The 288,358-nt window shown below is 39.4% G+C and overlaps 7 protein-coding genes and 1 long non-coding RNA gene across 33 annotated transcripts in view; 3 read left to right on the forward strand and 5 right to left on the reverse strand.

Moving 5' to 3' along the window:
- Positions 1–3,397: 3,397 nt before the first annotated feature.
- On the forward strand, positions 3,398–8,938 carry tamm41 (TAM41 mitochondrial translocator assembly and maintenance homolog). The gene is made up of 8 exons (XM_082534997.1): positions 3,398–3,779; positions 4,329–4,511; positions 4,831–4,923; positions 5,109–5,259; positions 5,732–5,877; positions 7,239–7,404; positions 7,558–7,620; positions 7,893–8,938. The coding sequence occupies exons 1-8, from the start codon at positions 3,642–3,644 to the stop codon at positions 7,982–7,984; spliced, it is 1,032 nt and encodes a 343-aa protein (XP_082391123.1). The 5' UTR covers positions 3,398–3,641; the 3' UTR covers positions 7,985–8,938.
- A 2,336-nt stretch (positions 8,939–11,274) lies between these two features.
- On the forward strand, positions 11,275–55,917 carry vgll4b (vestigial-like family member 4b). 3 transcript variants are annotated; one of them, XM_082534748.1, is made up of 6 exons: positions 11,275–11,509; positions 14,218–14,291; positions 40,209–40,422; positions 49,626–49,887; positions 50,262–50,379; positions 50,853–55,917. In XM_082534748.1, exons 2-6 carry the CDS (start codon positions 14,228–14,230, stop codon positions 51,107–51,109), a joined length of 915 nt encoding a protein of 304 aa, XP_082390874.1. In that variant the 5' UTR covers positions 11,275–11,509; positions 14,218–14,227; the 3' UTR covers positions 51,110–55,917. The 3 variants fall into 3 exon arrangements, 2 of the variants coding, with proteins under 2 accessions (XP_082390874.1, XP_082390873.1); XR_014276980.1 differs by lacking the exons at positions 11,275–11,509; positions 14,218–14,291 and adding an exon at positions 33,081–33,575 and having other exon boundaries at positions 50,853–52,185; positions 52,217–55,917; XM_082534747.1 differs by lacking the exons at positions 11,275–11,509; positions 14,218–14,291 and adding an exon at positions 33,081–33,575.
- A 144-nt stretch (positions 55,918–56,061) lies between these two features.
- atg7 (ATG7 autophagy related 7 homolog) lies at positions 56,062–114,077 on the reverse strand. Of its 2 annotated transcripts, none has more exons than XM_082532625.1 (19): positions 113,582–114,077; positions 111,044–111,245; positions 110,599–110,653; positions 109,900–110,017; positions 109,662–109,739; positions 109,415–109,531; positions 108,974–109,120; positions 108,505–108,593; positions 105,037–105,164; positions 104,200–104,290; positions 103,880–104,024; positions 102,198–102,356; positions 98,971–99,165; positions 97,327–97,572; positions 95,733–95,848; positions 90,394–90,469; positions 86,917–86,997; positions 82,236–82,358; positions 56,062–57,142 (listed from the first exon to the last, which is right to left on the reverse strand). In XM_082532625.1, the coding sequence occupies exons 2-19, from the start codon at positions 111,213–111,215 to the stop codon at positions 57,110–57,112; spliced, it is 2,169 nt and encodes a 722-aa protein (XP_082388751.1). In that variant the 5' UTR covers positions 111,216–111,245; positions 113,582–114,077; the 3' UTR covers positions 56,062–57,109. The 2 variants fall into 2 exon arrangements, with proteins under 2 accessions (XP_082388751.1, XP_082388752.1); XM_082532626.1 differs by lacking the exon at positions 113,582–114,077 and adding an exon at positions 112,118–112,194.
- A 2,282-nt stretch (positions 114,078–116,359) lies between these two features.
- hrh1 (histamine receptor H1) lies at positions 116,360–124,104 on the reverse strand. 4 transcript variants are annotated; one of them, XM_082534062.1, is made up of 2 exons: positions 123,602–124,104; positions 116,360–120,096 (listed from the first exon to the last, which is right to left on the reverse strand). In XM_082534062.1, the coding sequence occupies exon 2, from the start codon at positions 119,858–119,860 to the stop codon at positions 118,208–118,210; it is 1,653 nt and encodes a 550-aa protein (XP_082390188.1). In that variant the 5' UTR covers positions 119,861–120,096; positions 123,602–124,104; the 3' UTR covers positions 116,360–118,207. The 4 variants fall into 4 exon arrangements, with proteins under 4 accessions (XP_082390188.1, XP_082390190.1, XP_082390191.1 ...); XM_082534064.1 differs by having other exon boundaries at positions 123,598–124,104; XM_082534065.1 differs by lacking the exon at positions 123,602–124,104 and adding an exon at positions 121,999–122,536.
- A 3,008-nt stretch (positions 124,105–127,112) lies between these two features.
- LOC309707532 lies at positions 127,113–169,116 on the forward strand. 3 transcript variants are annotated; one of them, XR_014277003.1, is made up of 4 exons: positions 127,114–127,190; positions 145,777–145,880; positions 160,746–160,905; positions 167,340–169,116. It is a non-coding gene; the product is annotated as an uncharacterized lncRNA (long non-coding RNA). The 3 variants fall into 3 exon arrangements; XR_014277004.1 differs by lacking the exon at positions 145,777–145,880 and adding an exon at positions 129,161–129,242 and having other exon boundaries at positions 127,117–127,190; XR_014277002.1 differs by lacking the exon at positions 145,777–145,880 and having other exon boundaries at positions 127,113–127,190.
- Positions 169,117–182,661: 13,545 nt separating this feature from the next.
- Positions 182,662–197,397, reverse strand: slc6a1b (solute carrier family 6 member 1b). Its single transcript, XM_082534833.1, has 15 exons — positions 196,968–197,397; positions 195,284–195,728; positions 194,869–195,000; positions 194,612–194,712; positions 194,072–194,181; positions 193,527–193,659; positions 192,616–192,750; positions 191,880–191,983; positions 191,194–191,318; positions 190,443–190,555; positions 190,082–190,213; positions 188,053–188,155; positions 187,763–187,863; positions 187,225–187,392; positions 182,662–184,294 (listed from the first exon to the last, which is right to left on the reverse strand). Exons 2-15 carry the CDS (start codon positions 195,528–195,530, stop codon positions 184,181–184,183), a joined length of 1,818 nt encoding a protein of 605 aa, XP_082390959.1. The 5' UTR covers positions 195,531–195,728; positions 196,968–197,397; the 3' UTR covers positions 182,662–184,180.
- Positions 197,398–238,853: 41,456 nt separating this feature from the next.
- slc6a11b (solute carrier family 6 member 11b) lies at positions 238,854–263,118 on the reverse strand. Of its 3 annotated transcripts, none has more exons than XM_082534830.1 (15): positions 262,812–263,118; positions 262,073–262,297; positions 261,351–261,485; positions 260,984–261,124; positions 260,735–260,816; positions 258,405–258,537; positions 254,561–254,695; positions 248,629–248,732; positions 247,358–247,482; positions 245,992–246,104; positions 245,065–245,202; positions 243,096–243,198; positions 242,326–242,426; positions 241,779–241,949; positions 238,854–241,207 (listed from the first exon to the last, which is right to left on the reverse strand). In XM_082534830.1, the coding sequence occupies exons 2-15, from the start codon at positions 262,281–262,283 to the stop codon at positions 241,064–241,066; spliced, it is 1,836 nt and encodes a 611-aa protein (XP_082390956.1). In that variant the 5' UTR covers positions 262,284–262,297; positions 262,812–263,118; the 3' UTR covers positions 238,854–241,063. The 3 variants fall into 3 exon arrangements, with proteins under 3 accessions (XP_082390956.1, XP_082390955.1, XP_082390954.1); XM_082534829.1 differs by having other exon boundaries at positions 262,073–262,571; XM_082534828.1 differs by having other exon boundaries at positions 262,073–262,300; positions 262,812–263,117.
- A 16,484-nt stretch (positions 263,119–279,602) lies between these two features.
- Positions 279,603–288,358, reverse strand: part of atp2b2 (ATPase plasma membrane Ca2+ transporting 2) — a 127,876-nt gene continuing 119,120 nt past the window's right edge. For 12 of the 16 annotated variants that reach the window (XM_082533183.1, XM_082533182.1, XM_082533180.1 and 9 more), the window contains one exon: positions 279,603–283,155. In XM_082533183.1, coding sequence (XP_082389309.1) covers positions 282,844–283,155 — 312 coding nt within the window. In that variant the 3' untranslated portion in view covers positions 279,603–282,843. Of the gene's footprint in view, positions 283,156–286,428; positions 286,482–286,793; positions 286,984–288,358 lie in introns of all 16 variants that reach the window. The other 4 variants (XM_082533178.1, XM_082533179.1, XM_082533176.1 and 1 more) reach the window with 4 other exon arrangements.

Raw genomic sequence — 288,358 nt, forward strand, 5'->3', positions numbered from 1 at the left:
CATTCAATATTAATTCAGTCAGATAGATGTGAGCATCGGGCCCATACGACTAGCAGCTAATCCAGTGGGTAAGACTGATGGTAGCCACAGCAGTCTTCTGTCTTTTACCACCACCGCTGTATTTGACGTGATTCTCACACTGAAAAACTCGCAGCCCTTTAGCATTATGAGAATTTTCAGGCTGGTAAGTGAAGCCTTTCTTGATGTAGATTTAATTCAATATTTGCTTTTAATTGCTTTTATTGAATTTGTTCTCTGGAGTCACAACACTGTGGTGCATAATCTGAGAGTCTAGGAGCTGATTGGAACAAACCTCATCATCTTGTCAGTATAATTACATTATCTTCTTGTTTTTTTGGTTTTTTTAACAAGATGTGACATTCAATATGAAATTTAAATGCCACACAAAGATCAACCAATTCCATTCTTTCCCTGAAGAGCTTTCATGAGGGTTCAAGTTAGCACTTCACAGATGTATTTAAAAAACAAACAAAAAAACCCTAACAAATCAAATTGACTTCAAATTAAATAAAAAATCCATTACACAGAAAAGAAAACAAGGATGTTCAAAGGTAAATGGATTTAGGCTCCAGCTCATGCAGTCTATTAACTGTTCTGTTACTGTCAATGATATAATGCTCATTTAATCTAGTTCAAGATGTTGTAATTTTATGGTCGTTTTTATGAATTTGTTTTATTACTATTATTCTAATAGGTATAGAGGTGATTATTTTACTATGACTTATATCAACTCTATAATAACTGAATGACTGCTCTAAAACAGGTGTAGCAAAAGCTTGACATTAGAACCTTCATGTTGTCTGTTTTCATTGCACCACAGTCCCATTGATCCAAGTGACACCAACAGACTGGCTAAACTGATCAGGAAGGGTGGCTCTGTGGCTGGCTGCAAGTTGCAAGCTTTTAAAAAAATAAAAAACAGTGTGACCTTATGCTGACTTCATTAAAAAAAATTATTTCATACTGCAAATTATGCAGCAGGTTTTATGCAGCAATTCATACACCTGAATAACTCAGTGTGTGCGTGGATGCATTTGCACATGCCGCTGTGTGTGTGTATGTGTTGCAATGTGTGTGCATCATATTGGATTTTGCTCATTATGTTAAAATTCAAAACAATCACTGGAAATTTCAATCTGCAGAATAAAAATAGTGAAGGTAAGTTCCAGATCTCTACAAAATTCAACAAAAACAGCATAGAAAGTCGGTATTTTCTTTTTTGTATACAGTTCTTATATTTAAAGAAACATTGACTTTCTAAATTGAGGTTTTAAAATGTTGAATTTTGAAAGATCTGTATTCAGAAACTTTCAGGCTATGTTGTCGATACCTCTCGAGGACTGAGAAACTGAAAAAGGGAGCTCTATCACTTCTCTTGCTTTATTTTTTTAAGCACAGAATACCCATATTCAGGCCTAATGGTGTACCAGCCTAGGGCAGAGCGCACACCACAGGACCTGACTGCAGAATTTCAGGCAGGGATGGCAAAGTTAATGAGAACGAAGCCTTACACCAGCACCAGTTAGAGGGGCTACAGCCTCAATTCAGTGGTAGAGCAGCCAGGTTCAGGACTGGAACATAATACTGTAGCGCACCAACCGTAGGGACAGCTTTGCTGGCAATCGTTTACCTGTTGTAGCTTTTTTACTGTCACAGAAATTCGGTCTGTGGGCTACTGTGCGGTTTTTACAAGCAGTTTGAAAAGTGGACGTAGCTGATGTGACATCACACAGGGGTTTCTGAAGACCAGTTTTGAAATCCTGAGACATCTGGAACTTTGTAGAGATCGGGAACTTTCCGCTGTCGCCATCTTAGTTGCAAAAAAATGAGGAAAATGGGTCTGACCTGTGCTCATGAGCATGTGGTTTCATACCACAGATCATCCTCCCAATTTAAAACATATGACCACTGATTACAAAATAAACTTATTTTTTTAGTTCAATATGACCCCAAAGTGAGTGTCTGAGCCCATGAACTCAGCAGGAAGATTTTTGCAGAGGTGGAGACAGAGCTTTTTTCCAATTGATTTCTACAGAGGGGCTTTTTGCAACCACAGTTAGCGCCATCTGCTGGCCTTACGATAGAATGCAGACTTAAGGCACTTTGGTTTACACCATGGTTGTTGGTCCTTGCTAGCCATAAAGAAGAGAAAAACTAATGTACAAGAGCTAGCTGAAGTGAAAGCGAGTGTTTAAAAACAATGAAAAATGCTCATTGGTGCTACAATCCCTGCTTATCCTGCTTTTTTGGAAGAACTGGGCACAAACATGTTTGATTTGGTTGCATACTGCTTTGCATAGGTTCTGCCGTTTACATCAGTATTTGCATAGCCTCCGCCTAGGATTTTGTGTAACGGTGCAGTATGAGGAAAAGAATTACTTAGAAATAAGGCACAAAATAACTTGTTCGTTGAGGCTCTGCTGTTTGTGGATTTAGGCAACTAAAAAACTTCACAAGCCAAAAGGCTGATTTTCTAACTCCTAGACAGTATAAAGGTAGTATAAAAGATCAACATCATCACTTTCAATATGAATTGATGTCTGCTACCTGTGATGTTATCTTAATACAGTGTATTTACTAATGTAAGCAACGATATTAGACATAAAAACACACAGAAACATCGGTAATCACTTTTTGGCAGACTGTAATTCTATCAATAACAATAATAATAATAATATGATAATGATGATGATAATAAATGACATTCCTACCACTACAAAAGAGTTTGGCACAGTTATCTTATATTAACTGGGTAAAGTTTTGGACTACAAATGCGTTCTTACTAAGAAAGCGAAGGAAGTTTAATTGAGAATCATACACAGATATTATTCTAACTCTGTAAGTTTAAGGAAGACATATTTTTTTAACTCATGTTAACTTATGTGATATGTATCCATAGACATTTGTGCACCAGTTCTAGCCATGTCCATGATTCAGTTATTCATAACAGAAACAACAAAAGAACTACTCCTAAACAATCTTTTAATTATTTTAGAGAAGTAACATACTGAGCCAAATTCATTCTAAAACTTCAGTTATAACTTTTGAAAAAGAAACTACGTATAAAAACTCGCCCTGGTTCAGTTTTTTTTAAAGCGACTCCACATAGGAAATTAGCATGACCTCATTCCCTCCTGCTAAACCTAATGTAAAACTGCCATCTACTGGCTAAATATAAAGCGGTTCAAACGTCTTCAAATTGTTTTCCAAGTAGTAAACTGTAGTAATACGTTGAAATATACAAGTATTTCTGTAAAAAACTACAACGCACGTGTATTAAGGGTGATTAAAGGGAATTTAACGGCTCCCGTTGCTTACCTCCCATTACCAACCACATCTCCCGTCAGCCCCCGGTGCGGAGCGGCGTCTGTGACGCATATTTTCGTCGACTATGAAGTGCACAGCTGAGCTAAACTGACACCATGGACGTTTAACGATAAATTGGGTCATTTTAATCCTGTCCACTGGCCGTGATCGTGCTTAGTGCCACTGAGGCCTTCCGTCTGAAATGTCTCTCATACTTCACGGAGTCGAGTTTGTATTTTACGACTTATTTAATAGGTTTTCCCGCCGTTAACCAGCTCGTGTTATTGCAGGACAGGTGTCTCTGCTAGTTCAAAATGACTCTTCCAGCTCTGCACAACACCAGCGTGCTTTACAGACGGATACTGTCACAGTTTCCTCAGGACATCAGCTTAGCGTTTGCCTACGGATCGGGCGTTTTTAAACAGCATGGGACCAGCCAAGGTCAAATGGAGGTAAGACACATAGCTGTTTCTGAGTACTCGTGGCGTTAAATCTGCACTGTAAGTATTGTATACAAAATATTTTACACATTTTTAATCCGCAAGTTAACTGTACAACATTGTATTTGTGGCAGGGAGCCATCTACCCTGCTGTATTGCCTATAATATTACACACATCATTGAAAATGTGTATGTTGGGACATGGACTCAATATTTGTCCATGAATGAGGCTGTTTGTACATAACAGTCCTATCATTATGTAAACACAGATAATTCCTGAGGCATTAGACTGCAATACTTCAAACCAGTCTTTAAAAAAAAAATATGAAGGAATCAAATTGTTTTCAGTGGTGTAAACACCATATTGTGTATTACATCACAACTTTTTGCACACGTGTAACTATGGATTGTTCTTATATTTCTGACATGCATTTACAATATGTATATGTTACCACGAAATCACACAATACACTGCGATACCTATGAAGTTGTTCCTTAACAGTTTGAAGTTGTGATGTAGTGAAATGCCTTCAATCCTCTGTTGTCCTCTGATACACGCAGAAAAACATGCTGGACTTTGTGTTTGCGGTGGACGACCCGGTGACGTGGCACACCATGAATCTGCTGCAGAATCGCAAACACTACTCCATCCTCAAGCTGCTGGGTCCCACGGTGATCAGCTCCATACAAAATGATCACGGAGCTTCGGTGTACTACAACACGCTGGTGCCTGTGGATGGAAGGGTAAATGACTACATTCTCATAAACCTAAACACATCTGTAGGTCTTTTTCTAGTTTTCTCTATGTGTGCACCATCAATGTGCCCTGCTCTAACTACAGACACAAAACTCCTCACATAACCTGTGAATTTGTCACAGGAGTGATGGTGTTTTGTGTTGCTTTGTAGGTTAGTTTATAGGATCACCTCTATACAAAATGCATGTCTGAATCAAAAATCATTCATTTGTTCATGGTGATGCAAGCATGTTCAGATGTACATTTACTTTAAGAGGTTTTTGTGGGTTTAATTTATTAACTGCATATTTCCTCCCCTGTTCTCAGATAATAAAATATGGGGTAATAAGTACAGACTCTCTGATTGACGACCTGATACACTGGAAGACCATGTATGTAGCTGGGCGCCTGCACAAACCGGTTGGTATCCAGATTGGACTGTTATTGAACCCTCAGACAAACTATGCTGATTATTTTACATTTATTAGAATAATTATTGTAATGTGTAATCTGAAATGGGATGCAAGGGTTTAGAACAATGTTTTTGTTGCATTCACGTTTAGTTCTTCTGATAACGTAGTGCATTGGTCTGCACTTGTGTTTAGGTGAGACTGCTGGTCCAGAGTGAGAGCCGAAAGCTCCGCGCTGCCCTGGTCGCCAACCTGAAGAGCGCTGTGACTGCTTCCTTCCTGATGCTCCCAGAGAGCTTCACTGAGGAAGACCTTTTCCTGCAGATAGCTGGTCTTTCTTATGCTGGTAAGCAGATTTATAAAACCGCAGAGAGCTTAAGAAGATTGCATACTTTCATAGTTACTTTCAAGTTGCAGATTTAGATCAGAATAAGACCATGTCTCTTTCTGATCTTTTTCTCCCATGTGCACACATTTACTGCTTACTTGTGTTATTCAGAGTCAACACAGGGATTAATATCCAAGGTGTAGTGCTCCAGCTTTTGTAGTTTAGAAAAACATACTGCTTGTTCAGAAGACTTCAGAATTATTCAACGTCATTTTAATTAAACTTTTTAATTTTCCTGATAATATGCAATGAAATGGCTTGAATTCAACACATGTTATCCTCATCATGAGGCTTTCAGTGTCTTAAAGCAAAGAGTGTGCGTACAATGACAGTGCTGTGTAACACTACAGGTTGTTATGGGAGATGATTATGAGTGTGCTCCTGACTTAGGCAAACTGAAGTGTTATTTTTTTTGTTTGCTCCTCTGAAGGGGATTTTAGGATGGTGATTGGAGAGGATAAGTCCAAGGTGGCCAATATCGTCAAAGACAACATTCAACACTTCAGGATTTTGTATAGCAACATCTTAAGAGATTGCCCTCAAGTGGTCTACAAACCTCACCAAGGAAAACTTGAGGTATGATACTGTAAACAGGCACCAGAAGAATACACACTTTCTTTCAGCATCTCTGATATTTGAGCAACGCAGCTCAGTTTGGACATTGGGTACTTTTACAGAGTGTCAGCTGAATAAACTGAAGTGCTGTACCTCAGAAATTATCCTTATTAAGCGTTGAAATGTAATACCATGAAACAACAGCTACCGATATATTTCCAGAAATATAACAAGATGGATAAATTCTTTAAAGTGCCTTTGGACCTTTTATAAACAGTGAAATTATCCAGCTGTCGTGCCTGTTTTGTGAAACGCACAAATAGATTTTCACACTAAAAGTCTACAGTAATTAATGGTATAGTGTGGTAACTGTGTGTCTACTCAATAAATGGCAAATTTCTTTGCAGTCAAATCTGTGTACTTTTTAAATGCTGCAACCACTCCCTGTTTTTCCAACGAAACACTGAATACCTGAGAAATGACTCTGAGCGATTACGAGAAGAAGAGGCAAGAAATGTGTATGTCTTTGTGTGTGTGATATTTTTTGCAGTCATCTGTTACAAGATGGGGATTTTTGCAATGTAAACACGAGCCCACTTATAAACAAAACAAAAAAAAGCATGACACATAGCAACATGCGAGGTGCCACCTTTGCTGCTTTTGTTGGCACGTTTTCAGTGAAGTTACAGTAATATTATGCAACCATTAGCATTAGCAGCTGCCTATGTGTGCACGTGTTGATGTGCAGATCAGATCCTAAAACCATTACCTATTCATCAAAGCTTAATACTTTTTAAAAGCCATATTTTGTATTAAAATAGTTGAGGTTAGTGAATTATATTGACCTATATATGTCATGTTGAGCTTCGCAGCTGTAAATAAATAGTCTGGAGCAATAGGACCAATTTTGTGAACACAAAATGCCTCTTAGGTTATGTCTGATAACGGCAGATCAGAGATGCATTGGCTGTTTGTTTTTTTTCTTTTTAACTTTTAAAAAATTTACCTGATTTACAGTTCTGCAGAGATCCCCAATGACTCTGATTTCTGAATAAACTTCTACAGAAGCATACTTTAAAAGATGACAAAAAAGTAAAAATGCACTTTCATTCCTAATAGTTACAATGTAAAGCACCTGTAGAGCTATTCTGCCAGCTATCACTGAAAGCTGATTGTGTTCATCTGGACTGCTCAGTGGGAGAAACATTTTGTTTCACCCAGGTGACTTCTTCAGTCAGGTTTTCACATCTTTATAAACGATATATTTTCCATAAAGACTGAAACTAGCACCACTAACAAGCAGTGGGCCGTGAAGTCAGTTTAATGATCATTGGCCAACTATATGTATCTCTGTTCATTTATTTTTGTATGTTTTCCTGAAGGTTGACAAAAGCCCAGAAGGCCAATTTACTCAGCTGATGGCGTTACCTCGGACTCTCCAACAAAGGATCACAAAGCTGGTTGATCCTCCAGGGAAGAACCGGGATGTGGAAGAGATCCTGCTCCAGGTGGCTCAGGATCCTGACTGTGGAACAGTTGTGCAACAAGGTAGAGAAGAAAGATGACGAAGAAATGGGATCGGTTCTCTTTAGAGGAACGTTGGCATAAGCAGAGGCAGTGAGGGAGGAAGAAATGGGTCATGGAAACAGATATTAAGTGTGTTTTAATTACATGTTTGAGCTTGTTTTTATTGCTTCCCAGGTATCTCATCCATTGTGAAATCCTCCAGTATAACACAGAGTATCAAAGGCATTGTTACAGCTGGTAAGAAATCTTATATTATGTACTGTGTATTGTGTCTGTGTGTACGCCACAGCTAGATGAATGGTTTACCTGAAGATAGAGAGGGGGAACTGGTCAAACTGGTGCATTCTAAAGACAACCTGCCTAACAAGACCTCCAAAGCTCAGTATCCATCATATATTGTTTGATTATTCTACACACAATCTAGATTATAAAAAAATTATTGGGGTGATATAAGAGAACTATGTTATGCATGTTAATGGGTGGTCCGTGTGATCCTTTCCCTCCTCCAGGATTGTGGAAAACTGTATCCTACAGCTCCAAAAAACTGATGAAGATGTGGAAGGGCGGGAGGAGGAAGCCGTCGGTCTCTCAGATGTCTTGACCTTGTCGGTTTACCAGGAACTTGTTCGTCTTTGTTACTGTCAGTCTGACAATCTAATGCTGCCCGTCCTTTTTTAAACCCCATCTAGAACAATCACACCCTAACCTATGGTTGTATCACTTTGTAGTGTCTACGTATGCGACCTATGACCAGGTGTAAGGCCGTGTGTAAAAATTAAGAACCATCTGTGCTTGAGCCCTCATTAAATTTATATAATTCATGAATAAAGGGTGGCATTTTCTAAGTTGGACTGAGTAATGGTTGACATTTGCTGGTAGTACAGATTAGCCTTTCTGGATGATGGACTACAGTGACTGATGACATACTGAAAGGTCTGAATGGACTACTTTTAAAGGCCATGCAGTAAAATTGGCCCAAAATCAGTGTTAAGAACTTGAAACCTGTACCTCAAGTTTTGTGAAGGAATAAGTTTGGTTGCATGTGTGTCTTCTGAATCAATGTCAGTGTTGTGTTGAGTTTTCTTTGTGAACGGTGCTATCAACAGGTCAGGTGGATGGATCTGTGTGTCAAACACCCATATTTGTGTGGATATTTGTGACATAATGCTTTCCTGAGCCCTCTACCGTGTCCATAACCATCCCATCTGAGTGCCTAACACTTCAACTGTAAAACTAAGTCTTGAGCCTCAACCAGGCCTTTGAATGGATAAGAAGTGAGTATCGGCCAAAATGTCCTCACTCCACTAGTCTAAAACACAAGCTAGTCCTCACGAGGATGGCACACTTATTTCCCTACACATTTCACCAAAGATCTCTAATGTTCAACTCTTTAGTCTGTGTGTCTTTATTCACTGACTTTATTATTTGGTTTAGCTTGTATTGGAAACCTGAACCTTTTAATGGGAAGATGCACTGATTGGTTCCTTACAAACAGGCCTGTAGTGTAATTCAGCTGCAAGAAATTGTTTTAATAAAATTTCTAATATAACATCAATTGAGACTTTTTCTCCTGTGGCATGATTTTATTTAGCCATGTTTAGGAATGTTATTTCTGGCTTCTTGCATCCTATGACCTCGTTTTATTTAAACACTCCTTTTTAAAAAATTGCTGGTCTTTTAAATTGGATTAACTGGCTGAGTGTACCTCCAGTTGCGACCACAGTCCAGACAAGATTTTTCAGTTAATGGTGATTCTAAATTCTCGGTTTGTGTCGATATGTGAGAGAGTGAGTCCCTATCTGTTTGTGTTAGCCCCACGATGGACTAGTCCAGGGTATACCCTACCTCTTCCCCTAGGATGATTTAAGGATTAAGAAAAATGTTATTCTTTGTTTCAATTGAATTTGCATTTTTGTATGATAGATAAGCAAGACAGACACCGAACAAGCTCAAAATGAGTACATATTCCAGGATATAGGTATTTCCCCAAAATAACTGTCCATATAGTTTATGTTTAAATACAATATCTTTGAGCTTCAGTCATAATCATGGATATAAAATTAATCACAAAAGCTTTTCCTAACATATTTGCTTTAATTCTTCTTAAAATCCAAATTACAAAGGGAACTTCTTTAAACTAAAAAGCATAAAGGTCCTTTGTTCCATCACAGTATAGTACAATCATAAAAGAGCAACATCAGTTAGTCATACTGTTGTGTTTTAGTTGCACTTATCATGACTCATACTTCAGTAATCGCTACATATGAATCATCGAGACACTATTTGAACTTTTACTGCATTATTAATGACCTGCGCTTAAACACATTTGTTTGTTTTTGCAGTTCCACAAATCGACCAACACTGCTGTTAGTGTAGGAAAGTAAGTTTCTAGATTTATACAAGTACTGCAGTTAAACACAATTTTCCTGTGCAGTGTTATATTGCTACATTTTCAGAACCCTATGAGAGTAAATATTTTTGGCTTGAAGATTCTTACAAAAATGGTGTCTAAAAAAACAAAACTAACCATACTTCCTCTTTTGTTTGTTTTGTTTCTTTTCTTTTTGCATTGAGTGCAGGGTTTTATGGAGATATTCCATAGTTTTGTTCATTTCATTAACTCAGATTGTAGGGGCAAAGTTTTGGTGTAAACAGCATGAAAGCATGGATCCATCCTGCCCTATATCAAGGGTTCAGGCCAGTGGTGGTTGTGTCATGGTGCTGAGGATATTTTTTAGACACGCTTTAGGCCTCTTATTACCAACCACCCAAGCTCGCCAAGACCAAATCATCTCAAACTGGTTTCAGGAACATAACAATGAGTTCTGTACTCAAACGGCCCTTTTAGATCTAATCGTGCTCCTCCTGGTCACTCCCAGTGTAAACCCTAACATTTCCAACACTGCCTCCTGTCATTTGTTAATGCCACCGTCTCCAAAGCGTACATCATAGCACGTCCGAAAGCCAACTTGTAAACTTCTTAATAAAGCAGAGATGTCAAACACAAACCAACTTTGAGCTTAAGTAGGTCAAACCAGTGAAATTCCCCTTTCTGACAGGGTAAAGAAGGTTAACTACACATTTTATCCCTGTGATATCGTACTATAAGACAAAGAAAAAACAGGACGGGTTGCTGTAGCTTACTGCCCAGATTGCCCTGTAATTATAGAACAAAGCGCTGTGTTATTTCATAGAATATGCCCCTTTTATGTGCACCCATTGTAAAAAAAAAAAAAAAAAAAAAAAAACCCCAACAAAGAACCCCTGAAATTTCTAAAGTGCACAGTGAAAAAACAGGAACCTTTTCATCAATTCATTGTTTATCTATTACTTATATACTTTGGTGTAGTATGACCATGGAGAGGGTCTTTATCAGCAGAAAAAAGCTACTAAAGTACATGGAACATTTAAAAATACTTCCCTTCCTTCATATTTTCCAAAGCCATCCAGTGTACTCATGTACTCTTTGGTATTTTTTATAATGTGCTCTATGAATTAATTGAACAGTACATAGAATTTGTTCCCTCTCGACCAGGTGACCTGTAATATAAAAAAAGGTGTCAGAAACACAGTTTTGACAGTTAAAATATCCCGTCTCATGTCAGTACGTCTAAATACTTGCCACACCCCATTCTCACTGGTTAACACTCGCACTGTGCGCGGGTGTAAACGTGCCCTTGAGTCACCTAATAACCGTTTCACAATCTCCGAGTCTCAGAGTAAGACCTAATAATGCTGCACACAGTGACAGCAGGGGCTACAAACCTCCAGAGGATGTGATGCAATGCGTCATTATCATAATATATGCTGATATCACTGCTCCCGTCCTTCGCCAATCAGCGCGCTTCACTTTCACCACCTGCTAGGAACTGAATTCCATCATTCCAGGCATTCCTACTCTCTCCCTCCCTTCCCCGCCTCCTCCTCCTCCTCCTCGTTTACAAGCAAGTTTGTCCCGACAGCTCTGCTACTATTGTCTGGCCTCGTACGGGACCGCTCAGTCGCGGCTTGAGTTTTTTTATTTTTTATTTTTCTGGCACTCTCTTTGGGACCATATGTTTTATTTCGGTTAATTTTTGTGTGGACGCTATCATTCTGGAAGATACCAAAGTGGCGCTTGAAGGAGGTATGTGCTGCCAAACATGAAGTTGTGTGTCACTGACATTGTTTCGTTTTTGTTTTTTTCCCCCAGTAGTGTGAGAGTGCAGTGTTTATCTAAGCTGCGAAGGACAAATATTGGACCCTTTTTTCCCTGTAATATTAAGCTTGTAAATGAAGCCTGTGTATTGGAGCGGTTAAAAATAGGGCTGAAATATTATCGGGCGCCTTCTTACACATTTCATTCACGATATGAAGCAGTGCTGGCGGGTTCCCAAACTTTATAATGCTTTCGGCCACACGCTTTTCCTTTAGAGATTTCACTTGTTTGCAGTGAGTGTGGAGGAAATGAGTGAAAGCTTATCAATATCAAGAGGCTATGCATTTCCTCTCCAGTGCCAGGCAGAGTTCAGTGCAGATCCTTTTGCTCTAATCCTTCCTGGATAGGGTTCATCTTAAGGGACCGCTGTTAAGGAAGCACTGAGTCAGACCGATATAAATACTCTCACCGGTGGGAATAAAAGTGGACGCACTTGCTACCATTATATTCGGCTTTTTTTTTTTCAGCGCAGACCTGTCCCATCAAATGCTTGTCGAGTTTCCTTTACGCTCACCACCGTGTAGTAACGAGGTATCCCCGCGTAACCCTGCTGCGTTTGCGGTTTGATTTGAAGTCGTAGTACGGGCTACTTTTCAGTAGTAACGATGCTTGATACTCTGTTTTCCTTGAGTAACAAGGTATCCTAGGAATGCAGAAAGAGGGAAGAGAAATGCGCTGGAGCATTTTATAAATCCACAAATACCTTTCATAGCTCAGCTAGTCAACACTGTAGGAGAGAACTAAAAAAATAATCCTAAAAAAACAAACTAAGAAAACAAAACTCTGTGTCTGAATAAGAATATGACAACTCTAAAGTGAATAAAAAAGCTCTAAGTGGTAATAATGAAGTGTAATTACATCAGGAATGACAGATGGCTGGTTTATACATACTCCTGCTGATGATAAATGACAGTGTAGGAAGCATAATTATTTTATAGAACGACTACTGAACAAGACAGCAAAAAATGATATATATTGTAGGCCATGCTTTCTTCATGTTGATGAGTGAGGCTCGCAGACCACACAAGTGTTTGAAGGTACTTTCACAATCCATCTGGATTAAGGGCTTGCTGTCAGTGCAGCAAACTCTTAATCCCAAACTTGGCCCAAAAGTGAAAGGCTTATTGACAATCAGCTGGATCCAACAAAGACTCTTAAGGACCAGTCACACATGTGATCTCAAGTCTGATCAGTACAATGAAACAACATTCATACAATTTTGAATTTCAGTGAAAGCACCTGGCTTTTTTAATGATTATGATCTGGTATTACAGGGCCGATTTAAGTTCATGGGCCACATACAGTCTGGTTTGATCTCATGCGAGTTGGACCAGTAAATCCATTGTATCATAATGTTTTTGAAATTAATAATTAAATTTAGTAATTACATGTGCATCACAATTTAGAGTGAACCTTCACATATAGAGTTTCACGGAGCTTAAAAACCCAGAAAAACAGATTAGTATTTAATAATTTAAAGAACTCTTGGAGCTCTGGAAGTCTTTCCATACATTTTCTCTGCTGTATAGCAATGCTGCCATCACCACACCAGGAGAAGCAGTGTGTTTTCCCAAAAAATTTAATTATTTTGCAGCTAATTTTATTGTTATTATATATATTTTTTTCTAAATCAATCCAGTTTGCCAAACTGAACCCTTTGGCAGCATGTTCTGGCCCACGAGTCATATATTTGACACCCATATGTTGATATAATTTTCACAGTCTAATGACATAAACGATAGAAGTATCAACAAAATAAAAGCTTGTAAAGTTAAAAACAGTCCACTTATAACCACGAAATAGACATAAACTAAACAAAGACATTTTAGCCATTTAAAGAGTGTTTGATTTGTTTAATGTTAATCACATTATTAATTGCACGCTTTACTTTGCCCCAAATTGCATTTAAAGTAGCCTTTTAAGAGAGTTTGTAAACCTTTCACTTCAGGGTTATGGTTATCTTTGAGGAGTTGCACATGAGCGCTTGGTAGACCCTCAGCATTCATGCACCAAAGACACTCGTAGTCTAAGCACGCTTACTGGGAATATATCATTTATTGCAAAAGGGAAAGGTCCAGTGTATGTGGCTAAGATTCTCAACACACCTACTTAACCTATAAATAATAAAAAAAAAAAAAACATATTAATATTGATGACAGTATATATTTGGTAAGAAATTTGCATTTTTATTTCTGTTTTGAGTAAAGGCTGGTTTGTTTCATTAGTGCTGAAAGGACACAACTATTAAACACTGGCTTGTAATGTTTGACTACAATGTCTTTGTTATTATATTTTATATTTATACCTAAATCAGGTGAGACTATTCTAGTATAAAGGCAAAGTCTTGGACAGGTGATTGTGCTAAAGGAACACTAAGCACAATCATCTTAGTGATGAGTAGAGAAGCAACATTTTGTAATATAATGAGGAAAAAACGAGAGAATCTTTTATATTTATATTCTGCATCAGTTAAAGCAGTCAGATTTCTTATTTTTACTTTTGTGCACCATGAGACTTTGAAACAGTTTTGGAGCTTTTAAGGAAATTAAATATTAACTCCTTTTTTTGTTTGCTTAAACTGACAAATAGTGATCCCTAAAGAGTTTTGACACTTTGCCCTCCTCTCTGCCCTGCAGGCATCCAAGCATGGAGACGCCACTGGATGTTCTGTCGAGAGCAGCATCGTTTGTTCACGCGAATGAGGAAGAGAGTAAGTTTTATCAAGCTTCCATTTCTGCTTGTATTTATGAGCCTGCAGAAATCGAGTTCAGATGCATGCCGCTTTTTTGCTTCCTCTCCCTCTCTATTGACTGTTGTACCGTTGAAAGGTGCAGGCAAATGATTTGTATCATTACAGTCATGCTACATATAGATGAAGTGCAACTGTATTTACAGTCTAAACCCCCGGGCCACGTTTTCTTTCATAAGACAATAGGTGTCTTTGTGTTGTACAATTGTGCTTTCTGATTTGCAGGCAAATTAGACCAACGGCCTTCAACTGTCATCACTACTTCTTTTTAACCAGCACCTCGCTGTTAACCTGCTTTTACTGAAATCAGGGTGGGGTTTTATCTTTCCTGCTGCTGACTCTGTGTCTGTGTCACTCTCATTGATTTCTGTCCATCTTCTTCTCCAGTCATTCACTTCATCGCTGTCTTAATTTCTCTTACTTTTTTTGTTCCGGCCTCTTCTGTCATTTCCTTTCTCTTTCCCTAATCATGTCTGAGTGCTTCTGGCAGTGCAGAAAAAAATTCCTTCCGAGATTAACGAGAAATGGCCGGTCCTTCTCAGCAGGCCTCCCTGCAGCCAGCAGGCTCCAGAGCTGAGCGAAAACTACAAGGACACTTAACATTCAGTGGATACCACTGATAATTGACATGCACTGTTTAGAGGAGGCAGCTCAGTTTGTTATTTTTGATATTTTGCACAGAAACACAGTATGTTTGTTTATTTGACTTTTAATAATTGGTCTTTGGTAGAGTGGCATTGGAAATGTTTGTACTTTTGTTGAGAGAAAAATCTAGAAGCTCTGACTTTGTGATTTTTTGTGATTTATATCCATAAATACCATGATTTGAATTCTTAAAAGAAACAGGGCATGCAGTGAATTCCACTGAGACAAGTGTTTCTTAGTATTATTATTTTATAGAGATTCAGTCTTCCTATTGTGTCTATTTCACTTTGATAAAACCTGCTAGAAGGTTATTTGAAGATCCCCATTTTGGAGCTGATTAAGTTGACGCACATATAAGCAAGTCATTATACAGTAAGATAATCAGAACTGCTGTGTCACCAGCGTGTTCCTGTAATGTTCTCACTCAAATTAAGTGGAATATCTGCTTCCTTGTACTTCTCAGTAAAAGGCCTTGGGATCTCCCCACCCCTCTTCCTCTGCTCCCTCGCTCCCCTGCAGTGTTTTTGTTTTTTTCTCCTGCGCTGATGCCACTTTTTGTTGTCAGCTGTGTATGGCCTCTTTGTCCAAAGACAATGCACGCAACCTGTTTCCACAATAGTGCGGAGAAAACGGCTTGAATCGGAGAGCCAGCTGAGCTAACTGCTACACTAGTCAGCTAACGAGCGAGTCTGCCAAAACTAGCTTCAAGTTAGTTGAACAACCAGGCCAACAGGCAGTTAAGTCAACAACCTCTGTGGGCTCATTTGCATTTATGACGAGCCTTTGCAGAGACCGCGCAGCACTTGACACCAGAGCCTTGTCACAGATCAGGGAGAGGCTCAGGCCTGCCTTTTCAACAACTGATTTAATTCACGTTGAATGAGTGGGGCTCACTTAGGCCAGTGCTTTGGATCAGATCAGCTGTTCCAACCATACCCCTGCATACCCCTGCAGATAAGCCATCACTGTTTGAAATATTTCAGGGAACTATAGAAATGCCGTCTTGAAGGACATAAAATTACTGAACATGAATAATGTATTGACATTACTGCAGTAAATAGAATTGCTGGCTCAGGCCCAAATATTAAGGCTAATTGAATATGAAAGCTTATACTGTACAAGCTTAAAAAGAAACTCTACTTCCATTAGTTCTAACAACATGAGGCAACTCTTCAAGGAGAACCCATAGATTGTATAGAAGAGGTGATGCAGTCACTGTGATGTTGCTTAGTTTTGTGAAGACTTGATGTGCTTCTCTCATATGCTTATTACCTGTCAGTCACACTGTAAAGCAGTCCTTTCTTTATCCTCCTTTTTGACTCTGATATACAAAGGCACTTCTGTATTGGTTTCACTTTTCAGACCAGGAAGTTTTTGTCGTTTATACAATTCAAACATTTTGTTTTCCTTTTTTTGTACTTGTGATGGGCTGATAGCAGTAACGGCTTTGTTCACGAGAATCTGCCGACAGTTAGAAAAGTATAGAAATATCATAGCCTTGGATCTCCGTTTGTATGTCGCCTTGCAGGTTTATGAGTACAGTTAAAAGAAAAACTGGTTTTCCATAGAATGTGATCTGAGTCAAAGACAGTGCTCTTAAACTAATGCAACACAACAAGTTTCCTGATTACAGTACACTTATCATTAAACAAAACCAAACAAACATTTAAATGTTGCTGTTAGCTGCTACAGACCTGAAAGTCAGACTTCTGGGCTTCTCACAGAACTGGTTTAATTCTGCCGTATCGTTTGTGCTAAGCATTGAAGGCTCTCTCACGGTGAGAGATGCATTGCATCTCTGCAGGATTAATGTCCAAGGCTCTGGCTTGGTGCTTAGAACCTCTGCTGAGCTCCAGCTGCACAGCCACCCTGACATTCTGTAAGATACCTGGATCAATTTTGCAGTTCACTTTCTCTTTCACTTTCACTTACTTCATCTATAAGGCGATGTTTGCATGCTGGGATGAAGTGGCTCTTTGCACCATATTTTTTGTATGTTTCTCTAAGCAATTCTAAGCAAAAAACTTCGATGAGAAACTACAACTTTAACCACTATAGGGAAAAAGCCTGCTAAAAAAATTATATAAACGTATATAAATATACTTCAACCTACTCCAAATATGAAACAGCACAATGCTTGCATATACATACCTACAGTACACACACTCTTCAGCAGTACCGGTCTTTGTCAGGGAGCCACCTTCCGGTTTGAGGACAAACTGTCTGCATGCAACACTAATGACAGGTTTTATGCTCCTGAAGCCGAATATATGGTAATTACACACATACTAAAAAAACAGTGAAGTAAACTGTGCCTTGTATTTAATGGTGAATGTGGGTAAATGCTTAATACTTGTCATCACCCTCCATAGCAATTTTGGTGTCTACTTGGAAGATCTCACGGTGTGCTCCACCCTTCCTGGAAGCAGACCTGTATTTGAAAATCAGTCTAGAATGCATTGCAAGCCCAGCTTCAAGGACAGATTAATTATTTTTGTTTGTAGCTTCGCGTTTTCTGCGTCTTATAAAATATGCATGCACATTTCCTGAATAATAAGTTACATAATATGTTTCATAAATTCGGTGAGCGCTCTCAGTGAGCAGGCCCAGATTGCGTGTTGGATCGTGGACGTCAGACTGAAGCCAGTCATTCCAAAGAGAGCCAGCTATTTAGGGCTCTATTGAAAAGATGGAATACGGACCTTTTGTTTTTGACAGGAACCACAACAAAGGAGGAGTTGGTGCCAAGAGAAGGTGGTTGTGGTCTCGTATGGTGCACTCAAATCCTACTTGTTTGTTTATAAAATAAACGTACACGCACGCACGTACACACCAGAGGTGTGGACTCGAGTCACATGACTTGGACTCGAGTCAGACTCGAGTCATTAATTTTATGACTTTAGACTTGACTTGAAAAAATGTTCTAAGACTTGTGACTTGACTTGGACTTTTACACCAATGACTTGGGACTTGAATTGGACTTGAACCGGTTTACTTGAAAAGACTTGATATTTCACCCCAAATATACAATTTAACACGCATATTATATAGAGATTGAAAATGTGACGTCATTCACGGGTAGAACCGCAAAGGATTCTGGGAACTCGTGGCAAGAGGTACTAGCACACACAGACTTTCAATTGAAATCAGTTATACAGCGATAAAAAGAAACACAAAAATGTCAAGAAGCTGTTGTATTATTAACTGCAATAGCCGGTCGCATGACAGCCACGGGAAGCCGACGGGTAAAGAGATCGGTTGTTATCGGATTATGTCGTTGAAGAGAAATTGTTCAAGCCATGTTTCCGAAGTAACAAAGACGCGACGGATGGCCTGGATTGCAGCCATTCAAAGACCAAATATAACGTCCCAGAACACTCCAGCTCACAGGTTAGTCTGCTCCAAGCATTTACACGAAGGTCAGTGTTTTTTAGTAGTTAATACGTCATTTTTCTTAACATAATTGGTGATATAGGTTACAAGCAAGTCTGGCGCTGAACAGAAATGGTCGCGCTATGCTCCTTTGTTTATTGTGCATAAATAGTGAATTGTCCTGACACAATATTGCGTTTCGCTTCTGTTATTATGGTACATTGACAAAAACATACTTTTATTCACAGGATAAAACAGGTTTTTTGTATCACTAATTGCCCAGTACGATTACAGCATACAGTATTATTGTCACTGCTACATTTCTGTGATGCTACCAGAAATTATTTCCACTACTAATTAATTACCGTTGAGCTCAAAGGTCCTATTAATAAACGGTTAAGGAATGTGTATTTATGACGACAGTTTGTGAGACTGGTAAACTTATGATACGTATGATGGTCTTTCGTTCTACACTGTGCGTTTCAAGGTCCTGCACCCATCCGTCGGTAAACTGTACCTGGGCTTGTTGCAGTGACCTGAAGTTACTAAACTTCATGAGTGTATGCACTCACTCCAAGAACCGTATAATTATAAATATGCATATAAATATGCTAAGATGAGATAGCTGACTTCATCTAACTAGCAAATGTTGTCCAGGCTACGTTGGTGATGCAGTTTTTTTTTAATGTGTATGATATTTTTGTCATGCGATTTTAAAGCCGGTCCTACAACCGCATCCAAGAATAACATGCAGCTTATCTCAGAACTGTCGGTGAAAATTATTCTTGGAGCTAGGTTTAATTGAGCTGCATTTTAAAGAGGTGCAATTTCACAATTTGTGTATATTTTCTAAGTTCACTATTTTGTCATGTGTTGAGAAAAACACAGATTTAAAAATTACATGGTCTAATATTTACATTTAGCATATAACTGCAACATGCTTTTTTTCGTTTTTTTGAATGACTCGAAAGGACTTGAAATTCAAAGTTTCAGACTTGTGACTTGACTCGGACTTTTACACCAGTGACTTGAGACTCGACTCTGACTTGCCTGACATTACTTGAGACTTGACTTGAGACTTGAGGATAAAGACTTGAGACTTACTTGAGACTTGCAAAACAATGACTTGGTCCCACCTCTGGCACACACACACACACACACACACACACACACACACACACACACACACACACACACACACACACACACACACACACACTTACTTTCAGAATACACCCTTTATTGTTAGTTTCCATGGTTTGTTGAAGCACTCATTCTTTTTCCAACTATTTCAACTGTCTTCCTCACTTATACGAAATTCTGACTGATTGTGATGAGTGGCATACAGTAGTTGCTTTCTCATATAACAGTAACAAAAATTGGATGGATGGAGAGACAGACGGATTGACAAACATTGTGTTTTCTGGTTCGGCCAGTTTTTATTTTATTTTCCAATCTGTATATTGAAAAAAGTCACTTCATCACTTTGCATTTAGTGCTTATTAGCAAAACTTAAATAAATTGTTCACAATAATCTCACTGTGACACGAGCTCTCATTTTCAAGATCGTCCTGTTTTAAATATCCATAAAAAACTGTTTAAACATAGTATAGTTATTACAATTCTGGATAATAATAACTGGAAAATTACAAGTAAAAATAAAATAAAAGACTGTAGCAATAACACAATAAGAGCAGGAACAGCCATCCAATAATGCTTTCTCCATCATCCTCAGAATCTGTTTAAAACGCTTCAGTCCAGTTAAGCTGCATTATAAGAAAATGCTTTTTTCCCAAGTTCTGTGCATACATTGTTGTAATAAACATTAAACAAATGTTAGCACACTCACATTTTCATTTACGACAGTGAACTCTACAAACATTTTCTTATAAATACTAGCAAAGTAGCGTTATCATTGTTAGCAGGTAAGCGAATTGGTATTAGCTGGTGTTAGCATTAGCTAGAAATGCTAATGTAGGAACAATGGTATTCGGTAATTATTAGTCTTATTTAAATATAAAGATAATATACCATTAAAAAAAATACAGAGCAGATTTATAAAAGGAGAATGAGGGGATTAACAACACCCGAAGGCTAAATTTATATTTTGTTGTTTTTATTTCAGTTCTTCAGCTCATTAAATGTTCATCAAGTGGATTTAATGAAACTGGCTTTGACACTGTGCTTGCAAACGACAGTAAACCTCCTCAGTTTAGTCACACAGCTGATGTTTATTGAGGTGTACCGCAATGGTAGAGGCAAGTTTGGTTAATCTGAACTGGCACTTTTCTAAACTCTTAAAGGGTGGTGTAGAAGTTCTTCGAGCAAATGTATTGTCCGGACTAGTCGTAGCATGTCGATGATGATTTGTATGTACTTGGATCAACACTGAAAGGGAAATCGGAGACCTTGCATCACTGCTCTTTGTCTAAACCCATCCGGAGGGATTCTACGTGGGAGGTAATTTGATTGAGAATTCGTGCCCGTGGGTGGGATGGGTTTGGTTTTGTTTAGGGCTTCCTTAGGAAAGAGTAGGTTTGCCCTCAAACCTGTTTTGGTTTCTGACTTTTCTTCAGTTCAGCCCGTGTAACATGACACAGGTTTTAAGTGAACATGAAATGTAGATAATGAGTAGCACAGCTCCTTCTGTGTAGTGCATCAGGCTTGGTGGGGCATAAAGAAGGAAATGGCTTAGATCTTGATACACACGATCTTGTATGTATGGGTAACCCAGTGGCTCACAAGAAAAACAAGTGGGTCTTTGATTCAACATTGGGAGCCAATGATAACATTTTGCATGATTCACAAAAGGACTGCATACATGCAAAATAGACATTTGTTTAACTGATACCTTTCTGAGTTTCTGATTGTTTGGCAAACTCACACAGAGTAGAGAAATCCAGCAAGTCAGTGCTCTTGAAATGGTCTCATGTACCTCATATAAAGTTGAGACTTGTCATCAAACTAAACAAAAGTATTTAACTTTAAGGCAGAAGGTGACATTTTATTAAGTTTTAAACAAAGCCTGCCTGCGAAGCTAAGCTAACTGCCCTCTACTTGTAGAATAAAATTATAATTTTTAAACAGACATTAATACTCAAAAGAAATGAAGGAACTTCTGGCCTCTGTAAAAATGCTAAGTGTTGACACTTTTCACACTTTTTTTTTTAATCTATCCATAACATTAGACTACGATACATTATATATAGCAGCTGGACCTATGACCATTAATAGCCCCATGGCACATCTCTATTATAACACATACAGTGGGGCAAAAAAGTATTTAGTCAGCCACCGATTGTGCAAGTTCCCCCACTTAAAATGATGACAGAGGTCAGTAATTTGCACCAGAGGTACACTTCAACTGTGAGAGACAGAATGTGAAAAAAAAATCCATGAATTCACATGGTAGGATTTGTAAAGAATTTATTCGTAAATTAGGGTGGAAAATAAGTATTTGGTCACCTCAAACAAGGAAAATCTCTGGCTCTCACAGACCTGTAACGTCTTCTGTAAGAAGCTTTTCTGTCCCCCACTCGTTACCTGTATGAATGGCACCTGTTTGAACTCATCATCTGTATAAAAGACACCTGTCCACAGCCTCAAACAGTCAGACTCCAAACTCCGCCATGGCCAAGACCAAAGAGCTTTCGAAGGACACCAGGAAAAGTATTGTAGACCTGCACCAGACTGGGAAGAGTGAATCTACAATAGGCAAGCAGCTTGGTGTGAAAAAATCAACTGTGGGAGCAATCATCAGAAAATGGAAGACATACAAGAACACTGATAATCTCCCTCGATCTGGGGCTCCACGCAAGATCTCATCCCGTGGGGTCAAAATGATCATGAGAACGGTGAGCAAAGATCCCAGAACCACACGGGGGGACCTGGTGAATGACCTGCAGAGAGCTGGGACCAAAGTAACAAAGGTCACCATCAGTAACACACTACAACGGCAGGGAATCAAATCCCGCAGTGCCAGACGTGTTCCGCTGCTGAAGCCAGTGCATGTCCAGGCCCGTCTGAAGTTTGCCAGAGAGCACATGGATGATACAGCAGAGGATTGGGAGAATGTCATGTGGTCAGATGAAACCAAAGTAGAACTTTTTGGTATAAACTCAACTCGTCGTGTTTGGAGGAAGAAGAATACGGAGTTGCATCCCAAGAACACCATACCTACTGTGAAGCATGGGGGTGGAAACATCATGCTATGGGGCTGTTTTTCTGCCAAGGGGACAGGACGACTGATCCGTGTTAAGGACAGAATGAATGGGGCCATGTATCGTGAGATTTTGAGCCAAAACCTCCTTCCATCAGTGAGAACTTTGAAGATGAAACGAGGCTGGGTCTTCCAACATGACAATGATCCAAAACACACCACCCGGGCAACAAAGGAGTGGCTCCGTAAGAAGCATTTGAAAGTCCTGGAGTGGCCTAGCCAGTCTCCAGACCTCAACCCCATAGAAAATCTGTGGTGGGAGTTGAAAGTCCGTGTTGCTCGGCGACAGCCCCAAAACATCACTGCTCTTGAGAAGATCTGCATGGAGGAATGGGCCAAAATACCAGCTACTGTGTGTGCAAACCTGGTGAAGACCTATAGTAAACGTTTGACCTCTGTTATTGCCAACAAAGGTTATGTTACAAAGTATTGAGTTGTATTTTTGTTATTGACCAAATACTTATTTTCCACCCTGATTTACGAATAAATTCTTTACAAATCCTACCATGTGGATTCATGGATTTTTTTTTTTCACATTCTGTCTCTCACAGTTGAAGTGTACCTCTGGTGCAAATTACTGACCTCTGTCATCATTTTAGGTGGGGGAACTTGCACAATCGGTGGCTGACTAAATACTTTTTTGCCCCACTGTACATATAGATTCAGTCCATGTTTTTCACTGACAAACTCTGTCTTGTTTTTTAGACAGTGGTTAAATTTACAGTAAAAGCTACCAGCAAGAATCAGCCACAAGCAAAACAATGGAAGACAATGTGGAACATGATGGCAGACAGTGCAGTTATTTTTCACAATACCTTTTATGTGTGTCCTGTATTGTGTCTAGTTCAGTTGTTTTATTGGTCAGCTTTACTATCAGTCCTGTAGCCGGTATCTCTTATGTTTCATTATTTTACAGACTACGTATTACAAGAACTGTTAGGCCTGTCTGGGTCATCGCCCCTATCAGTTGTTCTATAGTTCAAAGAGTCTGCAGTAGAAAAGCCTTGTTTGTCAGAAAGGTCTTTATCAGCTGTAACGACCACAGCGATTTAAGGCAAAGTGATGTAAAAGTTTCTCTCATCCCATTTTATCTCATATTTTATTGGTACACTTTTTCCATAGTTCTTTCACATCTGTTTGTTATGGTCTTCTTTTTACCATAACAAAAGACATTTATGGTATGTAAAATATTACTGGACCAAAGGCTTTGCAGTGTGTTTGGCTGTTTCTGGGTAGGATGAGTCAAATGATAAAGAGTGACTGGAATTGCACTGGGATTATTTTTTATCATCCTCCAGTTTGATAGAGTTAACTGTTACTATAAGCTTGTTATACTATGATAAAAGCAAAGAGGGAAGCATTATTTGATTCTGATGGCCAATAAAAACAAGGCATAAAGTAATAATGGACTCTTAGGCATTATGAATGTTACTGCTCCAGTAGTAATATTACTACTACTTCTCAGACAAATGATGTGTAGCTCTCCATGTTAAGTCCATATTCACTGTCCAACTTAATTATTATTTTATTTAATTTATTTATTTATGTTGCCTGCAGCAATCAGGATTATTGTCTGAAGGCCAATAAAAATGCCCAACAGATTTTATTTTCCTAAGTGAATCATTACGGCTTTGCCAGGCTGGTCCACTTGACTGATCCTTATTATTTATTTATTTATTTATATTTTTACTTTTAAGTTATTACAATCTGAACACAAAAGACTGGGGGACAAGAGAAGTTAAAGAAAAGGAGAGGAAAAGAAAAACAGAGGGGGAGAGGGACAGAGAGAAAAGACTGAAAATCCGATGGATCACCTGCTGGAAAAAAAAGAAAACAAGCAAAAGAGAACAACACACCAAGGAAACCAGCAGTAATGGCGCAGAAGCCACAGGGGGCTGCAGTGACATGCCTGCAGGCTCTGCCGGCAGCCTGCTATGCCAGAGCGGGCCAAGCCCCTGGGCCCAGAGAGCCGAGATCTGAGGGCCCCACCAAGCAGCCGCTGGGAGTGAGCCAGTACACACTCGAGCGCCCAGCTCTGGACACTGAGAACCACCAATGCACTGACGGGTGAGGGCATCAGCGACTGGCATCAGTGTGGTGGGGGGAGACAGGCCCTCACACTCAGGGTGGCCTGAGATGTTCCCAGAGAGGTGGAGTCTAAGACCCAACCTGACATATAAACATAGACCATGTAGTATGCTAGTAAAAAATTAGCTGAAGTAACGAAAGTAAATAGTAAAACAAAAACAAAAACATAACCAGCTAGCAACAATTCCCAAGTGGCATGTTGCAGGATGAAGGAATATGCTCAATGTGGATGTAGGTGATTACTATTACGGAAGTCCATGTCTAGCCATGAGATAATTAAACTGTGGATATGGTACAGTATATGTGTTCTGCTAATACATCCTGCAAACGTCTTTTTGCACTACCAGTGTAAAAAACTTTGCCCTAGCGCCACTATAGCCCAATAAAATAGTTAATATTAAACTCCTTTCGAGTGTGAAATCTTAGTCTCTTAGTCTATAATACACCTGAGCAATGATTGCAGTGGTTGCTCTTATTGGATTCTCTAGGTTTTGAGCCCAAAGTCAGTGTACTGTGTTTTGATACTGGTTCTACTATCTTTACAGTATATCAAGGGGAGAAAAAACATATTTTATCTTATGATCTTTATAGAAAACAAAGGGACTTTACATACATCTGTATTTCAAAAAAAAAAAAACAACAGACAGAAAGAGTGCCAGAGAGTGCCCTGGAGTTCTTTGATGATTGACCTTCCTCAGAATCATACATTCGTACAATTTGAATGACCCTGAGGGTTTGTTCCCCTCCTGTTCCTGTGTACAGAATACTGCCATGGCTGATTTTCCCCAATGCAGCGTAACAAGCAGTAAATGAAAGATGACTTCATCTTTCTTTACCTCTACACTATACACTTCCTTTGACAGTTGTATTTACATAGGGCTTGACCAATGCACACTTACTCAGGTATTGCATCACCGCCGGTTCAGCAGACGGCTATTAAAGCGACAAGTTCTACAGGCTGCCATTGTTGCAGGGTCAAAAGTCAAGTGTCACAAGATCATGGTTCCAAGCCTTTTTTTTCCCTGTTACACACAGTTTTCCCTGTAACACACATATACAAAACCTCAGATTGTTTTGTATATGTGTGTTAAAAATGTCATTTGAGTTTCTTACGTTGACCAATTGCTTTTTTTATAGTTTCTATACAGATATTACACATAAGCAAGTACTTGTCTCTCAAATTCGATATGACATACACTGCAATGTGGTATATTTCACAGCAGACTCCTTTAGGCATGGAAATCAGGCTTTTTGCAATAATATTTTACGGCATCAACAGCATCAAGTATGAAATATGTATTGAGAAAATAGTACAAAGAATTATCATCTTTATTGATTAATTTAAATTATTAGAAAGTTAAGTAACTGCAGAAACACGCAGATCATCCAGCACACTCCTTACTTTTGGGTATCCACCAGGTTTCATGTAAAGCTCCTCTCTTCTTTCTTTACATGAAAGTTTTCTATAATGAGTGAAATAGTCAAGTCACGTTCAGAGAACTCAGCTGACAAGAGGCGGTGGTTGAATTTGGGTCCTAACATTGATATTTAAAATGTAAAAGAAACCGTGTCCTAGATTTGCTTTCAGTAAATGTCACACTTGCTGGTCTTATAGCAGCTCTGTGTCTCAGTGAGGGAACCTTCTCTCAGAGCTGTGCTGACCACACATATTTGACATTCCTCTCTTTTTGATAGCGCTCGCTATAGCTACTGAGAATGAAATAAAATAGGATTGCATTGCCTTTCACAAAAAAAGGTTGACTTTTCTAGTGCAGGAAAAGCATTTTGATGAGTCATTGTTACTTTTCTTTTTTTTTTTGTTACAAAGGTAGTTCATTTGACCTGTCCAAGCATACAAAAAGAAATGCGCACACATCTTATGCAAGGCAGCAGTTTTAAAGAATGCATTGCATTTATTTATTGCATTCTTTTGTGTTCACCTAGATGAATCATTGTCTAGGTTAGATTTCTCTATTTTCTGTACATTTTAACTTTCAAATGGGAATTTCAGGGTTACACTAAGAATATCAACTATTATATTGTGTTAATTGCCACTGCATCCAGCATAGCAAAGCAGGATACAAAACAAAGATTGAGAAAATGAGTGGCAGTGGCACAGACATTCCCCCGGGGTCGGTTTGCTACAAGCTAATTGTTAGCATGGCAAGAATGTTGTCATAGGTTCGAATGGCTGATGGGCGGAGTTATCCTTTTCCATTAATAGAAATAGAATCTGTTTGGTGTGATATATTTGAAGTGCTTAACCATTCTTTAATTAGCAACAAAAGAGACACTGACCACCCTCAACTTTTCTGTGTCAAAGTTGGATGCCATATTTGGAAACTTTTCTCTCTTTTTTTTTGGTGGTTATCAGCATTTTTTTTGAGAGATTTGAATCTCAACTTGCTGTACATAAGATTGGAGATGTGTTTCCAACAGTAGCATAATATTAGTATCCAGCCTCGCATTGCCTGAAGCCAGCGTAGCCAATGCCAGCCAGTTTCTGTCAAGACGGTTTTCTTTATGCCGTAAACAAATATTGGCAGGCACGCTGCAGGGGAGGAGTAGATGAAAACACTTAGAGACAGAGGGAGAAAAAAGATCAGGCAGATAGAAGATGTGCAAATCAAGTTTAGCACTGACAGACAAAAACTCTAAAGATGAGCAAGAGATCACGTGGAGAGAATGAGTGAGGAAGCCTGCTCAAACTGCAAAAAGCCAAACAGGACAGATGGACTATACTGAAGAGAAGGTCACAGATGACTAGGATGTCTCAGCTGTGAGAGAACACTTTGCACAGGACATAGCAGGCTTATGTTGATTTTAAAGATCATATAACACTACTAAGAAACCACCATCATTGTTGATAATAGTTACACTGACTCAAGTACTGCAAAACACGCATTTGTAACAATATTAAGATAAAATTAGGAGAAAGTTATAAACCACAGTAAAATAATTTAGAAAAGGAAATGGAAACCAGACAGAATTAAAGCAATTTGACAATACACCACTATGAATGAGACCTAACCCAGCTAACAGGTAGAGGTGAGTTGAGGACTGTAGGAAGATGACCTGATCTGAAAGGTGAAACTGTCCAGAGTTTCAGAGCTGAAACTAAAACAGCTCAGTCTGCTTTTAGAGCAAATCTGGGAACTACTCGAAATTTCTCATGACCTAAGCGAGGCATATGGGACATAAAGTTTTAACAGATCTGATAGAGGCAAGCACTTAAATGTGAACAAAGGAATCTGGTTGCCATTAGGCAGCACCACCATGAAATGGTCTTTGTTCCTTAAATGAACCTTGGAGTAGCTCAAGCTTGAATCTTCAACCTTAATGGTGTACTGACTCTTATTCAGAGCTGTCAGTGTCCACGTGGCCCAGATTCCAAAAATATTTGTATATAATAATGTATTTGTTGCGATACTTTCCTCTACATATATTTAAACCTTTGTAACATGATAGAAGTTTGCTAAATGTCCTAAAATAATACATTCTGAATTATACAACTTAACCTCCTAAGACCCGAACTCTTCCACGACATGCATTTTTAATTTCTCTTTGATATTCGGGCATATTGGGGCCCGATGAATGTAAAAACAAAGAATTACCAGATTTTTTTTTACTTTATTTTTGTTTTTAAGAAAAATGAGAGCCACAAATGAGGATATTCATTTAAAATTTTGATAGAACAGTAGCAGTATAATGTCCTCGTAAGTGGATATCAGGCCTATGTAGAGCAAAATTTAGTATTTTGGTCTAAATAACCCAAAATGCGATGTCCACATATGTGGACGGCAGGTCCTAGGAGGTTAAGGTATTTTTGCCGTTAAGGTTTAGTAATTGGATATAATGCAAAAAGTAGGGCATATTGTACATAATGGTGATCTCCGTCATTTACCTCTTGTCTCCCATTAAGTTTGTTGTATCTATGATGTCAGTAGTATTATATTACAGAGTTAGTATGTAGGTTTTAATCGAGTTCGAGGTCGGTGTCTCTTATGTGATGACAGGCTAAAAAAACCCCCCAAAATAACAAAAACACAAACTCCAGTGATGTAATGGTTAAACAGTCCCACCAAAAGCGAGCTTGTGTTTAATATTAAACAAGGCCGTGCTTAATAATAAACAAAAGGTTTCAGCTTTTCACCCCACGCCAGACAAAGGCGGGAAATGACTGAACGGCTTCGCTTCCACACAGTCACCTGTTGTTGTCATTGTTTCAGTGCAGCAACCTGATATTTCCTCCTGTGGGAGAGTGTGCTCACAGAAACCATGTGTAAAGAAGCAGGGAGATTTAAATGTTTAAACTAAAGTTTTGGATTAATTCATAGTGACGTGGAGTTGGTTAAAATCTGTGTTGTGTCATGATGCAAAATATAAGAACATCAGCTGTTTGCAGACATTATAGCTGCGATCAAACCTTTTACAACTTCGAGGTATGTGGAAAAGAGATTGTTCAGTAACCAGCCTCATACAAGAGGCTCAGATGACACATTTCAGCAAGGAAAAACATCTTTGATGCATTATGTCACCGTGTAAACAAAGCCAGTAATGGTTTGGGGAAATTTCAGAAACGCTGTAAAGTCATCAAGGGTTTGACCTTTAGCCGCTGCCACTGTGACAGTTGTTCTTGCTCCACGCCTTAATGAGATTCTGTTTACACAAATGTTATTTTGTGTAAACAAAGAAAGTGATAAACCTCTATTCTTTTCTCACTTTTCAATAAGGCGTGAAGAGGATTCAGAATACGGAGAAGAAATAGGAAGCATGAGCAAATCAAGCGAGCCTTTGTTATAGTCTTTAAAATCAGCATCATCTTTTATGTTCTGTCAGTGTTTGTGTCGCAACATGAGAGTGTGTTGATGAAGCATTAACATGAATTACCACCTTGCCTGTGCAGCGTTGCTATTCCTGACACACCCACTCTCTGGAGAAGCCCAGACCTGATCAGAGACACGTAAACATTGGAGGAGATCAAAAAACTAGGTCTGATAGCACCTCGTCATGGCAGATTACATTAATGAATGGGTACAGAGGAAGCAAGGGGGGGGGGGGGGTGATGGCAGGAAAGCTGGAAAAGTTTGGCTTACTAATACTAATGGATCAACTTCTCCTGTTTAGGTTCTAAACTAAGCAAAATTATAACTAAGCATAATTCAAACCTGATCAGCAAAGTCTAAATAGGACAGGTGTTATTGTAAATGTAGTCTATGGTCCGTAGTAGGCAGAGGTAAAGATAAATAATCAGTAGCTGATGGGCCATACTGTGTTTCCTAGAGCTGGCACATATGAGTTGCGCAAAAGAAAGCAGGCTATGGAAACAGTGAGGAGAAAAGGTTTATTTCCTCCTTAGGCTAACTTGTGTGTAACAACTTGCCACTGCGGAAGAAAGAGGTGGATTTTCACCAGCTTGTTGTGTAACCATTAATCTGCTTATTATACTTATTCATCTTACAGCCTGCAAGGCCAGAACAAGGAATGTTGTGTTGGAGAATGTGTTTTTCTTTGTAAGCAAACTCTGTGTAATGCATTTGTGATAACTGCATGATTGGTATGCACGTTAAAGTAAATGTAGCCACCACAGGAATACTCATGCATTTTATTTTAGCTGCAATCAGACCGCATTATACTCAGAAAAAACAAACATGCCCCAAATGGTGTTGTTGATGATTTTGCTGATGTTGTTAATTGTATTTTATTGGAATGCAAAATGTAAAAATTACAGTTTTCTTTTATTTGATGGCTTTCAGTATTTTTTACAAGAGTAAGTATAAATAGTATAACATAGTCTCAAAAGTTGGAATCATCCTTTATCCATTATTATGTTAAAAAAAAAGTCAGGGTTCAGTTTATATAACTGAGGTCCACGATGTTACAATTTAGCTCTCTTTTATTTCTTTCACTTTGGGACTATAAACCTGTGTTCAGAAGGAAGAAACTTGACATCAAACCCTTGTAACTTTCTGGTGTACAGGGATGTGGGGCTAAGCTGTGGCTCACCAGTAAGCTTCTGTTCTTCATTATCATAGTTTTGTCAGAGTGAAAATAAGAAAGTTTCCTTAAATATGACAAATATTGATGCTAATTTTCACACTTATCTTCAGTTTGCTTCAAATTGAAATTTTCACTCAATTATTGTTTTGCACTATTTCTAATATTGCACACATTCCACCAGCTAACCCTTATTGGACATGAAAGGAGGCTGTTTTCTAAATTCAGTAACCATTTTTAGTAGATTACTATGACAATTTCTCATGTAGTAGTTGCCATGTAATAGATGTTGTCTCGAGGTCTACTAGCTGTGGGGATTCCCAGATATTTCCTCCAATGCCATTATGAGTTTAACATGTTGGTATTTAGTTGTACGTCTCATTAAATATGGTATGTATAATCATGAAAGACCACCAGCATGGTTTGGACTTATCTAGTCAAATGCACACATCTATAAATGTTGATTGATATTTATTATTTGTTGGTCAATGGAAGCCTCTATTGGCCATAAGAGGGCACCAATCTGTTATTATCTGAGAGTTTCTGTACACAGATGGATAGCACCTGTCTCTCCTTATCTCTTCTGTTACAACAGCTCGGTGTATCCTGAAAAGTTGTGGCACTAAACAGACTTAAGCTTCACAAAATATTTGTGCAAGGTTCTCTGTCCGGAGAATAATGTGAAGCACTGAAAGGAGTTAGCCTGAAATCAACCTTTATGTGACTGAAACTGCAAACAATGGCCGTCCGAATAGACACGAACCGTGTTCCTCAGTTCTGAGTCACCACTGGAGGAGGAGGAGGCCAGGAGGAAGGAGAGGAAAGGCTTTTGTGTGTCTGTGTCTGCACAACAAAGAAAGGAGAAGGCGTATAGACCAATGTGTTTGTGAAGCAGGATGAAGTGGGTGTGTGTTTACATGGATGCGTACTGCGTTTGTTGCATTTGTATATTTCTGCGAGACAGGAGGTAAAGTTTTTTTTCCTTTTACATTAGTTTGAGCAGTTTTAGATTTTGGGGGTCTTTTATTAAATGACAGAGATAGAGGTCTGTTTGTGCTTTATGAGAAATGTAGACTTTGCATGTAAAGTTAAATCCACACCATCAGATATTTCCCACAAAACAAATCCACTGTGCTCTTTTCCATTACCCTTCCTTGTTCTTATTTGGCCTGTTTGTATGTTGTTACGTAAGGTTACCAAGACCAGAAACAAAAACAAACATGCAACACTAATATATTGTCACATTGGCTAAATAAGTTTTCCTCCCTTTAATTTGGAATCTTTCACTTTTTTGCTTATTTTCTTTCCTCTTGCTGTCTTTCCATTATAAATATTTTATTTTGAGTGTAAAAGTGAATATCCACAGGTATTCTGCATGTATTTGTCACATGAAAAACTCCGACACTAAAGCACAGCCACACCTAGTGAGGTGTGTTGTCATATGCCCTGAGGAAATTGTTCTTTTCTCTTCTCAACAAGCTATGCAGTGTTTTGAGCTTCATGAGTCTATGTACTCTTTTCATTCCCCCTTGCCTGATCAGTGCAATCTATCTATCTATCTATCTATCTATCTATCTATCTATCTATCTATCTATCTATCTATCTATCTATCTATCTTAGCCCATGTCAAACGTCAAACACTAGGGGGCAGAAGAGGACCACTCGGGATGTTAGAGGCCCACCAGGCCCTTTTAAACCTTTTTTTTTTAAATCAACACACTAAAGTTTGCCTGTGTTTTTGTCCAAATAAACGCCGACAGACAATTTAGAAAATGCATATCCCTGCTCTTTATCCTCATGGCCTCTCCTGAATGAAAAACAATATATTCTGTGCTATAAAGTATGTTGTTGACAGATGAATAAAAACAATATTTTGGTAGGAAAGTATCTTGGCTGTAAACAAAACGCTTTATGAACAGCATCTCCAAAAACTGAAGCACAGTTTCTTTTTTATTTACCCTTTTATTCAAGTTTTTTTCTCCTAATTTCCTGACATCTTGCAGGTCTCCCTGTACTATTACAACACATAGAAACGTTTACAGTAAAGCACCGTCATCAGAGTAAGGCACTCTCCCTCAAATAAGGTTATATCGACCTAAAAATATTTTATGGCAACTGTAATCTTATGACCTCTGTATTCCTAGATGGAGTGTGCCTGGATTGCACGTCTGCATATTTAAAACCTTTTGCAAAAAAAACCAACAAAAAAACAACAACAAGCAAACAACAAACTACAGCACTTGGACTTAAAATATTTACTAACTGTAGTATTTATTTCCTAAAGACTTCATGTGGGATTGCTGCAGTTCTTTGGTATCTGTGTGTGTGTGTGTGTGTGTGTGTGTGTGTGTGTGTGTGTGTGTGTGTGTGTCTTTCTCTCTCTCTCCCTCCCGTCGTTCGCTTTCTCTCTGGATGTGTTTGGAGAGGCTGATCTTGTGCGTAAAATATCCCTGATATTTGAGGCGCTCCACGGATTTAGCGAGCATGCCCAGTGCGTCCCTCTCGGCAACAGTGGAAACCGCTGGTGAAGCATAGGAGTCATACCAAGCATAGCCTGCGTGTCAGTGCAGTCGACTTACAGCTGGCTGTGAGGAGAACTGACGCTACTCATATTTTTGTATTATTTTATTTCTTTGCGCTTTGTCACCGCTGCATACTTACCCGTATTTCAAAAAGTAAACTTACTGAGATCACTTTCCACACGGGTTAAATTTTGTTGAGTTTCCACAGAAGTAAAGTTGGAGGCTGGGCCTTTAGCTTTTTTACCGTCGCTTCAGAGGAGAAGGGAGAAAACAAGCTGGTCTTCTTTTTTCCCCCTTTGTTTTTGATTAAAGCCCGATAAATGCTACTAATGAAAATGGACCTGTTGAACTACCAGTACCTGGACAAGATGAACAACAACATTGGCATTCTCTGCTACGAAGGTAAACTAGCGGGTTTGGGCTGTTTGTGGGCGTACGGCTGTTTTTAAACTTCGGAGTGGCGTTACGCTGCGAGCTAACGTTAACGACGTAGCTGGTCGAAGTTTTCTCCTCAGTTTACGCTGCTTCGCTAGTTAGTCGTTTCTTCCCGCAAGCACGGTAGATAAAACGTGCCACTCTGTACACATGAGCATTGATTTAGCTTGTATACGATTTATGAATACAGACTTGAGTAGTGTTTTTCAGCATTTGTTTTTAACCCGATTGTAACGCATTTGACGTAGAGTTGGTGTAAGCGCTCTTTCTATTTTGTCCTTTTCTGAATGGCTGGAAGTGCATTTATTCACTTGTCATATCATTGTTTTTATTATTGAATAAAAATCTAGAAAGAAAAGGCTGAATTAATTGTCTGTAAGTCGTGTGTCCATTTAATGGTCTCTCATAAGACTGACTCACAGTATTACTAGTTAGCGAGCTCTCTGGTGTTGTCCTATTATTCATGCCGTTTGCATTCAGATGAACGGATGTGTCCAAGATTTTCACATCTTGTTTTGTGGGGTTGACCCCCTACAGCACGCTGTAAGCTGCAGCTGCTAATCTTTGTTTAATTTTACAAGTGCAGAGATTTCTTTCTGTGGGCTGCAAGTCATTTCATGGCATTAAGGTAACTTTTTCATTCAATATTATGTCTTTGTCATGAAATCAGAGAGTAGAAGATTCCAAATCTCTGCAAACTGCCTGACTTTGAAAACGCTCTTGTCTCCTGTCAGGCTTTGTAAGATTATCCTGTCTGTCCGGGGGCTATGTCCAAGTTTTCCCTCTGCCCTGTCGCTGGCCTCTGCTGCAGCAACTAGGGTCTAATCCAAGAGTGGAAAAAAAGCATGTCCTTGTTTAATTTCACCAGCAGGTCCTCAACTGTCAAGCTGAAGTCAGGTCAAAATGTTCAGTTTATGACATGAACATAAAGTAATATGTTTTATAGATAGAAAGTAAATCTTTGAGACTGGTAGATAACGTGGTGACTGATAATTAGTCCTTATCTTATTTTTTACAATTACAAAAGCAGCAGCAACACAAAGACAACGCATTTTCTTAATAAACTGGTTGGCAGGCTTTTCTTCTCCTGTTTTTAGTCACATTGCTTCTTTCCCCTGCTATTGTGCCTTTCAGCTTGCCTCATCATTTAACATATAATTAACTTGTAATGGAGCTCCTTTTAAATATGCTGTGACTGACACCCATTTTGCACATTTGCACAATGGCATATGATTAAAACAGACGTTAGTTTCTGTTTTGTTTGTTGGTGAACCTATGCTACCAGCAGCAGAAGAAAAAATGTTTTTGTTTTTTTTTGCAGTTTGGCATGTGATTAAGGCTTCTGTTGTGTTTTTATCTGTTTCTAATGCTTCTGGGGAAAGGGGAAAAAAAGCCTTGGGTTGCTGTAATTCCTGTTTGGCTGTTGCTTGCATTTAGGCACATGACTCTTCAAACTGTTCTCAGAAGCTTGAGCTCACATGCCATTATTGAGAAATGTTGGTGCCATTTCTGCACAGTGCAGGTGTATTAGATAAGCCTGCCACTGGCCCGGGATTTTTGCTAGTCAGAATATGAGCGTTTGTGTCACCACGAAGCTTCACTCCTCACAGCTGTCATCTAACTCTAAATAAAATGACATAAGTAAAGATGGAGATAAAATCTTTGTAGTGGTATTTTTGTGCTTATATATCTGCTGGTTTGGATACAATTTGTGTCTGGAAGCATATCTCTGCACTATTAAGACAATCAGTTTGGTTTTCTTTGTGTTTGTTTGTGTGTGTGTGTGTGTGTGTGTGTGTGTGTGTGTGTGTGTGTGACACAGAGAGAGAGAGTGTATGGTTTTTAGCTGACTGAGCTAAAATCTGAGCTTCATGATAAGAAAACAAAGCTAAAAGGACACGCTTATCAGTGAAGAGGGGAAAAGGAAAGCCCCTCGTGTTCAAACTTGTTGAGCCAAGAAAGGGATAGAAGTGCTTTGTGATATTGTGGGTGTTCTGACTTGTTACTATATGCATGAGCCAAACTACACCATCATTTCCCAACAATCACGCTCCTACTTGTATACTGTCCTGTTGTGAAGCTATTACTGCTCCTGTATTATCACTGACATTTAACAACATTTAATGCAGATGGGACATTTGAATACCCTGCCTATAATGCAACTGAATAGCTGCTAAAAAAAAGTAATAATGGATGAACAGCTTGGATAGTCTGCACTAGTGTGACTTTCTAGGTAATCTCAGGTTGAACATTTTATTTGTTGTGCAGGTAGATATATTGTTTTTACAGACTGTGTAAGTGACAAAGTTTAGTGAATTCTCGCACAAACAAATCAAATCAGCTGTAGTGAATTAGAAAAAAGTTGACATCATTCAGGGTCTTGACTTGGCTCATGGAAAAACAGATTCTGACCTCAAGTTCATTCACCAGGGGTGATTAATGTGCTATGATGGTGACGTGAACCTACAGTGACATTAATCGTCTTCCTTTCTGTCTTTATGACTTAATTCATCTCAGTTGTGAGTTAAAGAAAAATGTGTGTTCACTCCTGGTTGGACAGATGAACATGTGAAATTTGGAAGTTTATGCCATGTCATAAATTGTATGCAACTGTGTGCTTCATAACAAATTCCATATAGTAGTCATTCAAATCTGAAGCCCACCAATACTGTAGTTTTGGGGCTGCCATATTGACAAAAACTACAGAGTGATGTCATTTCTAAACTTCCTCAGATATCTTTCTGCTTTATGTTTGTTTAGAAAAGAAGCCATAAGAGCATATACAGGAGAAAAACAGTAATGATTTATCTGTGATTGGCCAGAGCTGATTGACAGTGGGCCCACAGCATTGAAATTAGATTGGTTAAACAACGTATTGATTGCGACTGACATTGTTCAACACTTTCCTTCTATGCTCTCCAGCCATGTTCGATGTGCTGCATGTTCAAACTAAATGCATACTAAATACATACATGTGACATACTGGCTGAAGTGGGGATAGGACTTGCCAAAAGAAAAACCCCAAAACCTGATCTATCACCATACTTGCTCATTGGCTGTCGCTTTGCTGCCTGTGGTTGGTTGCTTGTGGACATTCTAGGCTAATGTTGCCTGGATAACTTGTTAATATATTTGCCCCCTTTGCCAATCAGCAATACCATTCACTCTAATTGCTAGTTGCTTCAATCAGTTGCCTTAAAGTTGACAAAACTTGGGACCCATTGCATCGTTGCTTGAAGTTGCTGAATGTCATCGACTTTCTATGATGTTCCTACTTCACTGAACACCCCTTTAGTTTTCAGAAACTTGAAGCTCAGTTGATATGAGTTTTAAACAGTTCCTTAAATGTTTATAAGTAGTCCTTCGACAAGCAGTGGTCACAGCTTTGGCAGCTTCCTGGGGCTGTCACCTAATTAATTGTAAAGAGATTTCAGGGCTCAGTGGTTCAAATGGCTCATTTGGATTTAGAGCAAAATATGGATTTTTGTAAACTGTAAAATGCAGTTGGTGGCAGATCTATGAATTAAAAACAAAGTTAAGCCAAAGCAATTATTTTTACCAACAAAAAAATTTATTCATGATTGACATCATACAACATCATTTTTGTCTAACGTACACAGCAGGCAGCAAAGAAGTGACGCCATGGTGAAGCAACACAGGCAAAGTGAAGGAATTATGTTGTAGAGTTAACATTAACCACCATTTACTGTGAAGGCAGTTACAACTTTGGTGGGTTAAAAAGCCAATAAGAGGGTCACTAGGTCCAGGTTGTTTCTCTAAGTTAGTTAATCTGATGAACTAGAGATAACTAGTTTTGTATTGCTGTTACTTGCAACTTAGACTCTTGACCACTGAAGCACAGCACAAAACATCATCTCATCTCTTTATTTTAACCAAAATATGGAGAATAGAATTCAGAGTTTTAATAAGCAGCAGTCTTTGTATTGATATAGTTGTCTAAAATCTCCCTAACACATCATAGCTGACCTTGAAGCAATCAGCATTTCTGATGCTCAGTAGTTTTGCTAAGAATTAAAACCATGTTGCCAAATAGGACACTGAATCTTTTTTTTAATGTGAGCCATGTAGGGATTTATTCCGATGTGTCATCAATGTGACATGCGACACCTGATTATGCTAAACCACCTACTTGCGCTGTGTTTTTTTCCCCCTCTCTTCTGTCTCTCTTTGTCTGTCTGTGTGCCTCCATTTTCATATCAGAGGTCAAACAAATCTAACATCGGGTTTAAAAGTTCAGGTCAGTCTCATACAGTCCAGGACTTTTGTGGAAGAGCTTTTTTTGTATTTCCTTTTTAGTATTTAAAGTGTAAAACCTCCATGGACTCGGATAATAAAGGCAGCCAGAGGGCCAAGTTCAATTTACTGAGAAATTCAGCTAAAAATAACTACATAGCTGTTTTGCAGAGAGAAGACATGCTAGGAACCATCTTTTTTTAAGTATCAGATAGGGGGGAAGGACAGAGCGAGGAAGGGGGAGAGAGACGGAAATGAGAGCGATGGAGAGGGAAGCTCGCCTCAGTTTGTAATCCAATCTCATCCTGATCCAAGCTGTTTGAAGTTCTATCAGGAGAAATAGGCTTTGATCATGTGGACCTAATGAACTCAAAGAGCAGAGAGGGGAAAAGACAGAGTGGAGTTTGGCTTCTGGGTTACGGCTCTATTCCCACTAGTTGTCTGCTGGTTTAATGTAAATGAAATGTATTTAGTGAACAAATATTTAAACTAATGTACTATAAATAATCACTTCCTATATGTAGATACATTTCTTGTGTGTAAAAATATATAAAAACTTAATGTGTAAGTACTTCTGCTCTTGTTGTTTCTTTTTGCCTTTTGATTTGAGAATAAATTGCAGAAAATGATTTCATTGCATTGTCCTTCAAATTATCACCAATGCAGGTTAGTTTCAGAAGGAAAACTATGCAACCAGTTTCCAGTTTGTTGTATATCCCTAGTTTAAAAAAATACAAATGACTAATGCAGAATTAGTGTGTATTGAAACTGCATTAGGCTGTGAAATCATCTTCTATAACTCATAAGAAAAAGCGGACATAATAAAATTCTCAAAGGCTGCAGTCGTGTCAGATGGTTACACTTGAATGACAACCTAGTATATATTAGTGTGCAATAGCAGTTGTATTGTCGCGCAGGTCAACAGTGTTTGACCTCATACGGTCGAATGTCTTGCCGCTCGAAGATTCACTCTTTTGTTGAGCACTTTACTCGGTGATAAGCGAGTCCTGGATGCTGATTGGACAGTGTGGTGTCAGTCTCTCTTCCTTTATTGCCATCCCTCTCCCTGCCAAAAAAGATGATGTCACCCTTGTTACCATGGTACACAGTAGCACGAGAAGGAACATGCCAGAGAGAGAGGGTGAGGGGAGGAGCTGCAGCTGTGTTTCATAGGCCATGAAGCTTAACATACATGGAGGAATGGTGGAGGAACAAAGTCTTTTCATAGTCTTTAGGCTGTTTTTGCTGCCGCATTCTGAATGACTCAGTTTTAGTTTAAACTGGCTTTCAACCAGATTTTATGACCTTATTCATCTGAAGAAAAGAAGAATAAATATTTATAAGAATTCAGTTTAATGTCTAATGTCCTGCTACTTAGTACTAGTGTGTGTGTGTGTGTGTGTGTGTGTGTGTGTGTGTGTGTGTGTGTGTGTGTTTTTTTTGGGTTTTTCTTTTGGTTCTACAAATGCAGGAAGAATATTTCTCCAAAATCTAATCAATACTGATTGGTTTGTTATACAAAATAATTTGAAATGAAGGATGAACTAACAGTTAGCAAGTGTTTGTAACTAATTCGTTTTTATGTGAGTTGGACTAGGAGTTTTAGTGTAGGCCTTTCAGTGTTGTTTGGGTAAAGTCAGACAGATACATGAGGCAGAAGCAGTGGAAAGTCCCCATGCTGAGACAGAGCCAGTGGTAGTTTTCCTGATTCTCTTGCTCTAAACTCCCACTCACTGACAACTCTGTAGGCCTTCTGTACGAGGGATAAGGCTGCAGAGGGAGAAATAGTTCCCCCCCCACACACAAACATATGCAGAATCCATCCGCAACTATTTCTTTCAAAACATTCCTCACCAGATACTCCTTCTTTTATGCCAGAGGTTTGTGCCTCTCTCAGCAAACTGTATAAGTCAACAAAACCCCAGACACAGCCTGTAACGTTGTCATGCGGTAGACACCTTGTTTTAAAGTGGCAATACAGCAGTCACCTTCTGCTTTTAAATGCTATAATTTAGGCTAATTACTATAATTGACATTTATTTTACAGTAATCTTAGTAAAGCTAACCACGTGAGGTGACCACAGCTGCACAACTGTCACTCTAGTCTCACTTTTGAAAATGACAAAAGTGCAGGCAGCAGTTCTTTTGCAAACTTTCTAAGACACATTCTCCTAATGTTGTATTGCGTTTCTCTTGATGTTTTCGTCTTTCAGAGTTTGTGTAGCAGTGGAGCAATCTCAAACTCATTCAGACTTCTAAATGATCGTGTTTTGGAACACGGTGTCAGCAGCACTAATAACCCTCTGTCTTGTCTTTCTTTCCTCCTTTGATGTCTTTCCTCCTCAGGTGAGGCAGCTTTAAGAGGAGACCCCAGACTCCTGTCCCTGTCGTCTTCCTCCTCGTCTTCATCATCATCCTCCTCATCTTCCTCCTCCAGCCACAGGACGGGTCCTCCTCCCATCAGCCCCACTAAGAGGAAGCTGAGTGGTGATCAGGGGGACAGCGACATGGATGAAAACGAGCACGTGGCAAAGATGAGTCGACTGTTTGCCGCGCAGCTGTGAGTACATATACACATGCAACTGAACAACACACACATTCTAATAAAAAGCTTTATAAACATCTGGAGTTATAATTTCCAGATGCTCACTTTTTTATGAGTATCTGGAAATGGAAATGAACTTGTAGTTTGCTATCAGTGCACATTTCTCTTTCCTGTCCATCTGTCTCTTTCATATACAAACAAACACTGTAGCCAGTGAATGGCCATGTACACTGAACTGTTTTTCATACATGTCCAGAATGCATATTTAGAACCCTTGGTGCCTTGAGCCTTTAAAAGAAGTCAGTTTTTCCTGTCAATGCACGTGTTTCTGCCATCCATGTGTGAAACGGTGCACAGTGGCGCTATCTTAGAAGTCCTAGTTTGGACTCCAGGGTGCTATGCCAGGTTTAGCTCGCTCAACAGTGTTACAAACTCCTTATAGCTGCAGATCTCTGGAAGCTTGGAAACAGGGACTGCACAACAGAACGATTACTCACGTCGTTCCCGCATTCCCAATACCAGAGATTCCAGAGTCCTGGTTGGTGGTGGTGAAGGACTGCTGGGGCCAGGGGCAGTCGAGTCAGAGTCAGACATGACTGAGTCAGTTATAGGACTCCAGCCATTGCTATTTATTGCAGATGGAGTCAAGGGGTGCTGGGTAGAGCTGTACAGTTTTGCGTGCAGTATGTCAGTATGTCCAGATGCTGGGGGTAGGGGTTGGGGGTGGGGAGCGGAGCAGAAGTCGAACATATTTTTATAACCACAGCGCTGTCTGCCAAATGACTAGACAAGGGCTGTGCTATGACTTTTGGCTATACTTGTATATAAAATGATCAGTTTGAGAAAAGGAAGAGGGGCAGCAAAATTATATTTTTGCTTCTCATATGAATTTAAATTTAACAGCAGGAAACTACATATTCTATAAAATTAGGAAATATCCAAAGAGTGAGATATTCAAGCCCATTTCTGCCTCATGCAAAAATACAATACAAGTAATATGAGGATTGTTTTTATTCTTCTTGAAGTTTTCAACTGACACAATGGAATGCAGTAGATGAATGACTGGATATACTGGAAACTGGAAGAAGAGAGAATGGGTACAAGCATTGTTATTATATAGCTAAACTTATATAGTCACACACTTACATGTAGTACATGGCTGGCCCAAACAGGAATATCCCACAAGTGTCTGAGAATAGATGACTTGGAAACCAACAGATTTTAAAGGCAACCCTACAAAATGTTCACGTGTAGATAGATTCTATGGTTGCCCACCACCTGATTTTCATCATCAGTTAGTTTTAGCACCCGGTAGTTGTGAATACAAGTTACCGGAAAAATAAAAAATTTGTACCTCGTTTAGCTTCGCACTGATGCACTTGCTTTTTCTTTTGTTATGACTCCAGAGCATCGCTTTCCTTTACAACTGTGGCCCTTTTACCCCTCCCTAAAAAGCTCAAAGTCATTTCTCGCCATGCTGTGGCAGGTTTAATTCACCTCGAGCCAAGATGAAGAAAAGAGCCCTAGGGCAACAAGAGAGGTAAAACCAGTTCAGCTGTTTGGAAACACTTTGCTTCAGGGAGTCCAACAAGGAAGAGCGAATATAACCTTCAACAAATGAGTTTGTATGTCTGAAAAGTCAGTGAGTAAATAATGTTGATTTTAGGATTACATTAAATAGTTATGATATAATCGAGGAACTGGCCAAATAGTTACAATCGAGTTAAACAAGTTAAAATCTCAAAAAACTTTCTGCAGAAGTATCTCAAATTACTGGCACTGTTTTCCAACACTCCACAGTGCAGGTAAATGGAAAAAATTACACACTGGTGTTTGTGTATTTACTGATATTTGTGAAGCAATAATTGTTTGCAGAACCTATAGCAGCATACAGATAATGTCGTTTTATTGTCATGATTATTTTTATTTATTTATTTATTTAGACTAGGTTGCATCTGACTTTTGAATTAAGCTGTTCTACTGAGGCCGTGGGTAAGGGTCTTTGTTCTTTAATCTTGTGACACATAACAAAGGATTAGCTTGTGAGATTTGACATTTGTGCAGAATCATCATTTTTCCTGTTATTCTGTGGCAGTTGTGTGGGCATTAGGGTTATAGTCTGCAGTAAATCCAACCACTGCTTGTGGTATTATTCTGTTGTCTCTGTTGTTTTTCACTCCACGTGGGACATTATATATGCACTGTGTGGTTAACTTTTGCATGCATCGATACGTAAGTGCTCCTACTTGTGTATCACAAGTTTCGTAAGTCGGTGTTGTGCAGCACAGTAGAACTTATTGTTATATCAGCTTTCAGTTGGTGTCACAGATCCTCGCCACAGCTCCTACGTGCAACCATGTTGTTTGACTAGAATAAGGTTCTGTAAAAATAAAACTGATGCAAATGTCTGTGATGTTTAGGGCTTTTTAGACTGCTCGTTTTACCATGATTATTTCCAAGGCGCAAGCCATAATCCCCGTATTTAATCTCCATTTTAATTATGACCTTGAAGTCATTTGACTCCTGCTGCTGCAGGTTAATCTCTACCTAACAAAAGTCAATTGCTACTTGACTTGCTGCAGCTTGAAGATGGATCCAGGGCCTTTCTAGTTCACAAAGATATTTTTTTTTTATCCTGGAAACCAAGTTCCCCTCGGGTCATCCCAAATGTGTCTTTTTTTAGTCATCTAATTTGAGGTTTCTCTGAGGGCATTCTTCCCCTGGTAACTGCTGTACGACTTGTTGAAACTTGTATCCAGCATCAGCCAGAAACACTTTCCTCCTAGGTGTAGCTCCCCTCCCTTTCCAAAGAACTTGGAGTGAAGTGGAAAATGATGGGATGTTGCTACAGAGAAAATTGAGCTAAAAATGCTCCTTAAACACCCTCCCCACATGCAAAACGACATAGGGCAGCCAGATTTTTAACATACATTCTGTTTTCCTTTCAGCTGTGCCATGTAAGGAGATTAATACTGTAATACAGTGCTTTTTCTACTCTTAATAAGTAAAGTACTTTTACACCACATCCCTTATTCACCAATTCACCTTCACATTCATACAGCACTTTATTTTTTGCCCTTAATGGGTTTTTTTCAATAGAAAAATGAAACTCCACCCAAACCACACACAGAAGCAGTTCCCACGTCTTCTCTATCTGTTGGATTTTCCTGGCTGCTTCTGTCTGTCTGCTTTCTCTCTGTGTGCGTGTGTGTGCACTGATTGCTCAGCTCACTGTTGAGTGTCCCTGCCCATGCAGAAGCTTTTGTGTTCATTCTTTTTTCTGAAAAGTGTGGGTTTTTCTCTCTTTTTGCTCGTATTGCAGCTTTCCTCTGCTTTCCTCTGTGCTGACTTGTCGAGCTCCGTGTATTTGGCTTTCTTTTGTATTTAAGTTCAGTCATATTTTCTGTGAGCCTCAACACACACAGACACCTGACACCTCCGATTAGGGCGGGGCTATGAAGGGGGGACGCTCAAGTTTCCTCTGTTGGCCAATCACTACGAGCTAAAGTTAGGGGGAGGTGCACAGGCAGTGGTGAGAAAAAGTAAACTCTCTGAACCAGCTGAAGCTTTTATGTTTGTTTTTATGAACATGCATGATAAGTGAATGCATTTTGCTTTTGTCGGCTGCCTGTGTGTTTAAGAATGTGGCCGTAAGTATGTTTTTCTCAGCAGGCTTATTGTTTTAATAATATCTTCCTTTTTTTGTTGTTGTTGCTGTAAGTCCCATGAAAACAGACTCTTGCAACACAGAAGGGTTTTTGGCATTCAAAATCCTGAATATTGAAGTCTTAATAGAAATAACTGCCAGTGCTTATATGTCGCCCTAGTCTACATGTATCCATCGGTTTGTGCAGGCATGCACATGTGCTGTTGTCTGTGTTGTTTACACATGCATGCGTGCTCTCCTACCTGTGATTATCTGAGTGCTTGTGTGTGTGTGTTTCTGTGTGGGGTGAGGTCAGGCAACAGGGGCTACTTTTTCATTTTCTCTGAGTAGTAGGAGGAGCCTTGAACAAAGAAGCCTTATCCTGTCCACTGGAGCCTGCGGGCTGGAAGCTTGCTCCTGCCTGTGTGCCTGCCTGCCACTCTGTAGTTGTAGACTCGCCAGTATGAGAGTCCTTAACAGTTTCATTGCTCCTTGAGACTAAAAGCCACTGACATAGTTTTTGCATTGACTGTAGTTTGGCGAATTTAACTACAGGAAAGTTTATATTCAGCAGTCAAAATACATTAGACTCATTAGGTACTAGTTTGCTTTTTGTTGTTTTTTTGAAATACCATGAAAATCTGTTGGTTCTGTGAATGCGCCAATAAAACATGAGGACCTTGACTAATGCAAACTATGTCTGGTTAGTCACTGGTTGGAACAGATATTTGCTTTTCATGCACTTGATAATAGTTCTGAATTTCCATTTCTCTTCACTCTGTAGAATTTTAACCACCGATGAAAATCTGAAATGAAAGCCTGAAGATCTGCAGTTGCATTCATGCTACATTATGCTGAAACAGTATACAGTATTACAGTTTACTCCAAATGTACGGCTGTATCTATAGGCACTAAATGCAAAATCCAAGTAAATCACATTGCTGCACAGAATACTGTAGCTTACAGAAACCACAGCTGCTTTCTACTGGGAACTTCATCAGTAAGTTGTTCTCATGGAAGTTTCTCTAGAGGCTATATGGGGAGAAAATAAGAGTGGAAAGAGGCTGTGTGTGTGTGTGTGTGTGTGTGTGTGTGTGTGTGTGTGTGTGTGTGTGTGTGTGTGTGTGTGTGTGTGTGTGTGTGTGTGTGTGTGTGTGTGTGTGTGTGTGGCTGGTGAAGTCATTGTTACCCTCTTGTTTTACATGAAACTATTTATGTAGCGAGCATGTGAGGAAAGGAGGGGAGATGTGGGTTTTTGTTTTTAGCTGTGTGTGTCTATGTGTCTGTGTGTGTTCACATGTTGTTTTCTTTGCCTTCTTGTTGTGGTTGTTCCCATATCCGATCTGTCCCAGCTTTGATAACAAAGGATTTTCTTCAGTTCTCTGTCTCTGCAGTCAGTTAACTGTCAAAAATGTGCTGTTTCTATCAGTATTTCTGCATGATTGACAATCTGAAGGCTCCAGCACCAGCGTGTAGAGAGCAGTGAACAAGCTAGTCTTTGGTTTAGAATTGAAGTGTTATATATATAATTTGTTTCAGCAGATATTTGATTAAAGGGCATTTCCTCTGGGCTTTGATCCTAAAGGATGCAGATATTTTTGCTAACTTCCGCTCACACCAGCTACTAAAGACTTCAAACAGCAGAGTAAACGGTGTTGAGATGTTTGTATACTATATATACATAGTCTGAATAAGCTCTGTGGCTCACAGTCTGTGAGTGTGTATGTGTATGTATATCTCTTTTTTGTGGTTTTGTGTAGAACTTGTAGAGCTTGGTTCTGGTTATAACCTGTGGTTAGCCCTTCATCCTCTTCCACTTCTTTTTTTTCTTTTTGTTGTCTTCCCTCTACACCCTGATTCTTCCCAGATGTTTCCTGTGTGTATCTCTCCCCCCCTCTCTCGTCTTGCTTTTTTTTAAAAATGCATTTATTAAAGAGTTGGATATGAACCTCTGCCCAACCAAAGATTTGTAGGGAGGTTTTCTCTAAAGACCTTGGAACACAATTGTGAGAAAAAGCCTCGAGCTTTTATAGCTTCTGTCTCGCTGCCTCATAGTCAAATATAGCAAATTCACCAAACTGGCAGTCTCATACAGGATTAACCCTGGCACACTTTGAAAAAGAACCCATATTTTTAAAGTTCTTGGTTCATATGTTTCTATTTGTTTTATGTAGTTTACTGTCGTGATTATTAGGGCATGTTAGCTCAAACAAACTTGCTTTTCTAGCCAGCATGAACTAATTACTTGTCCACCCCCCCCCCCCACCCCCCCACCCCCACCCCCCCCAGATCATTCAAACACATGATCGCAGTATGATCTTTAACTTGAGGTTGACTTGCGGGCCGGATGTCATGTGAGTGGTTACTTAAAAGGCTATGCTTAATGATAGATCTGAGTAGTGTAACATTGTTAAAGATATATGAATATATCATTTATGTATTGAGGGTTGGACTCTCTGGGTTTTAAATTAAGGGATCTTTCAGTAGGTACCCACCACAGTGACTACCACTAATACCAGGCTGCATATAACCTAGCCTGCAGTAAAATACAGCCAGATAGATATTTTCTCTGTATTTCATTTCTCAAACAGATCATTTTGATGTCCTTTACATCATTCCTATTTACAAAGTAAATCAACTGAAAAAAGGGATCAGAGACGTTAGAAAAAGATATGACTGAATATTCTCACATATTCTGACTGAGCTCTACGTTTAAAAAGCTTTAGTTTGGTTTTTGTAGTTTGGCCAGTTTATCTAGGAAACGTCACTTTAGCAAACATTTTCTGCCAATTAAGAGGAATCCTGTCATCACACTGCTGGTGGTAAGAGCTCACTTGTTGTTTGTAAACTACTTTCCTTCATGTTTATTTATACGTTATTGGATTTGGGCTTCCTTTACTCTCTGTTTCCAACCTCACCCCCTTCTTTTTAAAAAAATGCTGTTTGTCTCCCAGTGCCCACTGTAGGGGCCAAGTCTCTGTGTTATTTAGTAATCAAAGGCTGCCCCCCCTCTCTCTCTCCCACTTTTAGCTCCCATCTATCCCTCTTGTCCTGGCAGCCTGCTCTCTTTAGCTCTAGCCCTTTTTACCGCTCAGTGGCCATGTTTCATGTGTAGCCCTTGCCATCTACCCTGTCCGTCCTCTCCCTCCTTCCCCAGCTGTGACCTTAATGATAATTAAGAGGTGAGTAAGAGAGACAAAGGCACAGAGTGGGTTTTGAAAGCCTGATCTCTGGCATGAAATGTGGTCCAGGGTTTGGTGGGCAATCAGGCGAGGGGAAGGCGGGGGCGGCGGTGGATTCGACAGCTATTCCATTCATTGGTCAGATTTGTTGATCCCATTCACTGGCTCCTGCAATGGGCCCTCTTGAATGAGGATGTGGGCATGCCTGCTCTTTGGCAGTGATTAAAGTTTGGAACAACTTCCACAACCCAACTCAAGACCCAGCTGCTGGGAAGGGATGAGAGAGCTTTGTTATCTGCTTGGCTCTTAGCTAATCAAGAGATTGTTTATATTTGAAAATAATAGAGAAATTATGCAGGGGGACCTTTCTTTATATTGTCTGATTAAAAGTGGATGTTTCATGTAGTAATAATGTAAACAATTTATTCAGTTGAATAGGCTTTAGTTTTAATTATGACCTGATTTAAAGGGATCAGCTCCAGAATGTATGTTTTTCTTTGTACTGTTTAAAAAAAAAATGAAGATGAAATGGAGAATTGATGCCACTGTGAAAGAACAAAAAAAGCTTGTTGGTGAGCTGTCGGCCAGGGTTTATGCAAGCGCTGCCAAGTCCTTTCCTTCTTTAACCCTCAGGAAGTTTGCTGCTGATTGTGAGAAAAAGGGGAGGAAAAAAAAGAGAGCGGGTCTCCGTGAATGTAAGCTCTCGGCACAAACGAAGGAAACTACTGACCTCACTCTTTCTTAAAGTCGAGGTCCCGACCATTCACATGCAACTCACCCTTCCCCACCTCTTCTCGGCTCTTCCTCTCCCCCTTTATGTATTCTGTGTAGATTGTTTATTTGTGGAGGACTGTGCCATGGACTCCAGATGCTTGACCCAACAGTCAGGTTGCTTAGTCACATGGATCTACAACTGCTTTCTTGAGCTTGTTTTGCAACTTAAAGGGCTCCTGCAGCCTTTTAACTTGTGTGGGTTAGGAAATGCCCCTGCATAGTATTCGGTGGAGAATGAGGAAGTTATATATATTAATCGATGTTCGCTTGAGTTCAGTATTATTTCTTGCAAATTTAATCAAGCCTGCATGGTTTGTGTGTAGCGTATTCTGTGTAGGAATGAGCAAGTCGATGTCTCTATCTGTGAATGGATTATGGAGTTGGGGAGAAAAGGAGAGACAGAGGCGAGTACAGTAAATCTTGCTCCCTGTAGCTGGGCCTCAGTTTGTAAGAGGGGAGTGAACCGCACACACGGACACACACCCACAAACACAAAAAAAAAAAAACACAGAGCAAATCTGATGTAGGGACCAAAACAATTACTAACTTGTTAAACTACAACTCAATGGTCTTTAGTCGCAGACACTTGTTTACATCAGACATATCACAATCATTATTGTCAGAGCTGGAAGAAAGCCTGTTTTCTTAAACTGTTGTTACTTTAATCCCTTATCCTTATCTGTTTTGCAGTGATTAAAATATGAGCTCACTGCTTGGTGATAACAGTGCTGCTAAATAATTCCCTTTCATATGGAAGGTGCATGGCTAACCTCCTTTTACCTCCATTAATCACTTCATTGTTGTAAGTGTGGACAGGGAATAAAACTCAAAGAAAGGATGTTTAGTGACTTTAATTGAATGTTGAGTGACATCAGCCTGCATCTATGCTCCGTTAGTAGTTTTCTTTTCTTTTTTTAAATTATGACTGCAGTAAGTGCAGCTTGCCGAAGAGATGAAGTTGATTTGCTTTGCTGGGGAAACCTCTCAAGAGCTTTGAACTTTGTGCCCATTTGTCCCTCCTGTGTCGAGATAAGTTTGGAGTCTATCCATGTTGGATAAAGTTAGGAGAGTGTTCCTTCCTCCATCTGAGGACAGTGTGTGAGCCTGTGTTGGCACCATATGGTCTTATCAAACCCCACCAGCAATCTGAGAGCTAAGGCTGTGTGTCCATGAGAGTGTGTATTTGTTAGACCAGTATTAATAGCTTTTGCCGTTCCTGCTGACACAGAGCACCATTTACAATTGTCCTTTTATAATCTTTATTTTTTTCCCCCCACGTCACATTCTCCCTGTCTTAGCTGAACTCCTTGTGATCTTTCTGTCTCTTTACTTCTTGGCTTTTTTTTCTTTGCCCATTCCTTACATCGTTTGTCAACACTCTTTGCACGTCATGTTTACTTTTCATCTCATCCCAAACACCAAATATTGTGTTTTTGATAACCTTGGATCGTTATGTTTAAGCTCCAAATGTCTTCTCTTATCATTTTAATTATGATACTGGCTTCAGAGTCAATTTAGTGCTAGCAGACTCAGAATACACATGAATTAAATAACACTATCCAGTGTGCGGGATGAATAACGTGCGTTTGTTTTTTGGCTACTTGACTGTTCCTCAGGAAACCTAATGGAGATTATCGCAGCTCTCCTGGCTCCAAGGACCGCAGCAGGAGCCCCATCGAACGTGTGGTGGTGCCGGGTGCTCTGGGAGTGCCGAGCAACCACATGTACAGCCACCCCCATCACCTCCACCTGGCCAGCTTAGCTACCATGGACCAGCCACTGGCACTTACCAAAAACAGCATGGTGGAGTCAGCACGCAGCAACACAGCAGCTATGGCTACAGTGCTGCACACAGTCAGCACTGTGGAACGCCAGCAGGTAACATACCCGTCCTGTCTTTGGCTCTAATGCGCACCACATTTTTCTTAAATTGTCGAGTGAAACCTCAACTCTGGTAGGTCCCCCACATGATGTGACTAATATGCTTTCATTAACCTGCCTCCTTGGTTGGTGGAAAGTACACATTTCCTATTTGGCTTGTTTGCAAACCATGTTTTAAAATCCTGGTGGTCACTGGATCATTCCTGCTGCCTCAAACTTAAAACGTCTTTTCATTTTCTCCATCTTTTCTGAAAAGTTGCTGTTCTGTTCATTTTGCATTTACTCTGCTTCTTTTAACACGCTTTAGCAAATTGCTGATCGGCAATCATAAGACTGAATTCGACATTTAACACAGACTCTTTGTGTTTCAGAATCGTCCCTCAGTGATCACATGCGCCCCAGCAAACAACCGCAACTGCAACCTGTCTCACTGTACAGTCTCCCACAACGGCTGCTCCAACTTCACCAATAACTACAGGAGAAGCAACAGTGAGTACACGTTTGCAAATGCATTTGCAACAGCAATGCGCACCCCAGAGAGAAAACAGCTCATACTCTCCACGTTCAGATGTAAATGTATTGTAGTAATGCTAGGGTTCTTCTGTTTTTATAACGAAACCGTTGTTATGATAGCGTTTAAACATACTTAATTACAATCTTATCTGTTATCTCTGTACCCACAGAGTCACTCGAGGCCTTGGCCAATAAAACATTTGTTTTCTTTTTCCTTCATGTTTTCTGTGGGTTTTTATGATCCCAGTGAAATCTCTATGATCTCATTGAGGTTAACAGTGAAGTTTAAAATGTTGATTTAAAAAGAAAACCTGCAATAAAAAAGTAAACTCGCATGCACATTAAAACAAATTGCCTGCTGACCATTTCTTTGTATTTTAGTTTTTTTTGTTGTTTTTTTAACTAAAATTGTAACTAAAACCCTTTTTTTTCTCTTCTTCTTGCATAAGCCAACACAGTGTGCGACCCTGTGATTGAGGAACATTTCCGTCGCAGCCTTGGGAAAAACTACAAGGAGCCCGAGCCCACCGCCACCAACTCGGTGTCCATCACGGGCTCAGTGGATGACCACTTTGCCAAGGCGCTCGGCGAAACCTGGCTGCAGATCAAAAACAAAGGGAGTCCCTCGTCATCTGGCAGCAGCCCAAACTCCTCCCCTGACAGTCGCATGGTCAATCACAACCACTCCCCTTCTGTCGTCTCCTGAAGGGGGTGGATAGACCCCAGTTTTCCCGATCCTTATCCTGGCTCTAACATCCATGCCCCCATCACTTTGGTCTGTCACCAGCATCCCAGAGGGAATGCTTGTCTGCTGGTCTGCTAAAAATATCTAAAACCCTCAAGCCCGCTCTCTCACTGTGCACTCATAGAGGATCAATCGAGCAATAACAACACAGTCATTTTTCCCATCTGTCCTCTGGTATGCTAATGCCAGACAATCAGTAATGAGTGATGAGGGTTTAGCCTGGAGCTTAGGTGGAGCATGAGCTTGCTCCTTCCAGTCATACATCATCCTGCATGTCAAGCTTGGAGCCGAGCAAGTGTCTGTAGTTATATGTAAATACGGAGAGAACGGAAAAGGAGGTGTTTTAATTATTAATTTTTTTCTTTTCTTCTTTGTTGTTATTTTTCTTTAACGGTAGTTTTGTGTACTTGCTTCTGCGTTATGCGATGCCCGACGTTTCAAAGGAAAGATGAGCGAGAAACACTTTGGAGAAAATGAACATAAACCACCTGACTGTTCTACCAAAGAAACCTCAGACGCTGATGTTTATCCATGCCCACCTCGGAAACAAAACAACAAAAAGCCATCTTGCAATCACCTCCCTCTGTTTTTATCTCCTTTCATCCTCTCACCTGCCTTCCCCCCCCCCCCCCCCTCACTTTTCCTCTCTCTCTTCTGTGTATGTGTTCTCGTGGTTTTGTTACTGTATGTGTATACTTTAGTGATCGACTCGGTCTGATTTGCACTACTGCCGTAGAGAGTAAAGGGTGGCATGTCATTTTGCGATCTGGCACTGAACACACTGGGACGGACGAGGCTGACTTTGACACGATGGCATATTATTCCAACTTTTGTTGGAATAGCCATTTTTGCATCCCATTAACTCCTCTCTGAAATCTACCCGTGCACATTTCCACCCCAGCGCTGGTAGAAAAGTGTGAACAAGGTCATTATCCATTATTTATTGAAAGCATTTAGGAAAATGTAAACACGCCTTTATGGCGTTGGGCAGTAGACGCATGACTCACAGCAAGCTTTTGACTTTTGAAACTTCAGTAGTGAAGCTGTTAGCTGAAAACACACACATAGGTGAAAAACAGACACCAGCACTTCACTAAGGAGTGGTTATATTGAGAGCTGCAAGTATTAATATAAATAAAGAGAAAAGTTATTGGAGGGACTTAAAATTTTACCATCCACCATTAGTCACCAAACCGCTACATCATATTGTGAGAACAAGGTTATAAGTAGGTTGAATTAAACACTAGAATTGCAGCTTGTAGATTTGGTCTAATGTGGCCATAAGATGTGTAAATATGAATGTTTGTATGTGGTTTATACAGATACCTAAAAAGCAAAAGACCCCTTGGTTTGATCCTGGTCCTCTGGTATCGGCTCTACGCACATCCAGATTCTTATTTAAGCAGCGCTGATTTTTATCGAACAATAAAAACTGTTGGCTTTCAGTTTAAGAGCACAGTCAGGTTAAAAATGAAAAAACCGTCAGCTCCTGTGATGTTCATGGCCATCACAACCGTAATGAGAGGAGATTAGGGTTGAAAACACTGACCGAGTGTGTTGAAGGCTGGGCTTTGCCGAACGACGTGCTTTGATGTGTTTCACGGGCTTAACTGCTGACAGTGATGAGGGGATAGATGACGCTGCACGTCACTTTGTGGTTGAAAGAAAAAAAGTCTGGTTTCTCGACCGGGGGAGAGAAGATTTTTCAGATCTCTTCAAACACACCTTTGTTTTTGTTGTTTTTTTTTTGGGGGGGGGGGGTTTGGTCTCTTTGATCGTGGGTGTAGTAATTATATTTGGCATACACCCTGCTGTCCTTCCCTCCCTCTCCTACACACTGTGGTTTGGTAGATTTCTACAAGGTTTTAAGGGTAAATTAATGCATGTTGTTTTGTTTTTTTTGTTTGTTTTTTAATAGCTGGTATCTATTAGTGTTTTTAGCATTTCAAACATAACTTTTATTAGCCTTTTCATTCAGACGTTAGTTGTTACTTCTTTCGTTGTCAGTAACAGACATAGACACTATACACTCACTGCTGGGTCAGTTGTACTCCATATTGTTATTGTTATTATTACAATTTTGTATTTTTTTGTTTTGTTGTTTTCCATTACTAGCAGTATGGTAACAAACATCTATAGTGGGACAGCCTCCGGACAGGCTCTGTTAAATGATGAGAGCAATGTTTCCTAAAATCATCTCAACCCAGCAGGCGATCAGCTCATCCCCGCAGCAGAGTGACGATCGTCTTGGGGTTTAGTTGGGTTTGGGATCCAAAGCTCATTAAGGTTTTCTTAAGATGTTGATCCATCAGTGGTACAGGATGCTACAAACGTCAGCTTGACTGAGCTGAGACACCACACAAACAGCAAAAAGTCAGCGGGGTCTTGTTTTCTCCAAAAGCATCTGAGCATCTAGCCTGTTCAGCTGCCATCTTAAAGTCACCTTGGCAGGCATTGGATGCTTTTGGGAAGCAGGGTTTGTTTACAAGAAGAGTTGGTTCGCGATGGCTCTCAAACATCTTGTTGACGCATAAAAGTGTCTTAAAGTTACGGCACTAAAAAGACGACATTACGGAAATAGCATTGGCAGACCTAGCAGAGAGACGCTAGAGAACAAAACACTTGGCTGATAATTAGTTATCTGAATTTATGGTGTGACGTTTCACCTCGCTCAACCTCCATCAGCTGACTTTTTGTGTTCCGACTTGGTGTCTAGACCGTTTTTATTAATATATATATAAATACATATTTCTCTCTTTCTTTTCTGAACTCAAACTAGAGTGCTGCAGTCTAAGGAAATGAATTTTACTCTGCAAAGCAACCTGCGCCAAGGTGGCATACATTCCTGCTGTAGGCAACTTTGTACAGGCCTCAATGCATTCGCTATCTTTATATCAACAGGCGGAGCTAATAAGTAGTGAGGGCTACTTGTCCCCATCCCCTCCCAACAACATCTCTCGTGTCTTTGCCCGAATTAAAAGGTGCCCCATTTGCCTTTTTTAAGAAATAAATTGGCCATAGTGAAGAATAAAAGATAAAGAGAGTAAAGGAAGAATTGAATTTTAATTTTTGAGGACATTTAGTGGTCTGATTTAGAGAACTTGGGGTCTTACTAGCAGTCAGTGAAAACATTACTCACCCTGCATTAAAACTACAGATTGACTTAAAGTCTCTGAGCTAAGGCAGATAGGTGGTGAGGTTTTGATTCGTTGGCTTTGTGTAATTTGTGTCAAGAATGGCAAGTACGTACATTAGAGTTCTGTACCGTGTTCGAAAGCGTCTACACATTCCAGTCTCAGCTATCAGACCCTAGAACTAGATGATGGAAGTTCTACAATGTTACCCGAGATTCACATTTAACTGGAGTTCTGTCATGTACTTGTGCTTTCTGTGACCAGTTTCGAGTGGATTGGGTTGGTGGTTTTTCGCAGGCAGAGTGTTGGGGCGGGAGGCTGAGCTTTCAGAAGCTGAGCTTTTGTAAGCGCGACCTGTGAGTCAGGACATGTTCACCTGCCACTCAGCGTTGCCTCTCCCCCCACCTCTCAGATTCAGTCAGCCTGTATGCAGTCAGTAACATCGGAACACGAGGGAAATGGACTCGGTGTCCAGAGGATTTTGTTTTTCTGTTATTCTTTATCGTTATCATTTCACTACCACCCTGTAGGTAGGCTCTCTTTATGCTTTGGCACACACTCCCTACGCACTGTAGGAAAATCATTTAATAAAAAAATACTTTTTTATAATAGGTAAACTATAAGACCATCATTACGCTGTGCGTAACGAATGTACAGAGAAAAAAAATCGTAGGTATTTTTTGAGGAACAATGAATTTGTTAATGATATGTAGCTATTTAATTGTTTTTTCCCTGTCCTTATATTGTAATCATTGCATTTTCTTTTTTTTGTGAAAAAGTTGATCTTTTTTGTTTATAGAGTTTGTCTTGTTAGAGTAAAGGTTCAAGTGCAGGAGCACAGAAAACGTGTGAAACCACAGTAAGCCACAGGTGTGTCGGTGACAATCGCTACTTCCATTGGTCCCCATGGTGTTCGATCATGTGACTTCAGAGACATTTGAACAAGACTTACCAGTAAGCCAAAACAAAGTTTGTTTTGCGGGCCTTTTGAGCAATTTGCATGTTTTGTGTTGTTGGAAGATTTTGCCTCTAGCCCATTCTGTCTTGCTTGCCATTTCCAAAAGAGTTCATTTTAAAAATATAAGCAAAGTCCCCATTAGTCACGGGCTAGCAGGCAGGTACAATTTCAAACAGCACGTAAGCAATAGCATTTTTTTTCATGACTTTTTTCATCTATAGATGGGAAATGAGTGAAGTAAAACTATCAGTCAGCATTTGTTGAATTTGCTGTTGGAACTGATGGAACTGTAGATTTGCGCTGCGGATCATCTGCTTTGGTGCCAGTCAGCGAGGCGTAGATGATCTAAGAAGCAAATTAGTTCTGGGGATGTCACTCCTAAATATGTCACCACAGTTTCCATCTGTTGAAGTCGTTTTGCATTCTTAATCAAGTTAACATGAAAATCGAACAAATAAATCAAAGAGGAGTCGGTCTTTACTCGGACTGCACCACATTTTCCAGGTCTTTTTTTGAAGTGGAAGTAGCATGTACTTAATGGTAGTAATACTCTGAACTGTAATAAAATTTCTATCAAGATTTGTGGCTCTGTGTCTCCTACTTAAAAGGTTTTGGCAGGCCACCTTTTTTGTACGTTAAAGTAGCCTTGATGAACAATAAAGTGCTTTTAAACCACAGTCTGACTGTGTGGGTTTCTGTCTTGTAATTGTTTGGTGTGTTTGTGCTTGTGAAATGGTTACGAGAGCGGCAAACAGCTTTTTGGAAAGACTGAGCTAAAATAAAAAGGACATTGTTGCATAGCGACATAAACCTCACAGATGTTAATAGAGAAATAATGGATTTTATTCCAGTTTTTTTTAATACAGAAGAGAAAAACAGCTGCGAGATTAATCAGAAAACAAACCAGATCCTTTCTCATGATTGAAACTCGAGTCAGTCTCAATCACTTTCATAAATATCCAAGCATTTGTTAAAATGTACATGTGAATACACTGAATACATCACTGCAGATGAGACTTCCAGGACAATGCAGAGGAAGAAATAAACACAAAAAACATAGTTACACAAACATGTACATGCATCAACACCAACAAACCAAGAGCAACAGTTTCCACAGTTCTAATTATATCACAGTAACATCTGTATGCAAGTCCTCTCTGAGTGAAAGCTTCATAGCAACAAAGCTGGTTTAAGCATCACTTCTACTGTACGTGTCACAGCCTCTAATCAAAAGACCCCAAAAATGGATGAATCTGCAGAACTGTATTTTATTTTCAAAACTTATCCGAAGCTCTTTCTCAAACTGAATAAGTGAACAGATGTTGTAACTGCCTTGCCAAAGATCTCTCCAGTAAAATCATTAAATGTGTTGATGCAGAGACCTTGGGAGGGGATTGAAACTGTGGCACTTCAGAGAGGTTTCTTGGTGTTTTTAGACTCTTTAGTTCCAATATTTTTTGCAGGTTTTGTTGTGTTTTTGTTCAGGGACTTAAAGTGTGTTTAGACAACAGCAGGTGACAGGAACAGGTACATTCTTTAGTAAGTTCAACAGTTTTACATATCAAAAGCAAAAAAAAAAAATCAAAACTTGTTCAGGCTTTCAGTTATTGTTTTGTTGTCTTTTTCTTAATTGCTTATTAGATTACTTCCCAGCTCTGAAGATCTGGGCCATCTTGAATCCAAATGAGGACTATTAGGAATTTTAAAGCTTTTTAAAGCCTTTTTAAAGCATTTATTTATTTATTTGCTCATGTGCTTGGTGCTCATTACGTAAACAACCTTGTCTTTGTAAATACAGGATTTACTTTAGAAAAAAGAAAGTATGGATGGATGTGTTTAGTCCTTCTGAGTGCTTGCTCCGCCAGTTGTTCAGATGCTCTCATCGTCGCTCATGTCCCAAATCTGATGAGAAAGAGACAAAAAACAGGAAAAGAAAAAATCAGCAAAGGCAAAAAGAGACAAAATTAACACATCAGTTATGTTTGTGTTTCCAGAACAGTAAGTGAGCAAAGATATTTTAAAATGTCTCTTGCTGAAGTCCACTTGCTAGCGTGCATTGCCATTTGACCATATTGCAAAGCCTAGCTGCACAACCACCACTGATTGTTGACCAATCGTAATCATGGACACATTTAGAGTTTCTCACAAGAACAACAAGCTATGGTCCAAAACAAATATGAGGAATTTAAAACTAAGAAAAGCTGGAAAAACTGCCAACAATGTGAATGTTTATGCTTCTCATCACTTCAGTCATCTGTGTACCTGACAACAGCGAGTAGCCTACTTATGTCTATGAACGCATTCATTCAGCAAGACATTAACACAGGATGGGTAATTAATTTTCCCAAGCTAAGCTAAACTCGATTCTGCGTGATATCAATTTGATCTCTTTTTAAGACATTGGCGTGGCCCTCCACAACAGTCCTGCTTTTTCATGTACACTAAGCAGATTTATTTCCCCAATAATCTGTTTAAAATATAAATGGAGATAAATGGAGTACCAGGAATTACATGCCCCAAAATTATAGTGCAACTTACACGAAACACAATTATGTCAGAAATGTGATGCAACTCCCACATTTTCCGGAAGTGACGCAATAAAAGACACAAACACACATACACACACACACACACACACACACACACACACACACACACACACACACACACACAGCTGAGCAACTTCTTCTGCATGAATCTGTCAGTAAACAACAGCGGCCTTCACATGGCAGCAGAAGTCTTCACATTCTTCCTCTGTCAGACGTAATTCGCATACCTCTGACACTTTCTGGAATGTTACACACACAACCACAAATACACGCAATTCTGACACACACACACACAGCGTCCTCTGAAAGCACGGCTTCGCGGCTTTCAGCGCTGAAACGTGAAATTCAGGGAAGAAGCAGAAATCCAACACGTTCAAATGGTTTTTAAGTGAAGCCGAGTCTCTTTGATTATCGCCTTGAACTCTATGAAGGTCATTCAGAACAAGGTCACACATCTTCCAAGAGCAGTTGCAATGAAATTGCAAAAAAAAAATTTTTTTTTATTTGGTTGGTTATTATTATTATTATTATTTTTTAATCATATATAAATTCAATAAATATGTTTTTTATTGTTTCATTTTATGCTTTTATTTTATTTTCGCTGTTGCATGATCAACTATGTTTAAATTAATGGTCAAATTTACATGAATAAAAATTAACAGCAATTATTACACCAACAGTGTAATAATTATTGCACCTGTCCTTTAAGTAGGATTTTCTATGTCAAAGAGAAGAGAGACTATACATACAGACATTATACAGAAGCCCACCCCACAGTAAGGGTGAATGCTCAGCACTGAGGGCCAATGGCTTTGCCACTTCTACTTAAAATATGTCATCAATAGTATACATAACAACTTAGCTACTTACACTATACATTTAGATTTGGCTGGTTTATGTGAAACAATCAATGTCATACACCAATTTACTGCAAGCGTAACCCTCCTGCACATTTTCCTCATTAAAACAGAGACTGACCTATTTTAGATTCTGACAAATGTCCAGAGATTGTGTTCTTAGATGATCCACCGAGGGGAAACATCTCTCACAGAAATGGATGCAAACAAATAAATCATTCCTGATGCCTTGTAGCTTAACAAAGGTGTTGGAGTTGTATCCAAGACAACATCATCCCGGTGTGAACATCAGCAGGTTTATTACTGTGTGAATGCAATGAAATATATTTTCTCGCGGTCGGAACATTCTTGTTTAAATTACGGTTGTTGGAATAGTTAACATTTAGGGAAATGCACTATTATTGTTGTTTTTTGTGTGGTGCCAAGTCCAACAATACTGTGTTACTCCACTGTAAACACAGATAGCTTAGCATCTGCAACTGGAGAAACAGACTGGCTCGGTCACTTGGGGAAAAAAGGCTCCGCTTTAAAACTGTGTTTAATGTGTGTCAAACAGAGACGCAAAAACATGCAGCTTGTGTGTTGTGGCTGATGTTTTTTGCTCTAACTATTGCTTGACCACCAACGGTTTAGCCTTCCACCTAGTAGCCTTTGTGCAATCAGCTTGTGCAACAGCACGTCTCTGTTTGGTACCAAACCTGGCAACGTCACCATTTCGGAGATTTTGACACGGCTAAAAGCGTCAGCTTCATGTCTGAATGAGCACTCGGGGGTCACTTTTTCTAAAAGTCACTGCAACAGTATTTTGAGTAACTTTCAGGAGAAGTCTGAACCGCATGTTCAAGTAACCCCCTCCACCCCTCCCCGAGAGGGACATCAAATCCTGATAGACAGAATCAGAACAGAGCAGACTGATCAAACCACGAGAGCGTCACCAACCAAAGACCAGGTCTAAAAGTGTTTTCACACTTTGCAAAGAAACAGTTTTCCCTCTCCTCCCTACAAGTTAAGCCAGGCTTAGCACAGCTTGTCTCCAGCTATTAGCAGCCCAGGATTAGTCCTTTTTTTTCACCTTACTACAGACAGAAAGATTAATAACTGTAGTTAGATTTACTTGTATGTAAATCCCCCCATTTTAAACATCTTAACTGCCAGAGGACACCAGCTTTACTTTAATAAAGAATTTATTGATACCTGAAGGAGAAAGTTCACATTTATATCATGAGCAGTTATAAATATGGGCCACTGAGTTCTGTTTTGGCGATGCTATACTATAGTCTCTTTGAGCCAGATTCCTCCATTATTTTTCTTTCCTCCTCATCTGACTCTATTTAAACAAGAATATTTCAGTGATGCTTTTACTTTAGCTTTTCCTGACATACCTGCTTTGACAGGAAGTAGCGTAGGTAGTGCTACACACAGTAAGGACCGCAGGTGCTCCTGCGGCTAAAAATCATGTGTGCCAGCAGAAAAAGCTGCCCAACCTGTTCCATAGCAGCTCTGCCACTACTGAATATATGGTCTTTAAAAAAAGACAGAGTGTAGCACCAGAGCAATGCTAAGTTTTCACAAAGCTTTTTCCCCCCCTCATAAACTAAGTGTGGAAAATCAAGGACAAATTTTTATGAAAGCTGGATTTTCTGCACTTCTGCTCCACTGCTGCTGGGTAGCAGCCATCAAAAGGACAGCAAGCAAAGAGCTCTTTGAAAGGGAGTGACACTGGAGCCCCTCTCTGGATGGCTGCCATGCCACACTGATGGCGAGTATGTGGGCCTGTGTGAAATCTTTCCCGCAAAATGGAAAGGGGGGTAGAGGTAGAAGAGTGAGGGAGATTTTTTGTGTGTGTGTGTGTGTGTGTGTGTGTGTGTGTGTGTGTGTGTGTGTGTGTGTGTGTGTGTGTGTGTGTGTGTGTGAGAGAGAGCCTTATGTAACACGAATAGCTCCAGCAAACTGAAGCCTACAACTTACTACACTCTTTCGAGCTCAGCTGAATACTTGGGATGTTTCTCAACCATTGGAAGCCACCTCTGTTGCTGCAACACATAAGCAGATTTCTGTAAAGCCAAGATCAAAATAAATCACTTCTCAGCTCTGTCCAATTAGGAAACTTATTGAAACCCAAACTCCTTCTTGCATCATTCACATGTACAATCACACCTGTTCAACTGCTTGTTAACGCAAATATCTACTCAGCCAATCACCCGGCAGCAACTCAATGCATTTAGGCATTCAGATGTGATCAAGGAGACCTGTCAAATTTCAAACTGAGCTTAAAACTGGGGGAAGAAAGGTGATTTGAGTGACTTTGAACATGGCAAGGTTGTCTGAGTATTTCAGAAATGGCTGATCTAGTGGGATTTTCTCATGTGATCATCTCTTGAGTTTACAGAGAGAGAAAATACCCAGTGTGCTATATGGAACCCAATGAGAATCAACAGGAGAATCGATAAGGAATCAAGTCGATACGTGACAATGATAATGAAATCAGAATCGCTCTATTCTTATTAAATCCCATCCTTAGTAAAGACCCTACAACAGTACAGAGAAAACCCCGACAATCAAAGGACCTCCTTTGATCGAGCACTTCGTGAAAGTGGGACAGAAAAACTACCTTTTAATAGGAAGAAACCTCGAGCAGAACCAGGCTCAGGGAGGGGCAGCCACCAGCCTATTTTTATGTCTTGCTAGACTTGGTGCATGTTCAACTTTTATCACCATAAAAAGCTGCGTGAGAAGGTAAAACTTGACTCTTCTAACAGATGGAAGAAAGCAAGAAGCAGGATTCAGTTTTTCTTTTTTTATTTGAAGGACTACATTAATCCGAAAAATATCAACAATAAAACTAATGACTGCTTGCAGCTCTAGCTTTAATTATATTTGTCTTGGCTGTTTGACCTCTACTTCACACACACACCCTCAAAGGAATTGGCAACAACACAATCGATGAAACATCTTTACCTTTGAAGCCGCCTTATCGCTTCAAGACCTTGAGCCACCGCAGGTTTGAAAACAAAAGGATTGCAGGATGTTTCATAACATCCAACAGTAAGCTGCATGTAATCATTGTGCGAATGTGTTTGTAATCAGTTGGGCTCCGGCTGATATGACAACTCTAATCCAGGCTAGTTGTTGAGACAAGGCCGGGATCTGATCAGATAGTGAAGGCTTTAGCTGGAAGCTGAGGCTGGTAGAATCACAGCCAACTCTCTGCTGCTGATTGTTGCTGCTACCCCGCAAATGGAGCACAAGCCTCAGCATGAAGGGCAACGTTTATCTCGAAAACTAGTGCCCGAGCTACGGTGTTTACTGCCTGAAATCAGTTTATCAGGGAGAAACTTTTCAGATCACTGTCATTTCACTGACAAGGGTTGCTGCTCCTTAGGAGAGCCGATCCAAAATACTGAGCCAACTTACAGGAATAGTTCCTAAGTGCGGGTGGCCCCAGTGGGAATCCAGCCTCTAAAGTCATTCAACTAGCTAGTGCTACACAACCACTGATGGGCTTTGCTATTAAACACACATCTGTTTTACATATTAGGACTGACACCAAAGCACAAAGTGCAAAGTCGAGCTTTCATCATGGAGACTGGCTCCATCTGATATGTAATTAGAGGACCACACAGACTGATGTGGTTTATGGCTGCTGGATACAACACTGACTGTGCGCTGTTGGTTGAGGAAGAAGACGAGGGATATCCAGTTGGAAGAAAATTTTTGGTTCGTGTAGGTGATCTTGGATAGTTCATAAAAGTATTTACAAATAAATAAATCCAGACTTAGGATGAGTCCTAAGTCTGGATTTATGGTGTGCTCCTGAATAAGTCGGAAATTCCGGGTTCCTACTGGGAAATTATTTGTGGAACGTCCCCTCAACTCAGATTTCCCACTCGGAAAGTCGGCGCAGACCAACACACCCCAAGGTGTGCAGAGATGCTGCAGGAAGGTTTAATCCAACACAGGAGTACTACTATGTCATTTTACTGTGCAGTGCTGATGCACAAACATCAGGATAAGCTGCAGGTTTTTGGAAACAAGTTCCACAAACATATGAAGGTAAACTTGGCTCTTTTTTTGTCATAGTCACCAAAGATTTGAAGTGCTACATGCAAAAAAAAAAAAGAAAAAGAAAAGAAAGAAAAAAGAAAGAAAGAAAGAAAGAAAAAAAAAAGAAAAAAATTCCAGCAAACTCAGGAAAAGAGTGAAAGTGAAAAGATCCTGGGTTCTGCAAAAAGGACAATGATCAAAATCAGACCTCGAAATCCATCATGAACTGTTTACAGTCTCCTGACCGCTACCAATCTGCATAAGGTACATAATGGCACCTCCCAAAGAGATTTTGGCCTTCCCCCAAAGGAAAATCACCAGGACTGAAAATGATTTTTTTTTTTTATAAACGCTGTTTTTTTTAATGGTTTTGAATGAACTCAAGCAGAAAATCGATTTTTATGCATCAAATGACCACAAAAAACAGGAAAACACATGCACTTCTGTTAGCAAAGTAATACAGAGTCCCTCAGGGAGGAGCAGCTATTTGCTGTGACTGGCTGGGGGTGAGGACAGAGGGAGACAGGATAAAAGACACACTGTAGAAGAGAGATGGAGATTAATAATAAATGCATGAAAAGTGTGAAAAGAGGTGAGTGTAAAAAATATAAGCTTTATCTAAAAGGAAAGTTTTCAGCCTAATCTTAAAAGTAGAGAGGGTACATCATATATTTTGATGCACGCTCAAAAATACAGGTAAAGAAACCGTAGGACGGAGCGTTTTCAGTGGGAGAAACATTTCGTCACTCATCTAAGTGGCTTCTTCAGTCTCAGCTGACTCCAGGTTTCTCCAACCTTATAAACAGTTCATTTGCATAATGACTGAAACTAGCACCAAACAATGGACTGTGAGGTCAGTTTCTTGACTGTTAATATGCATACTGTCATGACCACTGATCAGCAACCACCAACCAAATCATGGCAATCCTCACGACACTTAACACCGTACACTATACTACTCCGTTTGTGCCGGGGGACCCCATCCTTGGGGTGGACCAATTTTGGCACAGCGTGTTGCCTCTCAGCTATTCCAATACTCCTGATACATAAACGATCACTAAGTGATCATAAGTGATCCAAATGAAGCATCGTGCTACATGATATGCATCTACTATGGAATAAAACATCTTTGAACATTAAATGATTTTTAAAATAATTCATAGATTAAGAACTGAAAGACTGGATGATAGAAAACAAAGGGATCAACGGAGTATTTGTGTGTTGCAGAATAAGTTGGCAACAAGTCTGTTGGCAACCAGTAATTATTCAGTTGCTGCTATTTGTGATACATTATGACTCATATGCAATTTATAGGAAAACATTGCTTGAAATAAATCTGGGTTTGTAAACTTAATGTGTCATATTCCAGTAAAAAGGTCAATTAGGATTAAAAGTGTTAAACTCTTTTTGACTGAGTCTCTTCTTTTGCAACACACTTGAAACAGTCACACACACACACACACACACACACACACACACACACACACACAAAACATAAGTGCATGTGCGTTCCCATTTTCAGGCAAGAAAATGACATCATAGGGTACTATGCAACACCAACTGTTGGTGTATTCCCAACAACATTCCTGAATTCCTCTGTGGTATTTCTTCACCATGTGGGCAGTCTGTCAATTCTGCAAGTCAATTTTGCAGTCTGGGGGTTTTACTGGTTGAGAGACAGTTTAAAGTAGGGTGAAAATGTCAAGACAAATGCAGGAAATAAAAAGTTTTGAAAGAAATGGAATAATAGCAGAACATATCTGTCTGGTTAATCTTTGTTTCTACCTTCCGCTATGGCCACAAACTTTAGGTAGCGACTAAAGGTATAAGATAGCCGAGACAAATAATGGAGATTAGCTTCCTCCAAAGGCTTTGAGGGTTCAGCCTCTGAAACAGGGTGTGGAAATCATGTATTTGGCAGGAGCTCACGGTAAAGGTGCTGCTCCTCCACATCAAAAGGAGCCAATTGGTGTGGTTTGAGCATCTGACTAGGATGCTTCCTAGGTGAGGTGCTTTGGGCACGTCCAACCAGGAAGTGACCCCGGGGCAGACCCAAGACACGCTGGAGAGATTATGTTGGCTGGGGATGGCCTGGCTTGGGGATGCAGTAGAAGGTGGTCTGGGATTCTCTGCTTAGACTGCTAATGAGATTTTAAAAAATGGATGGAGGCAGCGTGTAGTGCGCGCTGACACAATAAGCAGAACTGTCACTGGTATTGCTTGGAAGTAAAAACACTCATTTGATAAAGTAGTTCCAGATGCCTCGGTGGATATAAAATGTCGGGACTAAGAGATACAGATTCAAAGCAGTACATGTGTCAAACCAGGATGTAGATTTGGTTTGGCTAAACGAGAAACAGACCACAAGACTGTTTAAATATACTGAGTGTAAACATCTCACAACTAGCAGCTATTTCCACAGATTTTAAAAACTCTTGACAGTCATACTGGGTCACACAAAAACACTATAATTACAGCAAATTTAATTCCGTGTACCAATACTGAAATTCTGGGAACTTGCATAAACAGCAGCAGACTTCACTTCTGTACAGATTTTTACTATTATGTGATTGGTTCACACAAGGAGCATTTGTGTCTATTTTCTCTGCACGTGCACTTTATAGTCCTCTTCCCACCCAGAAAACACTGTAACCTGAGGAAAAACCTCAGGGCCTTAATAACTATGTAATTCTGCAGCCACATGGCACCGCACTGTATTCCTTAAGTTAACGAAAACTAAAGACATTCCACATCTGAAGGGTTTGTGTACTACAGTACAGCTAGACTGAAATGTAGGTAGTCCCAACCCCCTCGTTTTGAAATGATCACTATGTGTGCTTCCATTTCCTCCAGCAATCCCCTGTGTTCTTTCTGATGTCCTCTTTGTTCCAGGGCTGCAGCTCTCATGGGGGAGCTCGGTGAACATGGCGTGTAATTGGGTGTGCATGGGTACACAATCTGTTCACTGGGACTTGAGACAGGAAAAGGAAAAGGGGATGGGTGGAGACAGGAAAAGGAGGGGAACCTACTAACTTAACCTGCCCTATCGGTGACACATATCCTATGTGCAGATTACGTTCAAAGAAAAAAGAAAAAGACCCACACACCCTCTCTTTGACACTAAAAGGCAATAACTTTTTATTAAATATTTGACTTTTTTTTTTAAGAGTGTTTGTTTTTTCTACAAAAAAATAAACACTCATCACTAAAAATATAATGCGAGGATAATCTGTATATGAAATGACAGCCTTAGGATATGAAAAAGTAAAGCAAATCTATTCTTTCCAGCAGAGTGAGACTTCTCTCACTCCAAAAATAAAGATCATTTTGCTTCCTTGATCTGTAGCCTCAGTAAACACTTTACTGATGAGTTTATGTTCTCAATTCCCAGTTTCATGTCTTTTTGAGTGTAACAAGACGCTCATTTTGTAAATTATGGTCCCCGTCAGAGTTAAAAACAAAGGATAAAACCGGATATTCTTTAGGGTGGGCCTATCACTCTATTCTAAAACTGTGCAGTGTATCTCAGTTTCTCTCTCAGATCCATGTGTTTGTCATGTCCGGTTTCATAACGCCAAGTTCGCAGGAGCCAAAATGCCTCACTTGAGGTTTTCAACACACAATTTTGCAAACCACTGGTTTGTGTCATGGTTACCAGTTCCATCTTTTATATGCAGTCTATGCTTTTATCTCTGTCGTTCTGCTGTCGTGGTTTACTGAGGTACTTACTAGAAATACTACTGGGTGTGACGTTATAGGACACCTCACTGAATAGCAGTGGTGTGACTCCAGCACTCACAAACATCACTGCAGTGCTACAGGAAGCCAGCTCAACTTTCATCATCTTACATCGATGCAGTGACCCTCGCAGGCATCAGTTTGTAGCTTCATACCAATGGAAATGTAACAGAACTCAATCAAGCTGCCATTGCACTTCAGTAACACTGTTGGACTCATTATGAAATCCAATGCTTTTTTTATTCCACGTATGCTTCTTCCCAGTTCAAAGCCCAGCAATCTTACTTATTTATAGTCTCTAGTTGTCAGACCTGAAAGGCTCAAGTGTCGATGTTTGAGGCACTTTTCCCTCACAAAGCTTCCCCCACATCCAGCGTGGATCCAAATTTGGTGGCTCCTCTGTAACTTAGGCAACTTTATGGGGTTAATTTCCTTCTGAACTTGACAAAAATGTTAACAGATACCCAATTATCTTATCTTATATTTATTAGGTATTTAATTCAATCGATAAAGGAATGCTACTTGTATGGCTCACCAGCAGCTGAGGGAAAATGTGGCTGAAAAGGCTGGGGGGGGGGGGGGGGGGGGGTGGGGTGGGGGGGGGGGGGGGGGTGTTAAACCCAGGTCATAATTTTATTAAATGACAGCAGTGTGTTTTACAATAGCTACAAAAAACAGCCCAGTCGTTAAAAGTGTAGCAATTACATTTGGAGACAGAGGGAAAATAAGTGACACAAGGAAAAATGGGAACAACAGGACAACACGGATGAAGCTCGAGAGGAGGTTGAAGAAAATCAACGTCAGGCGGAAAGTGAAGGATAACATGGATGGGAGTGAAAGTCGTCTGACGCAAGTTAAAAAAGGGAAAAGAGATGGCTTAGAGGAGCTCTCGTGGGAACGGCGTTAATGTTCAGGTCCCAGCTGAGGTCATGTCCCCTTGGCTGTGTTTTCATAATCTCCCGAGTCTTGGGGTAATCAAACAAAGCAGTGGCATTCTCAATACTCGACCCAGATAACAAACTTTGGACCAAACCCTTTCACGGAGAACTGACAAACCAGAAGCGATGCAGCATCCTCTTTTCATTTCCTTTGCTACTTTTCACTCTCTCTTTTCTTTACTTTAAGTCAGCCGGAGTCTGCTGCCACCACCTCCACCTCCCCCTTTTCCCACTTTTTCTGTCAGCGTCGTGAAGGCCAGCAACAACAACAAATGGAGCCTCTCTCCGCTGGGTGTGGTGGCCTGCAGAGCAACAGCTGGGTTCTGTTGTTTCTCCTGAGACACCAACAGACTATTCGCCCTTCTTTGCAGGAGGACTGTTCTTCCATGTTCTTAACTTTTTTCTTAAATATTTAGGGGCTTAAATTTCCCAAATGTCCTCTTTTTCCAGTGGCAGTGACTTTCTAACTTTCTCTGAAATGTTTCCCTAGATCGAAACCGTTTTTGAAAACAACATTTAGTTCGACAACTGACATATCCTCTTTCCTTTAAAAGTCTCTTGCTCCGTCTGCCTTACTCTACTTTTCTGTCCTTTCTCTCACTGTCAGCCACTGGCTATCGTTCTCCATCTTCCACTTCCCTACGTTTTTCCCCGTTCCCTGTTGACCATTTCCCAGTGACACATTTCCTGTACAGCAGAGGTTATCAACACATTTTAGAGTCATATCAGGGTTTAAATATCTAATTTAGCTACATAGTAAAATATATAACAGTACGCTTGAAAAAAGTCCTTTTACAGATTACGTATGATTTTTAAAAACTGGTTTTCGCTGTTCAGTTACAGCTGTTATGACAGTGACAACTATTATTTGTGTGCCAAAGCTGCAGTAAAATTAAAACCTTTAAAAGTTTGAAGCCTCTGTTTAGATCAGCTGCAGTCGCCTTTGGCGAGGCATTAGCATGTGTGTGTGCTCGCAGTGTAATGAACCATTTTTGAGGGTGCAACTAACCGAATGGCAATAACAGATCAACTTCAGAGGCGGTGTGTGTACGTGTATGTGTGCCCTGCCAGTTCAGACCTGCCCTACGTTTAATTAGAACTATGAGTCAAAGCCCAACTTGTGGTCAGAGCAGCAATCAAACACTAGCAGGGCCCCATGGGCACGTGCACTAAGACACACACGGGCTTGGGTAAGCGTGCGCGCACATTCACAGATCCTCTCACGCACTTCTGCCTAACAAAAACCCTCAACAGAATGCAAATTATGAAACGAGAACTCTTTTTTTCTCTGTTTTAAAATCTGTAAATTGTCAAATTGAGTGCAAATACTATTCAAACCAGTCGTTCTACTGTAGAGCAGCAATCCCTGCACGCAAATACAGACACACACATACACAAACGCATTTAATAGAAGAAAAGAAGACAAAGTGCTTAGTAAACCACAGTTGAAGCAATCTTTTGATCTGATGCTAAGCACACCAGACAGTCACAGTCTTTCATTACAAGGCTTTTCACTTTGCGAATCAGTCACTGCCAACAACTTAAAACTTCATATATGAAGAAAAGAAACAAAGTCAGTCAAACATTAGCCAAAGTCTATCTGTGAGCGTTAGTCGTAGTCTCACTCACAGATAGCAGACAAACACAAATATACTATATGTACAGATACATGCTGTATGCAAATCATGCAGTACTTATCATGCGTGCACCCGCGTGTATGTATGTGTAATTATCAGAACCCCGGGCTCGATGTTATCACTGCTCTCCATGTGCTCGACAGGACGGCATCGGGAGAAAAGATAAGAACCGGCACTGTGGCCAGATGTCCAATGTGTGCGTGTGTGCAATTCCTTTTCAAATCGGAGCTCCTGGGCAGATTACCTGTGACCAGCAAGGCAGGCCAGAATCAGGCTACAAGATCCTCTCTCTCTCTTACACACACACACACGTACACACACAGACTCTTATCTCTGTCTTTGATGCAGCTGGAGATTTTTACTGTGTTTGCCAAAACCAGAAAATGAGGACAAAAAGCCCTGAACTGACAGAATCCATGGAAAACACTTTAGACTCCAGGTTATATGTACACACAGCAGCTATCTGTGCTCATGTGAATGTAAAACTGATCGTTTAATTATTCTTGACTTTTTTTTTTTCAAATAAATTTCTGTATGTTGTAGTAGTTGTGCGTAACAGAAAAATACAACTCTTAGTGGGTTTGATGTTAGAAACACTCCTGAATGGAGATTTCGTCATGTGCTAATACATCTGTGTATGCCAGGTTTCAGCATATCAAACAATAGAATATGTACTGGGCACAATGTGTGCTTACATTCTGATAACATTCACTTCCTTTGGTTCCAGCTGAGCTGCATTTACTTGGATACAGATGACACATTTGACCTTCACTGGAAAGGTAAACATCCATTAAATTCAGCGCTGGTATCTCCAAACCTTTTGTCCTTTGTGAGGAACAAAACAAAGTATTTGAATTTAATTACTCACCCTGAAAGATGAGATTGGACCCAATATGTAGTGATGTTGTCTAATACCAGTTTCAGTATCAAGGAGGATGAGATTATTGTTTATAATCCAACCTTCAAATGAAAAGTGTAATATCTTTAAATATAAATTAAATATAATATGTCTTTAAATATAATATCATTGTTTTTCTGTTTTTTTTTTTTTTACCTTAAAGCAGTTTCAGTAACAATGCAGAGCAGACCCCTTACTTATATCACTGCAACTGTAGTGCCACAGTCTCCAGTTTGAACAGTGAGGGGGAAAATGAACAAAAACAAACAAACAAACAAACAATCACATGACATAAAAGTTGGAACTTTTGCAATTTTTGCTATAACCAGACTTCATCCAGCAAAGATGAAGGCATTCTTCATGGGACTTTATATTAGACACTTAGTAACCTGTCCACAGCATACCCTGCCTTCCGTCCCTCATGACCTGAATTGGTTAAGTAGCAGAAAATGGACACATGGTAATATAAACGGTTTTATATTCAAAATTATGCATTTATCAAACTGGGCTTCCAGGACTCCATTACACACTTATACCTAAAACAACACTACCTCATCATCCATTAATAGATGGCAGAACATTATTTTTCTAAATGATACATAGCTCGCCAACTTGATTCACTTCATTTGATAGCGCCAAATCACAACAACAGTTGTTGTCTCAATGTATTTTATATTGTAAGGTAAAAAACCTTCAATTACAGAGAGAAAGCCCCAATGATCAGACGACATCCTATGAGCAAGAACCTGGTGACAGTGGGAAGGAAGAACCCCCGTTTAATAGGAAGAAACCTCTGGCTCAGGCTCAGGGAGAGGCAGCCATCTGCTGTGACTAGTTGGGGAGTAACAATAAAATGTGTATCTTTTTGCTTTTCAAAAATTGTGCATTACTTAGCGTTTTCTCCGTAGTTTAACAACAAAAAAAAAAGGGTATACAAAAAAGAAGACAAAAACCAGTGACGGTGTGTTTTGACACCATGAGAAAAACATAATATAGGTGTTGTCATATCAATAAATCATTCAAGAGTTTTTTGAGTACTAGCAAATAAGTTATTTGTATTGGGACTAAATAATACCAGAAATCAGATAATAAAATCTTAATCTCCAATAACATAATGTCCATGTTAAAACAAAAATTACATTGAATAGTTCAGCTGTGTAGCAAACCGATCCACATGTAAGCAAGTGGTGTTGGGGTGCTTGCACAAGTGACAGTCCACTCCAAAAGTGCAAAGCTGACACAGATACAGAAATAGTTGTTAAGCTACCGAACAGGAAGGAGAGTAGGAGCTAAACAGGGACGACTAGACTACTACTCTGTCTGCTGCCACCCAGTCATCTGTCCATCTGTCTGTCGCTCGCTTCCTGGCTCGAAGAAGACATCACTTTGGACTGACTGGCGCCTGAGAGGAGAGGCCATGTATAGGAACAGGGCCTCTGTAAGTTTTCCCATGTAGTGAAGGAAAATTTGGCTTTATGGATCCTATTTATGACTTATGAAAATACCTCCCTGTGATTGATGATTAGTAATTCTGTATGAGCTTCTTTGGGGTCAAGACACAGGACAGCTGTTCTGGGTGCCATGCTTCTTCTCCACCCCCATCCTACAGTACATCCCTTTGCTGGCTCCAATCCTGTGCATAAGGGTATTAATACAGCCCACCAAGGGAGAAAAGTGGACTTATTTCCGTGCCAAGAAGCTTTACAACATATCACCTGCTGTTCTTCTCACCTCTTCATCTTTATCTCCACATTGAGTGAAAAAGCTCGGAAAAATGCTAATATCAGTAACAACAATAATAAACCTACATAGTGCTAAATCAACAATAACTCGGGTAATCTATTAAAATTGACCAGTCTTTTCTTCCTTTTATAAAACAAAATCTCTGTGTTTGTCTCTTTGTCTGCCAACTCCTCCTACACGATGAGGATTTGAGCAACCATTACAATGCCATCAAATTGCTTGGCAACCACCTAGCAACAGGCTAGGCTGAACAGTATTTTTTGCCTCTATGCACCTACAACACCTTATGAAAGGATCCTATTGTTTTAATTTTATGACAATAACATGTCCATTATAACCACAAAAGCTGAATTATATGTGATAGATGACAATGTTATCACGTTGCCTAGCAATCACCTTGCAATGGGCTAAAAGAGACCATTGTTTGCATTTATACACTTACAGCACCTCATATTTTTTTAATTTCACGGCCAAACAAGAACAGGCAACAAACAATATTGCAATATGAGCATGTACTAATAAGGCAAATGGATCACTGACTGGATATTTCTTCTTTCTTCTTCTTCCTGGGTATTTATATTTTGCTGAACATGGCACCTTGTAATGATGGAAACACTGAGCAGCTCTGCTAGTTCTAAGTGTCATGTTACCTCAGCTAGAGGATCAGAAAGGTGGGACAGGGGCAGTTAAATGACTGATGGCGTACTGTAGCTGCCACACCTGACCCAAGTCCTGAATGACCTGCCCTGGCACAGAACATGTATTATTCAATCCGGTAACTCTATTGAGTAAAGCAGGCTGTGGTTGAATCACTTTGTTATCCCTATTTGTCAAACTTCACTTGTTTGCACTACACTATTTTCCCTTTTGTGGTTGCCAGCACTCACTGCCAGCGTCAGACAACCAAGAGCCAATTTGTGCTGGACAATCTAGAACCTGTGAAGACTAGGGTTAGTTATAAAAACAAACACACAAGAATTACTCACCCCACTTATATGTTAAGGTTAGCATATGTAGGATTAGCAAGTGAGGTTAAAAGTCAAGCCACCGATGACACAAAGCTTCTGAATTTAGCCTGTAAAGGACTGGGATGATTTAGACTATGTATAGGAACAAAGTTTCTGCATGTGTGAGAAACTATGTAAAGAAAGGAAGGATAGAAGATGTGACCTGTCTCTCCCTGCTGGCATGCATCAGAGAAAGAAGAGCACACTTTTATAATTAGCAGTGCAGAAGATGTCAAGCAGGAATAGCTGGCATATGTATGGGACATAAATATGCATGTGCCACATGATGGTATGCACGCTTTACTTTTTACATTAATACACAGAAATACAAAATCACACAAAAAGTCTGTAATGTAGCAATATTTTCATAAATTTTCCTTGAAGGTTTTCTGGAATTAACCAATTGAGATTATTCAAGGAGTAAACTTCAGATCAATTAATTCAAATGATCTGTAACAATAAGTATTTTAGGCAGAGTGAACTTAGAAGCTATCAAATTATAACAAGAAAGAAATGAAGACTAAAGTTTCCAGTAATAAATTTAGAATGATCACATATTTCCTCATGTTAAAACTGAAATTTCTTTTTATGAGATCTGTGAAGAATCTCTTCTTGACTTTCAAACTCTAAACAAATTATGGAACATGGTATCAAATAACTTTCTGAATCCTTCTTCTGTGTTTCAACCACAACTGCTACCTTTCCTCTCCTTTCCTGGAAACTGCTGCATGAAAGCAGCCAGTTAATGTTCTACTGAATTAAATATAAAATGCTTCATCTCTCTGCATCTTAATAGGTGATATTTTAACTTCTTTTGTGGTTTGACATGTTTTTACTGGAAAGAAGATGTTGGGCTGAGATCAAGGGGGAGATATTATACATAATTCAAATGGTGATGTCTTATGCTAGTAATAGATGATATTAAAACATGCATCAGGCATGCTTTTTTGTTTCAACTGATTATAAAATAAGAGTTAGTTGCATAATGTAGTTGTATCCAGACTGGTTTCATGAAAAAGTGTCGCTTTCACCATGCACTTCTGTCTGCCACTGGGCATGAAAACTACCGGGAAAATGAAGTTTCAATCGTGCAGCCAAAACAAAAGGAACATTTCATTTTCCTGGTAGTTTTCCTGAATTAGCTTGTAATGGCAGATGTTGGAATAAGTAAAATAAATAAAGACTGCATGGCCAAAAAAAAAAAAATCAATAAAAAGCAAGGTGAAGAGGAAGTGTATAATCGAAATCTAAAGTTTAAACAAGAGTAAAGTCAGTTGGCTAGAAACGCAAGAGAGCACTCTAATACTTGGCTTTTGCTGCTAAACTCAATAAGGGCCCAGTCACACAGGCCTAGAGACTTGACGGTGACCTCCTAGCAACCACCAGTAACTAGGACAAAATGTGTATTACTCAAAAGGTCAGGAAGTGCTTGCTTCGGGTCCAATCGATAGCTGAAGCCCCAGCCACAGATCCAGAGACCGGTCAGTAATGCCAGTGACACAGGTCGCAAGGGAATTTTGAAACAATGTGTTACCAACCAATATTTTCCATTTCCAGTTTCACTCAGTGATTAGTTGGCAAGTGTTTGCACACAAATCAGCATCATTCAGGCAAATCACAGGTGACCGTGGGAGAGGTTTTTGGTCCAGAACCTTCTTTGCAACCGATGTCACATAGCGACAGCCATCTTTAATAAAATGATAAGTCTGGCTGCTTTACCAGGTGTAACAATGAATAAATCCTTTTTTTCCATGGATGCCTGGATGTTAAAGTTTAACAGAGTTAGAAGTTAGCAGGGAGTTAGCTTGCTAATTTCCATCTAAACATAATATACCCTGTTCCAACTGAGGGATTTCAGAAAAATTAAAACGTACAGTTCTGCTATCACTTCTGACATAAATGAAGACAGAAAACTAAACAGCAGTGATGTTTGTGGGGTTACTGAAGTTTGGCTAGCTGGTATGTACTGATGTGCTACGTGGTGGCTAGCTATATAAACACATTAGCACAGTAACGTTTCCACTCAATAAAAGTTAGCAATCGCATGGCAGGTTGCTGTAAACGGACCAAACTTCAGTCAGAAGCACAACCGAGATCATTCATCAACAATACGAGGTTAGTCATTAATATACTGTTGCATGGGATGGGCTGTAGTTACACTGTAAGGTTTTTAAAAAACGGTGCTTTAAAACGTGCTGCCGATGAATAGTGGTAATAAAAACTGAGAAACGCAGACAGTGTTCACCGACCTTTTTCCCCCCTTTTTTTAAGGAGCTTGTTCAGATTAAATCGAAAATTAAATAGAAAATAGACAGTGTTTAAAAAAAAACAACAGCCTTAGTAAACACAAAGTAGTTTGGACCCGGAAGCAGGGTTCATACATCATCACTTAACAACTGGATAGGAAGTTGGTGTTTATGAACAGCAACAGCTTGTTAACACACAATTTCCATACTTTCCAAGTCTTACTGAATGGAGTTTCATGGATTTCATCAAGTAAAAAAAACAAAAGGATTGTACTTAGATATAAAGAGTTAAAAAAAAAAAAATAGGTGATTTTTTTTTTGTTTCAAAGGAACTTAATAGTAAATCGAAATGAAAATAAGCAACTACTCAGGGACAGTAGATTGCAGTCAATTTAAAGACAATTTATACTTTTTTAAAATGTCTCTCTCATTCTCCCTCCTTATTTTTTTTTCCCCACTCGAACTCTCCGTCTCACAGGAGGGTGTGCAGTGCAATAATGAAAAAGCAGACTTAATATGTTTTCCCTGAGTCCATCTGGTAATAATTGCAGCATGTAGCAACTGTAGCTGTGTTTGGATAAAGCTCTGACATACATGGGGCCCTCTGACGCTCATAGAGTAAGCGTGTGTGTGTGCGCGCGTGTGTGTGTCTCCACTGGGAGAGTCTGTTTATGTGGGGACAAAGAGAGAGAGAGGAAGAAGAAAAAAAAGCATGTGACTGGATAATTTGTGTTACTCTGAGTGTGTGTGCGCGTATCCGCACTTGTATGCTTTCCAAGCTGCTGGGTGACGGGCCAACATAAGTAAATCAACTTTATCGTCAGCGCACTGTTTTACGTGGATAAGCGCAGAGCAGAGCATGGATGAATGTGTGTGGGTGGTTGGGTAACATCTCCTCCTCAAGGGGATGAGTATGACTCAGGGTGATGATTACTGGCATCTGATGGCACTGAGATTGCTACCAAAAAGCCACAGGCACACTGGACAGATCCAGGTACCTACATCTTATCGAACACAGCTTCTGTGTACTAAAATTAGACCTAAAGAATTTTCAGCAAGACTCGGATCACTTCTTTACTTAGACGACAGGTACGGTTCAATCTTAGGTCACGCAGCAAAACCGAAATAATTTAGATAGCAACTGTCAGAGCAATTATCCAAAGTGTGCCTCACAAACCGATCTTGAGCAAGACACTGACTCACAATATGTAACCTTGGATATTTGGAGTATCAACTTAAAAACAAATGCCTCCCAAATCAGGGGCCCCTGTACCCAAAGGAGGAATACAAGATGGTCCTATATTATTAAAAAGGGATTGAAGTAATTTCACAATGATTTCATTTCAAAATGCAACAATAAGATGATGATGTTACACAAACACAGGTTACACCCTCTAGAGTGTGTTCACATAACCAAACCCATATTAAATGTTGCCTAGTTTTTCACTCAAATCCTTGTGGAGCAAATCACATCAAGTGTTACTTGTGTGATATGAGATTCTTGTACTAAGCATGTTCTAAAGGCCCCTTTGTTAAAAATCAAGCAGCTGTCACGGTATTCAACATGAGACTACGTCCCAAAGAATCAAAACAGAAAAGAGTGTGACAAGTGACACATTCTTCTTCAAGTTCAGCACAGACGTGTCTAACTCGTGACTTGCTGCCAGTGCCAGTTGGAGTAGGTGGAAGGGAGTGGAGCATGGATTCTGCAGAAAGACCCTTTGTGCTAAAAGGGTCACACATCCTCTGTTTGAGCCATTTACAGGCTGACAGATTAACACATACGGGAAACACGCTCGTTCCCATGTTTACTGACAATGATGACAGGGACATACAACATACACAACTGAATATCAATGACCACGTGCTTCCTTGATGTTAATATAAGGAAACTGCACAGCCACAAAATAATATCTAACCTTGATAAAGTCAGATGACTGTATATGAGTGTAACGCATCACTTCCTTTACAAAATCTCCTGCAATCACATTACTAACCTGACGCATTAGAGCTGCAAATGAGTAAAAAAGCAAAGCCAGCTTGTTATTATGACTTTAACTTTCAATAATGGCATAGCGCTTCTATTTTTTGTTAACATTAAAGTCATAAAATGAACCCATTTTGTCCTTGATCCCTGTAAGTGGCTGTATGAATGAGCGCAGTGACTCATCCTTCCAAGGCAAAGACAATCAGTGGGCATCGTAGGAAAGGTAGAGCATCCCGTACAGACACTCATTTCCTGTCAGCTTCTCTGAGTGTTTGTGTGTCTGACCCTGCCCTCAACAATGAAGCTACAGTGAGGAAGGAAAGGGCAGCCAAAACTCAAAGCAATGTTCCGGTTAAACATGTTTAAATGACAAAATTATTGTGAATTGAAATCGGAGCTTGATTCAGTTCAGGTAATGCATCCCATTCAACTTTTGAACCAACATGGCGACACAGGTTGAACATGTGACCCAATTCAGTCTTATTTGATCTGGTTTGGATAAATCACACGCTGGAAACAGTTAAAATCTTGTGGTAAATGGATATTTTTGTTGGCAACGATAACGTTTAACTACAAATACTCATCTAAAGTTAGGAGAAAATGTGCATCAGTCGAGGCATGAGGCAGTTTTACGGCCTCGGAGGAAGTAAGTACAATGATTTTATAGCCAAGGCTTGTCTGAATGGTTGCCGTAGTCTTTTCCTGGCTGTGTAACATTTTTCCCTCATCTCTTTTGCTTCTACAATGCTATAAATAGTAAAAATAGAGATAGTGGCCCACACTCATTCTTAACTTAAACATAATCATTCATGTGGTTATGAGATAAATAGGGACCAAGAGGGGTAAAAGAGGCCTGAAACACATGACAGCATAAAGGTGGTGTGATTGCTGGAGAGTCTATCTCAGAAAATGAGCCAAAATGTTGCTGTATGACACAATTAGACCATATGAAAATAACTCATACACACAGGAGTGACAGTGGAGGTAACAGTTGCACAACACAAGGAAAACTAACCATGGCAATCTGCAGAGTAAAAAACAAAGAAGTATAGCACAACTACAGATCAGCTCATAAATATTAAAATCAGGTCATGTTTCATTTTCCTTGCCACGAACATGAACGGCCTTAAGAGGCATGCTGCATACAAATGTTTCAAATATAAGTAACTGATTTGCCAGATTTATAATACATTTTCCACTCTGCCATGGTCCCATCACAGGCTGAAATCTCAGCAGGGCTGATCTCACAAAGAAGCCATTCAAAGTGACTTGTGCACGTTAACACCACACACATACACGCACAAGCACAGCTTTCAGGCAGTCTAAACTTTTACCGAACTTGAACTCCCACAAAACCCTGCAGTGACCGCATAAAAAGTAGTTCTCAGGTTACAAACTCACCCAAAATAGGCCTTAAGTACATAGTAGTGATATCTAGTGACGTAGATTATAGTTTAGAATGGTTACACACACTTGAACGGCTGTGATGAATTCAGTGTCATGCTTTAGGGAAAGGCGAGAACATTGAAAAGTATAACTTGTTTCATTGTAATACTATGTTTTTTCATATATGACCAGTACTATTGTATTTCTCATCAGAACCTGCAGTTTAAAAGTCATACTTGTAAAATCTGTCAACAGTTTCTAAAAAGAACCACACCAGATGAGATAGTTAGTCATGAAAATAGCTATTCTTTACAATTCAGGGAAACCTTTTAAAAGCAGTGAGTCACTGAAAAGTCACTGAAAGTGATAATCTTCCCATGAGGACTCATAACTGTACCCAATTCCAATATGTACACATTAAAAAGAATCACATAAGAACCCTTTAAACCCCCTAATTTTGCAGTGAGAATCATCATTATTGCAAACCAGAACTTCTCAAAATATGGGGTCGAGCCCCAAAATGATCCACAAGCCTGTTTCTAGTGGGTTCCCGCATGAAATAAGTAATAATATGCTTTCAAAGTCAAGAAAAAAAAAACACTACTGTCTTTCCTGGAAATGAGGGCTTTTTTTTAAGGGACGTCCTTAAAGCGCAGTAATTTTCAGAAAAAGTAATCTGTGTACAGGAAACAGACGCAAAGACTTCTGGCGCTAGTGGGCTGAGCAATCAAAACAATCTCTCCGTGTTCTGATTGAAGAGAATGGGACCGATGCCAGACTCTTCAACACGCTTCATCGGGGAGAGGGGGTGGACAGAAGGGGGTGGGAACAAATGCAAGAGATGGAGAGAAATGATAGGGATGAGGTGGAGACTGATAGAAGAAGAGGTGAGAAAGGGGGTAGAAGTTGGGGAGAGAGAGAAAAGAGGAGGAAGGCATTTTCTTCTTCACTTGTTGCTTCTCTCATTTCACCTTAAATTGTTTTCTTTTCATCTCCAGTCCTCTTTTGACGTCCATTCTTTCTTCATGCTTGTCTTTTCTACGATCTCCACTGTCTCTTATCTCTTATGTTTCTCAGTATTTTAATCTGGCTCTCATGCTTTTCTTTCACCCCCTCCTCCTCATCGATGTGTTATTAGGGAGAAAGTACATGGGATTTTCCCACAGTTCAACAGGACCAATCCCAACCCCCACCACCCACACGCACTCGTTTTCTGTCTTTCCCCCCGATTCCCTCTGTCTCATGTCAGAGGGGAAAGTCTTGAAGAAAACCACCCATATTCCACCACAAAGTATTCTGGGTGTTTGCTGGAACTTTATGCCGCTCGTTGTTCCGTCAACATTGACTGTGCGCTTCTATGGCAACACAATAATTAGAGGAAGGTTATGGGACGAAAATATCTCTGCTTCGGGATTAAAACGGCATCTTTGCTTAATGATTTAGGTCCTGTTTGGTTTTGCTTTTAGAGAAATCCCAATGATGAAATTAAAATTTCCACAAGAGGATAAAACCATTCTGAAACTGTGTGAAAAAAACATATTGGTACGAATTTCCCAGGGTTGTAAAACTTCCAGGACCAATCTAAGAGCTATGTAGCCATTAATCTCTGCCCCACTGTTTAGGTTTCAGTCATGGTTGGAGTAGGCAAAGCAAGAAGCTCAGAAATCTGTTTGGTCAGCCATGAAGCCGATATGAAACAAGCTGCCCAAACCATTTCAACTACACTCTAGAGAGCCTGAAAAAAAGAGCCAACTGGACTTCTTTAGGTTTGTGAAGATGTTTCACCTCTCATCCAAGAGGCTTCTTCAGTTCTAAAAGCAAACGATAAAGAGCCACAGGTATTTGACCCCAAGTGGCAGCTGTCCCCTTAGACCTGGTCCAATTTTTGTCTAAGACACAAACTCTCAAACACAAGATGAAAAAAAATGTATGCTGTGTATACTCTGCAGTGAGGTGTGGTCGGACCTCTGCATAGGTAAAACTAAACAGCCATTTCACAAATGCACAGTACAACATATAAGAACCACCTCAACAACAGACTTAGCTGTACGTGTGCACCTAAAGGACAAACTACAGATGGTTTAAGAGAGGAGTAAAGGAGGCCATCTTTGTCCACTGTGAGTAACCGTCACTGAAGAAAAGTGATGGCTTACAACATGAGCTGTCAGCCACTTCCAGTGCAGTCTTGATTTCTCTTCCCAGGCAACCCCACTCGCACCTCGTCTCTGGTGACCTCAGTAAGTCACATGATAGGTTGAGGAAAGATCTCACAGGGGTTTCACCTTTAACCACCAGTGATGGTAATGACCCATGACTTCTTTCACCCCATGGCTCATGTCAGTCGTCACATGACCCAAAGTCAATGAGCCTCAGGAATACATTCAAGGGGACAACCCCCATTAAGGGTTAAGTACCTGAGACCCCACCAATTTGTTTTTAAAACTGAAGAAGTCTCTTCAATGGGAGCTGAAACATCTTCACAAATCTAACTAATGCTGTTACCTCAGTCCAGCAGTAACTAGTTTCCACAGGTGAAGGCTAGCGGCTGATTTGATGAATGGCCTCTTTACTATTAATGTCCAACTCCATTGCAACAATCTAATCCAACAATCTGACCAATTAGTATATTTTGGGCTAGGGTTGTGCTAATGGTGATGTCAGGAATTGACAAGTGAAAGTCCGCCCATTTTTAGGTTATTTTCCATATTAAGTTAATCTTATTATTATGACATTAACATTAAACTGAATTTGTCTCAGTGTTGTTTTCATGTTGAATCTCCACATATAAAAGACGCTTATAACACAGATGTGTCTGGACGTGTACGGGCAGGCAAACAAGTTCATGCCCAGACTTCTGACTTTTAAAATTAATGTGGAGCAGCGACACTGATCCAGCACAATGAAATGAGAAAAACAGGGGATATTTCTAACTGGTGGACTGATTTTTTGGGACTCTGCATTTACAGAGAAGCTCATTTATCAATCTCCTTAACTTTTTTAAAAACACATTAATCACTTTTGTTGGTGTAGGGAGGTCACCATAAAGAGCACAGATAAAAGAGATGGGTAAAATATTTCACTCAGAAAAAACAAAAAACAAAACAAAACTAGAACACATGGTTTAACTATCAGTCTGAGGTAAAGATGTAAAAACTTCATGCCATTTTAGCCTTTTCAGTGCTGTGTACAACTTTCCACTAACAACCTCCTGTTGGTGAGCAGCAGTGGTAGCAAAAAAATAGATTTATGATCCTGCAATCATGTCTGTTTTGTAACTTTCCAGTTATGCAGAGAAAAGAATGACTGAAAATCAACCAATCAACAGATTTTTGCTTGCATGCGGTCCTGGAGCTAACTAACAGTCTGTGGCCTGTGCGGATGGATAGGAAAGGGAACTGCTACAGCAAATTTCAATAAAATCAAAGAAGTTTTAAGAAGCACGGAGGAGAGGACTGATAATGACTGCAGTACAAAGCTTTTCATCACTCGTTTTAACGTCATTGCTGAGACAGTTTTATAAAAAATAAATAAATAATAAATTTCTGCAGCATGGGCTAAGGTGAAGTACAAACCAGAGTGCAAACATCAAAAAACACCATATATTTTTGAGGCTACAACCTGCATCATCATAGCTCTTTGGAGCACTTACTCACTATTAATGCACTACCACGCAGAGCTCTTTACTCCCACTTTCAAACCAGACCCCAACAACACTTCACCTGACAGTGGTGGCTAACATTATTTAAAAAAGACAAACAGAACAAACAAACAGAAACAAAACACAAAATTGGTGACAAGTGTGCTTAACTACTTTCAAAGAATACACACACAGCTCTCATTCCAGCTATACAAACATCAGTTTCTTGTCATTATGGCTCAAGGACCAGGTTTGCCACACTTAGCACATTTTGTGATCATGTCTCCACCTATTTGTGTGGGTGGGTGTATGTGTGGACGCAATCTACCTCTGCAGCCTGTGTCTCTTGGTGCAGCAGAGTCAGCCCCGTCAGGTCCTCCAGGAATGAATGGGAAGAATTAAAAACCTTGGACAGGAAGCTGAAACCTTCCCTCTCATAGTGGTCTAAGACCTAGATTAAAAAACAAAAGAAAACATAACAACAGTTAAAGGTTATTTAATCCAAAATGCAACTCTGGGGTATTACACCATTGTTTGAATTATGTGTGCTATGATACTACACTTCTGCTTTCACTGAAAGTAAACAGAAACAGCTGATCAGCATAAACTGATCGTGAACTGGCTAAGTAACTGGGAAAAATACAAAATGACTTAAAAACTTACAAGATAAAATCTCTAAATCTTCTCTTTCTGAAAATGTAGATGTCGCCGTGTGTGCTGACTAAACAGACGAAGCCCTCTTTTAGTTTGCTCAGGTGCAAGAGTTAAAAGGTTGGACTCACACAGGTGAAAAAAAGGTTCCACAACCTAAATGCACTGTTTGACCTTTACTGTGTTTTTTAGTAATATGTTACATCTTGCCAAAGGCGGTTATGAAATGTTTTCCTTCCCCACACATTACGCTTTTGGTGTCCTTATTAAATGTGCCTTGCACTGGAAAAGTAAGCCATGCTAAAGAATCACAACATGAGAAAATGTATCTTCAAAAACATTATTACATAAAAGCAGATCATAATTTTTGCATGGAAGAAACACTTTTTAAAAAAGGAACTTTTAAAACTCTGGCCCTCAGGCTTAACTTCTGTAACACCACAATTCGGCACCTCTACAATCACTCTGCGGTGTTTACCATAATCCCCTACAGTACAGACTTCAAATACCCACACCTTCTTTCCAAAAACCACACATCCACAGATCCTCTGCCCTCTGGACTACCCTGCTAGACTTAGCAAAGCCTTTCATAGATGCCTACAGACCCTCCCCTGCAGGTGTAGAGTTACCTCTGCTTCAGACAGCAACACAATGTGTGCATCACTGTCTGTGTGTGTGAGTTCGCAGACTGGCGTCTAGTCTTGGAGCCAGACACACCGCACACAATACACACTGATGTGTCCCCTCATTCATCTTTTCAACCTCTCTTTTCTTTCCTTCTTTCTCTTTTATTTCTTTGACTCTCCACTTCGATCCATGGGGTGTGTTATGTGAGACGCCAACGGCCATAACCCACTTTGTTGAAATGTAGCTTTTCATGACACAGGAAGCAACCTAATGACCATGACGATCTTGTGATAAAGTTAATAAAGTCACTGCACAAACACAGTACTAAGGGCATCAAACACACACCTTTTGGAAAAACATGTCCACAAAGGCTCTCTGCGTTTAGAGCATTTCCCATAAAAATGTAATTACATTGTTGTAAATACTATAATTGGACACACAAAGAAATGAAAAGACTACAAAAAAAGGAGAAAATTTTGAAGTGTTTCGCGGTGCTGATGGCTTTAATAGTGATCATGTGCTGCTGCTGGATAGCATCAATTAAGCAAAACTACAAATTCACCAACAAACAAACATCTGGATGAGATGGGTTGCTGCATATATGGACATAAACGCTGACATATGGATTCACACGTGCACTTGTAGCAAAGCTTCCTTCCACTCGGGGCCACATAAATGCATCTCTGAGCTTTATTGACAGTTGGCAGGCCTCCTTTTTGAAGCTGGAACCATACAGAAGGCATTAACTGGAAGCATCACACACTACACGTGTGCCTCTAGCAGTTTCTAAAGATATCAAACAGTGGGTGGTCTTGGTGACACAGAGGACTCCTTTACAACCAAATTTTAAAGGACTCAAATTTGCTTGTAAACACTGAAGAATATGAGGGACCGGATGCTTTTCAAAGTACAGCTGCTTTAATGGTGGTTTAAGCTGGTTTCATTTTTAACTTAAGCACATAATTTACCAGGACTTTGTGTTTCCATAATGTGACACCTAATATATTCTGAATACTGTGAGTAAACAGTTCCTGCTGACTCACTTCCTCTGTTAACAAGAACGGCCATCATGCCTATGCAGACACATGCTTTAAAAACTCCATACTGACTCATTATTATAGGTTTGTGGGTGTAACGGTATTGGTGAAAAGGGACACTTTCGAGAAGGTACAGCTAGCAAAGAATGTGTAGCTGGAAGTTTTTTGAGTTTTTTTTCCCTGGGCACATCAGCATAATCATCCTTCTTACCATCTTACCTACTCGCTAGAAGTGATGCCCTGCATCTTCATCCTCCTACCCATTATGAATTTCAAGTTAAAGGGTTACTATTTTGGACTACATCCACCGCAAAATGCAGACACACAAGTGCGAGCGGTTTAAACAAGATTTCCACTGAGCGTTCCCAAAATAGAAGCCCTTCTGGCAGCTGTGCAGCTCCGACTAAGGAGACTACCTTGAAGAGGAGATCAGGCAATCTAAAGGACTATTTTTTGTTTTTTCCCCAGGGCGCACTTGTGGTAACTTATGATTGCATCCTATGTTTTATATCTGATTATTTTCTATTAATTTTTTTGGTTGGTGCTTTAAAAACTTAATATCACACATCAGCAAAAGCAATGAAATGGAAATTCACCCCCTGACATAGCACAAAAAATACCCGCAGACTCTCTCTGGCTGTCCACTCCTTATATTCTTTGCTTTTCATCTTTACAATCTGTGGTTTAATAAGGACGATTTACTCTGAAGATAAAACAACACAAGCAAGTACAAGTTTAAAAGAGAGACCACCTTGACAGAGGAACACTGTGAGTTATGTTAGTGACCAGTTACAAATGTCGTCAGAACTTTACAACCCAAACAGAAAAAGTATATGTTTGCTATTAATAGTGGAAGCATATTTGGTGGTGTGTACAAGTAGCTGTAGTAAGAGGTATCTGGCACAGTTTTAGACAAAGCCACGTCAGCTGTGATTTACTCTTTGGCGTATAGTTTTATTGGCTTGTAGCCCCAGAGAGTTAGGAAATACACACACACACACACACACACACACACACACAGCGAAAAGCCCCAACTCTACAGGAACTGCTCCAGCCCAGACAGGGGCTGAATTGTTTTGTTTCCATAGAGACCTGGCAGCACACAGCTGACTGCGGCAGAAATACACGCAGAAAGACCTGCACTCGCTGTCTCTCTCTCTCACACACAAAAACCCACACATCCACACACTATTTAATACACCGATAGATGGACTAGAGGAACACACAATGGGAGGAGAGATGTGGGGGAGGAAGAGAAGTAAGGCAGAGAAGGTAAGATGTATGAGAGGAAAGAAGGAGATGTAAAACAGGACTAGACTGAAAAAAGAATAAAAGAAGAGACTGAAAGGATGATAAGCGAATGCAAAACAGATGGAAAAGATGTGTGAGTGGGATTAAACATATTCACCAGCTTCACTACATAACCTTTATCCCTGCCTCAGCAAAGGATCGTCTTTCCAAACTCATGTTGTTCATTGTTCCCAACTACACAGGCTTTACCCAATCCCTGTCAAACCATATGAAACCTCTGTGCAGACCGAATAATCTCATCAGTCACACAGGCAGAAACATGACACCTTAAGATGGGCTGGAACTGCAGACTTTTTTTCTTTTTTTTGTCAAAGCGTAGGTGGAAAAAAAACTTTTAGTGCACAAGCTAGCCAACTCCCTCCCCCTGCTGCCTCTTGGTTTCTCTCCCCGTCTTCACATGAAAGTGATAGATCTGGGGCTTTATGACCTCTTTATAGACACAAAGAGTGCATTGAGATCAGGGAAGAATGAAAGACTGAACCAGCCCGCCACTCATCACAACACCCTTGCTTTTAACGCTCTACTTCCTCTGCTTATAAACCCTCGATATTATTCCCATTTAAAAAAACAAACAAACAAACAAACAAAAGCCACGAAATGACAAAAAAAACTTTCTCCTTCTTTAATTTGCACTTTTCTATCGCAACTCCCCTGGTTCCCAGTCTTACACCAGTGTAAAAACAATGAGTCACATTGCTACACACTTAGCCACACTGGCCAGTTGGATATCAACCTATTACGAGAAAAAACAAAACAAAACACAAAGGGCAATTTCTCTTACCCCACTTGGCCTTAGTTAGGATATGTGAACCCTTCAACAACCCATCTATGCACATGCACACACACACACACACATACACACAGACAAAAAAAGAGAGAGCAGCAGTGGGAGCTAATTACACTCAACGACAGTTACTGACATCAATGAACAACTGCTGCCTGATTGTTACCATATGCTTTTACCAGCTTTTCTGTGTCTCTCTCTGTGTGGATTCAGTATTCCTCAAAGAACTGCATTTCAACACTGACTTCACAATGTGGAAATAGGAGAGATGGGAATCCCCCTATTTCTGTTAAGGCTGCAATTTGTGTTTGGAAACAATGTTGTCACATAATAACAGAATCTAATCTGATACTTCGATACTTTAAGCAGGGGATATATATAGACCTCACAGCCCATTGTTCATTGGTGCTAGTCTCAGAACAGAATCCATTTTTTGGGATTTCCTTACCTGGATGATTGAGGGATGCATCAAGGCACATCTACATTGTATCTACTTTTTTCTGGCAAAGTGCAGTTCAACATTAAAACACAGTCTTGCTGCAAAACTGGATTCAGAAACACATAATTAGAACTATTCAGTTACATTTGGTGCCACTTACAATGGGGGAGCAGGCAGTGCATTTGTCAAAGGCCAGGCTGGCAGGCAGGACATTATCGAACCTTGAAAGAAAGCCTCGAATCTGTGGAGGAGAATAAGACCCTTAAGAAGAGCAGACATTCTAATTATGTGATCAAGGTTTGACAACAGAGGGGACAAGCTGACATTAACAAAAGATAAACAACAAGAAAAACAAGCAGCTTTTGGAAGTCGGTGTGTTCACCAGGAGACTTGCTAGGAAATGGAAAAGGTGATGCTTTTATTCCTTGAAAGCAAAAAGTAATGCTTCCACTGACAATCATGAAAATGCAAAACAAATTTTGCATTTTCATGATGAAAATGCAAAACAAATGACAAATTTTCATATGTAATGAAAATTTGCCAGCAATTTCTGTATGCTGTTTAAACTGAAAGCAGAGAGCGCCCTCTGGTGTTATAAAGGCATGTTTCAATTTGATTCATTTCATCATCTTTAAGTGCTAAATGCCTTCACTCTTAATTAATCCTATACATGCATGTTGCAGTATCACTTTTCACATCACATTCTTGTAATCGCCTTCCTCATCCACCCCCAGCTTCCTGTTTTGTAATAAAAGCTTCAGCCAATAATGGGGTTTTTTTTGTTTTTTGTTTTTTTGATGACACACAAAACATGAGGAGCATGCAACAATTTCCTGGGTATAATTATCTGGTGGTGAGACTGACGAGTATATCAAACATTTGTGGCCAATTACTGCTGATGCCCAGTGACGGAGAAAAGGTGGAAATTCATGGCTTTTGGTGTTTCTAAGATCAAGAGCATCAGTGTTCGTCCTTATATGCACCAAATTCATTTCTTATGCTGTGTGTTAACCTGCAGTGACAGGTGACACACCATGTCCAGAGAGTAAGGTAAACTGTGGGAAGGGGGGGGTCAGACCAGTGGATGAGCGTGGGCGAGTGAGACAGTCGTGAACAGACTCTATAGCTTTCTGTAGAGAGCATAAACTGACCACATATGACATATGTGTGTCAAGTAATGTGCTCAGTCGACGTCAGGCACAGTTCAACACGCGTTTGGATAACACATGAAGATTAACTGCTGTTTAAGCACGGCTCGTCAGACATGTCATTCAAGACTGTAAGACCACTAATTACTTCATGGAGTATCAAAGCATCCTTGAGTTACATCAAAGCAATCAAGGTGCATCATTTCCACTGAGAATCAGTGCTTTTGACTTCAAGGGATGATAATATATGTGCCGCTTTGGATCCCAGTTCAAGTTGCTCAACATTCCTCCCACATTAAGGCCATGCTTAATTTGATCATTTTATCCATTATCTACGTTGCAATTTTGATATTTTGGATTATTTTCTACCTTAGGCCCGGCTGTCCACCCCTTATATTCTTGTTTTTTGGGGACCGTAATTGAGGGACTGAAGATAAAAGGTCTTGGAGTTTGTGAAACTGGACAATATAGCTAAATCCAGTTTAATTCTATATATATCAGAGTAAAGTGCTATTGTAGTAGTTGTTACTTATAGTAACCCTTAATGTTGATTATTTGATTTAGCTTGGGCTTAACACACAGAAGTATCAAAAACATGTTGAGAACATCTCTCAAACACAGCTCTATTCAAGGGCACAAAATTGACAGTGCGCGTGAAAACGAGGGGAAGGCAATGGTATAGCTGCACTTCAGTTACAATGGAGATACAAGTGTGCAATTTTTGCAAATCACCAGAAGCTGTCACTGTGGCACCACAAAAAAAACCCAAACAAACTGCAGAGTGCTGTATAGGCACAGAGTGACGGGGGACTGAGCACCTCAGTCATTTATACATAAATGTGTGCGTCTCAAGCATATTACTTATTTTGCATTTTTCACTCCAATCATTTTTGCACCTTCTCTCTGTACATGAGCACACACATAAAATACCACATTTGAATGCCAATTTTTTTGATGGGTTGTTTGGCTGCCAGCAGATGTGTCAAGCAAAAGGCAGTTTTCATGATGATGAATATTGATGGTGATACGTAAATAGAGGAGATGAAAAACCACCATTTAGCCAGGAGCACAGTTTGTCCTAGGTAATTTGCAAAATCAATAAAAATATTTACACTTTTCTATTACATGAAAAAAAAAATGAATATATTACTAAACAAAATCCAATTTGAATGTGTCATTAGTCCAATCACGCTCAACACAATCCAAAAAACATTAAACAAAAAAAACCCACACACAAAAAAAACTTGCAAATTGAGTTTTACTAATGACAAACCAAAGAAAAAGAGCTACACAAAGATGCACTATTCAGATAAGCACACGGACCCTTTCTTTTTCCTTTCTTTTTCCTTTCTTCTCCATAATAGCTGCTGCAACCAGCTCATTGATTATCACTATGAGCTATGACTTTGCCACAGCTTCCAGCTGAGCCTTGCCTGACCTCAAGTGCCGTGTTTCTCGAGCTATGAAAAAGAATTAATTTTGTTCTATTTGGCAGCACCAAATTCAAGTCTAGTTACTGCCTGTTATGACGAGCCATAGCGCCTTACTCTTGACTCATTTCTACAAAAGGACTGAAAGGCACTAATTCATAAAGCACAAAGACATGCAAATCTGCAGCTAAAGTTTGCATATCAGAAAATCTCTTCCTGTCCCAGAAAATGGGCTTCTGGCGCTCGGAAAGACTAAGATCTCTTAATTATGATGGTTTCCAGGCATGATGAAGTCTCCTCATTAGGAACCTTGAGTCATGTTTGATCTTTCAGTTTGAACATATTTAATGACTATTAAAGTCACCAAAATGGGAAACCTTTGTGTATTGTTACAGAATAAAAAACATCAGATGTAAGAATGTTGTCTCTACATATGTATGTTTGTACTGATGTGGACAAAAACCCAGCAGAATATTAAAAACTGAAAAAAAATAAATCACTGACTTGCCAAGCTGTTAAGGCAAGGTTGTGTGCAGGGCACTTAGTGAAATACTATAACAGCGAGGCTGCTGAATTACGCAACACTTCCATCATTTCTGCTTGTCCTTCTTTTCACAGAGTATGCATAACAACACAGCAAACTGTGCCCCTTTTCACTTGCTGAATCAAAACATAATCATTTCTTCTTGGGGTGAATGCTGAGATACTCCTTTGCAATTATCTCTCTTCTGCACTGTTGTTCTCTTCGCAGTCCCAAACTGGACTCTCAGTGAAATGCAGCTTTTTCAGAATGTTAAAGCAATACTTCAGCCTCCGCCTTCAGGATCTGCCACTTGTTCCCCTGAGTCACTGAGAGCTTTGTATGTAGGTGTCTGGAAAACTTTAATAGCCTGTAAATATGCTGACCCTGAATTCAACTTCAGCAATTACAGTTTACTGTCTGTTATGCAATTCTTTTTATTATTTTTTTTAACTCTTACATGCATACTTTGGATTTTTAGCAACATTTTGCAAGTTATTAATTTCAGATTTTCATATGAGTGCATCTATATGTCTGACCTGATGTGGCACGAGACCGAGCGAGGTGGGAGGTTCGTTCATTCTGTCATCGCTGCTGCTGGCCACTGCATAGCCTCTGAAGGAGAAGAAAAGGGACATAAGTTTATATTCCTACACACATGCTTGTGCAATTTTGGCAGTTTTTAAGAAATAAGTAATAAATGAATAAATAAATAAGATGAAGAATTAAAACCAGCAAACCTGCTTAAACAACCTTCCACAGAAAATTATAATACACTGCATTCTGATGATTTTTTATTATACACAGCAAATCTAAATGTGCTGCTAAGAAACACTGACTTTGGTTTTCTATACTGAGAACTAATAGATCCTACTTCCTTGAATATTAAAAGGTTTTACATTTTTCATGTGATCTGAGAGCTCCTGCTCCCCAGTAAATGTAATCAGGGTTAAAAGGTTCTACTTTGTGTGGGTAACAATAAGTGAAATATCACATCTCGCGCTGAGCTGACAGTGGTTTTGCAAAGTCAGAAATCTCTGTCAAACTGCAGCAACATTAATCCTGAAGTGCCAATTTTCTAAAGCCAGTGGTTGCTATGGAGTAAGATTTCAAATGAGAGCTGGTGTAAGGGGCTTTTTTGGGATAAAGAGCTGGAAGAATTGGGGTTATACAGAAAGGCACAAACACAGCTACTAAGATAAAAACAAGGACACAGACAGTAGCTGAAGCAAGACACAGAGAGATCTTGGTGTAAAGCAAGGAGCTACATAAACACAGAAGTTCTGGAAAAAGCACATGGAAATTCACCTTCTCCTTTACTTTCTAAGCTTTTTATCCAGGACCGAAAGAACGGCTTTGTAACAGCTTATAACATCTCAAAAACATTCTGAGAGAAAATGGCTGTCTTATCAGGCCCAGCAAGCAGCCACTTTAGTATGATTTTCACCAAAAAGGGCACACACAATTCCATTTTCACAAAGACACACCCGTGCACATGACTACACACTTAATAGGCATGGACACATCCCCATTGGCGTTAAGAAAAAAATACACATTCTAAGAGACGGAAATATCGAGCTAGCACAGACTGCAAAGAGAACTTAAGGGCTGACTGAACCTCTGTGTTAGAGCTTTTGAAGCATGAAAATGAGAAAAGGCTCTTCGGGGGGGGGGGGGGGGGGGGGGGAGGACTGTGCTACAACCAAATTACCAATGCTACCTGCAGCGCAGTGAGACCTCAGCTGCTGTGCTGCTCCATCAAAAAGGTAACATCTCCCTTAGCTTTAAGCCTGGAGTGAAGCACTGATGAGAGTACTTCAGACAGGTACTGGTAATCAGGGCCGTTCACTAAGGGAGGAGAGTGCTAGCCCTCTAGTGTTTGCAAGGATGTTTTATTAAATCCAGATTGGAATGTGGACTGTGTGTGTAAAAGAAGAGGGCAGTATGACATAAAAACTTTTTTTCTACTATGATTCTGAGTATGATTTTTTTTCTAGCACCATGCTGAGAAGCATATATTGTATACCAGAAACACAAAAACCAGAGGTGTGACGCAAGAGTCAAGCAGACTGTGCTGAAAATAAACTCAAGTGTTCATTGGGAAATATCCACTGACACCGGTAAGAGACAAGAATACCTGCTGTCAACCTCTCACACTTTGCCCAACACTTCAACCTATGAATGCATGGCCAGACCATACATTTTAATACATAAAAGATGAAGGTTGCGTACAGGTCTAAAATGTCACGGCAAGGGTCAACCTTCAGTGTCAAAAAATAAAGCCAGTTTGACATTTAGCTAAAAACTCCAGATCGTCTAATGACTACGTGAGGCTGCTCCAAAAGTGACTCTTGTGTTAAAATATCGATCTAATGGCATTAAAAGCAGTCAAACCTTGATGCATAGCTCAGTATACACACGGTTTTTTCCCTTCTAACATATATAGTTTTTTCAAGTGTAAAATGTATCTAAGTGTAAACAGAATTTGTAAAATTTAACTAAAAATTTCACCACCAGGTGACAGTGTTTTACCAGAAAGTGTAAGTATAGTTACCCTTATAGATGAAAGCAAGTAAATGCAGGTTTGGGGCTTTGACAGTGCAGCGCATTAGCGCTGATGCCTCACAGCAAGAAGGTTCTGGGTTCAAACTTCTTGGTTGGCTAAGGCTTTTCTATGGAGTTGGTATGTTCGCTCATGTTATGTTAAATGACGATGCTAGATTGGCTCCCAGTGTGGATGTGAGAGCAAAGAGTTTTCTGTTTTTCCATTAGTCTTAGACTGGGCTGGATATGATTGGACTGTACCTTGCCTCTTACACTATGACTGCTGGGATAGGCTGGATCAAAGTGGTCTAAGATCCCCCAGCTAACAGTTTGTTACATAGCCATAGCCATGTCCTGCTGAGCTTAAATGAGCTGCTGTTTTATTTTTAAACAGACATGCAGATGACAGAATTGTTAGCTCGTATGAAAATGAAATGTTTTAAAGTATTTTCTAAGTGCAGTTCAACAGAGCAAAGGATTTTTAACACAGTTTTTACAAACATACTAGTTTTATTTTGGATGCTGGCATTTACTTTGCACACAAATACAAAATTATTTTACAAAAACTACCCCTCCCCACCAATGCTAATACTGAGTTATATGTTGTTTTTGCTGGACAACAGCCTGCAGTTGTTTCTTGTAGGGAGCTGGTGAGGAGCTTTGTGGAGTGGTCTGGCAGAAATAACCTGCTTCTGAAGGTCAAGACAAAGAGATGGTGGTTGACCTTCGGAGGAAAGAAAATCTGTGACACGGCCCATTAACAACATGGGCAGCTACGGATACTTCTAAGTCCACCTGAATAGAACAGACTGAACTGGAAGATCAAAAGTGATGCTGCGTAGCAGAAGGTGACGAGCAGACTCCTCTTTCTGATGAAGTCCAGATACAGAACATGTTCGGCAAGATTTGGAGTTCTACCAGTTTGTGACAATTCCCCTATTTATTTTGCTGTTCTCTCCTGGGGGTCAGTGTCAGTGCCAGAGATGCCAACTGATTCGAAAGGCCAGAAGCATCATTGGCCAAAATTTGGAGGCGTCTGAGTCAATGAGGGACAGAAGGTCACTGAACAAACATGGACATCCCATCTCCCCTGCTCAACTCCACACCTGAGGAAGATTGCATTATAGATATTACCTGTGTTATATCTTCTTTATTAATGTATTATTAACATTAATGTGTATTAATGTTCTTACTCTTCCTTTAAAAAAAACTGATAAGTGCCCGCGTCACTTTTACTATAACTATGTTGTTTAGTTATTTTAGACTGAACCATTTTTATTCTTTTCATTCTTTCCTGCTGCCATAACACAATCATTTCCCATGTGGGATCAATAAAGTGTCTATGTATCTATATGCCTATCTACCTGTCTGTCAGTCTTGAGTCAATCCGCAGATTTTCAGGGGAATCCAAGTCAGGGCTTTGTGCAGGCCAGTCAGTACCATTGACATTGTTCTTCACCAGGTGGGATGTATGGTTGTTGTCTTATTGGAAGACAGCTATCCAGTTTTGACGCTGACTGCTTGAGGTTTTCTTTTAAAATCGTTTTTCTTCTTGACGAGATTCCCAGTTCCAGTCACACTCAAGGATCCTCAAAACATAATACTCCCACCACCAAGTTTCACTGTGGGTTGATGTTCTTACGCCTCTCCTTCTTTCTCCAAACATAAGCAGTGTCTCTGTAGCCAAATAGCTCTAGTTTTCAGTTTCTAGTTGTCTAGCTTTATGTGATTAAATGATGCACAATCTTCAGGTTGTTTCAAGTGTACTTGAGTCTGGCTTGAAGGTGTGTCCACGCAGAAATTGAGTTTTTCCTCAGTCTACAGCCTTGCAGTGCATTTCTGTGCAGGGTTTTAGCGACCTTCTTCTATGAATGAGTGAACTCTTTCACTTCCTACCTTTGCCAGGCTTGCTCTGTACTGTGTCGCTCTCTTTGAATTTCTTGATTATACTTCTCATTCCAGCTTTCGACAATTATAAACCTTGTGATAGCTTTGTATATCCATCTCCTGCTTTGAGAGCATCAACGATTCTTTTTCTCCAGTCTAAACTGATTTTCTTTTGTTTCTGGCCTGAAGCCTTCTCAAGTGAATAAATGGGAAAATATCCTTTAGTTTTAACTCAATTTTACATCCGTCGAGCTTTACAAAGTTAAAGGACATCAGGACTGGTTTGTGCTATTGCTCTACAAAAGGGTCGTTTTTCAGGGGGGTAACAATACTGAGCCTGGTATGTTTTTGTTATAATAATTATGTTATTGTGTGAAAATTGAAGTATTTTATGATTTCTAAAGAAAACTAAAATGTTTAGAAATGCTATCTTGAAGATCCCTGATTCTGTTAAATTAAAAAAAGCACATGGGCAAATTTGGACAACAACTTAAAATGTCATCAGGGGGCTAATGATTTTGTGTACATCTGTAATCAAGAATTAATGTAAAGCTACTGTTAGACTAGCATCTTTCTAGCCTGCTTTTTCTTTCACTTGCTCTCTTCAGTGGTTGCCACAGCAGATTAGATGGCTCCATCTCACCCTAACCTTTGCAAACTCTTCTGTCAAATGAAGCATTTTAGATGTTCACTCTCACTATATCCATAAGTGTTCTCTTCTTCTTTTCCTTTTGCCAGGCAGCCCAATCATCAACATCCTTTTACCCAATATATCCACTCCCCTCTCTGTCTGCACATGTTACTCTCAACCTTGCCTCTCTTACTTTATCTCCAAACCATCCAACTGTAGCTCTCTCTCTGTAATATACTCAGTCCTTATCCTGTCCACCCTGGTCTCTCCCAGTAAATATTTGAGTATTTTAAACTCTGTGACATCAGGCTCCACTTCCTTCTTAGCCTACAGTTACTGTTCATTACACATAACCACAGTCAAAAATAAGTAAATATATACATAAACAAATTAAACAATAATGAAGGACACATGTTGCAAAGGAGACGTGTCTGTTTAGCAGTCGATGAGAAGATGACTGTACTTCTAACAGCGATTTATTCCCTCAGTCAACATTTTTTTGTGGCTTCAACCATTAGTTTCGGGGTCGCTTCAATACAGTACAAGGCTCATTTCGTAAATAACAGTCCTATTAAGCATAAAATAGGTTGTACAGTTGGGGCATGGCTCGCTTTTACCTACTGGTCATCAATATGATCGCGCTCATGTTCACAGAATCCAGTAATCAAAACAGTAATCTACTTCTAAATAAACCCATGAGTGATGTCCCAGCGACTATTTGCATCAAAATCTACACAAGTATAACGGCCAGTAGTTACACCCTTAATACAACTTCAATTTCTTATTAGTAGCAAACATATATTTTGTCATACTTACCCTTCACTGTGCTGTAGAATGGAGACCATCATCTCAACAGCCAACGCTCCGGCAATCATGGCAAGACCTGGTCTGCTGACTGTGCACTGCTGATCCAGAGTCCGATCCCGGGTTGACTATTTTAGCAAAACAAAACACAGCAAAAATAGTAAGAAGATCAATATAGAGAATCATGTCCTGGAACTCCAAAAAGCCAAAGGTCAATCCAGTAAACCTGAGAGGACTTTCTCCACAATAAGTAGAGAAACGAGAGGTGAGAAACCTTGGCACTGGCTGAAGGTCTTCTCCAGGGGAATTCTGACCAAGTTGCTGATCACAAACTGTTTATGACACACTGATGACTAGCGGATACTTCCAGTTGAGCAGGGTGTTAGTAATGCCATAGTATTTTCATAAATGGACCATTAGTGTCAGTGGCTGCAAACCTCTTGGCCAGTGTCAGTTGGAACAGGCTCCGGCTCACATGTAAAAGGGTAAGAGGGTATTGCTAATGGATGGATGAACGGATCATTAGTGTTTGTGCCAAACCTGCAAATATTCATTTTGGGGATATTACGCTGTGGACCACACATGCTTACCAGGGGAATGGCTACAAAATCTGACATGTAGCCCTTTAGAGTCAAAGGCATTTCATTTTTATTTTCTGGTCATGTTTTATTTTTGCAGCAGTACATTCTCACACTGAATATGTCCCATATGTTTAGACAATCTGTATCATTTTGCTTCAGGCCTGTCTCACTTAAACCTTTAAAACAATATGCAAAACTCTATATTTATTCATTCACTGAACTCAACCTTAGATCAACATTTAGAATATACTGATAGCAGGCTCTGCCTCAAGTTCAAATCTTAGTATTACTTTAATGTTTCACAGAGAGACCGACACATATGGCATTTACAGTAGAAGTCAGAGCTCATTGCAGCAAGTTTCCAACAAATGCCACAGCCTTTAATAGCCTATGAAGAATCTTCGTGCATTACTCCGAAAAGGTCAAGAGAAGGAGATTTTGGAAATCCAAAATCCCCAAAACAAAGAACATCCAGAGACACAAGCAGAATGTGGGAATGTGGGTGTCGAGGCTACAAAGCTGCAAGTTCTGTTTTATTCTTTCTTGGGGGGGGATTTGCATATTGTTACTCTTACAGAAAAACAATTACAACCATCTTTCTCAAAAATATGAAAACCAAACAATAACTAAACCAAATGCTGCATTTAAAAGCAACAGATTTTTGATGACTACGAAGTGTGCAGGCAACCTTAAACACAACACTGATGTGATGCTCCTAACAGTTAAGCATAAAAACAGGAATCATATGAGACTTTCACTCAGGAGATTCGAGTTCATATCTCATATGGGACCGTAATTTTTTAATAGCAATCATTTTCACTTCAGCTTCTGTTTGCTTGGGACCATTTCAAAACCTTGTTTGCTTGAAAATAACATCTGAAAAGAGATTTCGCTCATGCGACCATCACTAATTTTAACTCCTGTAAACAACACAGCCGACTTTGCAGCAGCGTCTACCTGGTTTTGAGTGCATTAGGTGAGCTACTTAGTTGAGTGTATACTTGTTATCTGTGTGGTTTCCTTACATCTCCTGGTGCCACAACATCATTGCAGAAGTAGCAGCCAAGCTTGTGCCCTGGGATGTTTGAAAACAGGGACGATCCCAGGACAGCGGGCGCAGCACCGGCCGGTGTGGAGGATGACGAGGAGGCAGAGGAGCAGGAAGGGGAGGAGTCCGGCTCGGTGGAAACGCTCTGAGTGTTGGGAGGTTTCTTCAGGCCGTGGCGCATCACGACAAATGTGTCGAATCCTAGAGCAGCATTCACCACTAGCTGTGAAAATAACAATTATGGTAAATCATGGTCATAAAAGCTTTTTTACAAAGCAACAGAAAAAAAAGAATCAAAATTGCTTTGGCTTGATTACTGATATTTTTGCCATTTGCCCTGAGTACATTTTCAACCAGTTAAATGTGGCTTCTCTTATGCAGACAATAAGGGAACATCATGTTGGATTATTTTTTAAAAAATCAATCACATAAAACATTACTGGCCTCTACGGAAAGCATCTACATTTTTGGAGCAGCACTTGAAACAAATTTTGATGCCAATTAGCAGTGAAGTCTGAAACAGCTCCATGGCACAAATGGCCAAATAACCTCTCAGTTGAGCCAGCCATCAGAAAAAAACCTCATCAACAGCCCACTTAACAGCACACAGCAACATAAGAGTTGCATTACTGTTCCCACTGGAAGCATTACAAGTTCCTGACACAATGTTCAATAAATCCAATTTTGCATGGCAAATTATAAAATAACATTAATATAAAATGGTAAAGAGAAAAGTTGGACTTGAGTTATCAAGCAATCTTAGTTTCCCAAAGGAGAAGTGAAAGGGCTTCCCAATTTCAGATTCAAGCTTAAAGGTAAATAAAAGAAAAACAAAGTTAAAAAGACATTAATGTCTCCTGCCAGAGTGCTGCACTGTGGCTTGAGGTCCAAAGTAACCTTTGAGCAAACAGATCTGTTTAAATCCATGGTATTGATTTCCTGTGCCACTATCAAAATACTCTCAACAAAGCTCATAAAGCCTGTTCTGTTTATGTACATCTGAGACTAGACTACAATGCGCCAGTAGAGACTAGATAAAGTAATAAAATCCTTTACAATTCATTGTGTAGATTACAAAAAGTCCCTAATAGCAAAGAATAAAACAATTAAAAAGGTGGAGTATAACATGCACTTTTAATCTGCAGTATAAAACAATGAACTATTAAAAACTTTGTTTCTAATTACTTTTCTAGTCATTTAGGTAAAAAGGTTGAATATTTACGTCTATTTTGGTCTTTTTGGTGTTTTATGTTTGACTTTTATTCACAGACTAGTTTGTCTAGTTGCTACACGACGCTGCTCAGTGGATTGATTTAGAGCTTTTTTGCTGAAAACAGCTGTCTCCTCTAAGCGAGTTCATGAGAGCGGCGACAGGGCGAATGTGCAGAACCAAATAATGAGCTGAAAGTAGCTCCGCTAAACTGCAGAGTTTAATAATAATCATGAGTGCACACTTCGTTGCAGGTGTCCACTTTCACATTGCATGTCATCATTTCATTCATTGTTTTTATGTAAAATACTATAAGTGGAGCTATAATCGAACCCCACCCCCGCACACACACACACCCTACCGCACTGCTTTGTGACCGTTCATTCTACATATTGTACCGTTCCTTCCTACCTTCCTCTTGCTGGCAGCGATAACCGTAGGCAGCCAGCGGCTCTCTCTTGTATCCATTAGTAAAAACACCACATCGTGCTCTTCAATTAGCTTTTCCAGCTGCTCGACATCTCTCTGGGCCTGAGACAGAGTGGCCTGAGAGAAATTCACAGGGTGGCCAGGCATGGGGATGCTCATATTGTAACCTTCTGCATTCTGCAATAGAAAGAAATAGAGGTAAGGAACGGCTTACAAATTGAGCAGACATGTGTGGTAACTAGCACGATATGTACAATATGTACAAGTCTTTTGTTTGCACAATCAGCTCTCTTTGACATTATTAAAATGTATTTGATTCATATGCATACATTATTTATGGGGAAACCAACTTTTAATACTCTCAGGAGGTATTCTTTTTCCAGTACATCTGGCTCAAATCTCTATAGTATAAAATATGTAAGGACATAAAAGAATAGTGCCATTCCAAAAGCACCTTAGACATAAAAAGAAGTCAGGTTACAGAAATCTTCTGAGACATGAAAATATGGATTTCCTCAGTCACAGATTGAAAAGCAAATTTCTCTGCTGTCTGGTAACTGACAGACTGGGGAGATCAGAAAAAAAAAGGTCCTGTATAACTCAGCAGTATGAAAATAAAACATAAAAGATCATCTTAAAGTCAACAAAATATCCTTAAAAAAGGCAATGTTCAGTCTTTTGTTGTCCACTGCCAAAATTCTCGTGCCATGTTTATCTCCAGGGAGCGTATACTCGACAACAAGGCAAACGGAAATGTCAAGAGTCATTTCATAGTCAAGAGAAGGACAGAAAGGGCAAAGCAGAAGTGCGAGATTTGAACAAGAAAAAATAAAAATGCCACTTTTACTCAATCAGTGGGTCTTCTGCCTTCACTCCTCACATTGTAAGTGTGGGAGCTTGTCAACCAAGTCTTGAATTTATATTTCACTGACGTAAGTGTTGCTAAGCTGCAGAGGTGGTAATCATATTCCAATTTCCTCTATAAACATCCTTAACCTACAGCCAAGAAAGACATACATCTTTTTGAGTGTGAGAAAAAAAAACTTTCTGGAAAAATAAAACAATCCAAGAAAGCCGCTGTTGATGATCCAGTTTTGATGAGAACAAATTTTAAGCGAGAAAAAGAAGCTCCTGGAAATGTCAGGTGACTTGTGTCAGGTGTTCGCCCACATACAAAATAAGAAATCTGCCTGACATTTTCAACATTGTGACCTTGTTTGAACCATATTCCCCCAGTTCAATTAAAGTACTTCTGCACTTTCAGCTCACCCTCTTCATATTTGTCTTTCCATCTTTCACAGTTGCACCTGACACCCATACGTTTGCAGAAAAACAAGCAGGGAGGAAAGCCAAGCAGGCACACGCTCACACTGTTACAAATAGGAGCAGGTGTGGATGCAGCTAGTTTGATGGTGAAAACACAAAGTGTCACGACACGTCATGACCACACGGGGCCACGTGTCCGTTTTTTCACTTTCTATTTCATTCCCAGAACATTCAGAGAGAAACTGAAAATAAGGGTGGGCCAGGGTTGGCGAGAGACCTGGATGTCAAGTTGATGACATGACAGGTGTGTGTGTGTGTGTGTTCAACTTAAAAGGACATCACGTTTCTTTTAATGTGTGACACCATTTTCCCGTCCTAGTGTATCTCGTTTCACCGACACGTTATTACAGAGATGATTGCAAGCTCTGAAAAATCAATACTTTAACAATGAGGCTTGAATCTTACACAGTTTAAGGTAAATTACATCAGACGTTTAAACACTGAGGGAGTCGCTGTGTGAGATGTGACTGATAAAGGCACAGGCACGCTAGGGACACACAAGTTTTGAGACTCCTACACATGGTCAGTTTAGTTAAAACTTACAAGCTGACAAGAAGCAGAAGGTGTGAAAGCATTTTACACGCTGCTTTTCTTAGTCAGTCTTCTTCAAATGCTTTAAAAATGATTTAGAGGCTCCAGAAGTGGATTTCGCTCCAGATTTAAAAGTGAAGATAACGTGTTTGGTTTGTGAGCATTAGATGTGCTGTGAGGCTAATTTTATTATCTGTGCAAAGCAACCTGTCTGGATGCTTTTTCTAAGCTATGCCAAAAATCTCCTGGCAGTAGCTTTGTATTTGCTGTCCATTAGATTGCTATTGATTCAGTCAACTCACTCCAGCTTTGAAGTGTCATGTTTTCAGAAGGAGAAATCATTTTTGGCTTAAATGTTTATAGCTAATGTGAAAACAGTATGATTGGTCATGGAAACACACACACACACACACACACACACACACACACACACACACACACACACACACACACACACACACACACACACACTATAAATGGGTTCTGAGTCAATGAAGCTGTCAGATACCGAGATGATTAAATCTGCCACCAACATATAAAAGGGAAAACTGCCCAATCATTTTTTTAAGCTTCATGATCTTCTGACCCCAACATTGCATAATATTCCAGGACAGACAAGTGAATCACCTCATTTTGAAATGCATACTGCACATGTGACTCACGTTATAAATATGCAGCCAGTCTTTGCACTTTCTAGTCGCTTAATAGGCTGCCCCCTTTCAAACCAATCCACAGCCCTTCTTGAGTGTTTGTTAGGCTGCTTTTTCTTTTTCATTTGCTGAAATATATACCCCCCCCCCCCCCCCCAAAAAAAAAGAAAACAAAAACCCCACCCACAGAGAACCCACTCATTAATTTGCAAAGTATTGAAACCACCAGCATTAATATGCATAAAAACCAACTCTTATTATTCTCCATGGTGTGTACTTCACATCTAAGTTACAAGAACTCAAACAGGAATACAATTAAAAACCTAAAAATAGTAAAATGGCAATTGCATTCAGTGCAGTTGTACAGTGATTACAAATTCATCTTTTTCAATGTTATTTTAAGATAATTAACCTCCATTTATCACATGAACACTGGCCTCAGCAGCACTTTGTGAGCATCATCAGTGACAGTAACTAGTAGGCACTGTGCCTTGTGTGCATTTCAAATGAGTGCTTGGTGCGATTCCAATATAACGCTGAAATATGCAGAACAGAATCACAGGATTTCTGAAGAAATGAATAACAGGGATTATGACAGACTGTAATCATTGGCTTCCAAGAAGCAGGGCATGCTTTAACTCTAAAATATGAGCAGAAATACAGGCGTCATATTACACAGTTAAGCATTGTTATTCGACGTACCACACCGGGAAAGATTTTGGTAAGTCGGTCAACAGCTGCCATGGCTTTGGACTTTCCACCTCCAAGACAGTCCTCAAACTCATAAAGCGGCTGCCGCACTGGATTGGAGTATGAGATCTTTGCGTTGTCTACAAATGTAATGTGTCGCACTCCCCATCCCTGGAGAAAAATGGAAAAACCATAGTCGACCATTTACTGACATGAACACTGACCTAAATGGCGCTTTGTAAACAGTTTCAGTGACAATGAGTGGGAGATGGTGTGCCTTGTGTGCATTTAAAATGAATACTTAGTGCAATTATAATCTAACTCTGAAATAATGGGTGCATTAGTGTGCAGGTTAAACAACTGTATAATTTTAGTTCTATTCTACATTACACCAGGTTCAGTGTGAAAGACAATCAAATAACTGGTGAAAAAAAGCAAGCACCAAGGATGATGATTGTACCTGCAGATCAGAGCTGTTGTTTTTCACACTGAAAAAAATATTAAAAGCTGAGTAAGCCTTTTTAAAAAAGTTTTTTAAGTCACTGATATGGATGGAAAGGATTTTTAAAAATGAAAGAAAATCTATTTTGTCCAGTTGATAATTGGACAAGATTATATCATCACAAATAATGTGACATGTCTATGCTTCTGTTCTGTGAGTGCAAATTAATTAAAACGCTAAAGTTGTTTCAGAATTTCAAGTGGTTAGCAAAAGCAATTCAAGATAACTCATTTGCAGTATACTGTAAACTTTATGGCACACATCATGTTCAGACACCAAAAGTGAAACAAGTGGTGAACAGTGTGTCAGCTGATCAGTTTAAGAGAAGGTTTATTTATAGAGAGGTGCTGCCTACATCCCCAGAATGAAAAATAATTAACATCGAGCATCTTCTAATCTTTGTAAAACCTGGTGAACACATGCCACGTGGTTGGAGTGCAGTGGCGTAGGTTCAACTACAACCCCTGCTTTCCCCTCCTCTCTCTCCCCAATTTCCTGTCTATCTTAACTGCTCAACTATCAAATAAAGACATATAAAAAGAATGTAAAAAATTGAGGTGTGTGACAGTGAAACAGTGAACCTGACAATTGTTGCAAAGCTTATGAGCTTCTGTTAAAGGAACCTTTGATGAAATCCTGACTTCAAGCATGTTCCTGTGAAAGTCAGTGGTTCCAAAAACACTCTGAACAAACAAGCATCATGTATGTGTATGTATACTGTTAACAGTGGAAACAGTAATGCTAGCATATTAGTTAGAAGAATAGTAGTCCTTTTTTTCTCTTTTGTATAAATGTAATCTGAGACACACAGTAATATGATAATAATGTTAAATCTACACTTTTTAGGATAACTGTCTTGATAATGGCACGGGGCTACTGCTTATTATTGTTGTATTAGCAGTATTTGTATGGATTGTCCTGTAAGTTGCAGTAACCTTTATACAGGTTTCGTAACCTGACTTGCGGCTACACCTTAACATAGCATGAAAAAAATAAATACTACCCATCATCAAAACATAACATTTCTCATCTTTACTAACATCAGTGTTTAAAAAATCTTCTGTAACAGTTTCTGGTTAAGTCATAGACCCTAATGAATTAAGAGCCATAACACTTTCCAAGGAGCACTTATCCAAATTCTAGCATACCTTCATCACCCTGTCTACCCACTGATTTGATTTTCTATCCTTACCATGAGTGTCCGGGCCACATTGCACCCAAGTGTCCCAGCACCTAGAAGGAGACACTTTGTGTTGATCACTTTGTCCAAGTCCAGGGAAGGAACCAGCCTCCATCTCATGAGTTTCAGGTTCAGGTCTACTGAAGACTCTGCAAGCCTATAAAAAATTAAGTAAGACAGGTGAAGACATACACGCACTAGCCACTTCACCAACTGTTTGTTATCGCAAATATCTAATCAGCAATCACTGGACATCAACTCAATGCATTTAGGCATGTAGACGTGGTCGAGACAACCTGCTGAAGTTCAAATACGTGTATTATTTATTTCACCGTTTGGGGTCCATGCATTCACTGAGGTTGACCATCCTGGGTCCCATGGCTCCTTTTGGATTTTTCTCCCAGCCGACACTCTTGGGACAAGCTATCAAAAAAGAGAAAAAAAAAACCAACAACAAAAAACACACTTGCAATGTAAAATAAGCAAAAATCATAAATGCATACATACATACAGAAACACTTTCAGGCTAGAACAACTTTAATGAAACTTCTAATACACCAAAACCTTTATTTAATTGAGATGTGTGGATGTTAATTCACAAACATACAGTCTACTCCCTCTCTATTTTCAGAATTTAGAAGATGGATTAGCTGAACCCGGTGTAAAGTTGGGCCAAGGTTGATTGGTTAATCCTTTTCAAAACAATATCAAATCATCAGAGTAGATGAATCATTTTTTGCTGCATGAATATATCCTCAGCAAATTAATTAAAAGACATTATGAACCACAGAGGTAGATTGAGGAAAACAAAGATTCCTTGTCTGAACTCAACAAAAACCTTTGCAGATCAAAGAGCTACCCGTTTTCCCATCCTGCTATTACCATTTAAATTGCTTTCTTCCCTTATTCAGCAGATAAAGGAATAATGGAAACGCTTTGTGAGATTAGTGTGTCCTGAAAAAGAAACAGTGAGTCTCGGTGGAAAGTGAACTAAGAATGCGTGTTCAATTTACTATTAATATCCACAAGTGTATGTATCTGAATGCATGCACACATTCACATGAATACAAATACAAATGCACCGATATAAAAATGCACAGCAGCACAATGCAAACTGCACCAATGCACCCATACATAAAAAGAGAAACACAGAAAGAAATAGAGATTACCAGAGTTGCTGGGAAGCTCAGGTAGTTTGACATGGAAGATGACGCTCTGTTGAATGGAGCGGCTTCCCTGCAGAGTTCTGTCCCTAAAACACAGCACCTCCACTGTGTCCAGCTTAGACTTAGACCCCCTGTAGTGCACACGTACACACACAAGATGCTACATGAAATGTTGAAAATATATACACACACACACACACACACACACACACACACACACACACACACACACATATACATATATATATATATATATTTTTTTTTTTTCTTTTTTTACATGTAGATATCTCACATCCATCATTGTGAAATACACGTTAATGTGCCTGTTGCTCCAAAATAAAACTCTGACACCTTATACAGCCGTACTAAAACACTTCCTCTAATATGGTCCTGAAAAACTGAGTCACGTTACACAATCAAGCTCTGATAAAAGAACTGAATAGGCAAGACATCACAGCCATCGATGCCAGTATCAACAGTTTATGTTTAACAGAGAGAAAAAATGTAGTCAAGCACAGGATCGATGAGGTTTGTTTAAGATAAAAACCTGCAGAGCATGCATGAGTTGATATCACAGAAGACTATTGCTAAACAAGCCTCTGTGGGAGTTCCTTTTTTGTACAATAGAAGAAAAAAAATTTAAATGCCAGAAAAAAAGAGGGAAAACTAAGCTCTGTGACAAAACACTCCTCAATATAGACCTGAAATAAGAGTGTGCAACGCTTCTTAACTGATATAAAAGCCACAATTAGAAACATACAGAGATAATTTCAACGACAGTCTCAGAACATAACAAAACATTATGATCAGTTGTGTGAGATGGGTTGCTTCCTCTTGCTCAAAGTCATCAGGTATGGGGTTATGTTATTTCATTTTGATATCTACTCCTACATCTGAATATTTACATTTTTACTCAAAAACTATTTAGTTTCATTTCTCAGCTCAACTCCTTTATTTACCATCTGAAAATAAAAGTACCGAAAAGCTTTCAGATGATTTGCAGTTTTCACCTGCATCGTTTATACAATATTTAAAAAAAAAATAAACAAAACAACCTTTTCTTTTTTTTTTTAACTTAAGCTGGTTAAAATATATCATTGCCCGTGGGATATGAATCCTTTTATTTTTTAAATTTTCTGATTGTTGAATCAACCACTTCTGAATAAAGCAAATAAAAATCACAATCGAATATTTAAAGATGATAAAGCACAACCACCTGCTTTGGAGACACTGAGCATAAGCACAAAGTGTTCAAAACAAGCAAAAATCACAGCCTACAACACTTAAAGAGGCTGATTGGATGAAAACACACAATATCCTGCTTTAAAAATGCACTCCTGATGATATGTGACATATACTCATGAAGGAGCCTAATTTAACCACAAAAGAAATGGCCCCTTGATGTAGGAGGACGTCCAAGTGTGTTGTTTACAGATAACTATTTTCGAAAACATAAAAAAACGTGTCCTTCATAAATGAATAAATATGTACACTCACTGCCCACTTCATCAGCAACACCTCTTCAACTGCATTTTAACACAAACATTTAATCAGCCAACCACATGGCAGAAACTCAGTTCGTTTATGCATGTAGACGTGGTTAAGATGACTTGGTAAAGTTTATACTGAGCATCAAAACGGGGAAAATAAGGCGTAGTTGTTGGTCGCAGACAGGCTGGTCTGAGTATTTCAGAAACTGATGATCGACTGGGATTTCTCCATACAACTATCACTAGGGTTTACAGAAAATGGTCAAAAAAAGAGAAAATATCCAGTGAGCAGGGGCTCTCTAACCAGAGGAGATTGGCCAAACTGCTTTTAGCTGATAGAAAGGCAAAACTAACTCAAATAACTATTTGCAGGTAGAGCAGCGTGATATCACACCACAACTGTAGAAAGACAAGAGAAAATGCGACAAAATGCCAGGTCTGACGTGTCTCGATTTCTTCTATATTTCTTCAACAAAACACACGGACTTGGAAGAATTGGTTGGATTTGTACAAAATGAAAAGGCCAGTAATGGACAGATGCAATGATACTGATGGTTACACCCTCGTACAATAAAGAGGATGTCCTTTGTATCACAAGACATGATAAGACGGCTGATCAATTTGTTTCACTAACTCATCTAAACGTTAGGGTATAGGAGCTATGGCATTTTGTCTTAAAATAACAGCTGTAATCTTCACATTTCAACTTTTTTTCCTCAAAAGAGTATTTGAAGTTTTTTCTTGAAATAGAATTTCATCTTTGATCTTGATATTTTGACTTTTACCAAATGATTAATAAGAATTTTCTTAATGTGGCCTTGTAACAATGTAACAATACATTCCTTTTACGTGACATACATGAAAGTAACAACCGTTATCGATCTATCCTGCTGTAGAAACCCTCCATCAACTTTGGAATATCCCAAGAGAGCCTGCTAACGCTTTTCAAACCAAAAAGAATAAGAAATATACATATTCCGTTAAAAGTGTTTAATAACAGCACCTTTAATAGATCAAATCTAGTTAAAAATATCTGTCAATATTCTGCAAAGACACCTCATACTGTGTATAAAACAACACCGCCTGTGGTTAGAACAAACAGTAGCTGCTGTGTGTCACAGATAGGTATGGCATGAGTTAACAAACCAGCTATGGTCTTTTACCCAGACCACGCAACTACTCCCTGCCACAATAAAAAATAAATGAATAAATAAAATGTAAAAAAATATATAAATACAACTGAGAAAAAGAAATATGATTCACATAAAGGCAATAAATCCACACAAAGTAGTTCAAACATGAGCAGCAATGTTTCCTGATGGAATTTGGAGATAATTTTGAAAATCTTTTAGGTGGAAAAAAATAATAAATCAGCAAGCAGTGACATCATTATTCATCCTCTTCAAGCAAGGCAGATTAGATCAATATAAACTGTTTGGACAACCTGATTTACATTTTAAGATTAAAGCTTAGCAAGAGCTTAAATGGAAGAAATAAACCTTGTTTATCTGGAAAATTGATATCCTTATAGACAAATGGGACTAGCTTAAAAGCAACAGTCGTGTTTCTGTAAGCAAGTGCTGTCATCTAGGAGCACATGTAATTGATCAAATTAATCACATCCCCACTAAACTCTTGCAACACCACTGAGACGAAGCAGCAGCTTGATATTTCTTTTTCAGTCCGAGTGGAACAGAATAACTTTAGTAGAGTTTCAATTGCTTTTGTCCTGATGCAAACATTTTTAAACTGATACATTTCTCTTTTTGAAATTGATAATTTTCTTAAATTACAAAGGTTTGCTTTCCTAACACCTCAGCAGGGTTGGGAAATCAGTCAGGAAGAGGAGCCTTTCATTTATGTGCAACTCATAGTGAAATTCAGCAGGTTTTTCCAAATTACTTAATGACCGACAGCACACATCATTGAGACAACTTCCTCAAAACACAGTCACACATGCACACACACACAGAGAGTTTACCATTGGTTAGCTACAAGCATCAGTAGATTCCTCAGAGGCCAGCCCGGATGTTGGGACAGAGTACACGGATCATAGACACCCACAGTAACCTAGAGAAAACAAACAAGGTATGTTTACATTAGCAAGGCGTGAATGCGTATATGTGTTATTGTGTGAGTGTGTAACAGTAGACAACATTAGTAAAATGTGATGAGCCAATAAAACTACAGTAGAAATCCAGTTTGAAGCCACAACAAAATAAATTTTAAACCTTATTAAAAAAAACGAGTCTGTTTGAATCTTTTTTTTATTTTTTATTTTTTTATTACAGAATGAACAACAATAGGTTTGGAAACTTTTGGTGTATACTTTAAATCATACTATTATGATATTGATCTAAGTGCAAAAAAAGTAGCAGACACACAGAATAATAAAATATAAGATTAAATTCCTGTTTCTAATAATATAAATATAAAAATCTTCTTGAAACCTTCTTAGTATCACTGAAAAATGTCTCCCAGTCCCCCAGCACGGCCATCTGAACTGACTCATCTGTGTATTTTATTAGGAAGTAAGGAACTGCAGTGGCTCCTGTTTTGATGCACAGGCCATCATAAGCATCCTGCAGGGCTGCAATCTAAGACAGAAATTAGAAGTTAGAAAAATCCGGCAATTCAAACATATCACAAGTGCTGAAGTCAGTGCAGCAATTCTCAACCAAGTGACCTCAAAGGGATGAAAACCGAATTATTCAGTAAAATTCTTTTGGTTTATATAGATGAAGCAGTGGAAGACACTAATAGCACTTTGTATTCATCATATAAAACAGCTAATAGTAATTGTAGAGTTTTAACTTTTTCAGAAAAGGTCATTTAAGGATAACTTCAAAGTGTAATATCTAAAATTATATGGTGATCTTTAAAAATCCAACCTGCTTTGCAGAGAAAACCTGATCTAGGACGGAGGGCGGTCGAACAAGCATTATCGCCTCTTTGAAACAGAGAGCAGGAAAGCAGAACCAGTAGTAGAAATTGTACTTCTTCAAATCCTGTTTAAAAAGAGTAGCCAGAACAAGAGAGAAACATGAAAGGAAACTGGTTACATGAAGTTGTTAAAGTGTAGAAAAAAACAAAAGCAAAAAAGAACAAGCAAACATATATGATCATATTTTTACGCACTGCAAAGGTAAGGAGAATAAATCTACAAAGGATGGACGGGTCCTTCAGTGCAGCTCCAGACTGTATAGCATCCCAAATCTACCCAACAAAGAGAGATAATACAAAAGAAAAAATAATCAATAATTTAATCAGGTAATGTTCTGTTGGGAAATATGACCATTCTAATGCCTACTTTATAGATAATCCACTTTCAACATGTTTTTGATGTCAGAACAAATTGCCACTGGATGTCTCTTACCTCCTTGGCTTCTTTCTCCAACAGAGCCTTCTTATCAGTAGTCTTAAAGGCATCAAGAGTGTTGGTGTTGTACAGCGTTCCCAAAGCTGGGCAGCAACGAGCGGGAGTTGAACCATCACTAACAGCAAAAAACCAACACATTTTTCATTAAACTGTATGTTCACAGTGTAAACATACTGACCACCAGAAACCAGTGGGCTATATAAAAGTTTATTTTTCCCTATATAGAAGTACATACACAAAACATCTCTGTGACAACTGCACAATCGGATGAAGGCCACGTCATTTTTTTTTCTTTAGACACACAGGCTTTTTGTAACTGTTCAGAGCCGATTTAAAAATACTGGCAGCTTTCGGTGCTTCCCCTCTGCCTCACTGTAGCTGCACCTATGGAATAAGTCGAAACATCCTGGGTAACTTCCTTGTTGAGTTATCACATTCACAAGATTTTCAGAAAACTTCTGATCTTCAGGTGGAGGTCACCGAGATTCAACTCATTTAAGATTTTTAGTAGATGGTATCAATTTAGGTGTCCACGTTGTCCTCCCACCTGCCCAGCAGTGTGACCCCAACAGTCTATGCTATGCTTTTATTTTGGCTTTGTTTACAATCACACTTTGCATCACAAGACTCAATGGCAGCAGAAAAACTTAGCAGAAGTGTAATGCTTCTTTACACAACATAATGCCTTATACTTACACATCAAATGCACTGTACTCCAAAGTTAGACGGGTAGGCAAACCAAGAGGATCACCTATCAGACATGAAAGTCGATCAGCCACATTGGTAATAGAAAATACAGATCTGTCAATCAAGTGGGAAAACTGCATTTGACAGTGAGTGAGTGTGTTGCTTATTCTGTCTTCCTCCCATCACCCTCAACCAGTAATGGCAGATAGCTGTTCCTCCCTGAGCCTGGTCCTGCTGCAGGTTTCTTCCTGTTAAAAGGGAGTTTTTCCTTCCCACTGGCGCCATGTACTTCATCATAGGGGGCAGTTTGATTGTCGGGGTTTCTCTCTATTATTGTAGGGTCTTTATCTTACAATATAAAGTGCCTTGAGGCAACTTGTTATGATTTAGCGCTATATGAATACAATTGAATTGAACTGATCTTTTATTGAAACCATGCCATCAGAATACTCACCATTGTAATAGTATCCTTTGATACATTTGGGACTCTCATCCAATCTGTAGTCATTGAGTTTCTTCTGAGTAAGCTCATGCCAAAAGCCTGCTTCCAGAGCGCTGCTGAAAGGAGCAAACTGCAGCTTAAGTTCTGCAGTGGACGGCGATGCCTCACTGATGTCAGATGCCATTACACTTCACAGAGCGGCACGTTCAACAAGCTGTGAAATAAAACAGCAGACGGCTATGAAGCACTTGCAGGCACTATAATAACTTATGACTTAGATACACAAAGAGTAGTAAAAGTAACTCTCGCACTGTTGAAGTAAACAGTCTGAATAAAAGCACAGAATAAAAGCTGCACTTGTATACGGTTTTATGACTTTGGAGTGCCTCAATTACCAGTTCACACTCGCACAACAATTATGGGAAAACTCCCTTGCAAGGAGCTGGCCTGCCCATCAGGAGTAACTTGGGGTTCAATGTCTTGCCCAAAATCACTCACACATGTTGGTGGAGCCCTGTGATTAGTGGATGCCTAAATCAGGAGCTCCTGCTGATCACATAATAATCAGTTCATTATCTGCTGAGCCCTAAATTTCCAATGCTGCTGTTTAATTGACAACCCAGTGAAGAATGTGATTTGAATAAGCTTATTACTCAGCCAGGTTTAAAATTACTCGATGAGTACATCGCCCAAGATATCAGAGATGTAACTATATGTGCTTTTGATATGTGAAAGTATCTGCCACACATGCAAATGAAGGAAAAAAAAAAAATCACACTATTATCAGTTGTCTTTTTCTTCTTTCAGCTGCTCCCTTTGGGGTCACCACAGCAGATCATCTGCCTCCTTCTCACCCTGCCCCTAGCATTCGACTCAGTCACACCAACCCTTTGTAAATCCTCCTTCACTACTAGGGCTGGACTGGTAATGCATATTAGGCTTTTTCCTGGTGGGTCAATATAATTTTTTTTCTTTGTTGCTACCTGCCATGGTGCACTGGCACTACAAACACTGACACTAGTAGTGTAAAGTACTTTGGGGTCCTTAGTGACTAAGTAAAGCGCTATACAAATACAGACCATTTACCATTTTAGTCCAGTGGACAATTTTTATTAGTAATCCTGGATAGACGAATATAATCTTTTAACGCAACCATCCCTCTCCTACAGACACAGATGGAAAAACAAAAGCACAAAAAAAAGGTGTCAGTGAAAAGCCAAGAGAGAAAAAGAAAAAGAAACTAGGCATATATGCAGCAAAATGTTTATATACATATTAGCAACTGCACTGTCAACAGCAGTACCAGCAACCACTACTATAAAGCTCTCACAGTCACAGTACTGCTCCTGTTTCCAGCACTAGCCATGGAGAAATGATGGAGGAGGGAGAGCAGTTCCAACAAGAGAGCGGGGAAGGTGTAAATAATATGGTAAGGAAATAAATGGAAGGACATGATTATCAAGGGAGACATTCAAGTAAAATAACCCACCATCAATGACCAAAAGCCACTGCTAATAGCTAAAGGGTAGCTTTTAATTGTGCCATGCTGCACTAAAGCACAACAAAGACTTCCTAACCCAACAACAAGTGTACCAACGTGGTTAAACAAAAATAAAGCATAAACATTTATTTATTTATTAACTGATCATAGTCAGCCACCTGGACCAAATATGCCAGGGCTCATTTGGTGTCCCAGTTGTTCACTTCATCAGTGAATCTTCTCTGAGGTCTTCGTCTTTTCCTCCTCCCTGGCGTCTCTATATTCAACATCCTTTGTCCATCCTCTATTACTATTCTGCACGTCCAAACCACCTCAGCCTTGGCTCTCTAACTTTACCTCCACACCGTTAAACTTCTGATACACTGATTTCTAACCGTGTCCACTTTGGTCAATCCCAACAAGATTTGAACATTTTCAGCTCAACCGTCTTTTTGTCAGCACCACAATCTTCAAACCATACAAGACGCTATGATGTGTGGGTGGTCTCAGTCCCATCTTATAAAAATTCTCTTTAACTCTTGGTACTGTATATCTGTCACAAATAACTCCATATGTGATGGCAAGCTACATGAACAATAAACTGGACATTTAAAAAAGAAAAAAAGAGGATTCGTGTTTCCTTTCCTGTATCCCATCCACGTGCATAATCCATGAAAAGATAAAGGATTTTAAAATATTTTTGACCAGCTCAGCTGCAAAGAGAGCCTAAACTCTGGTTATATAATGAGCTGGCGCTCATTATTTAACCTTCAAGACTAAGCATTTAATGGCTGTCAGTCTTGGCATGTTAATGATTAAATTCTACGTTTACTTTTTTTCGTGTCTTTAACTGTTTTCTCTTGCTGAGAAGTAAAGTCAGCTCAATAGAGACCACACAATGAAACCCAGCAGCTTTAGCACTTCAAGCGCTTTTTAACGCGACGAAAATTCTCATGGAAATAAATCATAAAATAAGACATCCCTGCATCACAACACAGACAATTTATGTCCGCTTCAGACAGATACATACATGTTTATACGTTAACGTGTAACAGGACTTGTGCACTTACCATAAAACCTTACTTCCTGGTGAAGGAGATCATGTGATCGCGAGTCTTGTAAATAAAGCAGTGCAGTGTGGGTAAGCTTTAGCTTACTTGCTATGGTTTCTTGTCTTTATGGTGCAAGCACCATTGAGTAAAATACAAAGAACCAAAACATAAACAAGAACGCGCAGACGATAAAGCAGGAGAAAACGGACAAAAACCTGTAGGCGCCGTTTCTTTTCATTTCGGAGACTGCTACAGAGGCTGAAGCGTTTGTAATGAACGCCGGTTTTAGCTTGTGAAATTACAAACGCAACATAATAGTGGTGAAACCGGTAAAGCTACTTCTGCTCCTACTTTTGGGCTCAATTATGACTTCAGTTTTCACCAGAAATTAGCTGTATGTGAGCGGCGGACCGTACGGAAACAGGGTTAGGGACCGTCGCAAAACTGTGCTGCTGTACAAAAACGCACGATATAAATTAAAAGATGTCATGTTTTGGCCAGGAGGCTAAAACAAACTGAGAAAATCCATCTAAAATAATATGAAGCCCACAAAGTGTCACCTCTTTGTATTTGTATTTCCCTGGATGACAACCACAATATCCAGTGGTAGCCCCTGCACTGTGAAGGACAGCATGTAATAATAGCACCCCCCTTTTTTAAATAGCTTGTTCTACATGGAACAGCTATTACCACATGTAAAAGCCACTGAGCTCTTGAATCCTTCCTGAAGGAAAACACAGGAACGAAAGTACAAGTGCTCAAGGTTTCCTTGTACCTTATCATTTAAACACAAGAACACTCTGAAGTAGCAGATGAGACTAGCGGTTCAAGGAAAGCATAAAATGCTTTGAAAGTACTCAGTTTGTTAGATGGAGTACATGTTTACAGTGGAAATCTTCAACAGGGTAAGTTCAGGGACATTGTGTGAGCTGTGTTAACTGGTTTAATGAAACAAGGAAACATCTCACAGTGATGCTCATGCAGATGCACACTGTGTCAAGTTGTGTTGCTCTTAACTAATCTTTAAAAAAAAGCTTGACTGATATAAAACTGCTCCTACTCATACAGGCTGAGTTTTCCCTCTTCAACAGCTCATGGTTTAATTATTGTAAGGTGAGATATATGTGTTAGTATTAATAATTGAATTTCTTTTTTTCTTTTTTTCTGATTTTTCTCGCTTGGATAAGACCGCTCCAGGTTTCAATTTTTGATGAAAGCATGTGTATGTTTTTCTGATTCAGACCTTCAACACAAACTGGTTTATTACAGTAAACTATGAGGTAAAACTGAATTGAGATTTTCAGATCTGTACCATGGAGTCCATTCCAGTTTAAAGATTACAGATTAAATGAAAAACAGTTCTTATTTTAGTACAAGTAACCTGAGAAACACGCCATAGAAACTCATGAATGATGCCCGTGCTGGGTTATTAAGAGAGAGGGGATGAGGGACATTGGCATATTGTTGAAAATGTCCTTGTTATACGTCCCATACAAGAGAGGAAATATAACAGTTTCAGCACACTGAAAAGTTAAATGAAATATTTATGCTGGTAAGTCACAAGCTTTGCAGATTTTGGTGAATATTATTGAAACTGCCACAAAGACAATTAAGTGGCACTATATTATGAGAAATAGAGTTCTTGTCTTTTTTTCTAGAGCTATTTCTCCATTTTGCACAGGAGAAAATATGAATGTATTAATTGACAGTATATGTGCATCATAATTTGCTAAAAAAATGCTAAAATTCCCCAATATGGCTTAAAAAGAAGATGGCTACACTGTGGTCATATAGGGATGGACATGGTCAGCAACATTACTCGGGTAGGCGGTGGCATTTACACAGTGCTCATTTAAAGGATCTTCACTTGGTACTACAGGACCTAAACTGTGCCAAAAAAATATCCCTTCATCATTACATCACCAGCAGGTTGAATCACTCATACAAGGCAGGATGGCTCTATCTATCATCTTGTTTAGGCAAAATTAGGTAAACTATCTCAACATTGCAGGAGAAACTGAGACTCAGCAGAGTAGCCAGTGTTTTTCCAGTCTCCGCTTGTCCATTATAGATGAACCTTTGTGAACTGTAGCTCAGTTTCCTGTTCTTAGCTGGAAGCACTGGCGCCTGTTGTGGTCTTTTACTGCTGTAGCCCATAGAATAGAATAGAATAGAATAGAATTCAACTTTATTGTCATTGCACATGCACAGGTACAGGGCAACGAAATGCAGAAATGCATCTGCTTCAAGATTCAACATGTACAATCAGAGATGCCTTTCTGCATACCTTGGTTGTAACAAATGATTATCTAAGTTACTGCTGCAGTCTGGCTATTCACCCCGATCTGTGAAAACAACCTGGCATTTTCTTCCAGAGAACTGCCTTTTGCTGGATATTTTCTCTTTTTCGAACCGTTCTCTGTAAGCCCTAGAGATGGCTGTGTGGGAAACTCTCAGCAGATCAACAGTTTCTGAAACACTCTGCTTGTCTGTCACCAACAACCATGCCGCATTGAAGGTCACTTAAATAACCTTTCTTCCCCATTCAGATGATTGGTTTGAAAAGCTGTAGTTGAACAGGTGTACTTAATAAAGTGACCAATGGGTACATTTGATGGAATCTTGCTGCAGCATGGGCATTGGGTTTTGTCCCAGGTTAATTAGGTCATGTGTTCAGCATTTCACATAAATGTTCTTGCCAAAGTCAGCACCTCAAACTAATGACAAAATAAAATTAGAAGAACAGTTTGAAGTTAATAGTGTTAATGACGTGAGGCTCGAAGGACTAGCACATTAGAACGTTTTATTTTTAGTTTTAGGTGTACATCATAAACAGGACATTAAATGTCATCAATTTTTTTTCTTTCAGATTGACTTCAATTTTATTTCATTACTGTATCATGCATGAAATAATATGCCAGCCTAAATAGGCTTACAAGACACCGATAACAAAAAACAGAATATAAACCAGAACACACCCACAGGTTTTAATCATACTCTGGTGATCATTATAAGCATTATTCAAAAACTTTGCCCTCAACATGAGACACCCAGCATTAAAAGCGCATAGGCAGCAACTTCACTTTGACATAAAAGTATCCAAACTACTTTTTAAAAAAAAACAACAAAAAACACACACACACAAACAGCAAAACATTCAGTGGGACATAATATTCATTACAAAGAGTTACCTCAGGGGAAGCTCTTTGCAGAACCTTTTCAAGCAACAGAGAAACAGCATATAAAATGAAATTTTCTTCCCCTTTGTCTTGTTTTTAATGAGAAGTGCAGTCACACACATCCGTCTTCCCATCATCACCTCTTCCAGCTCAATTTCAGCCTCCTCTGATTTGTTTGATTTGACTGCACAGTGACTCACAACATTGCCACGCTCATTACAACATTATTTCAGACACTATGATTCACATATTAAAATATGAAATTCAGTTCTTTGTCCCTGCCCCCCATAAAATCTGAAGTGACACTGTGCAAAAAGTAACAGTGTAAGGAAATGTCCTTAATTCCATTTATCCTTATTTTCTTTTTACAAGGAAGCTTCTAGCATAGCTAACACGGGAGTTACTGGGAGAAAGAGTTGCACCATGAAGCTCTGTGTATAGCCTGGATGCACTTGAATGCGTTTGTTACAAAATACTGACACAAATCCATTAAAGAAGTCTCAGATTTATAGTGTGCTGCAGCATTTTTGAATCATTTTTGACACTCTTTGGCTAATGACGTGTAGCGACGTGCTACACCTTATAACAGATAAGCAACTTATTCCCATCAAGGAGAGAAACAAAACCTTTCTGCAGTTCGAAAGAAGACTGTGACTGTGACAAATAGTTTGTTCTGGTAGTAGTTTTGTCTTCATAATCAGGTTTTTGCTCATATATTTCCAATTTCGTTATACTATGTATAATGACAATAAAGGCTTTCAATTCAATATATTAACCTATTAGACTTAATGGCAGGAAATAGATGTCAAAGCACGAACAGGTAGAACAAGTTCAGAGGTTTTCTTTAAGGGAGTGTAGGTGACTGAATGTGCTTGTTTAGAGTTGCCATTCTTAATTAAAAAAAAACATAAAAAATAAAGACAGTAGGTATCATAATTCAGCCCTTCCTCGATCACTAGTACCAAGCACCAAGATGCATCTAAAGTCTCGTACTCTGTTTAAATAATAAGAAGGAGAATGACTCACAATGTGGTTGTCATTTTCAAAGAAAATCTTCTCCTTGTTCTTTTTTTTTAAACAATATTAATCATATTTCACATTATGTGTTTTATGGTATATTCCTAGCACAGAAAATCAATTAAAAATTTTTTTTCAAAATACAATTTTTACATAGTTTTTAGCAAAACTTTAAGCTCAAATTCTTCTGTGACACAGTCTATTATTATTATTATAATTACTATTATAATTAGTGTAACATAAACAAAATAAATAACATTAAACTGACATATTATCCTCAGCTTGAGTCTTGAGTCCAAAGAATTGGTGTTTATAAAAATAAAATGCGGAACATAAAAGGAATAGCACACTTTTTTGGTCAACGCTTGATGAGACATTTTTTCCTTTTGCTAATTCTGCTGTTGTCTCAACATTTAGACGCCTGCAATTGTGTTCTGCTCATTTACAGTCACAAAGGAATGTTAAGAATATTTTTAAAGACCCGTTTAAAGTTTCCATTGCAGAGCGGGTATATAAAAGGGTTTAGAGTAGAGTTGATGTAACCCAGCCATATGGTGAACATGTGCAGGTCATGGTGGACGCACTCTCTACAGAAGGCCATGACCATGAAAGCTATGAAGTATGGTATCCAACACAATAAGAAAGCAGCAATTATGAAGCCCAGCTGCTTGGCTGCTTTGTGCTCTTTGTGGATCCTCAGACTGTGGATGCGATGGCGTGATTGGTCAATGAACTTTTGCCACGCCTGTCTCAGAGTAATTTCATTATCCGCGTCTAATTTGGCATCTTCTACTCCTTCCTCGGCCCAAGGTAGAGCTTGGCTGGGGTCGTAGTTGTTGCTGAGCACAGATGTGTATCTCTGCACGTCTGATACCTTGTTGGTATCGCACACTCCGCTCACTGGGTTTGGCACTGTCACATGGCATTCGTTTAAAGACGCTTGAAGTTTGTTCTCATTATTTCCACCTGAGCAAATCACGTCCTGTGGTGCCGATGGTTGGCTCTGGGGAACCTCGCAGTCTGGTTGCTTCTCCTCAGGAGACAAAGAGCACCTTTTAGTCTTTCGTGCCATTCTGAGACCTTTTGTTGTCATGGCAAGCAATGACGTCTGCTGGCACTTTACACCAATTTTTCTGTGTGCTCTCGATAGAGCAGTTTTACTGTTTTTATCAGCGTCTTCAAGGGGATCTGTCTGTTCGAGAGTATTCTGGTCTAGCAGTTTTTCTGTTTTGGATCCTTTCATTAAAACCTCACTTTCCCTCTTAGGTGACTTGGAGTCATTTTTCACAGGGGTTTGAGGATTTTGTCCATTGTCGTTTTCTCCAAATGAATCAGTTGGATGAATGATTCTCTCTCTGTCCCGTAGATGTTGTCTTACTGCCAAATAGATATATGTGTAAAACCACAACATCAAAACAGAGGGTACGTAGAAGTTGAAGACTGCGGTAATGACCTTAAACCACGTGACAAAACGGAAATCTGTGTCACACTTATTTTCCTCTTCAGGTTTGAGGTCCACGTGTGTGAAAGACCTCCATCCTAAAATAGGAATAATCCACATCATGGACAGCAGCCAGGCTCCAGAAATCATCACACTGGCTTTTCCCCGTGTTCGATATTTTAGGTACTTAAGCGGCTGTCTCACTGAGCGGTACCGATCCAAACAGAGGATAAATAAGCTGAAAATTGAAGCTGTGCTTGCCACGTAGTCCATAATCAGCCAAAACTGGCAGACAGCCCGCCCCAGCTTCCATTCATCCTCCAGCAAATATACCAAGTTCAAAGGCATGACCGTGGTCCCTACAATGAGATCTGCCACAGAGAGGCTAACAATATAGAGGTTCCCTACAGTGTGGAGGCTCTTCTCTTTCTTCACAGCATACAGTACGAGCAGGTTCATTATGATCGTGAGAAGGGAAAGAAATCCCAGAAAAACTCCCAGCAGGGCGCTGTTGATGCGATCATGGAAGGTCAGGGTTTGATTGTTCCTCAATGAGTCACCATCACGGAGTCCACTCCAGCTGTTGTTGCTGAAGTTTACATAGCTGCTGGCATTGTGGTGTAGAGGGTCTGCTGAAGGTGACAGACTAGATTCCATCATGTTAGGTGAGATGGACACCTCTAGATCCTGTCACATTTTGGAAAGCTTTCATCCAGTGCTTGTTTAACTAAACACCATGGCATGTGTGGAACGGCAGGTTTTAATCAGTGTGTTTACACTCAATGGATAATGGACAAGTTGACTTTCACTCTGGAAAATGTGTATTCCTTCACTAGCCCTGGTCAGTTTATCCACAGTCTACGGTCCATTTTGTTGTAAACCCCAAGTAACAGCATCTGGAAAACACAAAAAATGGCAAGATTAGACATGTAAATGCTGTTAAACAACGTTCTGTATAGAGTTCATGATGTGGATGATTGATTTATAATGGATTACATAATTTCATGAATATAATTTAGGGTTAAAAAATGTCTTCACTTGAAATGTGTAAGAACTAATGTTGCACGAGAACAACCTTAGCGAGAGTATTCAAGACTTTTCATGGACTGCAGGTGAGCAGATGTCTCTCATGAAGCGCTGCTAAGCTAAAGGTTTATTGAAAGCAAAGCAACACAAAGACTTAAAGACCTCTTTTCAGGACAAGCGGTCAACGAGGTTTTTGTCATTTTTTAAAAATGTCTATGTTTAACTTTTGAACTAAATATGTGTACTGGAAAGTTGCTAATGTGTTTGCACTGTTCACTCATATAACCAGTTCTCACGGCGTATTGACGATGGTGTAACTAAGGAGAAGAGAAAGTCCAAGTAATAAACGCCCCTTTCAAAGAACCAACCTGTGTCTGTGTAGTCGTGAAGAGAGCTACAAGACATTTGAAAGCTAACTGTGAGTTTTTAAACACTTTTACTCTTGAAAATAAAAACACAAATCATTATTCAAAGAACATGGCTGAAACATGACCACAGGAAAGCTTGAGAAAACCGCCCGAAGAAAGATAAGGTGAAGAAGATACAGTGATGATGCAATATTTCAATACACAGATAAACGTTTCCTGTAATCTTTCCACCTTTGCAGTTTGGGTTTGAATTATTATTAGTCTAAAACCTCCCTTATTCCATCTCTTTCACTGTCCAGCTGGCTTTCTTTCACACTTACGCAAGGGGAGGGCGGCGAATCCCTTCAACAACACAGTAGACAAACTGTGTCATAGGCGGAAAGGAGCCATGAATATGCTGCCAGCGCTGTATGATGGAACCTTTGGATTGATAAAAGCCTATTCAACACTACACTTGATACTATGTTTGAATGTGAAAAGCACAGCATGACTTATTAAAGCATATCAATATGGTACTGGAAAAGCACTTATCTGAACTGTTTGGGATATTGATTTTTAAGAAAGTAGACTGAAATAAACCTGTTGCTATGGATGAAGGTGACATTTCTGTTTGTCTTTCTGTGATTAATGTGTGAAATAAAAGATGTCATTTTGCATTTTTCAGCGGTCCCTGCACTCCCGTGCTAATAAATGATTTAATCTGTGTAATTTTGGTAATATCATCATGCAATTTCACTTAAATCGAATTGTACTGTACAGAGGAAACAAAACAAAAGCTACATATTAATCTTTTCCTTCTTTCGGCTGGTCCTTCAGGGGTTATCAGCCTCCACCTCATCCTATCCTTAACATCCCTCCTCTGTCACACCAACCCTCATTATATCCTCTTTCACTCTTTCTCTGTGGTCTTCCTCTTTCAGTGCTGGAATCTATCTGTGTATGTGTCTCAAAGATAGGGCTGCCACAAACGATTATTTTGATAGTCGACTAGTCACCGATTATTTTTGCGATTAGTCGACTAATCAGATCATCATCCACTGGACGTAAAACTACAGCTTATATAACTATCATTAGCTTACAGCTTTAAGCTTTTAAGGTGCTAACTAAAAATAAAGACAAGATGATAGTTTATTCAATTTTAATGAAATTTGCAGATTGTTTCGGTAAAGTTTAATAAACTCCTTGCTATCTAAAATATAACAGGACACCGGGGTATATTCTCCAGCATCTCACACTTCTGATAATCAGCTGTCTGCTTGACGTTTATTCAGCTGTGTAAAAACTATAACTTTAATCTCAGCCAAACCGATTTACTCAGGAACAAATAAAATACTAAAAAAAAAAAAAAAAAAAAGCCAAACAACAACATTTTTAATTTATCTAAGTGACTCATATATATTTAACCTGAGTCGCGAAAGACGGCGGTGGGTTTGAAAACAATTTGCCGGGAGTCTGGTGTTCTCACGGAGCTAGTGACCCAGCCCCCGGCTAGCTATCGAGCTAGTGGGTAACAGACGTCTCCGAAAACGTCGGAGCGCTTTTGAAAATATGTGGTGTCCTGATAAACTGAGCCGATATTTGAGGTTTACACAGCTACATTCTCGCCTGAAAATATGTTAAACGTTTATTTTGTGACCCAGAAAGAATAATAAGAGTAATATTAAAACTAACTAGCTACCGCCATTGTTGGAAACTAAGCTGGGCCGTGCTATGAATTCTGGGACACAGCTACTTCTTCTTCGGGGTTTAACGGCAGCTGGAATCCTTGTACATGCAGTGCTGCCATCTTCTGTTTCAGTCCGTTATTACACTCTTAAATCCTGCTATTATTCCTGCGTCTTTTGCGATCTTACAAAGCTTCAAACGACACGTCGACTATTAAATCAGTCGTCGACGATTTTGATAGTCGACGTAATCGTGACTAGTCGACAAATCGTGGCAGCCCTACTCAAAGATGACACACACTCAGGAGAAACACATAAAAAAAAACTTTAGTGGGCTACTTATCTTACTGGTTAAATAACAGTAGTCGGGGCTGGAAAGTTTTAGTGATGTTGTCCACTGAAAATTGACTCATACTGATGATTTGATATTAAAATGAGTCAACACTGGAACAATTATTACGACAAAAAATAGAAATCTAGATTCCAAATAAATGAACTGTGGAGCTTTGGTGTGGATGGGTGGATAAAGTGGATTTAATTAAAGTGTTATGCCTTCAGGGTAGGTCTATACATGATTTCCTCAAGCGCAGACACAGACAGGGTAATATCTCAAGAGGAGAAAAAGCAGTTTTAAGACAGAAATTACCAAGAAAACGCACTGGCCAATTGCTAGCTATACAGCAAAATGGGGAAAAGCGAGCATGCATATAACTGCATTTACAGCTTATCTGACATATTGTGAGCTTCTTGTTACGTGATTTAATTGAATACATTCGAGTGACTTGAATGATTTCGCAAGCTTTTTTTTTTATTATCTCTGCCTGAGTCTGACTCATTATCTATAACTGCAAATCACGTCTCTCTGTATACAGCCCCTGTTTATACAACAACTGCCCCCACAACACAAATATTTAGGACCTTCATTGCTGACGAAATTCACAGGAGGCATAAATAAACCTGTTGCGCGTTTTCTGCATTTGAGCAACGCACTTCTTGTCACAGAAAAAAGGAAAGGATGATTTATCCGGTACTAATTGCACAATATGATTATCTGTCTAATCTCATAATAACACCGATGAACCGTGAGACCTAATGAAGCCCGTCTATTAAACTGAAAAATGGCTCTCGTATATAATACTACAAGTCGGCGTCAAAGAACCACCTGTTGAGCCGCAGCAGGAAACGTTTAGGTTTACAGCACCGCCTCAAACATGTATAGTTTCTAAGAATAGTCGTGCTACAAAATGCTTTTCTCGGTTGCCTTAAAACAAGTAAAAAGTTAAACGGTTTAAAAAAATAAGTTAGGCTTAAGTGCGAGAGAAAGTAGACAGTTTCATACTTGCCATTGATGTAGAGGTGCATCTGAAAGAAATTCCTCGTATTCCAGCGTGTATTCCCGGTGAAAATCAGGAAAGGATTGTAGGGGCAGAGGTTGGGATTGCGAAGAAAAACGTCTGCTTCCTTCCCCCCACTCTCTCCTCAGCGCTCTCTTTCTCTCTCCCTCTGATGAACTTTGGAGTTTCTATAATATTCCAGCGGAGAGCCTACTCCTGCAATAAAAAATATCCTGTTGCTTGAACGGGATGAGCTGGCGCACTTTAATTTGCAGCGGCATGAATCAGTGCATGATTCACTGTACAAGACGCAGTGAGCAACTTCCATTGAGCCATACCACGAAATCTGGAGATAAGAGATTTTAAAAAGACACTGGATGCTAAACACTACGGTTTTCAGACAGAGTGCGGAAACACCTGTTTGTCTTTACATTTCTAACACTCATTTAAGCTACAATTGTGCATATGATTAACATTCAGCATAATGGAGAGATGATGGGACATCAGTAAGGATCACCAGCAGGGATGAGAGACCGCTGGTAAGAGGCAATGATAACGTCAGAAATTCCTCCAATCACAAAACAGAAAAGGAAATGACGAAACTGCGTGATCTGTGTGCCAAGAATGGAAATTTGTGAGAAAAAGCGGGTGTCCTGAACTCTTGAACTCGGGTTGGGTGTCAGACGATCCAGTGAAGACACTTAAAAGTTTAAATGTAACTGTAAAATTGTATTAGTGATTTGGTGTGGGTTGTATTAGTATTATTAAGTACATGTGTGTGTGGTGGGGGGTTGCACAAGCAGTGAGACTACTTGTAGGCAACTTGAGTCATCAGAGCTAATTTTGTGCAGTAGATGAGAAGATAATACCAGGAGAAATACTTTACATAGACCATATTTAGGTCAATTTTTATTACAGCAGTTGAAATGATGACAAATAATATCTACTGCACAAAATGACGATAATCATAATATTATCCTGCAGATACCTGTCTGCGAGACAGATATATAATGGAGGCTGATGTGGTATGAAACATTTCCTGTATCTGTCCTTGTGGAACTGGAGCTGAATCAGCCTGCTAGAGAAGGTTTTCAGCATCAGAATCAGAATCAGAAAGGGGTTTATTGCCAAATGTTGAGCAGGTTTACAACATTAGGAAATTGCTGCGGTGCAATTTTCTGCTGACTGTCCAGTAAATGATGCAGAGGGTGGTCAGGATTTTGATGAATAACAATTTATCCTCTCCACAACTTCAGTTTGAAGTTTGAAGCCAGATTCATGGAGCAGTCTTCCTAATCAGACTGCTCTGATGCTGCTCCCCCGTCAGACCACAGCAAAGCACCCTGCACATGCCACAACTGACTGATCAAAAATCATCATTTTGCTGCACACGCTGAAGGATCTCAGCTTTTTCATAAGCAGTAGATCCTACTTTTCCACTTTCTGCAGCAGCCTCTATGTTGGTCTTCCAGTTCAACTTGTTCAGCCTCCTTCATATCAACACCCTGCCCCTGGACAGACAAAACAGCTGTCCTCTTCTTTCAAAAGTCACTTTCCACCTCAGTGATTTTTACATTCAGGAGGAGACCACTCCAGACTACTCCACAAAATAATTCCCTAGTGCTCTGTCCTCTCCCTCCTTGCCCATCAATAACAGGTCCAACCACTGCAAAATGTTTGTAGGTGCCATGACCTAGAATTGGGCCATGGTACAAGGTGAACAGGACAGAGACAGGACAGTCCCCCCAGTGGAGCTCCTGTACTGCACATCACCAAATCAGATAGAGTGCTGCCCAATCTCACATACTGCCAACTGTCTGTCAGTAATCCATGAGATGCTGGACATGTATAATGACATTTCCTGTAGTTTCCCTCTCAGTAGCAGTGGCTCAATCGTATTAAATGCACTTGAGAAATCAAAGAAGGTGATCCTCACCCTGTAGTTGTTGCTATCACATATGGGAATGCTCTCTGCAGCAGATGAGCAGCTGATGACTGCTCCTAGATTTGGACTGTAAGGAAACAGCAGAGGGTCAAAAGGTGTTTTCCTCTGCAGGCTTGGGCCAAGATTAATAAAAAACAAACAAACCCCAAAACAGTAGCTCTTTTTCAGTGATACCAAAATCCCTGAAATAAGCTTGAAGCTACAGAAACACTGTAGTGATGACCCAGCTTTTGTTTGTGGAACAGCAAACAGCATGCTGTACCACATGCACAGAATATGGAAACCCATTATAGAAAATCTTGCACCTGTTCAGGTCCCTTTTGGCATGCACTTTACAGAGCCTGAGGCTGTGTGTTATTTCTCACATGCTATTACTCACAAGAGGAAATTGCTCACTGGATCGAAATATTTCATAGGTTACATCCAGAGAGACATATCAACCAGTAATAACAAATAAACAGAAAAATGAGTTCATTACAATAACAAGTGACTGGTGACTGTGCTTACTGCTTTTGGACACACAAAGATGTAACATCTCATTTTGTTGCTGTATAGATACCTGGTGTTGATCTGGATGATACATCTTTTTTCTGCAGAGTGACTTCTACTTTGATTCAGGTCCTGTGCTTTGGTGAGTATTTTTAAGCTCTTTTAACTGGATAATTTATGTGTTTCATGAACATTTCTGGAAATTTAAGTATATTTTTGACAGAAATCTGTGTAATTATAAATAATATTCCAAGGTCTACTGTATAATTAATGTCTTGCATAGGCATGTTTATGTTATTAATTTAAATTCATATGTACTTTGATTATCTGAAATACTACATGGATTTGCTGTCTCATACAAAAAAAAACAACAAACCACTTTATTTCTTGCATGCTTCACCAACAGGTTGGATGTCTGTTTTTTTCACAGTTAAGAAAGAAATGTGCTGAATGTTGATCCTCTCTGAGGTGAAATGCATAATGCATAATTGATATTTTACAGGTATCTGATATTTCTCCTGTGAAATACAGTAATCAGTTTTCCCTTCACTCTGAGTGTCTCTGCAAATGCTCTCTAGTACTGATGAGTATTCAAACTGCATTTATTTTAGCTGCGCATATCCCATATCTGTTATTTTCAAAAATGCTCCATGATGTGGCAAATGTATTTATTTTCTCTCTCCCACTCATCTGTAAATGGAGATGAAAATACAGTTAAATGTGAAAATGAAGTGTATACAAAAAGTCTTTAAGCGATTTTTTTTCAATCTTTTAAACAGATCAAAATGTGCAGTTATGTGTCTGCAAACTGTGTAAGAAATCTGCTGTAGGTTGACTCTACACAGATCTCCTGGACTTGTCTCAGAACCAGTGGCGGAGCGGGGGGGGGGCTTACTGGGTTTAAGCCCGGGTTGTTTTTTCAGAAGCCCGGGGTCTTTTGGAGTGTAATTTTTTCATAGTTAGATGCCTGGCTGACACACAATATTCGAAGCACATAGTGCACACTGTGGGAATTTACGACTGTGCGTGAATCCCCCCTGATATTGGTATGATCCGAGCTCAGGCACTAAGCCACTGAGCGAGGGGGCGGGGCAGCTGCTGCCTGTGAGTGCGCTGTTGGAGAAATGCAGCCAGGCAGACAGAGGAGAACTGAAGTTCGACCAGGTACCAAAGCAAATCATTCGTACTGTACAAATAATGTAAATATGATGGTGTATCACGAAAGATTGAAATCAAACTGATCACTTGACCCATTATTACGTTACTTGCTCTTCAAGTGAATCAACAAATGGCGAAATGAAAAGCCGAACAACAACAATGCTGTTTCTTTAGAGAGTCTTAGCTTACATGTGTGTTTATTTCATATTTTCAGTTGTTACCCTCCACGGCTAAATAAATCGGTTTAAGTAATGTACTGATATACAAGAATGGACATAAGGGGCTTCTTTCAAAAAAACAAAACAAAAACTCTGGTAGTATTTTATATATTATGCTTTGTATGTTGTTCAGTATATTTCTATGCAAAACAAGAGGAATTTCAATACACAGCAGTATATTCACAGTTTAAACCGGATATTTACATACACTTTATGGAAAACACAAGAACATTTTTTTACTGTACAACATCAATTTAGAGTAAACTTGTTTTGTTTTGGATAAATCAATATTGAAATATCTTTTGAATTAGTTAAATGTCAGAATAAAGAGAGACAGAGCTGTCTATTTATTATCACTTTCATCAAATTTAGGAGTACATATACATTAAGTTTATTGGTAATTAATAAGAAAACTCCAGACGATTCCATTCTGAGCTGAAGAAGCTTCTGATAGGTTAGTAGAGTCCATGTGAGTAAATTGGTGGCACACCTGTGGATGCATATAAGGAAAAACACAGAGCCTGTTTCTTTAACATGGGAAAATCGAGAGATGTCAACCAAAACACCAGGAAAAGAATTGTGGAGCTCCATAAGTGTGGCTCAATTTTGAATGCAATTTGGTGCCATTTACAATTAAGAAATACAGATAGTTTCTCTCTTTACTCTTAAAGTTAACAAATATGTTTTTTTATTTATCAATCTAAAAAAATAAACATTTAGTCTGATTTGATATTACATTTAAAAAAGTGTGTTTTCTGAAGAGTATGTAAATATCTGGTTTCAACTGTATATTTGATGATTGTCAGCACAAAGAGGGAGAGAGAGGAGCAGAGAGAGAACAAGAGCAGGTGAGACACACATGTTAGTCACATGGTTGTTTACCCAAAGTATCACCGTATCATAGGTCCTCATGTATCTCGTACCTAGTGTTTCTTTTTAGGTTTGTTATTTTTCAAATTCTACATTTATTAAGTTATGCAGGCTTGTTTGCACAACAAGGCTAAATAATTATATAAACTTTTCTGAATCGAAATAGTGTACTTTGGTAGAATAAAAAAATAAGTGTAGTGCAGGTCTATGGTGATTTTTAGTGCTACTATCATCTAGTTCTGATTCTGGTTCTGTCTTGGTTAAGTCCTAAGTAGTCCTGATTTTGAACTGTTGTAGTCCTGTTTTAATTCTGGAACAGTTCTGGGTCTGGTTGAATTGGGGTTTAGTCCGCGTGTCTTGATGCAGCCCTGTTCTGCCTTGCCTTAATTTAAAAACTAGTTTAAGGTGTCCTGCAGATGTGATATTTATTTTCCCTATATGAAGTCATGCTTTTTTGAACATAACTCAAAACAGAGCCTATTAATCTTTCAGTCATTTCTAAACACCCCCCCCCAAATCCCACATGCATACTACCCTTTAGGACTAAGCCCCGGGTGTCTGCCTCCGCCTCTGCTCAGAACGTGTTAGTCATGTACAAAAACAGTATGGCCTTACCACTATCTTCTGTTTATAGCTGGACCATTTGAAACTACTGCACTGTTCCTGAGTGGGTGAAGTGCAGGACAAAAGGGGCACCTACTTGACTACTTGACCCCTAAGTGTCCTAAAATCGCTTCCATTTCAACTCCTGCTGTTTGCCTTCACTTGCAGTATTATTCTAGTCGGTGTGTTGATACTGATAGACAGAGAAATTCAGCTCATTCAGCTAAATTACATTTTAATCCATCTTATATGTCTTATATATTCCTCCATTTCGATTTGATGCAGGGCTGAAGCTTTTGAAACGCAGCTGTGACATTGTACTTTATTTCACCTTTAAAGACCCATTAAGCAGACCACAGTGAGAATGGTAAGGCCCAGCAGTTTTACTGATTTTATTTTCTGTTGCCATAGGACCTTATCTCACAGTCTGTTTTTTTATTTTTTTTTTATTTTTTACATAAATCCACTTTAGGGACACATAATATTGACTGGAAATTTTCAGTTGTGCGTTATGTTTCTTTTTTTAATTGCAATTGCAATTCCAGTTTTTTTTGACTGGTTCATTTAATCTCAAATCAGCCAATTTGAAGATAGTGGAGCAGAAAATGCTCTGAAAATTGCATTATTTGAAATGGGAGTGACCCAGGTCTTAAAAAGGAAAAATATGTCAGAGTTATAATTAGAGCAACATCCAGAAACACCAGAATGTTGTTCTATTTGGACATGACAATCTATTGATATTTCTGTGGTACAACCCATTATATTTGGTGGATAAAACATGAAAGTTGAATGAATATTACATTTTCTTCATTTTGGTGACTAAGAATTTAATATTAGAAAGCATTCTACATGCTCAACTATGTACCATTCAGAAATTGTAATTATTTGTCTTTTGACATATGAAGTTCTTTTATTAGTGTGTGCTCACATATGGAACTTTGCAGCAGTTAGGGCTGTTCGATATAACGATATATATCGGATGACGATATAAAAACGTCTATCGTTTCCTATTATGCTATCGTTTGTTTCGTGGTGTCGTAAAATAAACTGTTTACAGCAATATTTTTTCATCGTTTTGACGGTCACTGTAGTGGCTATATTAATTTCTTAAATTCTCTCTTTCTCTTATATTTAATATAACCACACTATGGAGGGACAAGTGCCTGTTTTTACATGTTGTTGTTAGCAACAATGACGGTAAAACTATCGCGTGGCTCCGCTGTCCGCTTGTTTGTTTTCCACGTAAACCTTTCACAATAAAGCTCAAGATCCTGTTGAGACTTTTCAAAATAAACTGAATCACGTGAAAGAGTATGCAGAGAGTTTACAGATGAGAAGCAAAAAAGAGCCGTCATGTGCTAAAAAATAAAACTTAGACTCGAAAGAAAATGGTGGCCGTTACAACTTATGTCTAAAAATGTATAGTTTCATGCATCGGTTAAAACATTCAAATCCAGGTAAAGGACGCCCAGCTGGAAAAACTAAATGCAAGTCGAGCTGCCCAAGATTCACAGAATTTACAGAAAATACATTTTTGTGATTTATATCGTTGCCAGGATGATAAATGTCTTATATCGGGATATGAGATTTTTGTCATATCGCACAGCCCTAGCAGCAGTGCTATACTTTTTTCTATTAACTATACAATGCTTGGACTTCTTTTTTTTTTCTTTTTTTTTTTTTACATCATAGCTGTCCCAAATGACAGATTCTGACGGTTGAGCTAAAGGCCTGTGCTGATTTGTGATTAAATGACTCAACTGTGCATTCCTGAGAAAACATATACAGTGGGGCAAAAAAGTATTTAGTCAGCCACCGATTGTGCAAGTTCCCCCACCTAAAATGATGACAGAGGTCAGTAATTTGCACCAGAGGTACACTTCAACTGTGAGAGACAGAATGTGAAAAAAAAATCCATGAATCCACATGGTAGGATTTGTAAAGAATTTATTCGTAAATCAGGGTGGAAAATAAGTATTTGGTCAATAACAAAAATACAACTCAATACTTTGTAACATAACCTTTGTTGGCAATAACAGAGGTCAAACGTTTACTATAGGTCTTTACCAGGTTTGCACACACAGTAGCTGGTATTTTGGCCCATTCCTCCATGCAGATCTTCTCGAGAGCAGTGATGTTTTGGGGCTGTCGCCGAGCAACACGGACTTTCAACTCCCGCCACAGATTTTCTATGGGGTTGAGGTCTGGAGACTGGCTAGGCCACTCCAGGACTTTCAAATGCTTCTTACGGAGCCACTCCTTTGTTGCCCGGGCGGTGTGTTTTGGATCATTGTCATGTTGGAAGACCCAGCCTCGTTTCATCTTCAAAGTTCTCACTGATGGAAGGAGGTTTTGGCTCAAAATCTCACGATACATGGCCCCATTCATTCTGTCCTTAACATGGATCAGTCGTCCTGTCCCCTTGGCAGAAAAACAGCCCCGTAGCATGATGTTTCCACCCCCATGCTTCACAGTAGGTATGGTGTTCTTGGGATGCAACTCAGTATTCTTCTTCCTCCAAACACGACGAGTTGAGTTTATACCAAAAAGTTCTACTTTGGTTTCATCTGACCACATGACATTCTCCCAATCCTCTGCTGTATCATCCATGTGCTCTCTGGCAAACTTCAGACAGGCCTGGACATGCACTGGCTTCAGCAGCGAAACACGTCTGGCACTGCGGGATTTGGTTCCCTGCCGTTGTAGTGTGTTACTGATGGTGACCTTTGTTACTTTGGTCCCAGCTCTCTGCAGGTCATTCACCAGGTCCCCCCGTGTGGTTCTGGGATCTTTGCTCACCTTTTTCATGATCATTTTGACCCCACGGGATGAGATCTTGCGTGGAGCCCCAGATCGAGGGAGATTATCAGTGGTCTTGTATGTCTTCCATTTTCTGATGATTGCTCCCACAGTTGATTTTTTCACACCAAGCTGCTTGCCTATTGTAGATTCACTCTTCCCAGTCTGGTGCAGGTCTACAATACTTTTCCTGGTGTCCTTCGAAAGCTCTTTGGTCTTGGCCATGGCGGAGTTTGGAGTCTGACTGTTTGAGGCTGTGGACAGGTGTCTTTTATACAGATGATGAGTTCAAACAGGTGCCATTCATACAGGTAACGAGTGGGGGACAGAAAAGCTTCTTACAGAAGACGTTACAGGTCTGTGAGAGCCAGAGATTTTCCTTGTTTGAGGTGACCAAATACTTATTTTCCACCGTAATTTACGAATAAATTCTTTACAAATCCTACCATGTGGATTCATGGATTTTTTTTTCACATTCTGTCTCTCACAGTTGAAGTGTACCTCTGGTGCAAATTACTGACCTCTGTCATCATTTTAAGTGGGGGAACTTGCACAATCGGTGGCTGACTAAATACTTTTTTGCCCCACTGTACTTGACTTGATCAGTATCCTTTTGTTTATTGCCCAAAAAGTGTTTAGATTTAGTAACGTAGAAGCATTAGTTAAACAAGACTGTAGTTTCTAATAATACTTAAGCAAATTCTGAAAACATGTCACTAAACAGTGGTTTCGTTGATATAATGACAGAATACATAATAGAATTATTAAAATGAAATAATTAGGTTAGCTTAACATAAGGTAAGTACATACACTTCATATAAAAAGTTTAAATATAAGCATGATCATTTCATCTGATATTAACATGACATCACCATAAAGACATGAATCAAATTCACAAAAACAATATTTTACAGTCATGTTAATGTAAAAATAAAAATTCTGCAATTATAACACAGGAAACTGATGCTGATTAAACATAACTTTATTGTACAAAGTCAATTTACATTATGTTAATTTAATAGGTATATTTTTTTTCAGTATACCTTCGTCCATATTGGTATATATTGGTCCATATTGGTCCATAGTTGTTACGCTCCGATGGTGTCACCCTTCAAGTGCAGGAACTACACAGTTCAAGAACTGTGATGCCATCAGGGCCAGTGGGGTTTAGTGTTTTTCTCCAGCTAACCGGGGCAGAAGTCACAGCCAAGTAGGGGTGTGAGGGTATGTGTTTGTCGGGGCAGGAGAAAGCAGCAGAGGGCTGTGAAATTAACCTGAGGAAGAAACTGCTCAGCTCATTGGCTGCCCACTAGTTGTCTGTCTGTCACGTTGCTTGGGTTGTCTTGCTTCAGAAGCCAGTGTTTCTTGAGGAGGAAAACTTGTTTATTGGCTTTTTACTTTTGAAAGTGTTGGTTAGATTACTTAAGAGTGGGCTTACAGGCTGCCCACCCAGTCAGAGGTCAGGAAAACTACTGATACTGTTGTTTTAAGATTTCATTTTTTCTTATTTTATAAATATATATATTTTTTCCAGATTGACAAGAGTTACATATAGGTAGGCTGCTTGTATCTACCGCTGACCTGGTATACACTCACCAGCTGTCTCACATCCACCCACAGCAATGAATGACTCACCACTGCAAGAGTGGGATTTTTACCCAGAACTAACGGATAAATTGTTTAACTGACCAGAGTGGAGTCATATAGTCTTTACACTTGTCAGATCCTGTCCTTAGGAAGTATCCATTCCAGAAATGCGCAATTCCCCCAAAAGCTTCATATCAGGAAGTAGAAGATAAATCCAGGTACTGTCAATACCTTTTTTGGCTCTAGTTCTTCTTGAGTTCAAGTTCCTATATAAAACATTTCTGCTTAAGTTATTTGGGTTGCCTGACGGTTGTTCCTGTTGCTGATGTCTACATTACTAATGTCTATCACAGCTGGGATGGCAGATGAGTTTGCAATATGAACCTAAAAGCAGACAAGGGAGAGATGGAACTGAATCTTAACAAAAAGCGAACCATTTATTAAGCTGAAAAAACATTGTATTGTATTGTATTGTATTGTATTGTATTGTATCTTTATTTCAGACATATACAGAAAAAAACCCCAATATATACACAACTACAGATACTTGCATTTACAAATACGAATATATATGTAAATACACACACACACGTATGTGCTCAGATAAAACAAAAAATAAAATAAAATAAAACAAAATCTAAATGACATGAAATGACAATTATTAGGTCTGAAATGGAGTAGGAAGAAGTATAACATACTTATTAATCCCTACCCCATGCTCAACATTTTATTGAGATGAACACATGAGCACAAAACATGGCACAGGGAACAGAGGCAAAAACTAAAACCTATACTGGGAATAACTAGGAATGACTCTGACAACTATGACAAGAAAAACATGAACATGAATCCGAGCAGGTGCATGCGAGAAACTGTGACGAAAAAGCATGAAAATGAAACATGGACATGGGGTAACCTGATGTGACGTGGAGGGAGAAAAACAGATGACCCGACACTGAAGAGAGGAAGACAGAGGACTTAAATACACAGAAGGGAAATGTGGGAAATGGAAATACCTGGGGACAGATTGGGGAGACATGGAGCACAAAGAAAGGCAAATGGGAACAGATAAGGAAGATGAAGGCACAGCCATAAGTTAAACGTTCAACGTAGAGCACAAAACAGACTAGACAAAAGACAGGAAAAGACTCATGAATACGGGGACAAGCATAAACTAGAATAACACTCAACTAAACCCTAACTGAACACTAACACAAGAACTTAACATTATTGTAATCTTACATAAGAAGATCAAGAATGTAAACTAAACACTGGGTGGCAGACACAGCCCCTGATAATGTCTACGTTTTGAACAGAACAGCTATGAGTCTGTCTGGAACTCTAACAGAAGGATTATCACGATGATAGAGAGAGCCGTCTAACATCTGTCCAAATCTCCTCATGTGTTCAATTGGACTGAGATCTGTTGACTTTGAAGGCCATATGCCTCCTTCATCAAAGGCAGCAAGTGGATCCAAATCATGCTGGTAAAAATCCAAAAAGCATCACAAACCCAATAGATGCTCTCACTGTGAAGCTTAAACATTCTGGTATTTCCCTTGGTACATCACACCTCCAAAGAGCTCCAGATTATTTCAATTAAAATGCAATAAAAAAAATAAATTCTGATTCTTCCCAGCAAAGGCATGAGGAGCTGAGGTGGTTGTCCATTCTGAGAAGTACTACCTATACGACAGGATGAAGACTTTTTAACACTACATTTAGAGGTTGGAGTGGGTTCATTTGAAAGAATGATTTCATTTTAATGGATTCGATAGACATTTCATCAGAATGAGCTTCTTTCAGCCAATCTTGTACAGATAATTCGCCTTTTCAGATAGATATTTCCTCCCTGACCTCACTATTAGGCACATTTGTAGAAGCAGTGGTCTATTTTTCTATTTTCAAATCACGATCTGTACGCTGACTGTGTTTATAAATCTATGAAAAAATTGTTGCCATAGCGCTATACCAAATAGTGATATCAAAGTCAGCACATTTTTCTCTCTTGAGAGTTTTGCGTCAGTAGTCATAGTTTGTGAACGACATGATTGCAAATGGGCCCTAAGTACCAGACCGAGTCTAAGGTTCAGGTCAATTAGTTGTCCTTCCTTTAATAAACAAAATGGTAAAAAAAAATCTCATAGAAACATTTAATGACTCCGAAACTTTAGTGTATCATTGATCATCATTAGTTTGGAAATTTAATGCATTTTGAAATATTTATCTGTTTCCTGTAATCACGCTGTTTATTACTATAACAAGTATACATGCCAGGATAATATGGACACTTTAAGAATAATCTACCCACATCAATCCTTTTTGAAACCCCAGATGCACAATAAACATGCACAGTGTTTGCAAAGCAGATTTGCCATGTAGTAAGAAGGTCAGAACAACTGTAAATCATCATGATTTTGTCATATACCATTAATTTGAGTTAATGGTTAATATTTAAGCATATTTAATTTGAGTACGTATAGAACATCATTTCTATACGTATGCAGAAGTTTACATTTATTCTTGATCAGTCAGACCTGTCCTTGGGGACTGTGTGGGCACATAGTGATGAGTCTCAATCACTCCATCCTGTTCCATAGTCTGCACCCAGACTGTGGAACAGTTTACCTCCTCACGTCAGACTCTCCAAAAGCCTAGAAACTTTTAAAACCGCTCTTAAAACTCACCTCTTTTCATTGGCTTTTAGAAAGGTTTAATTTATTTGTTTTATATATTTTTATTTTATTTTTATCAGCGAGGTGTTATTACGAAATTGTGTTCTATTGTATTTTTATCTGTATTTACTGTACAGCACTTTGGTCAGCCTTGGTTGTTTTTAAATGTGCTCTATAAATAAACTTGACTTGACTTGACTTGACATCCTCGCTCACTGCTGGGTCACTCTCTTGTCAGGGTGAGACACAATTAGTCCTTTCTATTGTCTGGATTTCGGTGACACTAGCAAACCCCTGTCACAACTCTGCTTAAGTTCAGAAGGGGTCAAAATTAATGAGAAATACACATTTTCCACACACAATAGTTGCAGCCGTGATTGTACCATCAGGATGATACAGGTCTAAACCATTAAAAGAGGCTCAGGATCATTGTTATGTACATTTATGAAGTGTGAACTGTTACACAGCTGGTGAAGCCATCTGCATTTGTTATGTAAAAATGGATTTGTAGCTGTTGTATAATAGAAACCAACGTTACGTCTAATGAAAACAGAGTGAAACGTAAACACCTGCGTGGGTGTGCAGGACCTTTAATTCACAAGCTATACTTTGTGTTACACCTGTGCAAGCAGCAGATGTATAGAAATGAACTAGTAAGTAACTCCAAGCTGGCCTCTTTACACCACTGGATGCACCAACAAAGTCATTTTATTTATTTATTTTTTCAGGAAAGTAAAAGTGACCCTGCTGTCACCCGACATGGTCGGGTTAGAAGGTGGGAAAAAGAAAGAGAGGAAGGAAGCAAGGGTGGGAGAGTGGAGTGAAAGGGTAAAAAACAAGAGTGAGAGGAAAAAGAAAAGTATAGTAAACAAAATCATCAGGTGTGTGTGTGTGTGTGTGTGTGTGTGTGTGTGTGTGTGTGTGTGTGTGTGTGTGTGTGTGTGTGGTTTCTGGAGAGGATAAGACATCAAAGTAATGGCAGCCTAAAATAAATGCTAAGAAAGAAGCAACAGTTATGACAGAGCTGTCTCTGCCACCCTATGACTTCCAGATATTGAACTTTTGGACTCCTTTGGGAAAATACCATCATTCAATAAATGCCAAATAAACAGTCAAGTAACTCTGCTCTGCGTTCAGAAAGTGGAGGGATTGAATTTATTCATGAAAAAGGAAGCCTGCCATTGTTTACAGACTGAAAAAACTACTCAGGATACAAAGTAAAAATGAACACAGATAAAGGACAGTGCTGTGATAGCTATGGGGCCAATGAGCTGACAAGTATTTCATATAATTATTTTTAAAATTATGCAGATAATGATGTAGAATGTACATCAATTAAGATTTTCTATTTATAGTGCATAGCTGTGTATGAGCAATCACATTTCTTTCCTCTGTGTGTGTGTGTGTGTGTGTGTGTGTGTGTGTGTGTGTGTGTGTGTGTGTGTGTGTAAGTGTGTGCGTCTAGTGTCAGTACATGCATAGTGAATAGGAGAATGTGTGTGTATCGAGCTGTATGTATGAATGAGTAGAGGCTGCACTTATATATACCCTTCTAAACCACTGTGATTCTACACACACACACACACACACACACACACACACTGTCCAGCCACTTCGGCATGTGGTGTTGAACCTTCACTCTACTTGCTGTACAACAGCAAGTGGCTTATAATGAGTACGTCACAGGTCTTGCTAATTTCATTAACGTCACTCCGTACTATGGCAACCCATAATGATCCATAATTACAGTGCCAATTACAGTGCATTGTTGTGTGGGGTCATAATATTTGTAAAACGAAGCAGATGGTTCTGATGGAAATCAATCAGAGGCCACAGACATTAGATTTGTTATTAAAGCCACAGTCCTATAAATCATTTCCTTAAATGTAGGTCTTTGTCCCCGTGATAGGGTCTGATCACTGATACTGAGATTATCAACACCCTTTACGTTTAGCTATTTTCTTTAAGGTAAAAGGAATATTGCAAGTGTCTAAGAGCACTATGCTGTGTTTTTTTTAGGTCAACAGTGACATCTTCTGGTTAACTCTGTACCTGCTGAAATAGAAGCAACTCTCATGTAGGGTATGTCATCCATTATATAGCTCTGAAATGCTCATAGTGCAAGAAAACACCCCCAAAAATGTCTTTTCAGTGGCCGGAATCAATACAAGCTTTAGTAAAGCTTTTGTAAATGTGGTAAGTCTCAGAACAGTTAGATAGCATCACTCAGTCACTCACTGTAAACGAACCAACTGATGAGTAAATCTCAGCTACTCACACATGAGTTGCACTCTCTTTTACTCAGAGTTGACTTTGCAACTCCAAGTTGACTTTGTAACCTTTGTTTGGCATAAGGTACACAAAACCATCAGGTGCAAATGTCAACACTCTACGGTAAACAAATAGCTGAACCTAAAAACGCGGTCGAAATGGCATCTGAGCAGCAGAGGATTTAGGAGCTTTTTTTTTTTCCCTTCGTTTTTTTAAAATTCAGTTCAGTTTTATAGAGATTGAAATGTCAGTGATGAATCATTACACTGAAACAGTGTAATGCAGGAACTGTTGTTGACCTTTATTTACTCCCCACACTACTTCCTTCGTTCCTTCTCTTGAATCCCTCTTTCCAGCCCCACTGAAGCTATTCCTACACTTCTGTCAATTTGTTTGCAAATTATTTTTTGTGCAGTATTTCAACATTTTCTGGAATAGACGGATTGATTGAAAACTTAAACATAGGGTTCACATGAACCCTAGCAGCCTAGCAGCATCACAGCTATTTGTTATCTTTGTAAGAAAGATGAAGCCCATATTACACATACTGTATAATGAAAATGGGCTTTCATTCATGTACTTAACTTATGACTTATGACTACTTATGACAGGGAGTTTTAGCTTTCTATTATCATATTGCAGCAAATGTTACCTTTGAGTAAATGCAATGCGCTGTAATTTAAGGCACTTTCTCAAAAAACAGAACCACCTGACTGTAACTTACACCCTGCACGTGGTGTTGTAAATAATTTCGCAGTATTTTAATGGGGCTGTGACGTATGCAGTGTATTCAAAAATGATCCCAAAGCCAAACGTACATCTTCAAATTATTGGATTTGTTGAACAGGTCCTAAATTATAAATGATTCACTTTACCTTTAATAGGAATAAACTAATAAAAATACAAAACAAAACATCATTTGACCCTGAGAAAATTCTTTCATGAATTTATCATGATTCATAAATGAATTCTGTTGTAAGACACAGACAGAAGTACTGCGTTAACCCTGAACTATACTGTGCAGCTGTAAGGTGGCATGAATTGCAAATTAAGTCAAATAAACATGTTTTAAGCTTGTATGTAGGTACCTGAGTTAGCTGCATTCCACCATTAGAGTGGGTGTATATATATGTATATATATATGGATATATAAAGAAAGAAAAAAAAGCACATGTCCTTCTGAAGTGTCCTTGAGCAAGACACTTAATCCTTAACGGCTTTAGCGATTTGGATTTGTAACAGCTGCAGTGCTGTGTGAACCTAATCTCTTTAAAGAAAACTACTGTACGTTAACTTATTATGTCTGGACTTAACCATGTTTTTCTGATACACATAGATCAAAAATATGCTTCACAACATAAAAGGAGAAAGACGTTTTTTTAATGCCAAACTATTTCATCCCATCATCCAAATAGTTTTTTCTAATTAAAATGTTCAGGGTAACTGCAGCAATTAGGAAAAAAAAAAAAAAAGATTACAAAACACATTTTCTGTCATGTTTTGTCAGCCAGGCAATTTAAATAGGGTCATCAATCTGCCTCCCAGTTCACTTGATTTCAACATTTTGTCAGCGTGTCAGCATTTTTCAAGCTGTGCTGCATCTGATAAGTGCCTTTGTCAGGCTGCATATCAGAGCCCTCTTCAGCGGCAGTCTTTTTGCTGTTGTTGAGGCGAGGCGACTGGCATTTACTAGAATGACAGAAGCATACTTCATATGCTCCCTACATCATCTTCACTTTCCTTTTTATAAACCTCTCATCAGCTTCCCTCTCTCTGGCTCACTCATCCTCCCTCGCCGTCACCCCATCCCTCTCTCTCTCTCTCTCTCTCTCTCTCTCTCAAATCCCTCCTCTCTTCCACTTAATTTTCTCCAATTTACTCCGCTTCCCCCACCTCCTCTCCTCTCACTGCCTTCCTCCATCCCTCAGTCTCTTGGGCATTTTGCAGTCACATAGTCAGGCATGTGAGGTGAAGGACTTATGTAATCTGTTCTCTCCATACATTCTCTTGTTTCTGTCTTTCTTTGTCTGTCGCTCTCTCTACAGTGGTGCCAATTTGCCAACAATGTGGAGGCTACAGAAGTCAAATACACCTCTTGTCTTTGTGTGAAGGAATTGTAAATGCATGTGCAGACTTAGCAAATGCAGACAACCACTGTAAACTGGATCCATTGTTCACCTGCCAGTCAAAGTAATCTGGTACGTAATACCCTTCAAATTTGGTTCCCAGTTTAAAGTAACACTGTGTGCTCCTTTTAAATGAAACTAGTTATTTTAAATAATACTTTATGTATATTTTTCTACAACAATCAGCTAAAGCCACAGTTATATGAAGTTATGCACAACACTAATGAGTTTTGACATAATGAAAAAAGCCAAACAGAGGCTTTATCCATCCTGAATAAGCACAAAAAAGTGAGACGTTAGCATACTGGATAATTCCATCCAACAAATAGCCAGCAGTGTGGCTGTAGGCAATATTAAGTCAAATCATGCAATTCAATCCATCCTGAAATTCAATTTATATTCCTCTAGTGATACCTCTGAAAACCTGGCCTGCATGAGAAGTGGCTGATGTGACATCTTTAGGGTACATGAGCTTCAGAACGTTTTTAATTAAGATATTCTAAATGTGAGAGTTTTAATCACAGATAAGTTAATATATATTTGTAAAAGTGTATCAATTGCAGTTGTGCTTTATATTTTTGAGGGAGGCTAATTGCCTTTGAGGTTATTCACTACAAAGGCTAATTAAAAGACCAAATGTGGCAAGGATATTAAAGTTACACCTTTGAAAACCTTTCAGCAAAAATCGAAATAACGTTCAAACTTTAATTACTTACAGGACGCCCTATTAAAAGTTATTTAAAAAACAAAAACTTTTTGCATTTTTTTTACCATTGCAGCACTGGGAATTTCCATTCTGGCAGAGTTGTCTGTTTACTTTCCTCTGTTAAGCATTAGGGTAGACTATGATAAATAACTAGAGCATTTGTTTGCTGTAATACGTTATATATTTATTCATACACAGAACACAAACTGAGCCATGTTGGCTGATGGACAAGACTCATTTCTAATGGTCTCAGACAAACATGGTGAATTTGTATAAGAGCGCATGAGTGAGCGTCTCTGTGTGGGTGTCCGGGTGGTGGATTGATTTGAACCCAGGGGCAGTCCTGGAATAGACAGAGTCACTGATCTGTTTCTAATGAAGAATAATGCACTGCGTTGGACACAGAAAAAAGCCCTGCCTTCACACATCAAACACACTTATACATGACAAACATATCAGGGCACAGAGTCATGCTTTATACACATACACCAACAACAAATGTCCACAAGTGCATTAACAGTATCTAGGCTTTAGCAGCTGAAGCATATTTAGCAAGAGTTTATCTCAGGGGTCAGCAACATATATTTTGTTTGATGATCATACTAAGATATACTAAGCAACTGGAGCCTGAATGATTTAACTGAAAAATCAAAAACATAGTGTTGAATTATGTTAGAGTAAATAAATGTAAAATGTAATAAATGCAAAGCTTAGTGTTTCTGTGTTATTGTTGTCCCTACAATGAACTGACAAAAACCACATTTAATTTAGAATAAAAAATGATTACACCATCCTTACATCCCTTTTATTCACGGTGAAGTTTATCACTGCATACTAACAGATAGTTAAGTTAAGTGGCCAATTCTAGAGCTTAAAAATGAAGCCAGTAACAGAGTACTGAAAGCTCCAAGTGGTTCCTCTAATGTCCACTTGAGCCCGACTCCAACAACAAATCGATTTAAGACTCCTATCTTAAACACTCAACTAAATGACATGGCATTTAGTGGCATGGTACAAAATGCTACAAGAACTCAGTTTGTTAGATGTAACCATGCACGTAATATATATAGTACATATAGTACACTAGAAACACTAGAAGATATTTGCAATTACCATAAGATTTGCTTTATCCCCCCCGAAAAAGAAGTAAACAACACGAAAGTATATTAAAAGTCATTTCAATGACTAATTTTTAAAACTATGAAATCTTAATATTTAGTCAACAAATACACGATCAGTTTTACACCACTAAACAAGCAGAAGCTGAACTAAGAACACAGCGATTTGGAACAATCTGCTAAATTCAAGTCTTGTAATTCTATATTAAAGCAGCAAATGTTTTACCTTATGGTAATGTTGGCATTTAGAGCTTGTTCTTCATAACATATGACTCAAACAACACGATCATTCATTGGTAACCTCCTGAAGCTACATTTAACCTACTTTGTTTGGAAAACCACCTCATTTATGAGGGGAAACTAAATGGAAAAGGCAAATATACTTTACTTGTGCAACCATGCAGCTCCTCCCTGCAGCTCCATGGTATATGCTGCCGAATTATTACAGTGTGTGTCACTGCTGATTTCATTTAGTGATGAAGCTAATTAGGATGGTCAGGCATGGCAGGACTTAGCAGGAGTTTTAGTCAAATATTAAAACTCTGACCAGAGAAATGAGCTTATGTCATTTACACCAATGAAAAAAAAAAGAAAAGTCCTAAAGCAGGATGTAGAGTAATGCCTAATGCTGTTGTACTCAAAAAAAGGCAAAAGGGATTTACTTTTTTCCTTACTTATTGATGTTTTTACATGGTCACGATTATTCCTTTTGCTTTTTTGTGTTTTTTCCCTACAGGGTTATTTAGTCTTTCCTTAGTTTACCTCTCTCTGGCCCCCTTTTTTGTCCCCTCTTGCTCCTTCACTCTCTCCTGCATATAGTTTTGCACAACCTGATATTGCCATAAATAGTTTTGCTAGTTTTAGTTTTAGTTAAGTTGCTGTCATGTCAGGGAAAAGAGATGCTTGCCTTATTAACTTTTGGTTTCAAACAAGACGAACCGCAGTCTCCCTGTTTTTAACCCATGTATCTGCTGAGACCTCATCTCTGTGCACATTTTACTGCACCATAGACTATAATCCTAGACCGCACGTAAAAGATCAGTGTAACATCTGCCATTTCCAAATCTTTTAGCTAAGCATTTTGGCCACTGCTACTGTAGCTTTCCTAAAGTGTGGCTCCATAGTGTAGTGGTTTACACATTTGCTTGCCAAGTGAAAGGTTTGATTCCAGCTGGAGACACAAATCCCTTTTGGAGTGGCACCAGGAAGGGCATCACAAAACTGCCAAATAAAACATGTACAGCCATATGCTGTGGTGACCTCGTGTGACAAGGGAGCAGCTGTTTTAAAACTAGACATCACAAGCGCGGTACCAAGAGACAGAGGGACAATGCATACTCATAAGATAGCGATAAGATAGGCCCATGCTGTAGAGTTCCCTGATTTATCTTTGGCTTTTTAGACATGATAGCTATATTTATCTGTTATTTACTTTCTGTGACTACCCCAATTTAGATGACAAGGCAGGTTTATTTTCCAGCACCCTTTAACAGCAAGGTAATTTGAGGCAAAACAATATATTATATGTACAAAGGACACAACAGGTAATTAAAAGTGTTTGCATCATGCATTTTTTTAAAAAAATATGAAACTCTACCACTCTAGTGGTAAGCTTTTAGTTATACTGATGCTTTATTATTGTTATGGTCTTTTTGCCCGAGTGTTATGATCTTGTAGGGACAACACCAGCACAGCAGCACAGAGTACAGATGCAATGTAGTGAAAACATCTTCACTCAGTAAGACATTCAGCTGTTTAAAATACACATAAAGTGACCTTATGACATTTTCTCTAATGTTTAGCGTGCATTCTGCCCTGGTTATTATCGCATCAGCACTTACAAATCTAGAGCACATAACAAAACAAAAACAGATAGAAATCACCAAATGCATATGATTGCACAGTTCTGAGAAGGGCATGTTTTTCCAGGCTCGCAAATTTACAAAACTCAAGTGTCCTGAGGCTAAGACATCATCGCACACTATACAGTGTATAGTGTGTGTATTTGAGAGAGGGGAAAGAGGGGGGAGAGCAAGAGCGCAAGCCAGAGGGAGGGAGAGAGGGAGAAAGAGCGTGATGGAGAGAGAAAGGAAGACATTATCTGTGCAATTCCAAGCCATGTCCATCATGTGGCAGTGTGCAGTTTCGTAGAAGCCGCTGTCACAATGGAGCAGAGCCAGTCAAAGTCATCCTAATCCCTTACACACACACACACACACACACACACACACACACACACACACAGATATGTCTGGTCTTTATCTCTGTGTGCAGCTTGAAGCTTGCAGCCTGCCTCCCCCCCTGTCCCTCCTGCGTTCTCCTGCTCCTCTCTCTTTGATGCCTCTGTGGAAACACAGGACCTGCTAATGGAGACAAGAAAAAGGCTTTTCACTACACTACCTTCTTGTCATTCATGCCAATTCATTACAGTAGTGTTTAAAAAGGAGGGGGGAGGGGAAAATAGATTTGCTGTGTCTGGATCTTTGAAAAAAATAAATAAATAGAAAATGTGTGTCAAATGCTGCAAATTAAAATCAGAATAAATGGCACTGATGCTTAAAGACTTGCTAATAAAGAAGGTAGTGAGAAATGGCTTGTTTTTATTACCTTGGTATATGTAGAAATGTTTTTATATTGTTTTTGCTTTCATTTAAAGAAAATAGTCCTGTTATACCTGTTCTATTTTTTTTTATTTCCTCATGACCCTGTGAATCAAAGTGAACAACCACCTAAAACAATAAGACAAACTGTGTGCACAAGGATTAAACAGCTATCCTATTTTAATTTGCTGTTGGAATATGACAGCATCAAATTAGCCACATTGCAATTTTTTTTTTATTTACTTTTTACATATTTGCATATTTTTTCCTGGTTCATCATCCCAACACATACACAGTTTATTTAGAAATTAATGAATTTAGTTTTTTTTTTTTTAAAGTTACATGAATACATTTTTAACCACTCTAGTCTTACAATTTGTGTACGTAAAAGTCATCTTTCTGTATCTGTCACACTTATGCTTATGAACAAATACCTGCACTCATAATTCTTTTATTATTTAAAATTCTCAATAACACTGATTGAAATGCAGTCACAAACTATGTTTTACAGATGGCTGTAGACACTCACTGTTGTAATTCTCCAAACCTCCTCTGTACATATGGTTCATGATTTGAACAAAAAATTTCAAATTGAGATTTAGATCACTTCATAAGATTTAAAGTCCAGTTCTTGTGTAATTTGGCATACGCCAGCCTTTCCTCCCTGTTACTCTTGGCGTCTTGACAGCCACCCTTCCACTGAGGCCAGTTCTGATGGCACATGGACTCAAGTCAAGGGCCAGATGCATCTCTCAGGTCCTGTGTCAGATCTTTGCTGAATTTTCCCCCTATTCCTTAAAAATATGATTTTCAGATACTGTTCCTCCAGTACAGAGAAATGTTTTTGTTTTTTTAGGCCTACCACTTCTTCATCTGCTGAGTACTTGTGCAGTTTCATCCTGTTGTTTTTTTTTTTGCCTTTATTCAATAGTAGCGCAGTGAAGATAGACAGGAAAATGGGATGAGAGAGAAGGAAAAGACACATGTCATGCAATTCTTCCCCTTCTCTTTCTTCAAAGGGCCGTCCGTGGGTCATCCACAAACCCGGGCCACCGCATATTGTTGTCTCACCCACTAAGATAGCTGGCACCCCACTTCATCCCATTTTTAAGGACACATCATGGTGAGCTATGCCACATTTTCAGCTAATACCTCTTTGAGGATCACCTTCTTGGTGTAAAAACACTATTTTGTACCTTTCAAACAGTTTTATTGTTGGAAATTTTAATAGATTTAACAAAATAAATGGGAAGAAACACTGGGTTTTTTAGTAACACTTAAATTGTTTTAAGTAAACAATTTAAAATAGTTATTCATCTTAATGTGCAGACCGACAATATGATTTATCGTGTTTTGTTGCGCACTTTGAGTCCTTATGTAGGCTATGGAAAAGGCAGGAAACATTTCCTTCTTACCTCTCATGTCTCTTGTGTATGTGTACAAGCCGGCATATTACCTTTTGTTGCTTTTATTCCATGTCATGCTTTTCAAGTCTGCACTCAGTATATTTTAGCTCAAACGTTAATCATAACAATGAGGAGGGCGATGGTTCACAATGTTGCCTCTCTATGAAATATTCCAAATGTCAGAAGAATGACATGCACAGTCATGATAGTAATAAAATGTGTGAGCAGAAACCTTATAGTGAAATGGTTTGGAAGAGGATGTAGCCTATTATGACACAGAATGATGGTACATATGGCAGTATATATACAATGATGTCTATCTTTTAGTGGCTGGATAGCTGACTCGGCTATTATACTACTTATATATTGCTGATTGTTGTTGACTAAATTCACATAGAACCAGCAGCAGCCTAAACACAAGTTAGCTGCCCACAGTCTGCCCACAAAGAAAATCCAATGCAGCACATGCCAGAAGTTATTATGCAACTCATTTCAAAGTGAGTTATTTCTCCATACTGCCCTACTACCCACTTTAACCCATATGACCTAACTATTGCTCTAGCCAGTATATGATTATCTTAATTATCTTAAATAAAACCTTTACCCTCTTAAGAAAATGATTTAAACCAGCTGTCTCTTGGTAAAAAAAAAGCATCATTCCATCTGAATCATATTATATTCCAGTCATGAATAATCGCTGTCAGTCTTCTCCTGGAACAGCAGCTGTGAAATAATGACCGTAGGAGCAAACGTATCATTATGTGGGATGTCCTTTAAGTTCTCAGTAAAGAGAAGTACAGTGTCAGACCCTATCTGTTGACCCAACATCCTCTTTTCTTGACTTTGCAGCTGACAATGTCACAGTCAACCCTTACTTGACAGCTGACTGAAAGCACTGATGCTCGCTGTTTTCTTAGGAGGAGTCTCTTTGACCACACGTAGCAATTTTGCTTCCAGATGAATTTTTGGCTTTATGTCCAGGTGATGAGTCAGTCTAATTTCGAACATGCATAACTTGCCCTAATGATGCAATCGGTAAGGACACTGTTTGGATTATATTATTTTTTTCAAAGAGAGGGCAATGATATGCTCTCTGCAGGCACATTTCATTCTAAATAAACATGTCTAGAAGTGACAGCTGTCCTGTAAGTCAGGGAGGATAGGGGTAAAATTGCACCTTGACCTTTATACTTTCAAAATAATTTGTTGGTATTTGTAGCTTTAGGTCAACAAACATGTGAGTCTTGACTGACAGAGGGCAGAGGAGGTAAAAATCATGGGTTATTCTTGAAGTTTCTTTTATGTTTACTTTCTAAGCGAAACATATGCGTTATATATTTACAGAAAATGGAAATGGATTGTTCGACAAAGCATCTAAGACTATAGTTTATAGCATTTAACAACATTTAGCTAATTTATTCATATTGAATACCTAACTTTAATTTTACCTTATCAATGAGTGATTGAACTGCAGTGTTTTGATGTACAACTCCACTCTTCTTTTCATTATTGTTACTACTTTACGACTGTGAGTTGTTGAAGTTACTGAAAATGTCACAGCTTTTACTGAATAAGTTTTGCTATACCCACATAGTGGTAAACACTCAGGCCTGTTAAATGATGGAGGGTTCAGTAAGTATGAAATGAAGAAAGTGTTTTATGTTAGATAGCTACAGTACAAAGCCTTGAGTCACCTTTTGTTTCTTCATATTTTGCAAGGAAAAAAAAGAGAAAAGTGAAAAAATGAGTTTGTAGGATTCAAACAAGTACGAAACTCATTATTTGGTGTTACCACTTTTATTCTTCAACACAGCCTGAACTCTCTTTTTCAAGCTTTCTTGTCATTTCTTTAAGTAGTCTTCAGGAATAGTTCTCCAGGCTTCTTGAAGGACATTTTTTTTTCTCACAAGCGCTTCTTTGGATGTTGGCTGCCTTCTGTTCTGTTCTCTGTCAAGAGGATCCCACACTGCTTCAATAATGTTGAGTTCTGCGAGTTTCAGACTTGCCACTTCTTTTTTTTTTATCCTCAACTTATGCAACACAACATCCAGAAGAATAGAATGAACTTTCTGGGACCCCACTAGTTCAGTCTCCAATTTTACAATGACACACTAGAAACCATGCTGAGATATGCCAAGTTTTTGGCTAATTAGCTGTTTGGGAATCACCTTGTTGGTACAACCCCCCCCCCCCCGGAGAACCATTGCTCAAGACCACAGTAAAAATGAGTAAAATATCACTGGCTCCTTGGAAGCCAGATTTTTTAGTAATTACGTTTGTGCAGTGTTGTAAGTATTGGCTCATTTATACTACTTTGACTAAAAACTATTATTTTTTAATAACATGCTACATATAATCTGTCACAACTCAGAATGAGCAACCCAAAAGCATGAAACAAATTAAAAAGGGTAAATAAAGTCAAGGCTAGATTGAATCATTTTAGTATTTTTATTTTTTCATTTTACTATTTTGAGAGAATAAGCCTGATTGGGGACGATAACTGTTAAGTCTGATTGGGGAAGTGGAGGCAGGTGAGCAAAGCGGTGATACTACCGGTAAGAAAACAGAACAGGTGTGAAAGGCAGGTCTGAAGTGTCAGACGAGTTCGATTATGGCAACACAGACATCCAGAAGAAATGAATGGCATTATGACAAATGCTGACAGTGACATACAAAAGAGTCTATTGACGTATCTTGTTCCATTGATATACAAGCTGAATATTTTGCCATTTCTCTATTTCTTTTCTCATGTGCATGAAAAAGTGCTAAAGACGGTACACACTGAAAAATCACATGCTCTGTGACTCAGTTTGAAACTGTAATCAGTGAAATCAGCTGCTGCACTGTTCACTGTTGGCTGGAACGGAAACCGGCAGACTCTTGAGCCTCAATAGCACATGATTGAAAACCTCTGGGATTACGTTCACTGTGCCTTTTGTTCATCTTTAATCATGAGGCTGACATTTTTGTAAAGAGCTTCATGCACTGGTTAGCTAACCCAACATAGGACTCAAGATTTTTGACACCTGGACTAGTTTCAATTGTAATATCTTGTTTATATTGTACAAATTATTATTTAAGTTTAGATTATTAAATTTTATATTGCACCTTATTTTAACACACACACACACACACACACACACACACACACACACACACACACGTTAAAATAAGGTGTCTATTCAGCAATAAAGATCCATGAGTACATCAGGAAGATGGCCGCTACCAACTGTGTGCTTAGTGAATACCTCAGGCAGCAGAAACCCGATGAAGAAGAGGAGCAAGGTAAGGAACCATCATGGAAGTAAAAGCCTCTCCGTGGTATGAACGATCGGCAGGTAGAAGAAGTGGCTGAAATCCAGAAATCCAACCAGTGGCTGGACAATGCAGAGGCACTGATCATGGCAGGAGCGGCTGGAGTCTACCACACCAGGCAAGACCCCAGGTGCAGGTTGTGCATAGATGCCGCTGAGACAATCCAGCAGAGTGTAGGATACTAGCAGGCAGGGCATACATGGGACGCCATAAACAAGTGCCCGGCATAGTATACAGAAACATCTCTGCTGAGTATGGCCTGGAAGTCCCGAGGTCAAAATGGGACATGCACCCTAGGGTGGTTGAGAATGATGTCAATGAAGGCTGAGCCAAGATCCTGTGGGACTTCCAGGTCCAGATACACAAGCTGGTGCTGGCTAACCAACCAGACATGGTTGGTGGACAACAACATAAGGAAAACGGAACATGAGAAGCCAAGAAAGGACTGAGAGAAGAGCTCAAGAAGATGTGGAGGGTGATAGCAGTAATGGTCCCAGTGGTAATCGGATCACTTGGTGAAATGACCACCAAGCTTAGCGAGTGGCTCCAGCAGATCCCAGGAACAACATCTGAGATCTCTGTCCAGAAGAGTGCAGTCCTAGGAACAGCAAAGATACTGTGCAGGACCCTCAAGTTCCCAGGCCTCTGGTAGAAGACCGAGCTTGAAGGATAAAGATCGCCCTGCAGGGAGAGAGCGTTTACATTTTCTCTTTTACAGATGAATATTTAAATTGAGCATCTGTAACAAAACAATTTACCCCCATGGAATTAATAAGGCATTCTGATTTTGATTTGACCTAAAAACAGACATTGGTCTGGTGTTAGTCCTTCAGGCTTCTCATTCTGCAGCACTGCTGTATTTATATTTATAATGGTATAAAGCTATATTTAAACCATTGAGCTCTGCTCTTTTAAAAAACTGGCATAGATGCAACGGTGTCCTTGAAGCCGGATTCAAGAAATAAGCGCTTAAAGTTTTAAAAACATATTTAGCTGACATCATTGGGTATTAGTTCGCTAACATAAACTAATGTAACCAATCAACCTGATGATATCACGTTGCGTATTGGCACAAGATGGCGCTAAATATGTTTTTACAACTTTAATTTAAAGCACTTATTTCTTAAATCCGGCCTTAAAGACGGTGTTACATCTATGCAGGTTTTTGAAAGCAGAGCTCAATGAGCCATAATGTCTTACAGAAACCCCCCACTTTGCTTTTTTTTGCTTCATAAAATATGTGGTTGCTCTTCAGAGATATACAAGTAATTGAACTAGAATAAATAATAGCCATCAATTCACATAACATTATAATAGTGCTGTCACTGGTGACCTGCATACCTGGCAGTAAAGCATTAATTGTATGAGGGAGAGGAACAACCTGCTATGAACCAGAGAAGCCATTCAGCCAGTGTACTGGGGGGCCTCTGTCTCACTCTCTGGGGCAGTAACAAACCTTGCTAAATGGGAAGCCTGTTAAAGGGAACTGCAGTGAAGTAGCACAGGAAATTTGTATGTGTGTGGTTTTTGGTCACCTGCTGGCTCCAGCAACACAAAGGATTTGGTTTTGAATGTGACAGATTAATTAATAGTTTCTGTTCTACCCTGAATTCACCAAAGTGGTGCTGAGTTGTGCATGAATGTGCTCAAAAGCACATGATTGTGTTTTCAGTGAATGGTGAACTGAGCGAATGGTACTTACGACTGAAGAATATGACATGAGCATTGCTCATTCTGACAAAAGTGAATGGATGCTGTGAAGTGTTTGTATTGTGACTGACAGACTCTAACTAGTGCAGCTTGTTTGAATCAAACAGCAAAGCAGTGTGCTGTTTTAGCGAGTCCAATATGAACATATCAGTAAATGTTGTGTAGCAATGGATATTTGTTTTGCATATGTGTTGAACCTAAGTTTTTCAGATTGTCAAACAAATTTTTAATATTAGACAAAGACAACTCAATTAAACATAAAATGCAATTTTTAAACTGTGCCTTTGTGTTATTTTTGGTCAACAGTGGATTTCCTTGGAGCTCGCCCACGAATCCCATTTTTGCCCAGTCTCTTACTTATTATGAATCATGACCTCTGACCATAAGTGGGATAAGTGAGAGTTGCAGTTCTTGAGATGCTATTTTTGGTTCTTTTGTGGCATTCTGGATGAGTCATTGATGTGCTCTTGGAGTAATTTTAGTAGGTTGGCCACTCCTGGAAAGATTCACCATTTGTTTGATGATGGCTCTCACTGTGTTTGACTGGAACGCCAAAGCCTTGGAAATGGCTTTGTATCCTTTTCCAGACAGATAGGTGTCAGTGACTTTGTTTCTCAGCTGTTCTGGAGTTTCTTTAGATGATATGTGTTTTATGATGTGTTGGTTTTTGAGATCCTTTAGCCTACCAAATTTGCCACTGCCAGACAGTGCTTGATTCAACAGGTTGGCTTGGGTGGTTTATTTATAATATTAAAATTTGTTTGATGACCTGAGGAAGAGGGCAAATACTTCTTTTCTGCAGTATTGTATGTCTACGTGGTACTACAGCCACATGAAAACATTAACTTACATAAGTTAGTAGCATGCTGATGTTGTCGTTTAGCTCAATGCAGTACAGCTACTCATGAATTTGAACTTGCATAGATGTTAATCATCCTTAAAAAAAGCACAAACAAATAGGACTTTTTCTTATTTTTAACCAGTAGAGATGCAACTGCTCTTACTAAGTTATTTTGCTATGGGATATGTATGCTGTTTATAGTAACAATGGTAAGAAGAATGATATTAATGATAGTATTTTTAATTCATAAAACAATGCTTCCCAATGTTAACAAATGGGCTAGCAGTAGAGGCAGAAGTCCTTATTAGCCATTTCCCTTTAGTCTGTTTTTGTAATTTAAAAAAATATATATATCCAGAAAGTCAAATGCCTAAAATGTAGAAAGAAAATTTTCTATTATCAAGCACACTGACAACATCATTACAAATTAGTTTCATCCCAGTCTTCCCTGATGGAAGCATATTTTGCAGCACCTCTGGGAGAGAATATTATCAAGTTAATGTAAAACTAACATCATTATGCCAGCCAACTAGAATCACTTAACAGCAGGAAGCCATAACCACTCTCCCACTGTTCCTCGCTACAGATTAATGAACTCAGTGTCAAGCAGCACTTCATTTAATTTTGCCCTCAGTGAATGGATATTTATCATTAATGGATAAACAAACAAGGGAACTTGTCTACTTCATTGCTTGCATGGGCCCGTTGTGTAGTACGTACCGGTGTCAATTGCTTAGGAGCTCTTCAGTGTAATGCTGCCACGGCAGTTTTTACCCCCCAAAATTAAACTTTAGACTTTAGAATTGTTTTGTGTAATAGATATTAATAAATGAAAGTGGTGCAGGCTGGTTGATGCCAGTGAAGTGATATTTATATAAATTTGCACAATCTGTTGTTAAGCATGTGAAATAACCATGACCTCAACTCTGCATTCTCAGGTGGAGATGACAGGAATGTGTTGACTGAAAACATACAAGAACAAACTGATCAAAGACACTTGTTGCAATGACAAGCAAAATAACAATGAGTACCAATTTATCTCAGCATTGACGAAAGCTGTTAATTGACATATGGTCACCTGGTTTGTCAGGTAGCGCATATGTTATTAATTTTATTAGTCAAGACTATAGTTAACCAGTTACAAGGTCTCTTCTGAGAAAACTGTGTTGGCTGTCTGTGTGGTTACCAACATGAATGAGTCCTGCTGTACGACATTACAACATATGATTCGGAAAAACACCATACATTTCTATAAATATATATATATATATATATATATATATATATATATATATATATATATATATATATATATATATATATATATATATATATATATATATATATAACACCCAGCACGCCCCTGCGGGCGGTTTATCCTTCAAGCTCGGGTCCTCTACCAGAGGCCTGGGAGCTTGAGGGTCCTGCGCAGTATCTTAGCTGTTCCCAGGACTGCGCTCTTCTGGACAGAGATCTCCGATGTTATTCCCGGGATCTGCTGGAGCCACTCGCCTAGCTTGGGAGTCACCGCACCTAGTGCTCCGATTACCACGGGGACCACCGTTACCTTCACCCTCCACATCCTCTCGAGCTCTTCTCTGAGCCCTTGGTATTTCCCCAGCTTCTCGTGTTCCTTCTTCGTGATATTGCTGTCATTCGGAACCGCTACATCGATCACTACGGCCGTCTTCTTCTGTTTGTCTACCACCACTATGTCCGGTTGGTTAGCCACCACCACCACTATATATATATATATATATATATATATATATTTAATGCCCTCCAAACAGGCCATTATAGCCCAAAGCTTCCAAAGCCAGACTTCCGTCTGAAGGGAGCTTTGATGTTAATTTGTGTTAAACAGCCAGGTTAGAGTATCCCATTAAGAATGGATGGGTGAATGGTGGTGGGTGGATGGAGGGGAGCCTCGAGGTCATACTCCACTCTTTCTCTGTCTCTCACTCCCCCTTTCTTCATGAGTCAGAGCCAGTCAGGCTACTCTGGATCCTCTGGTCCATTGGAGGCTGAATCTGTTCCAGCTGACTCCATGTAAAAGAAAAAAAAAGTTCACTGACGGACACAGTATATTGGGATCTTTAGATACTGCACCTTTGATGTTGGTTACGTCAGTTGTCCAGTTCTACAATTAATGGTTTTAAAAAATACTAATGACACTAAGAAGCCCTATACTGTTGGTCTATATTTGTCTTTTGGTCTGTGAATCGAAGTATTGGTCAGGTGCCGCTAATCAAATGCACTTAATTAATTGATCATCAGCAAGTTGTCCGCATCTATAAAACCAAAGGTTTTGGCCGTTTGCTTGTCAGGAATATGCAGGTGCGTGTTAATGCAATGCCACAATCTTCCCAGGCATGGATTTCCCTCGATCTGAACAAAACACAGTGTTTCTGACACAATATCCTTTGGACACATGACAGCAAAGAAAAGATGTTTGGCCATAATACATAGCACCACTGTTACAAAGTGTGCACAGTACTGCAAGGTAAGTGAATGTTTATTTGCATTGTTTTCTACTCTTTAGCTTGCACAGCTTTCAATTTGCGTTCTTTCACTCAGCACAACACACACATCTCCCATCAGGTTCCAGAGTCCAACTCAAATAGGGAAGGCATGATTAGATGATGGAGATCTCCTCCTGTGACACTACACCCTGAAATCACTGCTTACTGCAAATGCCAACAAACCTGAATGAAGTGAATCAACATTGTAAAGAAAAGTGGATGAAAATCCCCAACTTTGATGGGAGAGATTGATAAAGTCACATGGAAACAATTACATAAAGTCATTTCAGCTAAAGAGATTTCACAAAGAGATTTCACAGGACTGCAAATATAGTCCTGTGAAAATTTTCTTTTTCACATGACTGTATGTGATTCAAGGGGAAATGCCCTTGCTCTGTGACTTCGGTTGTACATGTAAATGACTTTATGGTCTCAATCAACTGTTTCAAATAACACTGAATATAACAAGAAGTTTATTTTGTAAATTATGGTCCTATGCTCTTTTGCTAATCCCTTGTGACTGACTGCTGATATCTGGATTATCAGTGGAGGAAAAAAGAGCTTGGCTTAAGGCATCACAATGGGAATTCTATTACCGGTGGGTCAATGTAATAGTGGTGCACAATAGACTTTTATATATAGTCTATGGTAAAGACCATGTGAGCTGTTTTACAGAGGTCAATATTACACTGCCTTTGACTTTAAAAAGTGCCATTTTTTAAGTTTGAAGAGATTTTTTTAAAAGGAGCTGCTGGTCTGTCATGAGTCCATAACTGAAACTAAAATAAGATTCAAGCTAATTGCACCTGAGTTCATGCACAGGAACTGGCAAATGAATCATATACAGAAGAAATCACTGTAACTGGCTATAATAATATTCATTACAATGACAGTTTGATGTGTTTACTGCATGACTTGCAAGCTTCACCAATTAGAGTTACACACAGTCGCCATTAGCTCAGTTCTCACACATACAGCTTCTGATCAGCATCATTCATGTGCAGAGGAAAAGCTGTCTGATGCCACAACTCATGACAGTTACCCAGCAAATGTCTCTTAATCTTCGATTTATTGAATTATTTATTCATTGTCCACTTTGTCCTGAGATCCGTTAAAACAATAAGCTCATGCTGAGTACTTAGTTTATTAAACTACAGTGAAACATGTTTGCATCTACTATTATGCTTCTTACCACACTGTTTCATATAGATAATGAGCTGAACAAAAAAAATCCTGGCTTGCAGCTAATCTTGCAAATACAAATATGCATTTTAAATCCATGCCTCTGTCAGTCAGGCTGCAAGGCTTTAAAAAACACCCTCCTTAAAAATGTTATGGATGACTTCACTGCGTTATATCTAGTACACTAGATCTGATCCTCACACTATACTTTAAAGATTTTATGGTTCCAAAATATCAAGACAAGGTCCTGATGACACAAATGTGGCAAATTTGGATGCAGCTGGCCTTTTTTTTCCAAAATGCGATGGTTCTGGCAAGCAGGGGTGCTGGGAGTCTTGCCATACACATGGGCAGGGTTAGGACGAGGCACCAAAGCTTTCTCAGCTCCACCTGAGTGTTGATAGAGTGAGAGAGAGAAAGCGGCAGGTCTTAGGGGACAATGACACACAGTGTCCTGTGTGGAACCATATAAATGCTGTTTGTCATTAATTTATTTAGGACTTAATTGTAATTTCTGACACCTACATGCCCGTATACATAACTGATGTTTGAGGACTTGAATTGAGAAAGTATCATGGCACATTGTGTGTGATTTGAAATAGGGAAGTGTATAACACAGAACAGACAAAAACAAATCTTTTCAAATTGAACTGACCAAGACATGATTGCTGATTGGTAATGGATGGTAGATCACAATGTAATGTAATGAAGTGACTGCTGATATGATTTGGTGCTATATAAATAAAACTGAATTGAATTTATAAGATAAGATTATTACCTCCACCAGGCAGGATATGTTTTGGCAGTGTTTGCGTGTCATTTTGTGTCTGTAAGCATGTTAGCTCAAAATTTTTTGAATGAATCTTGATAAAACTTTGGGATCGTGTTAACAACCCATTTAAATGAAAGGGCTTTACATAACGATTTATTGGTTGAAAATCGATAAAATGCAATGTCACTTACAAAATGTAATGTCAATATCGAGAAAGTATCATATAAGATTTAAAGTATGCCACGTTTGACCTCTGACCTCTCAATCAAGGCCAATAGAAGGTCAAAGTGTTAATAATGATATATAGAGCCATTAAAAAGGAAACTTCTTACTACCATCGTTTGTATTGACAACATATGGGAAATGATATATGGGGATTCAAAATCTTACACTACTTTGAACCTCTGACCTCTTCTTCAAGATCAAATACGGTCAAACTCCCTTTAGGTAAAACTTTCATAAAATGTCTTTTATCTTTAAAACTATGCTTAAAATTCTTCTGATTTTATTTGTATTGGCAACATTTAGAAAATTGCTAAAATTGCTATATAAACAAAGGCTATATAAATGAGCGATCGTGGCTCAAGAGTTGGCAGCTCGTCTTGTAATCAGAAGGTTGCCCGGCTCGGACAGTCTTGGTCGTTGTGTCCTTGGGCAAAACACTTCACCTACCGCCTACTGGTGATGGCCAGAGGGGCCGATGGCGCGATATGGCAGCTTCACTTCTGTCAGTCTGCCGCTGGGCAGCTGTGGCTACAACTGTAGCTTGCCTCCACCAGTGTGTGTGAATGAATAGTGGAATTGTAAAGCACTTTGAGGGTCTCAAAAAGCGCTATATAAATGCAATCCATTATTATTATAAACAGAAGCTATTGGTATATATAAAATCTAAATATGAAATTATAGTTTGCATCCAAATATTGTGTCACATTTGACCTATTTACAAAATCAGTACAATCTGATTTTTACTACACTACATAAATCTTAAAGTAGATGAAAAAAAAAACAAAGTATACAAATGAATATTTTAAAAAATACAGTACTATTCCCTTAACAGGAAATATTCTCCGGAGAGTGAGCTGTGTTGAAAACAACATGATCTGCTGTTAGGTCAGTGCCTATTAGACCTTCCATGTGACACATAAGTCGTTTCAGATTTGAATCTCATAGATTTCCAATACTCAACAATATTTTAGGATTTGTAAAGATTTCCCTTACCAGTGAGGATCAATTGGAAAATATGTGCATCACTGTGATAAATCATTGCTCTGAACTACTGTATTTTTTGCACATAGAACTAAAGTAAAGGTCCCATGAGCCTTGAGGATACAACAGCCTGCAAACTATAAGAGTAATGAGTGAAATGCAGCATGAGATCATTAAGATGAACAGCGCTGCTTTGTGACTTGCTGTGCCTCAGGCATTGGGAGGTCACATTTACTGATTTCATGATTATGTTTCTATTGCATATTGAAAAAGTGTAATTGTCAATTTTGATATGTCTTGGTGATAATGGAAAATGTAATGATTATCCAGTAATGTTCACCCTACGGGACCAAAACTACAGACTGTAGGTTACTGGTGCATGTTGTTTGAATATAACAGGCTTTTAATTGATTTCTCCTCCTCCAGTGAGACCAAATTTATTTTACTGCCTCTGCTGTGGTAAATTTTCAATAAATACAGTTTTGCAATAAATGTCTCACATCATCACCTTGTGTTTTCACAGAGTTAACATTCAGACTGGACTGTATTCACAGTAATGTACAGTAACATTAATTTTCATCTGAAGTGATGGTATATATATATATATGTGTATATATATATATATATATGTGTATGTATATATATATATATATATATATATATATATATATATATATATATATATATATATATATATATATATATATATATATATATATGTAAATAGCAGCTACTATGACATTCCTTCTCATTCCCACATTTAGGTCATTTGAAGATCTCGGAGCTTTGTAGCCTTTAGAAAGTCTTCGATATAAAGGAAAGCTAACAATTCCTCTAAACTCAAATCGTGTTCCAAGGATTAGAAAAGAAGTGCATTCTTCTTGACTGGTATACACACCACAAAGCCTAACACCCCACAAAGAACGCTTATCAAATCTATGATCTTAATCCTACAGTGGGCATGAACAGTGAAAGGATTTTTGTCCCAGTGTATTTCATGACTAAGACAATAACTGAAAGTGCACTGTCCTATGCAAGACTTTGTCTTTCTGTGTCTGAAAGCCTTTCAACTTGTAAAAGGTTGCTGCCCTTGTTGTAGTTGAGCTAACCCAGTGGCTCATTGGGCACTGAGATACCACATGTACATCCACATTAAAAACAATCTGCTGTTCTCAGTTGAATGTTCACCACAAAAATACAAAGACAAACAAATGTACAGAAATAAAGCGAAAGATACGGGTACGGAAAATAGACATAGGAAGCATGAAGGAAACACTGAGAAGTCTTTATGACCAGCACAGTACAAAGGCATCATGGATCATCAGTTCCTATTGCTACTGGGTCTTGTGCTTTTTTGTGCTAGGACCACTCAGGGCATTCAGTAACTTTAAGAAAAGGGGGCCATGGATTAATTTCTCAAGCCCCCTGGTGCCCACTGCACTATGAAATGCTCTAAATGCTAAAGACTGAATACAATTAGAGCTCTCTCTTCAAATACCCATTGATTCAGCTGTTCTTGCGCTATGCCTCAGCTCACTGAGTTCTGAAAGACACTGTGACACCTTTGTGACCTCTGTGTTGAAGAATGTTTTTAGAAAGTAGCAACTAAACAAAAATTGAAATATAGCCGCAAGGAGGTCAAGAGTAAATTTGTTATGCACCTTGCTATTCAAACCATTTAACTAAGTAGTATTAGCTGATAATTATGCTGGGATTTCGAAATGAAAGGAAGACAACATATACGATTGCTGGGCAATGAACAAACTACAAACACAGGCCGGGGTTTGAATGGTTTAGGTCTCTGGATAACCTTCACAAATGAAAGACCGCAGACACAGAAATCTCAGTCATGGCTGCACTGTGGAACTGGTGTCTCTAGAAAATCATGTCCGCCTTACAGCATGACATTTAGATTAATGTCACCATATTTGGAGACCAAAGAAAGACTTTCTTTATTTTATTTGGACAAATGTAATAAATGACATTTTGCAAAACTAGCAAAACTTGAGGTTAAGTCAAGATCTATTAGTATTGACCACAACAATACTAATTGTAGGAACAACTTTTTTAGATATCATCTTTTGAACAATACAAGTACGTAAAATGAAAAAAAAAAGTATTTCAATAACATACATACATACATACATACATACATACATATTGTAACATTAATGGTGAATTACAGAAAGAGAAGATTTAATGCCCATAGGCTAAAAAATTTGGTGTAGTGACACTTTTCAGTTTTAACTGAAGGGTCTAACTATAAAAATGCCTTTCAGTGTTTCTGAATTACATCAGTTTCAATTCAATAGAGCTGTACAAAATAGCCAGTGTCACTCATGTCTGCATGAGAAATAAGCCATAGGTCATTATGCAGCTGCACCTTCTTGCTGAGCAATTGCTTATTTGGCATGTGACGTTTCTAATAGGAAATGTTTCTGAATCCTTCTGCTCGGTTGTCATGGAACGTCTCGCTGTGTCTCGTAGCCCACGGCTTAGTTCCTCCTCTTTCTGTCTGTCTCGATCACTCTGACTTTCTCTTTCCCTGCCTCCCTTTTCCCTTCACTTTTTTCCCCCTCTCTTTCCTTGGCTGAGATAAATAGGAGGTAGTTAGTGCTGATGTGAGAACATAGTGTTGCCTGCACAGTAAAAACTACATTTGTCAGTGCCACAGTGCTTTTTTGCTCTGGGTAATTGTGTGTCATTGTCTTGCAAGACTGCCTGGAGATATTCCTGCTATGGAAAAGGAAGTGAGGTCGGTGGGAGTGGGGTGTGGGGGTGGGGCGAATTTTGTGCGAAGTGGAAATGAAAAGAATTTGTTGTTCTACTATGTGACACATGCAGTGGCCTATGTGATTAATTAGGCCATTAGCAGATGCAAACAGTTCCATGCTATTCAGGTCATGCTGATCCTTAACAGCTTAATTTCAGTTTTTGTGATTTGTTTTTGTGTTTTTTAACGATTCTTTAAACAGCACACCATTAAAACCACCTGCCTAATCTTGTGTTGTTTTCCCTGGTGCTGCCAAAACAGCTGTCATCCATATGGGCACGGACTCCACACCTCGGGTTGTCTTGAGGTGTTTGGCACAGATGCTGGGAGCAGATGGAATTTCTATGGAGCGTCCAAGGATTTGGCTTATTTTGGTGCATCAGTCCTGTCTCTTGACCTGACCGGAGGTTGCTGCCTATCAGTGAGTGCTGCTGCAGTGGACTTTTAAGTTTTAAGTTAAATGGCATCGCTGTCATGTAGACTCTCATTTCAGTGCACATATCTTCAGCTTCTATCACTGTGGTATTGGTAGAGTGCACAGAAAAAGTCTGACTTTTTATGATAGAGGTGCATGTCTTTAACATTATTAGAACCTGAACTCACAAAGCTTGCTCATGCCATGTTGGCAATTTAGACAAAACATTTTAATAAGCCATATAATATGATATTTGGACTGTATAAATAGCACCCTCATAGGTATCTGTGAAACTGATGTAACGTGCTGTAAAAACAAAGTGAAAAAAAGTGAAGTTCTCGCTGTAATCAGGACTAGCTTGATGGGCTCACCTCACCGATGTCAGGGTTCTTGAAAGCCCCTTTGGGGAAACAAAGCTCTCACAGGCTTAAAAACTTTCTCTATTCCATCACACAACCATCTTACCCCCAGCCAAACACTGCACAGAACAAATAGCAGTCACATATTTTATGTTAGTTATGAGAACAGGGACCCCTTTAATAAAATAAGCAGCTGAACTCAACTTTAAGGAGTGTCAGGGTTTGGATCTTATATAGTTGCAAAACCCCCCCAAAAAAACCAATGCCATTTCACAGAAACTGTCCTTGTCTCTGAAGGTTTAAAGTGAGAACCTCAGTGGTATCGCAAACGTCATGATTACACTAGTTGTCATGGGAAGGTGGCTCCGTACTTATCAGCTTCAGGATGTACAAAGAATACAACAGTATATAACCAGGAATGATTTGTGGACTGATATCAGGGCACTTATCCTTGTATCCTCGACATGGTTTTGCTTGAACTACAAATGTAGTTCAGGCAATTTATGTAAACCACAACTATAATGATCTTGCACAATGAACAACAGAAAAATAGAAAATGCTTTTGATAGTAGCCATTTAGTAGTTACTATCAAAAACATGGTAAATTGTTGTATCTCCTCAACTAGCCAGACTTTCAGTTGGATTCTGATAGGCGCTCAGTTTCGAGGTTGTCCTTTGATGTGCTTTTAAAATTGTCAATATGTTAAAAGTTGTGATTTTTAAATTGGGTAAATTGGTGCTAATTTATAACATTTGTAACCGAAACTTATCCCAAAAGGTTCACACATAAAAAAAGTTATTGAGATGTTCAAGCAATCAAATTGATATTAGACATGTAAGGACAACAACAACAAAAATACTTTGTGTGTTATTGAACAGTATAATGTCTTTCTACTTATGCAATATATGCTGTGTTGCTGGAAGCAAATATTTAGACATGTAGATGTGAACCCAACTGCATTTTGGCTGTGAAGTATCTCTTTGTGTCCTGAGCTCACCACCTTCCCAAGCCTCCCAGTCATTCAAATGGTAAACCAGCAGAACCGACTCTTAATTCATTGAGCAGCATTAACAGTCCAGTCCAGCTCTGAGCACTCCAGTCTGACTCACTGTTTCCCACTACTTTCTCCAGGCAAAGAAAAGAAAAGTATTTACCATGTGAAAAGAGACAGAAAGAGGAGTTAGAGAGCTGGATGTGGCACGCTTAATCTGTAATCTGTCTCTGCCATTTTTCTTCGAAGCATGTCCTATTTACTTTTGTGTATGAGTGTGTGTGTGTGTGCCTGTGTGAGTCAGTCCTGTTTTCTTCTCTCTTCTCAAGTTTCAGTCTGAGTTTCACTCAGGTGAGACTTTTAAAGTAATTCTTAGAAAACTAAATGTCACCACTGGCCTTGCATAAACAATAAATCTTTCACTAATTTCAGACACAGAGAATGATCTCCAACAACAAAACTGATGCTTTTCCATTGGTCACAATGTTTGCTAACATGTTAGAGGGAACATGATCATTTTTCCAATCATAATATCTTTGAGAATGATTGTGTTGTACTGGTTGATTGGGAAAGAAATGGTTTTATTAATAGTGGGTTTTTTGTTGTTGTTTGCTTTTTGGTCTGAACCACTTGATGCACATATGAGATGAAAAAAAAAAAACATCAGAGCTGGCAACTGACGCACTGAAAATTGTTTGTTTTGATGAAGATTTGAATGGTGCAACAAAGCAGGAATGCTTGATTTACTTCGGAAATTAGCCTTTTTAATGACAATTCATGAGGCAGCGGTGTAAAGAAATGCATCACCAATGTAGCAATGTACAGCCAAAGATATTTTATTTCAAGGTAAAAGCAGTTCTGGTGAATTTTACAAACAAAATGATAATTTTTAGAGAACAGTATTGTTTTTCTTTTGCTATGTGTTGCACTCAGAGCACGTGGTTAACCTGGGCAATTAAATAATTGCCAGGAAAGTCCTTTTTTAAAAGAAAAAAAAATGGACTGTTCATTGAACCTTCTGAAAATAAAAAAATAAACAATTAAAAATTAGTTAATTTGCATCATATTTACTATATCTTGGTGGTGTTTTTCCCCCCAATTTATTGCTTAAAAATTTATTGTGCAACAAGTCATATGAGTAAAATTACGTGTGTATATAAGGAAATGTAAGTAGGTTTTCTGGAAATAATGAAATGTTGAGAAATGAATACAATAAAAATGAGTACAATGACCCAATGGCACAATAATATATTCCTGCCCTAGCTTTAAAAGTTGATAGTACAGTGAACATAATCCACACAATAACTGCTTTATGTTTCTTTCAAAATATATCTGCTAAAACTCAGGATAGAGTATAAAAGTGTTTTCTTATTGGCCAGTGTTGAATGTGCATGCCTTGATAGTTTTATCCTGCCTCTCCTGACTGTATGAGAAGTACAATCAGAGCTCCTTTCCTTATGGGGCAGTTGGGCTTTATAGAACATCTGTCTGTAAACATAAAATGTCTGCAGGAGATGCTTGCTTGGCATTCAGCACCACGTGAAACTCATGCTAATATGCAACTGTCTCTTAAACATCCTCCTAATTACATCTAATCTCTCTCAATGCGCCCCTCGGCAATGTTAAAATTGATGCATGAAGCAAGACAAGTGCATGTTCTGCTTGGCTGGCTCAGGTTATGGTGAGAGAGCAAGAGAGCGAACAGCAGGTTTTTGAGATGGCTTTGTGATCTAAATGTGATCATTTTGTGTTCTACACAGATTTGCATTTGTGGCCCTTTAAAGGCCAAACAAATAAACAGTTTCTGTCATTTCTGGTATATTTCTGCGCAGTAACCTTACATTTGAATGATAATGAATATGTTTGATGGGATATTCTAGCTGCTAACTGTTATCATGACCTCGGGATTTTTTATGAATCTTGAATAGATTCATTTAAGAGAGGGGAAAAAAAACAAAGAACAGATCAATGAACACTGTTTTTCCTCTGGATTACACTGGTGATATCACTGGTCACATGTGTGGTTCAGTAATAGAAGTCATAGATTTTTCTCTGTGTATTATAGACTGTTACACGACTCAGTTGTTTGATAATACTCAGTGATGGGCTTGCATCTGAACTGTCATGGAAGTAATTATACTGTAAATAACGTTTGTCTGTGTATGTATGCATGCTTTTGTGTGTGTGTGTGTGTGTGTGTGTGTGTGTGTGTGTGTGTGTGTGTGTGTGTGTGTGTGTGTGTGTGTGGACTTGACAGCCAAGGGCAGGCAGGCATTACATCAGATTCCTTCCTCTCTGCATAAGCAGCATTAAGGAATGCGAGGAAGAGTGGCTGCGGATGTTGCATAGATGCATGCTTGCTAGGTACTCACTAGCTTTGAGGACATTTGGTGAAGGATAGTATCATATATAGTATATTTCCATCTCAGCAAAAGGATTTATTCTGTGATATAGTGATGTTAATGAGGAGGTTCAAAGGAAGGTGGATGTTGTTATCACCAAAACCTCATCCGGTCAGGATGCGAATAAAACAGCCATCAATCTGTTGCAGTATCTCAGTTTATTGAATTGTAATCAGTGGTAACTCAACTTAAAGGAAGACACATGGTCTGCTAACTCTGAAAAGAAAATAAGGTTTGGATTTTAAGTTACTAATTAACTTAAGAATAACGCTTAAACTCAAGAGACCAAATCAAACTCATCTGAGCTGCCACCCTATGTGGGAGTGAAAAGAGTGAGCTGTAAGTGAGTGCAGTCCTTATATAATGTGTGACAGGTGAGCGCAATTAAGGGCAAACTCCAAAGCCAATCAAAGGTGAGAAAGGGAAACAAGGTAAGTCTGGTGAGGTGAGGGAGAGGGAGGAAAAAAGGGGGTAAGAAAAACAAGAATCCTTATAACAGAGACATTTCAGAAATTTTAAGACCAAGCCATTGAATAAGGTGGTTTTGTTTCTGTTATATAAACACTCACTCTGGGATAGTCTCAGCATTTAATGTGACTTACAGGTACAACACAGCCATGCCAGAAAAGTAGCTCAAATATCAAAAATGGCAGTTCTTATGTCTTGCCCGTCTTGTTGGATTGAGAGGATCTGTGGTGCCCAAAAGAGTGACTCCGCTGAGTCCCTTCTTTTCATCTGACATTATCGGGAGGTTAACATTTGGGTTTTCAAATGAAAATGTTGAATGTCATACATTCGTACAAGTTATTAATTTTGTTTAAAAAAGTGAATTGAATTATCTTAAATTTGGATTTTTCCTGGCCAAAAATTACTTTCATTTAGATTAATGTTGTTACTGATACTGTCTTCCACCTTTTTATTGCCACAAATATGAATACATGGTGAACTGTTAACCAGTTCAGATGTTGCTGTTGTATATAAACTTTGACTGATTGTCTTGAAACATTTTTATTCCTTGAATTATTATTATTATTATTTTTCTTTTACAGAGAATCCTGCATTTGTGCCTCCTAAAGTAAACTGAGGTGTTGCAATAACATTTCACAAAAACAACGGTTCACACTGTTCCCATGGTGACATCCGGTGCCCATTTTCCAAACATTTACTTTTCATTCTTCTGCCTTATTAAAATCTTCATTTCTCTCTTTTTTAAACCTCTTTTTAAAAGGTTGCTATCTTAACTGTAGCTGAACTTTTATGTAAGCTGTATGGGTAACAGTCTGAAAACTGTGTCAAGCACATGATGTTCCTTGAGCGACACAAACACATTAACAATTTGTCTAAGTTAGAGACAGTTAGAGCACTGCGTTGACAAGGAAATGGTTCTTGACAGGTAATGGGACACTAATTAAACCCTCTTCAGTAATAAGGTGATGCTTTCTGACTCAGTGAAGACCTAATCATAAGGTTTTAGCACATAATGTCTTTAAGAATAATCACTTAGCAATAAAAATGAATGAAAATGAATATTCAAATGAGAGAATATGTAAATTATGAATTGCTTGTCCTTTTACCTTTACTCATTTATCTGTATGTCATACTGTCTCACATAAAGAACATGTATTTCTTTCATCTTTTTGTTTACTCCACTATATTAAAGAAAATGCCACAAAGAAAGGAGGCCGCCTCTGAGTTTCAGTGTTGAGCTATCAGTGCTAGTACATTTGGTGATAAATGTGGCATGGCAGAAGGCCTAAGAGGCTAGAAGAGATGGGTTCTCTGGTTGAGGATCTGCTGAGGCAATGATACTCTCTACTGGGGCGCTTCACTTGTTTGTGCCAGCAGAAAGTCACCATCTCTTTTCTTGTTTTGTTCCAACACAGAGAAATTCTTCTGTTTAAACCCCTACCTGCTGGTACTGAATTCTTATCAAATAAAATGTTAGGCTCATAGTAACACTGGTCTCTCACTTCCCACTTGTCACAATTAAATACATATGGATAAGCATTGTTTTTGAACTTTGGGTGTTCCTTTTATGGGTTGCCACAGTAGATCATCTGCCTCCATCTCACTCTATCCCTAGCGTTCTCTGCAGTCACACCAACCCCACTGCATGTACTCCTTCACTACATCCATGAACCTCCTCTGTGGTCTTCCTCTTTTCTTCCTGCCTGGCAGCTCCATCCCCAACATCCTTTGTTCAATATATCTACTATCTCTCTTCTGCACATGTCCATTAAAGCCTTGCCTCTCCAACTCGGTCTCTAAATCACTCAATCTGAGCTGTCCCTCTGATGAACTCATTTTAATCCTTTCCATTCAGTGAAAATCTACTTTGTGCATCTTCAAACCATAATTTTTGAACGTGAATGAGTATAATTTAACACAAATCTGAATCTTTTCTCAAAACTTTTCCTCGAGACATTTCCTGTGATTTTGTCATTTAATACTATTAAAATAACTATGTGAGTACTGATAGGAAATGTATTTCTGATGGTTAGCTGCCAGAAGTGACTACATGCATCTGTGTATCCATCCATTTCTTTCCATCATTGCTTATCCCTTGTGGGATCACTAAATTATCGATCGGTCCTTCTAGCTATCTATCTGGAACAATATTGTTTGGTTATTCATACTTTCAGCCAGTTAAAAGTCATCAGCTTAACATGCCTGTCTTTGGACTGTAGGAGGAAGTTGGAGTACCCAGAGAGAACTCACAAAGGCAACCATAAAGCAAGAGAACATGCAAACAAAGAGGCCTTCCCTGCCTTGCCAGCCAACAGGTTCGAACCAAGAACGTTCTGCCAAGGAATTGAGAAAACATGCAAAATTCAACTATCGTGCTACTGATAAGCCATTTCATGATGCCAGACTGTATTTTGTCATCCAACAATCTGAAATATTTACCTCAAGTTCAGTATTCTTCTCCCACGATTATGCTGAAATCTTGTGTTGATTGCAGTGTGGCATACTTTTAGCCTTCCTCTGTCAGTGCCGTATCAGAGGCATGCTGTGTCTGTTTGGGCTGTGCAGTTAGACCAGCAGTTAATTATTAGCATGACTGGTGAAGTGCAGAAGCTGCTGACCATTTTGGGATGTTTATGTTTGAGCCTCCTAAACTGTTTGACATGAGAAAATGTCTGTAATGAGAAAGGTATTTAACTAATGGGAACAGCTATCACAGTGTTACTGATGAAGGAGGAAAGGGGGAAATTTGGATACCCAAATACATATACTACCTAAGAATAAAATATAATAAAATCACTAAAGCAGCACTATATACAAAAAATAAAATTGCAGAAATGTGTCACTGCAGACATTGCTGATTATATGCCTCATATCCAGAATAGTAGGCAGATGAAATGGCAAAGGTTGGTAAAAAACAGCATTGTCATAGCAACATAAACAGAAGATGTTCACTGCCCTGCTGTAATCAGAGGGGTTTCAGGCGACAGCTGGAAGTCCTGTGACTGCAGAGAAGCTGGACTGTAATATGGCACCAGGAGCTTATCAAAAACATTGATTTCAACATTGATTTCAATTAAGTCTGCATTGCGTGAAGGAGTGAATGGAGGTTAAATTAAATGAATGCCTTCAAACCCATGCTCTGTGGCACATTGTATTCAAACAGATTGGAACAACAGCAGTAATACTGTGACTGTACTTGAGTCATGAATGCAAATTTTCTATCACTTGGACACAATTTCAGATGGGACAAAACACGTCACAACCCTGTGTTGTTATCTGTATGATGTGTGCGTTTGTGTGTAGTTCAGGGTGCTTGGCAGGGAATTCATGCAGGCAATTAAAACTGTTCATTAATGCTTTGTTAACCAACACTCCAGCTAATCCTATCATATGGCAGGCAGCGATAAGGGCATTTGCTCTCTTGCTGCCTGTCTGTCTGTCCCTCTCTGCTGGGAGTTGATATGCTATCAGCACACTGTTTGTTAAGGTGTACAGAAGACTCACTAATATCCTGATTCAGCAGTGGTTCAGGGTAATACAGGAAGGAGATGTTTGGCAGTGTACACTAGATAGCCTTTAAAACCTCAGGTTATGTCTAATAGACGAAAATATTAAACATATCACCCCAAATAAACAACAGAATACCGAAATTGCATTGATGCATTTTCTGATCTGTCACTGCCCCCATCAGTGGGATAACCATCATTTCCTGTTGTTTACAAAATCATAACTGATTAAAAAATGTGACTTGAGGCCTATAAGCAGAATTAAAAGCTTAGTGAGGTAAGTTGAAAGTTAACCTAGCACTTTCAGTTTTACTAAAGTGGTTACGCTCCTATGGTTTGATGGTAACTTAATGTTACAGAGCAGGTTATGTTCTGATGATCATCTACTTGCTTAACTATTTGTTGAAAGATCCCACTAATTTTGAGGAACAGCTAGTAGGAGGGTCTATAGTCTAAAGCCCTTGTTTTTTCTTCTTCTCAATATGTCCAATTTTTCAAATGTCACCTGCATATATATATTTCATTTTTCTGTAATCTTGAATATAGTGATGTAATAAAACAGAGTACTTAAAACCTTGCAATTTCTGAGCTTTTATGAAATTGGCAAAAGTTTTGCGAGATCCCAAGTTTGCTTTGCGAGATCTCGCAAAAGTCCGTCTTAATTTTTTTTTCTCCCATGTCCCTTGCGGGGCTCCGTAATAAATAAGTCATATAATACAAAAACCAGCTATTCACATTTCAGCTTTTAACTATTTAAATTTTCAGCTTTTTTCTTTTAAACAAATTTAAAGTGAAACAACACAAAACACTGCAAACCACAACACAATTAAATATAAATTAAAATATGAAAACAAAAAGAACATGCATATTCTCTGTCATATGTGCCTGCATGAATAAACTTTCTGAATCCTTTATCATCCACAACTATTTCAGGGTCCGGAACAGAACAAAACAAGAGACCCCCAGGAACCCAAACAAAAATGTCCAAAATGCAGGGGAGCAGAGTCCGAAACATAGTTCAGGTGGCCGGCCCGGGGCCTGATATTGTGAAAGCTCACACAGCTCTGGTGGCCGGCCCAGAGGTTGCCAGCCCAGGAGTGCAGAGTGAAACAGTTCAGGGGGTCGGCCACGCAGAAGGCAGTGGCGGCGAGAGAGCAGATCTGGGGGCCGGCAACGCGGAGGGTGTTGTAACTTTATGCAGTGTTGCTCCAACTGCCCGTGTAGCGTGGGTTGTGGTCAACAATAACTTTAGACCAAGCACAGAGGACTGAGACGAGGCTATGGTGGAGGTCCGGACTTTTACTCCATAAGCTCAGAACACATACAATAACACCGTACCACCTACTGGTGGGAGGTAGTAATAGCTGCTGCTTATTACAATATACCACATCCCTCTTTTCCGAGATAAAGATACTACCTCTTAACTCCAATATTTTGTAACATAAATGCACCTTTTAAATCGTAGGAACATTAACAATATTATATTCTTGAGACATTAAGTAAAGCACACCTCAGATTGCTTGTCACTTGAGCAATGCAAATACACATCAGTGTAGTGTTTTGAAACAGATGAACACATGACAGATTAGATAAGACATGTCAAAATGAACATATGAAACATGACATATTTTCTCTCTTTTCCAACAAGACAGTTATCTAGCTTGTACAGAACAATGCAGGTACAGGATAGAGTGACTTTAAGTTTCCCAATCACTTAGTCTCTATACCTGGCAGGGCGTATTATTGCTCGGCCACTGCGTGTGTAACATGTGGGTGTGTTGTCCATACTTGCAGGACTAGAGTTTTGTGGGGTGTCATTTGCTGGTGGCTCCACTGGCTCTTGGGTGTGAACGGACAGTTCATCTGGGTCCATGGGTGTGTCCTTGAACAGACTTGGGTGTATTTTCCTCAGATGTCTCCTGTTCATCCTGAGCACTTTACTATCTGGTGTTTGCACAGTGTAGGAGCGTGGTTCCTCTCGCCGATGAGTTACAACAGCTGGCTCCCAACCGCGCCTTGTTTGCATGTGCACAGTCTCGCCTGGGGTCAGAACAGGCAATGGTCTTGCGTGCTGATCATAGTGGCGTTTCCGCTTTGATTGCAACCCGCGCACTTTGTCGTGAATGTTCTGTGGGGTTGACTGCCTCAACACAGCACTGGTGCATGGCAGGGTGCTGCGGAGAACCCGTCCCATCAACATTTGTGCAGGTGACACACTAAGTCCTGTGACTGGAGTGTTCCTCAAAGACAACAGCACTAGATGTGGGTCTGTTCCAGTCCGTGCGGCTTTCTTAAGTGCATGTTTGACAGTCTTTATGGCTCGCTCCGCCATTCCATTTGAAGAAGGAAAACCGGGACTGGAAAAAGTTATCTTTATCTCCCAAGATGCTGCAAACGATCTCATCTCGTGGCTGGCGAATGGAACATGATTGCTCACTATCTCTTTGGGAATTCCGTGTCTTGCGAAGACTGATTTCATCTTCTGAATCACAGAGTGTGCCGTTTTGTCAGGTAAGTTAAGAACTTCTGGATATTTCGATAAATAATCCACTAACAAAAGATATGGATGATCGTTCAGTTCGAAGATGTCTGCTCCGATTTTCATCCATGGCAGCTCTGGAATCTGGTGTGGAATAAGCGGTTCAGCCTGGTTCTTTGGCTGCATTTGCTGGCATTGTTCACACTTTTCAAGCATGGTCTCTATGTCGCGTGACATGCCAGGCCAGTACAGCACTCTTCTTGCTTTGGCTTTTGTGCGCTGCACGCCTTGGTGGGCAAGGTGCAGCTTCTCCAGGATCACACGCCTGAAGCTTTGGGGTATTACGATCTTGTCCCCGATCATAATAATGTCATCGTGGAAACTGATATCGTGTCTCATAGGCCAGTAGCTGTGGAGTGTTTTGTCTAAACTCTTCCTTCTGGGCGGCCATCCGTTGAAGTGTCTTTCGCGCACGGCTTGTAGTACGCTGTCTGCTGCCACTGCTTTTTTCAGGTCACACAGTGTTTTCTCGCTCAATGCTGCTGTGGCCTCCAGAGCATACACAACTCTTTCATCATTTGCGTTTTCACTCACGTTTCCGTCGTCACTGGTAGTTGTGGCACGTGAGAGTGCGTCGGCTATGAACATGTCTTTGCCGGGGGTGTACGTGACGGTGAGATCATATCTCTGTAGTTGTAGCAGCATTCCTTGTAGCCTCGCTGGTGCCTTGCATAGCGGTTTGCGCACTATCGCCTCCAGGGGTTTATGATCAGATTGCACTGTCACTGGTCTTCCATAGACATACTGGTGGAATCGTTTAGCGGCAAACACAATGGCTAGCAACTCTTTTTCTATTTGTGCATACCTTTTTTCTGTGTCTGTGAGTGCTCGTGACGCGTAACACACAGGTTGCCCTTCTTGTAATAGGCATGCGCCCAGCCCATCTTTTGAAGAATTGGCCTGCAGTGTTAGTGGTTTCTTGTGGTCATAAAATCTCAACACTGGAGCTTGTGTGAGCATCGACTTGAGCGTCTGTAACGCTACTGTGTGATGTGGCTGCCACTGCCACACTGTGTCCTTCTTGAGTAGCTGTCTCAAAGGTGCTGTGAGCGATGCTTCATTTTGGATGTACTGTGCCAAAAACTTCGTCATTCCCAGCAGACGCTGAAGGCTTTGTTTGTCTTCTGGAGTCGGCATGTCGACAATAGCTTTGATCTTTGAAACATCTGCTTTCTGCCCTGCTGCTGTGATGATATGGCCCATGTATTTCACTGTGTCAACTTTGAACTGAATTTTGTCCTTGTTAAACTTCACGTTAGCTGCTCTTGCTTTCTCCATGACCTTCTGCAGGATTTCATCGTGTTCGTGCTCTGATGTAGCTGCAATTATCATATCATCTGCAATGATAAATACACCAGGAATGTTGCCGAAAGTCTCACAATTCTTTTGTTGAAAGACCTCGCTGGCTGATTTGATCCCGAATGGGAGTCGGAGGAAGCGATATCGGCCCCAAGGTGTATTGAAGGTACAGAGCTTTGATGACGGCTCGTCCAGCTTGATCTGCCAGTATCCATCTTCTTCATCCAATATGGTGAAGATGGATTTTCCTGCTAGCTTGCTGCGAACGTCCTCGTGTGTGGGAATGGAGTAGTGCTGGCGTTTAACTGCTTGGTTCAGATCACAAGGGTCCAAGCACACCCTTAGTGTTCCGTTCTTCTTCTGTGTGGCGACAAGACTGTTGACCCAATCTGTAGGCTCATTGACAGGCATTATGACATCTCTGTTTTGTAAGTCCTGTAGCGTCTTCTTCAGCGCATCCATTATGGAGAGTGGCACGTTCCTGCATGCGTGAATCACAGGTGTTGCATTTGGGTCAATATGTATGTGGTGAAGTCCAGGGAACTCACCTAAGCCTGTGAACACATCAGCGTACATCTCCACAAGATCTTCCGAGGTAGAAGGTGGTTTAGCTGATTTCGGTACAGAGGATGTCATGGCAAGGGTCTCAACTCGTTGCACCAGATGGAGCTCTTCACAAGCTTGTCCACCTAGGATCGGTTTATCTGCGTGGCTTGATACAAGAAAGTCAAACACAGCCTTGTGCTTCCGTGCTTCACACTCAAGAGACACCACACCATCTGCACGTATGCGGGCTCCACCAAAAGCTATGAGTACAGTCTTTGTGGGCTGTAACCGAGGCATATCTGGTAACTCGTCATAAACTGATCTGGGGAGCACATTTGCGTCCGCACCTGTGTCTAGCTTGAAGGTGAGTGGTACGTCTCCGATTGTCACACTTTCATGCCATTTGCCAGTCTTGTGCTTGTCGCTGGATACCATGCCGATGTATAGTGAATCGCCATCAGTTTCAATGTTGTTAATAGTTTTTGTTTTCTTGAAGTGTCTACTCTTCTCTGCGCTAGCTCTGCACACTTTTGAGAAGTGGTTATTTTTCCCACACTTGTGACATGTTGCCCCATAGGCTGGACACTGTCGGAATGCGTGTTTGTTGCCGCATTTGTGACAAACTGTTTGTTTGTCGTTGCTCAGTTTGTTTTTACTGTGTCCTGATTTAATGTATCCTGGCATTTTTCTTAATGCGTCCACTGACGTGTCTTGGGCTGCAGTTATTGACTGCATGGCCTGAATCTGTGACTTGGCCACTTCTGCTGATCTGCATATTTCTATCGTCTTGCGCAGTGTGAGGTCGTTGTCACGAAGCAATCTCTCTTTTAGTCTTGCGTCACTTATGCTGAACACCAATTTATCCCTGATCATGTCGTCCTCATTGATCCCAAATTCACAACTTTTACTTCTCTGACGGAGTTCCGTGACATATCTGTCCACTGTTATATCCGCCGACATTGGGTATGACCAGAACTTGTGGCGTTCAAAAACAACGTTCTTTCGTGGACTACAGTATTCCTTAAACGTTTTCAAAATGTCCGCCATTGTCAGTGCGTCTCCGGTCGGGGTCACTGTGAGCGTGTTGTACACTTCAAGCGCTTCTTCGCCGATAGTGTGGAGAAGAATGGCTATTTTAACCTTTTCATCCTTCTCCAACGCAACCGTAGCAGTCATATACAGTCCGAATCTTTGTTCCCATCTGCGCCAGGTCTCAGATAAATTGCCTGTGAGCAGTAGCGGTGATGGTGGCTTGAATTGCTCCATGCCGTTAGCAATGGCTACTGTTAGCTAATCTACGGCTAGCTTACTCACGTCGCGGTCCCTGTTCACACGGTCTTGCCGACTTCTGACACCATGTTGTAACTTTATGCAGTGTTGCTCCAACTGCCCGTGTAGCGTGGGTTGTGGTCAACAATAACTTTAGACCAAGCACAGAGGACTGAGACGAGGCTATGGTGGAGGTCCGGACTTTTACTCCATAAGCTCAGAACACATACAATAACACCATACCACCTACTGGTGGGAGGTAGTAATAGCTGCTGCTTATTACAATATACCACAGAGGGCAACGGCAGTGACGAGGGCGAAACAGGTCTGGAGGCCGACCGCGCAAAAGGCGATGATGACCAGCCAGCGGCCTAGAATGTGGCCGGCGATGCTGAGGCGGCAGTTGGGGACCTGAAGGCAGCGTGGCCCCCGCAGCACCAGGCGAGGCAGAAGCCGAGGCAGAGGCCGGACCAGGCGAGGCAGAAGCCGAGGCAGGACCAGACGAGGATGACGAGGCTGGACCAGACGAGGATGAAGACTCTGAGGGTGGACCAGACGAGGATGAAGACTCTGAGGGTGGACCAGACGAGGATGAAGACTTTGAGGGTGGACCAGACAAGGATGAAGACTCTGAGGGTGGACCAGACGAGGATGAAGACTCTGAGGGTGGACCAGACGAGGATGAAGACTCTGAGGGTGGACCAGACAAGAATGGCGCTGCAGGCGACGGGATGGAAGCCAGAGACGGTGGCGCCTCAGGTGACGGCGTGGAGGCCGCAGGTGGTGGCGCCGCAGGTGACGGCGTAGCTGAAGCTGAAGCTGGACCAGGTGAAGGCGAAGCTGAAGCCAATGCAGAGGCCGGGCGAGGCGAAGCTGAAGCAGAGGCCAGGCCAGGCGAAGTGGATGCTGCTGCTGCAGGCGATGATGAGGATGATGAAGCTGCTGCTGCATGCGATGATGAGGATGATGAAGCTGCTGCTGCAGGCGATGATGAGGATGATGAAGCTGCTGCGGCAGGCGATGATGAGGATGATGAAGCTGCTGCGGCAGGCAAGGATGAAGATGATGAAGCTGCTGCTGCGGCAGGCGAGGAGGAGGATGATGCTGGTGGTGGAGCAGCTGGTGGCTGGACGGGCTCCTCGGGCCCCCCAGTGGGCACCGGGGCCCCTGGCAAACACAGGGCAGAACCAGCAGGCACGGGGGCCTCTGGCACACACAGGAAAGAACCAGCAGGCGCGTGGGCCTCTGGCAGGGACAAAACAGAACCAGCAAGCACAGGGGCCTCTGGCACATACAGGGCAGAACCAGCAGGCGCGCAGGCCTCTGGCAGGGACAAAACACTGGGTCAACGACCCAGGACCATGACAGGCACTGCTGAGGTGTTATGGAGGCCCAGGATGCTTCGATAGCGGCCTTGAGCTCATCCAGAGTGTTGGGTCTTGTGTCTCTCAACTTTCTCTTCACAATATCCCACAGATTCTCTATGGGGTTCAGGTCAGGAGAGTTGGCAGGCCAATTGAGCACAGTAATACCATGCTCAGTAAACCATTTACCAGTGGTTTTGGCACTGTGAGCAGGTGCCAGGTCGTGCTGAAAAATGAAATCTTCATCTCCATAAAGCTTTTCAGCAGATGGAAGCATGAAGTGCTCCAAAATCTCCTGATAGCTAGCTGCATGGACCCTGCCCTTGATAAAACACAGTGGACCAACACCAGCAGCTGACATCATCATCATCATCATCATCGTTTATTTGTATAGCACTTTAAGAACACACCAGGCAGACCAAAGTGCTGAACAACACAGATCAAAACAACAACCAAATTAAAAATACCATAAAATCATTACAAACAATAAAATAAATAAGAAGGTGTCAGTTTCCTACAGAGTTAAAAGCCAGGGAATAAAAATAGGTTTTCAATCTGGACTTAAAGACCTGCACTGATAACGCTTGTCTAATTTGGAGGGGAAGGTTATTCCAGAGCATCGGAGACGCAATTGAAAAGGCACGGTCTCCTCTGCATTTCAGCCGCGACTTAGGGACCGACAGCAGCAGCTGCTCAGCTGAACGGAGCGAGCGAGGAGGAACATGTGGCTTCAGCAAGTCAGATAAGTACACAGGAGCCAGACCATTTAAAGATTTAAAAACCAATAAAAGGACCTTAAAACGAACCCTAAAATCAATGGGAAGCCAATGCAAGGAAGCCAGAACCGGAGTGATGTGATCGAATTTCCTACTACCGGTTAAAAATCGCGCCGCCGCGTTTTGCACTAACTGCAGGCGTGACAAGGTGCCCGACCCGACCCCTATTAAAAGGGAATTACAATAGTCCAGACGTGAGGTGATAAAAGCATGAATAAGAGTTTCCAAATTGGGTTTGGAAAGGAAAGGCTTAACCTTCGACAGGCGTCTGAGGTGATAAAAAGCTGATTTTACCACCCCACTTACATGACCTTCAAAAGTAAGCGCAGAATCAAGTTTAACACCAAGATTAGTGACTGAACTTTTCAGATGAGAGGTCAAATCACCAAAATCAACATCTGGAGAATCAGTAGAACGATGCGGGCCATATAAAATTGCTTCCGTTTTGCGACCATTAAAATTCAAAAAATTATTTGCCATCCATAATTTAATATCGCTAAGACAGTCAAGCAGTGATTGACATGGGGAGGTATCCAAATGACTAAAAGGTAAGTAAAGCTGACAGTCATCGGCATACAAATGAAATGACACTCCGTGTTTACGAAAAATCGCACCAAGGGGGAGTAAATACAGCGAGAAAAGTAATGGCCCAAGGATAGATCCCTGGGGCACACCCCAAAGCAGAGGGGCCACAGAGGAAGCGGCCAGCCCTTTCACAGTTGGCTGTACTGTGAAAGGGCTTAAAACCAGATTGGAAAATTTCAGACAATTGCGAGTCGCTCAAATAATCCAACAGTTGGGTATGTACAATCCTCTCCAAGATCTTGCTTAAAAAGGGAAGTTTGGAGATAGGTCTAAAATTTGACATAGTAGAACTATCAAGGCCAGGTTTCTTAAGTAAGGGGTGTATGACTGCATGTTTAAACCCACTAGGAACTTGACCGGTTAACAGACTAGTATTGATAATTTTCAGGATATAAGGTCCAAGGATGGGAAATACTTTTTGGAGAAAGCGGGGAGTAACAACATCATTTGGGGAGCCACAGGGCTTAGCATGTAGCACCAACTCCTCTAAGTCACGCAGAGAAATCGGTGCAAAAGCAGGGAATAAGCTTGAGCAAGGAGCATGCATGGCCGGATCAACAATAGGTGGAATCAGAGGCCTCAGGCTAGCAATCTTGTCCACAAAAAAGGTGATAAACTTATTGCACATAGCCTCAGAGGACGGCAAAAGGTTGTAACCCTCCAAGTTAAGTACAGAATTAATCGTATAAAACACGAGGGTTATGAGAGTTGGCCGAAATAAGTTGAGAAAAGTAGGAGTGTTTATCGGCCTTAACTGCCCTCTGATAAGTTTTCCAACTAATCTTTAGGGCTTCCAGGGAGACATGCAATCTGTCTTTTTTCCACTGTCTTTCACATTTCCTACATTGTCTTCTAATAGCTCGGGTATGATCTGTTAACCAAGGATTAGTCTTAGATTTACATTTTCTTACTCTCAAAGGGGCAACAACATCAAGCACAGATTTACAAGCAAAGTCAAAATACAAAAGTAGGTCATCTGCAGTGGGCAACTCAGGGGCATAAGACATAAATTTGTCAAACAGTATAGAAAACCGTTCGGCAGAATCAGAGCCAAAGGCACGATAACATCGAGCAGGTGCAGCCTGATTTGCAAAAGCGTTAGAAGGAGCAATATCAAATAAGATAGGCATATGATCAGAAAATACTGCATCTTCAACCCGTACATTGCAAACAGATAAACCATGAGATAAAACTAAGTCCAGTGTGTGACCACGTTCTTGAGTGCCACCACTAACAAATTGGACAAAATTAAAAGAGTTCACTAAGTCCAGAAAGTCCTTGGCCAGGGGCTTCCCCGGACAGCAAACGTGAATATTAAAATCACCAAGCAGGAGGATCTGGTCATATCGTGATGCACAATCAGCAAGAAACTCGGAGAACTCTGATAAGAACACCTTGTTATATTTCGGCGGGCGATAAACAATCGCACATAACAACGAAGGCGAGTGGCCCAGTTTGCATAAACAGAGTTCAAAGCTGGTGTAGCGAGACGAAGGGAAAAGCTGCTTCAAGTCCAAGTGAGCCTTAAAAACAACAGCAAGCCCTCCTCCGCGACCAGAAGCTCTCGGAACATTAAAAAAGGTACAGTCAGCGGGTACTAGTTCAATGAAAGCGCTTAACTCACCGGGAGAAATCCAGGTTTCAGTCAAGAAGAGTAAATCCAGAACACGAGAGAGAAAAAAATCCTTCAATATGAAGGTCTTGTTGACCACCGACCTGGTATTTATTAGACCCAGCCTGAGAGGGACTGGGTCCAAAACTTCCGAGGTATTAGCAACCAGATCCACCGGTCGAAGATTTTTCTTGTCAACTCCGCGCCAGCGCATATGCCGTAGAGGAGAGAGTTTTGCTGGACCATTTTCGAAAGACCCAACAACAGGAACCAGCCAGGAGTCCACCGGATCCAAGGCACGCAATGGCACCAATAGTTGCGGACAAAAGCGGCGGATGCAGCGGAGCTCATGGGGAAAATGAGAAATCCAGGATTTCAGCTTCACAAGACGACCTTCACGGTTACCCCGTCTCCTGCGTCGCTTCCGCAGATCCGGTGACGGTGGTAGGGAACGCCAGTACGGTGGTATTGGTGACGGTGGTAGGGAACGCCAGTACGGTGGTATTGGTTCCAGATAGGGAGGAAAAAAAGCCTTGGCTGTCATATTCAGGCCGGTCAGACATCCGGATGGATAAACCTATTTCCTATGTTGAGGCACCATCCATGCAATTTCTACCGTGTTTGTAATTTGGGTTGTGGGGGGATCCCACAACTATCCCAGCCAATTTAGAATCACCAGTTTTCTTCAGTCAGTGGGAGTAAGCTGGAGTGCCCAGAGAAAATGTTACAGTTTTTATAATATTTGTATTTGTTGGGCAGCAAATTATTACAGTGGTTAGCAAAAACATTTTAGGTTTGGCTGTGGGGATTCTGTCAGATGTTTGCGTGCTCGTTGGTGCTCAGATTTCCTGCAGACATTCATGTTAGGTTAATAGCTGAGTATTTACAATCCAGTTAGAGCAATTAGAACATTCTGTAGGTATTACAGGTACTGTGCTGCAGTGGTTTCTATCATATCTATCTAATAGACTCCAATTTGTTCATGTAAATGGAGAGTCTTCTTCATACACTGAGGTCAATTATGGAGTTCGACAGGGTTCAGTGCTAGGACCAATTCTGTTTACTTTATACATGCTTCCCTGAGGCTGTATCATCAGAAGACATAGTATACATGTTCACTGCAATGCCGATGATACCCAACTCTATCTGTCCATGAAGCCAGATAACACACACCAATTAGTTAAACTGCAGGAATGTCTTAAAGACATAAAGACCTGAATGGCCGCTAACTTTCTGATTCTTAATTCAGATAAAACTGAGGTTATTGTACTCGGGCCCTGAAAATCTTAGAAATATGGTATCTAACCAGATTCTTACTCTGGATGGCATTTCCTTGGCCTCCAGTAACACTGTGAGGAACCTTGGAGTCATTTTTGACCAGGATATGTTCTTCAGTGCACATATTAAACAAATATGTAGGGTTGCTTTTTCAAATCCCAAACCCCGGGATTAGACTTGGTTCTCAGAAGGAAACAGTAATACTGTGACTAGTGTTTAACCACCAATAGTGGTGTGTGTTTGCACTATACTAGCTAAGGAAATAGCTAAAATGGCTGAGCTGCAAGCACATATACTGTAAATGGTTTCACATCTGGCATTGGCTGCAAGCCTAACACAAACTGAAGGAACATTACTTAAAAATGTTGCAAGAAGTGATGATGTCACCACCAACACAATGACAATAAATGCTTTACATATTCTGCATTCACATTATATTCTATCCCATGTACTTAAGCTGACCAAAAGCCTGTGACTAGTTTAGGATGATGAATGGCATTTGCTGCCATGCTCACATGACAAACACAGTTTGCTGCATTATATATCCAATGTACCCTCACTACTCTGTCTTGTGTCTTGATTTCCCATGCCTTCTTCTGCACGGCTGGCATGAAATCTCTGCTATTGCAATCACTATATGGTGCCGCTGTAAGGGCAAACAGTGGCTGTACAGAACAGAGTAACTTCCATATCATGTCTTTTTTGGTTAAGGAGATTCAGGCTCCAATGATTTTTTTAATTTGAATTTTGTGTAGTTTCACAAGACATGAACTGGATTTTAGCTAGAAACTGAAACAATGCTTTACTTACTTACCTATCCTCACTTCGTCAATTGCTGCAAAAATTGGGCCATGATGGGATTTTCTGTGTTGGAGCTTGCTGCAATTATTTGGCTGGAAAGGGAGATTAAATCTCATTATCAGACAAGCAGTTAAAAGCACACTGGCTTCCTGTGGAAGTGCTACTCCCAGACTTTGCCATATTGAGCTTGGTGTGCTCTTTTATAGAGTGACAAGTCCATAGCCTTGATGCTAAATAGTGACTCTAAACTACTGACATTTACATCTGTTTCATTACATCTAATTCTTGACAATACGCTTTTACAGTTTCAGAATAAAAAAGGAAATGTGATTTTAAAAACCCCCACATTTTTGAAGGTTACATTTATTATTTAAATATCACTTTGTCACATATTTTGTTCCAATCTTATTGGTCTTCCCTAGTCATAAATTCCGTTAAATTACAATGTGTCCTCTTCCCACGCTTCCTTCTCTATGTGCATATTTTGGTTATTTGATGATTATTTGGACTGAAATGAATGTAGGTTAATGTATTGTGCATTGTGGCTTGGAGGAATTGGCTTTTAGCCAAAATAGCTGTAGTGTCTGTGCTGGCCCAGCCTTCAGTGCAGGTGTCACAAGAATGTTACTGCGGCATGAACCATTTTGTCAGAAACTATCAGTTATGTTTACAGCAAACATCTCTTGTAGTGACAGAGCTGATTGCATATTCACCAACTCGTGCAAAAAACTACCATAGTACTGAACAGGTCAGTAATGTGCAATAACATCTTTCTTTATAGAAACAGAAAATAAGTTTTTTCTAAGGGTAAAATGTTCTTCATAAAACAATTTGTTCCACAATTAACCACCTGCATAGTTCCACAATAAATAAATAATTTTAGAAAATGAAAGCATTTAAAATGGAGTGGACTTTTATTCACCTACCCTTTAAATGGAATGAACACATAACACAGGGATTATAATCTATAGAACTTTATTTATTTTGCAGATAACATATATTGCAATCATGCTTTTTCATATAACACCATCTAGACATTTATTATATTTTTTACATATAATATTTTACATTAGGCCCATGAAACAGCTAGAAATATACAAAACAATATTCTCTGACTAGACATTTCTATTACATTATTGTTATTATCATTATTATAATCTTCTTTATTATTAATCTATTCTGCTGTTATCTTCATAGTTTTTTGTTTTTTTGTTTTTTTACAGTTGAGAGATATGTGCTTTAGTTTCTGAGACAGTATTATTGCAGAAAACAGCAAATGATATCATTTTTTTCTGTTCAACATTTAGACGAAAGGAAAAAAAATCCAGGTTGTACGGACATTCACAGATACATGTATTACACAGTCCAGTTTACAACATCATTCAAGAGAGAAAACTGCAATATGGTAACTTTATACAAAATTCACGGAACCCTTTAGTCATTGCACATTTAAACACATCTTTGAAAAAAAAAAACATAAATAAAAGAAAAGATGGGACTGGTTCAACCTGATTCCTGTCGCATAGCTGCCACAGAAGCAAATTCTCTTGATCCTTCTTCGTAGTAATACAGCGATATCTCCGGTCTGTCACAAAGTCAGGATCTACTCATATGCTATTATATTGCCGAGCAACTTGATATGTTATAATAGGTTTTTATTCACCCTATGAAAAGGAGTAGTTTTCGGTGGTGTTGGCCTATAAAGCATCTGGCTATGTCCTGTTAACAGTACTTCAGCCAGTTTTGTTCTGTGTCTGTGCCAAAGTTTATCTGCCCATTTCTTGTATTGGAAATATAAGACAGAATAGGAACAACTTATGGCTTCTACCAACATCTGTGAAGGCCATGACAGCTTATACACAGTGAAAGAAAATATGCTAGCAGAGCAGATGGCACACAGAAAAGAGGCAGGAATTTGGATCAGCTTTTGAATGTACCCAAGTAGATATATATATATATATATATATATATATATATATATATATATATATGTGTGAAGTCTTCATTCTGGTTTGCGACTTTATGTTTTGTTGCTGCTTCAGGTAGCATGTTGAATTTATGGGAAAAAAAATGACCATTTTCACACTTGTTGTCGTTTAATACAGCATTCATTGTTTCAGTGTATCGTGGTAGTATCTGAGAGAATTTGGTCACTTCCACCTTTGTTCCTGAGAAGTGGGTTACTAAATAGATACACAAGTAAACGATTCCAGACAGAATAATGGTAGTAATGATAGAAATCATCTCGCACGCTACACTTCAGCCTATTAGCTCTCACAGTTTAAACTCTGAATTAGTATTGTTTTATTTCAGTGTAACACTTTTCCTTCTACTTAATTGGTGTCAGTTGAAGAAAAGTCACCATTTTCCAAATGTTTACTCTCCAGAAGAAGTGCACATGTAGGAGTTTTGTAATGGCTACGCCTTTATTTTTAGAGGTACTAGTTTACAGATTCAAACTGTGCTTGTGGGCGACTGCTCTTTTCACTACCCTGCTGCTCTATACCGAGTCAAAAGGGGATTCTCGAATAATTACTTTAATTAGACTCTTTATTTAATCCGTAAATGCTCAGTGGGTCAGCAGTCTCAGAGCATTAATTTGGTCCTTCTCACTCACACACATAGAAAATAACCTAAAACTTGTTCTACAAAAAAGATTTGGACAACATACAAAGTTATTGTTCTTTAGAAAACAAAGAAACAATTATAACAGTCTCTTGCTATGTATTATATATGTTATTTTTGCTGTGGTCACAGTTTTCACTCATGCCAAAAATAAATTGGACACTTAGAAATTCCATACTGTACTTGTGCTTTTCAGTTGTATCCCCAGACACGGGTAGTAAACATTTCAGGTGAAGTGCAGGATTTGCAGGGGATTGATAGTCTAGTTAAATTTGTTTTAAAAATAAAAGCAAATTTGGCCTTACCTGTTGCATGTTCCCACATTGTCTTTGCCTTAAATTGCTCAATATTCCATTTCCACTTTGCTAACTTTCAAATTGTGTTTTCATCTACTACACGGCATTTATTTTGATGTATTTATTTCATGGACATGCAAAATGCATTTTACCGATAAACCCTTTTGTACAATAGTTGGAGTTTAGTAGATTACTCAAAGCACATTACTACTGAATCAACATGGGCCTCCAAATTTTAATTATATATATTCAATATACAGTATTTTACTAAGTCACATTTCCTTTTCTAAAAAGGCTAACTTTTTTGCATAATGAAATTCATAATATCACAATAACTTTGCTGGATAATTTGCTTGTCATCATAAGTTTTATAACTTTGTATTTTACAAATAAACATACAGAAAACCCCCTAAAAATAACTGTGTAATCAGGTTGGTTTCACATGTCCCCAGGAGGTAGGTGAATAAAAGCAGACATAAAAGTCTAGTGGTTGTTCCCAACCTTGATTACGTTTCTTCTATTGTGGAGTGCCAGTCTGGCTGTTGAGACAGAGATCAGACCTTTTTAGATGTAGGCTTCCTCAGTAGCAGGGTTCTGATTCTGGTTTTCTGTCTGCTGGTCTGGACCATTTTCCTGAGCCTTCACCAGTACCAAAGGCTTGATCATCATCCGCAGACGCTGAGAAGAAGATCAGTACCACAGTTAATATCGTGAGCTGAGAAGTCAGTGTTCAAATCCAAAGGCTGTAACAAACCACACGAGCTATGCAGCTGTGAGCTTAAGGGATAAATGACCTTAGGCTTTGAATGTAAACATTCTTCTACTGGATGCTTTCCAACCTGAGATAAAGTTATATGAATTAATATACCTTTAGAGAGTGAAACCTACTAATGACACCAACAAACTTCCATGGGCCAAACTTACTAAACTTACTAAATCTTTAAAAAATGCTCTCAGCTATGCAGCGTCAGAACAGGGCTTTGCAGTCAACATTTTTATGGAGTGTTTGTGAAACTAAGTGTTCGCCTGGGTGCAGAGCACTAATCAACTTGCTGATTGCTACAATTAGACAATCAGCCATCAGCTGTTACTGCAGGATCTGACGCCTGCACATCGCCTCTGATAGCCTCTGTTCCACTGTCTGCAATTATCGCCCATTTATTCTGTCAGTGGTGACTATAAAGCTATATCTGTCAGAGGAGACTAAGAGACTATCTGTAAGCCTGCTTATTCGGCTCACTGTGGATGACTGCAAATCAAGAAGTTGTTAATGTAAATGGTATACCAGAAAAGGTATTCTCTTACAGTGATTAGTAACATCAGGTCAATAAAAATGCAGCGTGGCACTGCCCTGCGTATAAACGTCATTTACCAAGGACTTCATGGCTGTTGTATGTCATTGTCACTGTTACAGCACACAGCTATCAGAAATTATTTAACAAAACTAATTAAAAATCTATTTCACTAATCCTTTTATCACCGCTCTACGCTTCATGACAATTTACTACTTTGCCCAGGATGCTAGTGTGTTTTACTTATTATAAAACCTTTGAATTACAGTGGTGCTGTACAGTTTTAATGCATGGAGCAAAGTCACACTCGCTATGCTCATCCTTTTCCCTTTCAGTGTGGAGCATCTTTTGGCTTCTAAATTACAAAATTAATTACAAAACATAGCTGCAAGCGGCAACAAGGGGGCCAAGAAGTTCAGCAGGGTACAGTCACAATGTCAGTTTGATCTGATTATGTTAAAGGTGTATCTGTTAGCACTGATTGAAAATAAAACCTCTTTTTACCATTTGCATGGCTTCTAGGGACTCAGAAAAAAGTGCATAGTGTGTACACCAAGACTGATGTTAATTTATGAAAGAGATGCTGTGCTACAGTATGATTTCCTTTTTTATATCAATTGTCCGTAAGGGGCAAATGGATAGAAAAGTCAAAATCCATGTGATAACTTTAGAGAGGGTTGTTTTGAAGATCACCTCTGACAATATTTGTAGACATCAGAAAAAAATGTAGCCTGTATTTATTTTAAACCTTTCAATGAAATCACTCATGGTGGTTGCATCAATTAGGTTGAAAAGGAGACATATCCTGGCTTTGGGGCCTTCCAGAGACACCACACAAAAATTCTTGTTTATGTCCTATATCTCTTTCGTCCAACATCATACAAAAACAAAACACTACTAAAGCTATAGAACTGATCAGTTCTATAGCTTTACACTAGAAACTGCAAGTTTGTACCTTCTTATAGGCGTTGACATAGCTTTTAGCAATATTGATGGTCACACATGCAAATTCCCAGCAGATGCCAATTTTGTCTGAATGTCTTGTTCTTTTATTCACTGAAATGAGGCACTAGGAGACCTTCTTGGGCATAAGGAAAACTCAGCAGCAGTTCTGTGACAATCAACCCACTTGTCTGATGCTTTGTATTGTGTGAACTCCATTTGAGTCCTTGAGCCTAGTTTGTGCAGCCAGACCTGATGAATGGACAACAGAGCAAGCATAGGCTGAAATAGAAGCCCTCTGTGCCTATTGGTTGACTCTGATTATGTTTTTCTGTTTTTACTATTATTGTACGACCGTCTACTGGTCAGATGCAGCCCGTTCTCACTCCCGAGGCGTAATATACTGACAATTTAATGTGATTGCTGCATTGCTGGCTGTGTTTCAAAAGTACATCCTATCTCTTTTACCTAATCACATTTCAGAATCAGAATTCATAAGGACTTAGGAAAGGAGAACAAGAATGCACTGAGAATAAACATCCTTATGCTAGAATATGTACTCATGAGATGTCCCAAAGTTATGGTGATATTAAGATTCTTTGGAATCCACGAGTAGCTAATTTGCCTCATTTGTGTTTTTTAAAAGTTATGTGCCTAAACATACCGCTAAATCTGAACCATTGGTGGCCCTAGAGCACTCGTGGCAAAGCCATTAAACTCGGTAAAAAGAATCAGGGAACTGCCAGTGGACAAAGAAGAAGAAGGAGAATAGAAGACTGCTGGTGCCTGCACAGGTTCTCTGTTTGGCCCTTAATTATAATCCTTTCATAGTACTTTCAAAGCTGCCCATTATGAAATTAATAAAAAGTAAAGGTAATAAAGCTCATGGGTTAGTATATTCTGGTAAAGCGGGCTGCATTTGTGGTGACCTAAATATTTATCTAAACTTCTGTACATGGTGTAAATGGATCTTTCACTAAATCCTTTGGGCTTGTATTTTTCTTTATCTGCATATAGGATCGCCTTACATCCTGTATGAGCTAATATCAGTTTGGCTTGTGCAAAAAAATCATGCATAAGAAGTAATCCACTTGAAACACTCAGTGTGGCTTATTCAGCTGCAGAGTCCAGGGTAAAGCTACTAGATGTGTGAAAAGCTCAGAGGTGGGTATAGTGATGCATTATACGCTGGTTTATCTTTAGCTACTTGTCAGCCGTACACTCTTGGCATTTATACCATAGCTTTAAAAAGAATAACATCCCACTTCCTTTCTTAACAAGAAAAGGATATTAATTTTTGTAGTGTAAAGCAGGCAATTATAACAATTTGTGAAATACAATTAAAAAAGTCAAGCATTAATATATTTGTCTTACCTCTTTGTATGTGCCTTTGAGTGTGAGGAACATGTAGCCCATGTAGCCAGGGATGAGAATCATGGAGGAGAGGGCCATGCACCAGCCGACCCCCTGACCCCAGGCAGGGAACACATAGTCGCCCATAGTAAGAGGAACCATCTGTACTGCACTAAACAAGAAGACTCCCTGTACGCAAGAGGAACAAGAGAAAAGATCTAATTATGCTTACAAATATGCTACCAAACTGCATAATGTTTAAGCTAAGATAAGAGTTTTGCAAATTGTACTATTTCCTATATTGTCTTATACAGATGTGGTTGGGACACACTATTGGATGATGGTGCTTAAATGCAAGTTAACACAAGCATTAAATCAAGTGTCAGTGAAAAGAAATAGACTCCAGCCAGAGAGAGAAGCAATCATCAAACAATGGCACACTTTTTCTTAAATGTATGGTTCAAGTCATTTGCAATATACAGAGTGCCTTCAAATAAAATACTGACCACAGTGGAGTACTATTTTTCTTTTGTGTTATGTTTGTGCTTGCCGCACTTACAGCCACAACGAGTGGAGTAAAGACAACCCAGCAGGCCTTCCACCAGAGACATGGTCTGTAGCCAATCATTTCTTCAATGTTGTCATAGAATTTGTTCACACCTGGAACAAAAAAACCAAAAACATTATCAGTGCTGTTTTTATCATTATGTCACTGTGGATTTATATGTTTCCCATCTGAGTCTTAGATGTCAAAGCTTGGCATTGTAGCGACACCAAATTGGCAGCTAAAAGACAGAAAACACTTACTGTTCTAAGATGGAGAAAAAAAACCCTTTTTGTTTGGCTCACCATAGAACCATGAGATTGAGATACATTCGAAGAAGACCAAGAAGAGTAGGGACATCCCACTAGCTGAATAGTAATCAAACAGTTTAAACACGTACAGTCCACCCTGAAAACAGAGGCAAAGAACATGATGAGAAAGGAGAAGTAATGGAAAAAGCACTTACAGGCATGTGCGGGAGAGTATTAAACTAGTGCAGTGAAGTAACATCAAGAGTGAGAATAAATGGTTAAACATCCAACTGATGAACTCAGAACTCTAAATGGATTCTTTGTGAAAAGCTGTGTTTCTCCTACTGTGCAGTGCACGCAGTACCAATATGGCTCAAATTTCTACAGTGCCAGCATTTAGTGCCTTGCAGCTATCAAGTCATTCTAGGGACCAGCTCAAGAGGACTTCTTGGAGTTTGTCCACTTCTACATTTTGAAGCTTGATATACTTCATACTGCCTGGAACAGCGATTAGGATAACTGCCATAAAATAACGTGCTGTGCATGTAGCATGATGGAAATCCAATGTGACTGGAATAGAGGAACAGCGCAGGCTCTTGAATTGTCATAGCTCAAGAGATGCAGAAGCTTTTATTGCATATTACTGACACGTTGGTTTTTTTTTTCTTGCTTATCATTTTCTTTGTCTTGCATTTCAAACTGATGCAAATCTTTGAAGTGTTTTTAGCATAATGTTACCTGAGGGAAATGACTCAGAGTGTGTCAATTGAAGAAGCAGAGTTTGGAATTCCAATATATTCAAATAAACTTTGATAGCTAAATATTTATGTGTAAACAATAGTTTATAGAACTGTGTTAAGCCCTCAAATGTCATTTTATTACTCAAATCTGAAATCCAGCATAGTAGAAAAGACAAATGATTAAGTACAATGACATTTCTCTTCAACAGACTAAAACACCTATTTTAATTACAGTCATAATTGGGTTAAAACAGCTCTTGTAGATTAAAATGGGATTAAAATAGCGCACTGTGCATAAGCCCCAGGAAAATTTGTCTTGTACACAGAGGTCATTCACTCATAAATGAGCTGTGACTAATACTGAAATGCTAAGACTTAAAATTATTGAGGAAATAATAAAATATACTAGTGATTTTGGAACAACTGAAGCTTTTGAATCACATTTGCAAAGTATGGCTGTCCTGAGAGTACAGAAATAGCAGCGAATGTGGGGTCAGGAGAAACAAAGGGCTGTTTTCCTTTGGGGGAGGATAAATGTGCCCCGAAAATGAAATCAGTAGACAGTCCGAGTGTAAAGGTGACATGTTAGAAGCTTATGAATTGTCTACAAAGGCTCATTCACTAAGGAGAATGAATGTGTCGAGAAAACGTTGGGATATTCGCCTCCTCGGACAGTCAGGTTACTTTAATAAATTGTTTGTGACCTTATGATGTGATTAACAAAGCGCTGGGGTTCCTCCTCCTTGAATATGCGCAGCAGTTTCAATGAATATTTAGAAATTGAAGAGAACGTGTACTAGACTAAAGCCATTTTATCATTTCTCAAGGATATGTTGATATGATATGCAAATCAGAGCCCTTAATGACCAGATCACACCACATGGGAATCTTGCTAGTAGATGTTGGGGGATCTCTTTTTGTACTCAAGTAAATACTAAATATTGTGAATCAGTTTGGCATGTTAGTCTCAAGAATTAGACCCTATGACTGTTTTACAAAGTGTAAAGATGAACCCAACAAATGCAGGCATTGATCAGGTTAATGTCTGGTTGTTGTTAATGTAAATATAAAACAGAAGGTAAATTCACAGAAAATGTCCTATTAAATGACCTGTTGTTGTTGTTGTTTTTGTTTTGTTTTTTTTACTTTGGACTTACTGTAAAATACAGACATTCCAGAGTAAGTAGTAAAAAAAAAAAAAATCTGTTATTTAATAATTTGTTACTTAATTACAGTGGTGCAGCATGAATGGCCATGGGGGTGCTTTGTAGGACCGATTCTGGCCCACAACCCTTATGTTTGACATGCCTGCACATTCAGAGTTAGTGCACATTCATATTCACCTGTGTGATGTTGGACAGGCCAATGATGTAAGAAATAAGGCAGACGACTGCAATGAAGATCTCTCTACGCTTTCGAAGGACATGGGGGAATTCATCAACCAGGGCAGTGATGAAGCCTTCCACAGTGCAGAACTGGAGATATTGCAGAATCAGGTTGAAACTGTTACACAATACATTTCTGTCACAATAAAAACATTGCTAAGGTTTAGTATCTGAGCAAAAGAGCAATGGTAAGTTTTTTGGCACATTAGTGCAGTATCAAACTGAAAACTTAGATCATTTTTATTTGAAGGTTAGAAAAGTATTTTAGAAAGCATTTCATATTGGTAAAAGGAGACATTTTTTCTTGAAATATCTTTACCTGACTGTCAATTCCCAGCATCAAGAGCATGGAGAAAAACAACACTGCCCAGAGAGGGGAAATGGGGAGCTGGGTGACAGCCTCTGGATATGCCAAAAAAGCCAAGCCAGGTCCTGATAAAAGATAAATATCAGAGATAATGTGATTTGTATTTGACAGTGGGACACAAATAAAACATGTGGTATTTGGCTATGACGTAGTGGCTCCATAGTGTAATGGCTTTCACAATTGCCTAACAAGTGATAGGCTCCTGATTCCTGTCCTGGGAGATTACTCTATATGAGTCGCATCAGGCAGGGCATCAGATGTAAAGATCTTCCAAATCAAACATGGGGAGCTACCCACTGTGGTGACTCCTTGTGAATAAGGGAGCAGCTAAAAGTATCTGGTTTTGACTGAAGAAGTCAAAACAATAAATTTAAACTGGGCTCATATGACAGTACTGAAAGTGTAAAACTTGATAAAAGAAGAAACAAAAAAAAGAAGTTGATCTCGAAGTGTCATTGAGAGAAAAAAGTACACTGAATGTCAAAGCTGAGTATTTGTAAAGGACTGAGAGTACAGAGAGTTTTTGCAAAGTATTTCCCTTCTAATAATCCCAGCAATCTGGACCAACAGTGTAAAAAAAATCATTTGTCCCTTCAAAATTATAGCAGCTGCAATGGCTGACTTTTTGCACCGTATTTGTAGTCATATTATCTTTTGCCTGTGTCTGTTATTACTATTGAGTTTCAACATTGATTGCAATTACCTGAGGCTGCCACATCAGCGATGGGTCTCTTTGTCACATTAGCCATAAATCCCACGATGGAGAAGATGACAAAGCCGGCGAACATACTGGTAAAGGAGTTGATGCAGCAGACAATGACAGAATCTCTGTAGGGGAGAGACAAAGCACGCTGCAGCCATTGTCACGCCTATATCAATTCCTTATCAACCCGTCACACATTGTGGCGAGGCTTGTGGGAGTGGAGTGGTGGGGGGTGGGGTGGAAAGGGAAAGGTGGAAAGCCATTTTGCATCTGGCAGTGGCACAACAGCTGAATACATTGATAATGTCCTGATTTTATAAAACGGCAGTGAGTTCTAGCAGTTTTACGACTAGAGAGACAAATGGGCAGATGGCCAGTGTTTATTTTATAAGGTGACAGCCTTTGACAGTCACCAAATGTGTGTACCTGAATCTAAAACACTATGTGGAGCCAAAATAATGAAACAACTGATATAACAGGGGGCTCAAATAGTCCCAAAATAGAACAAACTGCAGACACTATGCTGTCACGGAAACCAAAAATAATCCCAGGAAGAGACATCTGCACGGTCTCCATATAAAAAATAAATAAATAAATGATATGAGTGAGTGGTGTTAGATGGTAATTTTTTAACAGGCATTTAATTCAAGCTGTAAATAAACAGAAACAGTATTTTATTCACCTACCTGTATACGTTGTTGGTGAAGGGATTATAGCTGCCGAGAGCAATCAGAGAGCCTAATCCTAGCCCGTAGGAAAAGAAGATCTGAGTGGCAGCGTCGAGCCACACCTGACACACAGACAGAAAAGAGGTTCAAGTAAGTGTGCTTGTGCAAAAATTGCTGCTAAAAGAAGATTTTTGTTTGAAAAACCGGCCAGGATTATATTCATTTACTGATTATCAGGACTCTTTTCTCTGATGAAAGCATGTGCATAAATGCTAGAAAGAGGGAAACTGTTTGTTCTGCACTGTAACGCCTCAGCATTGTTTTGTCGTGCCTGATGCTATTTGATCAACTGTCAAATCACTGAATCGTGATCTGACCTCAGCTTCTCAGTCTTTACAGAAATAAACACATTATCTCATAATCAACACTGTAAAAGAAAGTATTTGTGAACTGTGCTAATAATGGTACTTGCAATGAACAATCATGGTTATAAACATCATTCACAGACATTCACGTTAAAGCTCTGCAATCACTGAAAATGTATCTGGAATCTTGTTGACTTATTAGTTCCCATCCATTCATGTAGGTACAGAGACCTACATAATGTTAAAAAAAACAACAACCCTGAAACATTACCCCAAAAACCAAAACACATCAAGTTGGGGCTCATCTTATACTCTGCAGCAACCTTAATTTTGGTTGCTGCTGCAGAATATCTACATGTATTCGTGATCAGAAAGAGCAGCGAGCTCACCTCAGACTCCTTAAGCTTGTTGAAGTCTGGTGTGATATAGAAGAGGATTCCATCCATGGCACCGGGCAGAGAGACACCACGGCAAAACAGGATGAACAACATGAAGTAAGGGTACGTGGCAGAGAAGTACACCACCTACGGGGCACAAAATCGTGATTACTGCAAAATAATCTCTCTAAGCCATCTTTAAGATCTCCCGAGAATATTTGAGGCAAGAGCGCAGTTTGAAAACCGACAAGTTCTTAATCTCATCAACTTATTGTGTTACTGAGGCACCATCCACACAGAGCAGCTTAGTGCCCTAGTCAACCATCTCCCAGAGGCACAGTGACCCCAGAAAGACTGGGTTCAGCACACTCCCGGCGCACTATTTCCCTCCTTATCTGAACTAATTTCAGACTGTGCTGTCAAAGTCAACACTAATCATGCCAGCCAAGATAACATCTACTGCATAAAAATGAATCAGCAGAGGATCTTGTTGTGAAAGTTAGGAAATTGTTGAAACTCCTTTTGCCATACTGAAAAAAACAGACATCAAAATAAAGATCAAGCAACAGCAAATAGAAATCTCATACTTTAGCTCAGTGTACAGATGATGCAAACTCTGTCGGGCTGTTTGCCATTGTGCAAAATGTTGGTACTTATATAACACAACATACTTTATAATAAAAGGATATTCCAAAGGGATAGCCTATGTGTCCATGTATAATCTTTTTGTATGATTTTTAACTTTTTTGTGACAGTGTACCAGTGAAGCTCTTTTCCCACACTAACAGGAAATTACACAAAATTTCTAAAATAAGTGAGTAACTCCCTTTATTTCAACAATAATCTAAAGTTCTGTTGTTCCAGTTCTATATTTGGCTTTTTCATTGTTTATGCTGATGTCTGTACCTTCTTCTCCTACTTACTTTGCCAGTCCAGCTGACTCCCTTCCAGATACAGAAATAGACAAGGACCCATGCTATGGCGAGTGTGATAGCCAGTGGGATCCTGACCTCCCCAGGCTTCTCCAGGCCATCGGTCAGCTGATGCATGTTTCGTCTGGAGGGAAGTAAAGGGGTCTTACTACAATACACAAGGGCATCCTTGATGTCACATATGTAGCATGCATGGAAGCATACACAAATGTGCCTACATGCATCTGGATATTCACAAAGAGTCTTTTGATGGCTTTTTTCTCATCCTTAAAGCTTAAAGGTATGATAGCGAAAGGAAGTTGTGCTTCTGTGCACACGTTATTTTTCTCATCCATTATCCATTTGTGCACAGATTTTCCTCCTCTGCTGATATTCTGGGTAGATTGCTATTAACGGATATGGCCACTGAGTCATCATATGCAAATGGCCATATCTAACTCTGACCCATGATGTAATGATCATGCACATAAGGGAACCTCTAACCTTACTGTGCAGTTAAAACCTATTAATAACATTAACTGAAATGTCCAGCTTACTCCCAGAACTCTACAACGGCACTGGTGAGGTTTGAGGTGTCTGTGATGCTGTAGTTGGTGTAGCAGCGCTCTGTGTTCCAGCTATTTCCACAAGTCTGCCACGGCAAATCCTGAAATTTAAGGAAAACGCACACAAACAGACACACACAGGTTCTTTTATTTGGAGCACTCTCCCACTGCCTATTCTCTCTAGCTGTCACGCTGCCAAGACCACGATACTCATTCGGGACACTGAGATTTCATGGTTTTCTCAGAGCAGTGAATGCTTCATCGCCAAATGCATTTATCAATACCTTGTGTAAGGCACTAATTATGTGGGAAAGGAAGTAATAAATGTCATACTCTGTTAAGGGCTGTGAGGCCTTATATAAGAGATACTGGCAAACAGCACCTGCCTCATGATTAAAGGGTTAGAAAGTAATAGTACTAACAATACAGACAGGGCTATATCTGGAAAATCTCGGCCCTTAAAGGTTCAGAATTAGTGCCCTGTTACTACATTTGCTAAGAAATGTAGGACTTTAAATTTCAAATACTCACAGCACTGAAGGAGTTGTACAAATAGTAAATAGCCCAGGAAATGATAACAATGTAATAGATATTGAGCCAAAAGGACAGAACAGCAGCAGCCAGGCCAACACCTGAAACAATGGAAAATAAAGGTGTGATGTCAAATTGTGCTGAATAAAACAAAATGAGGAACACATGTAAGTCCACTTAGAATGCCTAAATAAAGTAGTTATTTAGAAAATTTAGTTTCAAGTCTTAACAATACATATAATTTACATATAATTTACCTTTGAACATTGGAGCCAGCTTCCACACTCCAAGACCTCCAATAGAAGTGTACTGACCAAGAGCCGTCTCCAGAAAGAACAGAGGCATACCAGCAAATATGAGGGTCAAAAAGTAGGGAATCAAGAAGGCCCCTGAATGAAAGGTGAGAAGTAAAGGTGTGTAAATGACGACAAAGGATATGCTAATAATTTTCAACATAATCCAATAAAACATATTAGGGGTGTTTTGTTTCTGCGCCCCAGATCACGTCACAGCTATTTGTCTGTGCGCAATTACGCACGGTTATACTGGACATGCAGTTTATATCTGTTATAAATAAAGAAGTCCTGGGCAAACTGTCAGGTTTTAATGTCGAGATCTTTGCGCTCCTTCTGGTGTGTGGATATCTGAAAATTGCCAAGAATTCCTCATTACCTCCACCGTTTTTTCCACATAAGTAAGGAAATCTCCAGACATTTCCGAGTCCGATTGCGTATCCGACACAAGAGAGGAGAAAGTCAAATTTCCCACCCCACGTTTCTCTTTCGGGTATCTCCTTTTTTGTCTTCTGCACTTTCACCACCAAGGTTTTGGGTTTGTCGTTTGGCGTGGTGGTGGGCGCGTCATTCACCGTCTCCGTTAAGACGTGTCCGTCCGAGGCTTTGGTCCCGTTGGTAGCCATGGTCGAGGTGTGCGTCGGACAGTCCTGACCAGTGGAGAAGAGGGGGTTTCAGCACTGGTCCAGATAGACAGCAGTTTATCCGTCCCGTACTTCCAGTTCCCAGACAACAGCCGAGAGGGGGAAAAAAACGAAAACTGGGGTACAGCGAGTGATTTGGAGAAAAGGCGAGGCGAGGACCTTAGCAACAATCCAGTGACCCTAAAAAACAAAAACAATAATATAGTTATAAATTTCACAGAAAAAGTGACATTCCTAAATTAGATATTGTTAGTTGCTTTGAATGCAAATATACTTATTCAAAATATATATGCATAGAGCCTTAAAACGAATGTCCTAATAATAATGAGGGATTAATTTTGCGATAATTACTGTGGATGTTAACTCCTTGGGTGAAATAAAAAAACATTTAAAGAGGAATTAAATATTCCTAAAAAAATTATGTTAAATGACAGATTGAATTAAATTATATCTATTTAGCTCTCTCTCTTTATACATGTATATATATCGTGACATTTCTTAAGGGGTGACAAAAAAGTCTGTCCCGTGTTCTGTGAATCCCACGGGATCAAATAAAAGCTTCTCATGCAATATGAATCACTTTTAATTGCCTGGAGTGAATCCATGTTAGCAGAAATTTAGAGCCTGCTCTTGTCCTTGATTCATTATGCTCTAAATTCAATGGCCCACTTCTCACTGCTCCCTTACAAGAGAAAAGCAATTAAACACATTTAGAAATCAGACTCGATAGTGAATCACCTGGAGAGGCTAATAACTCACCAGAATTTGCAATTTGAATATAGATCTACATCAAATATCCATGGAATAGAGTTCTAATTTGCAATAGTTATTTCAGTTAATGCAAAAAAATTAGTAAATAAACGTAAAAGATCTACGTCATCTGTTTGTATTTTAAATAGCATTTTTAAATGCAAAATAAACGACCGTTAAAATGGTGAGCAGAGAGTGCGCTCTCTGTGCTCCCTTATTACCTTGTGCGTAATTGAGAGAAGCGGGGTACCGGGGTTGCATTTACAGATGGAAGCTAGAGTGTTATTTTTTCATATTTCAGTCTACTAATAAAAATACACCACTTCTATTCCAAGTTAATGTGACATTTTGCATCTAAGAGACATCGCGATAAGAACTGCTTGTGCATTTTCTGCGTATTTAAATTACACAATCTACAAAACACAGATTCAAATTTCACATACATGAAATGTGGCTGTAGAACAGAAAGATCAAAGAAGATGCTAATGGCTCCTGAAGAAAACTAAAAAAAAAGTAAAAAGTCTTCGTCGACCTCACGCGCAGCTGCATATCCTTACGCAAATTCAGCACATCTGCACACGGCAAATTCCTTGATGGTCCTCGCGTGTAACAAATGCATTTCTTTTCTCGAATTTATGTAAATTGCACCCCGTACAAGTGAATACTTACAATACAGTCCGCTACTTTGCAGATTCTTTCTCCGGGGGGGAATATCCCGATTTTGGAAAAAAGTAACTTCCTTTCACTTGCACTGAGTCAAACCGCGGTGAAAACTTTGCATTCGGCGACAGCGAGCGAATATATGATCCGAAAGGGGAGAGGATAGTGGGCAAATGCGTCTTTGAGAGCGAGGTGCTGTCCTTAAAGGAGTGGTGCTGAAAGAGAGGAGGGGAGAGAAGACGGAGAAAAGGAGCTGCCGCCGTCTCAGTTGAAGCGAGCAGGGACGTAACATGGAGCGCAGGATCCTCACTTTCGTCTACATAGCGTCAATGTCACCTCAAAGTCGACCCTCCCCAACTCCAACATTTCCACCACTGAGATGGCAGCGGGTTTGAGAGAGGAGCATCCGCTTGTCTCAAGGTTTTATATCGTTACTCCTGCAGCTTTTTTTCTCCCGTTTTTTTAAACATCAGCAACTTCTCTCTCTCTTTCTCTCTCTCTCTCCCACCTCCCCCTTCCCCCTCTCTCCCTTTGTGACTCACTCAAGGTCCAGATGATGAATAACACAGACTTAACACTTTTATGCAATCCTCTATTTTCCCAAAGTCATCCCTTGAATTAACTTGATTTCATCAAGTTGCCATTTAGAACACCGAAACGCATTAATAACGCACATGCACAACTATGAGAAACAAAATGTTCAAAAAGGCCACACTCGGGGTAAAAATAAGTGTAGTCTAATACTGCATCAAATGCAACTACTCCAAAGTAGAGGATACAGTGGAAGATGCCAATGGCTGCTTTAGCTGCTGGCAAAACATGATAAGAGGGTCCCAGCCAATAAAAGGAGTCAGGGTGTGTGAGATAAATTGAAAAATGTGCTTATAATCTTCTTAGCCCGCTGTCTTCCAAAATGAAATACCCTTGTGGAACATCTCAAACGAGCAGTCTTAATGCAGAGTTTAACTCCCACATTGAGATAAAATATGCGGCTCTCACTGGGAGATTAGACTTGCTCATGGTTTAATAGTTAAAGTTTGAGTTGTTAAAATGAGTAAGAACCAAACTGGTGTCAGATTAAAAAAGAGAGAGAGACTCTACACCTCCCTTTGTGATGATGTGAAACTGTTATTGAGATGACTTCTCCTCGCATATTTCCACACTGATGCATTGTCTTTACTGCTAGGTGACACTCTACCGTGCAATTTTAATAATAATGGATTGCATTTATATAGTGCTTTTCGAGACCCTCAAAGCACTTAACATTTCCACTATTCATTCACACACTGGTGGAGACAAGCTACAGTTGTAGCCACAGCTGCCCTGGGGCAGACCGACAGAAGCAAGGATGCCATATCGCGCCATCAGCCCCTCTGGCCATCACCAGTAGGTGAAGTGTCTTGCCCAAGGACACAACAACCAAGACAGACAGAGCTGGGGATCGAACCGGCAACTTTCCGGTTACAAGATGAGCTTCCCAACCCCCTGAACCACGGTTGCCCCAATTTTGACGTTCTATGTAAATTTTGACATCAAAGCAGCTTCACTTTATTATCACAAGGTATCATATGCAATTTAATATACTTAAAGTCCTGGATGATATGTGTATATTTTCTGATATTAATATTGTTATTTCAGTCATATCGATGTGCCTAATTTCTTTTTATGTTATTTTCCCACACTTCTCTACTTTTCTCGATTTGCTCTTGCCTCCATGTTCATCTACCCAGATCTTTCGCCTCCATCTTCAGTTCTTTTTTATCTCTGCGCGCCATGCTGAAGGCTGTGCAGTGTTGATACGGTACTGAGAAGCCACAGCACTGAGGGAGAAAGGAAGAAAAAATGCCCAGATGGTGAACCAATGAGGGGTGAGCTAACCTTCTAATGATATGAAACAAAATGTAGCATTTCTTACCCCAGCTGGCTGACTGGCCTGCAGGCTGTGGCACCTCTGATGTGCCTCCTGTTGGCCTACAGCTCTTACACGCGGGGGGAATTCAAAATGCCACAATGATGAGAGCTGCTGGTGCCGTGCTTGTGGCCCTGGCCCCACCTGATGGTGCGCTTGTGTGCACTGGAGCTTGTAATTACAGAAGGAGGTGGTGGTAATAAAGAGCAGAGTACAGGCAGACACACGGGTAGACAGCTGGCCTCCTGTCAGTTTCGCTGCTGAGACGCTGGGGACAAAAGCAATGCTCTGAAACTGTACAGTCGATTATCTCTCATGCGGGACAGACAAAATGGCGATGCAGATGATGACTGCGATAATGATGACAGATGCATTTTTAAATTCAGGCATATTTACAGAGCCATGTAGAAATATGCCACGGGTCAATTTCAGTACTTCTCCGATGCTTTGATGCCTGGTTTGGTGAAGCCCTTTTTCCCTCAGCGTCCTTGTCGTAGTAGTAACATCCCTCTATAGTTGTTATAAAAATGCCCCTGAAGCCATACATTTTTTAACTTGTTGAAGAATAGAAGTTTCTTAATCTGGAATGACTACATGCAGATTAATATAACAATACGAGACGTACAGCCACAGAAATGACAGCTCATTGACATTAAATGCAAAGATGTTGATTTTCAGCAAGCATTAATGTTACTGTGCTCAGGGATTTATTCGTGTATGTCAACACGGTAAAAAATTTAAGGCTGTTATCAGTGATATTAATGTTGGTGTAGCACTTATAAAGTAATGTAATGCACAGATTAGAATACTGACCTGATTATTCAAGTATACCAAGGCCACATCAACACATTTTAGTCCTAACTTTAAATATAAACCTCATGATGGTGTTAGAAGAAAAGTCAAGAGTTCATCATAATTCTCCAAATGGTGGATTAACCTACCAGCATTTATATACAGTACAGCGGGTGTGGTTAAAATTAAATCACACCTGATGGCAGAGCTTTATCTTTAGGCAAACTTAAGTGGATACAGTAAAAAGAATGCTATCTATATATTATTATGCTAAACATATTTTTATCTTCGTAAATACAGCCACATGTTTTTTTTTCCACTGGCAGAATAGGTCTATAAAAACTCTGTGCTTCTTGCATTAATTGTTAGTGCACTTTCCACCCCAAAGATTTCAGTGCTTTTAGGAACTCAAATACCCGCTAAGCTAACACTTAAAAAACAAACACTATTGTTTGTTGGCTCTGCACTCGAGAGCTTATGGAAAGCAAATGCAAACTGCAGTTTTCCATGTGTCTTAATCCTAAAAAGCCTTGGCTCTTTCTGGGTGCTGCAGAGGGAGGGACTTTTGTCAGGACCAGTTATGTGTAACACACAGCAACCCCACAGAATGGGTTTTGGCTCTTCATTGGTAAGACAGTCAGGTAGGATTCTGCTTGGCCTCTCCAGAAGAGCCTCGGCGCAATGGTTTCCGCTTGCACTGAAAAGATGGTGACAAAGTGATGTGTCTGTTGCTGGGTGATTCACAAAAGGAATCCAGGGTGCATTTCTACAAAAAGGGAGGGTGGAAACACAGCGACAAAGTAAAACAAATATTGGCTTCCCTCCCTGTCTCTCTCCCTCTCTCTCTCTTCTCATCGCCAGGGTGTAACATAGAAGTCGATGTGAGAGTTTGCTGCAAAAAATAGGTTTTGTATTTTCCACACCTATTTTTTGCAGCAAAGTCAATTTATGCTCCAGTGAGGCAACATCTTTAAGAACAGCACAGGTGACCAAAATGCACAGGTGAAGAGTAAAAATTCTCACTTAAGCTAAATATTTTTCCACTAATGGTAAATTGACTTTTCTACTTTAACTGAGCACGCAAATTCACACATACATTCACACGTAGGCTTTTTAAGCCTTTTTAAATTTTAAAGCACCTTTTGCCAGCTGTCAAACACAGATGGATTTGCCCAACATTTTGCAAAAGGACAAGGACTTGCATCAAACTATTCACCTTTTTATTATCAAACAATCTTCTCTACCTTCTGAGTTGCAGGCAGAAAGATGGATGATATTGAACTAGATAGGTGGTAATTTTATACATGTACATATATCTCTCAAACCCAGGAGGCTATAGAAGCATGGTCTAAATTGATTATTGTTACAGACCTTTCATGGTCCAACTGTCAGTCAAATAGGTGCTTTGCTATTGATGTGTGGAGATGGAGAGGAGTGATGCGTTTTCTGTAAATGGGGCATTAAATTGTTTCAACCCGTGTCATGGTTTATTACAACACTGGTGATACATGTCGAGAAAGGTAAGAGAGGTCCAGGTGATGAATATACAACGTGTCATTCTGTGTGCATGAGGTAAAAGGTCAATTAAGAAAGAAACATCTGTGTTGCATGTCTGATGCAATAAGGCACGCTAAACACAGTGTATCATTGTGTGCAAACATGAGAAAGATTTCTCAGCAAAGCACCAGTGAAAGGGAATGCTCTCCTTAAAGGTGTAGATACAAACCTACACCTTAAAGGTTATATATATAAATAAAATTGAATTCAATTGGAAACCTTTAACAAGTAAAGCCAACACGCTGTTTGATTTCTCATTTCCATACAGGACTGGGATGTCATCTATATGATTTCTGTTATTTGCTTTTGCAAATTTAGTGATTTTCCTTATTTGGAAATCCACATGCCCCATATTTAATATGTATTGTATACATATTTATCTTATATGTATAGATTGTTAAATACTGGAAAAAGAACAAACAGCTTCACCCACTTCCAAGGTGTTAAGGAACACTTGTGGCAGGAAGATTTGATTTATTATTTACCCGTGTGTTTTGGTCTGTGGCTTTCATAAGGGTCATGAAGAATGAAGGTACATATTTGAGGGGAAAAAATAATAGGAAAATTTTATATCAACCATATGCATCTGTTGCATCCCTGAATAACTTTTAACTTGAGTTATATATTTAATGACAGAGACAGAAACAGCGCTGCCCCTACAGGCAACAAAATATATTAAAATAAGATTACCGAAAACTAGCAATGTCACCCAAATAAAGTAAGTTAGTCAAACTAAATGATAACATATAGAGTGACAATTTACCTCGTGCATTTGTCCATTACACATTCAGTATTCACAAAGTCAGCACTCAGAGAAAAAAGAGAAAAGAACACTCAGTTGTCATTCAGTATATTTATCCACCAGTGGAGGATCAGTAAGGATGGACTAGGTTATATGAGGCTAACTGGGGAGTGACCAATATCAGGAAACATAAAAGATCCACTGTGATAACTTTAAGGAGAAAAACATTAGAAAGTTACAGTGCATAAAATCTTACTGCTAGATATTGAAAGATTAAAGTGCATAATCATAGCTATAGTGCTGTAGGAAAGAAAAACAACTCTGGCCACCTTTCATAGTGATGATAGTGTGATCATAGAAAAATGGCTACCCACTGTCGGTATGTGTCCACATCTATTTACTGTGGAGGAGGCTGTAAAACCTTATGAAAGGAGTCCGCTAGGAGTCACTGAGTCAGTGAAGATCAGAGCTACCAGTGGAGAGGTGCACTTTTGTCCAGTGGCAGCAATACTGAGGTAATTTGCTCAGGATATCCTGAACTTTCTGTTTCTGCTGCTTTTAGCTACTGTTACTGTTAGCTGCTGCTAGCCAGTATCAGTGAAACTTTGATCGTAGTGGAGCTAACTTTGCTAGATGAACAATTAGTGAATAACTCTTATAGGATGTGAGAATATAAAAATTTATCAAACTCTATTTTCTGCTGCCTACATTGTACATTTTGCCTCCACACCTAAACGGGATAGTAAGTATAGTCAGGGGTTTATGTTAGATTCAGCATGTGGAGGATTCTCAAAACTTGTTAAAGTCTTGAACTTGAACTTGAACAAAAGAATGAAAACTCACAATAATTTCTGTTGTGAACTTCAGTAGATTATCTTTGTGTACGGGTTGTGATCAGCTGAGCTGTTTGATGCTGCTCTGAGGTTCACAGCTCTTTGTGGATTCACAGAACTAAACTTAACTATACGTAAGTTGTCTTAATGAATTTCAGTCCCCTACACTGACACTATACTGTATATCAGGGCTGGGGAACTCCAGGCCTCAAAGGCCACTGTCCTGCAGGTTTTAGATGTGTCCTTGATCGAGCACAGCTGATTTAAATGGCTAAATTACCTCCTCAACATGTCTTGAAGTTCTCCACAGACCTGGTAATGAACTAATCATTTGATTCAGGTGTGCTGACCCAGGTGATATATTAAACCTGCAGGACACTGGCCCTGGAGGCCTGGAGTTCCCCCAGCCCTGATGTATACTGTCTTTATAATAGACAGCATGAAGTTTATGAAGGTAGAATTCAGTTAGTGATTCTAAGCATCATCAACTTAAGTTCAGATTCATCTCTGCTATACCTAACATAACCTAACTCTGACTGTTGCACTGATATAACCTTTAAATGTAACCTCACTTCTTTCTCTCCAGTCCTGTCTTTCTCATTTTTCTCCGTCTCGGGGTGAAGTTAGAACTCGTTCTCTCGTTTCCCCGGGAAATACAGCATGTGTACCTTTAGCTAGCTAGCAGACACACTGTGTGACAAACTGCACACAAACAGTTTTTGCATTTGCTGATATTGGTTGACAGAAACTAAATTAACAAAAACTGCAATCATTTTTTACCACTTTAAAAAATGATTCCGTTCTAAGTTTATGACAATGCATCAATGAATTGGAAGACATAATTAAGACACTAATTGGATGTATATTTATGAGCACATTTTCTTTCCTATTAAAAAACCTCAAAATAAAAATAACTAACTGCACCTTTAACTTGTAGATTGCTACATACTTTCAAAAAGTTTCTTTTCTTTCTTTTTTGTTGCTTTGCCTTAAAATGATATGACAGATAACTGCAAACCTATATTTTTAAAAAGTGTATTAATATATTTATATCTAAACACCATCAAAGATTTTGAGACAGACCTGGCAACTGTGCTTGAGCTAAAGTTCAGAGTTGTACACAGCCACTGGGGCAGGGATTATCACAGATTCTAAATACAAGTGATTGCTGATAAAGTCAGCAATCACAGTCTTTGGACAGACTGTGGGTGGTTGATTCTCTGGGATGGTAACATGTTGCAGTGCCAATTTCAATTGCTTGTGTGGTACCGAGCCACATCTTTATACTAATGAGTGCTATTAAACATCTGCATATTTAACTGATTAAATATCTGCTCTCTTATTCATTCTGTCTTCTCTGGTTAACGTGTGCTTTAATACGCAGACAGGTGACATCCCAAACCCTGGGATCCCTACAGAGTTGGACTCTGGTGGCTCTGGGAATATTTTGCTGGCTTGGTTTATTTTCTTTTAGAGGGAATCGTAACTGCAAATCAATGCAAAGTTGTTCAGACTGATTAACTTTACCCTATAATGAAACATCTCTGTCCTAACTATTCTGCCAGGATTACAATGTCCCCACCCATGTCTCCTCTCCTCCACTAGAGAACCAGAGACTTTTAGAATCAAAGGCAACTGGCATTGGAGCAGTTTACAATTAACAAAGGGGACAATACTGCAGAGAAAAAAAGGCCTTGTGTTGCAAAATCAAAGAAATGAATAAAAATAACAAAAAAGCAAACAGTGCTCCAATATTAAAGTTACTAAGTTACAAATGAAAAGAACCTAGCTTCCTACTACAATCAAAATACACATAGCTGTGTCCCTTTTCTTTGTGCATCTAATAGTAAATGACTAAAGCTAAGCCTGGCCTAGTCTTCAGGCAATCAAACAGTGCTACAGAGCATACAGGTGCTGAGAAACCATTGACTAGCAGACACAAAATAACACAAGGATAAAAGCAAATGTTACAAAATACGCAGGGCCATGAAAGACACTCACATTACCCTCACAGACACTCTGAGTGAAAGATTAGCTGCAATTTTAAACCAGGTGCAGAGATTATTGCTGAAGTCTGATTGAACTGGGGAACTGATCCAAACTGAGCCTTGTGGAAAGGCACGATGAGAAAGACGCAGGAGGAAGGCAGCATGTAGAGGGAGTGCTGGCACAAATTCTAAAAAAAGAAGGTGAAATATGTGTAGGAAGAAGAAGAAAAACACTTATTTTTCTTGTAGTTTCTCTTTCTTATTTGTTTTACAGCTTACCTTTTCACTGTGTCACCTCTGCTTCCCTTTTGTTATCTCCCTCAGTTTTTTGTCTCTTTTGTTTTTAAATGACAGTTACTTCCTGTTAGTGACTTTCCATGTCTGTGTACATACACTATTTCAAAAATGTTACACATCAGAGCTCAATGGGAAAAAATCATCCTGGATGTCTAAACTGATATAGACTGGGTAATGTGTTAGAAAAGTGCCACTCACGTCAACTTTTAAAACCCTTCCTGTTTTGTGGGTTGTTTCATTGTTGCCCCTCTAGTGTACCCGTTTAAACCCTTTTGCTAGTTAACTGACAAAATTAATATCCCAGAAGTTAAAAGCATGTATATACTGTGACTTTTATCTTAATATTATTTTTTTCCTGTGTTGTTTCCCTGTTAAGTTCCTTATATATTTATAGCCCAACCATTCCCTTTGATGGCAGTCATTTCATTTGCTTTCCAGTATCCTTTGTTCCTGAGTTTTTTCTTCTTTCTTTGTAAATTCCTGCCTGCAAACTGAAGCACCTTTTCCTTTTTTGTTCTATAGATATCATTTTAACTCACTGTGGCTTGCATTACCCGATAGCCTGCTTGGCCGAGATCCAATCCATCAACTCCATCCTCTCACTCCATGACATATGTGTAACCTGTGTTGTGTCACAGTCATGGCTGTGTGGAGTCTATTAATTAGGATTTAAGGTGGTACACTGGCAGGGTTTGGGGAACCTCTCCTTTCTGACAAGAATTCAAAATTCCAATCAGTAAAACCTTCTGCCAGTATGATCACGAATCTGTAATATGTTTTGGTTGCATTCAGTCATTCATAGTATAGACTTTTGTGCCAATCCTTTATTTTCACTTTCTTTCTGGTTCTTTATCATTGCAGTTTTATAACAACAGCATAACATAATAATAAACAAAACTTATAAAGTACTTTTCAAAAAAGATAAAGAGGAAGTTTACATTTTGAATACATTGTGATTTGGTTAATAAAAGCAGAGATCTACAGATTAGATAAAAAAAAAACCCTCTCTGCTTGCAAATCATATGAATTAAAAAAACATTCACCTTGAAAATACACACCACTTTCTGGATTGTATTTCAGAGAACTCGTATTTGTAGGTGTGTGGGGGTTTTTTTTGTTTGTTTTTTTTTTTGTTAGTGTTGCACCTCCAAAGAGTATGGATAGAAACTCTGACCTATAACGGCTTTAGGGGGTTGGGATTAATAGAGGTGGTCCTTTGCACAACATTTTTAAGGTGATTTTGGCATTATTAGTGTTGCACAGTCTGACTGCCAGTGGCACTGTTTACACACACCTGACTGTCATTGACTCTCACATTGATTCTCTTCTGTAAAGCCCACTATTGTCATTGTCATCCTCCTCCTCTGGATAGTTTTGTCTGGAATAAAAAGCTAATTTTTATTTTGCAATGTTCTACATCACTCAAGCAACAGAAATGTGCATTGTGGGAGGTACAAGCTTGCTGGACTCAGTAGTCAATAGTTTCAATTATGTTCAACTCAGCTAGCTTTTATTATGTGTATTTGTAATGGAGATGCTTAAGAAATGAAATCACAGGCTGTCATGCAGAAGGTTTTAAATATGCACCAAGAGCAAAGCACCAGTTATAGTCTATCACATACTTATTCACAGATAAAATTCTATTGCATACATCTTTGTGATTCCAACTTACACTGCCATTCAATAGAATAGTACTCTTATTGATGGTTTCAGCTGTGTTCCCTAGACTGGCTTTATGCGTTGCTGCAAAAGTAATTGAGGCAGGCAGAATATTATCAAGGAGTCTGGACTGATATGTAAACCTAATGGCTTTCAGAGAATCTGCATCTGCTGCCACCTGAACCCTCAGCACACACATGGTATGAAAATGCTTGTGGTAGTCCCTCCACTCTTTGTCATCTTCTGTCTTGTGCAGGTTAACTAACTAATTCAGTGAAATACACAGATTTGATTGGATGGGAACATAATGCACGATGATTACACAAACTGTCATGTAGCTTGAGATAATCACTGAATGGCAGCAGTCAAAAATTTGATTGGTTTATGGCCTAACAGCCAAAAATACTTGAGAAGAAATGGAGGCTAAATGAGTTCAAGTCATACAAGAGTTAAAATGCAAAACTTGCTGTCATAAATGAAATATGCACTGAAGTGTTGCTAGGTAACAGAGGAGTGGGCTGTTTGCTTGATTGGTCACGTCAGTCTGGACCATTCTGAGGGCAAGGGTCTTATGCAAGGGTCACTAAAGATGCAAAGTGGGGATAAAACTGTGGCCATGGCTTTTACACACACACACACACACACACACACACACACACACACACACACACACACACACACACACACACACACACACACTGAAATGTAGTAGAAATACTTTTCTAGTTCTCTGTCATTACATCACTGGGATCAACTATTGATGTGCATACTTTCAGTGCTGTAGCACGTGACCTGGATCTAGGTGTTACTTCGAAATAAAACTGCAGACAGACAATGCTTAGGAAACCGTTTATTGAAGCAGTAAGGGGTTTTGATGAGGTTGGCTGATGTGGCTCTTCTAACTGCTGCTTGGCTCTGTGACGTAAAGTGTCATACTGTATAAGGTTGCAGCCAGAAACATCCAGATTGGCTACAAAAAAGCTGACATCACAGAGAAACAGAGAGTAATACAGTGAGGGACAAAGAGCAAGTTGATGTTTGGATTGAAGGCAAAATCTTTTCTGTGCAGAGTAGCGAGCCTAGCAGTCACTGTGCAGGATTTCTGATGTGAAGGAGAGAACTGAAACAGAGGCTGGAGGGTGAGGTTACAGCCAGACTTTGTAGCTGCTTTTCTATTCCAGCTCCTGTGGGCTGCTGTTAAAGCCTCATTAGGTTTTATAGAATCCCTGTTATGGCACATCAGATGAGGTTCTTGGGGGTTAATTTAAATTTGGTTTGCTCCATCAGATATTTTATAGTGTTTTGCAAAGGCTGTAGGCTGCCATGATTGTCTGACCAGTAGCATTATGTACAATTTAAACAGTCCTAACAGTCATTCAAGCACATCAACATTTGATACAGTAAAATTTCGTTTGAAGACATTATTCAGAGAAGATAGTGTTTATGCACTTACTGTGCATACTGCATGTATATTTAATTTAACATGATGATAGCTTTAGGTATTTTGTAGAAGCAGAGTGTGAAAAATTGAACATATCATATGATAGAACAGCTTGCAGGACTGCTTTTAGCAGAAATAACTTGCAATACTTAAACTCCTCCACTTGGGACAGTAACTCATCCTTGACTGATCACTTCACCCTTTTCGGGCTGAGTAGCATGGAGGTGCTGATTCTCATTCCTGCTGCTTCACACTTGGCTGCAAACCGCTCTAGTGTGAGCTGGATGCCACCACCTGTTGAAGCCAACAGCATCACATCATCCGTAAAAAAGCAGAGACGAGATTCTGAGACCGTTCAAGTGAAAGCCAGAGCCACATTCCCTTTGTTCTGTCGGTATCTATCAGCTGCCTCTGAAGCCCCCCCACCTCCGGTATTAACTATCTGGTTCAGGGGTTACCACCATGACAGATACCAACCACCTTGCGGCCACAACTGAGTGCGGCAGCTTCAGCAATGGAGGTGCTGAACATGGTCCATTCAAACTCAATATCCCCAGTCTCCTTTTGGATGCTGTCGAAGCTCTACCGTATATGGGTGTTCTGCTAGGCGTTCCAGTGCACCTTCACTGTACATTTAGCCATGCCAGGTCTGCATCCTCCCTTGCCACCTGATCCACCTCACCACCAGGTGGTTATCAGTTGAAATACCTGTAAGTAGTGTTTTCTGTATGATTTCAGTCTCATTGTTGTGGACAAATTTTAGTGCACACTTCTTTACAGTGTTACTTTAGTTTATTGTGGTTTGTGGACATTAGTTTATGCACAACTCTCTCAGGGGTTCTTCACAGCATCTCAGTCAGGTTGAGGTCTGTACTTTGAGCAGGACATTACAACACCTTATTTATTTATTTATTCATTTATTTTAGTCATTCTGTTGTAGACTTGTCGCTGTGCTTAGGAAAACTCTAATCACACTAATCAGGATCACACTAATTTTGGCCAAGCTCTAACTATAAGGAATTCTGCAAAGCGTTCAGAATCGGAACACCTTGCAGAATCTCAGAAGCTGCAAAACAAATCGAAATCATCACCCCTCCACCCTCTTCTTTACTTTTGGTATGTCAAGCATGACTCATAGCCTTTCTCGGACTGATAGAGATCAACTGCCAAATGTTTTCTTTTATAGAGATGGTCACACTTGCTGATGATCAGTTAATCAAGTGCATTTGTTTAGGAACACCTGGTTACTACTTACCCTCTTAATTCCTTCTTTTTACTCTTTCGTGAGCCCATTGGGTTTACCGCTGAGATGTTTGCTCGAGGTTAGTTCAGCATAATTGGCTATTTAATGATCCGATCACACACCTCATACACTCACTTACTCCTCCAGGGAGGCCTGAGTTTTCTTAGACTTTGCTTCATTAAACATGGTAAAAGGCTTACATGCATGTTAAGGTCATGTTGAGTTAAAACATTTTTGTTGTTGTTTTGATGTTATGCACACGTTGCTGCCTGCTGAATATATTCATGTATTGGTCAAATAACAATCTCAATCGCTACCTTAGGGTTCAGCTGTGTGGCTGTTGTTCTTCACTTCATCGTAGTTACTCCAGCTAAGAATATGCTTAGATCTACTGTCTAGAATAATGAGATTGCTTTTCAAGCAGTGTGCTGGACATGGAGCTAAACAGTAGCATGATCGTGTCCCAGGAGACTGCACTGCACTACTCCTCGACTCTACTTATTGACTCTCAGTTCTACCTCTTCAGTTACCTCTACTACAGTAATAGCACAGGAAATCATTTAATGAATACTATGTCACTATAACTAACAGTAAGTCCTGGCACAATCAGCGAAGACTAATTTCTACTTCTTCTATATGCAAATGCTGTCTTTCAGTAACGTCCAGGTCCTAAGATATGACCAAACACACAAACCAAAGAAATATTATTATTATATTTGTACTCATTTTACTCTCAAAGATGGAGACAAATGTAAGAAAGAGGACATTAGAGAAAGATTAGAGAATATCAGTGAATGACAAACTTTAAACTTAAAATTTACATGTGATGTTATAATTCTTGTTAGATTTTTTTTTAATCAGACAGAGAATTTGTGCCCCATGTGTTGCTGAAGTTAAATAGTTCTTTGATGTTGTGGAATTTCTTAAAAAAAAACTATTTAAAAAACAATTTACTGGTGTGCAAAGGTTGCCGAGGAGTACGTGAACAGAGCGAAGTAAGTGCAAGTTAACATTAAGTCCAGCTTAAACTGCAGTATTGTTGTACAGTTTACTGATGCTAGATTTCTATAGAGCAAAGTTATGCATTCATGATTAGTACAATGGAAAGAAATTATTACACCCACTTCTTGAATCTCAGTTCAACACCTAAATACTCCCAGCCTCCAGGTAATGTTGCAAACGTCTGTGAACAAGTCACAGCTTGTCAGCAACATACACTAAGTTGGCCCAATGCATCACCACATCACCACAAAATGATCAGTGCTCTTTACTCCTCTTTTCAAGATATTTTATCCACAGATATAATGATACATCAATAAAATCAGTCATCTACCCACAGCCTTAAACATGCTCAAACATGGTGTGCTTTTTTTTAAACGGACAAACTGTAATAAGAACAAATGTCCAGAAAAAAAAAAATCACATTAGGTCATTCCTCCCCATCACACCCTTTCAGTTCCCCAGGAAAGCTCTGTGAGGAGGTTAGGCTATTTGTACTGATGTTTCACAGTTTGTGGAAACATATGTCAGAGTTACTTCCTGACCAGAAGACATGGGAAAACCACTCTCTTCTTAACTTTAAATAACCCTTAACATACTGTCAGCAAATCTACTTCTAACCCATTCAACTCCAAAGATATAGAAAAAAGCCTAGCGACCTTCCAGGAGAATTTTTTCCAGAGCATATGTTTTGGGTAAAGGTATGTTTAGCCAGTACATGTAAACCTCCAGCACAAGTTTAAGCTCCTTTCCCACCAGAGGTGACATTCTGTCTCTAAAGCAGGTTTGGCAAAGCCTGGAAAGGCCTTCACCAGTGATAGTAGCATTTATGAATATAACCAATACAGAAGAAACCTGGTTATAATCAAATTGTGTGCACTGCTAATTATCATGTATTCACCAAAGAAATGTTTCTTGAACTTTGACCAAATTATTTTAGGTTTTAACTTCTATTTAAAATAAATAGTGGATATCAACTTGTGTTAGAATAGAAACAACAAAAAGGGAAATATGGAATTAGAGGGAGCAGAGGTGATAAAACCACCAAGGCACCCAAGTTAAAGGCACGGATTATAACATTCAGTGCATGTTCTTAGCTCTAATAAATGGTAAATGTAATTCATTATATTTTAAAGAAATGTAGATTTGATGTTAATACAAACATTGTATAAAGATGCAAAAAACAAAACTAAAAAACAATCAGTCTATTAATTACCTGTAACACGTTATCTCTCACATTAGATGAGATATTTTATCTTATCTTGTTAAAACGTACCTGAACAAATGACTCTGCAATGCACAGAGAAGATGGGTTTTTTTGGTTGATAAACTGCAAAGAATTAATAGGAATAAGATTTGCAGAATCCGAGAAAAATCTGCTGTTTCATGTTGCTTTGAAGTATAAAGTGCTATTGATAAGGCTTTCAATATACTTCCTGACTGTGTGTGAGTGTGTGTCGTTATATAATACACAAATGTTTGTGAGGGATTATACAGTATATGTGAACGCAATGATAGGAAATGAAGGAGAGCAGGTGTCAGCAATCTCTCCATGCTCCCCCTCTTATCCCCTATTCACCCAGGCCGTTTCTATGGCAACGAATGAATGGATTGCCACATGGATGATTGGTGCCAATCCACCAGTCATTGGCCTCATAATGGACACCCACTCAGGAAAATAATACTAAATTAACACAGAGCGATGCCTATGAAATACATCAGGGAGGAATTGAAACTCTTGTTTTAGGTTTCAACATTTTATAAACTTAAATTTGTTAATCCCCCAAAATTTTATAACTCAAGACACATTTTAGACAGTAGTTAATAGTTTACAATCTGTTGTTTTTAATGTGAAGATACACTGTTCTGAAAGTGAAAATCTTAAATTATTGATAGCAATGCTATAGCCACTTTTTTTATTTTTATTTTTATTTTTTTACCATAAATGAAAGAGTCTGCTTCTGAATATCTTTAAGCACCAGAGATAGGTGAACAGCTGTGTCATATATATATATATATATATATATATATATATATATATATAAACAACATTATAGTTGCCTCAGCAATGGAGATGCACAGCATGGTCTATTTGGGCTGAGTGTCCCCAGCATCTCAGTATCTTGGAGATACCTGTATCATCAGATCTCAACACATTGTGGTGCACAAGTCACTTTCATTTACTTCTAGCGCTGTTAATAAAAAGCAATTCTGACTATACAGAAATTTTGGGATCTAAGTACTAGGGGTGCAACGATACACAAAATTCACGGTTCGGTTCGGTTCGATACTTTGGTGTCACGGTTCGATATTTTTTCGATACAAAAAAAAATGTTCATGCCTTTTTAATTTGTCATTTATTAAATTTTCACGGCACATTCCGCACCACATCTCTGTGCGTTCATCATTTGTTTGAAGCCAGCTCACCTCCTGCAACTACTTTTCCGAGAATACGCGCTTCTTTTGTGGTTCGGACTCCTGACATTTCTTTGGAGGTGGAGGAAAACCAAAGTAATTGCTTAAAGGAGCTTCTTCGACATCTTTAAGAGTTCTAAACAAATGTCTGTCCTCCTCCTGAAAATCTTATGTATGCAAACACGTGTTGCAACTTCTTATCTTGTGCACGTTTTTTATTTTGACAGCGAATGCGCACCTGCAGACCACTTATGTGCAGCCCTGGTTATATAGCTCGTCATATTGCAGCCATGGAAATTCTTTTGTCCATGAAACCATAAAGCTGCACTTTCTTTTTGCCTTATAGTCTGATTTGTCATAACTTTTCCGTTTTGTGGTAAGCTTTTCTTTGGCTGTCACTTCTTCACCCTGACCTGTCTTATTTGGCTCAGCAGAACTAAAATATATATCCTGCTGCTTTTACACACACACACACACACACACACACACACACACACACACACACACACACACATAAGCTCAGCGATTCTCTGCGCGATCAACCTCTCACATGTTTAAGCTTGCTGCGGGAGATTTCACTTGTCATGTTTGCATAGTAAGCTAACGATTGATAAGACGATGTCAGAGGAATTGGTGCACAAATTATCATCACTCACCAATCAGTACTGTCGCTCTCTATACACAGTTCGCGCGATTGCAAAGTGAAAGCAAAAAACAAGCGCAAATTCAAACGCGATTTCAATATGTCACATATTGACAGTGGCTCACCGATGCCAGTGACATAATTACCCAGCTACATTTCCGAAAGAATGCAAAAGCATTGACATATATTTTTCCTCCCTACGATAGGCCGACGGACAGGGCAGAGATAGATTTTGGTAGCCCGACTGGAAAAATCGCTAGCCCCGGGACGTCGGGCTAGCGATTTTGCGAGCCCTGTATCTGATTGAGGAATCACTCATCTTTGGAAAAGAGAGTTTATTACAGAGAAATGGCTCTTTCCAAAATAAAAGCTATACTATACGCTTCTTCTGGGCTATATTCTCAGCAGCATATTAAACATATCAGGTCCCCATAAGGAGAATCATGTGCTAACAGCTGTCTAAATGACTCGGGTAAAGTTTGTAGCTTGTTGTTTTTGTCTGCTTCCACTTGTCTTTGCACTAGGATGATGTCGGCCTAAATGTGCAGTCATATTCGTTGTGTTCCCACTAGTGCTGTCAGCGTTAATCTCGTTGAAATGACGTTAACGCCACAACACGGCAAATCTCCGTCAACGAGCTAACTGCGCTAACACACTAGCTCCCACCCATGTAATTGAGCATTGCGTGGCACATCCAACATACTGTTTTACTTTAGTCCATGACGCGCTTACCTTCAGGGTCATACTTCACATGAAAACCAAAATAATTCCAAACACCAGATCTGAATGAGGGTGGGGGAGGTTCAATTTGCCATGTTGCAAGGAGAGCTTAACTTCTGTCTCGCTAGCTTGCCCTGCACTCAGTGAATCTGCGTTCGACTACTCCGCCTAGGCTGCACTGTCGAGCGCAGATCCACTGAGCGCTCAACACAGACAGCATCGTCAGAAGGAAAGTTGATAAAATAAATTAAAAATTTTGTATTGTTCGATACATATGCGTACCGAACCGAAAGCACTGTATCGAACGGTTCAATATCGATGTTGCACCCCTACTAAGTACTATAATGCATCACCAAACAGTGATTCTAGCCAAACCAGTGTGAATTTTAATATAAAAGTTTTGTTTAAAAATGGCTCCGATTTTGACAGTGTGACGACTTTAAACTACTAAAATATTAAAGGATGTGTTTTGCATAAAACATAACAGAATAACTAAAATGGCCTTCTGTTAAAGTAACAATATAGCCTGTTGTGCTGTCACTAAAGACATGATCTTTTGCCCTACACTGATATGCATGTGATGACAGATATCTCAGATTGCCTGCTTTGTATTTAGGACAGGGAATTGTAGTGGTCCACACAGCTTTTTGCGGTACAAAATGACTGTTCTTAGTGTGACAGCTGGAATCTGTCAACTTGTGAGACAATTAGACAGTGTAGTCTCAAGACAGATCCGTGACTGATGACTGTGTAAGGATGTCTATTAAAACAGAACATGCAATCATCACCATCTACCAGGAGCTAAACCACCCTAAAATCTAAAGAAAATGATCAAGAAAGAAAGGACAGCATTGACCAAAGACAATATATGAAGAGATATATACCTGTTGCATATTAGGAATTTGCATCAGAGGTCATTTGCCATGTTTATACATCTAAACAGCTATTGATCCTGGCAATTAGAGCTAGGATCTGTCTTTTGTAACGACTGCAGAGTTGTGTTTGAGTTCAGACCAGGGTTCTGTCAGTGAGTTGTAACAAGAAAAAAATTTGCTGTGAAAAAAGGAAGATAACAAATAGTTTTAACAGGGAGAATTTCATGATTACAAAAGAAAATATGTCAGCTGTGAACCAGTAACCAGAATACTGTTTATGGAAAACCAATGTTGCTCTTGAGATTTTAAAAAGTAATGTTTATGACTATTAATATATAGTGATATCAGACTTAAAATATTTTTTAAAACATGCATCTAATATTACAAGTTGTGGAAAATTGGGGTTTACCTTTGTATTATCTGCAAATGTAATGATAACATTTGTATGTAAACATATGAAAGATATGTATAAAAAACATATGAAGTTTAATTTGAAAGTGACAATGATAAATCTGGACTATCGTGGAGGTAAACAGAGACAACACGAGAGCTCTCGATTTACACTCCTCGTTTATTTCGGCGAGGGGCCGAAACGCGAAACCCACGTTGACAAAAATGCCACCACTTCTGCTGTAGTGGACTCCAGAAGCACTGCCTCGGGCCAGCGGGTTGTGCGGTCCACTACAGTCAAAAGGTGTGTGAAACCTTGTGACTGCGGCAGAGGACCAACCAGGTCCACGTGCACATGATCAAAACGCCTCCCTGGGACGCGGAAGGGTTCGAGGTGCGCCTGCGTGTGCCTATGGCATGGGATGCAGGCCGCTGCCCAGTCTTTCACTGATTTACGAAGGCCTGGCCAAACGAACTTAGAGCTGACCAGCTCGACCGAGGCCCGGATGCCTGGATGAGAGAGGGAGTGTACTGAGTCGAAAACACGACGCCATGAAAGGGGAACTACAGGACGCGGACGGCCGGTGGAAACACAGCAAAGCAGGCTAGGCCCGCCATTCCACACGGGTCTGTCCTCCAGTACAAGGCCCGTTTGCGCAGACCGAAGGGCAAGGACGTCCAGGTCAGCACGCTGGTCAGCGGCCATAGCGTAAAAGTCTATGCCAACATAAACGGGAGAAACAAGCGCGCGGGACAGACAGTCAGCCACGCAGTTGGACTTACCAGTCACGTGCTGAATGTTTGTTGTAAACTCGGAAATGGCTGCCAACTGTTGCTGCTGGCACGTGCTCCACGGTTCAGAGACCTTGGACATCGCAAACGTCAAAGGTTTATGATTGACGTATGCGATAAAGCTACGACCCTCGAGAAAAAAACGAAAATGCCGCGTCGCGAGGTGCAGGGCCAGCAACTCCCTGTCAAAACACTATATTTGCGCTCACTGTGTGACTGAAAGCGGCGAGCGATTGCCAGACACCGGTTCTAACACTGCGCCCACTGTCCACCACACTATTATTATATTTATACAAATGTATACATATATTTATGTTTATGAGTATATATTCACTGCATTAACATTATATCTAAGGGAACAAGGGTGACACACGTATTTGGTATCACACATACCCAAGTTCCCTTATGGTTATACTAACAAATATGAAATATTTATTGTAAGAGTTTGGTTTCCATTTACATCCATAGTAAAGGGAAAAAATAATTTAATCTAGTTTTTTCCAATTAATAAAATGAAATAACTACGTTAGAAAAGTGAATGATGAAACTGAGGCTATCACTGGGATGTTAGGTAGGTTTTAATCTTATCTGATGCCTGATGGCTATTGTATGTGGTGATAGAAATCACACACAGATAAAAGATAATTGGCATGACACTTGTTTCTTTGAACTTCATCTTTCTGCCCTATTTTATAATTCAGTGTTTAAGATATCATTAAACAATTTTATGCCCTGCCAAACTGGGGCAGTCACTACACATTCTTATGCAGCATGCTATTGATTTTACAGAGAAATTTAAATTACAAACTAATGCATTTTTTAAAAAGTCAAAGAATCTTCATGATGGATGAGCTTTCATAAGCTTAGCACTAATGTTTAATGAATACTATGATCAGTTTCACTAACTGTTAGGCTTCAAATTACCAAATGTAAGAGCTTAAAACAAATAAAGACGCAATAATACCCATATCATCTAGAATTGGGGAAAAAAAAACAAGGCTCTTCTGGGATGACAGTTTGCATTAAGACTCATCGTTGCTGTATGCCTCTTTCTTACCATCAGTTCCAAGAGACAATCACAAGACCTCCCTCAGTGCCTGTGTAATCTGCTTCCTTTTGCCATAGTATCTTTTGACTGTCTTCAAGAAAAGGCAGGCATTTCTTCATATCAAAGCTTCTAACTAGAGATGTAGTTTGAGGAGCAGATGTGTTATGACATCGCTCTCAGGATGGTTGTCTGTTTGGCTAGCTTGTGATGTAGAGTGACAGTGACAAGTGAAAAGGTTCCAACGGGTGTTTTTGTGGATGAGCCACCCGTTGAAGCAGAACACAAAGGGGGACCGATCTAACCTTGCCTGAAGAATCTACAGGCTTTTGAATGGGTGCAGTTACATAAAGTGTAATATATTGTGACATATTATAACACAACTCCTTGAATGAACAGAAAGTTGAAACAAAGAAAGTTAAGAAAAATAACAACCATGATTTGAAGAAGTCCAAAAAGTCGAAATAACAGGAAGAACCAGAAGATAAACCTGGGAAGCCTGAGGGAGGAAACAACAGGAGACAACTTCACCAGGACAAAAGATGAAACTATACACACACACACAGAGGGATAGGGGATTAGGCACACGAGAGGACTAAGACAGATGCATGTAAACAACACAGGTGATGACCATTAGACAGCCAACCAAGATGCAAAATCCAAAACAAAACATACTATCAAAATAAAACAGGAAATGAACAAACTACTCATAATAAGGCAAGAAGACCTTGAAAACTGCATCAGCTAACTCAGCTGATTGCACTATGAAGTGAGTTCACCATTCCTGGCGTATCCCTAGTATCAGCAAATAAGCTAAGCTGTTGCATGAAGGTGATTATCAACTGTATAAGGTGGCACAGGGTTTTCCAGTCAAGCTACAAGCACGTTAATGTGAAAGGGGTGGTGGTTGCAGCATCTGACCAATCACAAACATGGATAAATCTACTGCCAGCAGAGAAAGTGATCTTACACAAAAATATAAAACAATAATTAAAAACATACAGAGAGGTCAGACAACACAGCTGCTGCAACAGGAGATAGGAGATCACAAAAATAAAATTCATTGTTATTTATTAGAATAACAGAGGGATTAAAAAGAAATTCAACCAGCACAAAAATATGAAAAACAAGAAACATGGTAACATTGAAACTCAAACAGAGAAGTAGAAACTAATGCTTAAAATTAATAAAACGATAATGAAATCAAAGAAGAATTTAAAAAACAGCAGAAAAACTAAACATAAATTAATAGTGAAAGATAAACAAGAATCCAACAACTCTAGAGTCCAAGAGTCACTTAGAAGAATTTTAAAAAATGAATGGCCAGAATCAAAGCAAAGACTCAAAGTCAAAGACTGAGATATATTTATTCAGACTTTGTATTTAAAGGTCAAACTTTTTAAATGATTGCACTGATGGAACTCGTGGTCTCCTTTATTACGTATCCGCTGCCTTTTAAAAGCCCCAGTCCTTCAAACTACACTCAACAAAAATATAAACGCAACACCTTTGTTACTGCTCCCATTCCCCATGGGATGGACGTAGAGACCTAAAATTCATTCCAGATACACAATATAACCATCCCTCCCAAACAGTGGTCACAAATAAGTCCAAATGTGTGGTAGTGGGCACATCTGCTATATTGAGATAATCCATCCCACCTCACAGGTGTGCCACATCAGGATGCTGATCTGACATCATGAGTAGTGCACAGGTGTACCTCAGACTTCCCACAACAAAAGGCCACCCTGGAATGTGCAGTTTTTTGCGCTATTGGGGGTCTGGGGACCCAGAACCGGTCAGTATCTGGTGTGACCACCATTTGCCTCATGCAGTGCAACACATCGTCGCATGGAGTCTATCAGATTGTCAATTGTGGCCTGTGGAATGTTGGTCCACTCCACTTCAATGGCTGTGCGAGGTTGTTGGATATTCGTGGGAACTGGTACACGCTGTCGTATACGCCGGTCAAGCACATCCCGAACATGCTCAATGGGTGACATGTCCGGTGAGTATGCTGGCCATGCAAGAACTGGGACATTCTCAGCTGCCATCTGCCCTGAACAATGTGAACCATGATTCATCCGTGAAGCGCACACCTCTCCAACGTGCCAGACGCCATCGAATGTGAGCATTTGCCCACACAAGTCTGTTACGGCGACGAGCTGGAGTCAGGTCAAGACCCCGATGAGGACGACGGGCATGCAGTTGAGCGTCCCTGAGACGGTTTCTGACAGTTCGTGCAGAAATTGTTTGGTTGTGCAAACCAATTGTTCCAGCAGCTGTCTGGGTGGCTGGTCTCAGACGACCTTGGAGGTGAACCTGCTGGATGTGGAGGTCCTGGGCTGGTGTGGTTACACGAGGTCTGCGGTTGTGAGGCCGGTTGGATGTGCTGCCATATTCTCTGAAACGCCTGTGGAGACGGCTTATGGTTGAGAAATGAACATTCAATGCACGGGCGACAGATCTGGTTGACATTCCTGCTGTCAGCATGCCAATTGCACGCTCCCTCATTGCTTGTGGCATCTGTGGCATTTTGCTGTGAGACAAAACTGCACATTCCAGGGTGGCCTTTTGTTGTGGGAAGTCTGAGGTACACCTGTGCACTACTCATGATGTCAGATCAGCATCCTGATGTGGCACACCTGTGAGGTGGGATGGATTATCTCAATATAGCAGATGTGCCCACTACCACACATTTGGACTTATTTGTGACCACTGTTTGGGAGGGATGGTTATATTGTGTATCTGGAATGAATTTTAGGTCTCTACGTCCATCCCATGGGGAATGGGAGCAGTAACAAAGGTGTTGCGTTTATATTTTTGTTGAGTGTATATTAACCCGGCTTCTGACTCAAGGTCACCATCCAAAACAGCAGTCTTGAGCCTAAACATCACTGAGATGATAACTGTTTGACATTGTGCAGTAAAGACAATTACAAGCCTGTCCTTGGCTGGCTCATTTTCCACTCCATCTGCAACTTTTCTGCAAACAAATTAGTAGAACTATAAATGCATCTAGTCACATACATATGAGGTAAAACTCCAAATGCTGATGAAATGAATGAAGAGAATGCAGCTGCAGCACACAATTGAAGCTGGCCCACTGGGGCTGGCCAACTAATTCCCCCAGCTTTCATACCCAGTGCTGATTGCTGAGTGGAATCAGTTGCGATCTAGCTCCACAGGAGAAAAGCTGTGGCACCTGCAGGGGAGAGCAACAGCATAAGCTCATTCTACACAGATGAGAGGGCAGTTAATGCCTAGAGAAAATGCTGATGGGCTAATACCTGTTGCATGAAAATTAGATTGTATTGCACATGTTTGAACATAAATACAACACCTTTCTTACTGCCCAAGTGAGAAAATAGATATGATTGAGGATAACAGTCACCATCCGTCATTTTCTTCTTTAGTGGAGGTTTTTTGCTCAGCGGTGTGTTCTCAAAAGTATTTCTCCCCCCTACAATTTTTCTGATTTATCTAACAGTGAAAATGTGAATCTTTGGGGAAACCACTGACTGTATCCAAAGAGAGGTATCTTATACTCAGTTAGTGACCTTCAGGTTTTATAGACAGATAGATAACTTAAGATATTCAGAAGAAATTAAAATAAAGGGAGGGTATTTACAGACTAGAATTTAAAAGAAAAAAAGAAGACAGGTAAATGTAGTAGCTTAAAATGAATCAGAGATAAAAGAAGCAGTATAGAGAAATAGGTTTGCCGTAAAACTGAACAGTGTAGAAATAGAAAAAAGGACAACTTACAAAGCAGATTTTAAATTGATGCAGGAAGAACGATAAACAAAGGAAAACAGAGAACACAAGGAAGGGCTGGAAGGGGGCAAGCCATTTTAAAATCATCAACAGCTAGGCACTGCTGCTGGCCTAACTATTGTATGTCTACATCACTGAAAGTTTATCGTGAACAGTGCTGACAGTTCTGGCTGCCAGGCTCCGACTGACGCACTTTACTCATAGTGTAGGGTGGGGGCAGAGGGAATAAAGAATGAGACAGGGAAACGAGAAAGGGAGAAGAGACTAAACAAGGTAAAATAATGGAACAAAAAATAATAGAGGAGGTGGGAAAACATGAAGTCTCCCTTCATGTTTTCCCACCTCCTCTATTATTTTTAAGATGAAAGCAAAGGGTTAGCAAAGCTACAGTATTGTAAACGTAAAATAAATGAAAGAATGACAACATAGAGACCTTAAATGAATACAGATGTTTACATGAAGCTGAATCAGTGGTTTCTGGACTATCACAATGCTTGTAGTGATGATCAGAGGACGACAGTTGGTCCAGATGACGCTGTAGACAGGGATGGAAAAGTTTTTGTTGTCATACATTAAACCAGGTGTGGAATTTACCCATCACGGATGTCACCTGAGGATAAATACAGTCTGTTAGGACTATCTAATCAACTCTATATTAGCTTAATTATCTACAGCCTGATTTTCATTTCTCTGCAGTGCCCTAAAAGTATCTCATTGCATGCGACTGGAATGAGATGCTTCCCTTCGCAAGCACGATTGTCCCCAAATCTGCAACAGACTAATTAACTTTTGGAGGAGTGTGAGTAAATGTACATCGGCTATACAAGTTACAATGTGAAAGTTGTGCAGCAGAGTGTAAGTTTGCAAAGCTAAAAGTACAGTTCCAACAGACTTCAATATGCTATGTTATGTTCCCTGTTAAAAGAGCCTTTAACCAAGTTTACAATCCCAAACATGAACAGGTTAATGTTAATTTATTAGCCTTTTTTAAATGAGCTTTCACTTTTTAGGGACATCATTCGTTGCTGAATTGTCTGCCACTGCCACCTGCTGTATCATGCCAACAGGCTCTACAGTCCATCACAGAACATGCACATCACAACATCTATTTACTGTTTGTCAAGCAATGTTCACGTTACATTCTTTAGCATCAAATTCTGTTTTCTCATTGACCGTCCACTAAAAACACAAGAGGGTTTGTTTTTTTTAGCATGTAATTGTGTGAATGCTATGAAAAAAGCTGTGTGCAGATGAGAGCACCTGCAAGAAAGTGTCCCCATTTTCCTGACACTCAACCATATAAATAGCCAAGATGGCACAGATGCTGTGTGGGACAAAGCTTGCTTCAAGCCCACTACTCTTGCCATTCTTACCTCTGTCAAGAAGGGCATGTTTTTGTGGCTGTTTGTTTGGGTCTTTGTCTGTCAGCAGGGAAATCAAATGAAAGTGACAAAGGGAGAAAATTTTGGAATATAAATGGGCTTCTTTTAGAAAAGCTATACTTCTCTAAAAGAACAATAGGCAAACAGAAAAAAGTCAATATTTCAAACTTAAAAACCACAAAATTCAGAATCAGAATGCATTTTATTAGCCAAGGAATTAAATGGTGTTTATCTTTCCACTTTTTTAAAGCTTTTTTACTTACAGTACATTTGTTTTCCAAATTGCTTTGATAAATGAAATGAAACATTCATTAATACGCATCACTAAAAAGCAAACCTGGAGCAGGGTCACTGTTAGCCTCCATGAAGCTATTCCTTTGCTTGGCTGCATCTGGTTGAGCACCCATCGTGCTACAATCATTTCATACTGTCTTCAGTTTGAAGTTCAGGTTTTTCAATACTTTGTTTATGTTGACTGAAAGTAAATTGTTGCTCAAACTTGTTAATAATTTCTTGTCTCTTTAACCATAAATGGATTTTATTCTAATTAGAAAATGTAAATCAATGAAAATCAATTTTCATGCGTCAGTAAGTTGCATGATGTGCATTGTGACTGGAAATGAATATTGATGAAGAGACATAGTTTGCTAATGGATATTGAAAAAAAGCTTACTCTCCACCACGGGTGAGCAGTTGGGTTCAGAATTCTGCCCCCCCACACAAACACCTTTTTTTAAGCACTGTTCATACTAGACATACAGGCCTGAAAGATCCCACATATCCTGCCTTTTGCTGTGATGTGGGATAATATTTTTCAGCTCAACGTCAAGCTTAGAGGTGCAAATTACAAATTTTAATATTTTGTATTTACTAAAATTGAGAAAAAACCCAATATGTTACCGTATGCCTATTGTTACAATAAAGTTGGTTTTCCTTGAACATACAGTAGCACAGCGATGTGGTCAGCAGTATCCATTTTTTTGTCAAATAAAATAAATTAAACTTAAAATAACCTCGAAGGGTAAGTCAGTCAGTCCAGAACTACGCTAATAATTGTACAGCATCCTTAAATTGTGACACAACAGTATATCTGTGTGCCATGCTGTTATATTTAATTGACGTTATATGAGTCTCTGTGAACATGTATCCTATAAAAACAACAGGAGCACAAGCGAGACAGGGACAAATGAATGAATGTGCAAGAAACATTCATCAACTCACAACAGCACAAAAGGATAAAAGAAGGTGACTTGCTGACAGTGCAAACAAAAATTAAACATAATGACTATTCTTTCAGCAAGCTAATGAAAATATACGCTCACACCACATCCACAAGGTCTTTAGCTTCTCACCATATTGCACTCTCAGCAGAGGAGAGGCACTTCATACATACAGGAAAAACAGATAAAATCGTTTCAGGCACTGAGTTAGGACCAAATTAGCCTCCCCTCCAACTATGTTATTTCCGTGCAGCCACTCATGTAATAGTAAACCAAGTAATCCACTCGTTATCCCAAAGCACATCATTATATGTTAATAGCCTATCCCTGTTGACACACCATTAGGCATGGGAAATTTGGTTAATGTGCTATACTGCTGTTTGTAGATTCATAGAAGTCTTTACCGTCTCTGGGGATGCACGTAAAATCCAGTGAGAGCTACAGAAGTGAGGTATACATCTAACTCTTTTTTTTTCTTTGTTTTGTTTGTATCATTTATGCTAAAACTATATCGTGGATGCAATGTTAAAATAAGTGGTAACATTCATTATTCCAATTTGATGATGATGGATGAGTTCTGATATGACAATACTCCACTAATGGAGCACAACTGCACTATGTAATTCACCTTCTCTCTCGCACACACAAACACACACAAAGTGAATGAGAAGAAAGAAATAAAACACAGAATTCTGGAAAAAGGAAAGGAAAGTGGATGATGAAGTCAATGGAGAGAGAGAAGAAGAAGAAAATGAGAGAAGACAAGTGGGAGAGAGGCAGCAAAAGAAAGGGAAATTTATAAAGTATAAAATTAACCTCAACAGATCTAGAGGAGAAGGTGTTCCTTTAGCTTTGAAGCTCCCATCCATGTCTTCTTCATCCGACCTGGCAGACAGACATTTCAGACACACTTCAGCTCACTCTGCCAACACCGGAGGCACCTTTGGCTCGCTTCTTTCTGAGTTGCATAGCTGAAGTTAAACTGATTTTCACATAGGTGGAAAAATAATTCCAAATTGAAATTTGACTCCAGTAAAAAGTTTGATGAGAAAACTGAGATGGTTTTAAACGGCATTTCAATTTAGCGTGCCTTCCCTTGACGTGCGCCCTGTCTTTTTGATGCAGCCAGTCACCAAAATTAACTTTTTTGCTGGTAGATAAAAAAATCAGGTGAATTTCCCAACAGTTGACTGCTCTTTGGAGTGATAAATACAGCAGTGCTCTAGTGTAGTTTTCCTGTACTCTCTATAGTAATGGATGATGAATATAAATGTATGCTGCTCCATCTTCAGGCTATTGGATCTCTTTTTACTCTCTCACGCAAACTCTATTTTGCTCTCCTTCTGCTGATAATATTTGGAGTCTGTGCACTGGAAGGATTCTTTTTTAATGTTGCCTCATGTTAAACCCATATAGGGGAGGCTTAATACACGTTTTTCATATGTGAATATATATGTGGAGTCTCTGATTGATTTTTTTTTATATAATTGCCATGAAAGTTCATTCACTACGTCTGTTTTCATTCAAATTCAGAAATCGTTCTTCCAACAAGTATTTCAGCCAAACGTATCAGAGAAATTAAAAATGGTCTATACTGTATAAGAGCACATTAACATATTATAACATATCAGACAATATTTTTCCCCAAACCCTAAAATTAGACCAGTTTCTTATCAGATTACCAAATGCTTCAGGGACCTCTTCTCCTTGATATTAATTTTATTTCACACTTCATTCAGAGAGAGGGACAGAGGGATATAAATAGAGGGCGAGAAAAGAGAGCGAAATAGGATGACAGAGAGAAAGAGAGAGCGAAAGAAAGATATATTGAGGGGAGAAAAGGTAGAGGAAAATAGGAGAGATGGATAATAGAAGAGAGACTGCTGGGGTAGAAGTCAGAAGCACAGGGCAGAAAACAGTTTATTCACTAGTATACAGTAGGTCCTTATGAATCTGAGCAAAGCAGAGACACTTTTTATGTTTAAGTTTGCATCATCCAGCCAGCCGATCAACACATACCCTTGGTGAACACCTTAAAGAGATTTATTAAAATTTGGCACAAAATGTAAGAATGACCTTCCTGTGTGATGGTGATCAAAAGTCACCCTGACCTCACGTTCATCTCATTTCCGTGATCGCACTTGCATCTCTTAAATGGCTGGAGGGAATTTCATTACATTTGGAGCAAATATTTAGTTCAGTTCATTTCAATTCAAATGTATTCATATAGTTTCAAATCACAACAGTCACCTCAAGGCAATTTATATTGCAGGGTAAAACCCCTGTGATATAAGATGGAAAACCCCAACAATTAGGTGATAGTGGGAAGAAAAGACTCCTTTTTAACAACCTTTTGCAGAAACAGGCTCATGAAGGTGCAGCCATGTGTCCAGACTGGTTGGGCAATGAGGGGAAAGAGCAATATAAAAATAGAGGAAAGCATAGGAAGACAGGGCAAAACACAACTATGGGAGGACAGGTGTTGTATAAGCCCATGGGGAGTGGGAGAAAAATGTTCAGTTCATCATTGGAAGAGCTTCAGCAGCCTGAACCAAGTGTGGTATGACTAAGAGATGCTTCAAGGTCACCTGATCGAGCCCTAACTGTAAACTTATCAAAATGGAAAGTTGTAAGTCTAATCTTAAAATTACAGAAGGTGCCTGCCACATGAATCCTAACTGCAACTTAAGATTAATGATTTACTCCTTTGCAATTTGCCCATTAACCATCAAGGTTACTAGAATCTAAGCACATTATTGGCAATAACTTGGGAAATCAAAATATGTCTCACACATGTATTATAGGAAAACATGACGACATTTATTATCCATAAGGACAAAAGTCAAATGTGGGAATTATGGTTACCAACCCATCTTGACTGGGTTGAGTAAGGCCTATAGTCATTAGGTTAGTCATTATTAAGAATTCTGATTTTGGAGGTTTCCTGTGGGTATTAACACTAACATACAAATCAAAAATGGACATTCAAAATAAACATTAAGCACCATTTTATATGAGAACATGGTCAAAACACTTAGTGGTACTATATCACATTTTATGGTTTATTATGTTTTTCCTGTAACATTTTGTCTATCCTCCCTGTGATGTTCACTCTCTCTCTGTGGTATGAACTTAATACTCAACGTCTCATCAAAATCTATCTGTAGCAACAGATAAGAGTAAGAATTAGAATTGGCCATAAGAGTTCCAAAAGAAGCCTTAACAATCTAATTTTATGGCTTCTGGTACAGCAGGGACAAGAGGTCACAACCATGATGGGGAGTCTCATTTTAGTATCGCCAGCAGTGTTTTTGGACAGACATCTTTATGACATATCTCTCGCTCCATCTTTCTCATCATCTGTCTAGCTCTCTAGTTCTCTTCTTCTCCTCCTCCTCCTCCTCCTCCTCCTCCTCCTCAACCATCATCATCACCTGGCCAAATACAGAGTCAATCCTTTTGATGATAGCTGTGTCCTCTACAAAGGCCCCAGAGCTTAAATGATTCTAAGAGACAAGAAATGACAAACCCAACACGTTTTCTTTGTGTGTGTGCGTGTATATGTGTGTGTGTGTTGCTACCAGCATCAGTGTGACTTAATTAAAGTTTATTAAACAGAACAACAAAAAGTGTTTAGGGCACTGGACATGTGTTGGTGAATATCCTCTTCAGTACTCAGCATATTCAAACAATTAAGATGCGATTGGAGTGCAGACTTTTAGATGTAATTAGATGTGTTTTACAAAAGCTTTGTGCTAAATTCCTTTATTATTCGTGACATATGAAGCAGACATAATATCTGAAATAGATATAAAGTACAGAATTTATGAGTTACAGCTTTTTCATTAGGTTGATAAATCTAAATAAACAGCTCAGCAACAACTAAAGGCCTGAAAGTCCACAGAAGACAAGGTGCAAACCACTGGTTATACTCAAGCACACGAACAAGAAGGTCAAAAAGCATCTAAACGATATCTGGAAAAAAATATTTGGACAGATGAAACCAAGATTAACTTGTACCATAGTTATAGTAAGAGAAAAGTGTGAAAAAGGAGAGTAACAGCTCTTGGTCTCAAACATACCACGCACTGCCGCGGTCAAACAAATATAGTGCAGATGCAAATAATGAAACTGCGCATTTGCTGTCTGTTGGTGTTTGATGTAAAAGCTGTGGATGTGTTTTTCTATTATAGCTGTCAAGGTGCAGTTAGATAAAACACAAAATAAGCTTGAGAGGTGGCTATTAGTCAGTGGCTCATACAATTTCAAAAAGTTAAGAATTCACCTCGGGGCTGAGCTTTACGCTGCTCTAATCCCGCTGATGCTGGCCTCCATAGATCTAAGCTTCGGGTTATCTGACCACAAGGTTCAAAATAGGAACGTTCTGGTTCTCAGGTGAAGAAACTGGTCAAGTTGCACTACTTCTTTGCATATGCTGCGCCTGAAAAGAAAATCACAACTTCACTGTCATGAAGATGATGTACAAATTAATGTTATGCCGCTGTAATAATAATATTATTATGATAAATGACAGATATAGATAACTGATTGTGCTGGTAGTGTTTTTACATGTGATTTACTGCTTGCTTGGTATGTTTAAACATTTCACTTGGTGGTATAGACTAACATAACCAAGTAGAAAGCATTAACATTTGGGAGTGAAGACTTTATGCTTTAAGCTTCTTTGTGTTCCTCGTGGGGACTGGAGGGAGGAGCATCACAATAAAAAAGCAATTCAGGAGTAAGGAGTTGACTGAAGAGGTTTCACCATATTTAAAATGTCATTGGGAAATGTTACAGTTGTAAAGAAAGGTATGCATGTACGCATATATAAAGTTATTATTTTATCTCAATGCAATTCAGAATAGCAAATTCAAACAGTCTCTTAGTGTGCCCGATATTACTGATATTATTCAAATATTATTCAGGATTAAATCACAAGCTTGATGTTTTTCAACCATCTAAGAGGTTTCAGAGCTCCTAAGAAGATAAGAGACAGACGATAAGAGGCCATCGGCTGGGTCGTACTTCTATCAGGCTCGTGATATAAATGTTATATGCCTGCCTTAAATTCAGTCCACGTCCTTCATCTGCAAACTTGTCTTTTAAAATGTATATTATTGGGATATGTTGCAGCTGTAAATCTTTTTAGACTCATTAAAGAGCAATGTTTGTGCAGAATGCAGTTCAGCTTTATTAGACTGCATTTTCTTAAAATGGCTTTTGTAACATTCATTTGTTCAGATAGGTAGGAAACAATAAACATAAAAATAATAAAACAAATATGCAGCAGTCAACACAAACATCATAAAAGACCCAACTATATCTTTATCTGTTTTTTATTAGTATAAGTGCATGATCTGTGTAATAATTGTTGTTTAAATATTAACTAATGATGTAATAATAATTATGTGCTATGCTTGATTTCTAATTGTTACCATATGCACCTTGATGGAAAAATAACAAATGATCATAGAATACAAAACTTCTGATTTTAATCCTTTTCCTGTTAAGACATCATTGCATACAGAAAATCAGTGCAGGGAAAGCCTAGGACTCACTCACCTCACTTCAGCTTATAGTAGAAGTTAGTCAGAATAGTGAATGTGGTGCATGGATTGTGTAGATATGCATGTTGTGTGCACCAAGTAAAACATTGCATATACATTTGATACACATACAGGTGTGACACTGTGAATGTATAAGTGCAATTGTGTTTACGGTACATCAACACAGATGTACCTTTTTTACTTTTGGGAACGTAATAGCTTTCTTTTGTCACCATTGATCACATGTGACACCCACATAGATGTCATTTAAACACTGACAGGTGGTAAAACAAGCAAGACAGAATTGATTGTTTTGATCTGTGACAAAAAAGTGTCATGAGGGAAATGAAGGAGCAGCAAAACTAGACAGTTCTCTACAGTGGTGTATAATTCTTACACCACTGTAGTTACACACAGTTATTAGAATCAAAGTATGTCACACAGTGAATCATTACTAGAATGATTGTAACATATGAATGTATATATACAGTCCTGATCAAATGTTTAAGACCACTTGAAAAATGGCAAACAATCATATTTTGCATGGTTGGATCTTAACAAGGTTCCAAGTAAATCTTCAACATGTGTCTGAAATGTAACATTCCAACTTCCCCCTTAGTGTGTTTGTTGGGCAGCTTAGATAATGTCACTTCAGAAAAGAATATCGCCCATATGGTTTTCACTGCCCTATGCATAGCCAAGAAAACTGTCCTCATGAACTGGAAAAATAAAAATAATCTTAATTCTAACCAATATAGAAATTATCTATTAGATTACATTAGTCTTGATACAGCCTCTGCCACCACATCAGATCAATTGCTCTGGGCTCCTTTGATCAGCTCCATCACCTAGTGGGGGTGGGGGGGTCATAGTTTGGTCCCGCCTTCACTGTTGTGATTGGTGAGGGGGTAGGGACAGGCTTAGGGCGTCGGGGGGTTCCCCGGAGGCATTTTCCTTGGGGGGCTCAACCCGGGGTAGCGGTCATGTCCGGTTAGGGGCTCTGTTGGCTCTCAGGTGACTGTTTCCTCGCGGCTGCGTGCAGCGGGACTAGGGGAGGGTCTGTGCTGACGGACGTGGGTTACTGACCTGGTAGCCTGGCTGCCCCTGGGTGGGTCCGGGATGGGCGTGAGGTTCTGGGGGCGCTCCGTCTCTGGGCTGGGGCCCGGGCCGGGCCTCGGGGGCTTGGGTCCTGGTTGGTGTGTTGCCGGGGTTGTGGGCGGGTGGGTGCATGGGGGCCCAGCCCTGGAGCAGGGTGCCGCCGGTGCATCGAGCCACCTGGGGGGCTCTTCAACTGGTGGGGGAGATTGTCAATCTTGCAGGAGCTTTCCTCTCCTCAGGGGCTCTCTCTACAGGAGGGGGAGATACAGGAGAGGTGGAGGAAGATCTCAGCCTGGGTGTTTATTGTCTTATGTAGTCTGGAAGAAGAGTGGATGGTGGGGTGGGTGCAGTTTTCTCTGTGGTGGGGTTGGGTGGACTGTCCTGGGCTCTGTGGGGCCGGGAGGCGCTGCTGCGCTGGGCCCCGGTCTGGATGGGCCTGGGCCCCCTTTCCCTGGTGGGTCGCGGAGTATGGGGGTGCCTACTGGGGTCAGCGGGGGAGCTGGCCCCAGGGAGGGGTCACTTGCCCCTCCCTTCCTTCCCTCCCCATCTCCAGCTGCCTCCCACTTCCCGCTCCATCACAACCACCCACACATGCAGGACCTTGGAGTAGGGGTATGTCACCAGGGTGCAGAGGAGGCCACCCCCCCCCCCCCCCCCCCGTCCCCTTCTGGCTGCCCCTGCCTCAATTTTATCCCACAACTTAGACATTCACATTACTCACACTCTCATTACACATACATATAGGATCTTGGGGGTGGGCACGATACACGGAATCCAAAGTACCATCAGGGTGTACACCCCACCCCTGGCGTCGTTGCCCACCTCTCAATGTTAAATACACGTAGACATTGAGGGCCAGCAGGAGGGACCATGCGCTTACCTGCTGCTCTCTGGCAGGTAGCTCCATGCCCTCCTGGGTTTTAAATGCACCTTAGAACACACATGCATCAACACTACAATGAGCGGGTGGAGGGAGGTTTGGAGTCTTCTCTCACCCCCATTCTCTGCGACCTGCTGGAGCGGGGGGGCTAGGAGGAGGAGTTGGCCGTCCGACTGCGGTCTGGAGTGTGGGGCCTCCCTGCTGCTGCGGAGTCGGGGCGGTCTGCCTCCCCCCACCGCAGGGAAAAGGGTAACACCACCTGGGTCTGGGTGCAGTTCCCCCCCCTCCATGGGCAAGGGTACCTAGACCCGGGGCTTAGAGTACGCTTGGGGAGTGTGATCGTGTGTACAGCGTCTCTTTATGTCTGTCTCCACGCTGGTTGAGTGTGGAGTAAGTGTATATGAGAGCATGAGGGTGGGAATGGATGTTTGTATATGTGTGTGCCTGTATGTCTGTGTCTATATGTCAGGTTGGGTGTCAGGCGCCACCTCTCTGGGGACATCTCAGGCCCTCCAAGGTTTGGAGGCCTATCTCCCCCTACCACCACTTCCCCTGCCAGTGGCGGACTCCCTCAGACGTCGGTGCGTTGGTGGTTCTTTGTGTCCGGGGATGGGCGTCCAGGTACACACCGGCTCACTCCTTGGCGGCCGCTTATCGGGGCCTGGAGCCTGGGGCTTGCTCGGGCCACTTCGGAGGTGGGGTGCCCCCGGCCTCTCGGCCTGGGGCTCGGTCACTCAGGCACGGCTGGCTGCCGGCGGAGCTCACGGGCGCGTCACTGCAACTCCCCCTGGCTTCTGCTCCTCGGCTGCTGAGTGAGCCCTCATCTGGGACTCTCCTCAGCTCTTTCTGGGACAGTGGCGCAGCTGCCCCTCTGTTGGTCTTCCTTGGTCTCTTGTGTTCTGGGGGCCTCTGGATGTCTGGAGTTTTGATCTCCTCCATACCTGCTTCATGCCCTGGAGGACGGGGCTGTGGCCCCCCCACACCCTCTAGCAGATCATTACATGAAGGAACCTTTTAAAAAACAAAAAACAAGCGCGTCCATGCTCACAGGTGTACACACGGGTGATCACACCCACAAACTACACCCTTTTTGGCTCCTACCTCAAAGCACACTGTGTTCTGTTGATCTTATGTGCTGCACAATAATGTTTAATATTTAGTATTTACTGTCATATTCCCATATATCATTGTGATGTTGTTTATTCTATTACTCTTGTTCTCTTCTGCTATTTTTCTTTTTTCTTTCTCAGCAGGTGACCCAGGTGATTGATATATGCATTTTTTTTTCTCTGCCCGTTCTGTTGGTTTTTGGTTTTTGCCCTTCTCCCCCGTCCCTCTTCTCAGCTGTTTCTCTTTCCCTCTTTCTTTCTCCCCTTCTTTCCCCCAGTCAAGTCTGTCCCATGTTCAGTAAGTGAAAATAAAATAAACAATAAAAGGTGAATCAAATGGACCATTATGACAAGGCTGGGATGGTCAATTTGGTAAAGTAAATCCGTTGGGCATCTTTCTTTGCCTTTAGACAACAATTCTGATGGCAAAAGAGCCAAATGGGACAGGCAAAAAAGCAACAACAAAAAAAAAAAGCTATAAAACAGCCTGTTTCAGTTTAAGCGCTGTTTTCAATAAATTGGATTTATAAAAAAATGTTTTGTCTCACTCCCATTTCTTCATCATATATATTACATTTATTTAATAATTTCCCTGTGAATGTGATGTTATGTTCTTGTTACATCATTTGCATATTGTTTCATGTGTTATATATATTGCTAGTTATAATATTTCATCCATTATGTGTATGCTACTTAAATGCTGCAGATACATCTACATTTTATTATTTGCATAATGCTTAATAATGGAATCTAAAAAGACAAAGTGATACATGGACATCATTAAATACATCTGCATGGATTATCAAAATGCTGAAATGTCAGCCTATATTTTGAAATTGACAACACCAGCATTAAAAGGCCAGCTTCTTTAAAAGTAATACAATAAAGATCATTGAAAGGCAATTTCACTTAATTTTGGGCACATAATTTAACCACTGACTAAGTAACAAATGCCAATTAAAGTATTATTAATTTTGGTTCATGATTACTCAGAAACTACTCTCGGACATGTGACATCACATGTCACGATGACTCTATTTCACTCACTTTCATTAGGAAGTCATCATTATCTAATATTTCAATATAACACAGAGCTGGTGCCCCCACCTAACTAGTGAGACAACCAGACAACTACTTGAAGTGAAATTGGAAACAATGTCAAAGAATGGTCCCTGAATGATGAGTTATCATCACATTGTACATGTATGTGTAACCTGTGTACTGGGGAATATGCATGTGTGGATTATATGTTTGGTGTGTGAAATGGTGTAGCTGTGTACAAACAGCGCTTATTTCTCATTGTTTTCTCTGTGCGTATGTGTGGATTTTACCAATGACACCTGCACTGCAAAAAAGAATTTTCCAAGGTCAGAGACAAATAAACACAAATTACACAGCTGCCAAAAGCTATTACTGCATAAACCAGTGCTTACCCAATGGGCATACACCACTCATTGAGTCTACTAAGCAGACACAAATGATTTAGTTCACATTCACATGTGCATTTGCACTTTTGTCACATAATACTGCTTTTATATAGTATTTTTAGTGGCTTACAAAGTAAAACATGAAAAACAAAAACAAAATATAGCAAGGAGATCCCCCTCACATGAAACAAATTTGTAGATGGACTATGAAAAGCTTTCAGTGGCAAATAAAATTTAATTTACTGTATGTAGATGTCAAGCAGGCGTGAAAAACAACACTTTTCCCCAAGCTTTAGACCAGTCTCTGATCCTTCCTTTTATTCACACATCACAGAGTTTGACCTTTTACAGCAGCCACTTGCTCATTTCACGGTTGTTCATCCTTGTTAGCTGCACACAGGTAGGATCACAGCTCAGCTTTTGTAAAAGTCATTCATATCAGACTGTAAAATAATGATTGTGACAAAACAGCTGATTAGAGATTATTGCTGGGTGTTTTCCACAGTTTAGCTAATAGCATGAAAATCTATCTAAAATAAATAATAGCTAAAAATGGGGTACTGCCAATCCTTGCTAATGGATCACCCCCTTGGATAATAAACACTATTGCATCAAAGATGATAATGCTGAGAATTTTAGGCTACACTCTGTTTGCTGCTTACTGAAGAGGAAAGGGATGGTGGGACCGAGAAAGAAAGATGCTTGGAGCATCTTCAGACATCTTCTCCTTTGACCCATGACAACTCAAAGAAGGTGCCAAGGCAGATCTCATTGAATTCCTTACCCATGCAATTTATTTCTCCATGTCTCTCTCTTTCTCAGTCCCCTCATCCTCTTAACTACACAGTACACACTTAACTCCTGACACAAATAATGGTATACGGAATAAATGTTGGCATATGGGTCAAACTCCCAATTCCGGTGCAATAGCCTTTCCCTGACTCTGAGTAGAAATTAATAGATCACCCAGAGAAGGAATAAATGCACTACAGTAGAAATCAACGCACAATTTAACTTAAATTCATTTCATTATTTCAGAGCATTTCAAAGTTCACAAGTAGGTTGAGTGTATTTCTGTGTATTTGAACATGTAGTAGTGTTTATGGTTTTCTGGCACAGAAATTGACATAGTTCTAATTCTTTAGTGACCTGGTCCAAATGTATAGTGATATATTGACTGACTGACTATTTGAATGATTTGATCATCACCCATGAAATCGATGACATCGACTGTCTAGCAAGTGAAGGAAACCTGACACACAATGAGATAAAACAAACAAATACATATAAAGAAATGCTTTCTTTGATTCATTAATAACTTATTATCGGGCGTTCGCGGCTCAAGAGTTTGCAGTTCGTCTTGTAATCGGAAGGTTGCCGGTTCGAGCCCGGCTCGGTCGTTGTGTCCTTGGGCAAGACACTTCACCTACCGCCTACTGGTGATGGCCAGAGGGGCCGATGGCGCGATATGGCAGCCTCGCTTCTGTCAGTGTGCCCCAGGGCAGCTGTGGTTACAACTGTAGCTTGACTCCACCAGTGTGTGAATATGAGAGGGAATGAATAGTGGAATTGTAAAGTGCTTTGAGGGTCTCGAAAAGCGCTTTATAAATGCAATCCATTATTATTTTCAGTATGTCGTTTGTGTGTTTGTTTTAATACAGAATAAATGACATAAGTCGATGTTTATTAGCTTATTTACAGAATACATTCTTCAGAAATGGTCAGCTCCTTTGCTTTGTGTGTGAAACCCACAACAATGGAAACAAATATTGTCATCAGTTGGTATATGGAGCAGTGTGTGGCTCTATAATACAGAGCAAGATGAACAATGTAACCTTTTCTGACCTCAGAGTTTTCTGTCCAGCCTCTCTACCCTCACACCTCACCAAGTACAGAAACCATATTTACCGTGTCATATTTTTTTATTACGCAGTAGATTACTCTCTTTCGTGATCCTCCCATCTCTATTTCCCTACGTGATCCATCTCTCCATCTCTCGCTTCTTGACTTTTTCAGCATGCTCATCCCTCTGCTGGTTACCCACTTTCCATCTAGCACACTCACGCTCGCTTGCTTTGTGTATGTGAAACCCCAAGAAGTCATGATTCAAACTCTCAGGTGCATGCAGAAAATGTCTCACATGCATGCACACATTTAAAATACAGATGTGCAGAGGCATGTCCTCAGTGTTGTTGAGCTGAAAAGTATTTTATCTGCTTTTCTGAGAGAGAGAAGGTGCAAGAATGAAATATGCCTGTTATTACATGATGCCATATAAGGCATGGTGAGGTTATAAAGTGCAACATTGGCTATAATGGCAAAGAGATGCACACATGCATGTATTTCTGAGAAGAGAGTATATTGCGCATGTTTAGAAGCATGCACACAAAGTCAATCATAACATGTAGTCGGCTGCAGAAGCATTAGCACAAAAACACACATTTTCACTTTCATTTTCATGGGGCACAACCTTCTTCAGTCATGGTATTTTGGAATTTGCTGCCCCCTGCTGAAAGTAAAGGAATGACTCCAGCCTCATGTCACAACAGGATGGACTCAAGAGCGAACAAAAACAGATTAAATTTAGTGTAAAATCTAAGGCGACCGCATGACCTGTGGGTGACCTAAGGTTGCAAAAAGTAAAGTGGGTGTTTTATAAACTGTCATATGTCTTAGGCTATTCTTTAATGATGTTTTTGTAGGAAAAAAAATCTCTTCCTTCCAGGTGGCTGAGCTATCAACCACTGCACGTGGGCTTTCATTACTGACTTATGGTATCTGGTTTTGGGCTCTTTTTGGCCTTTTGCCTGCCCTATTATTGCTTTTTATCCATTATTTGCCTGTCCGTATGCTTCTGCCTATCTCCATTTTTCCCTGCCTTTGTCATCATCCACATCACAGTCATTTGGATGCTTCTGCGTCTTGCCTCGAGGTGCTTATCAGCAGAGAAAGATATAATTTACATCAAAGCCACAAACAAAACGCAGATAAACACTGAAAACATTAATTCAGAATGTTGTCAGACTTGGTGGAAATGGCACCGTATGATAGACTTATGTGACATTCAGTAGTTTCAATACTGCAAATAAGCATGACATATTTTAGTAAATGTACATAAAAGGATCATTGTTTCCCAACAGACAATGATCAGGTCTTATAAATAATATGACTACTAGGAGAGCAATGAATGAAAGGATAATTGGTTACTTGTGTGTGTGTTTACACAAAATGCTCTTGCCCACTTATTTTCCCATCCTGCTCACTATCAAAAGATCTGGATAGAAATGTAGGTTGCTGTGATCTTTGTGCACGGCTGACTTTTGGCCTCCGTGTGTTGTGTTTCTATCTCGGCTTTGTCCCGAAGCACTGCCCCAGAAAACTGTGTGAGTCAACTAATCTGCTATTCCTTCACCACGAGAATGAAGAATGCTTTACTCTCCTTTCTCCTACTGACTCTCCCATGCACTGGCTTATGCTTCCTCATTTCTCATCATCCTATTTCTATAAATATTTCTATAAATATGAATCTCAGTTTTGTTTAATGGGATGCATTTGCTTGTCGCTCATGTCCTTTACCTTTGCATGTTTTTTTTTATAATGTACTCACAGCCACATTGCTCTTAACGATTACTGTTACAGACTAAGTAGCTATGGCCATCAGTGTATGGCTCTTTATACACAATTATATGTTAAATCTGTGGCTATTATTTTTATAATAACAGTGAATGAGCTTGTGGATGTTATTGTCCATTGTCAAAGGCAGACACATAGACACGCCTGGCAAACTTAGTAAAGTTACAGCTGTGACTTTTAAAGAAAACATATTGATTTACTAACAATTCTGAACTATTGCAAATGCAATAGTAACATATAACTTATAAAAAAAGACAAAATGTCCATCCTGTACATGGTATGGCTCATATTTATGTCTACTGTTATATAGATCTTTAAAAATTATCTTCCTATAAACACATATATACACTTTAAATACACTTAAATAGCTTAATGACTTCTAAATGAATACTGAATATTATTTTGAACGGTGTTAAAAATCCAACTTTACAGGGTAAACCAGCCATAATTCCACAGTTTCTAAAAGCAAATAAAGTAGAAAAGAAAAGGCACTTTTTTATTTAAAGTAAATATTTGCCTAAATCACAGTAGATGTTATGAATCTAGATCCCCTAAATAGTTTATAGGCTTCATTTTCATCAAGATTGAACCAGCCATCTAGGAGAAATTCAGGAACAAACATTTAGACATACATGTGCTACAGTCATTATGACCTTGCAGTCATTGACCTGACCATGCACTGCTCTCAGTACTATGGTATTCGAGAGTCTATTGTGAGACCGTCTGTCTAACAGCTAAAGTTTAGCCCCAGTTGTGTCATGCAGACGGAGAATAATCCCAGCATCTGCAATTGCATTATACAATGAATAACAGAATTGCAAAGCCGTTACGCATTCAGATGCAAATGAAAAAGCAGCATACGCTCATTTACACATAAATATTAAAAAGTACTATATTAAACATGCTAAACATATAAGCTTTATACAAGGTATAGTGATGAGGTACTTTTTATTAACAAAAGCAGTCATGCTGTGGAGTAGCATGATAGGGCAAGTATTGAATTCACAATTGTTTTCCACAAATAACACACTGGAATTATGGCTGGTGTGATCTCATCAGTAGTCGGTCTCTCTGGGTTCATCCACAGTACTCATCTTTCCTCTCTTCAAACACTGGTCAGAAAACGATTCACTTTGAGCCACGTTCTGAGTTTTTTCTTGTTAAAAGGGAAGGAATTAACGATTATATGATTAGATCTCAGGAAGACGAAGCTATACTGGGGATTTTATGAAATGACACATAGAAGTAATCACAGTACCAAGTGGAACAAAGCTACTGGAGAGTGAGGGGCACGCAGTGATCCTGTCACTTTTTTGGATTTTGGAAAATGTCATCTTATCAGATCCTATCATTTCATTTATAAACTATTCATCACAGACAGAGGCAGTGAAATCCATTTGCATGACTTTAAGAAAATGTCAGAAGGAAGTTCTTTGTTTAGTGAGATGATATTAGATAAAGACCAAACTCTGTGTTTTGCTTTCCGTCATAATATTTATTCTTAAAAATGAGTAAGCAGACAGTTTGTGTGTCCTGTGAATACCAAAATGTTTGTAGAACAGTACAGAACAGTAAAACACCTTTCATTATATTTCTATAACAAGACCTTTTGAACATTTCAAAAGTCAAAACAAAGGACACATTCTTTAATATTACATCAATTCTTTCATCTCAGCAAATAGACCACAATTTTTTTTAGAAATAGATGTAAAAAATATACAATTAAAGTGATCAGTGTTAAACAGCAGGCTATCTTTTCTGATGCACATAACTATTAATTTGCACAATATCAGTGAGGAGGTGGACATTTTAGAACGCAACCACACCGGAGGGACCAATCACATCTTTAAAAGGACTTCACAGCTTAGACAGGAGGAGCTTCAGTCACTACACACTTCCCCAATTTCCCTCGTAACGTACTCTGTCTCACACTTCCTCAGCTCATCAAATTCTTATTTCTTCCCCTGCTTTCTTTGCCTCCTCCTGAAAAAACTATAAGAGAATTTTTCATTCCCTCAGATGCTCTCCTCTCATTGCATTTTCATCAGGAAACAAGGACACAGGAAAGAAAAAAAGGGAAGTGAAAGAGTTGGACAAAGTAAGGAAGGGTAGAAAGATTACTTGTAGTCATTTGAGTGCTGACAGGATGATCTTGTACTGGACAGAAATTGGTCTGAATAATGAGACCAGCTCATTGACCCCGAACGCATTTGCATCGATGACAGGGGTCAGATTGTGCTTTCACACCTGCAGTGGCTCAGACAGCGAAATTAAAAAGCTGTATATTTCTTAATGAGGTTTGTGTCAGAAGAAGTGTTTCCAAAAAAATACAGCGATAGGAAGAGCATTGCCAAAGCATGAAAGTGAGATGACATAAAAAGCATCACAGTTTCAAGAACGTCATGCGATGAAGAGCTAAAGAAGTAAAAAAAAATGGGAAAGAAGTGGACAAGCAGAAAAAGAGTCAGAAGAGGTGAAAGCAACAAAACACAAGAAAACTGACAAGAGGGAAGAATAAAAAGAATCAGAATAGAAGACAGATGAGGTTTGAAATGCTCATCTGATGGGCCTCTACAGGCAGAGCGGGAAATAAAAATGCAGGGTTGGAAGCACATCTATCTGTCACTCTGTGTTATGCTCAGTATAATTACTGTGAAATGACAGATATCCGTGACTTATAGGAGGGCGGCTAGAGGAGAGAGAGAGAGGTGTGTTTTTAGACTCAGCCTGCGAGTCACATAAACACACATCTATTTGTGGCCTGGTGCACATCTGTAGCTCACGCTAGAAAATGAAACTATAACCAATGGTGATTTTAATGTTTAAACCCAGGCATATTTTATATTGGTTTATTGTTTTTGAATCTAATCAGGGATATTTAGTTTTACCACAGAAATCTGCAAAACCCTAAATGACTTGATTTGTGCTAACATGATAATCAATAACCTAATAATTCCTTCACATTATTCCAATAAGCAGAGTTTTCGCTAGTCTTTTTTTGCAACAACAATAAATTCAAGTAAATAAGAACAGCTCGACGATCAGAAATGGTGTGCAGGCCTCAAAGTCACAGCTGTCACTGATAACATGTGAGATTTCTGTGGCAAAACTCTTGATGTGTAGTTTTACAAGGAAGGGTAACTGATGCCCCCCTACGGCCTCAGTACATAGACACCACTGAAATATTCTTTCTTAACAAGCAAAACTACTTAATATGGTCTCCAAACTGCTACATCTTAAAAAGTCACATTTGGGTACCTAGTACCTAATAGGGTGGCACAGCACTTTGCCAATAAATGTACAGTGAAAGCCTTGTACAACACAACACACGGGTATCGTTCTAAAGGCACAGACACTATCGTGATCATTATTGACAAGGTACCAGGACAGGTTGTATCCATATAATGTCATTAAACTGATTTTAAAATATTATTGGTTAAGAAAAAAGCTGCTTTCATCACAATGTTAATTAAGAACATCAAACGTGTTATTTAAAGTTTGTGCAAAACCGACTACATAATAACACGATAGCTTTTCCTTTTTTCTTACATTTTTTTTTACAAAACAAAAATAACACTCTGAGTCATTTGTTTCATTTCCTGTTTTGAGTAGTGGCTGATAATGCTGTTTTTGTTTCATGGACATTTTATATAGACAACAGGCAGCTTGGTTGGTCAGTCAAGCGGTCAGTTAAAAATGCGTTTCCTTCTCTGAGATGGTGGATATTTTCCCATCGGCCTTAAGTTTTGCATCGTTGGCAGCGTAAGGACTCGTGGCAGCAAGTTTCCCTCTCATTTTCAGGTCTGGGCTGGGGGTGGTTAGCTTCTTTATTCTCTGCACAGAGCCAAAGACACAAAGAGGAAAGATAAGAGAATATATTTCAATCTCTGGAAGGTGACACAGTAACACAGCATCAGCACCACTTGGCCCTAAATGCAATACTGTACGTTTAAAACTGTTAAAATCATTTTATATATTCAAATGAGTGTAATATTTGTAAGCTATTTGTAAGAGATTTGGGTAGATGATCCTTCAGTTTGGTGAAGTTTCACTATTCTAGTAGGAAACAACCTAACTGTCTTATGTTTGTCTCTCTTTATTTTGCCTCCATGAGACCTCAAGTAAAGAATCATGACTTGTTGAAGAAGCATAAACTTTTGAACAGGATCATCATACATGCTCTAACCTGTGTATAGCTTTCTTATCTTTGATACACATATTTGTATGATTTCTATAATAATTATATATAGAAATCAGTATTATTATTATTATTATTATCAGTAAGTATTATATATACGGTATCTTATGACTTTCATATCTCTCTGCTGCAAGATTAGCTCTATATGAGGCTGGTAAATTTGATTTCAGTATTTCCATTTGCATGTGTACCATATGCATGTTTTACCTCAGAGAAGGTGCCAGGAGTCTTCCAAATCATCCAGATAATACCCAGAGGGATGCAGACCATTGAGGACATGGCCATGAACCAGCCAATACCATAGCCCCAGTCAGGGTAGACGTAAACATTGTTGTACTTCAGTGGTTTGTATTTAATCAAGAAAAACAAGAAAATTCCCTGTGGCAAAAACAAAATTCAGTTTGCAAATGTTTCAATTTAGAATATGACATAAAGAAACGGCTTTAATAAATAAATTAAAGTTGCAGTACTGTATCTTTGTGGATTGCTGTGCAAATGTATTATTCAAAGTTAGGAGTTTAAGAATATGAAAATCAACATTTCCGGGTGACACAGCACGGCAGCTACACAATACGAACTCATTATTTGCACATGTGATAAAAATATATGATGATCCATGTTGATTCAGTATAAAACTCCAGAGCCATCCATATGTATCTTCAGAATTTTGTTTTTCGTTTTTTTTTAATTTATAATTTTTTTTAACATGATACGCTGTTTGTGCTACTACAGCTCTTGAAATTATGCCACTCACAGCACAGATGCCCGGGGTCAGGATCATCCAGCACCATTTGATGAAGAAGACTGGTTTGTACCCAATCATGTCTTCAATATTAAGGTAGAATCTGTCACTACCTGAAAAAAAAGTATGATTCAGTGACAGTTTCTGTGTGTTTCATAAAAATAATGATGTGGTTAATCTTTAAAGACAGTTTGTGACTCTCTTAACAAGGTGGACGAAATCTAGTCTGAAACTTTCTATCAAGAAAGCCGAGATCAATTTGTTTTGCTTCATATCTGATTTATTGTGCTTATAATAGATGTCTTTGTAAGTTGTTGTCAGTTTGTCAGTTTAAATTAGACTTACAGTAACATAATTGTATTGACATCTAAACACAGGGGGAAAAACATGTATATTGCTTATGTATATTTTATCAAATATACATGTATGCATAATATTTGAGTCAAGTAGACAGAAAACAACCTTATGTTTTATTTAAAAAAGCACAGAAAGCCACTGCTTTAGGATTACTTTTATTATTATGCATCAGTAAAACGATTGGTGCAAAATTAAGAGAATGCTGCATGTGTTTGAGACCAATCTCCAGCAGAGGGCAGAGAAGAAATATTATTGCAGAGTGTTAAAAACATGATGGCTTTTGCAGTGCTGCAATCTGTGGCAATTGCCCAGCTGACAAAAGACAAATGCCTGTAATCTCAAGCGACAAGAGGGGGAAGTGAAGTGAAAAACTGAAAACACTGCTTTGATATTTCAAGGTGTATAGGTCAAAACTCTTATCTTACCATACACCCAGCCGATGCATATGGACTCAAATATGGCTACGAACAGCAGACACATCCCGCTGGCAGCATACGCATCAAACAGCTGGAAGACGTACATCCCTCCCTGACAAGACAAGACAAGTGTCAGTTTCCTGTCAAAGCCCCTACATGTCAGACTCAGTTGAACAAAATCAAGTATAAAGTTAACGATGAGTGCATGATTATGGTTAATGGCAAGACCTCAGTAGCAAACAAAATAAACTTGCAAACATCCCACACTGGTATTTTCATAAGGATTTGTCCCAAAATTAAATAATTCTACACAACAATAAATATTTTATATTAGAGCCACTGACAGACACCAGCTATAATGCTCTTTTTCAAATCTGGTTTGAGTCTGACTGAAGGATGCATTTACAGTATATTTGGTGCATTGTAGTATAGTGTGTCAGGGATGACTGCATGGAGCCTCCCGTTCATGCTCTGATGGCCAAACTTGCACTGAATCAATTGTTTGTGAATTTGTGCTAAAAAGCTTTAAAGATGACCACTGGGCTTCATTGGTCACCATAGTTGTGTTCAGGTTCATTTTAGTTGCCAAAATGTGTTTGTTGGTTTCAATTTAGCCGTAACTGCTTAAACATGTTTAATTGCTGTTAAGATCATATTAGTTTCATTGTTTTGTTCTTTTTGTTTTAGGTTGGGTTTATTTTTACATTACAATGCATTGGAGTATTTGTCAGGGGTAAGATATAAGGTAATACACCACCGACCATTATGTAACACTAAAAATAAAACATTAAAACTAATGAATTATTATTTCCTGCCTGGTTTTATGTTATTTCTTTTACTAAACAAAATCTTTTATATATTTTTTGCCACTGATACATTAAGTTTTTGGTCAATAAAAATAAGGACATAAATTTGATATTTATGTTTTTGAACAGTGACACGTTTTTTGTAATTATGCCTCTGTAGACTAGCACAGTGGATTTAAATTAAATGATTTAGATGTGATTGAGGTCTAGACTTTCACCTTGAACATTTTATATATATCAACAATTCTTCACTACATCCATTAATCTTTTTCTTTTCATCCTGCCTTACAGCTCTTCTTAGTTTGTATTTCTCTCACATCTTCACATTTCATCTCAAAAGGTAGTCTTGCATTTTACCTTCCCCTGCACTCAAGACAAGTTATCAGCTCTTCCACTAAAAGCGTCATAAATAAAATCTCACATGAATCTTACAGAAGGTTACATCACAGCTTTACTGTGCTAGTAAAGCTAAGCTAAGAATCGTCTCAAAATATCTTAGTATTGCACCACACTCCCAGAAGAGCATTTAAACTGTGTTTAATCCTACTCTGAGACATTTTATTCAACATACTTTTTTGTCAGCTTTTGAATAAAGCTTCTTGAGTCCCATTATAGGTGGAAGTTGATTAAAAAGTGATAAAACTTATACATAGTGGTAATAGGAAGGAATAGGCAGTAAAAACAGAGGTCAATCAACTGAAAGCTCTAAGACAAAAGACTGAGAGAGAAAGTGCTATACTTCCATATTTTATCAAGTTTCATCCCCTGTGCCATCTCCATTATGGAACACTAAAGAATGGTACTGTACATTCATAGTGGAGATGGATGGAGTTCAGTGCAGACAGAAATGTGAAATGCTTTTAGTGGCTGAAAGAGGTTTTTGAAACAGATCTTCAGGTCTAAATTACTGCTGTCAAATGTCCATATGTATAGGTTTGTAATGGTTATCTAATGGTGTGTAAGGGTTATCAATAAAAGAGATCAGGGCACAATTAAAAACAATTAAAATAACAGGAAAAGGTTTCTATTATCTACAGTGTATCTGATTGGATTTCATGTAAGGGATGGATGGATGGATGGATGGATGGATGGATGGATGGGCTGGTGGGGGTAAATATTATACAGGCATTTAACTTATGGGACATTTAACTGACAAGCTATAGCTATCTTACCTCCATACACATGATGAGTCCTATGAAAAACGAAACTATAGACATGCCTAGGATCAGTAGTTCTCTGCGATAGCCTCTCCGGAAGGTGTCTGGGTACATGTCCACCACAGCTGTCACCAAGCTCTCCACACATACAAACTTAGATACAAAAAATAAAACTGAAATTTACAGGATAGACACTTTGATGAGAAAAAAGACCATAAGGTCATTATATCATCATTATATTATACATCAACATAAACTGAAAACTCTTTGAGCAGGATGTTCCTCTCAGTATATGCATCTGTGGTGAAACCAGAAATGTTTATACCTGGAAGTAACACTGGAACCAAAAAGTTGCACAGAGGGGGAAAAAATCGCCAGATCTCGTTTTTGCTCACAATTAAGATTTGCCAACGTTTCATTGACATATTGTGCAAGTGCTAACATTTTACCTTTGTTTATTCAACTTTGGAAATACATGTTTCCTGCCAGAAACCTTCTGCGACCCAAATGTAACCAAAAACTTTAAAACAAAAAATTTAAACAACAATATAAAACTGAAATCAATAGAGCATGTAATCCATGTCATGCATATATGATTTCTTCACAAATATTAAAAATTTGTAGAGGCACATAGAACTCTAATTGTATGTGGCAAGGATACAAATTGTGACTGTTGAACTGAACGCGTTCCCTCATTTTCTCGATTTTCACTATGTCAGCTTGTACTCATTAGATACAGTGTTTCATGACCACATATTGGCATTCTCACAGGATTAGCAGGGTTGTTCACCCTCTTACTATGTCTAGATTATCATGCTATCACACTAGAGGAAATAAGCTTCATGTGTTGTCTGCCAAGCCGTAGGTCTCAGCAAACCTTCAACTTTGTCACAAGCTTAAGAGTCAGCATTCCCAGGATATATTCACAACAGCAGTACTCACCTGACTGTCCAGGCCAAGGAAGATTAGCATCATAAAGAACAGACAAGCCCAGAGTGGAGACAGAGGCATCATAGTAACAGCTTTGGGATATGCAATGAATGCAAGACCAGGACCTGAATGAAAATATAAGAATACAGATTCTCAATTACAGGACTGCTGGCAGTGTATCTGATAGAACAAGTACAAAATTCTAACAGCAAAACAAAGACTGCTTGGTCTACAAAGAATAAATTAAACTTCACTTTTTAGGATTCTGCAAAATTATATAGTTCTCAAAAATCCTCAAAAATGAGACCTAATGGTAGCATGCATTATGTGAACTGGGCTGATTCTTGTTGTTATTGTTGTTACAAATCAGACACTGCTTTGATTTTAGTCTTGCATCTAGCTGACGCAGAGCAGCCATTGTAGAAAGGTGATCCTGCTTGTAGCGGTTATTTAAAGCTTTGGTCTTTTTCTTATCCTCAGCCAGTATTTTTTGTCATTGGGAAAATATTATAGAGGTCACAGAGATCACTCAGCAAACCACATGTAAGTTTGGAACTGGCCAAGTCTTGTTTGGGTTCAAGGAAGTGACTTAAACTCAGCCATCAGAAGCCTTCTGCAGAGAACATTTCAGGATGCCAGACAGTCTAGTCAAAATTAAAGTGAATTTAGGACGAGCATCCGACTTTCCTTAAGTGGCCTCAAGAGGTCTCCTGCAGATGCCACTGCACAAGTTCATAGAGACTTCCTTTCCAATCAGATGAGGAGAACCCAACAGTGCCAAATGTTGCCAAAGTTGACATGACATTTTTGAATATGCATAAATAAATGAAATTTAAAATGTGTTTCATATTTTCTCCCAATGGATTATTTGAAGCGCTTTGTGTAAAATGTCACATTATCTTTTTTAAATTCAATCTACAACACAAAGTTTGCAGGTGACTAATCTTGGGATTATCTGATCCACTGTGAGGCTAACTGCTTGAACAGAAGAGCTGGCATGCTATTGCTTTATTTAGCACCCACATTTGGTGACTGTCCCAGAGAAATACATTATCTGAAGCATTATGCCCTGTCCTTACTGTGCTCTAACAAACATTTTAAATTTCTCGCTCTGTCTCTTTCACTAAATCTTTCATACTGACTTGAATAAATCATAATGCGGTGATCTAAGAGCCTAGGTAAAGAGTGTGCGGTTATATAACTGCGAGTGTTTACTCATTTTAGCACAATATGATGGATGAGAGCACAAATGCTCAGGTTTTGTTTCTGTTTTTTTAATCTGCAGTAGCTGCTGTAGATCGAGCACATGATTTCATTACGGTTTTGAAAGTTGGTACTTTTCAGAAACATGTCATTATATTGTGTGTTGTTCTCTCACCAGATTCTGCAACAGCTTCGATGGGAACATTTTGTTCGTAGGCCATAAATCCCAGCACAGAGAAGATGGCAAAACCTGCCACAAAGCTGGTGCCGCTGTTCAGACAACACAGCATGATGCAATCCCTGAGTACCAAGACAGAAAGAGAGTTAGAGATCACACTTATTGGAAGAGTTGTTATTGCAGCTGACACTAGAAGCAGCACAGACAGAACAGAAACATGTTGCGTAATAAAGACATACTAAAATGATACATAATTTACTAATGCATAAATTCTTACCATTCGCCGCTTACCCATGGGGCTTTCTTCTTATATATTAACCATTTTGGAAAATCAAGATGGAGGTACATTTCAGTGCTGTTTGTGTGTGTTTTTTCTGTCAGCATCTCCAATATGAAATCAAGAGACTTGCTACAAAAGTGTAGAATAGCTAAAGACTGCATGAAACTCCCAATATTTGGGATGACCACCTTTACTCTTCAACACAGATACCTCTGTTAGTCAAGCCTTCTTGTAATTTCTTTAAGTAGGCTTCAGGAAACAGTTCCTCAGGCTTCTTGAAGGACATTTGGTGTCAGCTGCCTTCAGTAATGTTGAGGTCTGGGCTCAGGGGAGGCCAATCCATGACTGGTGATGTAATTCTATCTATGTATGCTTTTCCTGTTTTGTATTTTCCAGATGGTATTGCATAATTGATTAACATCTGAGCTAGTTTGCTCCATTCATGCCATCAGTTCTGTGTCAGGTCTCTGCTGGATTATCTCCTATTTCTGACGGGCACGACTGAAAAAGCAGCCAATGTCAAAAGAAAACAACTACCAGACCCTCAGACAGACTGCAAAATGATGGCTCAAAACCATTTAAAAAATGACAAGAAAGTCTGGCTCCATGGAAGCAAACTATAAAGAAATGAGAGGTGGGATTTATCTACCACACTGACCTGTTGGCTTCAGCTGTACTAGGAAATATCTCAAAGAAAATTAAGCACTCTAGCATTTCTGAGTGTCTTTGAACAGAGTTTGGTCATGTAATAGAGCTGCCACTGATTTTCAGACCAGTTTGCACAGAGCACAGTTGAGACAAAGTGATGTAACTTAACACGTGTGCAGTAGCAAAGGCCAAAGGGATATTGTCCACTTTATCCCTGTGTCTCACATCCTTCTTAATTTGTAATGTGTTTATAATCCTACTGCATGATAGTGGCTAATTGTTTTCTACTGTTAGTTTTATTTATAGACAGACATCCATCAACTGGAATTTACATTCTTACCTGTAGCAGTTATTGTTGTAGGCATTATAACTTCCCAGCGCAGTAAGACAGCCCAAACAGATGGCATAGGAGAAGAAGATTTGTGTTCCTGCATCCACCCATACCTAAGTACCAAAATATACAGTATGTGTAGAAACAGACAAGATCAAAGAACAAAACAACATAAAGTGTTTCTAAGGTGTTGACAAAAATTATCCAAGTCAATAAACTCGGCTTTTCTAAGGACGCTCATTTGCCACTAAATATCCACAAACCAAACATCATCATCATCCTTTGTGATCCTTTCCAATCTTTGTGATTTGTAAAAATTAATTTAAAAAAACAAATTAAATTGAATTGTGTATGCTTTCCCATTTAAATGAGATCACCATGATATACCTAGGGGTCATTTATCTTCTCTAATGAAACTTTACATCTCTTTTGTTGCCGTTCATTCACCTTTTTTTAATCCTTTGTAATGAAATTATGGCTCAGCTCAAATGGAGTCTTTCCCTTCAGACAGACAGGGAAGCAGCATGAATTATGAATTAAAATCCTAAAAGTAGCTCTAAACTTTTTTCAGAGGCTCATTATTTAAATTAAGTTCACTACTTTATACAGTTTGGAGGGATTTGAGGTAGGGAGGGTAATAGAAGCTTAAATTAAGCAATGAATATTATTTAATCTCTCTAATTGAAACAGATCTTGACAGAATTTAAAACCTAAAAAAGACAAAGTGGCTAAAAAACCCCCCACCAGACCACTCATTTGGCATTAGAGCCAGATAACTACTGGTAAGTACCAGTTGTATGGTGGTGAGGTGGTTAGTCAGTCACTTTGGTTCAAGTAGGCAACATGTCAGCAACTATCTAACACAAAACAATCGGGACAATTTTGCAGACGTCCCAAAAGAGTGAACTCAATTAACCTTTGTGATCTGCTTAGATTTCCTCCAGCACCTGAAGCAATAACCAGCCTAAAAAAATCTCATAGAGGACAATGGATTCAGTAGCTTGTGCATGTTGAGGATTTTAATGAAATGCCTAGATGATTAATTTCCAAATAATGTGCTGTGGCACAATGCTGTGCAATGGGGCAATCATGTGTCTTTTTGTCTGTATCTGTACATGTTGTGCAAGAAATTGGCTAATGACACATGGACAAAAGGGTCCTTGGAAGAAACATAACTTAATACCTCAAACAATTATTGGATCTGAACCAGAGGATGCAAGGCCATTTGTTCAGCTGAGGTATGTCCTAGTGAAGAGGTCAGACTCTTAAAAAAACAAGCTGTCATGCTACATCTGGATGCAACAAAAGGCTGTCAACAATGGTTGCCAATATGTTTAAAAGAGTACTTTGGGACTTGTCTGAAGACACAGAGCCTATTCTGTATATATATATATATATATATATATATATATATATATATATATATATATATGAATGCAAATGAACTTTGAACTTTTGGCTTGCCCTTTAATGTGCCTCGGGCAAAAGTTCTTATTTATCAAATATCAGCATGATAGGATGAAAATAGGGTGAAAACATCATTGACAATTTTGTTTTTTTGTGCACAGGCTGAAATGATCCCTTAGTTCAAAGTTGACAGCCACTCTTACTTGATTCTGGATGAACCCACTCTTAATTAAACCTCCATGTTGTCCAACTCTGTTGTTTTTATAAGCACCAATACAAAGGCTCATTTATGTTACCTGGCAAGCTTAGTAGAAACTGAGAGCTTGATCATTGACCATCATCACCTCAGAAAGTCTAGGAAATTTGCATACAGTACCCAAAGTATGTTTCTTGCAAAGTAGCCAGTATTTCTCTTAACTACAGTTTTAGTTTCCCAAACTTACTGTAATGATAAACGTAAAACAATAATCTCACGTTTTCTGTCACCAAAGTTTTTTGTCATTTAGGTAGGAGGGAGTTTTGGTCTTTAATCAAGTAAAAATCTGAGTAAATTCCAATGTGGAGAGCTTACTCTATTATTGACTTTGTATTCTGTGAAGAAAGAAAGTTTCCCTACTCTCAGTTATTTTAATAAGTTTAAGTCTTTCCATCTTTGGGCTGAAAGGCAACTTTCTTGTGGCAATTTTAATGCAAAACAATAAAGTTTGACAATGTTAATATATATCTGATGGGAAATACATCCAAAATAGTATTTGGTCATTGACTAAAGGGGATATTTACATATGTACAATTCATCAGTGAGAAAGCTTTAGTATGTGCATTATGAAACTAGTTTGTAGTGGAACACAGGACCCCAGAAACCCAAGGATAGCATGGGGTGCTAGCAAATTCAAACTTAATGCAGCATGGCTCTTTGAAAACTCTCTCACATCACCATTCAGCCACTAATCTCATTTCCCCACTGAGAAACAATTAACAAACGCAAGGTCTTCGCTCCCTCCTGGGAGTAACCACGGTAACTTCTGTGACCTCACAAACACAGGACTGTTCCTGTGGAAGAACAGGCCTTTCTCTCCTAATGTTCATTAATGTTCCCTTTAGTTCAACCTCGGCTGATGGCCGCACAGTGCAGGGAAACCTTGAAAGCCCAGGCTCAGAGAGAATCACTTGTTGATGTTGTGCCTAATTTGGCCGGCTCGTGTTTGGTTATGTTGAGACTGTGGCTCCAGGAAACTTGTCTACTGTGTGAAAGCTGGATGACATAGGCTGTTAGATAGTGCTCTTGTAATGTAAATGTACCACTCTTGGTGTGCTTTACATCTCCCTCTGCTTATGAATGATCTATAGATTTGAACTGAGGCATTAAGACATGAAATTAGCTTTTATGTGCCCCTCTACATCTGAGCCAGGCATTATTAAATGGAATTTCGTTCCAGAGTATTATCACAATCTATCACAACTGCATAAAGAATACAGACCTATAACAATTAGTTATTATTAGTTATTAGTTATCACTTATTTCAGTCCTTTATTTTACCAACATGCATATTGCTGCTGTTGTGCAATAACCTTTTTACCTTTTAATATGAACTAATTTGAACTATTAAATGATTAAAAAATGTTTCTCCAAAGCTGATATATAGTAAAAAAAACAAAAACAAAACAAAAACAAAACAAAAGCCTGTGGACTTTGGAGTGCAAACAAAGTACACCCTGATAACTTCCACAGGAATTAAGAGTATGTGTAGCAGCCAGATGCTCCTAGTCAATTCCACTTGATTAACTGATCATCAGGAAGTGTAACCACCATTATAAAAGCAAAAATGTGGTCAGTCCTATTAACACAAAGCCACAATTTTCCCAGGAGTGGACACCCTGAGATCAAACCGTGCAGTGCTCAGAGAAACTGTAAAATCTAAATCTGAGACTCTGGAGGAACTAGTGTGCTAATTGTGTAAGGTCATGACAGTGCAATTACAAAAAAAATTAAAATAGGTATGACTTATTTGGAAGGTTCGCCAGGAGAAAGCATTTTCTCTTTAAAAAAATCATGGCAACACAGCTGAGGTCATCAGTCATTAGGTTGACTATGAATTCATGTATTCCTCTCTATACCAAAGTATTCTACAGTCAAATATGTGTTCAACTGTTCAACAGCAACAGGAAAATGATCCTAAGAATTCCAACAAAATCTACCTTAGAGCAGCTTTGAAAGTAAAGAATCAAGGTAGCTCAGCCAAAGCCCAGACTTCAGCTTGACTGCAATGCTGCGGTTGGACCTTAAGCGAGAACCTGTACAAATGGCCACAAACTGAATTGAAGCAACACTTTCGCAAGCTACTGAATCATCGGGTGTAGTTCGTTTTTCACAAGACTGCTTAGTTTTGTGAAAACTTTCATTTTCACAACTATATGCCTGACTAGTGAATAGCAGTCTTAGTGTATTCTTTACCTGTTTCTAACAACCATTCATCTCTTGGATAGCTCAGGATCCAAGAATGTGCAATGTGAAAATTATCTGTCATATTTTGGCTAAAGGTTTTTTACTTTTACGTCATCATTTTGTTTTTGCTACTGAAGGTCATCATTGAGTCAACAAGTTGGGTGACTGTTCACTAGCTACACCTAGTAGATCCTGTCATAAATCTCTACTTGCAACCTCACCCTAAATCCTGTGAGAGGAGCTAGGAAAAAACAGGGCAACAGCTGTACTGCCCCAAAAGTGCAAAAAGGAGGGGTGATACATAGTGCAGAGTGGAGGGTGATTGGGGGAGACAACCACTAAAAGAAAGAAAAGAAGAGAAATGTGGAAGGCAACACCCAGCCACACACACTTCACAAAGCTGGTTGAACAGAACAGAGCCCTCATTGTTCCCGAGGAAGCCAGTTTAACATTGGTGTCAGAAGTAATGTCCTCTGGCAAAAAACCAAAAGCTTTCTTTATTACTCTTCTTGCTCTCCCTGTGCTGTTGTATGTGTCTTTATTTATCTGTCCTCATCCCCTTAATCTGTCACAATTTATCTGTTTCACTGTTTCCTTTCTCTTATTTTAATCAGTTTACAAATGTAACTATCTTACTGTACCTTACTGTACAGCAGTTGGAGAGTATATCAAATAAATAAAAGAATCAAATCAGATAGTTTGCTTTTAGTACTATATAGTGAGCTTAATTCATCATGGGATACATCGGTACCCTCAAGATAATAATTATATGGAAAAACAACTTGTTAATTAATAAAAATAGGGTTTATACACTACATTACATCATCCAGTCCATCATTATGGCATTATATTGTATGTTCTTAACACCTTTTCTCGCCAACATGTTGTGTGAAACAGGTTGGTTTGTTGGTGTATAGTTACAGATTGAGGGAAACTTTAGTTTAATTACCAAGAAACAAACTTTCTTTGTTATCACATTCAAGACATCACACCCGGTGTCGCTATAAAGAGTGTAAAAAAGGTGTTTTGTCAGGATGGGAGTCTGACAAGAAGGAAAACATCATATTGACACATTTTGTTTCCTGAAATGCTGTAATGTGTTTCCAAATTGGGAAGTTGGAATAGCTCTGTTTACCTATAAGCATGAAGACATTATGTTTACATATCACAATCACACTGAAGCCGTGTACTATCTATCTATCTATCTATCTATCTATCTATCTATCTATCTATCTATCTATCTATCTATCTATCTATCTATCTATCTATCTATCTATCTATCTATCTAAGAAACTCTATCTTGTGTTGTCATGACCACCATCCAGTGACATTTTCTAGCCCTCTGTTGCCAAGCGACTTGAACCGTCTGCCTTTTCCAGACAAGGTCAAGGAGTCTCCATTTATGTGTGCTTGTTTGTGTCTGTATCTCTGTGAATTCATTGTATGTTAAAGCAACTCCCTCTATTAGCACCAAATACTGATCTTTTGACCATAGCCAAGTCTTTCGATCAGGTTTTCTGACCTGACCTTCAGTTAATCCGTCACCAGAGGAAGTGTCAGTTCAAATTATGCCACTGTCACTAAACCACTAGATTTAAATGCATATTTTTGCAATATTTAATCTAAACAGTTTTTGCTGCAGTTGTTTTGTGCAGAGTAAACAGAGTTTTTGAGGTAATATTGAGAACAACTAGTAATAGGTGTAAAACAAACTGCAAACACTCCTTATGTTTGCAGTAAAAACACTTCATATGCTTAGTCTGCATAGCCCTTTTTGCCGTCATTAATTTAGTGTCCTCAGGCTGTTATAACTAACCTGCCTAAAACAACTCAGTGCAATCAGACTGATTCCATTGATCTGAATGTCATACTGCCTTGCCAAGGACACAATTATAGAATAAACTTGGGACAGTGATAAAATGATGTCACTCTGTCACTGGATTGGATCCAGAAAAGCAAGCAAAGATTACAAAAAAACCAGTATAAAACTTAAGCAGTAACACCTCTAGATGGCACAGTTATTAAAAACAACAACAGCTTCTGCTTTCCAAATTTAGATTTTTGCAGAGTCGCTAGTGAAAGACAGCCTACCTGAGGGTCAGAGAGTCGTGAAATGTCTGGGTAGAGGTAGAACTTGATACCATCGAATGCTCCGGGCAGCGTCACTCCCCTGATCAGCAGGATCAACAGCATGAAATAAGGAAAGGTAGCTGTCACATACACAACCTGTGGGTATAAACATAGGCATATGCAAGCATATGAGTACAGTGTTACTGTCCAAACATAATGAATTTGATTATTACATAACATGAAATGAGGACAGTTAAAACAAAAAGTCTGCAAATGACATTCTGAATAATGCTGGCCTGTGACAAACATGGCTACTACTCAATGACTCATTGTTTTAGAAGTGCATCAGAAACTGAGATTGGGAGACAGTATTCTATGCAACAATAACACATCACTGCTCAGACCTAAAGGTGAGAGGACATGACAGCAATCTAAACAACAATACCTAGACAGGAAAAATTGTGGCAAAGTAAGTGAGGAAAATAATCTTTGGGATAAAAGAGCAATTTGTTTTTTCTTGGTGCACGCAAACATAAAGCAACAATGTGCTGCAATGTGAGTGCTACAACCAATTTTTAACGCTCACAAATTTGACTTTAAAAAGCCATAAAATCTCATAAGGCTCAATGAACATATATGGAGTGAAGCCACAGAGCTGGTTCAGACACTGCGTCATACACACTAACACGTCCCACTTTCCTCAAGTCATATGCCAAACACCCTCTCTAGATTTGGCACTGTATTTAACCTGCAAATTTCCCATCTCTCCCTCTAAAGGATTCATGGTTGTATATCAAGGTGAAGACAACAGAATATAGGACAATGTGTCCTAAGCACAAAGGACTTGTGTGGAAAATATTAGACCGCTGTTTAATAATAGCGCACTCAGTGTGAGGTCAATGAGAATCTGTGGCCACAAGTACACGTTTAACCGAACAACCAGTGAGCCGTCATACTGCTATGCTTCTATAATATAGTATTTTGTATAAAATGCACGTTTTGTTTTCTTTCTTTCCAACACCACTTCATATTTAAAGAAGAAAGGGATGGGCGAAATCAGATCGTGCAATGCAAACTCTGTTTGCCAGCAACCAAGCTGCTCTCAGTGTCAAAAGACTCCAAAAGTAATTTCTTTTTAAAAAACTAACGTTAGCCTACTGCAACCACCTTGTTTCAGTTGTGGTAGCTACCTGGGTTATGTGCCACTTCAGTATCTTCGATGTACTATTGCTGTGTGATTTATTACCATTACTAAAGGCTACTCACCACCGAGCTAACATTGTTAGCTGGCGTCAGCTGAGGTTAGTTCATAGACTGCAGGCTGTTAGACTTGATGGATAGCATTAACAACTTGCTAGCGGCAAATAATCACGTGCAGTTCTGAAAGCAGTCTATGAACTAACCTCAGCTAACAATATTAGCTCAGTGGCGAGTAGTCTTCAGTAATAGTAATAAATCACACAGCAATAGTACATTCATGTAGTTGGGAAAAGCATGGCAATATATTAAGTAATTCAAAGTATTCAGAATACGTTACTCACATTGAGTAACTTAACAGAATGCATTACAAATTACATTTTGGGGGATGTATTCTGTAATCTGTAGTGGAATACATTTTAAAAGTAACATTCCCAACACTGTAAGTAGTATGCACGTCAGCACCTGAAGAGTGCTAACTTTCAGGTCAGTTCTTTTTATTATATAAAATAATTATGTAATGCAGTAAATCAATATTATTGAATTATGTGGGGGCAACACAAGTTCATCGTAACTGTGACAAAGTGTCTACACATTTGAAACAACCTGTCATACAAATTTGCCATTTAGATAGTGATTAATTGGGCAAACTTTACAAAACAAAACAAAAAAATCATTGTGACACATAAATTGAAGGTTTTTGGGAACGTTAAAGCTTCACAGCTTATCTAAGGTGTTTTTTTTGGGGGGGGGAGGGGTTCTACAAGAAACTGCAGTTTTATTTAGTGCAAGAATACATTCATGTGGTAGCATCTTGCAAACAGTAGCTAGCTAGCTTCTGCTAATGTTCAAACCTACACTCTTATATTATTGAACTATTCGGGTTTTGCAGAACTGTGCTAGACATCTCAAGACTCTTAGAAACTCACTGAACAAAGACTTTGGTCTCTTGGAAGGCAGAGGCGGGCAACATACATCCCCTGGCTTTTTGGCACTCAGTCAAAGTCCAATTGAGGAGAGAACAGGACAGAAGAGAGGCAGGCCAGGAGAGTGAAAAGAAAAGAAGGCTCCTCTGGCCCCATCTCTTAAACAGGAGAAGCCCACGGGAGTGATGCTGGCAGTGTGGGAAAATGTGCTTCTCTTGGACGCACGCGCAGAAGTGCATGAGTACGTGCACCAGCGGACACACACTCGCAACTTTATTCATAGCCCATAAGTGGGTGCGCACATACTACAGAGGCAAAATGTAGAATTCACAGATACCGGCCTAAAAACCAACTTGTGTGTGTGTGTGGTTCTGGTACAGCAAAGTTCTGAATCAAACTTCAAAGAAGTTCATTTCATTTCTGTGTGGCCGAATGCAACTGTGACTCAGTCACTGTGAAACTGAAACCAGAATCAAAGCTTAAATACATGAAATCCTAACCAAGTGTCTGTTCGAACAGCAGCAGCATCCATGAAGCTTAATGAGGCTGACCACTTTAAGCTCTGCTAATCCTAGCGTGGCCCACAAGGAAAGTGTGGGAAAATGTGCCTCCTTCCCAGCGGATCACTCCTTTAATTTGTAAAATAAAACGATTACACATCCTGAACCTTCTCTCCCTCTTTCTCTCCATCTCTCTGGAGATGAAAAGGACAATATTCAATCTCTCCATGAACTTTTGATGCTCCGCATGCTCCTTCCCGCTCACCAAACATTTAAGCCACCACAAATTTACTGGTCAAACTTGCCCCTGCCTTGCCGTAAATCTAACAGGAGGGCTTAAATGTGAGAATGGCCGGCAAACAGGGCCAACAAAAGCAAACAGCTTAGCAGAGTCGGAACTCAATGGTCTGTGGAAAAAAAAGCGACCCTCTCTTGCGACGAGTGAGCTGTGGTTAATTTTGCATAGCAGAAGAGAGAGAGAGGCAGCGGAGGCGGAGGCTGAGGATATACTCTGCATGCTCCTCATGAATGCTCTCCTTTCCTCCAGTGAATGCAGGAATCAATCTTGGACGGGCTGCTAAAGCCCAGCCATGAAGAAGCATTCTCCCCTCTTACTTCACAGCCAAACAAAAGACACTTCATGGAGATATAGGCATCGTCCCCCTAGTTGTTTTTTCCCCAGTCATGTAGAATGTGAACCCATTAATTTTTCCTCACACACCTCTCCTCTTTTCTCTTGACTCTCTTTTTCCCTCTCTATTTCTCACTTTATCTCTCTACTCATTCTGGCTCACTGAATCTATGAGAAGGTTTTCAAGGGCTGCTGAGCACCCATAGCCAAGTCCTTACTGTCCTCCCCATGGCTGCCAGAGAAAACTCAAGGCAAGTGTGATTGGAGGAAAGGTAGAAGTAGGTGGTGTAGACACCTCTTTGTCTCGCATTTAATGGAGGGAATTCATTTGGCTTCCTGTGGGAGAGCTTTCTCTTAGGACCAGAAGGGAAAGTGTTTTATCTTGTGGCTGCTTCAGTGGGGCTGTTTAAAATTAAAACTGCCCCAACTTACAAACACTAGAGGTAGTATAAAAGCAGAGTAGCATCCAAACACATTACTACGCACAGTATTACTATAAATCCTTCATATTTACAGTTTCAAATAGTGAGACGCACTATCAAATACAGACATTCACACACCAACACATTAAGGCACACATAGAACACTAAACATTTATCCCTTGTTCTCACCTTGCCAGTTGACTTGGGTCCCTTCCAGATGCAGAAGTAGCAGATGAACCAGGCCAGAGCCAGACACATGGCCAGCTCCCAGCGCATCCCTCCCATGTGCTCGATACCATCTGATATCTTGAGTACTCTGCGTCTGATTTGACCAAGAAAACACACAGTTACAGACTTGGAATTTGACTGAGTTCAAATTCTTGGGTGATACGAGCAGGAGTCTAAAAACTTCGCAGGGAAGACGGAGCAGCATCGGAGAAAAAAACAACGCCTCTGCAACCTCCCCGAGACCGATTCTGCCTTTAAAACTAAGCGAGCAAAAACAGCAGTGATTGCTGCTGTGGCTATGCCAAATTTCAGCTAATGCATCTCCAAACTCAACTACATGTAGCAAGTTTACCTTCACTGTCATGCTCAGTTTCAGATTGTTTGGGTAAATTTTGAATAGTTGCAACAATGCAGTGGATTTTTCTCTACTTAATCTACATTTCTGCTAAGAAAAAAAAAATTAAATAAATATTTACAGTGGACTCTTGAAAATGTTAGGACAACACGGGAAATACTGCTTTACAAACTGCTGTCCTCTCTTTTTGAATATCACAGGCCTTGTATGTACAGATGCCCCTCTGATGGATCTGCTGGAAAACTAACATAGCAAACCAGTATAAAAGCTGTGAGCATTGGGGGAAATACATCATACATCAGCAAAGTGGGTGGCACTGTGTTGGCCTAACACTGTATGTACCACCAACTCTGAAGTAGAAGTTTTCATGAAGAAATTTTAAAGCAAGGCTAGAATTATATTGACTTAACTGTCAGTATAATTCTAGCCTTGCTGCTAGTCTGCCCTCAACTGCCTAACCATTGTGGGTACTCAGTTTGACACCACAGGTACACTACAGCTACTCTAACTGGTAAATTCTATACAAGCATCACCATTTTCTCGTAGATCAGTGTTAGCAGTACATATTGCATGGCCCTTATAATGTTTATGTTAAAACTTATTGCAATATGCTAAACGGTGTGGGTGCAAGATGCAGAGCATGTTATCAGCAGTAATGACATCAGTGGTGGGGAATCAACAGTGTGTTTCCTGTTTGTTAAAACACAGCCAGGCAACAGCATTGATAAAGGATGAGAAGCGGGAGCCGAAGCCACAGAACTACATGGTGCTGCCAAATCTTTGCCACCGAGTTCAACCCTGGGGCTCTGACCAGCCATTGATCATGGTGACATGTTCTTGGTGGCCGGCCACAGGCTAGGTCCAACACAGCCCCACTGTCCCTCCTTGGTCACCCAAAAGGGCAAGATGTGGACACTAATGTGTGTAAATAAAGTTGTGTGGGGTCTCAGATTTGTTGAAATTGTTTAAATCGGTCAAGGGTGATTCATGCTGACGTGCTCTTGTTAGTGTGACACTCAGTATTTTTGGAGGCTAGTAGTTTTGAAAGGTTCGGTATAGTTCAAACCAAAGCTAAGCACTCCAGGTATCCTTGAATAATACTGTACCGCTATGCATTTTTTTCTATTCAAAATTATTAGGAAGCACTAAAAACGTGTCAGTTTAGGAGTCCTTTCAAACTCTTCTTCTGTAATCTCAGCTTTGCATTTTAAACGATAGGGACCAATAACAGCATTTTTTTATCAGAACATTTTTTAAAGAAAATAAAATACAGTTTTTAGAGGCCTGAGGTTTGTTTATTCTGTACATACAGTACAAAGCAGTCCCTCTTGGCATACGCTGAACAAAGCCTGGTCAGATTCTATTTTTGCCAACAACATGGTGGTTGGCTATTTGGCCATGTCTTGCTCCTGGGTTCGGTTTATGTTCCTGGCTCAGATCTGACATTTTCTATGACAGTTAAGTTGGTCGTCTCTCTCAATTTGAACCTAACCACAATCTAAATCTAACAGTTTTGATCAAAATATGCTGTTTTAAAAATATTCTTAAGTAGGTTGCCCGTTTGATTTGACCCAGCAGTGTAAACACAGCTACTGGCAGTGAGACAGGAAGTGTGGTCAGCATTACACACTGACAAGGCCTGATCTGTTGCCACACACATGGCTCTAGCTGGGAGACAGCTGGCCAACCAGGGCCTGCTGACACACAAATATGAAAAGGGCTGACTAATTTTCGGGCGTAAGGTTAGTGGGGGCAGCAAAAGAGTCTGGAGCTTGAAGCATATGGCAACATTAAGAATGGAGGGGAAGAGTGTTGCGTTGAAGATTGCCTGAACTGACAAAGGATGGTGTTAGAAGGCAAATGGTGATTCAGTTAAAATAATGAGGTTTTGCACTTGCAAGCAGATGTGAAAATATAGAAATAGAAGTGTACTCACTCCCAGAACTCAATGACTGGAGAAGATGCATTAGGGTTTGTGATGTTGGTGGCATTTTCTCCATAATAGTCAACACAGTATTCTGTAAATACACAATAGGTTATCATGTTGAAACCACCATGCAGGTGTATGTGTAGAGTTGGCTTTGCACATCAAACCTAGAAGGTAATTTCTGTTTTCTTTCCTCCGCACAGGTTCGCAGGCGTATTTGTTTTTCTAAGAATTTGCTCCACTGTTATTTCCTCCTACCTGTATTCCAGTAGTGCCCACAGCCAGCCCACGGCAGCTCAGTGGTGAAGCAGTTGAAGAGGTAGAAAATGGCCCAGGCGAGGATCACTACGTAGTATATGTTTAGATGAGCTTCAATCACCTGTGTTGCATAGCCAATGCCTGAAAAAGAAACGTGAGGCTGATAAAAGAAGGAAATTGGAAAGAAAATGCAGGTAATAGCAAGATTTATAAATGACTGCAACCTTCACTGCTCCAGTGGTTATAAGGCACTCATAAAACAGGCAACATTTATCAGCCAAACTAATGTGTCTTCCATCGGCTTTCTCATCAGTTGTTAAAGTCAAGCGCATACTAGAAGAAACATATCAAGTGTGTGTTTTCTCACCCTCAAACAGTGGGCAGACTTTCCTCCAGCAGGTGATGCCTCCCTCACTGGTAAACTGACCCAAAGCGGTCTCCAAGAAAAACACGGGGATACCACAGCAGATGAAGAAGATGACATATGGAACAAAGAATGCACCTTGTAGACAAATAAAAACACACACAGTACATCAATATATGCGATCTATACAAGAGAGTAACACGTCTGGAAGAAAAGCAGATCAAAATTCCTGCATCAAATGCATCTATGAAAAAAAAAGAGTAAAGGGCAAAACAACCAAATTCACATGAAAGCACTCATTACCGTGTCACACTCACACTGCAGGATGACATTTTTAGATCATGAGGCAAAGCCATACTGTGCAGTCTAATGGTGCCTAATGAGGTAACCTGCCTGTTATTGACAATATTCTGCATAATAGATGATATAATAAATTACTCAAACCACTTGCCTGTTTAATTTTCATAAAGTGAAAGTTCTAACTTTTCCTATGATGCAACAGAATAAATAGAATTCAAAAAATAACTTGTAGGTCTTTTATGCAGGAATTGGTTATGTAACTTGAAAAAATTAAAACATAGTCTCAATCTTTTTTTCTTTTAGTCTGCCTTCGTGTAAGGCAGTTGCTTTTATCTCTATTTTTCAATATATAAATTTTATATTATATTTTTAAAGAGCAACTCTATTTCCATCCCACTACCCCTAAATAAAGGAAACTTTCTTGCCTCCTCCATTCTTGTAGCAGAGGTAAGGAAACCTCCAGACGTTGCCCAACCCAATGATTTCTCCAGCCACAGACAGGACGAATTCAATCTTGTTGTTCCACTGGCCCCTCTCATTGTATCCCCCACTGTCTAGGCTGGAGCTTGACCCTTCCGGGTCTCTGCCATCCTCTGGTTTTCCGTTTATAACAGGCCCGCTCTTCTCAGCTGTCATGACGCTCCAGCAGCCTGCTGAGACAGAAAAAAACACAAGCAGAAAGAAATGAAAAAAACAAAACAAAACAAAAACGACAAGAAAAGAAAGGTGACAACAGAACGACAACTTTAAACGAATTCAGCTCTTTTTTCCTCCATCTTTAATGGAACATCTGAATGAGTGTCCAGTTTGTGCAAAACCACGCCCATCTCCCAGCGCAGACTTGAATAATACGCGAAGGTTCCAACCAAGTGAAAGCTGTCCAGTTAATTATTGCGGTCAAAGGCACTTTGACCACCTGCAAATCTAGGGAAAAAAAACCCAATAAATAAACATAAAAAAATGCTGAGTGTTAAAGCTATCGTCCTCTTCAGCAAAGAAAAAATAACGCATATAAACGTCACAATGACTCAAAATGAAGTTACTGGATAGCAGCACAGTAAGTTAAAAAAAATGTCGAACAAGAAGACAACAAACGTGGTAGTTAAAACATTCTGGCTCAAGTATGAAACTTTCTGAAAATAAAGTCGGAGTGGCTCTACTTACCAGTCTCCTATGGAACAATGTCTAACCTCCTTTTTGGCTCCCGCGATGATGCGCACTAACAATTGCCTTTACAGAGCGCGGGATGGTTAAGCCTGATCAGGGGGGTGAAAAGAGGCGAGAGGGGGCAAAAGAGGAAAAAGAAAAAGAAATCTGGGTCCGCGTTGAGTGATGTGATTTTGTTAAGTCTCGCGTCTATATAAAGGAAGATCGCAGACGTGGCAGAGCAACGGCTGATCTTGCACCAGGCGATGGGTAACCTGCGACTGCGCTCCCACTCTCCGAGCGGTCTACTCTCAAGCGCCTCTACTTGGATAAAAGCCATTTGGTAACCAGTCTAGCTCTCACATCAGCGTTACCACGGCACAGGGAGCAGGGTGGCCATAAGGGGAGACTGGACAAGCACGAGAAAAAAGTTGGGGAGATGTAAGTTTAGGGATGCGGTTTATAGTTGAAAAATAACCGCACTTCCAATACTGTTTGTCGTGTGACTACTTTAACACACTGATAACACACGCATGTAAATCCATAAATGGGATCAGGGACGATCTGGGGCACGAACTGTGTGGATAATTGGTGGTCTACCTTCATGAATAAGTGAAAAAAAGCTTCCCTCAAAGATTAACAAGTGTTCGCGTTCTGCCAAATATCAGCAGATTTTTAATATTCTGGGTTGTGAGCCACTGCACGACAGAAAGTTTCTATTTAAACTTGGTTTTAAGGGAACGGTTAATAACAGTTAGTTAATAATACCCTATAATAATTAAGCAATAAGACAAACATACATTGCCAATCACTTTCAGAGAGCATCTACACACCTTTAAATAATTAAAATATAGTTAAAGTTGGGGTTTTTTTTTAAATTAAAGAACGTTTGATTGTCACCCTGTCTTGGTCATATATTTTAGATTGTCACGTAATACATAATTATTATTGCCCTCTATCACAAATTTTTGATAAAATTGTGTGTGTGTGTGTGTGTGTGTGTGTGTGCGTGCGTGCGTGCGTGCGTGTGTGTGTGTGTGTGTGTGTGTGTGTGTGTGTGTGTGTGTGTAACAACAGGTTAAACAGTTCTTTTACTTGAGGTTTTTGTTGGTTGAACAGTTGTGGGAAGTCAAGTCCTAATCTTCAGTGAGGCAGTGACCCTGTCTGCTGTATGAATTGATGTCAACAGTCTGGTCTTCTATGTCAATGCAGTTGAAGCTTTGCTTTTAGCATACCAACTCACACGTCTTTGTCTCTCCTAAAAGTCACTCTGCACCTGATAACACAACACGGGTGGATTTCTTTAGTGAGAAACACTGGATTGTTGTCAGCAGCTAATGATGAATGACCAGCCTGTCATAAAGTCTCTAATAACCCATGCTGCTTGCAAAACGATTATCGCCTTATGTGCTTAAAAAGGGAGTTTATAGGGTTTGTTCATACACAAGTCGATTGCCTGGTTTCCAGGCGTGATGATCGGTGCACTAGGAACTCCCCTGACTCTAAAAGCCTGACCTAGTCTCTAAGAATCCCTTCATGCAAGGGTCAGTCGTCATTAGAAGCTTAAAGGAAGTGCCCTGCATAAAAAGTATGGCCACCCAAAGAGGCTGGCAAACAGTCACTGTGCTTTTCAGGCAGAGTCAACTTCTTTATTTATGTTGCCCTGCACAACATTATCAGAAGGTGAATTCTTAATAAGGAAACTGCCTCAGCCTGCTTGTTTTCCTCTGTGTTTGTTCCATATATTCCTACTAAGAAGAATTCTGGAAAATGTTTAGTGTAGCTGCAGTGCAAGAAGTGGTGATAAAAGTTTTTCAAATAAATTCCAATGCTTTCTAATACACTGGCAAATTTTTAAAAATTGAAAAAAAAATTAGTTTTGATTCAATACTGTTAACAAGCTGTCAGGAGGTCCTTCCACTTAACCATTGTCCTTGTGGCCTACTGACACCGAAACAACAAAGATGCTGCGAAATAATTGGCTGCCTGAGTCCTGAAGGACCACGAAGTGGTTGTTTCATTGGCTGTTTGAGTTGCATCTCTTTGCTGTCCAGTTAGAACAGTGAGGGGAAAAAAGCACTTGTTGCCAGGATACCTAAGATCAGTGTTTGTTCAAGGCGCTGGAAGTGAAAATAGTTGAAGAAAACAGACAAGTTAAAGTATGTTAGAGGCAGAGATAGGAGGCATATAAAGAATGAGCAGCAAAAAATAGAAGAAAGAACTAGACAGAAAGGAAAAAAGCACGATGAAAAATGAAAGAGCGAGGGGAGAGTTGATAAAGCTGTCACTCCGAATGTATCTCACCCATTTCTCATATGATGTAACTCCCCCCCCCCTTTACTTGTGAATGATATCCCATTTTTTCTGAATTTCTGAGAAGATGCTGTATTGTTTTTCCCTGAAAAACTTATTCTGTCATTCATTTAATTATGAAATCTTAGTAACACTGGGTATTGGAGAGGTTAGCACGATTGCCTCACATCAAGATCAGATTCGGTGGACCTTTCTGTGTGGAGTTTATATGTTCTCCATTCTCTCCAGGTAATGAGCCTTTCTCTCACAGTTCAAATATATGCATGTAAGCTGACTACAGGCGTGAATATGAGCATAAAAAGTCAACACTCTCTTTGTTTTGGGCAAGCCATAGACCAATGCCAACTGATGTTGGTGAGGCACTAGACAAAGAGTGATTCAAACCATCCCTAAGCTGAGTAACAAAATAAAGGTTCCAGCAGACCCTGAGACAGGGTTACTGGGTTCCTATCCTGGAGCCAATCCTAGGGTCAAGGGTGAGTGTCTGGTGGCCAGGCTTTAGCCCTAAGAAGCTACATTAGAGGCCGTTGGAGTTTAGTGCTTTGTGAATTAGATGGTATTAAGAGGTGGCGGTCTGTTCTCAAACTCCTGCCCCTGCAATCCAAACCTGGCTAAGTGGTAGAAAATGGATGGATGGATACGTGAATGGATGGCTGGATGGCATAATACAGTGTTTAGGACTCTGCTGGGAATGTTTGAAAAATGTGTACAAATTAAAGTGCCTTGATTGAAAGAATGTGGCAGTTTAACAATGAAGCATGTGAACAAGTCAAGCAATGATGAATCAAAAGTTTAAAAAAGCAGCTGATGTCAGTTGTTGGGTGTGTTTTTTAGGTATTTTACTGTCTGTGTATCATCATCTTTTTTTTTTGGACATATTCCACAACCTTTCCCAGACTTTGTATTTTAGGATTTAAAACAAAATCCTCACCCAATGTTATTTATGTTTTAAATGTTGTTTTCAGTTAACTCGACATGTTTGTAGATTAAAAAAAAAACACATAATGTGTGAAATTTGCAAATGTTTTTTTGCTGCAAACTTGTTGCTTGGGTAACAGATTGTTGTGTGCGTGTGTATGTGTGTGTGAGCCAGGGCACTGATAAGGGCACTGCTTGTTCATGACACCTTGTTCTCATGGCGTATTATTATTATTATTATTTACCGAGGTAATTTGTCATTAATATAATGATGTGAGCTGTGAAAAAAAGAAAAACGTATTTCCCACCCCACCCTGATCCCATGGGGCTCCCCCAGCTGGACTATGCCTTCCAACACACTACAGATTGTGCACAGCAACAGTTCATAGAGACTGCTGTCCCATCTTTCAAACTCCCCAGATGATCATCCAGTAGAGCATTCACAGAACACACCAGAAGGAGCAGATCCATAGCGGCTCCAACACACATCCCACCAACTACAGTATCACTGCCAGACACCACAGGACATCCCAAGAGGTCCTGTATCCATGCCCCCGAAACTTTTATGGCTGCACAAGGGGGGACCTACACAATAAGTCAGATGGTTTAATGTTATGCCTGACGAATAGTCTTTCTGATTAAACATTATTCTGTAGGAGAAATTTGAATGGAATTCTTTTGAAAGTTTTCATTTGGCATATTTAAGATACAACTGAGCTTACTCAAAGAATGAAGCCATAACTTCAGCCACATCAACCATTCAGTGTCGTGCAATGCTAAAATTGTGCCAAGGGTATAAGCCTTCATCTCATTGGAAGCACAACCCCACATCTTCATATCAACAGCAATTTGTTTGAGCAATTCACCAAGATGCCCCAAGAACATTTAAACACGGGTCACTTCACTGAGAAAGCTTTAGACTGCATTCATGCACAATTTTCACCAGCACAAAAAGAAACTGTGAGGTAAGGTGAAAAGAAAAGAAGCCAGGGGAAATGCAAGACAAAGAGCCCAGTGCAACAGATCCCAAACTAATGTTCAACAAACTGGCTGCAGCCAATCCACAGCAATTATTCAGCCCACATTTCTTTCATCCCTTTGCAACACTTAGCCCGCCGTCCAACAAAAGATATTGTTTACCCTCATCAGTAGTGCAACATTATTAGACTAGCACTATCAGTGACAGTGTAAAACAATAAGAATGTGATTATTTATCTTAAGTCATAAACATACACGTGGGCACTGACACACACACACCAGTGCACACACTGACCCCACCTTGCAGCTTTCTTAGGAGAGTCCAATAGCTTTCTATGCTTGGCATGAAAGGAGCGTTGAGTAGCTACCAACCAGGCCACCCAGTAGTGAGTGAGACCTGCCAGCAAAACCCCCGGGCACATGCCAGTAGAGCTGAGAAAAGCTGATATTGGTAGGATGAATATTAATTCATAGTGACTGCTGCATAATACTAAAGCAACAACACGTACAAATGCAATACCAGTCTGAGGCTTCAGATCTTTCTGGTGCTGGCTAGCTAGCATATGCACAAAAATGAGAACATTGTTTTAAAGCAGCATAAAAGTGACAAAAAACAATACTCGAAAAAAGTCTTACTTTACTGAATACACTCAATAAAGACTAAAGTCACTGACAAATGCAAAGGCCGGATCAATAAATGTGATAATAAATAATAATAATACATTTCTGCAGAGACAAGTCTTCATTTGTTCATAAGGTGTGACCAAATCAAATGGTCAACTTCACCTGTATGTTCAGCTGCGATGAAAATATCGGCCTTACCGCTATAGCAGCTCTCTCTCTGCCACCATTTGCTGCTCAGGGGATGCTTCTCATTTACATTTTATCATTTTATTTTCTTTGTCTTTTTAAACGTACTGAGACAAGTCTGTAGTGGAGTAAAAATCAGATAAGGATAGCATGACAGATGTTAACTTTGATTAAGAATAGGTGTAATTAACTGGACATTATTAACTTGAGCTTCTTATATAATATTATACTACAGTATATTTCTAACTAACTAGACAGCTCATTCTCTTCCTCTTGACAGTACCTACTTTACAGATATAACACAGTTTGGAGTCAAATTTAAAGACATTAAAGTTTGAACTTATTTGACCTTGAAGAAGAGGTCAGAGGTCCAAAGTAATGTTAATTTATAATCCTGATATATATGTAAGAAACATAGTTTTAAATAGCTCTGTACAGCATTATTATTACTTTGACTTTGAGGACAATCTGTTTACCTTGAGGGAAAGGTGGAGTGCATTCTAAGAATAAAGATAAAAGACAGCAGTACTATTTCAGCACTGAGGACAGCGCCATGGATTGGAGTCAATACAGGGCAATGACTTAAAAAACCAACTATATCTTAGCCCTTTAGCAGAGAGGTGGCTGATTTAGGTTACTTTATAAAGCAGATTACTGGACAGCCACCAGTGGAACTAAGCCACTAGTGTTTATTGATGATGTTAATATTGCTGGTAGAGGTAGCTGGCTGAACAGTGAGGTATGTACAGAGCTATACTCTCCATACTCTCTACACTCAAAGGCCTCTTTAAATCCCTGTGGACATGGATAAGATCTTAAATGTTTGGCGTGGATGACTTTGGTCAACATAAGATAACCCAAATCCTCAGGTGAGCACTCTTAAATGGGTGAAGGTTGTTATAGCAGCAGACTGATTTATATGTTTTGGTACTGTTTGGACACTAATGCAAAAAATATACAAAAGATAATGTGAGATTTTAAGTTAAAGGCCTACAGATACAGTAAAGGCCCAGAACTGGCTATTTATTAAAACTTTTATATTTGTGTATGTTTATTTAAGAGACCGCGCATATAAATTAATATGAGTGCTTATTAAATTCATCATGAAAATATGCCAGATTTAGCTACACAGGGTAAATCTAATGTTTTAATATAACAGTATCAAAAGCAGGAAACAAACAAGAAGAGAGTCATTCCACATCTGCAGGAATCCAGCTACCCACTGAAAATATTCCATGTTTGAGCAAAATACACTACATTGCGAATTAAAACGCTAATCAAGCATGAAAATACCAATTATATTGCCAGCAAACGTGAGTGAACTCCCAGTATGCATCTATGAAGCAACAGCCACAGTGCTAGAAACAGAGAGGACAGGATTAAAAGCCCTGAATTATACACAAACATAAAAAAAGAGTTAAAACAGTAGCATAAACAAAGTCAAAACAGTCAATTAAGTAATCCAGAAATAAACAGCTTTCAGTGTTGTGGCTGTAAGTAAACAGAGCACTTCCCATATCAGTTAACATCTTCATTTTCTGCCTTAAAAAAGATTATGTCATACTAATAATCTAATGGATAAAATGTTATCTTGATACACAAACAAAAATGATATAACAAAGACTTGAAGCAGAACACAGATCGCAGTTTCACAGGAATATGCTAGGGAGCGCTTCCCACTAACACCTACCAGAAACCATCAAACCAACTATTTTACACTTTGTGGCTGACATGTGGATTGACCTCCTGCCTGAGCCTGTGTTTCCAGTGCTTGCTAAGCGTACATGCACTGTAAAACAGGAGTCCAAGCTGAAGGTAGCAGAGTGACCAAAATGGATAAGAAATGTGTATACCAGGGTCAAATTTAGAAAGGCAAGGCTAAAATGGTTTGGACATGTGCATAGGAGAGGTAGGATGTTGATTATTGAGCTGCCAAGCAAGAGGAAAAGAGGAAGATGAGGTTCATGGATTCAGTGAAGGAAGACATGCAAAGGGTTGGTGTGACAGAGGAGGATCCTACAGAGATGGAGGCAGATGATCCGCTATGGTGATCAGCTGAAAGAAGAAGAAGATGCTCCCTTGGGCATTGGCACTGTTATTAATACTACTACTAGAAGGCTGTTGCTACTGATCTTAGTGATAGCAGGAGTGTAAAAGTATAAAAGAATATCAATCAAGTAATTGTACAAATATTTTAGTCTGGACCAAGCTGTTGGTCCTTCATTCATCCTTCATTCAGCATTTACCTGACAGGCATTGTTTCTCGCCATGCATTGTGATAGTGAGCTGAAGACTGAACGAGTGTGACACTGTTAAAATGTTGTCTTAATAATACCCTAAAAAGTAGAACGGAATGAATAACTGTGTCTGTAAAGTGACTTGGCACTGAAGACTTGTGTTGTTCACCCTTTTTTTTACCAGACTCGCTCCTCGGCGCTACATCAAAATTGCTTTCAGCAAGCAGCATGGCTCCAAAGAAGTGTTAATTAGTTAGATGGTGCAACAACTGAGATCATTTGTCATGTAATCTTGCACACAGCTGGGCAAAATGACAGAAAACCTTCTTGTTTATGACTTTATTTTGGGGGTTAGTGCAAATAACAAAGATTTATTTCCCAAATGTCTGCAGGAAATCCTCCTTCCATCACAAAAAAATGCACTGGTTTTCTGAAAGGGGGTTGTAGTTATAAACAGTCGTGATTCCACTCTATCATCCAAATGTTGAATATAGACTAAAATGTCAGTATTGATAACTGTCATTTTGATTCACACAATGACCGTCTTGATGAGCAGCTACCCAGGTAATAATTTCATTCAAGCCCTTCACCTTGGAGATTTCTCATGGGTTCCTGGAAATATTAAACCTGATGTGCAATTATACATTCAGCTATTCTTAGCTCTGTCTGTCTACTATGCTCACCTGCCAGACAACCTTTTGATGAATGAGCTATTACCACATCCTGGAGTGTGGTGGACCATAGGTAATGAAGACAAACTGGAGATATTACCCAAATAATGGCAGCTGGTGGTCTCTTCCTCTCTGTTCTCTCTTTCACTTTCATCAGTCCTCCCCCTCTTCAGTCCATCCGTACATAAAGACGAAATGTTGATCAGTCTAGGAAATATGACACCTCTGCATCTTCCTCTGAATTTATCATTTCACTTATCGCTGCGTGACATCTTGGTATCGGCACAGTGAACAGGGGAATGGAGCAATTATACCTGCGAGGTTTTGAGGTAGAATGGTAATCACGGACCTGTCCATCTGCTGTCACTGGAGAATTGAGTGTGATTGTGTGTCTGAGAGACAAATATCTGGGCTAGGATGTTTTTGTGTATGTTCTTGGGTTATGCATCTGATTTGACAGAAGAAATGTGACTGCCAGAGCTTTACCTTTTTTTTTTCTTTCATTTTTTGGGCCCACTGACATTTAACTCATCAAGTTTTGATTTGAATCAACAGTTTTCCTTCTTATTTACTAATTAATTCATGCTCATCTGGTCAGTGTGATTGATTGTGACCAAACCAAAAAATGGAGTACTTGATGAACATTAAAATGATGAACACAATGAGAGGAAACAAATCCATCCATCCTATTCTGCTTATCCAGTTCAGGGTGGTGGTGGTGGAACTGGGTTCCATGGGTTGAGAGTAAACGCATGAAAAGCCACCACTCTTTGCAGGGCCTTTCAGACTGACAGCCAGTCGTACTTTCAAACCTATGGTACCTGTGGTCAATTTAGATACCACCAGTTATGCAAACATGCATGTCTTTGGACTGCGGGAAGAAATGGGAGTGTCTGGAGAGAACCCACACAGGCACACGGAGAACATGCAAACTTACACAGAAAGGCCCCAAACTGTTTTTGGATTAAAAGAACAGGTAGACATTTTCTCCTAAAATTATCAGTATCTCAGATTTTTATCCTTCACAAGAAACCACAGACGAATGCTACTTTTGTCATAACAGGCTGAAAGTCAGAAATATTGAAAACAGCAGAGACGGCAGACCTAACATTATGCCACAGATGACCTCTGCTGGTCAGAATTTTGCAATGCATGTTCCCACCTCCAGCCCTCCACTCATCCACCTTCAGTTCTCTGTGATGTTTATTCAGTCTCCTCGACTGACCCCTAGCTTTGCTGCATGTGAAATAATCAGCAACAAGAAAATGATCTCATACTTCACAAGTACAATGCAGTCTAACACGTGAACCACAAATCAACGCACTTTCATTATTGCTGTATTTTGTTTTGCAAGTTTCAACTCTGCCGAAAGGCGTGTCATATCTTTTTTTGGCTAGTTTGCATAGTAGCCATGGCCCTGAGGTGTCTTTGGGATATAATGAGTCACCACATAGTCACCTTTGTTTTGAATCAACCAACAACATAGCTGTTTGTGCAGTGAATGCAACGTGTGTGTTTTCCCATGTCATTCCCACAGTCCCATCCCCCCAACAGGAACCATAGTCTCCCCTTATCCCATTAAGACAATTGCCAAGACTGGCATTCAAACGTGTGCACGTGCGTGTTTGTGCGTGCGTGCATGTGTGTCCGAAAGCACACACACCCATACACACACATATATGGACGAATGCACACAAATATACTGACCCATACACACACACTGGGCAGAGAAAGAGTAATTTCAAAATCAATCCTTTTGAAGAAAAAGAGTGAAAAAAGAATGAGAGCCTCAAAACCTCAACCAGTGTTGGCTGATTGTAAAGGACTGTCAGTTACCGCAGTCTTCTATTGGGCCAAAGGGAAGCAGCAGGATTCAACTTGGGGCCCAGTAAAGGGCTATTCTTCCTGGAAATCAGCCCTCGCACATGGACTTGAATGCGGCCTGAGGCTAATCTCCTGAGCTGTGGGAGTCCAATCTATATTCACAGGCTGTGCGACCCCAGCAGGCACGGCCATGCATGCTGATGCCACTACACACAGCACTAAGCTAGTGCTAAAGCTAAGTCAGGGTTAATGCTAATATGTCCATCACATTTGCTCTGCAAATATGGATAAGGATATATTTTAAGATGTATAGAAATAAAGTTTCCAGTAATAAAGAATAAACAAGAGAATATTTTCTTGGGTATGTTGAAACCTTTTTGTGATCCCCATAATAAGGTACCGAACTACATTATTCTTTCCAGCAAACATATTAGATCATAATTAGGACATGAAAGGGATGTAAAATAAATTAGCAACGTGCCATTTCTCACTTAAAATCTTCTGTTCATCAAGCCATGTAAATAGCTTTGTGTTTTGTTTTTGTTGTATTTTTAATGTCCCGGGTTTTGTGTACTTTACCTCCTCCTCCAGAATAAATGTATAGCATCAAACTCCCCAAAAAAAAATTCCAGTGCAAGTCACGAAAATGGTGTGAACAGTTTTCATGCACTTGAAGTAGAAAGCTGTTCACAGCCAGGCCAAGTGTCATCTCAAATTGCTGAGAGCATCATGTGTGGTCTGGTCCATGTATGGTGACCTGAATTTGGGCAAGAGATAGAGCTGGTTTGGATTCAGGATCCAGACTTGAGCCAGCATACATGGGCCAAATCAGGGGTGTAATTAATATATTGTACCTGTGCCTGATTATTTATCTGGCAAAACCAGGTCAAACCACTATAGGCCAAACTATTGTGGCTAAAAGGATTGGATTGGGAAGCATACATTGCAATCAAAACCTGTCAGACTGAATGAGTCCCAACAGTTGTCACACTGGTATTTAAAATGAGCTCAGAGGGAAGTTATACTGTAGTAAGTATGGATGTCCCATTCTAGTAATAGTTTCCTAAAAACACACTAAACAAGCTGTTAAACAAACACACTGGTCAAGGTTATACTCATTACTGTTGGTGAGTGGCACATGAGGGACGACGGTCATCGTCATCTATTAACCTGAGGACACCTTCACTATCATTAGATGCTGACCGTGTTTTCATTGCCTCATTAATAATGTTCTCAGCAATGAATCTACTCCTCCTCAGCGTGTGCTTAACCAGCCAGCAGTCGATTAATAATCTGCATCTTATTCTGCCCTGATGGCTCAGTGAAATAACAGCCCGCATGTCAATGATTGAAACTGCACCCTTTAATTTATCAGCCTCTTATTTGAAACGCTGTGTGTGTTAATGGAGAGAGATTTTCATTCCTGTTGTGGCTTTTCATTATGACATGTATGATGCAAATTGATAGCTGATTAGACGGGATTTATTTTTTCCTATCAACAGTGGTTAAAGTGAGATTTTGCAGGTGTGGGGAGCCTAAAAACATAAGAAAAAGAAATACTTAGAAATAAGCAACATAACATCTTGTTTTGTGAGGTTGTGATCAGCTGACCTGTGTTGGTACTCAGATATTTATTGCTCATTGTGGATGTAGCCAACTGAACTTAACAAGACACATTCAAATGTTTAACAAGCTGTATGTGTAATTTTCCAAACCCTATATGCTAAAAGGGTAGAAGTTGATGTAACCTATCATTGACCATGAACAGCATATGTGCTCTATGTCAGCCCAACTTACCAGTTTAGCCTTCACTAAACCGTATCACACTGCTTAGTGTGGTACACAAACCTAGTTTACTTCAATTTCTTTTGTGAGATTGTTCATAGAAACACATCATAAAAAAAAAAAAAAAAAAAAAGGGGGCAGGGATAGCTCAGTAGGTAGAGTGGTGGCCCCATGATCAGAAGGTCGGGGGCTCGACTCCACTGCTACCGGCAACCCTGAGGTACCCCTGAGCAAGGTACCGTCCCTACACACTGCTCCCCGGGCGCTGCATTGGTGGCTGCCCACTGCTTCACTGGGTGAATGGGTTAAATGCAGAGGAACTATTTCCCTATGGGGACTAACACGCACACTTTATTTATCAGGCACACATAATGTATAGATCTAATATCTGATTTAAAGAATCAGAAGAATTTTAAATGAATTATAACGGTAAAGTTTAAAAATGTCCTGTTTAACAGCTGAGCAGTGCTTACCTTTGAGAATAATCTCACATTTCCTCTTCTGTCTCTCATCTTTTTATCTCTTAATGTCACAAACTAATGTCTCTCTCTCTCAGTAACATGGCATTACATTACATTAGTTCCCAAACACATTTGTAGCTAACTGCTCAGAAACGGTTTGTGTTTTTGGTGATATTTGTTGAGCTGTTTGAAAAGTTGCATTCGAAATTATTACTTCAAGTTACTGTTCATGCTTGCTCCTCTTCTGTGTTACTGTAGATACTGAAGTACAGCAACCATGAGTTTACATCTACATCATGAATACACCAAAGGGATAAGAAGAAAAACAACAGCCACGGCATGTTTTTATTTTGTTATCAGTGAGCACTGGAAGCAACGTCAGGCTGCAGTACATGAAAAATGTATTGACAGTAATATGCATTAACCTGCCTATCAAATGTCATTGCTTATTATCTAATAGTACTGGAAGTAATTGTGTCAAAAGTCATCATCTGCCAAACAGTGATTGTTGTCATTTGCCAAAAGAATTCATTTTTCTGTGTTTAAACTGTCTAAAAGGACTTATTATAAGTCATCTAGAAAGAACATGTCACAAATGTAAAGTCTGCAATCATTATGTTGACTAAGTGAATTTCATATATTATTTATTTTATTCAGAAAAAAAGATTAAATATCTCTTTTTCAAGAGACGTGGCCAAAAGGGGAGTAGAAATTGGAACAAAGGGGCAAGATTCATTGTAATGTAGACCACAGAGGAGGTACAACAGGTCATTTTTAAAATTTTTGGTATAACCCCCTCATAACCCCTTCATGTTGACTACAGCTTAGCCCCCAAATATTAACAAGAATATTGCACATAAAAAACCCACAAACAGACATTAGCAATCGCTTTTTGGCAGATGATCACCTTTTCTTCTGCCCTCTGAAGCATTTTAGCACCCTTTAGCTTGTTGTTTTGATTCCCCTGTCTGTAGCTGTACTGTTTTGGTCTTATTTGCTAAAAGGAAAAAAACTAAAAAACTATATATCCTACAAGCACAGCTAAAGCTAGGCCAAACAGGGCTATCAATACAGTATGTCGCTGGTGAACACAGTGAAACATTTAGCAGTTAAAGAGAAAGGTTGAAATGAGAGTATTAAATTTTCCCTAAAACTCCAAGTACTGATGATGCCTAATTTATACCAGAAGTTACAAATGTGTAACTGCTGTAGCTGACACAACAACACATTATTTTATGAAGGTAAACATGTGAGGCTGTAGGTGTGAGAGCTTGCAGAATAAGATGTGACAATGTGTATGCGTGAGATTTTCAATCACATTACCTGTTTCCCTCTCAGCATGGACATCTTCTCATAGGCTATTATAAAACCTGAATTTCTTTTGCACCCAGAGGAGTCTCCTCCTCAGTATTATCAAAATATTATCAAAAATTCAAATGACACTCATTACTGGCTTCATTTTTCACAACTGCATGCAATGTCATTCATTTATAAAGTTGTTGCTTGGAATGTGATTTTTTTTCCGATTACAATCAAGCTGTTCAAGTTTGTTTTCAGAGCGGCCAAACATCCTGATAACAGCCTATGACAGAAAGTAAAGGACAAGAAAATAAGGGTAGTTGTTTTGCATCTAAATGAATACACCAAAGTGAATCTAATACATCCAACTGAATGATGTGATGACAACCTCATGAAAACATACTCTGCTGCAGAATGACCAGCCTGTATCATCACAACCTCTGTCTCATAATACAGACATACAGATGTTCTCGCGATCTTCCCATGGATGAACAAGGACATATGCCATCTCTAGTGAAATACTGCCCTCCAGTGGAATCAAACTTTCAGATAAACATCAACCAGGACCTTTCTATTACGCAACAAAAAATAAATAAAAATAAATAATGACTGAGTTTGATTATATTGATACTGGCAGGTGTAGTACATTTTTAATAAAGTTGAGAGAAAACTCATGAGAACTTGAAAAGAAGGCAAGCTCCCAAAACTACCATGATCTGAATGACTGATAACTTACACAAACTTAGTGGAAAAGACATCATCAAGCCTTCCATCTCAACACTGGAGACCAGTCCCATGAGAACCTTTTGGACATCACCAGATTTTAGGTATGGGCAGATGTTCTTCCACATTTTTAAATGTATTTCACTTAAACACAACTCCTTTAACGAGCACAACCTAAAATTTCAATACTTGGACTTCTGTAAGTACTTGAACATAGACTTGTGTAATTTGTCCAAACCAAAATAAATACTTTCCGCTCCTTCATTACCATTGCTTAAATGACATGAGCAAGGCCTCTTGGGCTCTACAAACAGATAAAAGTGTTGCTGTAATGAGCAGCTTTAGGTGTACCTGGGTGAATATCAATGTAGGCTCCCTCCAAAACTGTACTAAGATTGAGGAGAAAATCACACTGCTACTCAGACTCATTTGGTCATCACTTTCATTTTTTTTTCAATGCTATATTAGTCCTCCAAAAGTGGTTAAAGTGTACGTGTCTCTATAAAAACCTCTCAGAAGCATATACTGTTTCTCCTCTGTCACGTTCATGTTCTGATATTGTCTCTCTCGCTGCTTTAGATCCATCTTCTTGTGTTTGCAATACAGTACACGTGTTAGCTTTCCACTCTTGGTGAGTTAATCTGAAAACAAACTAGATAAACTCACACAACACACAACATCAAAGACAAATGACACTGGTGAAAGATCATTTTTGAGGAGAGGTGACTTTAAAGTATCTGGACCCAGTGTATTTATTTTCCCTTCCACTACACAGCTGGGTCCAGTCAGGTGTAGTCTGTGGTGTTCCGGCTATGATGTAGTGTATGATATATATGCACACATATATATTTAAAACCCGATGTGCTCTTTTTAACCTCTAAAATTTGGTGTGGAGTTTACCCTGCGGAGTTTCAGATCAATAGTCACACTTTCAACATCTGTCTGTTTTCAATTTTTTGAATCATGCACATTCACCATACACACTGTTCCTGTTTTGTTTCTTCTCGCAGACCTCTCATAAAAATTGATGTAGCTGCTGTGACATTACCCACTGGTGTTTAACCCTTTATCGAAAGCCTCAAGTGTAATATGTTGGTTATTGGCCACTTGTTTTTTGTTTTTTGTAAGAACTACTAGAAATTTAAAAATTCTGAAAAATTCTTGTGTAGACTGTAAAAGTAACTGTGCACATGCAAACACTCTCAAAAGGCATCAACGCTACAAAAATAGTGAAGAGTTCCAGTTGATGTGACTGATAGTAGCTGGCTTCTAGTCATGGTTAAAAAAAGATGGATTCGAAAGGTGAAGCCAAAGTAGAAGTGCCTGAAACCTGCATTGTTTCAGGCACTAGGAGGCAATAGCTGAGAATGAAAAATAATAACTATCATCCTGAGAACCAATGAAAAAGGCATCTTTCATTGTAACTGATTTTGTGATTTCCTGCCTGTTTGGAGGCTACCCAAACACATGAGATATCATTGGTAAGGCCAGGATGTCCTCTACTGACTACAATAGGACTTTTTAGGGTAGCTCAAGTAAGAAGATACAGACCAAAAACAAATGTCCATTACAGAGGACATTCATGAATAGGATAGGTCTCAGGAGGCTATGGAAAAGGCTGACTGCCAGGACCTCAGCAGGGATGAGAACAGAGGATAATTCATAGTCACTGGTACCAACTTGTGACTTACAAGTGAGTGATCCCTGAGCATGTACTTAGATCCATCCCTTGTAGTCACATCTGGTTCCAAAAGGATGACGAGGATGAAAATATTCATTTTACCAATCAGTGGGTGATGTTACTGTAGCTAAGTCAATCTGCTCATTATGGCTTTGTTTCACACGGAACCTTAAGGACACACATAAATATGATATATACATTCAAATATTAAATATTAGTTTAAAAGAAAACTCTATAAGGCACCTTTAACTCGTAGTACTAGTTTGAAATTTTGTGTTAAAATTAGCTTTAAAAATACATTTTGAAGGCAACAGTAGAGAGCTTCCTTTGGTTGAACCTGTTACAGTGCAAAAGTGTATTAGAGCAGAAAATAAATAAAAAGGAAGGAAGAGAGAGAGAGAGGGAAAGAAGAACTGACTCACAACAAAAGTCCTGGCCCAACTTGAAATGAGGACGTAGCAATTATGTGGTCGTCGCCTAGGTCGCTCTGGTGTTTCCTCAGTATAAGCGGTCATAAAAATAAAAGGATTTTAGGTGAAGAACATCAGGAAGTTCTTTCTCAGTGATGCTGACAATCCTAAAATTTGTGAAATCCTTTGAAGTAAATCAGTAAAGTTGAAGAAAGAAAAAATAACAGAAAACAGTGAAACAATCAAAGTCATCACTGACATTACAAAGCGACGTACACCAAATCAGAACAGGACATGTTAGATGGGGCCAGGACACACCATGCTGGGTCATGCTGCTCTGGGAGATTTATTTAGTGATTTTTCCTTTTTTTTTTTTGTTCTTTTTTTTGTTTATTATGTTGTTCACTTGCGCTGTCAGGAGTGTAGTAAATGGGACAGTCAAGCAGCAAGAGTCACAGTTCATCATCATCATCATCATCATTATCATCATCATCACTATCACCACCATTATTATCATTCTCCTAATGGTATCATAATAATAATTTCATCATCATCATCATTATTGAACTTTTTCCTCAAGCTAGAAAATAATTTACATCACATTGTTTTTACTGACTTTTGAGACCACAAACATTCCAGCAACACACTCTAGGAATAAGGGTGGGTAACAATCAGAAAAGCATGACTTTTTGCATAGTATTAAATGAACAAAGACATTGAGTTCTTTATTTACAATTATTGTATAGATAAAAAAAAATATCATAAAAACAAGATGAACACTTAAATCACTTACCCATAAATGGCTATATGCCAAAAAAGTTATTTGTTGGCATTTCTCTTTTTCTTTGTTCCACAAACTGCATGCTGCTAAATACAGTACATCGAGGCAGGTGAGAGTATATTGCAAAAAGTATCATTGTTATCATCATCATCGTTATCATTATCAGTGTCATCGTCAAAGTTATTATTGGTTCCTACAGCATGTGTTATGATTGGGATGTAATCACGGTGTTTTCTGACAGGAGCAGTGATTGATCACATACAGCCAAACGGCTGCATCGGCAGTATGACTCATTGTGGTGCATGATGGTAGATGTAGTCAGGAGGAGCTCCTGTGTCCACACCAGTGGAGTTCCTGTCCTCGATGGACTCATCGCTGTATTTACAAAGATTATTTTTTAAACTCAGTTTCTTTGCATCCCCTTAAAGCTGAATGTCCTCCCGGATGTAAAAGTGGTTTGAGAATGTTGGCTCAAGTCTTTTTTTTAATATTATTATTATTATTATTGAAAATGCTATTGTTTTGTATTTGTTTTGTTTATTGTTTTACAGTTTTTACAGAGAAACAAATAAATTGTCAAGTTAAAACAATGGAAAGAAAACAAAAGAAATCAACAGCTTTCGAGCAAAATATTAGAGCCCAAACTGGGTTTTTTTCTTTCTCCAACTTAAATAAGACAGATTTTTTTATTCAGATGGTCCATGTTACGTTTTCAACACGCCTGAGCTGACTGGTAAAGCTTGTGCACCCTCTCCAGATGGACAGATTGGCTGGGAAATGACAGAGGAGGAGGATATAAAAAAGAAGAGAGATAGAACTTGTTGGATAAATGATTGTATATACTTTACTAGCTTATAGAATTTTTGTTTTTAGAAAAATCTGGAGGTTTTTTTTCTTTTCAAGTTGCATAATGAGCCTATCACGTCATGCTTGCCAGTGATTTCGATTAGTAATAGAAATACAATAGTACAGGCTAGTTAAGTGGCCTTGTCCTTCGGAGTGCAATAAGACTGGGTAAATGTGCCTTCTGTATGTAACATCTGTCTGGTAATGTCTGATTGGTCAAAGCACAATAAATAGTTTACAACTAGTGAGTACAGTTGAGATGCTAGAGTACTGTATATTCTGTGACGGCAGGAAGACAAGCTTGGTTAAAACACACAAAAGCACATCTAGAATTACACCACAGAAGTTTTCATTCATAACCAGATAGTGCAGAAAATCTTTTTTCTCTCATATATATATATATATATATATATAGAAAAAGAGTCAAAGCAACATTCCATTTTTGTTCTCATTTCTTCTTTTTTTTTTTTTTCAGTTTTTCTGTTTTCTTAGATGTTAAAAATGTCTGCAGCTTTGTGTGGCTGCATGTGTCTCTGCTAGAGGAAAAGAAACTCCTTTAATCAAAAATAAACCAATAGGTTAAATAAAAAATAGACACAACGCAAAAAATATTCCATGTTTTCAACCGAAACGTTTTGATTTCCGAGCGGTACAGAGAAGCCAAATATAACTGCAAATTTCTAATATGACTCAGCTGCAGCCTTTTGATGGTCATAGATTTGTTTTTTTTGTTTTTTTTTAAAACCTCAAGTCCTTTGAAGAAGCAGGTTTATCTAGAAGAGTTCGCTATAAAGGTCCTGATATCAGCCTTTGACTCGAGCCCTGACCCCAGGCCAGTGCTGAAGCACAGAGAAAAATAAGACATAATCTTAACAAAAGAGAAGAAGCAGTGGATAAAAAGAATAAAATATCCCCCTCTGTCACAAAAAGGAGGCCTCTGTTTAGAAAAAAACCAAAGGCAAGCCACTCCAACTTCATCCCAACAATCATATAGAGTAATACTAAGATTCCACAATTACTATGTATCCCATTATATTTTGGTTTCTTTTTGATGTTAAACCTCTAAAAATATCTACATTATTTGACAAGACAGCAGGCAAATTCCAGCACAGGGTTTTTCAGTAATAACACACCGAAACAGCTCTGGTCCATCTGAGCTTCGACTTCGCCTTCCTCCTTCTAGAAACCAGGAAGTTTATCTCTACGAGGTTGTAAACAAATTACATTCTCTTTAAGACATAAATAAGTCAAAGGTATTGGAGCCATTGAAGCAGGAACAAGGCAACATGCCAACAAACAAAGATAAACTCTCTCTAAATATATTTATATGTATTTAAATTTATAGAATATATCCCATAAATGCTATCATCATTATTATTATTTTGCATTCCTCTTTACGGACAGGTGCAAAACTGTTGTGCAAGTTGAGCCCTACCACCTCGATACACATTTCCGTTTATGGATGAAATAAATTTGTACAGTTGGGTACATGTTCATGCCACACAGAAGAGGGGACTTTGCAGGCCAGAAACTCAGAGATGCTGTCTTTAAAATCGCAGTCCACAGTGAGGCCTAGCCCATCAGAACCAAAGAACTCCAATAAAATTAAAAGCCTTTTAAATAAAACCTGGGTAATGTACATTCATGCAGGAGCAACAATAATAAGAACAATAATAATCAGAATCAGAATTAGAATAATAACAATATTTTTCAATTTAATTTAAACTATTATCAGTATTAACAATGTTTTTCGTTGAGGAGAGGAAGAGTGAGCAGAGTTTAAAGTCTGTCCTCTTGTGTGATTTTTACTCCTCAGCAGTCTCCCTCCTCATCGTCCTCCTCCCAGTTCCGCTAAAGACACCATTCGTACATATGCGCAGTCAGACCCATGCTTATACAGTACATGCTAACCAGTACAAGTGTATTGTCGTACACACCACCGTGACTGCCGCTGTACTCATACAACCACAAAAGCAGGATGGCTGTGTAGGTTTTGTGGCTTTGTTGCGCTTTTTTGATTGTATGCTAGTTTGTTTTTTCTTTTCACCTTGACATATTACTTAGATTTTCTCTGCTTTGAAAGGAGCAGAGTGCTTCAAGGGCTCTAGGCTAAGGGAAAATGGTGGACATTTTCCCCCCAGGACTGTGTTGCCGGTAGGTAGCGGTTTGGGGGAGCTCGAAGTTGAGAATTGGGTGAAAATTTGGGGGTGAAGACTTGTATGGTTACAGTTAAAGGTCTGGAGGAATTGGAGGAGGTGTCCCGACAATGTGAGGAAACAACATTAGAGGTTAGAGCTGAGTTTAGGATCAGGGTTAGAGGCTTGTCTCCAAGCTGTGCAGAGGACTGGCAGGGCTGGAGGACGCAGCTGATTTACTGGTATCGATAGTGAGATTAATGCCACTGTCAATAGCGTTGTTGTTCTTGTTAGGGGACGAGGGCTGGCTTGAGTACTTCATCCTTCTACGAGCAGAATCATCGTCCGTGTCATCAATAAGGGGGATGTTGGGCGTGGAGTCTTCTATCCTAAACTCAGGGTGTGTCATGAAGTTGTGGATGGATGTTCTGGAGTCTGGTTTTTCCAGGCCTTCATACAGGGAGCTACGGAATGCATTCACAACTCGGATCTGACATGGAAAGGGACAAAACAAAACAAAAAAACAAGAAGAAAAATGGTAAGAGGTGATGCCGGAGACAATATCAAAGGGTTGGAGGTACCCTCGAGATGAAAGAAAAGGCGGGGGGGTGGGAGGGTTTGAAGAGAAAAGGGGCATAGAAGGAGGGATCCTCTCATTTGAGGATAAAGAGTTAAAGAAGGAGCAGAAGGTGGAGGAACAGCAAGGGAGAAGGCGACTGCAGCCTGTGTTCTGCTTTCACAAGATGACTACAGTCACAAGTCATTCAATTTTGGCGTGCACTAAGGAAAACTGTGAGGAACACAATCATAAAAAAACACAACAAAATCATACATTTCAAGAAAAACAAATACCAAAGCAACACGAATGCTCGTTGTAAGTATACGCTTTAGTCCAATGTGCTGTATACCTAGAAACAAGCCACGTTAATAAATGGAATGCTTACAGAAAATTTAAAGGAGAATATCACATGCAAGTTTGTAGAAATCTGGTGGACGAGGTCAGTAAGAAGGAAGGAGGTTAGATCTGAGAGATCCAATCAAGTGGTTTAAAAACTTCTGAAGATACCAGAACACTGTCTGGGACAATATCCACACAGACTCTGAGTGGGACACACAAACACACGAGTATAGCACACGGTGGGTATGGCATGGTCTCAAACAGGGCAATGGACAGTCAAGCCTGCATGAGGTTGGCTCAACACAAGCATCGCAGTGTAAAAACTCACAACAAAACAATAAAACCAAAAGCAAAACAGTGGCATTGAGACAACGAGCAAACACAGCAGGTTAAAATGTGACAAACACAGAAAATGAACAGGAGCTAAACACAAACTACATGCAACATGACAACAGGACAGTGAGGGAGTGGTGAACACCGGCACACAGAGTACAGACACTAAACACATGGAAGTGAATAATGAAAATAAGAGTTTTACTGTCAGACGTCTGACGGTCAAAGCATGTTCCTGAGTCCATGCACGTCGACGTAAACACTCAAGTATAAGGTCCAAACAACTATGTGACAATTTATTGAGACTAAAAAGTAGCACAGTAGTCACAGACTATGGCAAATTGCTGTTTTCATAAACCCTGTGTGCATCTTCAATTTATTTTGTAAAAACATCCTACTAACGTTTTACAAGAAACTAAATCATGACAAAAATGTGAGGTATTTGGAAAAAACTGCATCAGAATTGTTGCTGGGTTTTAATTGATAATTGGCTTTACATTTACATTATTAACTCAATTCTCGTTTAAAGTAGCTGAAACTAAAGAAATGAAAATAAATTGCTGTTGAATGTAGCAACATATCAATGCTTTTATGTAGTTTGTGTTTCCAGTTAATAAAACATTTAATTAAACATAAGAAACCTGTTTTCTCATTCTTCACAGGAGCAGTGAATACACTAAATGGACAAAAATACTGGGACAGGAAACCCATGCCTGTGAAGCTCCCGCTGCACAGTTTTTATGCTGATGTTAATCCGAGAGGAGTTTTGGAGCCCTGCAGTTACTGACTCAGCAGAGACTTGATAACCTTTACACATTATGTGCCTTCATTTGTCACCAGGCATGGCAATCTGCTGCCTGGAGTCCCAGGCCAGCAGGGGACCCCAAGGTCTGATCAACCTCAAACTACAGCAATGGTAATATGCAAGGTTTGCAATGCCAGTAGTTGAGACCTGACTTCCCTAAGGGGTCCTGCCCACCTTTACTCACTCCCATCGCAAGTGGCACACATCAGTCTGTTTAAACAAGCCAAATGTTAGGAAACCTTTTAGGAGTGAAAATAGACAGAAGAAGAAGAGGGGAAAAAGCAGGACAGTGGGGAATGAAGCAAACAATAATGGCTAATAAATATATTGCTCACTAGCTACAGTAAATGCTACTAGTCTAGCCTTAAATGTAGGGGAGAGACAGTCAAAATCATGAAGCTTCCACTAACATGAAGTTATTTCTTCTCTTTACTTAGATGTTTAACATTAGCTAACTTAGCTAGCAGAGCAGCATAGTTAGGACACTGGCAATGGGCCTGTTTGCATAGCTAGCATGTTAAAGCAACACAGAAGCTAGCTACAGTATTAACAGTTTTTAACTTAGTCTTGGGCATTGTTGTCAAAATAAACATGGTTTCTGCCATAAGTAATGTTTTACTGTCATTTTATCGGACTATTGTTTGTGGCGGTGGAGTCAAATTATTTAAAACAAAGTGGCAGTAAATGCTGTTGGCGGGTCCTTCTGTGAATTTTTGTCTGGGGCCCCAAAAGAACAACAACCTTGTTCTGTAACTTTATGGTGAAAACAATCGAATTCAGTAATTACGAAATGTGGCCCAATACTTTTGTCCATGTAGTGTATTTGAAATTTAAACTCTGCCACAAACCTTAAGACTACAATATTCCTTCTAATTTTAAGATATTAGATTTATAAAGCTTTGAGAATAGTGCATATTATATGGCAAACATTCTGGTAGTGCTGCAGTAACTGTGGTGGAGTAGGTGTAAGGAGAGAAATGAAAATTAATAATAAACAGAAGCCTGTCTGGATGATTGCATGTGACAGGATGTCTGACAAGTAACACTGATGGGGTGTCAAAAAAGGGTGGGGGCTGATTTTACTTTGCTGCAGAGGATCTATGTCTGTAACTATGGTAACATGACAGTCAACTACACCAACAGTATGAAGCAACAAGACGGGATGAATTATTGGTACACTACTGCCTTATAGTGAGTACCCTGGCCCCGATTCCAGTTCGCACAACCTTCACACGGGATTTAATTTGATTTTCAATAACAGGTTGTTGTCAGTGAGGATATGTGTGTCCATGTGTGCAAAAGAGAGTGAGAGAGACAGAAAGATGAAGGTGGGCAAATCATTAAATAACACAGACGCTTTTGACTAAAATACACACTCGCCTCAAAGTTTGCAATGTGGCAGTCAAATGTGAAAATATTTTAAGCCAAATATACCGCTGCTACCTGAATATTTTCTTGTCACTGCTGGTGATTCAGCTCAAAGGACATGTAGGAGGTAAAATTTGTTTTATGCCAAGCCAATGTGATTTGCCACAACAGCGTCACACTCCCAGGTAAAAAAAACAAACAAAAACAAAGTTAACACTGCAACTTATACTTGAATGTTCACCCAGTGACTTGGTGATTTGATTGGAATTAGTTCACATTAATGTCTATAAAGACATAAAAATGTGAGGTTTGGATGAGGGGATGATGGATGGAAGATGAGCAGAGGGAGACAAACTCACAACCTGAAATGTCACGCCGTGGGTATCACCCTTAGTCCTGCGCTCCTAGCACTCTGAGGAAACAAACACACATTCACCAATGAGAAGACAGTACACCCAACCATGGGACGAGATATCAAGATGAATTTGAAATCCAGCGTGAACAAGAAAAAGACAGAAGAAATAGAGAAAATGAAAACGCAAATAGCAAGAACGAAAGACAAAAAAAAAAAACTTCAGAAATGCCAACCTCAAGATGGAGACTGTTGTTGTAAATTAAAAACAAATAAATCAATAAACTACAAAAAATAACTTTCTGCTCATGACAGGATGGCACCCCTGAAGCAAAGAGAGTGGAGAAGCAGACTGACAGAGTTCTGACTCACGGCCAGTAGTGGGAGGAGCAGTAGCAGCAGTAGTGCTTGTAGGAGAGGAAAGGGCATTGGACAAGGACACGTGACTAGGACTAGAAACATTGGTTACATCCTGGGTCTGGCTGGTGGTGGATGATTGGCGTCTCAGAGCCCCTGCCCCCTGAAAGGAGGTGCCACTCTTGAAGGTGTTGACTACTTCAATCTGTAGGAGAGCGGGACAGGAGAGGACAAATGGCTGCTCAGAGTGACACAGACCAAATGGTAACACAGGTTGATTGGTAGGGTGACTGGTGGTAGAGGGAGTATCTCAGTCATGACATGATGGAGGGCAGCTAAAAGTCAGGGTGTGGTGTCCCCACAGCAAAAACACTGAATCTGATCTAAAGAGCTGGTTCACCCAAATTACATGTGAGCTATAATGGTGGCCATGCAAATACTCTGGGTTCCCTTCAGATTTGTTGCGTGATGCTGATACAGAGCAACATTAAAAACATTTTATTAAAATTCAGGAGCTAATATTTATCTCTGGAAAAGAAACACAAATCATTTTCGTGTAAAATTTAAGAGAAGTAAGCGTGAGCAGTCTACAGTAGAAGAACTTTCTACAAAGCAAACATTTCATGTTCGTTCTGATAGTGTTTCTTTTTTACCCAGAGTAACACTGATGTTGTTTGCATTATTGTTCTACGTTATTAGCACCACAGAACAAACTTGTATTCAGTACCTAAAATATGATATTACAAAACCTTGGGAAATTACAACTTTCTGCATGGCCAGATAGCATAAGAGGAAGATTGCCAAAAGCTTTGTTTTCCTTTAATTTGGGTGATCCCACCCTTTGACTTACTATCTGATGTAAACAAATTAAATTCACAGATGCAGCCATTCACATCATGCAGTGCATGTTGTTTTGTGACATCTTCACTGAAAAAGAAAGTTAAGATTTAGTTCAAATTGGGTTTCGTTTTTCTTTCTTTTGTTTAAATTCCTGACCAATGCATATACAGTTGTGATTAGAAGTTTATATGTACTCATCATGGGTGTCAATGTCATGGTAAATTGGGGCTTTAAATGATTTATTTGACCTGTTCTTTTTGCAGGGTAGAATGATTATGCAGAATTTACCACTTCAACCAACCTCCTCTCATCTGATGATGAAAGTTTGGCTCTTATTCCAGACCTTGGCAAATTGTACATATGTGCAATTAACTTGTACTGAGATAGAAATCTACAGTTGTCCTTCTTGGATCCTCAGTGAGTTCCTTGGTCTTTCATATTGTTCTGAATGTGAGTGTGACTGATCAGTCATGATCACTAATGAGAAGTTATTAAGCCTTAAAGTCAATTTAAAAGGCATTGTAGAACCTTAAGCAGACTTTATTAAAGTGTACATATATATTTGAGCTTAGATATGGATCAGAGAAAATACAAAATAAATTCAAACTTTTGCACCCAGTTATTGTTTCTTAAAGTCATTACAGACATTCGCTGTACAATCATTCAACCCTGGAAAAAGAACAGTTCAAAGCAATCATTAAAAGCTCCAAAGTACCATGACATTCATGCCCATGATGACT

The sequence above is a fragment of the Aulonocara stuartgranti genome (assembly GCF_965226115.1).
Source record: "Aulonocara stuartgranti genome assembly, chromosome: 5".
Lineage (NCBI taxonomy): Eukaryota > Metazoa > Chordata > Actinopteri > Cichliformes > Cichlidae > Aulonocara > Aulonocara stuartgranti.

What these genes read in the sequence shown, in the direction of transcription:
- tamm41 (XM_082534997.1), top strand. Translation starts at nt 3,642, where the DNA reads ATGACTCTTCCAGCTCTGCACAACACCAGCGTGCTTTACAGACGGATA. An exon ending in CCAGCCAAGGTCAAATGGAG is followed by an intron (nt 3,780 to 4,328) that starts GTAAGACACATA and finishes TGATACACGCAG; the next exon opens with AAAAACATGCTGGACTTTGT. An exon ending in AGCTGGTCTTTCTTATGCTG is followed by an intron (nt 5,260 to 5,731) that starts GTAAGCAGATTT and finishes GCTCCTCTGAAG; the next exon opens with GGGATTTTAGGATGGTGATT.
- vgll4b (XM_082534747.1), top strand. Translation starts at nt 33,494, where the DNA reads ATGCTACTAATGAAAATGGACCTGTTGAACTACCAGTACCTGGACAAG. An exon ending in CGACTGTTTGCCGCGCAGCT is followed by an intron (nt 40,423 to 49,625) that starts GTGAGTACATAT and finishes ACTGTTCCTCAG; the next exon opens with GAAACCTAATGGAGATTATC. An exon ending in GCACTGTGGAACGCCAGCAG is followed by an intron (nt 49,888 to 50,261) that starts GTAACATACCCG and finishes TTTGTGTTTCAG; the next exon opens with AATCGTCCCTCAGTGATCAC.
- atg7 (XM_082532625.1), bottom strand. Translation starts at nt 111,215, where the DNA reads ATGGCATCTGACATCAGTGAGGCATCGCCGTCCACTGCAGAACTTAAG. An exon ending in ATGTTGTGGCACCAGGAGAT is followed by an intron (nt 95,849 to 97,326) that starts GTAAGGAAACCA and finishes TTGCTAAAATAG; the next exon opens with TCAACCCGGGATCGGACTCT. An exon ending in TCGGTCTCGTGCCACATCAG is followed by an intron (nt 86,998 to 90,393) that starts GTCAGACATATA and finishes TCTCCTCCACAG; the next exon opens with ATTCGAGGCTTTCTTTCAAG.
- hrh1 (XM_082534062.1), bottom strand. Translation starts at nt 119,860, where the DNA reads ATGATGGAATCTAGTCTGTCACCTTCAGCAGACCCTCTACACCACAAT.
- slc6a1b (XM_082534833.1), bottom strand. Translation starts at nt 195,530, where the DNA reads ATGGCTACCAACGGGACCAAAGCCTCGGACGGACACGTCTTAACGGAG. An exon ending in ACAAGCTTAAGGAGTCTGAG is followed by an intron (nt 191,984 to 192,615) that starts GTGAGCTCGCTG and finishes TCTGTGTGTCAG; the next exon opens with GTGTGGCTCGACGCTGCCAC. An exon ending in TCAAAGGCACATACAAAGAG is followed by an intron (nt 184,295 to 187,224) that starts GTAAGACAAATA and finishes TCTTCTTCTCAG; the next exon opens with CGTCTGCGGATGATGATCAA.
- slc6a11b (XM_082534830.1), bottom strand. Translation starts at nt 262,283, where the DNA reads ATGACAGCTGAGAAGAGCGGGCCTGTTATAAACGGAAAACCAGAGGAT. An exon ending in ATGCATCGGCTGGGTGTATG is followed by an intron (nt 242,427 to 243,095) that starts GTAAGATAAGAG and finishes CTTTTTTTTCAG; the next exon opens with GTAGTGACAGATTCTACCTT. An exon ending in TGACCCCGGGCATCTGTGCT is followed by an intron (nt 241,950 to 242,325) that starts GTGAGTGGCATA and finishes TTTTTGCCACAG; the next exon opens with GGAATTTTCTTGTTTTTCTT.